Source organism: Ovis aries, chromosome 16 (genome assembly GCF_016772045.2).
Source record: "Ovis aries strain OAR_USU_Benz2616 breed Rambouillet chromosome 16, ARS-UI_Ramb_v3.0, whole genome shotgun sequence".
NCBI lineage: Eukaryota > Metazoa > Chordata > Mammalia > Artiodactyla > Bovidae > Ovis > Ovis aries.
Genome location: NC_056069.1, coordinates 9,332,535 through 9,620,892, shown reverse-complemented (window position 1 = coordinate 9,620,892; position 288,358 = coordinate 9,332,535). Strand labels below are relative to the sequence as shown.

At 43.2% G+C, this 288,358-nt stretch overlaps 3 protein-coding genes across 9 annotated transcripts; 2 read left to right on the top strand and 1 right to left on the bottom strand.

Moving 5' to 3' along the window:
* The first annotated feature begins 6,160 nt into the window (after nt 1-6,160).
* Nucleotides 6,161-99,365, top strand: MAP1B (microtubule associated protein 1B). Of its 4 annotated transcripts, XM_027980016.3 has the most exons (8): nt 6,161-6,402; nt 15,100-15,201; nt 76,729-76,811; nt 79,211-79,351; nt 84,236-90,737; nt 93,558-93,796; nt 94,966-95,129; nt 98,759-99,365. In XM_027980016.3, the coding sequence occupies exons 1-7, from the start codon at nt 6,219-6,221 to the stop codon at nt 95,119-95,121; spliced, it is 7,407 nt and encodes a 2,468-aa protein (XP_027835817.2). In that variant the 5' UTR covers nt 6,161-6,218; the 3' UTR covers nt 95,122-95,129; nt 98,759-99,365. The 4 variants fall into 4 exon arrangements, with proteins under 4 accessions (XP_027835817.2, XP_014956739.3, XP_060256305.1 ...); XM_015101253.4 differs by having other exon boundaries at nt 94,966-99,365; XM_060400322.1 differs by having other exon boundaries at nt 93,558-99,365.
* An 11,831-nt stretch (nt 99,366-111,196) lies between these two features.
* MRPS27 (mitochondrial ribosomal protein S27) lies at nt 111,197-213,680 on the bottom strand. The gene is made up of 11 exons (XM_004016900.5): nt 213,598-213,680; nt 203,185-203,262; nt 189,208-189,278; nt 186,921-186,979; nt 133,812-133,926; nt 128,346-128,424; nt 124,009-124,124; nt 119,875-119,977; nt 116,675-116,817; nt 114,570-114,740; nt 111,197-112,357 (listed from the first exon to the last, which is right to left on the bottom strand). The coding sequence occupies exons 1-11, from the start codon at nt 213,668-213,670 to the stop codon at nt 112,118-112,120; spliced, it is 1,248 nt and encodes a 415-aa protein (XP_004016949.1). The 5' UTR covers nt 213,671-213,680; the 3' UTR covers nt 111,197-112,117.
* An 83-nt stretch (nt 213,681-213,763) lies between these two features.
* Nucleotides 213,764-245,402, top strand: PTCD2 (pentatricopeptide repeat domain 2). 4 transcript variants are annotated; one of them, XM_012096780.3, is made up of 9 exons: nt 213,764-213,902; nt 218,804-218,933; nt 222,997-223,114; nt 225,992-226,070; nt 226,484-226,575; nt 228,743-228,856; nt 234,249-234,323; nt 241,469-241,582; nt 244,397-245,402. In XM_012096780.3, exons 1-9 carry the CDS (start codon nt 213,788-213,790, stop codon nt 244,619-244,621), a joined length of 1,062 nt encoding a protein of 353 aa, XP_011952170.2. In that variant the 5' UTR covers nt 213,764-213,787; the 3' UTR covers nt 244,622-245,402. The 4 variants fall into 4 exon arrangements, with proteins under 4 accessions (XP_011952170.2, XP_042089628.1, XP_060256307.1 ...); XM_042233694.1 differs by lacking the exon at nt 228,743-228,856 and adding an exon at nt 215,368-215,460; XM_060400324.1 differs by adding an exon at nt 215,368-215,460 and having other exon boundaries at nt 241,469-245,402.
* Nucleotides 245,403-288,358: the final 42,956 nt, after the last annotated feature.

Genomic DNA, 288,358 nt, shown 5'->3' with positions numbered 1-288,358 from the left:
ACCTTCTTCTCCCTTCTCGTTCCTTTGAGCAACCTGGACCTTCTTAGAGTCTGTGACCCTACTGCATATGCTGAAAGGGGGCATGCGTTTTGTACAGGAGACTTCTTGGAGGGTAGTGGATGCTACGGTTAACTCTCTCCTTTATTCTGTAGCCTTAGCCTAATACACAGAGAGCGACAGCATTCCTTTCTGCTTCCTTTCACCATGTTGGAGTGTTCATTTGTTCCTTTCCTGACTGACCTGAGTCAGGAGCCAACCCTGTGCCCTCCCAGGGCTTAGAACACTGCGGCAGATTGTGGGTGCTCAGCTGATGGTGCTCAGCAGAGGACACGTGAGCCACGTCTCGTGGGCCTGGGGCCGTCTGGAGGTTTCCCCCACTGTCCGCAGACAGCACTGCTCACCCCTACCCCAGAGCACCTCTGCTAGAGAGGCATGGCTTCCCTGACCGTGAGCTGCTTGGGTCCAGCTGTTGAGATGACAGTGGTCTCTGAGGAAGGGTCGCTGCCTGTGGTCCAGGAAGGGAGTATGCATTTACGTCTATCTGTAGCTTCCCACCTTGCGCAAGCCGGCTTCTTGTTGCTTTGCTGTTCGCTATGGGCCCGGTGGTTTTTCTGCAGTGCCAGCTGAGGAGCTCTGTCTCCAGGCAGCCTTGGCTTTTTCCACTATAATTCTGTTCCCCTCAGGATGCCATCCTCTGCGTGTGTTGGTATGACTCACTTGGCGCTTGTAATTGGTAAGAGCCTGAGCTTAATGAAAAGGCACCAGACGAGAGCTTCCCAGCCTCCTTTTCAGTCACTCCCTGGGTAGGCCTTACCTCAGCACAGGCAGACTCTTACCTCCAGCCATCAAGAAATGCATACGTAAGAACTGTTTAATTGCCATACAGTAGCTAGGTAAAACTTGGGGCTGAGGTTGAAGAGGGTTAAAGGGCAGGGTAGATGAGGAAATAAAAGCGTGAAATCAAACTTTTTGTTGTTACATACTCAGAATCTATTGGGAAGAAAGAGAGGTTCTAAGTCATTACAAAATTCTGCAAAATCTTCTCTCAGTAAAAATGCTGTGGAGTTGAGGAAAAATAAATAGATATATATCTCCCAGTCTTTATCTGGATAAATCCAAATCATTAAGAATAAAGTCTTAAAGTACTAGAAAACCCCTGGGAGGATTTTTCTTATATAATCTCAGAATGGCAAAGGTCATTCTAAATATAACATAGGACTCATAAAGTATAAATGAAAAAATAGTTAAATTTAACTACATAAAAAATATTCTCCATGGCAAGGTCTTCAATACATAGAGTCAAAAAACAAGTGTCAAACTGATAAAAAAGATATTTATAAATCATATTATAGAAAAAAGCAAAGTTCCTTAATGTGCAAAAGAATATGCACAAATCAATAAGAAAAACACCAACCATACAATAGAAAAATCGGCAAAGGGTATAAAGAGACAGTTCATAGACAATGAAATGCAGAAGACCCTTAAACATGTGAAAAGATGGTCCATCTCTCTTATAATAAGAGAAAAAATTTAAAATCAGTTCGTAAAAGCTGAAAAGAAAATGTAACAATGGAACTTATTTATGTATTTAGTGGCATAATATATTAAGAGGAATTAATTCAAGAGACTTTAAAACTGTATCTCTGTGGCATATATCTAATAACAAGAAAATTGCAAAAAAAAATATTCCTAAATTGCTTTCAGTAATCCCATTGATATTAGGAGAATTTTTATTGTTATTCTGAGAGTGTGATCTACAAATTATAAAATAAAACAACAACAACAAAAAACCATTTCTGTGTTTTTGGCAACTGGGAATTTTGGTCCTCTAGTGTGATACATTCTAAGGAAAAAGTAATAGCAAAAAGCTTAAACTGCCTTTAGTAGTCGTTGGAAAAAATGTTCCATTTTGACCCAGCATTACTATGAGTATAATTTGTATGTATTTCCAGATAAAGAAATGAGAAATTATCTGCTTGTCTAATTCTATCACCTTTGGTGTCTTTGAGAACTGAAATTTTGGGTGTAAGACAAAGGAAATACAGATGTAAAATTGAGGTTAAGCAAAATCTCTGATCCTTCCTGAATTGGCAGTATTGGTATGAACTTATATTTGATCTTGAAAAAAATGTTATTGTCTATTTCTGTCCACTGAAAATATCTAGAAGCAATGACTAAGGTAGTACCAACAAGCGACTCCCAGTATTAGGACTGTGGTCTCTAGGTATCATTTCCCTCTTGAGGAACCTTAGTTCCTCATTAGAGAAATGGCTAATTCTATGTTCTAAGGCCAGGTATATTCAAGGTGAGCTGGAAATATCATATCACTGCCCAATGACGGAAAAGTTTAAATATCAATATGAATAATATCAATATGAATCAAAATATCAATATGAATATAACCTCCAGTTATATTCTTAATGATACAAAAAGTTATTAATCACCATTGGAGGATGTTATGGATGAACTAGTTATTTTCAAAATTAGTAAATAAAGACAAAGAATCATGTGTTTATTGTTCCCTTCCTCCCTAAGTGTACCACCTCAGGCTAACCAAGTGACAGGGTGATATTTCTCCTAACAGAAGTCTTCCAGCTGTCAAATGAAGAAAGGATAATAAAATTAGAATATTATTTTCTGACATTTAATGAAATTAAGGATCTAGGTAATGATCATCAATGGTTGCCAAGACCTCAGGACAAGGTCAGCCAGTCGTTATGTACTTTCTGATGGAAGAACACAATATCACCCAAGAGGTATAATTGCAAAAAAACCCCACAAAACCTGAAACTGATGAAGCATTTACATTCAACTATCAGTATATAGATAATTCAGGAGATGGAAGAACATGTTAAATACAACAGTCAATCAGCAAAAATCAGACTGTGAAATTCTGCAGAACAAATGTTTCTATAATTCAACAAGAAATTTTAAAGGAAAACAAGAATAGGAACACATAGATTAAGAGATTTAAGACATATCCAGTCAACCAAAACATATAGATCTCATTTGGATCTTGATTTAAACAAACTGTAAAAATCATCTGATTACAATGATGGGTACATAGAGGTTTCTTATACTATTCTCTCTGCTTTTATACGTGTTTGAAATTTTCCACAGTAACGTGTTAAATAGTAATAGAGGGAGCAACTAACCCTTACTGAGTACTTACTATATGCATGGTCCTATTTTAAGCACTTTGCATATTTAAGCTGTCTCCCTGTCTGGGAGGTGGGCACTCATCTCTATTATGCAAATGACGAAATTAAGGCACAGACTGGTTAAGCATCTTGCCCAAGGTCACACAGCTAACAAGCTTTGGTGGTGGGACTTGAAAGCAGGCAGTGTGACTACAGAACCCAATTTCTAACTTATACCCTACTATCTCTCATGAAGGTGGTAGCTTGGACTAGGTTGGGGATAGTCAAAAGAAGTAGAAGGATTGAAGAGATACTTAGGAGGTAAAATTGACCAGTCTCCACGCTAAACTGTATATGGGGCTAAAGTCTGCGAGGAGTCCGAGATGCCTGTGAGGTTTCTGGTTTGACGGTAGGATAGGTGGTGATAATGTTTGATGAAATAGGGAAAGTGAGAGGGGACTAGGTTTGGAGGTCAAAGATGATTTGGGTTTGGAGCATGTTGAGCCTGAGGGGCCTTTGGGATACCTAGGTAATGTTAAGTGGCAGCAGGTAATACTGGCACTCTTATATGTTAGCTTTCCCCTTCCTCCTTACAACTGTTACCTTTTTTTTCTTGAGATGGGGATGGGAGCAACTACTTTTCTAGTTTGTAGTGTCAACATTCAGTTCTTGTTTCGGAGGTGTTTGTAGTTGTGCCCAACGTGATGTCACCTACACATTTTGTAAGATGCTTTCATTCTATTCTCCAAGAAACTTGGTCAAAACAGGTCACCAATCATGTTTTGAGTGCTTACTATCTTCCAATCACTGTATTAGGCATTTACATTCTTATCATGTACTTTTCTTTTACAGAGGTACTCACACTGTTGAAAATGCATTCTTCACTCAGTATGTAGATGAAGAGACTGAAGATAAGAATGAGTCACTTGCCCAGAGTTACAAAGTTGGACAGTAGCAGTCAGCATCTCTAGTCTGTGTTCTTCCATTTCGTCTCTTTTTCAAAGTGTGGGTAATGACTTAAGTGGTTCATTGTCATAGTATTTAATTGCACTAACTCACACAGTAGGAAAGCCCTTCTGATGTTTTCATCCAACCTTCTGTTATGACAATGGAGAACAACTCAGGTGCTGGTATGTCTTCAATACCTTTCTAACACTTTCTGTTTTTAACTTAGGGTATACCTCAGGGTCAGAGTCTTGAGCAAGTAACAAGAGTGTATAGCAGGAATTTTTGTCATGGTACTTATTTTCATTATGTTTATTTTAGGGATACCTTCTATTTATAGTAATTAGTGTTTCCACCTATAGAGCAGCAATTTCATTTAAAATAAATTTAAGAAAAGAAATGGAGCTCATGAAAACTGTTACATAAATAAAAATAAAGATGGTTCAGAGAAATGGAAGGCCATCACTAGCTGACACTGATTTCAATGGCTGAAATTGGAAAACACTGCTCCTTACTACATCTCCTCTCCCTATTATGGCCTAACCTCTCTAACAGAAATTGAATGCTTTCTCTGTTACCATCTTACTTGAAAACTCATTGTCACTGATCACTGGTGAAAGCACCTCACCAGTAACTTTAGTCCCCGTCGATCAGTCTTGCATATATGATGGGGCCAAAACCGTGTCAGGGTTTCAGGAAGGAGGTAAGAGCAGAGTACATTACCAATAAGTCGGGGTGGTTAACAGCTATGACGATAGGCTTTTTGGAAATCTTAGTATATCCAGGTGATTTTTTTTCTTTTATTTATATGCAGTCTAGTATTAAAACTATATTGGCTGCTCTAGTTTCCATTCATTCCTCTTTCTTAAGCCTCTAGTTCTCCAGTCTTTTATGATAGTACCATGTTTGACCATTTTGTTACTTCTTCACCACCACCACTCCCTTCCTGGGACATAAGTTATATTCATTATATTCAATGTGTTTGTGAGAAATGGTTGTAGATGGGCTGCCTTTAAACGTTTTTTATGAGTTCTTCTAAACATACACAAAGGCAATAAAAATCCCCAATGCTACATGTATTTTAAAAGACATCATTGTTACATGAAATAATTTTGCTTGTGTGTTCCCCAAGGAACTGAAAAGTACACTATAGTCACTATAATCCTGCTGGATAGAGACAGTATCTTCTCTTTATTGTTATGCCTGATACTATCTGTTCAGCATATTATTAAGACCAGAAATCTGTATCTGGAATAATGCATCTGTACTCTTCTCATTGCCCATGAGCACTACAAAGCCAGTACTTTTTCATCACTGGGTCTTTCAGAATAAGTTCCAAAGACTGAACAATGGTAAGCTGAGGTTTTGCATCTTTGGTGTATTCTTCATGTGTAGGTGGTGGTAAATATGTCTTCCGAAATCCACAACATCAGAGAAAAAACAGGTTCCATCTTCCTGGGCGGGGTACCCTCAGCCCCACATCCGCTGTGCTAGGATCTGTCCTCACAGATCCTGAGGACCTGGCTTCATCGCAGACAGCACCCAAGGCAGAGGCCTGGCCTGTGCACCTAGGACAGGGTAAATATCCCGACTCTGAAAATGGAAACCCATCCACTTCTCCTGCACAGGCGGGGTGAGGGTTTGGAGCCGGCAGGCTGTGGGTGGGGTGTGGGTTGGGAGTGTTTTCCCCCCGTCGAGTCCTCCAGCCCCTTGACTCGCGGCCCTACCCTGACCATTGTCCACACACCTCGTCCCTCCAGCTTCCGGGCCGCGGGCGAGATGATTTGCTGCAGATGACATCAGCCCTGGGCCAACGGTTGGAAGAGCGGAGGCAGCCACCCCGCGAGGATGTGCCGGGTGGTCCTTCCCTCCTCCTCTTCCTCCTCCTCCCCGGCGCCCTGCCTAGTCTCCATATAAAAGAGGCACCGCCTCCCCGCCCTCTCTCACTCCCGGCTCCTCTCCGCCGCGCGCTCTCGGAGAGGGCGGAGGGGGAGGCGGCGCGCAGCGCCAGGAGGAGGGGAGACGCAGGGGGCGGAGCGGAGACAGCACCTTCGGAGATAATCCTTTCTCCTGCCGCAGACGAGCGGAGCGGCCTGAGCCGGGCACTTCGCCGAGGCTTAACGGGCCGGCAGGATGGCGACCGTGGTGGTGGAAGCCGCCGAGCCTGAGCCGTCCGGCAGCATTGCCAACCCAGCGGCGACCACCTCGCCCAGCCTGTCGCATCGCTTCCTCGACAGCAAATTCTACCTGCTGGTGGTCGTCGGCGAGATTGTGACCGAGGAGCACCTGCGACGCGCCATCGGCAACATCGAGCTTGGTAAGAGGCCCTGCGCCCCCAGGGGACGCGTTCGGGGAGACGCGCAAACGCGACCCCACCCAGGGCACGACGGCCACCTTTCTCCTCCGGCACGCCCCGCACCCACGCCTTTCTCCGCCACTTCCCACACTCTGTCCAGATTCCTTCCCCCCCACCCCCGCCCCAGGTTCATTTCGGAGAATAATGCAAATTATTAGATTTGCTACCCAGTGGGAGAGTCTCCTAACCTTGAGGGATCCGTCACCAGGCTGGGTCTACAGATTCCAGCTGGCTACCGCCTCTCCCGCTAAATGAGATGCAGGTGTCAAAGGGGCAGAGGCTGCAATAAAGCCGCAACCGCAGGACACCAAAGGTGTGTGTGTGGGGGGGAGGTGGGGGGAACGTTGCAATTACCTCTTTCATCTCCCCCTTCCCCCCCCCCCCACCACAGCAAAATGCTGGGATTGCCCCTCGTCAGCAGACCCGAGGCTGAAGTACCATGTGCCAGGGCGCGCGTGGGAATCCCTCTAGCCACAACCACCTCAGCCCCGAGAAGTGCCTTTGCTAGCTTAAAACCTCTCCATCTTTTCTTCCCTCGGAATGACTAGGCTAGTCCTAGGGCCACGCCCGCCCCCCCCCCCCCCCCCCCTCGGGACGCAGAGATGGAGAACCGCCTGCGCCTCGTTCCCAGACGGCGCCTGCCTCGCTACTGCCCCTGGGGCCTCGGTTGCAGCTTTCAGCAAGGACAATGGGACCCCCAAGTTGCGGGGTGGGGCTTCTCCTTTTAAAAGTCTTTGCCTCGGGAGTGATGGCTTGGGGGTGGGGTGGTGGGTAGGGCCGGCGCCTGGCCCGGTGCGGGCAGTAGGAGCGCGCTCTGCAGAGGCCGAATAGCGGTTCGCTGGGAAACCCTGGGCGGGGCCGTAAGGATCCAGCGGGCGCAGCCTCGGGCGCGCGGACCGACCCGCCCCGCAGCCCCACCCGGGCTGCCGCAGTGCCCCCGCCCGATGCACCTGCCCCCCGCACTGCGGCGCCCCCACTGGGCGCGCCCGACCGGGCGTGCGTTCCGCCGGCGCTTGGGGGTGCAGCGTGCCCCTCGTCTGCTTCAACCCGGCTTTGTTGCGCGCGAAGTCCCCGGGTGGTCAGCTCTGTCCTCTGCCTTTCCCTCCCCCCCACCCCCCACCCCGGCATCGCAGACCTCCCCTTCTCCCTGACCGAGGTCGCCGGTCCCTCCACAACCCCAGCCCGTGCTCTATTCTCTCGGGGTGGTGCTGAAGCGCGTCTGCCCCGAGACACCGGCTGGTGGGCGTGGTGCAGTCCGCACTGCGGTCTCTACGGCAGCCCGAGGCGGACAAAGGGCGTTCACACAGCCCTCGTTCCCCGCGCCCGCCCCCTACTCCCCATGAAAGACGCGAGAAAAGCTTGTTTTAGAGGAAAAAAAAAAAATTAAACTCTAGTGGTCTGCCTCTGCATTTGGAAACGGTCGCCTGTACCCAGAACAAAAGGCTGCAGGGTGGAGACTCGAGTTGCAGACCTGGTTCTTTTGTTTAACTTTAAAGCACTGGTGTTACTTTTTGGCTTAAAAAAGGAAAGAAAAAAATGTGAGTAGAAAGCAGACTTGTTATTTTATTCGGAAAAAAAAAAATTGAAGAATAGGCTAGGTCAATAGTGAAATGCCTCATTTGAGCATCTAATAACCCTTCATTTGTCAAACTATAGTCCTTTGAATTTGATCAGTACTAATTTAGTTTATCTGCACATTTTCTCCTTGGAAAATTTCATATGGACTGACTGGGTGTGGCTGCTGTATGAACCTATGACTTTGGATTTTTTAAAAAGTATTATTTGTCAGCACTTTTGCTGGGAAGTAATAATAAAGCAGGAGGTGTGTTTCTATGTATAAAAGGTGCATAACCACCCGATGTGGTGTGAGGAGAGGGACCCTCATCCCCATTTTGGAGACAGGGGCCCAGAGAGGCAGGAAGGATAGGGAGACCAGCTCAAGGTCACACCACTCATAAGTGACAGAATGTCGGCACTGCGGCATCACTGGTTTTCTGGCCCCGTCATGATGTTAACATCACAGGGAGATCAAAGAGCAATTTCTAGAGCTTGCTTTTATACAAAGGCAGTAGTCATCCACTTGTGGGCAGCACCCCATGCAGGGAGGTGGCTCAGCAATCACCTTCCATGTAATTATCTTCCTGCTTTGTTACTCTGCTGATCACCCTTTTAGTGCCCTATTCCTCAGGGGGTTTATTCAAGCTGCTTCTGTTTGAGGATAAACTAGATTCACCCAAGTTATCTGTCACTATGACGTGGTCTCGGCTATTTTTCACACTACTGGAACTTAGTGATCAGGTTCAATTTTGTCTTCCTGCCCCTTTTCTTTTTTTAAAATTTATTGATGTATTATGTAGTGAGGGAAAGGCTCAAATCATAAATGAGGAGCTTGGTGAATTTTCACAAAAAGACATACCTGTGTGATCCTGACCAAGAAACGGACATTCCTGAGACCCCCTAGAAGCCCCCTCAGGTTTCCTTTTCAGTCAGCATGCCTTCCTGATTTTTTAGTGCCCTGATTTAGTCAGCTTTTTGCAGGGAACTCTGAAATAGCAGTATTGATCCCATTAAGAATCCACCAAGTGAATGAGCAAAGCCATTTCCTAAGGCACAGTAACAGATGCTGCTTTTCCTCTGGAGATCAACTCTCTTGGGTCCTGGGGTCTTGGATGCGGCTCAAACCACAGGGCCTTCCAGTGCTAAGTGGAAATACTGCTCCCGTAGCTTTTTTGACAGTCAGAGATGACTTAGCAACAGGGCAGGCTGGCTGTTGCCCTGGCCTGATGTGATGCTTCCTCAGCTCTCGGGTTCCAGCAGGGCCTCCTCCTCCAGAGGTCACTCTGATACCACAGCTGTGGTGGCTGGTGCCCATGGGGCTGGTTGTGTGAAGCAAGATGGAGATGCTCCAGGGGTTCGGCCCTGGTTGTGTGCCGCAGCCTTTCCGCAGGGAAAGCGGTTCATCTTCTGCCCCTCTTGCTTATCTCCCCTCTCATCCTGAGGAGGCTCTGTGAGTCTGGAGACCCTGGCAACTTGGATTTTTGCCATTTGATGATTTAAGGCTCTATGGGAAACCCAGAAAATAAATCTGTAAGAAGATGGCGGAAACGCAAGTACATCAATAGGCCTGAATCAGCCCACCATGGAGGCTGAGTACATGCTTCTTGAAACCTAGTGTTACTGAATCAAACTCCAGGCAGCTCACCTGCACGCAGTAAAGCCAATCTACTGACCCCAGATTGTGGTGAAGGAAAGTGCAGCTTTATTGTAAGATGCTGATGTAAGGAGAACGGGGAGCTCATGCTCAAAACCCCCGAAGTCCCCCAAGGGTTTCAGCAAAGCATTTTTAAAGGCGGTGTGAGGGAGGGTGTCCCAGAGTGTGTGATCAGCTCATGCACCATTCTCGATTGAGAATTAGATTGATGATGAGGTAGCAAGACTACGTTGGGCTTCCTTGCTGGCTCAGATGGTAAAGAATCCGCCTGCAATGCAGGAGAGCTCGGTTCGATCCCCGGGTTGAGAAGATCCCTTGGAGAAGGGCATGACAACACACTCCAGTATTCTTGCCTGGAAAATCCCCATGGACAGAGGAGCCTGGTGGGTACAGTCCCTGGGGTTGCAAAGAGTTGAACATGACTGAGTGACTAGGCACAGCACAGGACTGTGTTAGTGAGGACTATGTGCTGATGGTCATCAAGTAGTTAGTTTCTTCCATTTGATGGTGATTTTAGCATCTGAAAAATAACTCAGGAAATATGCTTCAGATACTAATATCTAGGTATTTCAGAGAGGAACTAAAGCAGAGGATATAGGGGAGGGGTCTGTCCCAGAAATGTTCCATAGGGTCCTGCTTGGTTACACAAGGACAGAAGACCATCATTCGTTTCTTCAGCTGCATTCAAAATGCATAATGTAGGGTCTGGTCATTTCTTAATTCTGAAGCAACAGTCTTTGCTCAGACTGGTCTAGCTTTATTTAGTTAGTTATGCAGGACTCCATGCCAAGCCATTGTCACTCCTTGGCACCTCCTTTGCCCCCTTCCTAATTAGTCTGCAACAGAGACTTAACAATCATCCCCATTTTTAGCAGAGTCTCCCCTCCTCCAGTTTATTTTGGGACATAGACTACATACACTCATGTCTTGCAAAACTAATTCTAGAGCCTTGTGAGACGTTTTCATTGCTTCGTTTTATTTATTTTTTTTTTTTAAACTAAAATGTGAAAAAACACTGTCAGTTTGATTTCAGTTGCTGTTAGAGTGTAACTTTCCTCTGGTTAACATTGGGAATCAGCAGGATTTGTTCATCAGAAAGATAGATGTGTGTAACATCTACTGCCCTGGATTTTTAGATGTAAGTTTTGCTAATTACATTGTCATTTATTGAATACTTTTAGTCTAAATTGGTTAAGAGAATTAAGAACCCAGGAAAGAGTTAGGGCTTTGTTTCCATTTTGTTTTAACAGGAAAACAAAGGCGTGGTGGGAATGAAAAGAAATGTTGGGGAATGATATATTTATGATATCCATCCATCTTCATACTTTTCAAAATCAAAAGGCAGATGGATTTCTGCTTGTGCTGCTTAACTGGCATTATCTACTAAAAGAGTTCTCTGATCCAAATATAAGCCAATCCCCAAACTTAAGGTCGTTAAATTGATGAGTCATTGTTAATCTTCTGTAAAGGTTTACCTTTTAGATAAGTTCCAACTTTTACTGCCAATAAATAACTTATTATAAATCACTTCTTTTGCTTGTTTCTAATGTAAGATGCCAGCCAAGACCTAAGTTATTTATCATCAATGCTTTGAAATGATGAACTAACTGTGTGTAAGATGGGCCTCCCTAACCTGCATTACACAGAACACATAAATTATGAACATTAACTTGTTGGCTTAAAACAAAGGGGAAAAAGCAAATTGAAGGTTAGGTCAAGGGGAAAAAAGTAAGAAAATTTTTCTCTAAAAAAGAAGACCTTATTGAATTTAGCATTTCCTTTGTTTTTAATTATTTCTTTATGAGTCTAATCTGACTTCAGATCACTATTTAATACAGTTTTACAAATAGAATTTTATGGTTGTAGTTAAATAATTCAGGAAATTGGGCAAAAAATAGTCAAAAGTCTATTTCTGAGAGGGAGCAACTAAAGCTCATGGAAAAAAAATCAACTTGTCATAGGTCCCAGTAGCAGATGGAACCCAGGTATCATTTCAACACGCAATGCATGGCCGTTTCCTCATGCTTTCTGTCTGTTGTTTCTTTCAGGATATAGATTTTAGCCTTTAAATGAGAGGCTTTAAAAAAAATGTTGCTTTATTAAATAATCCTATAAAATGCTTGCATCATCAATAAACTTGGTGAAGTCTAACCTGTATAAAGTAAGAGGACATGGCTCTTCCTTATGGTTCACCCTGACTTGTCCTGGGATTCCTGCCCCCTACCCTCCTGCCACACACACCTTTTTCTCCCCTCTTTTTTTCATCTGTCAACTTCACGTGCACTTAGCCTTCCCTTTGTGCACTGCCCGCCCTGGAATCAGAACTGAGATGGAAAGGTCCTTTGTTCCCCGCTGGTCATCAAGCTAGAGAGAGATGGTACTAGCTTCCGGGGCTGGAAGACAGCCCCGGGTCAGGCAGGGGAGTTCTCAGGGTGCCTTGCCATAGGCCAACTGCCCAGGGGTGGCAGATGCTCTCTGGGCCCAGTTTAAAAAGTACTTCCTAGTGGTCCAGTGGTTAAGACTCCATGCTTCCAATGCAGGGGGTGACAAGTTCGATCCCTGGTGGGGAAACTAAGATTAAGATTCCCTCGTGCCTCATGATGTGGGGGATGGCTGGGAAAAGAGGGAAGTGCAGGTTGATTTCCTCCAACTGGTGGAGCTATTTTGCCCCCATCTGAGAAAGCCAGTAAGGGTATAGTCGTGACAGATTTGCTGGAGAAGCAAAGGCCCAGGGAAGAACTTGACCTGGCGTGGTTTGGGGAGATAGTCAAAAAAAGGGCCAGAAAATTCCATGGCTTTTCTACTCACCAGATCCCAGAATGACCTCCTTCTGAAAGCCTCTTCGGAACTTCTTTCCCAGCACCCCACTGTCCCCTCCAGTCATGAACTCAGGGAGGGGTCAATGTGAGAAGGGCCGAAGAAGACTTTATTTTGGTCCTATGAGCTTTAGAGGATCCACTGCTGGCTTCCTCTTAGGCACAAAGGGGAGATATATAAACCAACGGAATGCTGTAACAGCTTTCATTGAGAGGTACTATTTCCCTTTACTAACATTATCCAGTAGAAGGTACAAAGTAATTACACAGTATTTTCTTTCTAAAATTGGTATAGAAAGTGGCCTGGTTCCAAAATTTTCCTTTTCAACTAAAATAACTGGTAAATCCATTGTAACCTTTATTTTATAAGTGGTAGTAGTGATTATGCATTCTTAAGATGTAATTTGGCTGGAAATTGCTCCCTTGAAAAAGAGAACCTGAATTTTTAATTTCACTGGGAGTATAAAAAAGAGAAATAATCATTTTATCAGTTGTTTGCTAATGGAACTTAAAAATTACTGAATGATTTTTCTACTTTTTCCACTTTTAAATTACAAATCATAGAAGCAGAAGGTTATGAAAGAAAAAGCAAACATTTAATTGCCTGGGTCATGACAAGTTAATTGAAGTCAAGGGAAAAATGGCAAACAACGTTCTAGAACAAGTCTATGTATAGCCCTAGATGAAGCCGTTCAAATAATGTAGCAATTTAGACATAACTTAGAACAAAGGCAGAAGAATCGTGTGAATTTAATTTAAATACGTATGTCTCGTTATTAACTTATTGACCCTACTTGACAAGCCAGAAGACAAAGTGGAGCTCAGACCTGGAGCACAGATAATCCAGTCACTAATTTGCAATTAAGCAGTTCAGACAGGGGCTTGATGATTTTCCACACTAGCTGAATATATAGAATATATATGTGGAAGTCAAATATTTTAATGAATTCAGACCTCTTCACCTGTCAAGCTTTCTGTGGAACAAAAAGGAAACCTCTTTATCAATTCTGCATGAAAAAGATTCACAAGATCACAACATGCCTTTCTTGTTAAAATTTAAGTGTTCCTTTAGCACAAATGCAAACTGAGGCTGTTAATGTTTCCAGGGAGACCCATAAAATTTTCCCTAATAATTTAGCCTCTCTTTAGCAATGTTAACTCTTGCATACCTGAATCCTTCCCATGGATTGTATGAGAAATATCTACCTCTATTTAGAGGAAGAGGATGTACATCTATTTGAAAGTATTTCTCATAATTCGGAAAGGTGTTAGGTGTATCATCTGAAGATATTTTAGTATAGTCAACTCAGTTTACAGAATCTTTGTAGTTTGTGTATATACATTGATTCTTTGCAGAATAGGAAAACTGAACAAGATTTAAATAGGGGTAAATGCAGATAAACTTTAAGGATTTAAGAGGTATGTTTAAGTAACATACTGCCATTTATACTCCCAAGTCTGTATGCATGACTAATGACCAGCAAAAATGATTAAACGATCAAGTGTTTATTTAGAGATAGTTCACCTTTGTGATACACCTACATGTTCAAGTCCCTGCCTTTAGTAGATAGAGAGTAAAAGATTGCCTTTCCAGAGGTTTGTTTCTGGTGGTTGAGGATGCTCCATGCAGGGGTAGAGTCAAGGATACTGCCTACATAATGGTTCTCCCACAAGCCATCTATTTGGGAAGATATAAAAATACGCTCCAGAGTTCTGTGATTCCTCGGTTTTGCCTGGCCCTCCCTTCTCTGCTGTTCTCTGGGTTCCCCCCTAGCCACCTCTTCTGGAAGGTCAGGAGAGAGGAGGGTGGTAGGGCATCAGCACCCCTCACCCCACCTTCCAGCCTTGTGAGCTTTTATGGGAATAGACAGTTCACGGCCCCCAACTCCGTAGAATTTTATAAAGTATAAAAAGTTGCCACATCTCTTTGCCTCTGGATAAGAAAATGCGGGACAACTAACAATTGTGAAAGAAAGAGTTGTCTGCCAAGCTAGTTAGGTAAATGCCTGGGAGGACAGATAGGCCAGATCTGCCTTCTTAGCAAAGATTACACACATTTTGATTGATATCCAGGGGCTGAGAAATCAAGGTCAAAAATGGGAGGAGTAAAGAAGAGTAACCAGATATGCTTATAAAATGCACGTGCACACTGCGAAAAGCTTTAAAAACAGACACGTGGACTTGAATGCCAGCCCCCGTATTTACTTCCCACCCTCATTCTCCGTTTTCTAGCCACGTACAAGTGGACCATGGGAAAGCCAGCGATTGTCTAGTAGCCCCCTAACTGCTACGGAGCTCACCATCTTCCTGTCCTTTCTGCTCCCTCTCAGGAGTAAAGCCTGTCATTTTCCTAATAGCTGTTTTCTTTTACTCTTCCAGAAGAGCTGCATTTACATGTTATGAGGGGCAGAAGTTCAGTCCACACTGCTAGTTATCCTTCCCCTGTGGCCTGGTGGAGAGACCTCCCCCGCCCTCCCATTTTGTGGGCATCCACTGCTGGTCACCAAGCTCTTCAGCAAAAGAGCCTCCACTCCCTTCCTTCAAGCCTGAGAAATGCTACAGTGATGTTTTCCAGACCACAGTGAAATGACTAACTGGTGGTCTGTCATCTGTCTTCCTTTCTTTCCTTAGGAATCCGATCATGGGACACAAACCTGATTGAATGCAATCTGGATCAAGAACTGAAACTTTTTGTATCTCGACACTCAGCAAGGTTCTCTCCTGAAGTTCCAGGTGAGGCTTTCAGTTCTGTAGTAGTCAACCTAGAATTTGAAAGAAACAGGCGCTTGGCTGGAAAGCTTTGCCTGGAGCATGGAAAAGACTTCCTTTTATTGCTAAAGGATTCTCTTGTGTTTGTTATTATCAACTAGGTGAGCAAGAAGCCACCTTTTAAGAAAGTCAGCTAACTCTTAAGTTGTCATTGTGTGGGTTTCTATTTCGTGGTGTCTTAGAAGATTTTAAGTTCCAGGGTAAATTTAAAAATGTCATACTTATCTCACTGTACTCTGAGCTTAAGAGATTGTAGTCTATTTAAATGTGAATTTTACTCACATGAAGTTATGAAGACAAATTGGATGCTCCCAGAATTCCATAAGCACCCTCCCTCTCAAGAAAATGAAATATGTGCGTTTCTGTATTTTCTATCTCAGTGAAATATGTATCATTTCATCATTGCATTATCTCCCACTTAGTGTGGGTAAAAGAGTCTGGAATTCCAAACTACTGTTAAGATAGCCTTTCTTTCAGAGATGAAAATGAATACTACTGGATAATGAAAGGTAAGGACACAAAAATTCGTCATTTATGAAGATGCTGCTGCTAACCAGCTACTTCACTGAGGAGGTAGTCAGACTCACCCACCTTGTCTTCCTCTTGTGAGGTTGATCCATGCTTCTCCCACTTGGTCACATTTAAGGATTATGAACAGTTACTGGTCTGTAAAGACTCAACCTGGGGTGTGTCTCTCGAAAGTTCTGCCATTGATCTATCACAGTTGCCATTTGGCATTTTATTTTTTGAATATCACCTAAATATTATGTAAAATAGAGACTACTCTTTTCTGTCTTTATGATTTTGCTGTATGATTGCAAATTTTATTGGCATTGATAAAAAATCAGCAATGAAGTTCAGCCCTTTGGACTGATTACATCATATTCCATTGGGCTTCTCTGATAGCTCAGCTGGTAAAAGATCCGCCTGCAATGCAGGAGACCCCTGTTTTATTCCTGGGTGTGGAAGATCCCCTTGAGAAGGGATAGGCTACCCACTCCAGTATTCTTGGTTTTCCCTGGTGGCTCAGATGATAAAGAATCCGCCTACAGTGTGGGAGACCTGGTTTCAGTCCCTGGGTTGGGAAGATCCCCTGGAGGAGGGCATGGCAACCCACTCTAGTAATCTTGCCTGGAGAATTGCCGTGGCAGAGGAGCCTGGTGGGCTGCAGTCCACTGGGGTCGCAAAGACTCGGACATGACTGAGTTATCATATTCCACTAGCTTTGTACCTCCCGAGATTTGAAGCCGTGTAGGGAATGTCAGCCTCTTGACGCATCACACTTGACTGCAGCAGCATGCCCATGAGACTGGAATCATTCTTCTCTTTGAGTTTGATCTTAGAATAAAATCCCATACTTTGCAGTTATCAAATGAATCATAGCTTTCAAGCATGGAGTTGAGTAAATGTGTTAAGAAAAACTTAACAAGAGCTGGTTCATTAAAAGTTAAAATTGCTGCAAAGCCATATGAAAACCAGCTCTTAAGTAACTTTGCATTGAGAAAAAAAGGGACTGGTCCAGAGCCTGTCAGACAGCATGTGATTTGCTGAAATTAAGGTACAGTATGTGGTTATTTATCTCGTTGTTATGTTGTATTTTTATGTCTTACACATTTCCATGACTTTTAAAATCATCTTATGAAAAGAAAAATAAGGAAAGTACCCTTTTCCAATAAGTATGTTTCAAAATGTAAAATTCAAGCTTTTATCCTCTCTCTTTAGATTGTTCTGTCTTTCTTACTATGACTTTTATTTTTTTTGGTAAATGAATCCTATGGTGCCCATTGTATTCATTCATACTTGGATTGACTTTATAGAATGACAGTGTATTGCAAAATGAAAGGCTGCAAGAATTGCTAAAGAATGAACCATTTTGAACCAGAGACCTGGCATTACTCTTGTGGCCTAGGAAGTTCTGGTCCCCCAAACCACTGCTTTAGCCTATGTACCCCATTATCCCTCTTTTTCCTGCTGAAACCTCCTGCTATGTGTCCAGAGATTGGCCCCTGGACACACAGCACCTTCTCATTCTTGCCAACTCCAAGAAGATGGTATGAGCTTCGCTCCCCAGCCTAAGAGTGCACGGTGCAGGGCTGGGCCTCTCCCCTGAGGGACAAGCATCTAGAATGCAGCCCATGAGGGTGAGGCCCTGTGAACCTTCCCCTTCAGAGTGGGGTGAAGGTTTCTAACTAAGACTACCACAGATGATAAAACCACACTTCGGGTTCAGTTCAGGTAAGTGAGTGTGTTTTAGAGAGAAGAGATGTTATCTTGGAGGAGGATGCAAAATTGGGGTGAGCAGAGATCAATAGGGTGATCGCTGGATGGACCCAAGGAAGCCTTTAGCTTTTCCGGAACTGATTGAAGGGTTTTATGGGAAATTTCGAGATCTGTTTTTAAATGGATCCACATCTCGTGTCTCTTCCCCACTCCTGGCACTTGTAGAAGCTGAACCATGTACCTCAAGCCCATAAATGGAGTCAGCTGAACCTCTGCATTTAGAGTTTCAGGAATCTTAGTTAACTGAGTTTAGACATGGAACAAGAGGAAGGTCAAATCTTTTAAAAAATAAAGCTCTTCTTTGGGACTTCCTTGTGGTCCAGTGATTAAGAGACCACATTTCCACTCCAGGGGGTATAGGTTCAATCCCTGATCGGGGAACTAAGATTCCTCATGCTGCGTGGCCAGAAAAATAGAGGGAAAAAAAAGTTGTTTCTTCAGCCAGTTTTAAAAAAGAAAACCTAGATAGCACCTACAGTGTGCCAGGCACTGTGGGATGGGGAACGGTGAGCACACAGTGATGAACAAAAAAAACAAACAAACCTGTCACTGCTGTGCTTACTCTTATCTTCTTGTGAGAAGAGCAGGCGTTTAACAGTCACATACGGACTAGCATAAAATTGCACTCTGCATCATGTCCAGTTAAGTTTCCTTTTGTGTAGGCTAGCAGAGCTATTCTATTCATTGTCCTCTCTGACACAATGTAGTGGCAATGGGAACCTGCAAAGACTTGATTCAGGACCCCCGAGGATACCAAAGTCAGCGAAGGCTCACGTCTCTTACATGAAATGGCTTCATATTTGTGTGTAACCTATGCACAGCCTCATATTCTTTAAGTCATCTCTAGGTCACTTATAATACCATGTGTCATACCTAAAAGCTACGCAAATAGTTGCCAGCCGGTGGCAAATACCAGGATTGCTTTTTGGAACTTTCTAGAATTAAGTGTGTATTTTCAATCCTCAGTTGGTTGAATCTGTAGAGAAGGGTCCTGTGGATACGAAGGCCTAGCTGTAGATGGGGAGCTAGGATTGCTCTTCTGTCCGTTTTACACTCATGGTATTAATACCTCTGTTGCTATTTTTAAGAATTGGAGATCCCTCATGAAAGGCTGGTGATAGCCTCCAGGGCAGGTCATAGATTGTGCGGCAGCACAACCAGATTTGTGCTCGAGTACTTGTTCAACCCGTGTAATAGTTTTTAAATACGGTTTTGAGATTCAGTTGGCCTGTTTCTTGAAGGTTGCAGGTCTTGTGGAATGGTTGAGTCATCTTGAACAAATATCCTTTGAGCAGGACGCTGGAATGTGTTACTTTCTCCACAGAAGGTGAGGGTCATCTACTGAATGATGAGGTCATGAGTCCTCCGGTTCCCCAGAATGTGAGCCCTGGGGTCGCCAAGTGCTGTCTGCCTCTGGCATACTCTGTTTCTTGGAATGGCCAGTCATCTCGGGCCGTCTTACTCTCTCAGAGCTGTTGCAGCATCGACTTCCTAAAAATCCTTCAACAGATGTCTGTGTGGCAGGGGCTGGTCCCTGCTGATTAGCCCTGGTATACCACCACTCCTGGCCACATCTAAGGTGGACTCAAGTGAGACCAGTTCTCATGAGAGAAAAGGTTAGGTGTTGTCTGATGAACACGCCCCAGTGTTCTCACTCAAGCCAAAGTTCAACAATTGAGTCTTTTCACAATAGAGCAACAGTCTTATATTTCCTTATGTGTCCAAATTCAAATACTGTCATAAAATTTTTTAAAATTTTTCTATGTATTTTTTTGTACCTTAATCATGCTGAATAAGAATCATTTTGATAAATCTTATCATGAGAATTGAGCTAGGTTTACCATGCTGAATGGCATTTATTTCACTCTCCATTCCTATTTGCTTCTCTCCCTAACTTAACTTTAGATCTGACTGCCCCTAACAGCAGAGAGGGGACGTGGAAAGTGTCCTGTGATTGCCTGTGTTAGACATCATTTCAAAACAACAAACAAATACAAATGATTCCTAGGACAAGGGATACCAGAATGAAAATTAATTTCAGTCTTTTTTTTCCCCCATCATTTTGCTACGTCTGTCTGCTATAATAATTAAACATTTTTGTTAACCCAGATTCTCGCCAGCAACATAATGCAGAGCCTAGATCCTAGCTCTAAACGTTACTTGCTGTAGGATCTCTGACAAGTTACCTAACCATCCTGTGCCTCAGTCTGTTTGTGAAACAGTGATGATCACTTCTACCTCAGTTTTTATGAAGGTGGAATGAATTAATTTGTGTCAAGATCTTGAAACAGTGCTTATCACACAGTAAAACAATACATGTAAACTAGTATTAAAATTGTCTCCCTTGGTGAAAATCTATCAGACTTATATATTTGCTGATTATTATTATCTAGGGGAAGTGGTAGCTTTATATATTGGCTGGATTCCTTTTTGTAATAATTAAAAATTTATTTTAAGGTGTTTCGTAGAGAAACAATTGCCTTCAGCATTGTCAGAAGGCACATGGCTGGTTGCTGGTTATGTGTAGGGGGCAGCAACCTTGCATGGCTGAGTTTAGGAAAGTCCTTTGGGTGTGAGGGAGAAGGCAAGGGCACCCCACTCCAGTACTCTTGCCTGGAAAATCCCGTGGATGGAGGAGCCTGGTGGGCTGAGGTCGAGCAAAATGGAGGAGATGCATTAAGGTGCTGACATAGCAGGACCTCAGGGCACGGTTGAAGACTATTTGCAAGATGGTCCTGTCCCTGCCTATGCTGATGTGAGCAAAGGTGCCAGCTGGCTTTCCTGCTGTGATAATACCTCCATGGGTAACATCTTCTGATCCTTCCTATTCCTTGTTTCTCTCTTCTCTTCTCTCCAAACAAGTGACTATAGATTTTGCCAGTTTCAAGAAGCAGATTTCTTGTAGTTTATTTTCTTAGTCAACTGAACAAATAGTGGGACTTTGGCATGCTTACATTTTGTCGCTAGTCTCACAACTCCTAGATCACATTCACAAAAAGCTTTATGTGGCGTGATTGACCTTGTGATGTGGGTATGGGTGGTTCTGTTTAAGAATCCATGCCTTTTCTCCAAAGGTAAATAAACCACAGATTTGTGCTGAGTGACTGCTAAAAATATCTGGCCTCAAGATTGCTTTTTGATGGAGAATTGAAATCAAGCCCTTTGAATTTAACTCATGCGAATCCCCTCCTCCCTTTGACATTAATGAGGCAAGGATTTACATTTGCCGGTAGACTGATAAGAAAATACTAAAATGCTCTTAGAAAAGGTCTAAGAATGTTTGCAGTCATCTTCTTTCTCTGTCTAGACTTGTATGTTTAGTCTGTCATTGTACAGAATTATAGCCTAATTGTATGTGCCTAGAATACATCAGCCCTCTATGACAGCCAGTAATGAATGTGTTTTCAGCTCTGCTCCTAACCTTTGAAAGATAAAGCACACAACTATACTTTCACTTGCATTTGAGAGGCTGACTTAACCCTCAGGGACCCTGTGGTTTCTGAGGGAAAGCAGATGCTTTATTCTCCTGTTTTCCCCTAGCACACACACAGGTTCAGGCACTTGCCCACAGGCCTATCGGGCTCATCTTTTCTCATTGCATCGTCATTCGAGATTAGAGGAAGAATCCTGGTCTTAGAAGAAACATGGCAAATAAAGAGCCTTATTTTTGTGGAAGTAACCAGACCTCTGTTTAACATCCCTTGAGGTCATTGCCGCCTGCCTGGGAAGGGGACTCCCATTTTAATGCAAATTGCTCGCCTTTCTCTGCTCACCCCCTGCCCTCAGCCTTCCCAGGAGCCTTCCCCTCCTGCTCTATGCTCCCGCCCCAGTGCTCCCATTCACACGCTACAGCAAACCTTGCCTGCTTGCCCCCGCTCGCATTCCTTTGGAACAGTGAGAGGTCCAGACTTTCCGAGGAGAAGATCCAGAATTTGGTAGTGTATGCAATACTAGGCGCTAATTCCTGTGAGGTTTACAGTTGGCTCAACTTTGAGATTTAGCGATCATTTATATTCACAGATCCTTACAGTGCACGTGATCGTTTTTCTCTTTCTGGTGCAGGTGTGGTCAGAGGAATAAAATGATGTTTCATTGCCCTGTGCAGGCACCTTCATTCCCCAGGCTTGTTAATGAAGGCTCATTCAGACCATCCTAGAAATACCCATTCATCTCACTTTTTTTTTTAAGTCAAAAGGATGCTTTACTCTGTTGGCTGTAATGGTTCTCAAGCGGTTCCTCATGAGCGATGTGGAGCCACTCAGCACAGGCAAACACAGGCAGGAGGGGAACAAAATTGGCTGCCTGGGCCCAGTAGCCATTTGGGGGATCGTCAATAACCCTGCCGTTAAATCCGACTAAGTGCATCCGAGAACAGCTGCTCCCGGAGCCCACCGAGGACGGCATCTTAGCGCTGAATGTCAGTGCTTTTGTCTTCATTTCCAGAGACCAGAGAGCCCCGGTTTTTTGCTAGATTTGTTGTGGTGGTGGATGGCTGTTTGCTTGTGTTTTAAAGCTGGCCACCACAGCCAGCGGCTCAAGCCCCTGTACGTTTCTACTGCTGGCTTTTGTGTGTTCTCTGTAGGGTATTTTGTTCAGCATCTATGAAAACAGGCTAGAAAGAATGGTGGAAGATGAGGAACAAAGCATAAGCTTTTTAAGCTTTTTTTAAGAAGAACATCTTTTTTTTTAAGAAGTCAAGTCATATTTTTGAGTGTTTATTAAGAAGCCAGGAATTGTAAAGGGATCCATGGAAGAACTAGGTATCCCCACTGGTCATAATTTAGTTAGGAAAATAAGTCATTAACACCTTAAAAAGAACACAGGCAGTGCTTCCTTCCTTTAAGACCTGTGTGTGTGAGAGAGACACACACATGGAGGGGTGTGAGGGCAGATTTAGTCCAGTTCCTAAAGAAGAGAGAGGGTGAGAAATGGAGATCATAGCAGGCATTGCGTTTTGATTGTTCAACCACAGATTTAGTCACAGTGACAAAGGTTACCCAGGTACCAGCACCCCCACCCCGACCGCAATCCGAGCCTAATTAAATGTTACCCGGGCAACAGCAAGCATCCAAACATCGTGCCCCAGGGCTGACGCCTTTGGTTTTCTCAGCTGCGGTCTATGGGTGATTTCTATTGCATGTAAAGTCAGATTTCTTTGGTCCTCGAGAAATGTGAGCAAGTGAGAAGTGTCCCTGGGGAAGAGCCCTTAAAAATGGACCCCGGGGATGGGAGAGATGAACACAAACACGAGACGAAAATAATGTTTTAATAAGCTGTTTCAACCAGTGTCAAAGACTCGCCTCCAGTCAGGACTGGTAAGGGGACTGCTGACCGAAAATGCAACCCTACCTATGATTTAAAAATAAAGTTATCTAATTAATAATGAACACTAAAGCCCAGGGAAGGTGGCATTTTGTGGGAGGTTACAGCAGCTTCCCCAGTTACAGCATCCGTCATTTTAAAGACGCCAACTGAATTGCCTCTGAAAAAAAATTGCTTTGTGCAGCCTGAGGGGTTGAGATAAAATATGAACGTCCTGAGGGCTGCCTGCATTTGGAAAGCCCTCTAAACCTGCCCTTTGCTGGCCCTTTCTTTCTTAATCAAACTGATTCTCATTGGAGTCTGAGTAAGTGAGGCACAGTGGAGCATTCTGGATCAAATTCTTAGATTCCCTGTTTGCGTCTCCCATGAATAGTCTGGAGAAGGGACAGCTGCTCCCCTCGGGGCACTGCGTCTTGGTTCGCCCCTAGGATGCTCCTCCATATGGTGCTTTTTGGTTGCTGAAGTGTCAGTCAATGGAAATGTCACATTTGGAGAAGTAATAGATAGCAATAAAACTGAAGATGAGATGTTCAATACATTCTGCATCTCAGGCTGGTGACACTCTCTTGGTACAGAGCTCCTCAGCCTTTGAGCAGTTGTTTTCTGCTTTCTAAATTCTTATCTGGAGGTTGAGACCTGTGTAAAAGACCAGCAAAATAGGCATGAAAGCTGACTGATGGAACTCCTCCCTTTTAATGTTTTGTGCATGGATGAGAGGAGGAGAGAGATGGAGAGAAGGATACCTTACCTTCTCATAGGGCTTCCCGGGTGGTACTAGTGATAAAGAATCCACTTGCCAATGCAGGAGACGCAAGAGAGGCAGGTTCAATCCCTGGGTGGGGAAGATCCCCTGGAGGAGGGCATGGCAACGCACTCTGGTGTTCTTACCTGGAGAATCCCGTGGACAGAGGAGCCTGGCGGGCTACAGTCTATAGGGTCTCAAAGAGTTGGACAGGACTGAGGCAACTTAGCATACCGTAAAGTTGCATCCTGAAGCATGCACGCATACCTTTATATTCTAATTGATTGGAAAGGAGATAATCTTTTCACATTATATGGTATGTCTTTTGAGAAGATGCCCTAGTATCAGCCAATCTGTCATTAAATATTTACGTGGTATTTCCTGCAGCAAGACACAGTTCCAGTTCCTAGTTCTGCAGGCCATAAGAAGTGTAAGTAAAACTGTCCCTGGGACTTGTTTACAACAGAGCATGAAAATAAGATAAACAGAATAAGCTAGGGTATAATAATATGCAAATGAGACTTTGGCAAGTGAGACCCCTTCTGTAAATTTTTTTTGTTCAAGCTATTTTAAAAAATATACATGCATAAAAATATGCACTAAAATCGTATTACCTATACAAATTGAGGCATAAGTACAGCAGATCTAATGCAATGGATTCCCTCTGTGATCAAGGAATTTTGGATTCATACTGAATTAATTGTACCCTATTTGGGAGCTACATTTTAAGGCCTTTAATTTAATTATGAAACGATTGAAAGTTTTAGGATTCTTCTCCATCTCCCCAAAAAGATCCTATGAGAACAAAACTGCTGAACAGAATGTAAAGGCTTGATTTCAAGATTGTCTTCATCTTTGAGAGCTGGAAAAATTATCCATTGGCAGACTCAAGCCACTTGGGAGAGATTGTGAAAGTGAAAGGTTTTATGGAAATAAATCTGAAGTAATTGGTTCACTGCCCCAGGCCAGAATGGACACTTCTGAGCAGGGAGAGAGCAGGGAGGGGATGTCTGTTGTGAGCTGCTTCCCAGGACCAACCCTTGACCCTCCACCTCCGAGTTCTCTAAGCAGTTCCGGGCCACACCTGAAGTTACCGCTGCCTGTGTAGCCCCCTGAAAAGCTGCTCTGCAGCCTTCCCCTTTCTCACAAAGCTAAGGGGCCAGACTAGACTGGGGCTTTCCAGGTGGCTCAGTGGTAAAGAATCTGCGTGCCAGGCAGGAGGCACTGGTTCAATGCCTGGGCTGGAAGATCCTCTGGAGAAGGGAATGGCGGCCCCCTCCAGTATTCTTGCCTGGAGAATTCCATCAACAGAGCAGCCTGGTGGGCTACAGTCCATGGGTCACAAGAGCGTCTGACACGACTTGGCGATGAAACAGCAACAAAGACTAGATTAGGGAATCTGAAGCTTTGTTCTGTCTGCTGTTAGTTCTGTAAAACTTTACTAGAGAGCCAGCAGGAAAGAATTTCAAGGTGAAATAAGCCTGAGAATTTATAGTGGATCTTATTTTTTGAGGAGCTTAAAGTATGTTCAATTTTGTATAACCGTAAATGTCCTTCACTTCTGCTACTACTCTCTCCCAGGGGTCTTAATTTCTGTAGAACACAATTTGGGAAAGGAGGGACTAAGTGATCTCTGAGTCCCTTCCAGATGTCGTATTCTGTGATTCATGAACTTTTACTAAATTGTCTCTACTCTGAAATGTAGAAGGGAACTTGTTCTATTTGCTGTTAAGCTTAAAATGGTTTTTAATCCAGGTTTTAAAATGTCAGTGAAAGAATTTAGTTTAGAAAATCTGCCTGTCGCATCTGCTAGGATTATTCATTTTTAGGTGAAGATGCACAGCCTTATGACACTTCAGCTAATGTCCCAGTTTGTGAATTCTTGGCCCTTGGTTTTTCCCATCTGTCTGTACCTTGCCAGACAGACCCAACAAGACGGAACTTAATTGTGTTTGTACAGTGCCAAACACCTGCATGGAAAGTATTTCAAAAGTCAAATTCTTGAGTGTGTTGTCTACGTAATGCCAAATGGGAAATAGCTGCATTTTTTTTCCATTAAAATTAGAATTTCCACATTGATGTTTGGCGCTGCGTTGAGCTTCAGATTATTTTCTTATTCACACATCTTTGGGAGGAGGCCGAAGACTGAATCTCCTGAGTTCTGGGGATCATCTCTAGGTTGTGTGTGTTAAAAGCGCCAGGGACCTTGTTTGTTCTGGATAATTGAGGATGGCCTGCATTTTAATATGCATGATCAGCTATGCATATCTTGTCCTGTGAACCATCAATTAGCACAACACAGTTTCACAAGTCAGTGCATGCAGATACGGACACCCCTGGGAAGCAATGCTCAAATCATTACTGACAGTGTACGGCTTGCATATAGGTAATCATGATCAGAAAGCCATGGTTATCCAGAAGGAGAAGTGATTGTTATGGTAATGTGTCATGTGGTTGACTCTTGGTACCTAATACCTTTGAGGTAACAATTCCAGTTTTAACCTCTCTCTAATTTGATCATGTTTGCAAAAAATGTTTAATTCAGTCCCTATGACCTATGTGTAATTATTATTTTTACAACAAACTTTATAGAGTGTTCTAAACCCAAATGAAATAGGCTTTGTACCAAAAACATTATTGATAATATCTCTATTGATGAGAAGAATGGTGGTGTGGTTAATTAAATATTCTAGGTAAGAGAGACTTGCCAATAATTCCTTATATTCCAATAATAAGAAAAGATTATACTTTTTTTGTTGCAAATTTTAGAAGCTAATTATACAGTCCTTTCTTTAATATATATCCTGAAATGTATCTAGAATTGACTTAGAATTCCTAAACCAAATTTGTTTCCTTAGCTCAGGATATTTTTAAACTATTTATTAAAAACATGCACTGAGAAATCTGTTGTTCCCTTTTCCTTCCGATTATGGTGATATTTTCAAAGGGAGTTTTTAATAACTGTTGTACTTTTGGGGCATATATTAGTATTTTACTGAAGCAAAGGCCAAGAGAGTTGCGCTTATACCAGAGAACGCACTTTGCTTCCTACTTGGAAACCAAACTCCAAACACTCCAGGTGAGCTTTCCTTAGATGATTTGGGAGGAAAACACTAGCGGTCACTGCACGGTCTATATAGGGGTGTGCTGATTAGAAGTAAGTTCTTGTCACTGAAACATTAGTGAGCAAACCATTTACGTTGAGTTGTCCAAGTGGACACCTCAATACTAATATGATTGTCTTTCTATATAAAACAGCGATTTCCCTGGAAATTATACTGATTCTTGAAAAGAGTCGTTGATTCTAAATATTGAAGTGGAACTCTGAACTGCTGTAAAGAAAGAAGGGGAGGTGGAGAAAGAGAGGATGGCAAACTTTCAGTTCAGTTCAGTTCAGTCGCTCAGTCGTGTCCGACTCTTTGTGACCCCATGAATCGCAGCACGCCAGGCCTCCCTGTCCATCACCAACTCCCGGAGTTCACTCAGATTCACGTCCATCGAGTCAGTGATGCCATCCAGCCATCTCATCCTCGGTCGTCCCCTTCTCCTCCTGCCCCCAATCCCTCCCAGCATCAGCGTCTTATCCAATGAGTCAACTCTTCGCATGAGGTGGCCAAAGTACTGGAGTTTCAGCTTTAGCATCATTCCTTCCAAAGAAATCCCAGGGCTAATCTCCTTCAGAATGGACTGGTTGGATCTCCTTGCAGTCCAAGGGACTCTCAAGAATCTTCTCCAATACCACAGTTCAAAAGCATCAGTTCTTCACAAACTTTAGGTAGCTTTAAGAAAACTGTGATTTTGGAAAATATGCATTAGCCCACTGCATTTACATTGTCCTGTTACATATACAACCACTCCACTCCTAAGTCCTAACTATTTTTCCTTTCTGCTTCCTGTGTCTCATGATTCGAAAACATGATTTTTTAAATAGAGAACTGTCTTCTCCATTATACCATTTTCCTCCTAATGAGCTAATAAACACAAAAACCCAACCAAGTAAAGGAAATGAGAAGTGAGGTTATTTTTAAAGGCTTAATGCCTGTGCTTTAAGGTTATCCAAAATAGCGTTAGATCCCTGGAATAGACAGGTTGCACAGCTAAGGTTGTGTAACATTTATACGCACGCAGGTAATTAATTACATGTGTGCGGCTTCCCAGGTGGTATTAGTGGTAAAGAACCCGCCTGCCAATGCAGAAGACAGAAGAGATGTGGGTTCAATCCCTGGGTTGGGAAGATTCCCTAGAGAGGGGCATGGCAGTTCACTCCGGTATTTTTGACTGGAGAAGCCCATGGACCGAGGAGCGTGGTGTGCTGTAGTCCATGGGGTCACAAAGAGTTGGACACGACTAAGGTGACTAAGCATGCACACAGGAATGATTTTGCTTTTGTATTTGAAAAACATCTTTTCCACTTAAAGACACATGCCAACAGCCAAATAAATGCCTTGTAGTGAAAAAGTGACAATTTCATGGGGGTTCACCTCCTTTACTTCTGTTGTTTTATCAACTTCTATTGTTTTATCATCTGTATCACTCAAGCCTTTTTCCCCAATCTAATATCATCTATTTCCCCAGGTTCCCTTTTCTTTTTCTTCCCCTTTTTCCTAATATGCCCCTCCCCACTCTCCAATCACAGTCGTCTTTTCTGCCAGTAATGCTGGTATGAGTTATTTTAAAACATCTAACAAGATCGTTGTCTTGAAAAAAAGCATTGTGTATTTGTTATACATACTATTATAACATGTCTTTTTAAAAATTACTTTATATGTAGAACAGAGACTATTTGGAGTCTTTGGAATAACATTCCAGCAGATAAATATAAATGAAATAATACGGCAGATTAACTCACTCTGGGGTCATCTAGAAATATGACTCTGTCATCAGATGGAAATTTCTGTTGTTGGAATCCTTTAGCCAGCAAATGGATTTTCTATGCTTAGTAAGCAGACTCATCAAAAATATGAAACCAGTTGTTAAAAAAACAAAACAAACAAAAAACCCAAGCTTCAACTTACAACTTAAGAAGAATGAAAAGAAAACCAACCAAGCCAAAACCTACTTTGACTGAAAAAAATGAGACCAAAGACCTTGAACCAAGTAATTGTAGGGCTAGATTTTTAATCTTTCAGAATTCTAACTTGTCAGAGATGGCTTTTTCCCAATTTCAACTGACTGATAAGAGAAAAGGAATGCAATTATGTCATAACCTCAGAACTAAGGCCTTACGCTAATATCCCTTAGTAAAGAACCATGAAACAGTGCTTGGCACATCATACTGGCTTAGTGTGACAGTGATGAAGAGGTGTCATGGGTTTGAGAACCAATAATTAGCTCTTAGGTTTGAAGAATAAGCTGTATAAGAAGTCTGAAAATTTGTAGTGATTGCAATTTATTATAGATTTCCTTTAAATATTGAGGTATGGCAAAACATTTATTTATGAGCTGTTGATTGCTTTCAGAAACTTGGTAGCCTAGAAGCTCTGGTTAACAGCGTCTTGAGGAGCAATGGACGGAATCCTTGGAGGATGGAAGCGGGGGACAGAAAATGTGTTCCAATCCCAGTTTTACTGCTAAGTAGATTGTGCTATTGTGGACAAGTTCTTTAGCATTTATGAACTTCAGTTTCGTTATCTCTAAGATTACTTTTATGCTCAGTACTTGTAATATAATACCAACCCATAGTGAAAAAGAGTGATTTACGTATTTTAAAAAATGGTGTGCCTGCAAAGTTGATATGCATAGCTAATGTGTAAATCCAAGATGTGTTGTTAGTGTAAAGTCCTTTGGAATTCTTAGGATACAATAACTTGGCTTGGCTGAGCAGTGCAAGAAAACATATTGTTGTTGTTTAGCCATTAAGTTGTGTCCTACTCTTTTGTAACTCCATGGACTATAGCCTGCCAGGCTCCTCTGGTCCATGGAATTTTCCAGGCAAGAATACTAGAGTGAGTTGCCATTTCCTTCTCCAGGGGATCTTCCTGACCCTGGGATGGAACTCACATCTCCTGCATTGACAGGCGGGTTCTTTGCCGCCGAGCCACCTGGGAAACCCTCAGTCTATTCATTTCACAAGCAGATGCTGCTTGTCTGATGGGGCTGGTTCTGTGTCAGATACTAAGGTTAACAATAGTAAGCAAAATAAATAAATCCACACCTCTACAGGGTCTCCCATGGAGCTCTCAGTCAAGGTAGGGAAGCAGATATTAATCAGTCATATAAATATGTATCACAATCTGTGCTAAGTACCAGGGAAGAGAAGATGGTGCTATATAAGGACCTAAAGGAGGAAATTGACCTATAACGGGAAAGTGAGAGAATTATAGAGCTAAGATTTGTGATGAATGCTCTTTAGTTTATATTAAACATTAGACACTGTATTTATCTTTCCGTTTGAATGCAACATTAGCAATTCAGCCTAGTTTTACAGGTTCTAGAGTATACAGATATTTTTTAACTTCCGCAGAGGTCAGTGTGAGGTTACCATAACACATTTGTTAAGAATAGGAACAATTAAATAGACATGATTTTAAAATGTTTCTATGAGGGTATTAGCATCCTTGTAAGGATTCCACTACTTTGAGTTAAGAATGAAAATAAGGAAACTATCTGAATATTCACTGACCTCTTAAAAGCATGGGCTTAATGACAGGTTTGCTGGGTTGCAAAATCCCTATGAGAGGAAACTGAAGCAACTAAAATTTCTGAATCAGAATTTGAAGATTTGTGTTACAAAATATTACGGTTCCTGAGTCCCTCAGGAACATCCTTCATATACATGGTGCTTAGAGGTTCACTCATTACCTTCTTCCCAGCATCTTCCCTGTGCTTCCTGGAGGGATGCTCACCTGGTAATTGCAGGGCTGTGTTAGGCCAGGCATCTCTTACTGATGTTTTCTTCTCTTGTCTTTTTTTTTTTTTTTTAGATCAATTATAAGTAACTTTCTTGAATCACATATCTGATCATTTGTCCTTTAACTTCTGGTTTCAATGTCCACTTCTTTTGCGTGGCAATTACTATCCCTTGGCCCTACTTGATGAAGTATCTAAAATCTCAACTTTTATGTATAAAAATAATTTTTTTTTAACCTGGAGGATATGACCATAACAAATCATCCATGTATTACTTGAAACCACTGTCCCTTATTGGGAAAAATAAAACCTGACTTTTTCATTAAGTCTAGTATAGAACAGGTTTTCTTTTTTATGTAGGATTTTATGTGAAGATATTAAAAATTCAGTTGCATGCAGATTAACTCTCTTAGTCATGTGTTTACTCCCAAATCTTGGCTAGTCTTCTGACGCTATCTGAAATTAAAATATGTTTTAAAGAAATGTTGAAAAGATGTTATGGGGAGGGAGGTGGGAGGGGGGTTCATGTTTGGGAATGCATGTAAGAATTAAAGATTTTAAAATTTAAAAAATAAAAAACTAAAATAAAGAAAAAAAAAATAAAGAAATGTTGAGACAGAAATATTTTTCATTATTTTTTTTTCCTGACATGCTCTCGAACCCTTTCAGACTGCAGACTTTGGTCTTTATTCAGGTGCAAAGTTCTCTTTTGTATATCCTGATCATTGTCTCTGTTCCTGTTCTGATTTCAGCCTTAAGAATATATAGAATTCTTACAACATTAATAGTATAACTTCTCCTTATCCTCTGTCTCATAATTTTCTCTTTGATCTTTTCCCACATGTTCTAGAACACCTCACATTTGCCTTGTACGTCACAGTCAGTGTTCCTGCAGGATTTGTTCTTCCCTCTACTGCTGATTTAATTTCTGCCGTTGCATTTTATCTTTCCCAGAATTCTTTTGTTAATTCCACTGGCTTCTTTTTCAGTCTCTACCTATAATTCAGCCCACTCTTATTTTTATTGTTCTCAGTTATCTCACAGAGATGATGTCTGCCATCTTTTGTGCTGAGTGTCATTTTCTAAAATTTTATTTGGTTCCCTATGGAAATTCATCTTTAGAGATGTTTTCCACCAAGCCTCAAGACACTGCTCCTTTTTCCTTGTGCTGTAGTCTTCTCAAAGGTCCCATTTTTTTCTGTTTATTTTCTTCTTCTTATAATACAAAGAAAGGTCTGTCGAGGCACAGCATTTGCTAACAGAGGGTTGCAGAGACTCCTTAGTGATCCCCACTGCCCACTTGGGTGCTGGCAGTTTCACCCTTCCATGACTGGACCCTGGAAGTCGGGTTCAAGTGCATATTCCCACTCTGTGTTTGTGGCCCAGCGTGTGACATGGGATGCAGGCCTAGGAAGTGATGATGTGTCTTTGCTGTCAGAGCTTCTGCCTCTGATTGAGAATTAGATGGGACCTGTGGTTCTGCTTTGTACAGATAAGATGTGAGATCCACCGTGCACAGCGTGGGCTCCTGTGAGTTCTTCCTCTCTTTGCTTCTATTTGTGAGTGCTTTTCCTTAGAAGCATTTCAGCTCAAATTGTAAGGCAGGTTGGCGATAATTTTCTTCCCCTAGTCTCTGGAGTTCTGCAGGTGAGAGCTGAAGGAGGTGTGGGGAGTGGGGGGAACGAAGGTATCGATTACCGTGCAGTAAGAGACTGAGACTCCTTTTACTGGTCTTTGCCTCCTAGACTTAGGGGCAGATATTGAAAGAGTGAGTCCAGTAAAATGGTGAAGAGCAGAAACTCAGGAGCTGGAGTGCCCAAGTTCAAATACAAGCTCTACCTCATGCTTTAGTTCTTTGTGCCACAGTTTCCTCATCTGTAAACCTACCTTCAGAGGATTTATGTTCTTCGTCTTTAAAGACGATTTATGAAAATTTGGTGGTATTAGGGCATGTAAAGCATTGAAAGGGTGGATGGAGCATACTAAGTGCTCTACAAGTGTTAGCTATTGTTGACAATATTAATAGTGCTGCTCAGTAGCTCAGTCATGTCCAGCTCTTTGCAACCCCATCTACTGTAGCCTGCCAGGCTCCTCTGTCCATGGGATTTCTTAGACAAGAATACTGGAGTGGGCTGCCATTTCCTTCTCCAGGGGATCTTCCCGACCCAGGAATCGAACCTACGTCTCTTGGGTTTCCTGCGTTGGCAGGTGGATTCTTTCGGTACTGTTCAAGAGTGTGCGAAAATGTGCATTTCGTTCCCTTTGGTGTGGTTCCCCCTCCTCCCACTGAACCCCTCTATCCCCCAGCCTTTCGGCACATGGCCATCTCTTTAAATCCCCATGGTCAATTTTCTGATTTTATATATTTTCATGAATGTTTCCAAAATTCATAAATCTGCATAAGGATATATCAGGCATTTTCGCTACCACATTAACCCACCAGCCTTCCTAACTCCAACTTAAAGTAATAGTTAAGTGATACAATCTTCATTTGTGAAAACCTATAATGCATACAGGATGTGGTACCATTTTGTTACCTTGGATACTTCAAAATCATATTTTTAAGACTGAGTTGTACCTGTCATTTGTACAAAACATACCCTCTGGTAAACTTGCTTTGTGCTTGCTGTGTGTTGTGTATGAGGTGGGGGGTGGGGCAGGTCTCCTTTCTTCCACCCTCACCGCCAGGCAGGCGTGGTGAGTTGACTGGGTCCCTCCTAGGAAGATTTTCTTTTTTTTTTTTTTTTTTAAATTTTTAAGCACTTTTATCTGAAAATTACTTAAAAAAAATACTAGTGTAACATATTTGGTAAAGTGAAATACTGGTTTAGAGTACAAAATATATATATGTTATTTAGAATGAGAATGATATGCTGTTTATCATGAAACCAATCCTTTCATGCTTCCACAAATCCTAATAAACTTTTTCTATGGCCTGGGGGGAAATAAAATTTTTGTTAAAGATTAATGCTTTTAATCTGCTGTTTAAGGAAATGAATTAAAAATGTTAGCAGGAAACGCTGATTCATTTTTATGTAATGTTCAAATGGCCTGTAACATTTGCTACTCTATAAAATCTGCAGTATTATTCAAGCATGATTTGTTTGGGTTTATGAACAGAGAAGCCTGGCAGGCTACAATCCATGGTGTCACAGAGTCGGACACGACTGTGCAGCTAGACAACATGGTTTCTTTATAATATTATCAGTTCTCTATACTTGAAGTTCCCTAGAGCTAAATATTTTTATCCTTCTTTAATCAGGGCTCTATACATTTCAAAAATTTGTATAAATCTCTCTCTTTAGTTTGTAGACAATCCCTTCCTGCAATTTCTAGTTTCTGCCAAAATCTTGGATTTTTTTTTTTTTTGTCACTGTGTGAAAACCTTGTGAATTACAGCTTTCTTTTTTTACCTTTAGACTCTGCATGTCTGTGAGTGAGAGTTTTATGTCTGTACTTGTTGTCTTTTGTGACACTCCAGTATGACTCGACTGAGCCAGAAAAATGCAGTTTTCTTTAAATGTTCATGTGGGGACAAAAAGTTTGCATCAGAAAATCAAGCCTGAATCCATGGCCCAGGTAGTGCTTTGATTTCTGCTGCTTTTACTGTTGTCCCAGCAAGACTTCAGGGGCCCCATTGTATTCCCAGAGAGGGCCCAGTGGGAAGGGCTTGCCTGCACCTCAACAGCCGCCTCCCTCACTCTGCATATTAAGCCTGTAATTACAGCAGACAGTACATTTGTCCCCGGCTTCTGTGGGATGATGTCATTGCCTGTCAAACAGGGGATTAGCATGAAGAGAGAAATCCTACTGACATGTTCATTTTCATTAAGAAGAATTTGGTTTTACTTCATTTTGTTAACAGGAACTGTTATTTCATAGGAGAAATTTTTTAAAAGGAGGAAAAAGAAAAAATTGAGACCGTAGAAGCGGACATGGGCTGACTGCATGAATGGGAGTTGTGCTCAGTAGCACTGCTCTATCAATTAGTGAAAGAGTCTGGGACACAAAGCATGCCTGGGAAATCAGCTCCTTTTCTTACCAAAGCAGAATATCATTCTTCTCAAAGCTCACAATGGCCTGGCCCTGGCTGTAGAAAATGTTCCTGGAAAAAAGGAAGCAAAGACTGTGGCTGGAGCTGAAAGGGTGTGCAGGCGGCCGGTCCTACCCACCCCTGAAACGTTCCCCTTTTTCATGATGGCATTGATCGAGGATGTCTTAAAAGTCTCGTTCCTTACATCTTAGGGGAAAGCTTAGTTCCCGGCCCATGTGGAAAAAATAAATAAATCAGTCAGGGAGAGACCTGTTGCGAAGGATGCTTTGGTCCAGAGCTGAGGCCATGGAAGAACATAATTTACATCAGTCATTTCCAGTGCCTCCAGCAAAAATAAGCGTAGGAAGAAAATCATGATCAGACTTGAGAATGGGAGTCCTTTTCTCTCTTGGAGCAGACTGCCGATAATCTGCATCAGGAAAGCTGGGTTCAGGCGCCAGCTCTGGCTCTGACTTAGCTGTGTGACCTTGGGCGGCTGAATGGCTCTGAGCCTCAGTTTGCTCATCTCTACAGTGGGGTTACCTCGCAGTAGTGCCTACGCCTTGTAGAGTTGTGCCTGGTACCTTCTGGCTATTTTTCATCTCCCAGAATGATTTCCTTTCAGAAGATAGTTCTGAGGTGACCTTATTCACCAGTGACTAGAGGAGGCAGCCTCCTCTTTTCCTTTGTCTCACCACTTCTCTCAGGGCCTCAGACCCAGACTTAGATTCTCCTCAGTCGAGAGTCCCTCCCTGGAGCGCGGCCCAGGAGCTGTGAGACTGAGGAGGTCGAGGGTCCCTGGATTAGATAGGCGCTGGAATTTCACTCTTTGAATTTTGCCAAAGCATTGGGAGAATTTTGAAAGTTCCCACAGATTTTTCTTGGGAGTTTTTCAAACCCTTATAGTGTTTCTCAGTTTTCTATATTTGGACATCAGAATTTTCTTAGCATCCATTTTCTTTGGAACAGAGTCCTCCTGTGAAGGAGGCTGAATCCAGTCCAAATCAGGCCTGCTGGCCGAGTGATAGTTTTCCATCTACATTGCCCTGGGGCCTTCCCATTTTCATTTTTATCTTGCTTTGAAAGGCCACTAGTAAGCTAATTAATTCTCTTTTTTCATCTGACTTTTCAGGTTCAATTACCTAGCTGATTGTTGCTTGTTAGAATGATTCGTTAGAAGCAAGATCCTGAACCACACTTGACTTTGAGATGTATGTAGTAGTAGTACAGCTGGGTTGGACCAAAAGTCTTCAAGGTCAGTGTGTTCAACTGTCTTGATGGGAAGGGAATCTATATGTGCCAAGTTCTGGGCAAGTGTTCTAGAAAAATATCAAGTCACCTGTCCTATCGCCCTTGTGTGGAATGAGAGGAAGGGAGAAGACACTGACTTTACCTGCAACGTAAAGTACCAGTTACTGCACTAGACATACCTGGGTACCAGTGCTCTCAATTTCCCCTGAGTTGCTCTCCTGAATTTATGGAACTTTGCCATTGCTACCTCCACCCCCACCTCCAGTACTCCTTGGATTACCTGAAATGCAGGACAGTGCTCTTACCACAAGTTACCTGAATGTAAATGGAATTCATAGGAGATGTATTACTAGTAGGAAATTGGCAGTTGCTCTCGGAAGCTGAAATTCCTCTCTCTAGGTGGCAAGATGCTCTTTGCTGGGTGGCTGGGGGGGGTGGTTGGTTCATCTTCCCAATGCCTCATGGTGTCCTCTCCAAGCTCAGCATGGTGCTGTCATCTAGACTCATCTGTGGGTTTGGTTCTCTAGGATAAATAGTTGTTATCCACCCCACTGCCCCCACCTCCCCAGACCTCATAGCTGAGATGGTAGGAGGAGGGAAACATTCTCAGTTACCCCAAATCAGACCTGCTCTAATGTTTTGTTCTCTGTACTTAATTGTTGGCCAGACACTCCCTTCCCTTCCAATTAGAGGATGTTCTTGAGTTGTTTTGCATTCTCACCCGATTATAAACTACGAGCTTACAGATTTTGTCTACTGAGTCCAAGTCTGCTGCTGCTGCTGCTGCTGAGTCGCTTCAGTCGTGTCCGACTCTGTGTGACCTCACAGACGGCAGCCCACCAGGCTCCCCTGTCCCTGGGATTCTCCAGGCAAGAACACTGGAGTGGGTTGCCATTTAGCCAGCCTACAAGAAAAATCTTGTCCATAGTTTGCTAAGATGAGTGACTAATACATGCATTTTTTTGTCTTTTGCAAAAGCAGTAAACATTTGTTAGAAATAATATGAATTCGGTTTTGAGTATTTTACATTCAGTTGTTACACATTGTAGAGAGATTCAGATTTCTGCCTCTCCCACCCAAAGCACTGAGTACTGTGGCTGTTACTGCAGGCTGCGTCTGAGTCAGAGGCTCTTAGACTGACGGGCATTTTTGTTTACATCAGCACTCTCAGGGGCTGAATGATGGTTCACAGTTCCACAGTCAGTTCAGTTCACTCATTAGGATGTCTTTTTACAAAGAAGCTTTTCCATTTGTCTTCTTAGGGGTGTCAGACCATTTGGTGGTAGGTCCTGTAGCTTGGCTGTTGACCTCCATGCATAGGTGTAAAATCAAGGACTTGTTGGCCCTCTCATTTAAGTAGTTGATCATCTTGACAGCCTGTTTCTGTAGAATCTTGGGAGAGGATTGTATTTCCCAGATCAATTTCCTTGGGGAAACTTACAGGCAACAAACTGTGGCTTCCATAACTGTGGCTTCGCAAAAACCACACATTTGACCATGTTTTCCATTTGAATTACATGAAAACCTTCTGATCTTGAATTGGTAAGACTCATCTTCATCCAAAATGAAATAGCAGCGTCTTCCCTTAACTAACTTGGCCAAATCAAGCCCATATTGATTTTAAGTGACCTAGGACTAGTACATATCATGGTGTAGGAGAAAAAATAATAAGGCCACATCTTTCCATTCATCTAATATTTAAATTTGGGTTTTCAGTTATCATAATTCCTTGTTGTAAAACAAGGGGTATATACCTGTGTCTAAAATTGACTCCAGAGATGGCTTTGAGATGATTGAGAACTAAACTTTGCTTTCTGTTAATAATAACTAATATGAGTCAAAGCCTTTTCTGTCTAAGTGAAGTAACTTTAAAAATATTTAGTGAACAAAGATTTAGTCATAAGATCCACATGTATAAAAATGTCGTAAATCACTTCAGTCCGCCATTTGCCTTTTGTTTCCAACCCTTTAATATAATCAGCATGGAAAACATATTAACTCTGCGTCCTATCTTGGAAATGTGGAGAATTGCCCTCTATTTTGTTTCGTTTTTTTTTACCAGCAGGTGGCATGAGTTATTGCTATGCTGGTGACAGTGTAAAAACCAATGTGTCTTGTTACTTTAAATTATTTAACAGTTAAAAGTGATTCCCAATTATTTGCTTGAAATAGTCAAAATTTAACATTCGTATTATATAAAGAGCTTTTACAAATTAAAAGTAAATCCTTAAATTTCAGTAGAGAAATGGGTAGATTTTAAACACATGTACACAGATACACAGCAAGGGGTGGAGAAGGGTCAAGAAAAAGTGAGATAAAAAATGGCCAGTAACATAAAATAAGGTAAATAAGACATTCCACCTCTCCATCAATTAAGAAATACAAACAAGGTATAACTTTTTAACCTATAAATTATAAGGCTTTAATAATAATTTAACATAATTTAAAAAATTACACTACTCATGATTGGCAAAGATGATAAGATGGGCTTCATATTCTGTTATTTGGATGTAAATAACCTTTCTGGAATGGAATTTTTTAATATATATCTGGAATCTTAACAGTGCTCACACCCTTTACTTAGTAATTCCCTGTAGGAATTTGTTCTATGGAAAATAAGCAGAGATAGGCATACATGCACACACACATACACACACAAATATGTAAAAAGATGCTTACTGCCACATTATATATGTGAAAAGCTGGGAAAAAACCCCAAAGTTCTCAGTAAGAGTGAATAGAGTCGTGATGATTCATCAGTAAGATGCACCACTTGGCCCATTTTATAAAGCATATGTTTAAAGAATCTTTAGTGATGTGTAATGGTGAGTGAAGAGTTCAGGATGTATGAACTTTTTTTCAGTTTGATCACAATTTTGTGTGGAAAGAATTTTTATATATCCATAGACAAAATATACTCACTTTTTAAATATAGATAATCACTGAATAATAGGTCAACAGGTTATGTTGATTTTCTTCCTTATCCTTTACTGTATTTTTTACATTTTCCACAGTGGACACATGGTATTTTACAGTCACTAAAACAATTTTCAAAAATGGTAAGCCTGGCATTGGAGACACGAATCACTGTTGCTTTTGTGATTCTCCTGGAAATGAGATTCAATAGTAAGTTCTGTGTCTGGGGAAAATAGAGCTCATTTGAGTTGGAGGTTGGAAAGCTCTTACAAACACTAACCTCAGAAACCTCAAACTAGTATGTAGTGGAATAATGACATAGCACGCAAAGCCACAGATGTCAGTTTGAGTTAAGGAGTTTAGAGTAAATACATAAAACAGCCGCTAGAAGAAAAAACTCACTAAGCTCTTATCTCCTGCTCTGGCAACCTTTAGGGTCAGTCTGTGCCACCGTGTTTAATCTGTATCAAGGTGTATGGCCCTTGGGCTGGGGACTGGAGGCCTGGCTTCTGCTCCTGGATGCTCTGCTAATGCATTTTGTATTTAACCTTGGGCAGGTCACCAGACTTGGAGAACTTTTGAGTTTTCTTCCAGGGCTGGATATTGATTCCTTTTTGCAGTTTGGCGTTGTGATGCCGTTTTGAGCCCCATAAGGTGAGTCTCTTGTGGTGTCTGGTCAGTGCTGAGGCAGATTGAGGTCCCTGTAGGATCATACCCTTGAATCAGATGCCTCTGATGTAATCCTGGCCCTGTCATTTTAGAATAAGCTACTATGACATAAGTCCCCCAGAAGGACTGAAGTTGAAGTTCAACAACAGCAACAAAAAGGCAGTTTTACTCTCTCTTGGAGCTCGTAAACTGAAAGCAGAGATAGGTCGCAGAATGTGAACCAAGCCGGTATACTTTAATGATGTATTTTTCACTTATGTAAACATTCAGATTAGCAGACTGGAAGACATAGAGAAGAGATTGGTGGTTGCCAAGGCAGGGAGAAGGAACGGGGGAGGGATAGACTGAGAGTTTGGGACTAGCAGATGCAAATTATTACATATAGAGTGGATAAAGAACAAGGTCCTATTGTATAGTACAGGGAACAATATTCAGTATCCTGTAATAAACAATAAGGGAAAGAAAACTTTCAAGTTTGCAATTATCATCAAATTAATATTCATCCCATCAGTGGTCAAGGTGGTTTTAGAATTGAGACTTTAGGGGCAGCAGGTCTGCATGCAGTAAGCACACGGGTGTGTAAGGAGCGCCCAGTGCTGGAGATTTTATTGTTTAACCCAGACAGACATATTCAGAGATACATAGGAATGTTCTATAGCCTTTTACTTTAACCACAATATAAAAAATATGTGGAGCCCAAACATGTACATATAAAATTAAATATAATAAAATTCTCACAAGACAATACCTGTCCTTCCTATTTGCAGTGTGTTAGGGTGTTTATCATTTTATTGTATTCTATTAAAAAATACTGGTTGGTGAGTCACAAATGTGATTTCCTGCCACACTTAAGTATTGCAAACTTCATTTGGAAGAACACAGGTATTATAGAACTTTTTAAAGAGGTGCCCAGGATGGAAAGAAAAACTGTTAACTATCTTTGAGAATTATTAAATACCACTAACAAATTTCTTTGCAGAGAAATAGGGAAGGAAAATAGATCCTTTCTGTATTAAGCTCCTTGTGACGAAATAAGGACACAAATAACATGGAAGAACATGTTAAAGAGGGAGTTTGCACAGATCCAGTGATTTTCAGGTGAGAAGAATGCATCTGAAAAGAGGTTAACATGGTGCTTATGGAAGCAATGACTTTTTTACCTGCGCAGGTGGTAGAGATTGCCACCAACTTTAGACAACTAGGGAAAAGAAAAAGGCTGAGACCTAAGTGGTCCTGGCTTTGTTTCTAGTGTCCGTTTGGTTCTTTTTGCTTTTGTCTCAAGCCCAATGGAGTGTATGGGCCCTTGTGGTTGAAAGGATGATGCAATAAACCAGCTCTAGGCAGCCACTCCTGGGGGTGGGGGAAGTACACTGTCCGATTCCGTCTGCCTCCTGGACCACTCAGTTACTGGGGGCGCGATGACATCGCGTGCCTTTGCTGGTGTCCGTGTCTCCCAGGGCACCCTCGGCCGGTGTGGCAGGACGTACCCTACATCCAGGGATCCACGCCCACCATGTGACTTTCGGCCCTTTCTTGCTGTACATTGCCTCCTCCTGTCTGCTAACTTTTTTCCTGCTTTCCTCCCATCTTTCCCTTTGATTTGCCAGTGGCCCTGGTGACCACGATATAGCTCAGAGCATGGCCAGTAAGGCCGAGCACTTGCGACCCAGCCCTCCAGGATGTCAGTGGTTGGAGGTCTTTGCACAGGACTTGGTAGCCACAAGTCTTTGATTTTTCACCAGCTTTTTTTTTTCTTTTAAATATATATATTTTATTGAAGTGTAGTTGACTTACAGTTTTTCAGATGCAGAGCAAGGTGATACAGACATACACATACACATAGTATTTTTCAGATTATTTTCAGATTACGAGATACTGACTAGAGTTCCCTGTGCTATACAGTAAACCTTTGTTGCTTGTTGCATACCTATTTTTTAAATTTAGAATCTAGTATTTTCTAAAAAATATATATTATACTTACTATTTATATACTCCAATACTTTGGCCGCGATGTGAAGCGCCGACTCATTGAAAAACACCCTGATGCTGGAAAAGATTGAGGGCAGGAGGAGAAGGGGATGACAGAGGATGAGATGGTTGGATGGCATCACCAACTCAATGGACATGAGTTTGAGCAAACTCCCGGAGATGGTGATGGCTGGGGAGGCCTGGTATGCTGCTATTCATGGGGTCTCAAAGAGTTGGACATGAGTGAGTGACTGAATGGCAGCATCAATTTGTATATATGTATACAAACGCTTCCCTGGTGGCTCAGAGGTTAAAGTGTCTGCCTGCAATGTGGGAGACCTGGGTTCAACACCTGGGTCAGGAAGATCCCTGGAGAAGGAAATGGCAACCCACTCCAGTATTCTTGCCTGGAGAATCCCGTGGACGGAGGAGCCTGGTGGGCTGACAAAGAGTCAGACTGAGCGACTTCACTTTCACACAAACGATTCAGCAGGTTTTTAGTGGTCTCTGATGCCCAGTTAGAAACAAATGAAAAGTCCTGAATTCAGAGCCCTTGTCCGGGGCATTTTATCAGCAGGCCAGCCCAGTCTGTGGCCAGACGGGTCTCTTGAAATCATTAATGGATCAAGCAGGGACCAGTAGCCAGACTGACCTTTCCCACTCGAGGCCTGCCTGGAGCTTGGAAAAGTGAAGCTCTTTCCTGTGTGAGCCGCCCCTCAACTCCCTACTCCGCATGACTCAGAAAGCTTGAAAGTGCCCTAAAATGACTTTCTCCATTGAGCTCAAGAAACATTGTGTAGGATCAGCCTGTCTGAAACTCCTTATATGGAGAGGTTCTGAGACTCTATTTTATGTTTGGTTTGTAAGAGGATCATAGCTTTAAAAAAGAAAGAAAAGAAAGGAAAGCCTAAGGCAAGGCAATGATATCATATTACTGAGAGGCTTGGTTAAAAAAGAAAAAAAAAAAACAACACAAAAACTACCCTTTGCAATCCGTTCCACCCTAATTCTGGATTACCATGGGGAAGACAGCAGATCCATCACTTGGACTGGTTCTGGCTGACCTTCCCCTGCATCTTGAACGCCCTGGACCAGAGAAGCCCTTCCTGATGAGACACTGTCTGCCCCTGTCTCCAGCGCGGGCTGCAGGGAGGCTGCGAGGCTGGGAAGTCCTGCCACGTGTTTCTGCACATGGGCGGTTTTTATTATTTCTGGAACGCAGCCCCCAGCCCTAAATCTTAGAATGCTGACAAGGCAAAAGCAAAGGAGATGTGTGGGGGCCTTAACCAGCTACAGTTTGCTGACCCTCTCCAACCTGGCTCCATGCCCAGAGAAGGGAGTGACAAGCTGGGGGCTGGCTTAGGGGGCTGGGCCACCCTCTCTGTGCCCACCGTGGGTCCCCAGCCCTCCTAGCTATCCTATTGACTGGGGGCGTAGGGCCAATCAGTGAAGAGCGGTGATTAAAGTCTCTCCAAGGGAAGAAGGGCTCTGCTTATGATGCCGATGAGATGCTAATGCCCGCCAGTGGGTGGGGCCTTGCCTGCCTTTTGGAATCTACCTCCTCCTCTACTTCGCGAGGAGCAGGGTCAGGCTTTCTGTGAGATCTCCTGATGTCCTTTAACAAATGGGGGAGCAAGAGCTGAGAACTGTACCTAGGGGTTTCTAAGCCAGGATATTGGAGCTAACTGACAAATAATGACATGTAAACAAATACAATATCCAACCTTAAATGGATCATTTAAAAATGTAGTTAAAGCTGTGCATTTCTGATTTTCAAAGATGATTTGCAGACAGATTTTTCAAGTCAAAAGAGATTTGAAATAAAGGAAAACAGATTTTCCAGGGGGAAAAAAAAGAGGTTCTCTCCAAGTGGAGCAAGAGAAATTTTCCAGCATAAGAATCAAAGGCACACACATTAGAACTGTTATGGGCCATTTTTATATGGGCTGTAATCACATGGGTTATAATCTATATCTAAACATTTTTAACTTCTGGTTACTTTATATTTCTTAATAAGTTGGGAGGGTGGAGGTAGGTAGATTGAGGCATAGAGTTTTTCAGTGATTTGAAGGAAAGATAAAATCATCTTAAGCCAAACTGCATAGTTCTCCCTCAGAAATAAGATTTTCTGGTTCTTGTATGAAATCCATAGTGAAAAGTTGGGTTGTCTACGTGTCAATATGTTGGTGTTCTAATGACGGTTTCCTCTGTTGTGTTCTTAAGGGGTGTGTGTGTGTGTGTGTGGTTTCTGTAGAAACAAAACTGTTGACTAAGTGTGGAAAATGTTGCTACAGTTAAGTTGTATAGTTTGACCAGGATTCCTAGACAAGAAAATGTGAATTGTTGGTCCTGAGAATTTAGTAACAGAAGAATACATTGCCTTGTTGAGATGCCGTATAAAAGAGAATACTCAATGCAATCCAAGGAGCAAAGAAATACATTTCCTTTTTAGGACTCGGGTGAGGCAGAGCAATGAGGCCCTGTTTGAACATCCTGAACAGATTTGAGCCTTTAAAATAGCAATTCAAGGTGATCATTTTGAACATCTACAGTTGGATCACGTCTTTATGCCTTCAGTGTCCTAGGGGAGAGGACCTGTTGGTTTTTCCATCACACTAAATGGTCTCAGCTATGGCTTTTTATTTTTTTTGCTTTCTATTGATTTCCTTATGGCTCCGCTGGGTCTTGGTTGCTGTGTGGGCTTTCCTCTAGCTGTGGCAAGCGAGGGCTGCTGTCTGGTGGCGGTCCTCGGGCTTCTCGTCGCGGTGGCTTCCCTTGTTGCGGAGCCCAGGCCCTGGGGCACACAGGTCTCGGTAGCTGCAGCTCCCGGGCTCTGGGGCACAGCTCAGTGGCTGTGGTGCACAGGCTTAGTTGCTTTGCAGCACGTTGGATCTTCCTGGACCAGGGATTGAACCCGTCTCCTGCATTGGCAGGTGGATTCTTTACCTCTGAGCTATCAGGGAAGCCCTATTTTTTATTAAATTTTTTAAAATTGGAGTGTAGGTGATATACAGTGTTGTGTTCATTTCAGGGGTACAGTAAAGTGAGTTAGTTATACATGTACATCTGTCTATCTTTTTTAGATTCTTCACCCAGATAGGTTCAGCTCTGGTGTTTTAATTCACGGCCTTTTAGAAAATGTACCCATCTGGTCTGCTCCCCTGGAATCATGCTGCAGGCTGTTTCTAAACACTCTTCCGTGTTAGTTTTCTACAACTGCCCTAAGGAAGGTTCACAAACTGGGTGGCTTATAACAACAGAAATTTATTCTTTCACGCTGCTGGAGGGCAGAAGTGTGAAATCAAGGTATCAGCTAGGCTGGCTGCTTCTGGAGGCTCTGAGGAAGAATCTGCCCCACGTCTCTCCCTGGGCTCCTTGTGGTTGCTGGCAATCCTTGAAGCCTTTGGCTTAGAGATGGATCACTCCAACATCTGCCTCTGTTTTCTCTTCTCGACAGGACATCAATCATTGGGTTAGGGCCCACCCACCCTAATCTGATATTACCTCATCATAACTGATAATATCTGCAAAGACCCTGTTTCCAAATAAGGTCACATCCTGAGGTTTCAGGTAGACATGCGTTTTGGTGGAACACTCTTCTTCCTTCTGGTTTGTTCCTTTGAATCCACAGTAGATTAAAAACCCAGCAACTAAGCCTATTAGACCTTGTCTCTAAAGGAGAAAAAAGGAGGAGAGACTTGATCCTGTATGTTAAACCGGGGGGATTTCCTTGGAATAAAGTCTGCTTGAGCTTTAGTGCTTTGACTAGCGGTGTCTGTTTTAGAGCTCTTTTTTCTTTTTTCCTGGATTCTAGCCTGAATGTCTTGTAGTGGAGACAGCTGGATAAAGACCTTCTGAACACGTGATGCGATATGCTTGGATCTTTCAGACCGAGCTTTGTAGGGTACTAGGGGGAAATGAGCCAAGTCATACTTCTGAGAGGTAGTCGAGGCCATGACCAGCAACGGGCGAGAAGAGGCTATGCGGGAGAAGTCCTAGAATGCATTCCTTCTTACAGCTGAAGCACAGATGCCTCTTTCTCTTGGCCATCTGAGTTGCAGAGCCCGTGGGCACTTGGGTGTGGCTTTAGAGGAGGGCCTGTCCCGGCCTCGCTCTAGTGCCGCCTTGTGAATTACGCTCTCTGTTGGTGCAGGCCTCGTTCTGCACAGCTGTGGGGGACACTGTCTGGGACAAGCTCCCTCCTCAGCTGCGTTTGTGAATATGTTTTGAGAACTACCCTTGTGCACATTTGGACTGTGGACAGTGAGAGCATTGGCCTCTAAGGAGAATGAGAACAGCCCAGTGGAAAAAGGTCATCCACACAGTATGAACTTACGGGAAGATCCTCCCGGGAACTTGGGAGCCCTTGCAACCAACCTTTTTATTTCTCTGCCAAAAGTAAATACTGAACCTCAGAGGAACACAAACAAAGAGAATGATATTAAACACAGAATGATTTTAATCTTTGGCAGTGGCCCACGTACTGAAAAGAATTAAAAGAAAAATCCCGTTACCGTTGTCATGCACCTGTCATTACTCTGAATGAGTTCCTTTTTACTCCTGATGGATGGTGGTCTTAAAAGCTTGCTGTTTTTCATTAGCAAAGTGGAATGGGGTGCCAGTACGATTGTTCTGTCATTCTGATGGAGTATAATGCATGAATCAGAGTCCTTATTCAGTGTTTGCATCATCAGCAAGATTTTGGGAGAGAATGTTGCACAACTCAGACGTGGCCTAACTTCGCCTACAGTATTCCATTCAGACTCCGGGTATCTCCTTCAAGAAGCAGTGACGTGTCGGCGGCTCTCCTGAGGCACAAGGCATCGATGATGGGGGACTGATGTGTCCTAGGGCTTCCCTGTGTGATTCAGTGGTAAAGAATCTACCTGCCAATGCAGGAGAGGCAGGTTTGATCCCTGGGTCGGGAAGATCCCCTTGAGAAGAAAATAGCAACCCACTCCAGTATCCTTGCCTGGGAAATCCCATGAACAGAGGAGTAGTCTGGTGGGCTGCAGTCCATAGGGCCACAGAAGAGTTGGACATAACTTAGTGGCTAAACAACGCCAATAAATCATGGGCTAATTATGATAATACCCAGTGAGCACTTAGAGGGTTTTGCTCTAAATCTCAGATATATTCACCCCTATTGCTTTAGAAATGTCATTTATTTATTATGCATGAAGCATGATAATGGTACCACATGGGTCCAGGGAGGAACAACCAAACAAGTCCATTAAATTCCATTCAGTTAAGTTAGACCTGAAATATGGTCAGTTTGCCGGGAATCCTGACGGAAAGGCAGAAGCTGAATCAACAGATGGGCCAAATCAGAAACTCACTGGGAGTATTTTGGGGAAAGCTACATAAGTTAAATGCGTAGTCTTCTTTCTGAAGGAGAGGGTGTCATTTACAAGGAAGGAGCTTGTTCAGTTGAACTATTTCATAAAGCGTTGTAATACCTGTTGCAAAGAGGGAGGCTGAGTTTTTCATTAACTCATTTAAGTCAATTATGGCAGCCCTGCATGACACCAGAACCCAAAAATCTGAACAGTGCCCCAGGGTTGGATCTCATAGTCCTCCCGCCCATCTAATTTGGACTAGATTGCTCTTTTCATTAAATCTAAAAATACTTCCAGGCAGGCCACCTTTCTAGGGATTTCTGTGGTGAATCATGTTCTAGGGAAGAATCCTTGCCTTTCGCAGACAGAGCTGGTGGCTTTGGAGTCTGTGTTTGTTCCCCTTTGCTCCATGAAGTCAGCCTGCCTTGGTTCTCATTTTTTTCTTTTTTTCAATTGAAGTATAGTTGATTTATAATAAGGTGTTAGTTTCAGGTGTATAGCAAAAAGATTCATTTATACGTGTATTTGTGTATATATGTATTAAATATAAGTATACATATATATATACACACATACATATACTGGTCACACAGCCAGTGAGTGGTGGAGATGGGGCTCAGACTTCAGTACTTTGGCACCAGGGCCTACTCCTCAATTCTCAGAACCCTCAAATACCAGGGGAAAGTATTTTCTGGGTGAAAACAAACAACTGTGTCCCAAGGCAGATCCTCTGAGTACCTTGTCGGTCAAGGGCAAGTGGATTCCAAGCACAGAAAGTACATACACTTGATATGCAGCGTCAGCCCCTTTCTGGGTCACCTAAAACTCTCTTTTAAAAGCAGAGTATAATGGGTGAGGGGATGTGCTAAAGGGTACCACGTACACAGCTGATGGAAGCGTGTACTGTATCAAAATCCTCTTTAATGGGCACAGTCTGGGATCAGCCTGCCTGCCCCTTTCTCTCTAAAGTTGTAGCAGAAAGGCCTGTCTTTTGCCCTTGGGCCAACATCTTGAAGAACACGTGTGCCTTGTCACTGGCTCTGTAGTTGTTTATATCCAGGTTAGGTGAATTACTGGAAGGATCCCTTTTAGTGACTACAAAAAGAGAAGGGAGGGAAAGGCAGGCGCAGTCCCTGGAAGCCCAGCGCCCAGGGTGTGGCCCACAGAGGACACCCTGCCGAGTGATGGATTGGCTGGCGTTCACGTGACATGTCCACCCAGGGCTGCCGGTCCTCCCCTCCCACCGCATCGGGCGATCAGTGGTGGGTGGGGGTGGCCAGCGGGGAGGGGAGGACTTGGGAGTGATGACGAGAGAGAATCGGTGACTGTTGGGTGGACTGGGGTTGGTGGCTGTTGCCTGGGAGACCCTGCTGACCACAGAATGGACCAGGAGCAGCCAGTTTGCTGTCTTCATTGGCAGATTTATAGACTGAAAAACAAAGCCTTCTTACCGGACCCCAGTGGGAAGTTAACGTGAGAATCAAAACGGGTGTTCTGGACAGTGGTTTCCTAAATGTCTCCTGGGAACAGAGGAGGGGAAAATTGCTCAAATTAGGGAAATGGTGAGTCTCCTTACATAGAAGAACGATTTCATATTAAGATGTTATCTAGTTTATAGCAAGTGACCCATGTTAATCATAAATAAATTTTATGGTAGTTATGAGGGGTGTGAAGATTTTAAAAATAGGAATTGGTTCCTGAAATACTTATTTCTTTTGCAACGCTCCTGGGAACCAAAGAACATAGCCAGCTGAGTGAAGCCACTTACGAAGCTTTATTCTGTGGAATTTTTCATTTCACTCTGAGGCTGCACAGGGCTCCTCAAAGTCCTCTCACCTTTTAGTCCCCTGGGGATTCAGGGGACACCTCCTCAGCCCCTCTGTTCTGGGAGACCAGTGGAGGTGTGTAAGCGAAGGGCATTCATGCAAGGAGGTCTTTGCTAGCACTGTCTAAGGAATTGGCTACGGCTTCCCAGGTGGCTCAGTGGTAAAGAATCTGTCTGCCATGCATGAGACATGGGTTCGATCCCTGGGTCAGGAATATCCCCTGGAGAAGGGAATGGTAACCCACTCCAGTATTCTTGCCTGGAGAATCCCATGGACAGAGGGGCCTGGTGAGCTACAGCCCTTGGGATTGCAAAGAATCAGACATGACTTAGCGACTACATCACCACCACTACCACCTCAGTGTTACCCTGCTAGTTTTCAGTATTTCCTTCTTCAAATTAATTGCAGAAGGGCCAGGATAGCTAAAATCTTCACCACACTTACTTGGCAGGAGAATGCAGCTATGAAACTGCAGATTCCTGAATCTTGTCCCAGAGCCTCCAAGTGGGACCCAGTTATCTGCATTTTGAAGAAGCTCCCCAGATTCCAGTGCTTATCAGAGCAGTTTTCTGCTCTTCCTAGACTTCATAAAGCAGCATGGTCTTAAGGAATTTAAGATCTGTGAGGTCTTAAGCATCACTGTTCCTTCAAACTAACAAGGAAGAAATTTTCTACTTCTAACCCCATGATTTCCTCCCTCTTGGGAAAATGTACTCCTTAAGCATGTTAATAGAGCTGGTAAACAAAATCCCATTTCCCCTTCTCAAAATACTGTATTTACTTCACTGGCTACATTTGACTTATATCTGGTGAACACTGCATTCCTGGAAAAGAGTTTGGTAATTTGTTGCTTTTGTTGAAAAGATTGTTAGCTTGTTAGTAAGATTCTGGTCCAGCTTCCTAAGATGGGAGAACTTGATTTTCCAAACAGATTGTTGGACGTCTCCCAGGATGTCCTCTAGGCGGTTTGCTCATTGGGGATGGCTGTGCCCTCTTCTGTCACTCCTCTGAACTGTTATTCAGAGCCGTGGAGACAAGTGGCTTGGGACAGAAAGTGGGGTGGGGGTAAGGGCAGGAGATGGGAAGCAGCCTACATATACCCACAGCCAGAAGGGAGGATGTCGGACAGGTGAAATTCAAAAATAAGAATTTAAATTTGTGCCTCAGAGGCAACTTCTCTTTCTATGTGTGGGTTTTTTTCCCCTTGAATATTTACGTAGCCACTTGAGTGCACCATGGGAGGGAAATCTTGGCAGGGTTAAGTTTACTTTAGAATTTGGCTCTGTGTGTGTGTGTGTGTATCACATGGGATCTCATTTTTCCTAGTAGGAGCTAAGTGTATGCCATTTTTGTGTCTTTTTACACATGTAGGGTTTCACTCATTTCTTAGTATCGGGCTGATATTTATTCCCAATTAGTTTTTTACAAAAGTGATTGTGTTGACTTAGTATGTAACACAAGCATACTGGCTCATTTAAAACACAACCATGGTTTTCTAGGTCTTGATGTTTGCTGTTTTATTTTATTTATCTTATTATTTACTAATTTCTGACTCAGAATCCATTGAAGATTTTATACCTACGTTACACAGGGTACTTGCATTCTCTGTTCTCATGGTCTGAGATTTTTCTAGTGGTGGTCACTGGCATTTTATTCTAAGCATCATTAAATGACCACAAGGCCAAAATGAACCCAAACATTCTGGAACAACCTGTTGTGCCTAATTTAGCAGTGAGGAGTAACTTAAACCTAGAGAGAACTGAATAAAAAGACTTTTTTTTTTTTCCTCTTAAGCCAACCCTGTGGTATTAACCGAATGGCCACAACTTGGATGCACTCTGATGCAGCAGTGGGTGAAGAAAGCCTGTCCAGAGTCCCGGGACTGAGCGCAAGAAAACAAAATCAGTCCGGAAATTGCACTGTGGCTGTGTCTGGCGTCTGGCTCTCTAGATTCTGGCCAGACGATAGACAAGTATTTGTTCAGTTACCCGGTATTTGCTGAGTCTTTTTCACAGATCGGTCTTCCTTCCCGTGCCACTGACACACACGAGACCACGTGTCATCTCTGCTCCGTCGCATGGCAACAGGCTGTGCTGCCCATCCCTCGAGTTCTCACAGGAGGGAGGGGGCCGGGAGCGCGCGGGTGCCAAGCCCACCCTTCATCCCCCTCCACCCCACCCCCCAGTTCACAGGTCAGCAAGGGCCACGCTCGACTTGACCAGAATCACCCCCTTGATCTTGAGAAGGTACGAGGTCTTTTAATTGGCTCAAGCCAGGAAATATTTGGTAGAAGCAATCGTCTTTTGCCATTTCTGTGGGTACCAGTCTTCCATTATAGTCTCACTCAAAAGGGAAGTGAAGACAAGCAGAACTGCAGTCTCAGAGCTGCTGTGGTGGTGATTTATCTGGGCGATTTGGAATTGAATCTGGGCGGGACCACACACAACGAGTGGGTGGTGTGTGGCTTTGGGCGGTGGTGGTGGATAAACAAGAGAGGCAATTAGGAATATAAACCCTTGAAGATGTCAGAATCAGTTTACTGCTTTATTCCCTGGGTTCCTTTCTGTGGATCGTGAAACGAGAGAGAGGGGGTATCCTTTACCCCAGGCTTAGAGACCGCAGGTAGACTTTGGCTAGCAGATAAGGATGGAAACTCCCAGAACATCACCAGCTCTCAGCTGTGGGACCCTGGGGGCAGCGCCCGTGTGCACAGACTCCCTCCCAAAGCCCTGCTGTTGCTTTCACAATGAATCCCCTGGTGGTCCATCGGCTAAGAGGTTGCACTGCCACTGCAGAGGGCTGCGGGTTCGATCCCTGGGTGGGGAGCTAAGATATGGCATGCTGCATGGTGAGGCCAAATAAATGAATAAAAGCTAGGGCCTACTGTACAGCACGGAGAACTCTACTCAGTACTCTGTAATGGCCTGTATGAGAAAGGAATCTTAAAAAAAAAAAGAGTGGCTATATGTATACGTGTAACTGATTCACTTTGCTGTACAGCAGAAAGTAAGACAACATTGTAAATCAACTACACAATAATAAAAATTTGAAATAAATAACAAGCTTTTTCTTAGATGACGTTCAAAACACAAATTCTGACTAAAACTTGCAGGTTGTAACTGTAGTTGGGAAGGAGTTCTTGATTTAAACGTCCTGCAGGTCTCTCATATGCTGAACAAAAGCAAAACCGAAGCAAGTATGTTGGTGTGGAATTATTACTTTTTAAATTGCTCATATTGCGTCTAGGGGTTTCATTTTCTTTGTTGTTTCCTCTTCCTCACTCATCCTGGGGTGTTTATCGCAGTGGACCTGACCCCCGTCGAATACTCCAGAAACAGTGTGTACATGGAGTGTTCTCATGAGCCGAGGGGGCAGGGTTTCGGGCCGGGGAATGGGGATATCCCCACTCAGGGCCCATGTGTCCTGCCACACAGACGGAGTGACTTTCTTCCAAGTGTATGCTAGGCTGACATATTTTTGGATCAATTGAGTGTTTTTGGTCCCATTCCAGTTTGCTGTTAACAGCTTTATCTATTTGTCAATAGACATAGAGGTGGTGTCCCTACAACACGAAGGGAGGTTTGACAACCTGTAGTTAATTTGGCCGATCAGATGGCCACGGGCAGGCAAGAGTCGGAGGGACGCAGCGGGGAGCCGTGGGCCTTGTGGTTTCAGTGCCCTGCCCGCCGGAGCTCGTGAGCTTTGCCGACCAGGGCTTTCTGAAATAAGCTCAGGGCCCCTGGCGGGTGGAAGGGTGTGCGTGGCACAGGCCTCCAGGCAGCAGTTGGGCCAGTCTCTGAGGCCAGGCTTGGGGAACTGGGGGTGGCCTCTCCCCACGGGGGGCCCTCTGTGCCCCAGGTCCCCCAGCTCTGGGGGCCCAGCAGGACCGAGCTCTCTGACTGCGCCCTTCGTGCGCTCCTGCTCACACTGTGGACAGGCCTCCTAACAGCTCCTGTCAGCCTCCACACATCTTGAGTGTCTCCTCTGAACTGGGAATCTTTTACCGGGGGAGCTTTTGCCCTGACAATTCCAGCTGAACTGCAAATTCCTGGATGTCATCAGGGTCCAAAACCTAGACTATTCTAGACTCCAGGTTGGACCACAGATTAGGTATTTTTCTAGAAAGAATAAAAACGGAGGTGCTGGACAGTCTGGTGAATTGGAAATGAGTGCATGTCCCTACCCATCGTGTCTCTTCACTGGCCTGGCACTTGACTATATGCTAGCATATATTATTTTCTAAATATTTTAGATACAAAAATCTGGCCTCACCAACTAGGATATTAAACTCCTCAAACGTGGTAATTAATCCCATGTCTTGTTCATGTGGCTCCTGACAGAGTACAGCTTGGGAAAGGGCTTAAATTCTAGGCTGAGGAGCTTGGATTTAATCCTGAGGGCACTGGGGAGCCATTGGTGGTTCTTGAGCTGTGGACTGACTTAACAAAAATGGTGATTGAGAATATGATGTAGTGAGAGCGTGATGGCTTGAAAACAGAGGTTGTGGTTTTGTATATTCCTGTCCTTGGAAGTTTCTGGTAGTTATGCTAACAACAAAAAATATGTTATGGATTCAGTGAAAACCACTGTGTACGTAGGACAGAGTGTTTAAGTCTGTAAAGGGCAATGTCCCTCATCAAGAAACTGCAAAGCCATCATTTCAAGGCTCACAGGCCACATTCAGGGTCTCCACTCTGTGTTCCCAGCATCAGCAGACTTGGGAGAGCAGTGATGTTCTCTGGTCTATGGTGGCCTTTTTTCCCTTTAAAAGCATATATAATAATAATTTAAAAAAAGCATATATATATATGTCTGTGTTTATTTATTGAAGTATAGTTGACTTTTGTATTTTCAGATGTACCTCAAAGTAACTGTTATATATATGTATGTGTGTGTAAATATCTTTTTCAGATTATTTTCCATCATAGGTTATTACAGGAGACAAGTATGGAGCCCTGTGTTATACAGTAGGTCCTTGTTGTTTATCTGTTTTATATATAGTGATGTGTACCTGTTAATCCCAAACTCCGAATTCATCCCTCACTACCCCTTTCTCCCTTGGTAATCAGAAACTTTGTTTTTCTATGGGCGGCCCTTTTGAAACATGTCTTGAATCACTTTGTTTCTTGAGAGTTTCCCCCTCACTGCTGAGTAGCTTTTCGGTAGAATCTTCAGTAGGAAGAGTACAGAGGTTGTTGGAGGATTTTCAGGCTTGCAGCGCTCCCCGCCAACACACACACTGTCACACACACGCTGGTTATCACTTCCTCTGCTTTTGAAACACTGCGTTTTCTTTATGGCCTTCGTGTGCTACCACGCTCACTTCTCCAGGCTGTGCGAAGGCAGCAGCGGGAAGTGCCAGTCTGGGAAGTGGGGACCTTACTCACGACATCCCACCTCTTTCTGCTCCTCAGCTTAACTTTCTTTTCTGCGGAGTTTCTTAAGCCCCTCTGGAGAGATGCATTCAATTCAGGAGACAAAACAGAAATAGGTCTGGCTAGGCTCACATTTACTTATGGACCAAGGAGACAGTAGATGAAGGCAGGAAATTTTTAAAAATTGACCTTCTTAAACATGAAAGGTCACCTGCTCATGGAATGTAGCATGGCTGCTTGGAGAGAGCCACTGTGTGCTAATTGAAAGGCATAAGCATAAAATATGACAGAGCGGCTTCAGCACAGTGAAAAGATGAGCTGTCAGTTCCTGACCCTGAGGATGATTGTCACATTTCAGGGATGTGAGTGGTCGCTGGTATTCCTACAGTGCTTTCCAGCGTGGGGCTCATGTTACCAACCTTGGAGTGACTCTGATAAGAATCGTCATTGTTTGCATTTTGTATACCAGGAAACCAGGACCTGGTAAGATTTAGGGCCTTTCTGGCTCTTCTGGTTCCAGCTTCTGTTGCTGGGCTCTTCCGTGCATAATATGGGAAAGTGTTTCTCTGACGCACACAGGGACACAGCAAGACCAGAGTTCCTGAGCTCCTCTGCTCCTCCAGTGTGTCAGAGCAGAAAGGGACTCGCGAGAGCAGCCAGTACAGACACCCTCCCCACCCACTCGCATTTTACAGATGAGGAAGCCAAGGCCAGAGAGACCTAGGGAGTCAGAACAGAAAATCAGCTGCATCTCATAGAGCAGGCCTTCCGCCTTCCTGGCTCCTCATCACTCGCTCTAGGCTTATTTGTACTGGGTAAAGAATTGGGTTCCCCACACCCACCCTGATTGACTAGGGGCCAGGTGAGCAGCTCTTGGTGGTGTTTAGTCGCCAAGTTGTAGCTGACTCTTTTGTGACAGTAGCCTGCCAGGCTCCCCTGTCCACGGGATTTTCCAGGTAAAAATGTTAGAACAGGTTGCCGTTTCCTTCTCCAGGGGATCGTCCTGACCCAGGGACTGAACCCACGTCTCCTGCATTGGCAGGTGGATTCTTTACCACTGAGCCACCAGGGAAGCCCAGAGTACTTGGTCTGTGCTTAGGAAATGTGTGTTGAATAGATGTATGAGTGATTGACTGACTTCAGTTGTAACTGGATTTAAATCAGTACATTTCTTTATCTGTCTTGAGCTAGTTTTCCTACCCAAAGATGTGATTTTTTTCACTCTGAATTAAGACGGTGATGTTTATAGAAATCCCACGACAATCAGCTGAGAGGCGCTGTGTGCACATCAAGCACCATCAGGGATGCTACTGAGCTGCTTTTCTGTGGTACTGTGGGTTAATCAAAAGCCTTTGTCCTTGTTTTAAACACTAATCTGCGATTTGTTATTTAATTTCTTGTTTTTTTTTTATTAACGTATTTGAAATGCAAATAGTAGCAAAACACAGGTCAACAGCTGCAGCTGTGGGTTGAAGATAGTGGGAGGCAAGGGACAAGCCGGAGATGGAATCCGAGGACAGCCAACCGTGGGCTCCCACACCCTCTCAGGGCACTGACTGGGGAGGGGAGGGCTTTGATTGCAGGGAAGTGGGGAGGCTCTGGGAGCAAGTAGACAACCAGCCTGAAAAGGAATCAATGATTCATTCCCTCAACTTGGAAAAAAATGACTCGAGAGCCGGTACCTGCTCTCTACCTGTGCCTGGGATTCATGGTCACCCCCTAATGTTTCATTACTGGAGAACCTTCTAGTCCGAGTCTCTCCTCACCCGAAGTTCCTGGATAGGTGGGTGGGATATGTTAACACAGTGAAGAGTATTGCATAGTGCTCACCTTCTGAGGGCTGGTAAGTAATTAACAACAGGCCATCTTTGAGCCTGGCTGTGTGTATGAAATTCTTTGTTTTAAGTTGACATGTTGTGGTATGTTGTTGATAAACATCAGTATGCCAGTGCTTTAGTCAACGTCCTGGAGGGAAGAAGTGCCTTCTAGCCTCTCTTAAAGTTGGCATTGATGGCTTTTCAAGGGAGCCCTCCTGTCATTGAATGATGGAAACGAAAGGAGCATTTATGAAGAGTCAGTAGGGGTTTCAAGGCCCTGTAGGAACTAGCATTTCACACCAAATTCATGTCTGAGCCTGAGTCCAATTTTCAGGAAAACCGTTTTTCATGAGTGGTGTGAGATCCAGCCTGTTCTCGTGGATGTTTGAACTTGAGAAGTGGGGCGCTTGCCATCTTTGTCCAGAGCAAACCTTGCTTTTCGCCTGGTAGAGGATGGGCTCCACCAGAATCACACCCAGTTTGCTGCTTTGCTACTTCTTCATCTTCCTGTGGTTTCATGTCGAGTCCGAACGTCAGGACTGTTTAGCTTTTGTGAGGGGCAAAAAATGTGTTTTTGAACTGAGCAAGGTAAGGTTTGAACCCATTCTTTTATCTTCCTTATATACTTCCATTTTCACTTTGAGCACAAAGGCGGTTGGGAAGCAGGATGGGGAAAGATGTTATTGTGAATTAGAGACAGAGGAAAAGGCGGGCGGGGGGTTGGAACTAAACCCTACTTCCTGCAGCCGTTTCCCAGCTGGTTTTGAAAAGACTCTGAAAGGAGAATAACATCTTTAATCAAGAGCAATAGTATTAGCTCTTTTACTATAAGTTATACTTTTCTTTGAGCCTATGTTTATTTTACCGGGCTAGAAATAGCTGAAGTTATTTCAGCAGCCATGACTATTGTCTAGGAATTGGATGTGGGCTGGGGATAGACTGGCTGATTACACTGTTTAGAAATAAACCCCTTTGTTGGTAGTCTCTTCTGGTGAGAATGGTTCATAAAGGTCCCTGGTGCTTGCTTTTATATCAGTTCAGTACCCTCATAATGAAGTCTTCTTCTAGAATATATTATTTTAAATCTGTTGTAGAGGGCATAGGGCTCGTCAGGTATACAGGCAACATTTCTTGGAAGAAATCTCTTAATTAAGTGCTAGCGCTGGTGCTATAGTGAAGGGATGAATGGACTGAAATGTTTCCATCTCTGAGTCTTTTCAAACTAAACGGGCCTCTTGCCTCCTTGTAGCCAGGAGTCCAGCAGACGGACGGACTGAGAAAGTGGTGGAGGATGTGATTGGTGATGTTCCTGACTTCCTCTGACCTACCCCTGGGGATTTCTGCACTCCACGTCACACGTGGCTCTTTGTTGATGGTATGGTGAAAAAGTAGGTGTTGAAAGAACCGGAAGTGACAGCAGTTCAGAGACCCTCTGGGTCTTCAGGTTTGAGACATACCCTAGGCAGCGTCAGTCCCTCCACGGTGGATGGCGCTGGATTTGCTGTGGCATTTAAGACCTAACATTCTGTGACTGAGGGTGTGGCCTGTCTTGGCCACAGCTGGTACGATGACAAGATGACTGTCTGAGTTAGGAAGAAAAAGTGAAGTGAAAGGCATTTAGTCGTGTCTGACTTGTTGCAGCCTCATGACCTGCAGCTCCTCCAGGCTCCTCTGTCCATGGGATTTTCCAGGCAAGAATACTGGAGCGGGTTGCCGTTTCCTCCTCCAGATCTTCCCAACTGAGGTCTCTTGCTTTGCAGGCAGATTCCTTATGTGCCTGCAATGAAAGAAAGGGTGGAACCAAATACAGAGGCAGAAGTTTTTTCCCTCCTAGGAAGGTTATTCTGGATCTGGCCATTTAAAGACCTTTTCGTTTCCTCTCAGATCTTTTCAAAGTGACTAACCTAAAAAATCTTTGATGTGTGGGCCAGGACTTGATGGAACATTTCTAAAGAAACATTAGGATGATCATATAACTTCCTCCTTAAGGCTTCAGTGGAGCCCAAAGGCTTTGCTTTTCGCGTGCATTGTGAGGGGCCCAACACAGTAGAGACTTCATAAATATCAAATCATTGTCATTAAAAAACACCTCCCACTTCACTCTGCCGTTTTATGAGTGCATGTGGTGGGGGAGTATTAATGATAGCACAGCGAGGGTAGCTTGAGGGTGGTGACATCACCCGGCTTGAAGCCTTCAGTGCGGGGGGGAGAGGATTTTCATTTCATCCATCCTCCTGAGTTTGCCATGAGGGGTCTCTGAAGATGGGAAAAGAGGAGTCTGAGGAGAGGAGAATTCTGGACATTCTGTGATAGTTCCCTGGCTCTGCGCCATATTGTTTTGTAAATAAGGCAGTTATGATTTCTAGTCTGTTATTTTTCTACAAAATGGAGGACGTGTGACCAACAGTGTTAGCCTTAGTGAATGAGATTCTGGTTCAAGTAGGTAACCTAAGAACTGAGCTTATTTGCAGCCCATCTTTGGCTTTCAGTAAGGAATCTGAGCAACATCTAGACTGAGAATCAGACGCCTTTACCGTCACTTTACAGGACGCTTCCATGTGCTGTGTGATAGAACGCAGGTGCAGGAGGGAGGCGTCTGGACCCCAGAGTCGTGGCATCAGGAGGTCCCGTGGGAGCATCCTCAGCCTCTGCAGTGGTCCTTCCAGGAGAGGAAGGTGCTTGGGTGTCGGGATACCCATGCTCAACTCCTGGTTCTCCCGTTATCTTGCCCTGTGACTCTGGACAAGTCACTTAGCCTCTCTGAACCTTAATGTCTATATCTATTAAGACAGGAGTTTGGAATAGATCCATCCAAATTCACATTTCTGCAGACCTGGATTACTGGCTGTAGGCCTCTAATTGGACTGGATCTCCTCATCCCTGATAACCTATTTCCAGGGCGTGGGGGTCCCTGCTGTACACCGTCTCGCTTCATTTCCCCACCATCTTTTAGCCCCCATCTGGATGCCATCTTCTGTTTAGTAGGGAAGCCTTCCTAAACCTTCCAGTGACTCCCTTGAGCCCCTCCTCTCCCTGCCGGGGTGTGTGCCTGGGAGCCGGGGCCGTCCTGCCCTTCTTGCTGACCACTGCCCCATGGCTCTAGCCTCATGCCAGGGTCAGCCCTCTGCCAGGATGTGCTAGGTGGGGTTTATACCTGATCGTGAGGTGAACACATGGCCTCTGCCCAGTCATTTGTTCCTGTTCTCACACTGGCTTCCAGCCCTTTTCTAGACTCTGACTCTCTGCTCTCCTGGCCTCTTGCTGGCTGGACATCTTTTCCTTTCCTTCTAGAATGCCACCTCTTTTTTTTATTGTCTAACTTGTAAAAGCCCCATAGATCATCTCCCATTTCAAACCCTTAGAGATGACTATCTTGATATGTTGATAAGAGGTGGACTTTCTCAGAGGAGTTTCTGGTTACAGTGTCAAATGTGGTTATAAATCACTGGAACTTAAGGATCCGTCTGCCAAGCAGGAGACACGAGTTCGATCCCTGGGTCGGGAAGATCCCCTGAAGAAGGGAATGGCTGCCCATTCCAGTATTCTTGCCTGGAGAATCCCATGGACAGAGGAACCTGGAGGCTACAGTCTGTGATGTCACCAAAAAATTGGACAGGACTTAGTGACTAAACAGCAGCATCAACAAGAGAAGCTTTCAGGGAGGTCAGCCCTCTCCCCGCCCCCACACCAGAACAGTCCCTAGAGCAGAGCCTCCCAAATCTGCCTGGTGAGCAGAATCAGCACCCAGTGCTTTTATTATTATTTTGATATTTATTAAAATGTTTTCTTTGTTTGGCTATATTAGGTCTTCATTGTGGCATGAGGGATCTTTAGTTGCAACATGTGGATCTAGTTCCCTGACCAGGGATCAAACCCAGGCCCCTGCATTGGGAGTGTGATGTCTTAGCCACTGGACCACCAGGGAAGTCTCCACCCAGTGCTTTTAAATCACAGATTTCAACCCGGGCTCTAGAGATTCTGATTTAGTAAGTCTAGGTGGGGACAGAGGATGAGATGGTTGGATGGCATTGCTGACTCAATGGACGTGAGTTTGAGCAAACTCGGGGAGATAGTGAAGGACAGGGAAGCCTGGCGTGCTGCTGTTCATAGGGTCACAAAGAGTCAGACACGACTGAGCGAATGAACAAGTGGGGTCTGCCAAGTTAATTTTCACAATCTCCTTGTGTGCTTCTCGTGGTCAGCCAGCATCAGGATCCTCTGCTCTAGAGCTGCTGACTGGTGGACCATCAATCCTGGCTTCACATCCATCTCTACAGTGGGAGTCTCACTACCTCTTGAGATAACCACCCTCTTTCAGCCAGTCTCTGGAAATGTGCCTTGACTCTAAAATGCTTGAAATGATCAGTTACTTGTATCTAAAACCTCATATTTATAGGTAAAATAAAAAGTCATTTATTTAATGACTAGATTAAATCAGGTTCCAATTTTTAACAACTTCTCGGGTATTTATGAATAGGTGGAATCATTGCTTATGTGGGACACCTTTATGCAGCTATTTAAAATATCTGACTATAGCTTGTAGTCTAAATCTCTCTCTGTTCCTAGCTGCGTCATTTGTAAAGCCTCTTTTTAATGATTCTACAGCCATTATTCAATCAATACCACTGTCCTCTGTGAACTATGATTTCCATTAAGGAAGCTTTTTTTGGGGCACCGTCATCTCCACTGATGAATAATAAATAAATGCCGAGCATCCATCTGTAAGAAAGCTCGGGCTCCCATCTTGAAACCAGATTTCTGACATCAGAGTGGGCCTCTGCGCCGGCCATGTGGGGAAGCTAAGTGTGGTGTTTATGACTGTAGGCATGAGTTCCTTTCTTTGGGGCTAGGCCCTTCAGGGAAGACCCCCCAAAGGTGGTGGTGTGTCACCAAGACCTGAAGGAGCATAGGCGGCTCCCCTGTAAATAGGAGCAGACAAGTCTTCAAAACAGAAAAAACCAGAAAGATGGGGTAGAATAGGTTGAAACATCCTAGCTATGGTCTGTGGAACTATGATGTAAAAACTGCACAGTTTATGAGGTACGTCCAAGCACTTTGAGCCTCCGAGCCTTTTCCCAAGCTCCTCCCAGAGTCCTGGTGCCTACAGCTTCCCCAGAACCTCCCTCCGAGCAGTGCTGCTGTTTCTTGACCCACATAAGCATCCAGGGGACGGGCAGCCTGTGGACCCATTGCTGGCTTTTCAGAAACTTGGCCACTGGAATGGTTCAGTTAGTCACTTAGTCATATCCAACTCTTTGAGGCCCCATGGACTGCAGGATGCCAGGCTTCCGTGTCCATCACCAACTCCCGGAACGTGCTCAAACTCATATCCATCGAGTTGGTGATGCCATCCAACAACCTCATCCTCCATTGTCCCCTTCTCCTGCCTTCAACCTTTCCCAGCATCAGGGTCTTTTCCAGTGGGTCAGTTCTTCGCGTTAGGTGGCCATAGTAGGGAGTGTTCCAGGGCCCTGCTCTATGATAGGCATCTGTGTATAAAAAGCATGTGATCATGTGATTTTGGCCCAAAGTGTTCAGTGTGGACTTGTCTCTCTCCTGCTGGACTAGGGTCCAGTAATAACAGAGCAGCGTTCACCCCCTAGAAATCACTTCCAGGCTCCCGGAGGTGTCTTCCACATCCTCCCCCTTCCCGGACTCTCTGGGGTGACTGTCTTTAGCTCCTTTATTGTTTGCAGCCAGCAAGGCCTTATGATAACGTGAGGCCTTGGAAGCCCAACGGTGCCAAGACTTGTCTCTGTGACTACCCTCTGATAACGTAGAGAGAGCAATGCAAGTCCCTGGCATCAGTAGTTGGCCAACTTCCAGACCCAAAGCTGAATTAGAAACTCATTAAATACTTCGAGCCAGTTAGGCTGGTTGGGCTGTGCAGCGGCCGGGAAAGCTGGGAGCAGAGGAGGGGAAGGGGCGGGCATCTTTGTTGGCAAATGGCAGGTTGTGAGCAGGGCAGGGCGGTCCAGGAACCGAGACAAAACAGGGCCGACTAGTCTGTCACACAGGCGTGCTTGTGAGTGTGCTGGTTTGGTACAGACACATAATGTATGCTAATTGCTATATTTCCTTTTTTTTTTTCCACGGGAAATGCTCAGTTGGAAAGCTTTGAAACCAGAGGCAATGCAGAAATGCCCAAATGTAGACATTACATAAAGGAGAGGAGGAACAAAGGGAAACAGGGATCTGAATTTACAAAATGGCTTAGCATTCTGCTCTCTCAGCACCGCCCTCTTCCTTCAACCTGATGGAGAAGAACACAGGCTGCCTATGTGTGATGTTCTTGGCAGCGTCTCTCCCAGAGCCTGAAATCTGTTAGCTGGAAAGAATATATAGTTAGCGAGATGAGACTCTGGAATAGTTCTCGTGGCTTCCAGCAAATGTGAATAAGTAAGTGTGCGCTGGTTCTCTCTCTGCGACTTTTCAGGGCACCTCTCTATAGACCACAAGACTGAGACGTGAACTGAGGAGGGCCTGCGATTGAGCTCACTTGGATAATTATCCATTAATAGGAAAGACTCTCCCAGTATCTTTTCCCACATGTCAAACCATGTAACTCTGGTGTTGCATTAGATACCCTTGGGTGATGGTCATTCATTAAATCAAGTAAGAACAAACCAACATAATAAAATAATGGTTTTTCTAATGAAGCTTATCAGAGTGCACAGACATTTTACATTGAAAAAAAATAGATTAGGGAAGAGAAATATATTTTCTTCATCAGTGACATCAAAATCCCAAGGGTTGAAGTACTGATAAGTAGACCTCTTATCTTTACCCCAGTAATGCTTAATTTTTTATTATAAAAGAGATAATTCTTTAGTTTTGGAAACAGACGTTTAGGAAATTTCATAATGAATTGATTGCTCTGATAACAAGGCAATGTAGATATTTTCCAGAACAGTATAGAAAACACATTAAAGCATCATATTTATTCTTTAAGAGTTGTAAGAAAGAAGTGACATACATTTAAGCTTCTTTTTCAGATGTTTTAAGCTTCCTATAAGGCTTTTTGTCCCAGGAGCAAACATTTAGCCGCATTGCACAGAAGATACTGGCTACATAGTCGAGTGCCAGTGGGGGCAGGCCTCTATACAGAAATCCTCTTCTGGCCCATTTCCCCCTCCGCAAGTCCTGGTTGTCTGAGGGCAGATTCCTTTTGCAAAGTCTAAATGTAAGAGAAAGAGCATCCTCTTCATCTGGGGCTGTATCTAGTCTGAGTGCAGCTAGGAATCGGCTTCTAGAGCCGCATCCACACGCTGACCCAGAAGAATTTTCTCTGAAAGAGGGAAGACATCAGCGGATCCTGGTCCCTCTTCTAGAAAAAGTTCAGGCTTAGAGGGAGGGTATCGGCTCAGCCCGGAGGCTGGATGAACAGTGGTCTCTGCTTCGGTGTGGTTGGCAGAATAACTGTCCAGATTGCAGTAAACGCACTGGCCCTTGCCCTCCATGTAGGACCAGACTTGTACTGAAGATTCTGGAACCTGAGTTGTGGGAGAGCCAGGAACCTTCATGTGATCTGTGCAGCCCCTGTTCACAACTAGCACACTCCAGCCTCACACTTAGGAGTGTACCAGAATGTGCTGGTCTCTTTTAGAAAAGGTTCCCAAGCCTCCAAACCTAGTCGGGACCCACATCACAAATTTCCTCGGTTCCAGAATCCTTTTGTCCTTGAAGGAGCTGGAGCCACCAGGAACAAGGTTAGAATCTCCTCTCACCCTCAGAAAGCGTCAAGCACTGCTCACCCACTTTGCCCTCATCCCTGTCTAGCTTAGGCTGCTCCACTTGGCTGTGAGCAAAGGAGGGCCCGGGGGTTCTTGGCTCCTGCCTTTCCAACCCTTAATTTTCAGTCCTTGCATTTTTCCCCAATATCTCAGTTTACATCCAGTCCACGGTGCCCATCTCACCTTTCTAGCTTCTCCAGGGACAGTCTCTACTCCAAAACAAAGGTGTTCAGTGTGGTGTTTTCTGAAGCAGGATCTGAGCTTGCTTTCTTTCAGTTATACCCCGGAGCTCTAGCAGAGGACGTTATGGGGAGCCCTATTCTGTCCCTTCTCCAAGAGCTGGCTTACTTGTTGGCACTTTTCACTAGGGTGAAAGTGAAGTCACTCAGTCGTATCTGACTCTCTGCGACCCCATGGACTATAGCCTACCAGGCTCCTCCATCCATGGGATTTTCCAGGCAAGAGTACTGGAGTGGGGTGCCATTTCCTTCTCCAGGAGAGCTTCCCAACCCAGGGATTGAATCCGGGTCTCCTGCATTGTAGGCAGACGCTTTACTGTCTGAGCCAGCAGGGAGTATGTTTTGACTAGGGTCACTAAGATCAAAACATACTCCCAACTTAAAGTATTTTATCTGTGAAAGGACAGAGAGTAGTGCATTCTAAGAACTTTGGTTAGTATACATGTGAAAATTACATATATTCCGTGTGTATAAATACATTAACCAGTAGAGAATAATACAAGATAGGAATGTAGAAGGTGATTTGTATGCATGCTAATTTTCTCATGAGAACCTGTTACTTCTCACCAAAATTAAAATCTGGAGATTTTCTTAAGAGCAAGTTTTCTCAAAGCCCCCAGTTTGCCTGACGTCCTCTTTGAACTTATTCTAAACTGGAAGTTCAGTCTTTCTTAAAAGATGATCGAAGAGGGTAGAACTGCTTGACTGACTACCTGTTAGAGTCACTTCTGCATGATAAGGTTTGGACTGTTTTTCAGGAGAGCTGCCTCTACTGGCTCAGAATACACTCAACAATACCTCAAAAATGCCCCTTAGCCAGATTGAATTGAGTCATGTCAAAAATGAATCTCTGCTAAGTACATATTTAATTATATGGCCCTGAATTTACTCCTTGTTTCCTACATTAAAGTTTTCTAAGTCCACAGATGTAGTCATTCACCTTCAGTCTCCCCCAGAAGGTCAGGTGTGGTTTGGGGACATGCTGTGGGATCCTGTTGATGGTGACCTTGTGAAGACTTAGTAGACGAGTAGAGAATCAAGGTGAAATCTTCCCAATGATCCCCTATTTTAATTATTTAAGGAATCATGAGAGGATGGCTGGAAGCCCTGAGGCAAAATTGAGTGCACTTGTGAAAAACACAGACACAAGCAACTTCTGACATTCTTCTCCTGCTGCTGCCTGTTGGAACAACACACCAGAGTAGAAGGGATAACATGGGAGGGGTCTGGGAAGACTTGCCTCTCTCTCACTTAGAATGAGAAAAGGAACAAACTAATGGAAGCACATGTGAGCCAAGGTGTTGGTCTGGGTCCCTTTAGGGAGCATGGTGAGGGATCTGAGAGCTGCAAAGGTCGTGAAAGCCTGGCTAGGGTCCACGGGTTTAAAGACCTTTGCAAGTGGAAAGAGCGTGCCCTGGAGCCAGTGACGTGTGAGCAGAGCATCTGAGGGAGAGAAGCTGAGGACCAGGCTGTATGTGCACCTTCATGTCCTGGCTCAGCAGACCGGGCACGTAGCTGAGCAGAGAACAGGAAGACAGAGTGGCGGCTGAGCTCTGGTCCTGGTGTGCTGAGCACTGCCCTTCAGCCCCAGGAGAGGGAAGACCCAGGTCAGCCAGAGGTGAGTATACGTCTCCCTGGGCAGCTTCTGAGTGAGGCAGTCAGTGTATACATAAACGGAACTAACACAAGCAACAAAAGTACGGCTCCCTTGGGTTGGGCTAAGTCTTCATACCCCTAACAGATGTGACCAGCTTTGGCTCATAGCAGCTGCAACACGTGACAGCGTACCCACCGTCCCATCACACACGGTGGCAGCTGAGGCACCACTTCAGCTAAGACCAGATCCCAGGTCTCTTGAGCCTCATACGTCCGGGTCAGGGCCTCAGATGCCCCTTCCTGGCTGATCACCAAGCTGGTTGCTGTCCCCAGCCTGACTCTGCCACTGCAGGTAGCGTTGCCCCTTGGGACACTGCTGGGAAACATTCAGCTCGTGCGGTTTCTCTCTGGTGTATGGCTAAGAGCTTCCAAGGGATTAGTGATTATTAGGTAGCAGGTGTGGTTGTCTCAGCTACTTGTATTTTTCTTCTTCTGTTTCCTTTTCAATAGCCAATAACCCAAAGGACTGATTTGTTTTTCGTTTTTAAGGCAGCTGGCTTTGAGGTTGAGTCCTGTGATGATTTGGTTCTGAACAGTAACAGAAGAGGGTGAAAGGTCACCCATTTCCCTGGATCTGATCAATGGCAGGAGTTTGATGGCAAATTAAATGCCAGATAAAACGGTCAGATGATTCTGAGAATCGATGCTTCATGGGAAAAGTTATTTGAACCTTTAATGATCACATTGACTCCCAAGAGAAATAACTCGAGTCTTTTCAGACCTTAGGATAGTAATACATAAAAACAATGAGAGGATGATTTAAAATAAGATCACTTATGTTGTTATTGATCGATAGCATATTCAGCATCTGCACTGTTTCTCAAGGGACCACATAACCAACCGTCAGATCACCTGAGAGATTGCATTAGAGTCCCAGGCTCCACCCATGCTTCCTGCATCAGACTGCCTGAGTGTGGGCCCTGCAAAGCTGCCTTTTATCAGCTCTCAGGCGACTGTGAGGAATATTAAATTCTGAGGGCTGTCAGCCTGCAGGCGGATGTCCCCCAGACAGAAGATCAGGCCATGCCCACGGATAGGCCGAGTATCGTGGCAGTGGATGCGCAGTGTGTTTTGGGTTGAATTTGTAAAACAAGTGTTAGTTACTGCTGGATTAGTTTAGCATCTCTGGAATATTCTGCCTTGACTCTCCTTTGTGTGGGGGTGGTTGGAGTTTGCAAACCAGGACAGCACTGCAGTTACAGGTCCCATGAAGGGCTTTTCTCCGTCACCTTCACCAGCTTTTTCCTGACTTTACCTGCTCTTTAAATAGTGACACTTCCCAGGACCCCTTTCAGAAAAAGGCTCGCTCTGTGTTCTTCCAGCGCATCGCTTAAAATACATTGACGCCTCCCAGATCTGTGCTTCTGACCCCACCTATGGCTTTAGCATCAGATCACATTTCTGCTCTCCACTGGACCGAGCCAACAGACTCTCCCATGGGAGAGACGTCAAGCTCAGCGCACCTCAAATCTAGCTCAATGTCTGCTGTCTTCCTGCCTGACTCTTAAAATGGCTTTTTGGCTAAGACCCTGGGCTCTGGACACTAACTACCCAGGTTTCTATCCTTCATTAATTCTCCCTTGGGCTATTGCATAAATGCCTTGTGCCTTACTTTTCTCATCTGTAAAATGGGAGTAATGACCTCCTCCTAGGGTTCAGGTGCAGATTAAATGCGATAACTGCACATAAATAACTTAGGTCAGGGCTGAACTCAGGGCGAGTATTCAATATATCTTAGCCATTTTTATTATTCATTCCTTTATCAAATATTGATAGAGCTCCTGCTGTGTATCAGACACTTCTCCTGACTTGCATTTCCCAAATTAGACACTGTTAAAACTCAAAAGTCTCCCCATTAAACTCTTTTCCCTTCAGGGCAGGTCTCATCCATGTTTTAATCTCAATACTAGTTTATGGAGTTAGCACTAATTTGCCCAAATTAAACTTTAGAAAGATGTGTTCTCTAAGTAATTCACTTTGTCTTAAACAGGGAATAGAACATCTCTTACAAAGGAAAGAAAAGAACCAGTGAGATTAAAAAACATTCTCCAAAACCTCCTCTGACTTCAAGAAAGTGAGGTCTAATTGTTGAACCGTAGAAAACTGTCATTTAGTTAAGAAGTAGCTGATATTAACTATCTTACGGTTGAACCTAATTCTTAGTAGGGTACCTGGCACATGACAGGTATCCCTGAATACAAAAATAATTCCCAAACCTAGATCTAAAATTCTGGGAGTATTCTACAATATACGAAGGAAAATGTATCTTAGATAAACCTTGTTTTTAAACAGCAAGGTTTCAGACCTTGTAAACCCCCAGGAAAATCTGGACAGCACTGGGAGGCAGTGACAGGAGTGGGGATCAGGATCAGACAGGCCAGACTGAAAGCCTCGTTCACGGCTCATTTTATCTCTGTGATGCTGGGTACGACAGCTAACTGTTATTAAACAACTTACTTCATCAGCTTCCTAATCTGTAATAATAACAGCTGATCTTTGTGATTGGGGTTGCAGAGTGTCAGACACGACTGAGCGAATGAACTGAAGTGATCTTTGTGATGCTCTGAGATAAGTCAAATAAGAAGATTTTATAAGCCATGAAGTGCATCACAGTGAAAGGGAGTGTTAGTTTCTTAGCATTTACCCCACATACTAGCTAGAACAACTGTCTGCAGTATGCAGAGGAATTGCCTTTGGCAGCTGTACGAACACATCAGTCACCTGTGATAGTCGGCTGTGGGGCTGAGGCTCAGCTTTCTCTCCCCTAGAGGGAGGAGTAGGTGGAACATCACCAGGACTCCTTCAGTCTCCCCCATTCTGTGAGAAGAGAACATTTTAATCCCTTCTACCACAGGACTGCAAGTTCTCAAGGCTCATGAGTAGGAGGTTTTCTCCTTGACTCCTTGCATCTTCCTGGTGGTAAAGAATCTGCCTGCAATGCGGGAGACCTGGGTTCCATCTCTGGGTTGGGAAGATCCCCTGGAGGAAGGCATGGCAACCCACTCCAGTATTCTCTGCTGGAGAATCCCCATGGACAGAGGAGCCTGGTGGGCTACAGCCCTTGGGGGTCACAAAGAGGCAGACACGACTGAGCAAGTAAGCACAGCACACAGCCTTGCACCTAGAGGCAGAAGGGACTCCCATCTCATGCATGAGGAACATACGCATTTTTCTCATCTGCAGCAGGTTTTGTTGAGAACAGGGCAGTCAAACCTCTTATCTTGTTGTAGCCCAGAGCTGCTGCTGCTGCTAAGTCACATCAGTCACGTGTGACTCTGTGCGACCCCATAGAAGGCAGCCCAACAGGCTCCCCCGTCCCTGGGATTCTCCAGGCAAGAACACTGGAGTGGGTTGCCATGTCCTTCTCCAGTGCATGAAAGTGAAAAGTGAAAGTGAAGTTGCTCAGTCGTGTCTGACTCTTTGTGACCCTGTGGACTGTAGCCCACCAGGCTCCTCCGTCCATGGGCTTTTCCAGGCAGGAGTACTGGAAAGGGGTGCCATTGCCTTCTCTGGTAGCCCAGAGAACTGAGTCCATAGACTTGGAACATCTCCCTCAAGGTTTAAATTTGCGAACAGGAAGGAAAGCACTCTGCAAATGGTAGAATGTTAGGTAGTTGTTGATCTCTGGAGTTGGCGCCCCGAACAGGTTACTACATTGCCTTTCACAAGGTGTGCTTTTTTTTTTTTTTTTCAAACCTGTAGCATCTCTGCATTGTGAAGAAACAACCTTCAGGTTATCTCACCACCCTCAGCTGGTGGCAATATTGGGCACTCCTGTTTTCTCTGTGGATGTTTTCCAGGAAGCCAGCAGACTTTTAACACCATCTCTTTTAAAAAAAAAAAATTTTTTTAAATTTTATTTGGAGGCTAATTACTTTACAATATTATAGTGGTTTTTCATCAACACCATCTCTAAGATTTATTTCTACTTCTTTTAGCTGGAGCATAAAGTAGAGAAAAAGAAAAAGTAGACAAATACCTTTCTTCCACTTTCTTCCACTTTTAAGCCTTGATAGCCAGCATTCTCATCTCTCTGGCTTGAGACCTTTTAGAAAAGGGAGTGGGGAAAGGGAAGATTACCGAGGAGAACGGGATTGGGTAGGAGAAAGCCTCGAAGGGGGATTTAGAAAAAGGGTGCATGAGAACCCTGCAGAAGGATCCGGACCTGTGGCCCCTGGCACCCTGTTTCCCCACAAGCTGTGCTCCTGGCGTGAGCAGCTGGGACAGGATGGGGGTAGGAATGCAAAAGAAGGCTCCCCTTGTCCCCAGGGGCAAGGGTGCACACATCTTTGTGCGGTGAACATATTTGGGATATGAGAGCCTCGGAAATCTGGGCAGTTTGGGTTGTTTGCTTTTCTGGGCATCTAAAGGACAGAGAAACATACAACAGAAGATGGCAGAGAACCCAAGAGAATGATGGGGTGGAAGGGCCAGCAGACATAAGAAAAACCAAATGACAACAAAAAAGAAAAACAGTTCAGGCTGGGAAATGTGGAGAAAAACAGGAATAGACTCACATTCTGTAATAACTGAGTTCTCTGTAATGTAAAAGATATCTAAAGTTCCGAAAAAGAAAAGCTCCCAAGCAATGATTAACTTATTTAAATTTTAATATTTATGAAGTCTCCCGAACTCTTATTTATAGTGGAATCGGAGTTCTTATTCCCTTAAAAAGACACTGAAAATTTAGAGAGTGACACGACACTCAGGATATATATGCCGATATGTTTCAGCATATATCAGAGCCGAAACAAATGCAGAAACAAAACAAGTTTATTTCCAACAGAAAAGAAAGGCCATTTCCAGGAATATCAGGGAGAAGGTGGGAGAGAACTGGGCTCCAATTGTTCACAGGAAACAAAGAGGGGATTGGCCGGGGGCTGTGTGTGGGAGCCAGCGCACCCCTCCGCAGGGTGAGTGGGCAGGCACTGGCTGGCCAGGGGCTGACCCAGGCTCCCTGTTTACCGCTCACAAACCAGAGTCTTGGCATCACAACTTGAAAACCTTTATTTGGACGAGGTGGATGGGGAAGGGAGGGAGCAGAGGATTGTGTTCGGCCTTGGCCGTGAGGCAGCACAGCGTGTGACGCGGGTCCCAGGCCTGCTCTCCTGTCTGTCTGTGAGGCCATGGGCAAGTCAGGAGACCTCGAATGTCTGGTCCATCAAGAGGGGAGCAGGGTGTCTGCTCCTATCACTTCAGTGGCCAAGGCACCAGCACCCAAAGGGCAAAATCCTTTGGAAACTCTGAAGCTGTCTACACCAGAAGGGCTTATTGCTGTGTCCTCATGATGGGCTCTCTGCTGATCAGAGTGCGATGTTCTCGCTTCCACAAATCTGCCTTAATTTAAGTATATTTTTTGATCCAGGTGGGATAGCATGAAGCACATGGGAGGTGCTCCCACACGTGTGACCTGAAAGCCAGCTGGCAGGGTGGGGTCACGTTCCCGCTGTCTTTGCTGCCTCATTCCCTGCTACCTCTGGGACACAGCCAGCCTTGAAAGAGTCCTCTTCCCAGCCCCAGGCTGAGAGCTAAAGAGCAAAGATGAGAAAGATAAGGGTTGATTTGGATGTGTGAGGGCCCCTGTGTAATCACACGCCCTCTCCAGTGTCCAGAGTTTTACTGCCCTGGGAAGGGGTGTGTATGTTGTCTCCCTGATGGCTGGTGCTCTTGTGTTCTGCACGGACACTGTGGGTCTTTGGGGACTGTGGAATCAGGCGATACCGAGTCTCCTAGCACCTCTGTGTTTTAAGGGTGTCTCAGTGGCAGGGGGCACTTCCCTGGTGGCTTAGAGGGTAGGGAATTCACTTGCAGTGCAGAGACCGGGGTTTGATCCCTGGCTCGGAAAGATCCCCTGTAGAAGGGAAGGGCAACCCACTCCAATATTCTTGCCTGGAGAAGTCCATGGACAGAGGAGCCTGGCGGGTTATAGTCCATGGGGTCGCAAAGAGCCGGACACAACAGGGCAACTAAGCACAGTGGCGGGGGTGCAGGGCTGCCTTGTCTAGCCTGCCTCGCGGTCACATCCTCCCCCCGTCTGAGGTGATTTCTCGCCGCAGTGAACCAGGAGAGGCTTCTGTTAGGTGCGCTCCTGGGTCTCCTCCCAGATCCTCCCTTGAGTCCTCCCACGGGCACCCCTGTGAGAGGCATCATTTCTCATGGCCTTGCGGAAGTGCCGGTACCAGTAACCCAAGAGTCCATTCTGGTCTTCCCCAGGGCCAGGAGCTGGAGGACTTGCGGGTGGGAACAGGGCCTCTTCTCCTGTCCCCATCACTGGCCCACCTGTATCGGGGATGCAGGGCCCGTCCCCATCACTGGCCCACCTGTATCGGGGATGCAGGGCCCGCCCCCATCACTGGCCCACCTGTATCAGGGATGCAGGGCCCGTCCCCATCACTGGCCCACCTGTATTGGGGATGCAGGGCCCTCCTCGTCACCCACTCCATACTGAAATCAGTATACAGAATCAGTCTTGATTCTTCACACCCATTTCTTGGTTATGTTTGCAAATGTTCGTTTTGTAGGAAAAGCAGTCTTGCTTTTCTAGGAAAAGCAAGGTTCTGCATTGTCAGCATTAATGGAAGTGGAAATTACATATTCATCCTCAAGACATGCAGTTGTCATCCTCTTAAAGGCAGTTTGAGAGGTTGTAGCCTTGCGAGTTGTTATTTTGACAAGGCTTTCCCCCCTAGTGCTCCTGCAGCTCGGCCGGCACTCCATCCTTTGTGCTCGGCTGTTTTGTTAAGCAGCTGCTGAGACCGTTGCTGGTGTTGCTCTGGCATCAGGGATGCTGCAGCCTCCTAGGCCGCTGTTTTGGGGCCGACATTTGAGGTGGTGGGAGAGAAGGGCCAGCCTGTGTGCAGGTGAGAGGGCTCTTGGGTTTTATGGGGCTTGGATATGGCTGTGCCTCGATAGATAGTGCCTGTGTTTTTAAATTTAGCCATAGTTGGCCCTTTCTGAAAGCAGGAGAGAGCCTGTGTGTGTCTTTAGGTGAATATTAGTTCTGTGGAGACGAGACCCTATAAGCATCCTGAAAATTATATACCTAGAAAATGACGTTTTGCTTTCAAGATTTCCGCATCACCTGGATATAGTCAAACACAAACCACTGAAACAGCCCATCCTTAAAAGACATAGTCAGTCAGAATTTCAATAATTAAAAAAAAGCCCAACAATAACTGAAACATACAGGCTTACTGAGTTTAAGCAGAGCCTTTGGGAGCACACAGACAAAAGTCTCGTTGTGTGTGAGGGCCCTGCAGCTTTGGGGGTCCTTGGGCCTTCCTCTTTTGGTTCCAAGGTGGAGCAGACCCCTTTTTGTCGCATAACAGCCCCTCCCTGCCGCCCAGATGGAGCCTTCATAATTGCCCTGAGTTTCGTATGGAAGCCCTCAAAGACTTTTCCTTGTCATGGTAATAAGTGACCCCATCGGTCCATCTCCAACTCCTGCTTTTGCTTTCCCGAGACGAAGGCTGAGGAGACCTAACCATCCATCTGGGCCCCTGACGGTACCCCTGTGAGCTGCTGCTGGAGAATGCCGGCTCTGGGGGCTGAAGGAGGCTGCCACCCTGCTCTCTCTCTTCCTGGGAACTTCTTTTCTGAAGCAGCTGAATGAGACCTTTGCAGGCGAGGGTGGTGGCCTCTCCTTCAGAATGCCTGGCCTGTTTCCCAGGGTGAAACACTCCCCAAATATGCAACTTTGTGAGCGGCCCAGCAGCCTGAGCCCAGAGCCGCCTGCCGCCAGGAGAGCTGGCATGGGGTTGGGGCGTGGTGCGGGCCCGGGGTTCGCCAGATGCCAGGAAGGCCCGGCCCCCGGTGACATCACCGGTCGTCTGGGGCGAGAATCTGGCCAACAGTTGGCCGTGACGAGAGCTCGAAGCTTTCTGTCTCTAAATCCCCTCCTTCGTTCAAATCTGATCCTATAAAAAGGCTTTTGTTGAAGAAGCAGGCATGGCATCTTGGTGCACGTCTGTGTCATTGCTGTCAGTATTTCCAAAGATGGGCAGAAAAACCTTCCTTGGTTGAATTCCTGAGCTAACAGTCCCCCAAACTGACTTGGACTGAATAGAGGTAAATGGCAGCTGTCACTTGGCGTTTGTTTTGTTTGCAAGTGAGGAAGCCAAAGAGGAGAGGAGCATCTTGAGGATGGTAAGAACCTGCTTCCGGGGAGCTCAGCGTCAGGTCCTCACGGCGTGCTTGGGCTGTGCCTGGACTTGCCCTGGGAAGGGTGTGCTCTGCAGGGTCTGGGTATCGTGTAGATCTCTTAGGAAAGAGAGGAGTTCTGCAGAGGGAGCTGCTTCTGGGTGCCTTGCTCCTGCAGAACATAGCCATGACCACTGTCCTTCCCTGGCGACATGCTTTCTGAGGCTTTGGGTGCAGGAAAGAGTCAAAAGTCTGATCAAGGAGATGAACACTCACTTCTGCTTAGTCTTAAGCTTTTGCCTAGTTTTATCTCCACTTAAGTGTCCCTGAAGCTCCTGAAGTCTTTGTTTCAAGGCCACTGATGGAAGGACCTGGAAAAGGGAGGGGTTTTTTTGTTTTTCTTATTTTATGATGTTGATTCAGTTTGATGTTCTTTTGCTTTAGCTTGAAATACACATGCTTGTCAAAAGCAAAAGCAACTAAGCCAGAAAGCCATGTCCAGAAAATTACACACTTGAACATTCATGATAAACAAATGTTCTTTCCCATGGCTTAATTGAATTATTTTTCTCGAGGCTCAGTCCTTCACCTGTTCAAACTGTGTGACATTATTTTTCATGTTCATGCGTTTGGAGTGAAACATCATATACTTTTCCTTAACTTTACCTTCTTTTTTTTTTGTGGGTGTTATGTCTTTGCCCTTTTCCCGCTTCTTTTTGCTGACATTCTTCTCCTAATGCTTTTTGAATGCTTGCTTCTTTCAGCACATCTCTGACTTTATTCCTCTGGGTTTTCCACTTGGCATTGAGTGCCAAGCTCTCCCCTGGCATTCAGTGCCTGTGCCATGGCCGCCCTTCCAAACCCTCATCCATAGAGCAGTGAAGCGGCGGACTCAGTAGCCTGGGTGCAGGGCTCAGCTTGACCATGTCTTAGTTCTGTGACTTGGGGCTAGGTCTACAGGCTTCATCGTCCTCAACAGTACAAGGAGATAAGTGTGGTACCTATGTCACAGAGCTTGTCTGTGGACTAAATGAGTTCATACTTGTGAAGTGCTTGAGACAGTACCTGACACCGTTATTGTTTAGTTTGGGCTTCCATTTCTAATGTGGGGTTTATTGGCAAATATTAGCTGTTAGCAACAATAAGCGGAGAAGGCAGTGGCACCCCACTCCAGTACTCCTGCCTGGCAAATCTCATGCACGGAGAAGCCTGGTAGGCTGCAGTCCATGGGGTCCCTAGGAGTCAGACAGGACTGAGCAACTTCACTTTTCACTTTCATGCATTGGAGAAGGAAATGGCAACCCACTCCAGTGTTCTTGCCTGAAGAATCCCAGGGACGGGGGAGCCTGGTGGGCTGCCGTCTCTGGGGTCGCACAGAGTCGGACACGACTGAAGCAACTTAGCAGCAGCAGCAGCAGCAGCAGCAGTGATAAGACCATGGGAGAGGATGGACTTGTCAGTATGATGGTGCTAAGTATTTCAACATGTTCTGTTTCTGTTGTACTTCTGGTACTTGATGATATGAAGCAAAAAAGCCCTAACTAAAGCTGCTTTCTGTTTTTCTTAACCTCTTTGTTGAGATTCAATTCATATACCATACAACTCACCCCTTTAAAGTATGCTCTTCAATGGTTTTGATAACACTGTTATTTTTTAAGAATTTCTGGTAAAATATATAAAAATATAAAATTTGTCATTTTAACGATTTCTAGATGGCATTAGTTACATTCACAGTGTTATGCAATATCATCGCTATTCCCCAAATTTTTTGATCACCCCAAAGAGACACTTGTGTTCATGAAGCAGTAACTCCACATCCCCCACCTCCTCCGTCTCTGGTAAATCTTTGATTTGCTCTCTGACTGTGAATTAGCCTGTTCTAGGTAGTTCATGTAAATGGAATCATATAGTTATTTGTCCTTTAGTGAATTTCACTTGGCATAATGTTTTCAAGGTTCACATTGGTTCAACAATCAGAACTTCGTTCCTTTTTATGGCCGAGTCATACTGCACTGAATGGAGAGACCATAATTTGTTTGCTTATCCAGTCATCCACTGGTAGACACCTGGGTGGGCCCCACCTTTTGGCTATCTTGAATAAGGCTGCAGTGAACATCGATATACAAGTACCTTTTCAAGTTCTTATTGGATTGGCCAAAAAGTTCATTTGGGATTTCCCATAAGGTGGTACAGAAAAATCCAAACTAACTTTTTGGCCAACCTAATACTTCAGTCCACCGAAAAATGGAACTGTTAGGCCATGTAGAGATTCTGTGTTAACTTTTTGAAGAGTGGTTGATGTTTTCCTGGAAAGCAGCTGTTTTTCGGTCATTCTGTCCTCTGGCGTCTGTCTCGCTCAGACTCCATTCCATCTCCTCCTGCCACCAGAGTTTTGTGGTCCTCCCTTGTCTACCCCCAGCCCCGTCTCCCGGCTGGCTGGCTGAGGGGCACCCTTCTGCTCCGTCACCCACTGCCGGTGCGTGCATCACCCACCCTGACCACACGTCCGCCTGATCCCTTTCATCTCATTGTCTGAGGAAGGACAGGCTTGTAGGAGGTCCTCCGTAGGTCCCAGACCACCCCTGCTGGAGGGGGTTTCAGCCACATGCTGTTCCTGAACCTTTCAGGTGTGGGGAGCCAGGGATGTGGAGCCGGAAGTCCTGCAAGGATTTCAGCCCTTCTTAGACAGGCTCCTTCATTCTCCCATCACCTTGGTCTCACGTTCTTCATCCACTTCGCTTTTTTTTTGGTCCACCCTGTCCCAAGGGAGAGTTGCTCTTCCCTCTTCATTTGCTCACAGTTCCTGTAGTTTTCTAGGAGTGAATTAATGAATAAACACTGCAGCAGACTCTAACCCGCCTCAGACAGCCATTCTGCTTGTTGGGCTAATTGTTAGCTTGGGTTTCTGGATGTCATTCATTTCACAGTAAGGCTCCTAATTAATCTCAGCTCTGTTCTCACCAGAAGAAAGGCTGATACGGAGAAACATCCCCAATTACCATGAGAAAGGGGATGTGGAGAGCCCCGTTGAGTTTTCCTGGCATCCACCCCTTGTCTCAGATGAAACCCGCCCTTCACACACAGGCAGCCTGGCTATCAAGCCTGACAACTAGAGGGTTGTGAGAGCCGGCAGAGCCCCAGACCACACAGACCCAGCTCGGGAGGAGCCTGCCGGGGCTACACCCTTGTTTAGTAACACCCATTGTGTTTCCCAGGACAGCGGAGAGCCCTGGTACCCTGAGCGGCAATGCCTCTGCTGTCCCAGAGGCAGGCGGGGTGGTTTTAATCCAGAAAAAGCTAAAGGTCTCTTCTTTTGTCTGTGTTTCTGTGCCTGCAGGACAAAAGATCCTTCATCACCGAAGTGACGTTTTAGAAACAGTGGTCCTGATCAACCCCTCAGATGAAGCCGTCAGCACTGAGGTAAGCATGGGGATCTGTGCAGCCTCACACAGTGGACGGAGCCCCAGCTGATGTGAGAGGATGGGGCAGCTGGTGAAGAGGGACAAGGCCGGGGGGAGCAAGTGCTGGGTCCAGGGATGCGTCTGTGTCCCTAGCCAGAGGCTGGTTCTCTGCATCAGCACCACCTGGGACTGCCCCTTTCGATCAGGACGGAGTGGAGGACGCTGGCCAGACTGTAGGGTTCTGTAGAGGTGAGGGGTATGGAATGCTGGGGGTACCCAGCAGGTGTGCTGCTGGTACGGAGTCTGGCTGGGATGTCGCAGGGTGATTAAACGCAAGCCTTCAGGCTGAGACGGCTGTGACCCAAATGTGGAGAAAAAAGGCTTCTCAGACACAAGCTTTCTCAGCACATCCTGCCCACCCCCTGGTCACAGCTGAAAGGCAGGATAGCACAGCGGTCAGGAATATGGGCTCTGCCGCCAGACTGACTGGGTTCTGGGCAAGTTATTGACCATCTCTGTCTCCGTTTCTGTCTTTGTGAAATGAAGATGATAATAGCGCTTGCGTTTAGTGATGTGTCCAGAAGTGTCGCGTGAGTAGAACATGGCATGGCACATGGCAACCAAAACATCAGTGCTGGCCGTTCTTGTTTTTATCACCACCATATAAAACTTCTGCCAGAGAGAGTAACTGGGTATTTCAGAGCCTACTGTAAGGTCAGTAGGCTAACACCACGAATCTTTGGTCTCCCAGGCCAGAGGGATTGATGCATCTCCATTTCCCAGGGCCTTTACTGCAATTTAGCACCTTTGAGGTTGAACTGCTTTCTTGGATGTCAGAATAGCCACAGACCCAGGCACCTCCTCTATCCATGGCCTTTCTTTTGCCCACACTGAGCATCTCTGTGACTGTAGATTGTTTTCTTTTTTTAGATTGAGATACAGTTCACACCCATAAAATCCATCCTTTTAAAGTATGCAGTTCATTGGAGTTTAGTATAGTCATAATATTGTGGAACTGTCATCAACATCTGATTCCTGAACATATCCATCGCCCCCCAAAATCCCAAGCCCATTAGCAGTCACCACCCCCCCATAACCTCTGGCAAGCATTAATCTACTTTTTACCTCTATGGATTTTCCTGTAATATTTCAGATAATGGAATCATACGATCTGTGGCCTTTTGTGTTGAGTTTACTTAATTAATAAAGTATTTTCCAGAGTCATCCATGTGTAGCCTATATCAGTACCTCATTCCTTTTTATGACAGAATACTATTCCAGTGTACGAGTACACCATGTTTATTTATCCATGCATCAACTGATGGACATTTGGGTTGTATGCCCTTTTTGGCTGTTTTCACATAGCCTGCTTTGATCCCATGTCGTCTTCTCTGGTTGAGCAGGACCTCTTTGACAATCCACGAAGGTACAAGATTGAGGCAAATGATGCACTAGTGGTCTCCCTGGCTATTAGAATCAGAAAGTAGAGACAACTTGGGAAAAAGCTGGAGGCTGAATATATGTACAGGCATATCGCCTGTGAGAAATGGAGAAGGAAAAAATAAGGAATTTCTTTGCAGAGCCCAGGTTCACCTGTGGAACAGATGGGGCTGGAACAGTGACTTCGGTACATGTGTGGTTCCTTGGACTGTGGGGTTCGTGGGGACAGTGGGTCACGTCCTGTTTACTTTTTATCCCTCCCCTAGCGCCTCGCATGATGCCTGGCAGTCACTTTGTGCTGAACTGAGTTGGGCTTAGAACGCATAACCTTGGTGCTTGGAGCAGTGGTTCTGCTGAAGGACAGGCTGGCTCCCTGCCATTTAAAAGAACAGAGAGTCCTTTCGTGGAAATGGTTCACAAATCTGTTTAAAAGATTCCCAATCAGGGTGGCCTTTTGTTTATGTTCAAGTTCAGTGTCAGGCACCTTCCTGATGCCAGTGGAGACTGCTTTTGGAGCTGTGTCGGCTTGGCAGGAAAGGGGTCCTGGGTGGGAGGGGCTGACTTGGGGCCTTCCTTGAAGCCCTCTGATTCCTGAGGCAGCAGTTCGGGGACCTGCCCTGAACTTGGTGAGTCAGCCTGTGAGATATTCGTGTCTCACAGACTGCACACTGCCAGCAGGCACAACTGTGCAATAAACGATTGCCAGCTGTGGAGACTGCTTTGAAAAGACACGGAAACCAAGGGGAGAAAGTCAGCTACCGCTACTGTCTCAGTCATAGCCAGACTTGGAAAAGGGCATACATGGGCAGCTGGTGATCGCAGGCACTGGCTCTGTTCAACACGCCGGGGCGGTGTGAAGACCAGGAAGTGCGGGATTCTTGTTGGTTGGGAACCTGAAGCGCTCCAAGGGCCAGCCCGGTCCTGCGGGTGGGAGGCCAGCGCCCACCACAGCTCAGTGCGCCCCATGCTTTGTTTCAGGTGCGCTTAATGATCACGGATGCCGCCCGACACAAGCTGCTCGTGCTGACGGGGCAGTGCTTTGAGAATACCGGAGAGCTCATTCTCCAGTCCGGCTCTTTCTCCTTCCAGAACTTCATAGAGATTTTCACCGATCAAGAGGTAGGCTCCTGTCTGGTAGTATCCACGTTTTACAGTTGCTCGGTTATTGTCGCCTTAGGCTGATCTTTGAAAGCATTCACAGGAGATAGGAGGAGGGGATGGGGTGTCCTACTCCTTTGAAATAAGCAAAACCACCTGGTGCAGGGTCCTGTGGCTCATCACCAGAGGAATTTAGAGCACTCATCTATATAATTAATTGGAACCATTCTGATTGCCCGATGGAGGTGGGGGTTGGAACAGTCATCATTTTACAGATGGTAGTGATGATGGAGGAACTCAGAATGACAGAGTCCACAAGAAAGCCCAGGTTGCCTGTTTTCTGAAAGAATACTCCAAAGATCTCTTTAGGGGTAGTATTTAACTGCCTTGGTCTCTTTCAGTGCATGTAACTTACTTTTCCTGGTCAAATTATTTCTGATTTCTCTTAATGCCTGGCTCCAGTATTTGAGCTTGGGCTGCTTGAGTAGCTAGCCCAAGAAAAGAGGCAGGTAGGAAAATGGGGTGCGTCCATAGGACACATCCATGCCCCAAGAGAAAGAAGATTAGAGTAGCTGGACTGAAGCCTGAGCATTAACACTTCTAACGAGTATATCTTACTCAAGGTGATACATGATGAAGTATTGAAACTAACAGGATGATACTATTATTTGGTCAAATCAGATCAAAGATTTTAATTTGGTTATTTCTGCTTGAGAATTTTATCTGGTTGGGAAGCTTCTCTTTCCAAAATAACGCATCTCTGTCTCCTAGTTAGAGCGACAACTCAAGGCTGTCAGCGTAGCTGCTTGGGGCTGCCTGTAGCTGATAGCAGACTTCTACATTGAGAGGTCGAGGGACGTGCTGACAGGAGGAGTTACAGCATCTATTTAAAACCATCTTCCTGGGAACTGCCTGAGAGGGCGGCCTCTTAGTCTCCGGGGTGTTGGGAAGGGCCATCTGTCTTTCTGCATTTAATCTTCCTTGGGCCCCGCAAATCACAGAGAGGTCTCTGTGTGCTTTCCATCACTGGCAAGAGCTGTAAATAAACTGCCCAGCTTCATTAGGCTCACCTGGAGGCTTTTTGTAAAAAGACTGGTGGGATGACATCACTGTGTTTCTCCACTCACTGGGGAAGAATAAAAAGGAACATTTCACTTGGCATTTGAAGCTCTGGCTTTCAGAAGCTGTGATGTCATCTGGGTCCCAAGGCAGATAGCCCAGGCTCTCCCCACAGCAAGGCAGGGTCCCGGGCGCCCGCAGAGCTGGTCCCGCTGTTGCCACCTCACAAGGGAGGCCTGCGCCCTGTGTCTCTGCAGAGCTGTCCACTGTCTTCCTCCAGGGCTGCTGGAGTGCAGGCTGCGTGTCTTGATCGTCTTGTATCTGTGGCGCCCACATCTAGGAATGGCCCGGCACAACCTTGTTCTGTGGCATTGAGAAGCCCAAGGCAGGGCACTGTCTCCCTCTGCCCCCTGCCCTGAGATGGGTGGATGAGCACCGTAATGTCAGAGTCTTTTGCAGGATTGTGTCCCCAGGTTCATGTTGTGGGTTTGTCTGGTAGCTAGGAGGTCACACACACTGTCAGCACCTTGGCGAGACAGGGCTGCAGGGGCCTGGAGCCAGCCCCGGGGCCCAGTGCCATGTGCAGGCGGGCTGTTGACTGGCTTCCCCGTGTTGGGTTCAGTCCTGCAACCCTCAGCTTATTTATGTGCACGTGGGTGCCACTCCTGCCTTCCTGTTCCAGGTCAGTTTACCCCTGTGTCATGGGTTTGTCTTTTGGGCAGTAAAATGGAATTGAGGACATATGTAAAGGAAAGGGTTTGTCACTGCTGGAATTTTAAATCTGGAGGCATCACAACCCACCCATCTGGACCCCAAATGTCTTTAAATAAGGCACAGTGTTGTGAACACTGCTGCTTAACACACATGAAAAGATCTCTAGGATTTTCCCTTACAGACTAGGTCAGTGGTATCGGGGTGCTGCGGGAAGACAGGAAAAGGGGAATATATAGGGTTGAATTTACTTTCTTCCCCTTGATCCAACCAGAGCACCTGGGCCTTTATCTTCTTTGCATTCTGGAGTTTGGAGAAAGGATGACATAGCCAAAGTAGATTGGAAACCATGGGACTAGGCCAATGGTTAGCGGCTTTTTAGAGCTCTGATCCTTATTGTTGCCTTGGGAAAAGGTTTTGAGGCCAGAATGACTCAATAACTAATGGATCTTAAAGGCCCTTTGGTGTCTACTTTTGTTCCTTTTACTTAGTCCTTGAAACATACTAGTCACTCCAGAGAAACCAGAAACACAATTTGGCAAAAACAAAAATGACACTTAAAAAAAAAAAAAAAAAAAGAATAGCTAAAAATAAATGGGCTGAATAACAGAATTATCGGGTACATTTTAAGCTTCAGCTTTGGGGAGTCTTAGTCATTGGAGATCAACTACAAAACCAGAACCTACAGATAGAACAGTCATCTGGCTAATCTATCCCTTCCTGCAAGGGGAGGATGGTGAAGTCACCATCTCCTGGGGACATTTTTCAGTCTCTCTGTTGGAAAGTTTTTCCTTATATGTCTCATCCTATCTTCAAGGAAGGAATGTGATCCCTTTTCCACCTGACAGTGTCTTAGATCTTAGACACCCTTTACTGCCAATTTTTTTCCCCTCCAGATTCACCATTCTCAGTTCTACTCAGTGTTCTTCATAAAACAAGATATTAAAAGTTCCTTATATTCTCTGATCACTGTCCACTGGTAGGAAGGAGGCACAGGGGTGGAGATGGGTGAAATTCAGGAGCTCAGTCTTGGCACTATTATCAGACAATTACATACAGGAGTCCAGAGCTTGGGGAATAAAGAGTGGGCTAGAGATGTTAATGTGGAAGCCATCAGCACATTAGAAAACAGATGACATAATCTAAAGGGAGAAATATGTTAGCAGAGAAAGGGGCCCAGGTCTAGCATTTAGAGGCTGAGGCCAAGGAGAAGGAACCAGCGATTTTAGTTTGTTTTTGGTCCAGTTTGTCTAAAACGTTATGACTCACACTGGATACCAAACTCCGGGGATTGTAAGAGTTAGTGACTTCTGTAGTTTTCAATACAATCTTCAATAAGTCTAAAAGTAACTTTTGACCATCACCATCCACAATTAAATGTCAATGAAGAAGGGAGGCTCTGAGGAGCTCTGTAATTAACATAATTTTTTTTAGGGGGAGCTCCCTTTAAGAAAAAGAAGAAAATCATTGATACACAATTAAGTACAGGACTTTGGGAGGGGACCAGACCACTGAGGAGCCTTGAGATTTAAGCTTCTTTAAGCCTTATGATAAAGGCACTTCACTGTCAACTAAAATCCCTGAGTATTTTCTATGAATATTGTTGATACGCCCCCCTTCTCCCAATCCTGCTTTCTGAGCTGGATTATTGAACTTTACATTTATTCCTTAGAATGCCTCCATTAAGAGTTGACTTAGCCATCATCATTCCAATGTCAAGAGCTTTTCTAACTTTCTCAATTCTGCCATCCCACATTTCCAAGGTCTCCTGTTTTCATGCTATCCACAGATCTGATAAGCCTGCCTCCACCATTCAAATCAGTACCAACAGGACATAAATGAGCCCATCACAGACCGCTTTCCAGGTTGACGCAAACCAGCAGCTATAAATTCAGCTACTGTCACAATGTTCAGAGATCCTTTGAAACATCTTGCTAAATCCCAGAGATATGCTTTCTGCTGTATTTCCTCATTAGCCAAACACATAATTTAATCAAAAGGAAATGTAGTTAGTAGGGTATGGCTTAGAAATTGCACTCTTATTTCATTAATATTATCTGCATAGTCACTTATTTCCTATATCTTCCTTCCTCTTCCAGTATGCCTGCACTTAATTAGAAAAGGCAATTAACAAAAAAGACTATCTTTAATCTGAGCAGTATTTCTTCCAGTCCTGTCTCCCATCCATTTTTGTAAGAACAAGTTTGGGGGGTAGCAATCAATGTTCTTGAGAAGTATTCTTGGGTTGTGGTCACTTCCCAAATGTCCACCTCAGGAGGACAGAATGTACTGAATTGGCCAAGTTCAGCACAGTTCAGCAAGCATCTAGTGAACCTGGTGGTATACTGGGGAAACGAAGATAAAGAGATACAGAGAGAGAGATGTTTCCTCCTGTTCAGGAACTTCTGGTACAATGGGCTCTACTAGCTACCATTTATTATGATGATGATGATTTCCAAATTCTTTTAGAGAAAGCCTCAGTTTCCAAGTCTAAGACATATTCACAGGTTTCCTTGTCACTTCACATGTTGTTGGCTCTTCTTCGTTGCTCTCATCTGTTCCTTGGTTGAATGGGCACCTGTGACACCCAGTCTTTGCCCCTGAGGCCCCCCCCTCTCCAGCGTGCATGCTGGCACAGGTCTGGAAGTCAGTTCTGGGGACTGCTCCAGGCCCAGTGGAATAAAAGAAAACATTTTATATCAGTGGTGAAATGACTCACCTAACCTTCTCCTGTGATAGTTTATTACTTTTTAAAAGGGCATTTTTGCATGGCAAGTACCCAGGGGTGCTGTGCAAAGTGTTTCATAACCACCTAGGCACTGATCATCCAGAGGGTCATAGGCCTTAGAAGTGGAGCAGAATTCTGAAGATCCCCTGCGGGGCAAGAACAGATGGTGACGAGGTCTGAGGTGGGGGGGCAGGGAGCAGGGAGAAGGCAGAAGGGAATGGAAGGAGCTGTCAGGACAGAGGCTGTTAGCTTACCAGTATGGAAATATTTACCTACCAACACCTGCCATTTGCCCTGTGTGCATCCAATGATCCTGTAATACCTAGTAATAGATGGAGAGGCTGGATCAGTGATGACAGTCACTTAAACCTTTTCTTTTTTTCTTATGATTTTTTTCTAAATCCCAGATTGGGGAATTACTGAGTACCACCCATCCTGCCAACAAAGCCAGCTTAACCCTTTTCTGTCCCGAAGAAGGGGACTGGAAAAACTCCAATCTTGATAGACACAATCTCCAAGACTTCATCAATATTAAACTCAACTCAGCATCTATATTGCCAGAAATGGAAGGACTTTCTGAGTTTACTGAGTATCTCTCAGAATCTGTGGAAGTCCCGTCTCCCTTTGACATCCTAGAACCCCCCACATCAGGTGGATTTCTAAAGCTCTCCAAGCCCTGCTGTTACATTTTTCCAGGAGGGAGGGGCGATTCTGCACTGTTTGCAGTGAATGGCTTCAATATGCTCATCAACGGAGGCTCAGAAAGAAAATCCTGCTTTTGGAAGCTCATCCGACACTTGGACCGAGTGGACTCCATCCTGCTCACCCACATTGGGGACGACAATTTGCCTGGAATAAACAGCATGCTCCAACGGAAAATTGCAGAGCTCGAGGAGGAACAGTCTCAGGGCTCCACCACCAATAGTGACTGGATGAAAAACCTCATCTCTCCTGACTTAGGAGTTGTATTTCTCAATGTACCTGAAAATCTGAAAAACCCAGAGCCAAACATCAAGATGAAGAGAAGCATAGAAGAAGCCTGCTTCACTCTCCAGTACCTAAACAAATTGTCCATGAAGCCAGAACCTCTGTTCAGAAGTGTAGGCAATACCATCGATCCTGTCATTCTTTTCCAAAAAATGGGAGTTGGTAAATTGGAGATGTATGTGCTTAACCCAGTCAAGAACAGCAAGGAGATGCAGTATTTCATGCAGCAGTGGACTGGCACCAACAAAGACAAGGCTGAACTAATCCTGCCTAATGGTCAAGAAATAGACATCCCAATTTCCTATTTAACGTCAGTCTCATCTTTGATCGTGTGGCATCCAGCGAACCCTGCAGAGAAGATCATTCGAGTTCTCTTTCCTGGCAACAGCACCCAATACAATATCCTGGAAGGACTGGAAAAGCTCAAACATTTGGACTTCCTGAAGCAGCCGCTGGCCACCCAGAAGGATCTCACGGGCCAGGTGGCCACCTCTGCTGTGAAACAAGTAAAACTGAAACAGAGGGCTGACAGCCGCGAGAGTTTGAAACCAGCCGCAAAACCACTCCCCAGCAAAACTGTGCGAAAGGAGTCAAAAGAAGAAACCCCTGAAGTCACAAAAGGGCTGGAAAAGGCACCCAAAGTAGAAAGCAAAGAAAAGGTGACGGTGAAAAAGGACAAACCTGTGAAAACCGAGACCAAACCTCCAGTGACAGAAAAGGAGACACCCAGCAAAGAAGAGCTGCCCCCGGCCAAAGCTGAGGTCGCCGAGAAGCAGGGCACAGATGTCAAACCCAAAGTCGCCAAGGAGAAGACGGTGAAGAAGGAGACAAAGCCAAAACCCGAAGAGAAGAAAGAGGAGAAGGAAAAGGAAAAGCCAAAGAAAGACGTGGCTAAGAAGGAGGACAAAACACCTGTCAAGAAGGAGGAAAAACCAAAAAAGGAAGAGGTGAAAAAGGAAGTCAAAAAAGAAATCAAGAAAGAAGAGAAAAAAGAAATCAAAAAAGAGGTTAAGAAAGAAACCCCACTCAAGGAAGCCAAGAAGGAAGTGAAGAAGGAGGAAAAGAAGGAAATTAAAAAGGAGGAAAAGGAACCCAAAAAAGAAATTAAGAAACTTCCTAAAGACACAAAGAAATCACCTACTCCTGTAGCAGAAGCAAAAAAACCGGCTGCATTAAAACCAAAAGTACCCAAGAAGGAAGAGCCTGTCAAGAAAGAGTCTGTGGCTGCTGGGAAGCCAAAGGAGAAGGGAAAGATTAAAGTGGTCAAGAAAGAAGGCAAGACTGCAGAGGCTGCGGCTGCAGCCCTTGGCACCGTGGCCGCTGCCGCGGCCGTGGCTGGGTTAGCAACCACCGGCCCCGCCAAAGAACTCGAGGCCGAGAGGTCCCTCATGTCGTCCCCTGAGGATCTGACCAAGGACTTTGAGGAGCTGAAGGCTGAAGAGGTCGACGTCGCGAAAGACATCAAGCCTCAGCTGGAGCTGATAGAGGATGAAGAGAAACTGAAGCAAACTGAGCCCGTCGAAGCCTATGTCATCCAGAAAGAGACCGAAGTCATCAAAGGCCCCGCCGAGTCCCCTGATGAGGGAATCACCACCACTGAAGGGGAGGCGGAGTGTGAGCAGACCCCTGAGGAGCTGGAGCCCGTCGAGAAGCAGGGGGTGGAGGACACCGAAAAATTTGAAGATGAGGGAGCAGGTTTCGAGGAGTCCTCTGAGACCGGAGACTATGAAGAGAAGGCAGAAACCGAAGAGGCGGAGGAACCGGAAGAGGACGCAGAGGACCACGTGCGTGTGAGCACCTCCAAGCACAGCCTGGCGGAGGAGGAGGATAGTGCCAAGGCTGAGGCAGACGCGCACATCAAGGAGAAGAGGGAGTCTGTGGCCAGTGGTGACGACCGAGCCGAAGAAGACATGGACGAGGCCCTGGAGAAGGGAGAGGCCGAGCAGTCTGAGGAGGAGGCAGAAGAGGAGGACCGAGCTGAGGACGCCAGGGAGGAAGACTACGAGCCCGAAAAGGCAGAAGCGGAAGACTATGTGAGGGCTGTAGTGGACAAGGCCGCTGAGGCCAGCCGCGCCGAGGCCGAGTACGGGTTCCTCACTGCGGCCCCCAAGCCGGGGGGAGCCCAGTCTCCCATCCGAGAACCTGCCTCTTCCATTCACGATGAGACTTTACCTGGAGGCTCAGAGAGTGAGGCCACTGCCTCTGACGAGGAGAATCGGGAAGACCAGCCTGAAGAATTCACGGCCACCTCCGGCTACACCCAGTCTACCATTGAGATATCCAGCGAGCCAACCCCCATGGATGAGATGTCTACTCCCCGAGACGTGATGAGTGACGAGACCAACAATGAAGAGACCGAGTCCCCGTCTCAAGAATTTGTAAACATCACCAAATACGAGTCTTCACTGTATTCTCAGGAGTATGCCAAACCTGCTGTGACATCTCTCAATGGACTTTCTGATGGGTCAAAAACAGATGCCACTGATGGGAGGGACTATAATGCTTCAGCCTCCACCATCTCACCACCTTCCTCCATGGAGGAAGACAAATTCAGCAGATCTGCTCTACGCGATGCCTACTACTCTGAAGACAAAGATGTGAGAGCTGGTGCCACGCTGGAGATCAAAGACACCGTCTCACCAGTTTTGGATGAAAAACTCAGTCCACCCAAGAGCCCATCCCTGAGTCCATCTCCGCCATCACCCATAGAAAAGACCCCCCTGGGTGAACGTAGCGTGAACTTTTCCCTGACACCCAGTGAGATTGAAGTCTCAGCAGAGGCAGAAGTTGCCCCAGTGTCTCCTGAAGTGACCCAAGAAGTAGTGGAAGAACACTGTGCCAGTCCTGAGGATAAGACCTTGGAAGTGGTGTCTCCATCTCAGTCTGTGACTGGCAGTGCTGGCCACACACCATACTACCAATCTCCAACTGAAGAGAAATCCAGTCATCTTCCCACAGAGGTCATTGAGAAACCAGCAGCAGTCCCGGTGAGCTTTGAATTCAGTGATGCCAAAGATGAAAGTGAAAGGGCTTCCATAAGCCCCATGGATGAACCTGTGCCTGACTCAGAATCTCCTATTGAAAAAGTTTTGTCTCCATTACGGAGCCCTCCCCTAATTGGATCCGAGTCCGCATATGAAAGTTTCCTAAGTGCAGATGACAAGGCTCCTGGCAGAGGTACCGAAAGCCCCTTTGAAGGAAAGGATGGAAAAGAAGCCTCTCCAGACCAGATAAGTCCAGTTTCTGACATGACTTCCACTGGGCTTTTCCAAGACAAACAGGAAGGGAAAAGCACAGATTTTATACCAATAAAGGAAGACTTTGGCCAAGAAAAGAAAACTGATGATGTTGAAGACATGAGTTCTCAAGCAGGACTGACCTTAGATGAAAGGAAGTTAGGAGGAGATGTTTCTCCTACACAAATAGATGTCAGTCAGTTTGGATCTCTTAAAGAAGACACTAAGATGTCCATTTCTGAAGGCACCGTCTCTGACAAGTCAGCTACCCCTGTCGATGAGGGGGTAGTCGAAGACACATACTCTCATATGGAGGGTGTGGCCTCGGTCTCCACAGCTTCTGTGGCTACGAGCTCATTCCCAGAGCCAACGACAGACGACGTGTCTCCCTCACTGCACGCTGAGGTTGGATCCCCACACTCCACTGAAGTAGATGACTCTCTTTCAGTGTCTGTTGTGCAAACGCCCACCACTTTCCAGGAAACAGAAATGTCTCCATCAAAAGAAGAATGCCCACGACCAATGTCAATTTCTCCACCAGACTTCTCCCCTAAAACAGCCAAGTCTCAGACACCGGTTCAAGATCACAGGTCAGAACAATCCTCAATGTCTATTGAATTTGGCCAGGAGTCCCCTGAGCACTCCCTTGCTATGGACTTCAGTCGTCAGTCTCCCGATCACCCTACAGTGGGTGCAGGCATGCTTCATATCACTGAAAACGGGCCCACTGAGGTGGACTACAGTCCTTCTGACATGCAGGACTCTAGTTTATCCCATAAGATCCCACCAACAGAGGAGCCGTCCTACACCCAAGATAATGATCTCTCTGAGCTCATCTCAGTGTCTCAGGTGGAGGCTTCCCCATCCACCTCTTCTGCTCACACCCCTTCTCAGATAGCATCTCCTCTCCAAGAAGATACTCTGTCCGATGTTGTTCCTCCCAGAGACATATCCTTGTATGCCTCACTCACCTCTGAAAAAGTGCAAAGTCTGGATGCTGAGAAGCTCTCCCCTAAATCTGATATCTCTCCGCTCACCCCGAGAGAATCCTCTCCTTTGTATTCCCCTAGTTTTTCAGATTCTACCTCTGCAGTCAAAGAGAGCACAGCAGCGTGCCACACTGCCTCTCCCCCACCAATGGATGCAGCGTCCGCAGAGCCCTATGGCTTCCGTGCCTCCATGTTATTTGATACGATGCCGCACCACCTAGCCTTGAATAGAGATTTGACCACACCTGGCATGGAGAAGGATACTGGAGGAAAGACACCTGGAGACTTCAGCTACGCCTATCAGAAGCCTGAGACAACCACCAGGTCCCCAGACGAAGAAGGTTATGACTATGAGGCTTATGAGAAAACCACCCGGACCCCAGATGTGAGTGGCTATTACTATGAGAAGACCGAGAGCGTCACCAAATCCCCATGTGACAGCAGCTACTCCTATGAGACCATGGAGAAGACCAGCAAGACTCCTGAAGATGATGGCTATGCCTATGAGATTACTGAAAAGACCACCCGGAGCCCGGAAGAGTCTGGGTACGCATATGAGATAAGTGAGAAGACCATAAGGACCCCTGAAGTGAGTGCTTACAGCTACGAAAAGACTGAGCGGTCTCGAAGGCTCCTGGATGACATCAGTAATGGCTATGACGATTCTGAAGAGGGCGGCCACACACTTGGGGATTCCAGCTACTCTTATGAGACCACTGAGAAGACTGCCGGTTTCCCTGAGTCTGAAAGTTACTCCTACGAGCCATCGACAACAACCACTCGATCCCCAGATGCCTCTGCATACTGTTATGAGACCCCGGAGAAAATCACTCGAGCCCCCCAGGCGTCTTCGTATGCCTATGAGACTTCAGACCAGTGCTACACGGCAGAAAAGAAGTCCCCCTCCGAGGCTCGCCAGGATGTGGACTTATGCCTTGTGTCCTCCTGCGAATACAAGCATCCCAAGACGGAGCTCTCACCCTCCTTCATTAATCCCAATCCTCTTGAGTGGTTTGCCAGTGAAGAGCCAACTGAAGAATCGGAAAAGCCCCTCACCCAGTCAGGAGGAGCCCCGCCACCTCCTGGAGGGAAGCCCCAGGGCCGACAGTATGACGAAACCCCTCCCACCTCAGTCAGCGAGTCCGCCCCGTCCCAGACTGACTCTGACGTCCCTCCAGAGACTGAGGAGTGCCCTTCCATCACAGCTGATGCCAACATTGACTCTGAAGATGAGTCGGAAACCATCCCCACGGATAAAACCGTCACCTACAAACACATGGATCCACCTCCGGCCCCCATGCAGGACCGTAGCCCTTCTCCACGCCACCCTGATGTGTCCATGATGGACCCGGAGGCCTTGGCCATCGAGCAGAACCTGGGCAAAGCCCTGAAGAAAGACCTGAAAGAGAAGACCAAGACCAAAAAGCCTGGTACCAAGACCAAGTCATCCTCCCCCGTCAAGAAGAGTGACGGGAAGTCCAAGCCCTCTGCGGCGTCACCCAAGCCGGGGGCCTTGAAGGAGTCCTCGGATAAGGTGTCCAGAGTGGCTTCTCCTAAGAAGAAAGAATCTGTGGAAAAAGCGACCAAAACTACCACCACTCCTGAAGTTAAAGCTGCACGTGGGGAAGAGAAAGACAAGGAGACCAAGAATGCTGCCAACGCCTCCACATCCAAATCGGTGAAGACGGCAACTGCAGGTAGGTGGGAGGTGTTGGCATCCCGGTACAGGACACTGCAGTTCTACTTTTAGCTCCAGCCTCTGCCTTTCCACCTGACTTTGTACTGGGGAGGTGAGAGAGCACAGCTTAGTGCTCTTCCTTCCTTTTACCATTTTCTTTTGCCACAAGGTAGGGAGCCCTGCCCAGTGTAGCCCATAGGCCCTCGGGGGAGCTCAGCATATAGCCCAGGGCAGCTCTGATTTCCCAGATGCGACCCCTGGGTTTGCTCCTTTTTGCAAAACTGCAGCCTTGTCTCAATCTTCAGAACCAAGGATGTGTGTTTCAGGCTCCTCGGGAAGATTCTGTTGACACTAGCTTCAGCCATGCTGGCCCCAGAATCAAGCTGAGGTGCCATGAGCCAGGAGCTCCCACAGGCCTAGGGAGAACTAGAGTTCCAAGGCAAGCCTAGAATACACAGCATGGGTCCAAGGTTTAGGTTCCATTTTTAAAAATAAAAATATTTTAATTAAAATGATAACATTTTTTAAATTAAAAAAATCACCTGGCTGGAGATGCATCTTCATTCAAGGCAGTGCTCTGTTTAATCAACCAGTGAGGTCAACTGACCACTGGGTACCCAGTACAAATTGAGAAAAGAGCATCCAAGACTCTACGTATTCCATTCTGACCACATTGCCTCACTAATACAGACTCAACATTTTGTTTTAGGTTGAAATTCAACTTGGCAGGAGCAGGCATCCCTGACTTCAGATTCTTAGACTTACCAAGTTCTTGGCAATGGTCTGGGTTTTTGATGAATCTGGGTTTCTGATGACCCAGCTTCATTTTGTTGCTTCAAACCAATCACAGGGATTTGAATTCATATATTTTATTTGCTTTACATAGTTACTTGAGGGTTTTAGATCACAGTTCACAAACATGTAAAGCAAAAAATAAGCAACACTTTCTTGATTTATTATGGAAAATCTGATAGACGAACCTTTGAAACTCTAAAATTCAGTATACTTTAGGAAGTACTAGTTACAAGTTTTTACTTTTAAGCAACGTGAAGCATCAATTTCAAGACTCAGATTTCCTTTTATTTGCACATGGAAAACAAACTGAATTTGTTCATGCTTAGAATTAGTAAAGAGCCACCAGATAATAAATCTTGATCTAAAGGACTTGACAGTGACCTTGCACTTAGGAGAAAACATGAAATCCATTCAATCAGATATAAACCCAACTGAAATTTGCTTCCAAACTCATGAAACTTACACTATAGCCCACACAATTGATTTTATCACTTTTTTTTGGTCATTTAAAGATAATTTTGAGGTAAAGTGAGTTAATTTGAATTTACATTGAGGGTGCTTTCCCAACAGATTTTTTTAAAAGACAAAACTGCACTATTAATTAATTTTAAAACAAACCTGGGTCAGCTTCTAGTGGTTCTCTCAGTTTGGGCTTCTATGAGCAATGTTCGTTTGGTATCAATGGGAGTGATTCAAGGTGCAAGTGGAAACTGCAGGCATTTAAAAATATTAGATGAACTGTAACTCACAAACCTCTGTTACAAGTCAGAATTCTTTGGGAGATTTACACATGAATATGTTTAGGGCTTTTAGCTTAGGTTCATTGTAATGCCTGGTTAATCTATTTATGAAATGATTCAGTTTATCCAAATACCAGTTTCGCCGATTCTCACTACCCCCTGCCCTCCAAAATAAACCAGTTCATGGGTGGTTTTGACTGTGAGATGACAGTCTCTATACATCCCATGGAGAAAGGCAAGAGAATTAAATATAGAGGATCTCGCTAGTATTTTAAGTGGTTTCACAGCAGTGGTCTCAAACCAGATACACATTAGAATGAGCTGGGATGCTTTTAAAAAATGATGGTACCCTGGCCAGTGAAGCCCTACCACAGCCCATTGAAGCCAGGGCATCTGTTTTAAGCATGCTAAGTGATTCTAATCATGTGGCCAGGAGGAAGAACCACTGCCTTACAATGCTAGTTCCGTTAATGTTTCAACCTTCTAATTAGGACAAATCGGAAAGCCAGTTCTAGAAACAAGGTACCCAGAAACTTTGAGATTAATCTGAACCTTCACTTTGCCCAGGCTTTCTGGCTTGGGGGGAATTTTGGCTGTGACATACCCCTTACCTCAGTCTGGTGTGTTCTGATTGGCTAGAGAAAGCAGAGTCTTTCTGAACCCTCCTGTTGCTAAAGTTTGGTATCCAGTCTTGTCTAAGGAGAGACGTCTACCATTTAGAGGACTGTCCTAAGGAGAGAATACAGTGTTTCATCAGTTTATGCATGAGACTGAGGTATTGAGGGTCTTGGAGGTTATATGACATTAAGATCTGACCACTGGCTAGATCAGATGTGAGGGGATAATATTCAGCTGTGGGCCAAATTGCTTTTAAATGAAATCCTAACGTGAATTACTAAGATGGTTTAACTATGCTTTACCAAATGCAGATGCTTTCCTTTGTCCTTTAAAATCTATTTCTTAGATCACATTTCAAATTAAAAGACACACTAGCAGCTCTTTTAGGAGTGTTACCGTCTGGTTCTATCTTTGGGGAAAGCCTTGGCAACTCTTCTTAACTGCTAATGAATTGTCCACAAAGGGAAACACCCCATCCTTCATTTCTCCTAAGATGGTAAACAGCCAGGTGATGCTGTCTCAAACTGCCAGTGTCAAATGCCCTCTGTCAGAGAGGGGACTGCCCACACCCCCTCCCATGGCCCAGAGCGCCTTCTTGGGAATAAGTAGGGAAGGTGTGCTGGACAGATGAGTCTCTTCGCATTTTTGTGACCCTGGCCTTCTCTGTTTTTATTTGTTTACTGAAGGGCCAGGAACCACCAAGACGTCCAAGCCCTCAGCTGTGCCCCCAGGCCCCCCTGTGTACCTGGACCTATGCTATATTCCCAACCATAGCAATAGTAAGAATGTCGACGTTGAATTTTTCAAGAGAGTGAGGTCGTCCTACTACGTGGTGAGTGGGAACGACCCTGCTGCTGAGGAGCCCAGCCGGGCTGTCCTGGATGCCTTGCTGGAAGGGAAAGCCCAGTGGGGCAGCAACATGCAGGTAAGAGTTCCAGGACAGTGTCTGCACAACACATGGAGCTGTGTCCAGAGGCAGCGGGAAGGGATCGTGTTTAATGAGGCACCACCGTGGATCCCCACGCAGTGCCCAGGGGGCCTGCCGCACTGGAACACAGTGCACACTTGGACAAAGTGGATTTCACACACACAAGCTGGTCTAAAAGTATTCTTGCCACCAGCCACCATGGACTTGGAGGAATGCCACTTTACCACCCTGAAGCATAATCTGCAGAGTGGGCCCAAGATTACACACCCTTCATATACCAAGAATAAGCAATGTAACCAAGTGTCGTATTTACACATGAGATGGATAAAGATTAGCCTTTACTCGTCTTTCCCAAGTAGACGAAAGCTAGAGATATGGCCATTTAGAAAATCAGCTGTCCACATGAGATTCTGCAGGAGGAGCATTGCTGAAAGTGGTCCTCAGCAGGACACTCCCAACTCCTGAACATTGGAATGAGCCACAAACCACTCATTATTTCAGCTATGGATTTTATTTAAGTTTTACTTATGGTTTTGTATAGTGATCTAGTAAACTGTATTTGCATAACATTAAATAGAAATCCTGGTTATTTCATCATAAATCTAATGAGAAACACTCAGTGGCCTCTTACTGAATACTAGGTAGAATTTAAGCTAGTAATCACTTACCCACCCCATTCCTCTGTGCCCAACCACACACACAAACTAAAGACATAAATCTTTGCTCTCATGATGAAATGTTAGTTAACACGCAATTAGAAGGTTTTCGGCTGTATTAATAACTAAAGCCCCTTTGTTTTAAATATGCAGTATCTTTAATGTAAAATCTATCAGTGTGTTAAAGAAAATACAAGAAATTCCACGTTAATGGAAGAACTTCTCATAATGCTAAAGAACTGAAGACTGATACAGATGAACTAACTGGCTAGTCATGACTCGCTTTTGGTTCTAGTCTTCAGCTCCCCCAGGAAAACTAATTTTTTAGCAGCTTTATGCTGGTTCCTAGAAAATGTAAGTTGAAAAGTCCTTTGGATTTTCTAAGGAGAATAGAATATTTTTCTCATTCCCTTTCTTTTTCTAATGGTCTAATACCTTACTGCTGTTCTATTTTTTCCGCACCCCATTTCTGGTTCTGCTCTTCAGCAGCTGTTTTCTCCCTCCCTGCAGGTGACCCTGATCCCGACTCATGACTCAGAAGTGATGAGGGAATGGTACCAGGAGACCCATGAGAAACAGCAGGACCTCAACATCATGGTTTTAGCAAGCAGCAGCACAGTGGTTATGCAAGATGAATCCTTCCCTGCATGCAAGATTGAACTGTAACAACCAAGGTCAGCCGCACCACAGGATTTGAACTCTGTTTCCAGAAATTCTTCGATTTGAAACCACCTTTTCTAAAAAAAAAAGAAAAAAGTCAATTCATCTAAATAAGTCGCTGAACTGTTACCTGCCAAACACTATACTGTGTCATGGTGATACAAGTCACTAATATTTCTCAGTTTTTGCTGATTGCTAAGGGAAGCAGCAGTCTTCCCACACTAGGGTTCAAGTTACTGCAAAATTACCTACCCCAGTTCATCTCTGCTGAACATTTGGAAACCATGCACTAGCAAACCCAACTGACTTCTGCTAAGGTAGAGGCATTTGTCTTAGAGAGAAAGAGAGAGAGAGAGAGTGCGCGTGCACAAAAGAGAGGGAACACAGGACAGAGAGAGAGAGAGAGAGAGAATGAGAAGGAAAAAGGAATGCAAGAGAAGGAGATGTAATGGTAGAGAGTGCTGGTGAGATACCAGAGAGAAAGAGAGCAGGGTGGGGCAGGGAGGAGAAAATAACCGACAGTCACGTCTGCATTTTCTGTCTATTCTGTTGTCTGCAAAATTTGCAACTTGTGTCAGTCTGAGTCATCAAAAAGGGTCTTAATTTCCTAAAACAAGTTGGCTGGAAGAAAACAGAAAAGAACAACACTTGTTATGAGGGCATGTGAGATTTTTCACGCCTTAATTAAGCTCCTTCAGTTTGAAGGCTGCACACTGACCTAGTGTAGTGAGTGTAGACTGGACATACAAGTGGTTTGAACCCCATTCAGAACTCTCAGACTCTTCAAACACACAAGTAGATTGATCTAAGGCATGTTCCCAGCATCTGTGCACACAGTTAGTCCACTCTGAGTCAATTAACCTGCATGCGGAGACACCCAAGTCCACCCCAATTAACAAGCAAATACCAAAGCAGTTGGGAGTACATAGGTAGACAATTTGCCTTAGGAAGTGACTTGAATGTACAAAGATACTTGATGCACTTATTTTTTAATGTGAGACAGCAAGTTTATAAAACATCCGTGTAGGATTATAGATACTCCAGTTACAGGAGCATGTGTGTGCATGTGGGACGGGTACTTGGAGCTTACCTGATTGGTGCAACAGTCTGATGCTGAGCATTGTGTGTTGAATACCACCTCAGGCCCCTCAGCCAAACAAGTTGAGCCTGTCTTAGCTTCTTTACTACTGCAAGTTCAAGACTGAAATGGCTTCTATGATCAGAACTGGGAAAACAGTGAATCTTAATGGTGGAAGAGGTTCTCAGCAAGTGTACAGTATTTAGCTTCCTTTGTCTTACAGTGGCTTTTTTTTTTAATTTTCCATTAATTTCAGCATAATTATGGGAACAAGTGTACAGAAGAATTTTTTTTTTAAGATATGTGGGAACTTTTCATAGATGAACTTTTTAACAGATGTTTTCATTTACAGGAAAATGCACAGAAAATTTTCAAGTGACAGTCCTTTTTTTTTTTTTTTTTTAAACTGTTTTGTAAGACAAAAAAATGAGTAGTGTTTTTTGAAGTTCTGGTGAAACTGAAGTCTGATATTGCAGTAATAATATTTATTAAAAGTCCATCCTACCAGGAATAGTAATAACTCCCACCCCTTGAGTCCCATAACAAAAATCTGAGTATGTGCTATTTGAGAGTGGGAGAGAATGGCTAAACTTTTCTAGGCCATCACAAGTACATCAGTGGTATCCTGCATACTTCTTTCAAGATCTTCAACCATGAGGTAAAAGAACCAAGACAAGTTCAAAGGACCCTAGCAAAAAATTTGCTTTGGGATTTTCTTTTCTGGGAAAAAAAATTCATTGAAAGCAAATGAATTTCCAGCTCCTACGGTTTATTATGTAGAGTTCAGAGATCATGTTCATCATTGTTATCACTGAACTATGAACCTGGGAAGCCAGTTCATGATTAAAACTGACGTCAAGTTTCAAGTTGCAGATCAACGCACCCAGTGTTCAGATGTGGCAAACTTTTCGGTGACAGCTGTTCTGGGCTCTGTCGCGTTGCGTCTCCTGCAGACTCTAAGACCTACGGAGTAGTCAACAATCACCTCGTTTTATTTTCTATGTAGTTATTTATTTCAGAATTAACATTTTAGTTTATTTTTGTCTGATAAGTGTGTGTTTTGCACTGCTAACTACTATGAGGGTTTAAACAATGCTTCTTCTGGGTCCCTTCACTGAGGACCAAATGCAGTCTACTTAATGCTGTGAATTACATTTTTCAAATGTTTAATTTTTTTAAAAAATTAATCTATTTTTTTTAGGCTTCTCTAGAAATGCAACTTTTATTTATTACCCTATTTCTTGGAAGTCCTTAAGAACAACACATTGATTAAGGGTACAAAAAGTGAACACATGATAGGAAACTCATTGACAGAAATGGATTTCAATGAGTATAAACTCATCTACTTCAAAGGTGTTTTAAGAGCCAACCTACGATACTCAAGATAATTCTTAATAACTAGTTGTTGAGTTGGTTCACAAAATGCATTGGAAGAGAAACAGACTTCCAGCCTTCTTGCCAAATTCAGACCTCTGGTTGATTTTTCTTTGATAGAAGATGGAATTGTTTTCCAATTTCCCACATTAATTTACCATGTACATAATTTTGCTTTAAGAAAAAAACCAAACATTTTAGGAGAATTATAGCCAGTCTTCAAATATAACCATTCTATCCCACTCTTTTTCTTTCTTTTTTTGCTTTGGAATTTAGTGGAAAAAAATACACAAAAGCTGTCACTGATCAGCTGGCTCTTTAAATAGATAAGTACCTTTCTCCATCCATTATTCTCAGTGATGACCACAGAGCCCAAATATCACAGGAAAACCAATATTTATATTATAGGTTGCTCCTGTCCTTCCAGACACCTTTCCTACCTGTGTGACTAACCTAATTTTGCTAGTTCCATAAATATACAATTAGTTTAGAAACAGCCATCACAATGTACCATGTACATTCATGGTGAGAGCTAAAGATTGACACAGACTTCTAGGAGCTTTATTCATACTGATTATGTAATCCAATTGTATAGATTGAATATTTGAGTGGAAGGAATTTACATTCTGTTTAAATGATGGGATTCCATCGAGATATAGCACTCATGATCATGACCTTTTTGGTAGTATTCTTAAAATTCTACAGAGACTAAATGTTAGAGATGATCCTCCATTTTCAATTTTAACTAATTCTATCCCTTCTCTCAAAACCCAATCCTTGTGCATGCTTTTCTCAGTCTTGTGGTGGGACTGGATACAATGACTGACCTTCCCCTTCACCCCTCCCCCAACCCTTAAATGCCATTTCCCATGGAGTTCAAAAAAATTTTTTTTCTTAACCTTACATATCATAGTGAATGGTTTCCCCAGTGTATATGAATGTTTTAAGTGTCTCCAATAGCTTACACAGTTTAGGAGCTTTCCAATACTCATTTAATAAGGTTTAATCATTTGCTAATGGAAATTTTACCACTTCTCATTTTCCCTGTTACCAAATTTCAGCTCTCAGGAGCTCTCCTGCAATTCTGAAATTGCTTTTCTTGCCTCTTTAGTCACCTGTCACAGGAGGTTCTTGCTCAGTAATGATATGGTGAGTTAGATTAATAACTTTTTTTTTTTTTTTGCACTTCAGATTTAGAAGAAACGATCCTGTTTCCATTTGAAAGGAACTGTAAAGCTTTTTATCATTTAACCAACTGAACAACACACCAAAAGCAGCCTAGGGATGAGCACTTCTTTGAAGGCGATTAGGTTATTCACCTGGTATTAAAACTATTTACTATGAAAAAAAAAAATCTGTGACTTTATTCATTTTAAAAGGCAGCATCAAAAACTGAAAAGGAACGGGAAAATAAACAGCTTCTCTGTACTCATTTGGCGCTCCCCCAAAAAAAGGAGCCATTGAGATGGGGCCTCTCGAGACCAGGCTGCCCAGCAGGAGGCCCCGAGGCCCTTCCCCTGGGAGGGTGGGGCCTGGGCCCTGACGAGAAGCACCTCCCACTCCTCTCTCTCGTCCTGAATGGTGTTTGTGTCGGTCCGCAGCTGTGTATGGTATTTCGTCTTATAATCCTGCATCACTTCTATCCTATCCAGTCATATCTAATGTAGAAAATTAGTTTCCAGTGAAAGTAATATGTAGTGCTTTTATGATATTTGTGTGCAATATCCCCTCTTCCATTGAGGATATTTGATGTAAAAGAAAAACGAAAATCAGTTCCACAATAAAAATACAAAAGTGAGTGTGTGTGCTGTGTTGTCTTTGGTTGTGTATTGCTCTTGGGCGCGTCGGAGAGTTGGGATCTGCTGCTCACAAAGATGTGCGTGTGTGGGGGGTTCTTTCACGAGGGCGATTATATTTGCAGAGTGGGTTCCCTGGTTTTTGGTAAACTTCTGAGAGGGCCCTTTTTTACAACTGCTGTTACTGCTGCTGCAAAGTCACTTCAGTCATGTCCAACTCTGTGCGACCCCATAGACGGCAGCTCACCAGGCTCCATCCCTGGGATTCTCCAGGCAAGAATACTGGAGTGGGTTGCCATTCCCTTCTCCAGTGCATGAAAGTGAAAAGTGAGCGTGAAGTTGCTCAGTCGTGTCCGACTCTTAGCGACCTCATGAACTGCAGCCTACCAGGCTCCTCCATCCATGGGATTTTCCAGGCAAGAGTACTGGAGTAGGGTGCCATTGCCTTCTCCAACAACTGCTGTTGAGTTATCTTTTATAGCTAAGCCCGAGAGGACCTTGGGGTCTAAGGACAGAAACTGGAAGATCAGATAGAGTTAAAATTATTGCTTACAAAGAAAAAGTAAATAGAGCAATGTAACTGAAGGAAGATATTGAGAGGGTTTCCTACTAAATTATAAACCCCCAAACCAAGTTCTCATCCTAGGTTTGCCATACCTGGCTGTGTGTGTGACCTCAGTCATTAATCTGTCCTGACTTTCCTTCCTTACCTGTAAAAAATGAGCAAATTTGACAAGATGGTCAAACTGGATGATTCCTCCAAGGGCTGACTTTCTGGAGCTCTACAAAGCCATCACACTCCGTCATTGTATCTTCGCTTGTTGCTCAGTTACAGAATAAACCCTGTATAACTAACATAATATGCTGTGGGTTAGATTCACACCTTGGAACTAGAAATTGTTTAGGAAAAGTGATGATAAATAATAATAAGGAATTCCCTTTAATCATTCAATGATGATTATACCTTTACTCCATACTCAGCAGTGGGTAAGACTATGGGGTTTGTTTAAAGGTGAGCAAAACTAAGTCCTGCCCTAACTGGTCTCAGTGACGGGGACTCCCCAAATCCAAGGATGAGTGTAGGTGACCACGGGAAAACCACCTGATATTAGGCTAAACTGAGGCCAGGTGCAGGTGCATCATTGTTTTAGACAAAGCAAACTCCAGGCAGAGGTAACCGCTCAGAGGAAGGCTCACGAGATGTTGGGAAGCACAGACTGCCCAGAATGGCAGGATGCAGGGTGGGAGGCCCCAGCACCTCAACTCCCTCCACAGAAGACATGCCCACGGAGTGACATGCCAGTACTTGGTCCTGTCTGTCTTCAGAGATGGTCCTTTGGCCTCAAATGCCCACTGCAGCCTGTCTGGAGTCATAATGATGTTCCTTTGTCACAGATAACTCATAATCTTATACTGTGCCTCCAAGTCATGGGGCTGGTAGATGGGTCCCATTAGACGTCGCTATATGCCAGAAGGCATTCTGAAATCCCTCCAGAAATTAAAGGGTTAAGCATGTGAATGCTCAGGGTGGGAAATCATGACCAAGTGATTTTAATTACATCTGTTAGATTAAACAAAGATAAGTTTTCTATTCTACTGCCAAACAGCTCGGTTCCAGGAAGTCTTTCTGGCCTGAACTTAAGAGTGACCAAGCAACCCGGTTTGCCCAGGACTGCCCTGCTTTAAGCACAGGAAGTCCTGAGTTCCAAGAGACCCTCAGTCCCAGAGAAGCCCCCAGTGCTGGCCATGTGTTTCTGTGCCGCCCCTCCGCCCCCACCAGGCCAGCTGGTCCTGTTCTAGCATACCTTGAAGGGAGCTTTTCTTCAGTTTCTGTTTCCCTATTTTGCAGGCAAATTAACAAAGTTGTGTTACAGGACTAAGACTACATTTTCTTTCTCTTTATAAATGTATTGCTCATTCTAGATGCTTCTCTGTCCTTATAATCAGTCATCTTTCAACACACTCTTGACTCCTGAATTCTTGGTTTCTTGTGTAATCCTGGATCCCACCATTTCCTCTTTGATCTTACACTGTACCTCTTGGCAGTGCACTGGAGCCACACAGGCAGACTGAGTTTTGGTGAGTCAGTTCCTTCATATGAGCTGCTGCTGCTGAATCCCTCAGCCGTGTCTGACTATGCAGCCCTTTGGACTGTAGCCCGCCAGGTTTCTCTGTCCATGGGATTTTTCAGGCAAGAAAACTGGAGTGGGTTGCCCTTTCCTCCTCCAGGGGATCTTCCCCACCCAGAGATCCAACCTCTGTCTCATGTCTCCTGCATTGCGGGCAGGTTCTTTTACTCGCCGAACCATGTAAGCAGTTCTGGCTAATTGTCTGGGGGTTACCAGCAATGTTTCACAGATGGTGGCACATCATCATAGGGCATGAGAAATAGGCACAGTTCTATTTCACAGCTTCGACTGTGCCCCACTCAAACCAATCATGCACGCTACTTTTAAATGCAGTCTCATGGATTTAAACACAGTGTGTCAACTGATGGCTTTTATAATTTCTCTCTAGTCTGTACTTCCCTGATCTCCAAACTCATACACACAGCTGCCAATTAAAAGCTCCATTCTGATGTCCAGTAGGGTCTTTAAAATAACCCAAATCAAATTTAACATGCTCCCAAATACATTCCCAGTCTCCCCAAACTGCTTCTCCTCCTAGGCTTTTCCACCTCAGGAATGGCACACACTTCATTCCAGTTGCTCAGGTCAAAAATCTCGACCCGTTAGCAATTCTGTGGGCTCTTCCTTCAAGACACTTCCAATCTAACCCCTTCTCACATTCACTGTTGCTACCCTTGTCCAGGCCAGTCATTTCTCCCCTGGATGACTGGTTTCCTGCTTCCTATTTTTGCCCTCCAAGCCTATGCTTTTCATTGCACCTAAAGTCGAGTAATCCTCTAAGAAGGCTAGGTTATATCATGCCATCCAGTGCACAAAACCTTCAGACTTTTGTGGCTTTCATCTTGGAATAAAAGGCAAGGTCCTCACTAGTGGGCAGCGGGCCTTCAGCACCCATCCCTTCATTTGCCCCTGGTCTCCCTGACCTCATCTCCCTTGGCTCCTCCACTTGCACGGTCTGCTCCAGCCATACAGGCCTTGCTCTTCCTCATGCACTCTAGGCATGCTTCTCTCCAGGGTCTTTGTCTACTATGCTTTTTCCCAGCAGACTCCAAGATCCTCAACCTCATCTGCATGGGTCTTTTTTTTTTTTTTTAATTTTTATTTTTACTTTATTTTACTTTTACAATACTGTATTGGTTTTGCCATACATTGACATGAATCCACCACAGGTGTACATGCATTCCCAAACATGAACCCCCCTCCTACCTCCCTCCCCATAACATCTCTCTGGGTCATCCCCGTGCACCAGCCCCAGGCATGCTATATCCTGCATTGGACATAGACTGGCGATTCGATTCTTACATGATAGTATACATGTTTCAATGCCATTCTCCCAAATCATCCCACCCTCTCCCTCTGAGTCCAAAAGTCCGCTATACACATCTGTGTCTTTTTTGCTGTCTTGCATACAGGGTCATCATTGCCATCTTTCTAAATTCCATATATATGTGTTAGTATACTGTATTGGTGTTTTTCTTTCTGGCTTACTTCACTCTGTATAATCGGCTCCAGTTTCATCCATCTCATCAGAACTGATTCAAATGTATTCTTTTTAACGGCTGAGTAATACTCCATTGTGTATATGTACCACAGCTTTCTTATCCATTCATCTGCTGATGGATATCTAGGTTGTTTCCATGTCTTGGCTATTATAAACAGTGCTGCGATGAACATTGGGGTACATGTGTCTCTTTCTATTCTGGTTTCCTCGGTGTGTATGCCCAGCAGTGGGATTGCTGTCATAAGGCAGTTCTATTTGCAATTTTTAAGGAATCTCCACACTGTTCTCCATAGTGGCTGTACTAGTTTGCATTCCCACCAACAGTGTAGGAGGGTTCCCTTTTCTCCACACCATCTCCAGCATTTATTGCTTGCAGATTTTTGGATCACAGACATTCTGACTGGTGTGAAGTGGTACCTCATTGTGGTTTTGATTTGCATTTCTCTAATAATGAGTGATGTTGAGCATCTTTTCATGTGTTTGTTAGCAATCCGTATGTCTTCTTTGGAGAAATGTCTATTTAGTTCTTTGGCCCATTTTTTGATTGGGTCCTTTATTTTTCTGGAATTGAGCTGCCTGCATGGGTCTCTTTTCAAATGTCATCTTCTCCAAAAGGCCTTCCCTTACCACTCTACATTAGCCTGCAAGCTCCGCCACTTAACCTGAACTCTCTTTCCCCCTTCCTTGCTTTCTCTGTATCACCACGTGGCATATACACTCATTATCTGTCTCCTTCCGAAGACCAGAAACACAAGGGAAGGGATCTTAATCTTTTTTGTTCCCTTCTATATCCTCAGTGACTACTTTAGCCATTCCTGACACATACTAGATGCTCAATAGATATTTGCTGAATGGCTGAATGAAAGAAGAAACAAATTTCCCCTCAGCACAGTGATTATATGGGGTGGCTGTATGAAAAGGGGTTTGGAATTAGACAAACTTGCATTCAAACACTGTCCTTGCCACTTGGTAATTGTGTGGCCCTAGGCAAGTCATATTAGTCAGTTTCTTCCTTTGCAAAGTGAGGGTGATAATCTCTGCCTTGCAGGATTATATAAGGATTAGAGAGGACTTAATTAGGTAGGAATAGGCATCCACAAAGAGTTATTAAGTACAATTTGTGTAATCAAGATGGGTACAGGACTGCTTGTGACTCAGAGCCTGGACAACAGTGACACCGACGGTGGCCCAGCAGACGATCACCTGAGGAAACAAAACAAGCGTTCTTGCTTATTCCACACACAATCTTAGGCACACTAACCTCAGCATCTTAAGAACTAAAATGCTGAACTCTGCAGAGACGAAGCATCCTGGAAACCAAAACACAAAGCAAGTTCTCTTACCACTGGGTATATCAGAGGATATAATGTCCCTTTTATAAATCCTTTATAAACCTTCCCCTAAGTCCTCAATCTACCATTTAAAGCTCATAATGGAATTTATTTTCAGATGCTTTTTGTAAGGATAAACCACTTTATAAACATGTCCAGCTCAGATCTGGAATTCTCATGTTTATGCATAATAAATACACAACCTAAGAGTTTTAAACTAAGATCCCAGTGATAACTGCTACAATCTCAGGGGGTACTGTCACCATCCTTAGTCTGGACTTCCTTGTTACCATACAGGTAATAACACCCTCAAGGCAGCCTGCAATGTAAGCGAAAGGCCAAATCAATGGGGAAAGAAAAGGTTATTCTTAAGTGAAGAAGCTGTTATTTGGAATAAAAGGTGGTTTTCCTGACATCACTTTGCTTGCTGAAAAGCATTCTTCTTCATGTTTTCTAAGGTAAGATTCAACACTTATCATTTTCAGTTTGAAAAGTTCATCTTTGAAGGTTATTAACAACCTCTGAATGAAAAGAAAATCACACCACACTTTCTTTTATGATTCACTGAAACCAAAGCTTGCTTGAACCCATTTCCAAACTCATCCCCCTCTCAGCCACGCAACTGGTGGCAGTGGTGTCAGGTTCTGCTGACTCCGGAGAGGAAGCAGCTTCATGGAACTCAAGACTCCTAGTTCCAGGTACTGACCCCCAGAAAACAAAATCATATAAATCACAGACAACCTAAGGACTGGGAGAAAACATTCACACATGATGCAACCAACAAGGAATTAATTTCCAATATACAACAGTTCGTACAGCTCAATAACAAAAATCCAAACAACCCAATCAACAAATGGGCAGAAGGCCTAAATAGACCTTTCTGCAATACAGATGGCCAATAGGCACATGAAAAGATGTTCAACATCGCTAATTATTAGAGAAATGAAAATAAAAATTACAATCAGGTATCATCTCACACCACTCAGAATGGCCACCATCAAAATGGCTACACAATAAATGCTAGAGGGGTTGTGGAGAAAAAGGAACCTTCCTATCCTATACTGTTGGTGGGGATGTAAATTGGTGTAGCCACTATGGAGAATAGGGTGGAGGCTCCTTAAAAAACTGAAGTTACCCTATTATCCCAGCAATCCCACTCCTGGACATATATCCAGCAAAAGTCAAATTCGAAAATATATATGCAACCCAATGTCCACAGCAGTACCTACAACAGCCAAGCCATGGAAGCAACCTAAATGTCCACTGACAGATGAGTGGATAAAGATGGGGTAAATATACACACCATGGAATATTGCTCAGCCATAAAAGAGAATGAATAATGCCATCTGCAGCAACCCGGACAGACCTAGAGATTGTCATATTAAGTAAGTCAGAGAAAGACAGATGCTGTACGATATCACTTATATGTGGGATCTTTATGTGGAATTTTTTTTAATTGGATGCTAATTATAATACTGTATTGGTTTTGAATCTTAAATATGATACAAATGAACTTATTAGCAAAACAGAAACAGACTCACAGACATAGAAAACAAACTGATGGTTACCAAAAGGGAAAAAGAGGTAGGGGGATAAATTAGGAGTTTGCCATTAGCAGATACAAATTACTATGTATAAAATAAACAACAAGGTCCCACGGTATAGTACAGGGAACTATATTCAATATCTTATAATGAATTAGTAATGAAAAAGAATATACATATATACATATGCTGCTATATATACATAAATATATAAATACATATATACATATGTATATACATACATACATAAATACATATATACATATACATATGCTGATATATATGTATATATAAAACAGAATCACTTTGCTGTACACCCAAAACTAACATGACATTGTAAATTACCATTTATCCTTGCCCATACAGACTTTTATCTGAAGGGATAATGGCCCCACCCTCTATCACTGCATATTTTATACTCATATACAGTTAGATGAGACAAATAATTATTTTTTTAGCCTAAGAAACATCATTTGTAAATGAACCATTTACACAAACATTATTCTTGGGTCTCATCTATCTCACTGCAAAAATTTCTGTGGATGCCCAGCTTGCATACCCCAGGGCAGGGTTTGTAAACTTGACATTACTGACATTGTGGACTGGACAGTTCTTGTTATGGCAGCTGGCCCTGTGTGCTATAATAAGCTTTAGCAGTATAGTGCCCCTAGACTCAGTAATATGCTATCAATATTTCATTCAGGGTGAAAAAATAACTGATAAACTAGTTTGATTACTTTTAAAATTGAAAAGATACACCCATTTGAATGCAGAGTTCCAAAGAATAGCAAGGAGAGATAAGAAAGCCTTCCTCAGTGATCAATGCAAAGAAATAGAGGAAACATCAGAATGAGAAAGACTAGAGATCTCTTCAAGAAAATTAGAGATACCAAGGGAACATTTCATACAAAGATGGGCACAATACAGGACAGAAATGATATGGACTTAACAGAAGCAGAAGATATTAAGAGGTGGCAACAATACACAGAAAAGCTGTACAAAAAAGACCTTCATGACCGAGATAATCACGATAATGTGATCACTCACCTAGAGCCAGACATCCTGGAATGCAAAGTCAAGTGGGCCTTATGAAGCATCACTATGAACAAAGCTAGTGGAATTCCAGTTGAGCTATTTCAAATCCTCAAAGATGATGCTATGAAAGTGCTGCACTCAATATGCCAGCAAATCTGGAAAACTCAGCAGTAACCACTGCTGAGTTTCCAGGACTGGAAAAGGTCAGTTTTCATTCCAATCCCAAAGAAAAGCAATGCCAAAGAATGCTCAAACTACCGCACAATTCTACTCACCTCACACCCTAGCAAAGCAATGCTCAAAATTCTCCAAGCCAGTCTTCAACAGTATGTGAACTGACAACTTCCAGATGTTCAAGCTGGTTTTAGAAAAGGCAGAGGAACCAGAGATCAAACTGCCAACATCCACTGGATCATTGAAACAGAAAGTTCCAGAAAAACATCTACTTCTGCTATATTGATTACGCCAAAGCCTTTGACTGTGTGGATCACAACAAACTGTGGAAAATTCTTCAAGAGATGGGAATAACAGACCACCTTACCTGCATCCTGAGAAATCTGTATGCAGGTCAAGAAGCAACAGTTAGAAATGGACATTGAACAACAGACTGGTTCCAAATTGGGAAAGAAGTATGTCAAGGCCATATACTGTCACCTTGCTTATTTAACTTATATGCAGAGTATACCATGCGAAATGCTGGGATGGATGAAGCAAAAGCTGGAATCAAGATTGCCGGGAGAAATATCAATAACCTCACATGTGCAGATGACACCACCCTCATGGCAGAGAGCAAAGAAGAACTAAAGAGCCTCTTGATAAAAGTGAAAGAAGAGAGTGAAAAATTTGGCTTAAAACTCAACATTCAGAAAAAACTAAGATCATGGCATCCAGTCCCATCACTTCATGGGAAACAGATGGGGCAACAATGGAAACAGTGACAGACTTTATTTCTGGGGGCTCCAAAATCACTGCAGATGGTTAGTGCAGCCATGAAAATAAAAGATGTTTGCTTCTTGGAATAAAAGCTATGACTAACCTACACAACATATTAAAAAGCAGAGACATTACTTTGCCAAGAAAGGTCTGTCTAGTCGAGGCTATGGTTTTTCCAGTAGTCATGTATGGATGTGAGAGTTGGACTATAAAGAAAGCTGAGCACAGAACTGATGCTTTTCAATTGTGTTGGAAAAGACTTGAGAGTCCCTTGGACCTCAAGGAGATCCAACCAGTCCATCCTAAAGGAAATCAGTCCTGAATATTCATTGGAATGACTGATGCCAAAGCTGAAACTCTAAGACTTTGGCCCCTAATGTGTAGAACTGACTCACTGGAAAAGACCCTGATGCTGGTAAAGATTGAAGGTGGCAGAAGGGGACAACAGAGGATGAGATGGTTGGATGGTATCACTGACTTGATGGACATGCATTTGAGCAAGCTCCAGGAGTTGGTGATGGACAGGGAAGCCTGGTGTACTGCAGTCCATGGGGTCGCAAAAAGTCAGACACAACTGTGCGATTGAAGTGAAAATTGACAAATTTCCTATATGCATATCTGATATCCACAGCCAGCCAGGAATGATGAAGACAAAATGCAAAATTTAGTGTCAAGGCAACACATCCCTAAGGAGAGGAGACTAAAGTATTTGTACCTTATCATTGCTTCTTCTTACTCCAACAATCTGCCTTTTTCTTCTTTTTTTCTATTTTTGCTTGTGGGCACGGTAAGGAGGTGCAGGGTAGGTGTGGGCTGTTCATTTCAGTCCAGTTTAAACTAACTTCTGTTGAAGATCTACTTTACATAACTCCACAGAGAAGATGAAGACCATATCTGCCCCAGGACAGCATAAGCCAGACCTATGTGACTAAGAACAAAGCAGATGATGGTGATTTCCCTTCATTAGAGCTTTCCTAACTCTGGGCTTGAAGTGCTCTTCCTGTGAACACCCACAGCACTCTGTGTTTCTAATGATACTTACTAGTTTGTCAAGGGCAGGGCTTTTTCAACCTCTCCCTTATTATGACAAGCAGAAGATCCAAGATACATCAAAAGGCACTTTTGCTCAGTAAACCAACCACCATCATAAAGGGCCTCTGCACTGGCCTCCTCTGTTAGTTATTTGAGGGTAGAGTCCAATGCTGACTCATCCGTGAAGACTCCATGGCTCTCACTTACGATGCCCAGCACACAGCATGTGCCACACAAATGCTTGTGCGGGAAAGCCATGTCAGAACAGAGACAGACTGCCTGCTATAGTCACCGAGCCTCTATGGGGGAGGTCAGGGGCGCTAAACAGAGCAGACGGCAGAGGGTCACTGCAGCTGAGATGCAGCACAATGAAAGCCAAATCCTCAGGGTCTAATGAGCCAGCAGTGAACCAGTAAGTGGAGATACCCTTTTAAGAAGTTTGAAGACAAAAGGAAGAATAACAGGGTGGTAGCTTTGACTGATGGCAGGATAACGGCTTTTTAGTTTCTAGAAGGGAAAGAAGTCCTGGATAAGACTGTAGACTTGCAGAAATAAGGGAGCTGTGAGGTTGTACTATGTGACCTATGTCTTCTTGATAAAGTAGGAGGCAAGCTCATCTGCTCACAGTTCTGGGGGGCGGGGGGGGGGGGGGGGGGGCAAGGGTCTAGGGTTTAAGCAGACCCAGTTGAAAAGCTATTGAGGTAAAAATGAGAGTTAGTAAGAGAAATGAAAAGGCTACTGAGCTGAGAGGACACCTGTAAAGCTGTAGAGAACCCAGTCAGGTTGATCTCACAAGTCTGTATACCAAACTTAGTAGGTCAGAAGCCGACAGAAAACAAACGGCGTGTGTCCGTCTCCTGTGGCTGTTGCAACAAAGGACTACAGACTGAGTGACTTAACAGAACAGAACAGTACCGGAGGCTTGAAGTCCACAAGCAATGTGATGCTAGGGCGCGGCTCTCTGACGGCTCCAGAAGCCACGCCTCCCTCGCCTCTTCCTGGCTTCCGGCGCTGGCCCGCCATCCTCCGCTTGTGGGTGCGCCACTCCTTTCGTGCATGTCTTTACCCGGCCTTCCTTCTATCTTTTGTCCAAAATTCTTTTTATTCTTTTAACTTGAATATCTTTGTGACCCTATTTCTAATTAAGGGCCTTCCCTGGTGGCCCAGAGGTTATAGCGTCTGCCTGCATTGCAGGAGACCAGGGTTCGATCCCTGGGTCGGGAAGATCCCCTGGAGAAGGAAATGGCAACCCACTCCAGTGTTCTTGCCTGGAGAATCCCATGGACGGAGGAGCCTGGTGGGCTACAGTCCATGGGGTGGCAAAGAGTCGGACACGACTGAGCGACTTCACTCACTCACTCTAAGGCACTTGGGTCAGGGTTTCAACATATTTTTCACTGCTGGTGGTGGTGGTGGTGGGGCCACAATTCAACCCCATAACATGTGGCTCCAAGGACAGAGATCTGTGCATGGCAAATGGGCCTGGATAAAGGGAAAGAGAAGAAATTATAGAGATGCATCAGCAGGATGGCCAATCCAGGGACCCAGATTGGAGGGAGGGCAAGCAATGTGTGAATTCTGGAGATCCAGGTGGTGATCAGTGACAGCGTAAAGGGTTTGCAGGTAGGAAGTAAGTACAAGGAAGGAAGAGCTGGTTCAGCAGGAGTCACATGATCAAAGGGAGATGGGACTTCCAGCTCTAAGATCTTGGATCAGTGATAGGAGGCTGGCAGGCCAGCTCTGACTACGGGAGGTGGTTTCTTGTAGACTGGAAGTAAAGCAAGGATAGATAAGAAGGAAAATGGAGGCAAAACTATGAGCTGAAGTTATCAACCAGATGCTTCATGCCTCTTGATGAAGTAACGGAGTGGCTGAAAAAGGCCCCTGATAAATCGGAATGTCAGCACTGACTTTAGGCCATGATCCTCTACCTGAGCAAGACTCAGGCCCTGTGTCGGATACTGACTGCAGGTGTGTATGGAGGGAACACGTGCAAGCTTGACCCCCCATTAGTTAGTTTGTAAGTGAGTAGTTTTCTCATTCAAAAATGGGCTAACAGTACTTCCCTCACAGGCCTGCTGGAGTCGGTGCTCTGAGCCTCCTTGACAGATGTTTGTTGTGGTGGTGGTAGTTTTTATTACCATAAATGCCCCAGTCTGATGGAGGAAGATTGAAAATATGTTGCTCCAAATCATAGTAGCTATGTCATTGTTGTTTAGTCACCAAGTCGAGTCCAGCTCTTTGTGATCCCAGGCCTCGGCAGCTATAAAGCCGATGAAATCCCCTACCTCTCCCTTCCCTTACTCTGAAGACAAAGAATACACCACATGATCCTAGAACATTTATTTCCACAGGTTCTTGATAAAAGAGCACAATCCTGTATAAAAGTATACAGTACACACGAGGGCAGAATTACATAGCAAGCCACGGCTGCACTGACACCTTCCACAGGGAAACCCCAGGGAGGAACTTTCCACCTCCTGACAGTTTTATAATCATTTGCATTTCCAATGCACTGCAAGCCCCAACCCACCTTTCATTTTCTCCAGCCTCTAACTGAGATGTGTGTTCACAAGTTGTGCAAGTATGTACAGAAGACTCCCTCTACCTACTGGATGGGAAGTTGAGACAACACGTTGTAAGTCACCCCAAAGTGGTGGGAAGCCTAGCTAGGGAGGCTGCAGAACCAGGCCTAGCTCTCTCTTCCAAAGTTTTTACATGCCATTGGGGTCTCTGAAATTCGAAAGCCCGAAGGTCCTGTGTCTGCTCCTATACTGAACTTCTCCCAGTTCAGGTGTGGGAAGGGCAAGCTCAGGAAGAGAGCTTGTGCTTAAGGAGACCAGGGAGGGAGATCTCAGCGCATGCAGGCGGCATTGACAGGGGACAGAGAAACCTTCAAAAGCTTGTGCTTGAGACTGGGTTCTTCAGTCACATCTTCTCCCACTATCATTGCTAAGTATCAGGGACTCTCAAGGCTCAAAATTGACCCGTCTCCCAGGAACTCCACGACAAGCCTCAAGAGCCCTTAGATAAGGTACTTAGCTGTGGCTTCAGTCTGGCCACTTGCTACTTTGGTGGTTCCACAGCCTCCCTGGCATCTGGGTGGCTGATTATGTGGCTTGATGTGTGAACAACGTGGCTTCAGTACCATGGGGGTGTGCTTAAAGAACGGGAGACAGCGGATGGAGGACACTGAGGCTGCTGTCGCCACGAATCCTGAGGTGGTCTGGGAGGTCCCATAGGGTCCGGTTAGGTGGCTGCCTTTGCTGCCCTTCGAGCCTCGTGCTCGAGCCTGGCCTTCTCTCTCATCTCCTTTTCTCTCTGAATCAGTTTTACCAGCTCCAGATGCCACTCCTGCAGCTTCTGTTCATAGGTGGCGATATCCTCTGCTTCACAGGTGGGGAGCTGCTCCTTCACAAGCTGGGTGGTCAGGGTCAGAAGGCTTTCGGACTCAACTTTGCCCAGAGCCTGCAGCTTAGAATGTAAGGCCTATTGGAACAAAGGGCAAAAACAAAACAAAAACAAGGAGATGTGTAAGGGGCAGGAAGGTGAAAAATACAAAGAGGAAAAGAGAAGAGATTAAGTCATTGCAAAATTTGCACATATTCTGCTCACAGGACAAGGTACCTTACTGGAAGCCTGTCACGCTGCCTCTCATCCAGGCACTGATAGCTTCTGCTCTTTGCTTTCAGCGCAGCAATTCCGCTAAGATGCCCCACATGTGGTTTCTTCCCCTTCACTCACACACAGTAAATGGAATTCCATATGCTGTGATTCTCTGTATAATTTGTTTCAAACCACAAAGATTGCAAAAGTATAATGAACCTCCATTTCCTTTCTCACCAAGTAGCAAACCCCACGAACAAAGGACCCTAAGATGCAAACAAAATGGTAGAAGCAGCTGATAAAATGGAGTGAACCCATCCATAGCTTTTCCTTTAGAATAACTGGGATAAATGTTTGCCTAACCAGTTTTCCTTTCAACAGATGGAAGTCATGTCAAGGCTTTCTTACTAATGGCATACTAAACAGCTCCCATGAGTGCTTTCACTATTATAAGCCTCCCCGTGCTGTGCTTCATGAAAGGTCGGCCTTGACACTCTGACTGCTTATGGCTCCATCTGAAATGGCAGCTTGATTTGGTCGGCATTGTAATATTTCTGGAGGAGTAAAGTACTAAAACCACTAATCTACCTAAGTGCTTCAAGATGTAGATCAGAGACCCACTTATGGCCCCACATTTAGCATATACCACATACCCCATGTTCCACAAAATAAATGCGATTTACTGGCGTATGTGATGAGGCCTGCTCTAACAGCAGGGGCTGAAAGGAAGGGTCCATGGGCTTCAAGCAGCAGCCAAAGGCCTCATGTGATGGTTCAGTCATATAAAAATAAGCCCCAAATTACCTGGGACTAATAAAAATCAGGCACCAGGAAGAAAAGAAAGTGCCTAACACAAAGCAAGCAGTCAAGAAATACTGGTCTCTTCTTTTTGTGAATTAAAAAAGAAGGATTGTGGAAGAGCAAGGGCTAAGAATTTAATGCAGGCACAGATTTCTATTTTCTGAAATTAAAGATATAAGAAACAAGGGAAAGGTTCTAAGTTTTAGGAGTGGGCAATATGAATATGGTAAATGATAACCTATGGGGCTAAGCAGAGTTTTTTGCTTTTTAGCTTTTCTAAACCTGCAAAGTTAGGCAAAGTTAAGAGGAAACAACAAGTATGTAATTCTTAACATAGCCGCTAATTCTCTGTGTACCCTGAAAACACTGATTAACCTTCCTGTTTCAGTTTTTAAATTATAAAGGAGGGTAGTTGAGCAATGACCTTAGAGAAGACTGGAGAAAACAGCCAAAAGTACTAGAATCCTTCTTAGAACAGGTGGAAATAGATTTCCCAAAGCTGGTTCCATTCCTGCAAAGATTTAAATGTGGCAACCTGGCAAAGTATATATCCCTCTGGACCAAAAGGACACCACCCTGGGTCAGAGGGGAGGTTTTCTGCTTCACATGATGAATTCTCCTTCAGGCAGCACAGTTTTTTTTGCTTTGCTCTAGACAGACAAGAAACACAGCAAGGAAGAGGCCAGGGGTTTAAACTCTGAACACAGCTCTTCCTCCCTGACTCTAACCACAGGGCATTTTGAGACACGCAGCTGAAGGCTACTAACAGCAGCCTGAGTGCCAGAGCTCCTGAAAAACAGCATAGGAACCTGCTAACACGGTCCATGGAGCCCAGAGGACATTTACAGGGGCCTTAGTGCATGCCACAAAGCCGAGCAAGAGACGATACCTGCATTTCATCTCCAGCATACTCAAATGAGGCTTTGGGGTTTCTCCCTGGGTTTCTGGAGATCGAGAGGGTTCAATCTCTAGCTCCTCTTCACCCAGGGCTGCAGTCAGGTGCTTGCTATGGGAAGGAAGGCTATTACCCACCCGTCAGAGATGAGTGGTAGGTAATGACATGCTGCCTTAGGGAACAAAACTGTGACCGATTTGCTCAAGTACAAAAAGGGATATAAAAATTCCATTTGTTTCAGACCACTTCCTGTGTAAAGAGATAAAAGTATCATTTTTGATGAAGTTTTCAACGCCCTTCTGTACAACACTGATGCATGAAATGACTGCTTGTCTGTCACCACGGCAGAGAAGCACATTTAACACACAGCTGAGAGGACTCGATTCTGCCCTAACTCACCTCATACCGTTCCAGGTATCGGGGAAGCTTGGACCGCTCGGTTTCCTCCACGTCCAGCTGCTCCATCAGTTCCTTGGACACCAGGCTCTCCTCACCTTCTTGGGGCTGCTCCTCTGGAGACTCCTGGGCCGGAGCAGTCAGAGCCTTCAGTGCCCTGTCCAGCACATCCAGCTGTGGAGCAGAAAGGGGCAGAGACTAAATACCCTGTGGCCCTGAGAGCCCTAGGGAGGGAGGCTGGAGAAAGGAAAGGGAGGGAAGCCTGGGACCTAAAAAATCGCAAGAAGAGTTCTCTTACTAAATTACAGAAACAGAAATGGTTATGTAATTTTACAGTAGAAGCACCTTGTCACATGGCATGGAACACTTAGTACTAAACAAATGGAACAGTGAGCAAACTCAGAATCATCTGTGTAAGTGAGTGGCTTTTGATTTCACTTTTAATCAGCCAGGTAGGAATCCAGGAATTATGCCCAATGGGCGATGAAGTAACACCCCTTCCATGTCTTTCTTCCTTAATTGGTTTGGAATTGCAAGAATGGGAAAGAAAAAACACTACAGACCACAACCAACAACGGGCCATTCTGAAAGTACGATAAAGCCTCTGAATCTAGGCAGGAGCCTCCTTCAGAGAAAAATTCGACTCACAGGACATTCAGAGATTAGGGATCAGCCAATCTATATAAGCTGCTGACAAAGACCAGACAGCATATATGAAATTTATTGTAACAGGGGATTTCTGTGACTTAAAAAGTAAGTAAATTATGAAACAGAAGGTTTCTTGTTTTGACCCCCTCCCCTACCACCTTCATTTTGGGGCAACCTCCTTTGAGGAGGGCCTGATCATCAAAGACGGGACAGAAACAGCCTCAAGGCCAGCATTAACACCTGTATGATACCGATGAATTCTGTCCACGTCAACTAAGAACAAAAATCCAGAAAAGACTCCAAGGCTTTGTAATGCCACTAATACATTATAGCCAAACCTGACACATATCACATTCAATGCTGACATCTGAATCACATTTCTATGAAGTCAGAACACAAAGAATGCAAGTCTGGCTCAAAGTGCAATAAGTATTTCCCCGGCAGAGCATTTATGTCTAATTTTGTGCTTCAATCACTAGTACTGACTATAGTAGGGTTAAAACATGAATATATATTCAGAAATGTGTATGCTTTGGTATAAATGTCTCGCAGAGAACATAATGACTCACTAGACATCAGTATAAGGAGCCAGCAGAGGAACCAGACTTCTGTATCCTGAGACCAAAATGGAAGCCATGGGATGAGACTGAGTGATCGGGTCAAGGCAAAACAAACAGCTCAAAGTCAACTTCACACTCTGTTAACAAAATAACTGATGTCCTTTGAGGCCTGACTCTGACTACAAAAGATGAACAGGAGCGAGCACTATGGCTCCCTACTGGGCGTAAGCTTGCCACTTGCTTTCCCATGGCTTGAGCTAAGTCTAGGAACTCTGCATAATGAAGAGCCCGAGGTGACCAAGGGGGATGAGCTTTGAGGCTGATGGGAGGACAGGGTCCTAGTCTGGACAAACCGAAAGCTTTAGAACTCTGAAAGGGACAGCTGGTCCAGACCTCCTCCACATCATGCATTCACCACAGAATGATTTAATGGGAAGAAAGAAAGATGGCGCCATGTCTACTTCCGAAACTCATTTATTGAAAGTTTACGAAAACTCTGACAGGTAGTCAGTCTCTCAGGACTACACGAAGATACAGAAATGCCAAAAGTAAAAAATTAAATCTGCATGTCTCTTGAGCTTCTACTGAGCTTTTACTTTGGTGGTGGTAGTGGTGGAGGGCAATAAACACTATTTTATTGAACTCAGTTTGAATTTCTCGGGAGAATAGTTTTCCTCCCAGACAGTGAACTATAAAATCAACATTAATCTTATTTTCTAGTGCTTGTCAGTAACACTGAGAATGTTTATGGTTTTTTCATTCCTTTTTAATTGAGTAAATACATGAATCTATAGAGATAAAGAAGGCGGGGCTGGGGGAGACAATGAAAACAAATCCAAAGCTTGACTTATAAGAGACAAGAGATGCTAAATCCCCCAGAATCAGGGCTGGGTAACTTACCGCTTCCCTACACAGCTTCCCATCCTCCGGGGAGGAGGCCACCTTCTCCATCACTTGAAGGGCTCTGTCGAGGTAGCCCGGCCGCCACAGAAGGGGCATGTCATGGTACACAGCCCGCAGCCCCTGCTGCAACTCCACCTTCCCTGTGGCCAAAAGAGCAATGAAGAAGGCTTAGCCGTGGCTTCCCACTACGTCTGAGACTGAGGACTTGAAGACACAAGTGAATACTCAGCTGGCAGCTCGAGAAATGGAGGATCATTTCAAACGTCTGCCAAGACTCATCCCATCCAGTGAATAAGGACATTTCAGATGGATGATGAAAAACGTGGTAAAAGTCAAGGTACACACTTTTCAATATAAACTTGTATGGACTTATTTTTCTTTTTTTACTTTTTCATTTGGACTGCTGGAGACTATCGTGAGGGCTGAGGGAAATTTACAGAGGTCACTATATCTGCCTCTAAGTAGTGTGTGTGCATGCATGGTAGGTCACTTCAGTTGTGTCCAACTCTGCGTGACCCCATGGACTGTAGCCCACCAGGCTCCTCTGTTCATGGGATTCTCCAGGCAAGAACACTGGCGTGGGTTGTCATGCTCTTCTCCAGGGGATCTGCCCAACACGGAATGAACCCATGTCTCTTACATCTCTGGCATTGGCAGGTAGGTTCCTGAATGCTAGCGCCACCTGGGAAGCCCGCCTCTAAGTGGAGCTACCCTTATAAAACAAATCAAACAACTGAAATACTACTTTTGTTTCAAGACAAAATGTTGCTCCATAAAAGAAATTTTACAACTTTCTTACACTGAAAAATTCTGTCAACATCTGACAGGCTTTCCTTGCCAGGAAATGTTTGACATTTTTCAAAATGCTCTGAAACAGTCCACTGACTGTCCTTATATAAAAAAAAAAGAAGAAAATCTCACTTTACTCTTTTAGTTGAGCTGCATCAGCATTTTAACTATACAGTCCTATACATCCTTGTGGGTCTCAGGACATGAGTGTTTCTCTTGGAACCTCGAACAATTGTAACTAGAGCTGAAGACATGGCTGGCTGACAGCAGGGTCCCCCAGTGAGGAGGGGGGGCTGTCTTGGGATTCCTGGGGGAATAGAGATGTTCTCTGAACTAACAACCAAAGTCACCTTGAGCTGCCAGGTCTTAAATCTACCTTCACTTATCTTTCCTGGGAAGGAGGATTTGGGAAAGCTGTAGTGGAACATAAACAGACAAAGCTCATCAGGTGACAGCTAATTTTAGACTTTTAAGATACTTGGGGCTGGCTGCAGTCACGTTCCAGGAAGCCGCTTATGTCGGAGGTAAATGAGGCTACATCGCACATGACACACTGAGAGCAGGGGTATCTGAATCTGATGCTGCCAGATTCAAAGCACTCAGGCCTCTGCTCAGAATCAGGAACAACAAAGTACATTTTCTTGGCCCTGACAACTTCCTGGACAATTCATGCAGTGAAACAGTCCTGAGTGCTCCTCTGAAGGTAAATGCAAAAACTTGTAATACTGAAAGTAGACGGTAAGAGAAAATGATTTTTCTTTTAGTTTCCACAATATATTTTATAAAATACATTTTAATCTCCAAATCATATAAGGAACACCTATGCCTCAACAAAAAACTAATAAACTGATTTAAAAACAGACTAAGAACTTGAATAGACATTTTTCCAAAGAAGACACACAATAGCCAATGGACATGTGACAAGATGAGCAGTGTCATCAACCAACAGAACCCAAATCAAAAGCACAATATCATCTCACACTCGACAGGATGGCTGTTATCAAAGAAACAAAACACAAGTGTTGGTGAGAGTATGGAGGAACTGGAACCTTTGTGCATTATTGGTGGGAATGCAAAATAGCACTAACTGCCATGCAAAACGATAGGAGTGTCCTCAAAAAAATAAATAAACTGTCATATGAGCCAGCAACTGCACTCTTGGGTATTTATCCAAAAGAAATGAAATCAAGATCTTGAAGAGATCCCATGATCATTGGAAAAAGTGATTTTTAAAAAGCGTGGTCAACTCTTTTGTTAGTCTGAGCGCCATCCAATGAACTCCTCTGAGTCTGTTTCTACCAGAATCAGCACCCGAGAATGCCACACTACATTTCGTTGGTGAAGATAACTCCAAAAGCAGTCAAACTGCTGTAACTTAGATGATTTTCAGAAAACAAAGGTAAAAGGCAGACACAGTATATGATTAGAAGAAGGTACTTTCCCAAATACCTATCTGCTTAGGAGAGAGAATGGAAGGCTAATGAAATAATATGAATTTAATTAACTCTGTAAATCAGGACACATTTGATGCACACTTAGGTTGAATGTTAGGGCTTCCCTGGTGGTACAGAGGTTAAAGCATCTGCCTGCAATGTGGGAGACCTGGGTTCAATCCCTGGGTCGGGATGATCCCCTGGAAAAGGAAATGGCAACCCACTCCAGTATTCTTGCCTGGAGAATCCCATGGACGGAGGAGCTTGGTGGGCTACAGTGCACGGGTCGCAAAGAGTTGGACACGACTGAGCGTCTTCACTTTCACTTTCTTTCACTTTAGGTTGAATGTTATGTGCTCAGATTTCCTGAGAGTGAAGGCCGCTCCTCAAAAGGCCCTGCCCTCCTGACTGTCTGCTTCAATGCAGTCGGGGCTCTAAAGCAAAGCCCGCCGCCCTGTGCGTGGCACAGTCACACTGCACTAGCGAGTCCCTCTGTGCACTCCCAAAGGGATACTGCATGTGCTCTCTGCATTCCTCTTCCCTCACCTGAAAACAATACCCACAATATGCATTCAATATTTTTCCTTCTGGACTTGGGTTTAAAAAGACAGGAAGATCTTTTTAATACTGGGAAAGAGTCTACTGGCTGGTTCTCCTAAATGAGGACCAGAACTTTCCTTTCTTTATCCCTTCTTCACACTGCTTACCACTGAATATAATCAAGAGCCACCAGAACTAGTTCTCACCTTGCCAGTGGTGAAAGGTTTTTAAATCCCACTTTGTCATCTTACCTAATAACTATAAGGCCATCAAAGTCCAGTTTTATGTCTAAAAATGAAAGCTGTACTGAAATTTCACAAGTCTAAATCAAATTATAATTTTATTATAATTAAGAAGTATAATTTTATTAAGAAGTAAAAGAAGGAATCAGTTCCTATTCGTAAGGAACAATGTTAGTAAGGACCTCCAGCTTACCAAGAAGTGCATAGCCGTACAACTGGGAACTCAATCCCACTGAGTTCTTCTGCTTCAGGCCTGGGAGTAACAGGGAGGCACCGAAGTTCCTCTCCTCTTCCCACTGAAACAGAATACAGAAGATCATGGTGTAGCCAAGCAATGTTTACTGTATGCAAAAATGTGAGCATTAATGACACAGAGGGAAAAAGAATATGCTATAACATTAGGTAAAAGAAACAAAATATTCATACTAAAGCTACATGAGAATTCTGACTTTGTAAAGAAAAGATATGTTTGATGAAAAATGCAGAACAGAAACACCAATATGTTAACAGATTTCTAGGCAGTGAAATTACAAGCAATTCTGGTTTTCCTCTTTGTACTTTCCATTCCTTTCTGAATCTGGGGCAGTGAATAACAGCTCCTTTTACAATCAGAAAAGCAAAACAAAAATAAAGAGCCTACTCTGGATCAACACCGCCTCAAGGCAACCAATAAAGATTACCCATGCTGTCGGCTCTGTACTCACATTGCTCTGACACGACAGAGCAGGCTTTCTCAATTTTAAACAATTCAGCAATAAGACTCCTTCTACTTCATAGTGTTCAAGTAAATACAACTATTAGACTGCTTTTAGATAGATTAATGCCTCTTAAAAATAAATTAGGCAATCAGAAACACTTAGTGATCACTTCTTTCAACCCAGGGTGCAACATTACACTTCAATAAAGTTGAAGCCTTTTGAGACATGCGGAAACGAAGGGGAGGCAAAACCACAAGCATTGGTGAGGCTGCTGCGGAGGAGCAATGGCAGTGACAGGGCTCACTGTGATCGCAGGCGCGAGGAGCGCCTTGGCAACTCCCTGGACAATGAGGGCCCTGATCATCTCGGTGCCGGCACTGTAGGAGTACACAGCAGCCTGAGTCTTTGTTCTGGCTTAGAAATACAGAACGCAAAGCTCAGGTGGCCCTGCACTGGTCAGAGAATGAACAAGGTGTGCAGGCTACACCTGCAGCCAGGTGTGAGTGGGGCACCCCTGCTGTTAATGGGCACCGAAACCTCTTTCTTGGGAATGACCTTTGTGCAATGCAAGTGCAATTTCTTAAGGTTTTACTAAATCTTTGAAACCAGCAAAGGCCTTGGGAAAAAAACAAAGCCTCCCCAGGCGCTTCTGCAGCACACAGTTAAGAGAGTTGGTAATTAAGGAGGTCATTTCACTTTCAAAAGCAAATCACTCACAGCTTTGATTTCCCTCCACATAAACTGAAAAGGGGCTCAGGGAATAATAAATATCGAACCTTAAAGATGTTTTTCCTTTTTTTTAGGGAAAAACATGATCCATAGTATCAGGATGCAACAGGGGCTGAAGCCCAAATGAACAGCATCCTTGCTCTGCTAGAACCGATCGGGGGTGGTGATGGCGGCTGCAATGGTGATGCTTCCAAAAGGACAGAGGTGAATGAAAACAAATGAATGTGTTAGACATTTTCTGATGACTGTCTGCAAATAACTCAACTACTGCTGTTTATATGAAAGGCCACTGATGTGTTAACATAAAATATTAGGTCTCTTCCAAGCCTTCTACCATATGTACTGTTATGGACTAAAACAGGAGCTATTTTCAAGGTTTCCTCATTTAATGCTTCTGCTTCTCCCATTAATACAAAGCAAACCCTCCTTCTCTCCCTCCCTCTTGTACTCCCCTTCACAGTCAGACATCTGCTCGCTGTCTCCTTTTGCACTTCTGACTCACTCCATAATACACTTCAACTTGGCTTCCGGCTCCATTATTATGTGGCTGTCACACCACTAAGTTAAATGCTCTTCATAAAAGTCCTCATCTCACCCACCTTCTCAGAAGCATTCTACATGCAGACCATCTTCCCATGGTGTTTGTCCCAACACAGTCTTGATTCTCCTTTTGGCTGTGGCTCTTGTGTAGACATTTATATATGGATTTATAAGTTACATCTCCAGTCCAGATTTTTCCATTCGGATGCCAATTTCCCTTGGGAAATCTGACTGTCTCAAAGGTATCTCAAAATGTAACACATTCAGAGCCAAATCAGTGATTTTCCTCATCAAATGAAGCTTTTTCCCAGAGTGCCTTTTGCAAATACCCAGCAACTCTTTTGGGCCTCCCTGGTGGCTCAGACGGTAAAGAGTCTGCCTGCAATGCGGGAGATCTGGACTCGATCCCTGGCTCAGGAAGATCTCCTGGAGGAGCAACTGGCAACCCCCTCTAGCATTCTTGCCTGGAAAATCCCATGGATAAGAGGAGCTTGGCGAGCTAGAGTCCATGGGGTTGCAAAGAGTTGGACCCGACTGAGTGTTTAACACACACAAGTCAGAGACGGAGGTCAGCTTTCCCCCTTACCTCTACATCTATTTCCCTCCCCAACATGTTCTTTGCCTCCTAGACACAGCAATCAACTACTCTAGCTCCCAGCACGTTCTGGTCCCCACATGACCAGCATCTCTTGCTCAGACGACTACGAAAGTTGTGGCTAAGACTGGATGGGGGCCAGGGTGGCTGTGGTCAGAGTACTTAGATCAGAGCACAAAACTGATCATGTTACCCCATCTGCTTCAAACTTTTCAGTGGTTTCTTGCTGTGTTTAAGATGCAGACGAAACAGCTTTGCGTGACCCACCCTCTAACTTTTATCTCATCCTACAATCCTCTCTGTGGCAGTGACACGATCTTTCTAACTCCCTACCTTCTATCCCCTTTCTGCTGACCACGTTCTTTCTGCTTCAGGGCTTTTGCATGTGACATTTCCTTGTCTTGGATTGTTCTTTCCCTCTTCAGTCTGTTAATTCCTATTCATGCTCCAAATATTAACTAAAGAAATACTTCCTTAAGGAAGTCTTCCCTAACTTACGTTTAAAATAAAAACAAAAACTCCCTACCATATAGTCTTTATAGTGCTCAGTATAGTCAAGTGTTTTTCTTTTCTGCCATGCCGCGGGACTTACAGGATCTTAGTTCCCTAAACAGGGACTAATCCTGGGCCGTGGCAGTGAAAGCACCGAGTCCTAACCACTGGGCCACCAGGGAATTTCCTGTTTTGTTTTAAATGCCTATATTCTTCTTAGATTATAAGCAGGAGATATTTGTTCACCATCGTAAAACGAGCGCATGAAACACAGGGAATACAGTAGTTGCTCAAAATATATTTAATGAACTAATGAATGTGAGGTATGCTGCAGGCTATGACATTCATTTCAGGAAAACAAAACACACCATAAATTTTTTACAGTGGGGGCTAGGCTAGATGATCTTTCCAGTTTCTACCCAAAGCAGTGTTTTCTGAGGTTACATTTGAGGTTAAGGGCAAAGTCTGTAGGGCCAGACTGCCTGGCTTCACCACCTATGAGCTCAGCCACTATCAGGCAGTATCTCTGTGCCCTAGTGTTCTCATCTGCATGGAGCTGAGAGGATTGAATGAAATGAATAAATCTAAAACACCAAGAAAACAGGAAGTGTAAAATAAGTGCTATTTAAGTATTAGCTACTGTTATTACTGCTGTTACTCTTAGGGGAGCAATAAACAATTGGAGAAGGCAATGGCAACCCACTCCAGTATTCTTGCCTGGAAAATCCCATGGACAGAGGAGCCTGGAGGGCTACAGTTCATGGGTCACAAAGAGTCGGACACAACTTAGTGGCTAAGCAACAACAATGAAGAGATGAAACCAAAATTTGGTATTCTGGACTGACCCAGAGCAACCTTAGGAAAACACTGACACAGATTAAACCACCAGTATTTAATACCTGAAGCTGTGGTTAAAGCTAGCTGCCTCACTGCTTCATTGGCATGCCACGTCCAGCTCTCACTGATCATCAATTGCCCATTTCTGAATGTGTGAAGCGCACTCAGCATAGCTCGTGTTTCAGAATGTACATAAGGACTTTCACTTGAGATTCTTCCAAGTGGAAGAACGTTCAATGCCACTTTGTTAGAACCCAGGACCTAAAATGGATGGGTGAACACTCATTCCTGGTCGTGCAGGGTCACAGGGCTTCACAGCAGGTATCTTTTCCCTGAGGCTGAGGGCAGGGCTTTCCTCTGGCCCCCACATCCCTACTGAGCAGCTGCTGCTTGCTTCTCTAAGGCTCTTAGTACTGTTTCAAGACAGGTCACTTACGCTGAAGTCTGTCTTCTTTGCCAGGCACTGGTATAGGACATAGAGGGAGAGGAGTTGGGTGGAAGGAACTTCAAAAGCTTCTTGCATCATGATCTCAAAAACCACGGATAAGGCATCTGACAGAAAGACCAATGTAAAAATTAGGAAATTAGGTAACATCATCAAATCGGTATTTAACTATACATGCATGCATGCTAAGTCACTTTAATCGTGTCCAGCTCTTTGTAACCCTATGGACTGTAGCCCGTCAGGCTCCTCTGTCCATGGAGTTCTCCAGGCAAAATACTCTCCAGGAGGGTTTTCATGCCCTCCTCCAGGGGATCTTCTTGACCTCAGGATCAAACCCACATGTCTTATGTCTCCTGCATTGGCAGGTGGGTTCTTTACCACTAGCACCACCGTAAGCAATCAAAAAGTGAGGCATGATAGAAAAACACAGAGAGTCATAAAGCTAATGTGGGCTGTGGCCCTAGTTCTTCTGTAAGCAGGTCTTTCCCCGTCTTTAGCTTCTGTTGTACACACTGCTAGGTATTAAATCAGGTGCTGTTGTACCACTGTTCTCAAGGACACAGAATAAACCACTTGATTTCTCAGTATCACCTTCATGATGATAAAATACCATTTGTCCCAGAGACTTCACAAGATTGTTGGACAGTCCAACAGTACATATGAAAATGCCTCGTAAACTGTGAAGCAAATTTAAGGCAGCATGTCCATCAGCTAGAAGAGCTAGGGCGTACAGAAAGGAGACAAATATATTTTCCAGGTCACCCTGGTAAGAAGAGATAGAGAGGGCTGGGTGGAATGCCCCACTGTATGTTCTGGAACTTTCTGTTTTGGAAAAAAAAAGGACGAATGCTAAAGGTAATTTTAAATCCTAGATATTATTTCAAAGACAGAAAACTGATGACTACAAAAAGGACAATCAGGTTCAATTTAAAAGAGTTGAAAGAATGGGAAGGAAATGCGTATTGATAAGTTGTTAAGTCCTTGAGTTTAACACAGAAGATTCTTGCTTCCACATGAATGCTGATCACAGGAGACCAGATCTTCAGCAAGATCTGATTTATTTCCCCTCAATATTCCACAACGTAAGTGGAAGACAAGAAAATCAAGTTCAAATAATTTATTTCCCTTATTATTTGTTGTTAAATCAGAGATGTTAACATTGGTTTAAAATATAGTGCCTGCATATAATGTTTTCAATAACAGCTGCTCTGTTAAATGGTTTTTACATATACTCATAATTATAAGAGTTAGCACTCATTTATAGCTATTGCTAGCCAGCTGGTTTTCTATGTGTTGTCATGGTTCTAAATGAGGTCAAATGCAAGAATTTCTATATTCTTTTTGTAAATGGGTAAACTGAGATGGACAGGCAGATCAAGGAGTCACCCAGTAAGTCAGTAGCAAAAAAAGAGCCTGAAAGAGATATAAACAAACAAACAGTCCCCTACCCTACCAACAAACCAGTATTTTAAAAGAACAAGTTAAAGCTAAAAATATAGTTCAGAAAAATGTTTTGCCAACTGTTCAATACTGAATTCAAAATTACACATGAATAAATAAAATTCATCTCTAATTTATATTCATTTCAGTCAGCCTGGGAAGTGAAATTAGATTGACCTATATAAGATTTCCTGTTCCTCCATAATTATTTATGTACTTTGATATTTCCTATTTTAACAACAAAAGTATAATATTTTCTAATTTCTTGCCATAAACAATAATAATCTTCATCAGAACTTTATTTACAAAAATTCTCAACATTATTTACTCTGAATTTAGGGGGGAACCCCCAAACTCCTTTTACCCTTTCAACATCCCCTTTAACAAGAGAGAGGGGAGAAAACTGCTACTACATAATTTTCCAGTGATAAACTAGTAAGAATTTTAAAATCTGATGTTCACAGAGAATGGAAGATAAAACATGCAAAGAGAATTATATTTTAAAAATTATCTTTAATTTTAGTTCAATTTAGGAAACGCATGTTTAAAATGGAATGAAAATGGACAAGGGACAATAAGCATTAAAAAAAAATAATATACAGCAAATATTTTTAGGCAGTCAACAACTCCAAGTCTTGTGAGAGAGAAGAGAAAGCAGGGAGGTCCTGGGTGCCTTGCCTAACCACTGCATCCTGATGCAATGGAAAAGGCTGAGGGACGAGGGATGTAACTCAATGACAGGAATCAAGGTGTCAAAAAGGAAAAATGACCACCAGTCCATATCTGTGTTCCTGCGGTAGTAACTACCCTAACACAGGCAAGGCTCAGAACCAAGCTTGAAGATGAAATGGTGGAAGGGGAAGCCAGAGTGTATCTTTACACAATGGCACAGCCTCCTCTTTCCTTCTTCACCGTCTGTGTAGCTGAGAGCACAAGCATGCTGTACCACCTTTCCCCGTCCACGGAGACTGGCAGGGCTCCACCTGACTGCTCTGTAGGGTCTGCCACAATCCCCATCTTTCCTTGGTCCCCCCTTATTGTAGATGAAGGTTAAGAGCCACTTCAGGTTAGTTCCATGGAGCAACAGGATTTTGGGGGTAAAGAAAACTCAAGAGATCACCGATGCACTTTCTTTGTTGCTGTTATTGTTCAGTCACTAAGTCCTGTCTGACTCAGCACGCCAGACTTCCCTGTCCTTCACCATCTCCTGGAGCTTGTTCAAGCTCATGTCCATTGAGTTGATGACGCTATCTAACCATCTCATCCTCTGTCTCCCCTCTTCTCCTCCTGCCCTCAATCTTTCCCAGCATCAAGGTCTTTTCCAATGAGTCGGCTCTTTGCATCAGGGGGCCAAAGTACTGGAGCTTCAGCATCAGTCCTTCCAATGAATATTCAGGGTTGAGTCCTTTAGGACTGACTGGCTTGATCTCCTTGCAGTCCAAGGGACTCTCAAGACTCTCCTGCAGCACCACAGTTCAAAAGCATCCATTCTTCAGGGCGTAGCCTTCTTTATGGTCTAATTCTCACATCCATACATGACTACTGGAAAAACCGTTAACTTTGACTAGATGGACCTTTGTCGGCAAAGTGATGTCTCTGCTTTTTAATATGCTGTCTAGGTTTGTCATAGCTTTTCTTCAAAGGAGCAAGCATCTTTCAATGTCATGGCTGCAGTCACCGTTTGCAGTGATTTCAGAGCCCTAGAAAATAAAATCTGTCACTGTTCCCACTTTTCCTCATTTATTTGCCATGGAATGATGGGACCGGATCCCATGATCTTAGTTTTTTGAATGTTGAATTTTAAGCCAGCTTTTTCACTTTCATCAGGAGGCTCTTTAGTTCCTCTTCACTTTCTGCCATCCATTAGGGTGGTATCATCTGTATATCTAAAGTTGTCAGTATTTCTCCCAGCAATCTTGATTCCAACTTGTGATGCATCCAGCCCAGCATTTCACATGAAGTACTCTGCATATAAATTATATTTAACTTATACAGCAGGGTGACAATATACAGCCTTGTCATACTCCTTTCCCAATTTGGAACCAGTCTGTTGTTCCATGTCCGGTTCAAACTGTTGCGTCTTGACCTGCATACAGCCTTCTTAGGAGACAGGTAAGGTGGTCTGGTATTCCCATCTCTTGAAGAATTTTCCACAGTTTGTTGTGATCCACACAGTCAAAAGCTTTAGTGTAGTCAATGAACAGAAATATGTTTCTTTGGAATTCCCTTGCTTTTCCTATGATCCAACAGATGTTGGGAATTTGATTCCTGGTTCCTCTGCCTTTCTGAACCCAGCCTGGACATCTGGAAGATCTCGGCTCGTGTACTGCTGAAGCCTGGCTCAAAGCATTCTGAGCATGATCTTGCTATCATGTGGAATGAGCACAACTGTATGGCAGTTTGAACACTGCACCTACATCAGAGACAGGGAAACAAAAGCCTAGGGAGGTAAACTGACTTCCCTTCACAGTGAGCATGCTACTCTCTCCAGGATAAGATTTCAGGCTTATACACTTCACATGCTAGAACAACTGCGAGTAAGTAAAACAAAGTTAGCAAATTGTGCTTAAAACAAAGTCAAGCTAATAGCTGAATTAATATAACCTTAACTAGCTGTGGAAGCTCAGACGGCTTTCTTGCATTAACTAAATTCACTGTCCTTTGCCCAAAGAGACGTGAACAAATAAAGGTGAGAAACTCAGAGGAAAGAAGACCTGGATAGAAGTCTCCTATCTGGCCACCTGATAAGGTCAATTAACTGCGCATCTATTTCTGACTGAAAGAGTGATGTACAGATGTCATTAAGAAATTTTTTAAAAAGTGCCTATATTTACTTCCCTTTGGGAACTGTAGGTCCATTATAAATGGACCTGGGTTTGATTTCATACCTTTGTAATTTTCTTTCTTTATGAAATGATCCATCAGTAAGTTAAATGTATAGTTATCTGGAAAAATACCATATTGGACCTGCAATGAAAATAAAAATAAAAGTAAAATAAGAGAAAAAATTCATTAAGTTCAGTTTAGAATATATGCCTATGTATTATTCAGGAAAAAAATTGTTCCCATTAGCTTTAAAATATCTATCATTTTACAGCACCTGTGACAGTGAAATAGCAGCTGTGACTCATGTAGTTTGGTAACTGGAACTGCTGGTCAGAGTGAGAAAGTTGTAAGTGGGTGTCTGATACAAGACAACCGATGTGAAAAATAAAGCTCAATTCTAACGCTTCATCATAACTAAAAAAACCCCGAACCAAACCAAGAATATAAAAAACCACCACACTCCACTGGTTCAGTGATTCTTTTAAAAAAGTATGAATATCAACACAAAAATGGAGTCCCAAGAGAAGGCACACATTAATTACACTATGCAGCATTTTCTGGTCCTTAGAATCCTTTTCTTCCAACTTTACTAAAATATAACTCACATGTAACATTGTGTGATTTTAAGGTATACAACACAATCATTTAACATGCATATATACTGCAAAATGATTACCACAATAAGGCTAGTTAACACATTCATTGCCTCACATAACAATTTTCTTTGAGTGGCAGTGGTGATGAGAATATTTAAGATCTACTCTCTTGGCAACTTTCAAGAATATAATACAGTACTCTTAACTACAGCCATTACGCTATACATTAGATCCTCAGAACTGACTCATCTTTGGAAGTTTGGATCCTTTGACCACCAGCTCCCCATTCCCACCCTCCTTCCCCAGACCCTGATATCCATTATTCTGCACTGTTTCTATGAGTTCTGCTTTTTCAGATTTCACACATAAGTGAGATCATGAGGTATCTGTCTTTCTTTAAATGACTTATTCTACTTTGCAAAATGCTCTTAAGGTTTGTCCGCGTCATCTCAAATGGCAGAAGTTCCTTTTGAAAGGCTAAATATCTCACTGCATGTATATGTATAGGCTTCTCTGGTAGTTCAGATAGTAAAGAATCTGCCCGCAATGCAGGAGACCCAGGTTTACCCCGCCTCCCACCCCACACACACTTTCTTTATCCATTCACCTGTAAATGGACCTGAGGTTTCCATGGCTTGGCTGTTGTTAACAATGCTTCAATGAACATGGGGTTGCAGGTATCCCTTTGAGACAGTGAGTTCACCTCCTTTGGATATATAACCAGAAGTGGATTTGCTGGATCATATGGTATTTCTATTTTTAATTTCTTGAGTGATCTCCATACTATTTCCCATACTGGCTGTACCAATTTACATTCCCACCAACAGTGCATAAGGGACCCCTTTTTGCCCTCTTCTTGCCAGCATCTGTTATCTCTTGTCTCTGAGTTTTTAAAGACCCAAGAAACCTGAGATTTTTGTGCCTTCCTGTGTGATTTTCAAGCACAATGAAGTCTGACTACTAATCATCTAAACTGTGGTTACATATTTATTTTAAATTCTTATTTCAGCAGGATTACCCACTCCCATCAACCACCAGAAACATCCAAGGAATTTTTTTTTCCAATTACACCCATCCTCCTTGAGAAATTCTGATAATGCTAAACCCCAGTTGTCAGTCTGCTGAACTGAGTCACTATTACTAGCAGACTGTACAGAATGCCTCAAATGTGCTGAAATACACCCCCCCCCCAAAAAAAAAAAAAACCACCAACATTCAGAAGCTACTGTTTTAAAAGTTGCAGCCCATGGGCAGTGTTTAAATTTATCAAAGCAGTCATTCAATCTGTGATAATCCATAAGGCAGGGTAAAAACAAAATATTTTAGAATGATAATTCATTAAAGCTGGAAGGAAACAAACTTAGGAATCAACTGGTCAGTGATTCTCAACCCTGGCTGCAAAAATCAACATGTAAGCTTTAAAAAGACACCAATGAGGTATGAATGGGCAGAGCACAGAGGATCAGGGGGTAGGGGCGGGGGGGCCAGTGAAACTAGCCCATATGATACAATAATGGTAGACGTGGGTCATTATACCTTGTTCAAAGCCATAGAGTAAACACAGACTTTGAGTGACTTGTGTTTCAGTGCAGGTTCATCACTGTAATAAATGGCTCACTTGGATGAGGAATGCTGATAACGGGGGAGGCATGTCCCTGCAAGTGCGGGGACAGGGAACATATGGAAAATTTCTGTACCTTCTGTTCAATTTTGCTGTGAAACTAAAATTGCTCTAAAAAATAAAATCTAAAAAAAAAAAAAAATTTAAAAAACCAATTAAAATAAAATACCAATGCCCAGGCTCCAGAAAGACCAATTAAATTAGAATCCTGGGGGTGGAGAAAGCATCTATAATTTTTAAAAGCTTCTTACATGACTCTAATCGGCAGCCAAGGGTGGAAATCACTGATTTGGTACACCTCACTTGACTTAGAGCTGAAAAAACTAAGACCCAAAAGAATAAAATTACTATTTGCCTAAAGTGAAAGTGTTAGTTCATCAGTCGTGTACGACTCTCTGCGACCCCATGGACTGTAGCTCACCAGGCTCCTCGTCCATGGAATTCTCTAGGCAAGAATACTGCAGTGGGTAGCCATTCCCTTCTCCATGGGATCCTTCCCAATTCATGGATTGAACTCAGGTCTCCTATACTGCAAGCAGATTCTTTACCATTTGAGACACCAGGGAAGCCCATTTGCCTAAGGTTAAGAACAATCGGTAGAATTTATGGTGTTATAGCTTGGGTCTTCTGACTCTCTGTCTGGTGTGTTTTTCACTAAAAGACTAGTAACAATAAAAAGTAAGATAGAAATATTAGATTTATCAGTGAACCTACTTATCTACTTTATCCAATTATAAGCTTCCCAAGAGAAAGGATAGGGTGTTGCCCATTTTTGCGACAAGGCCATGCCCAGCACAACACCTCACATACAATCTGTCTGCAATGTATATCAAGTTAAACTGGTAATCAAGTAAGTCATAGGAACAAAGACTCCCCAAAACAAATTCAGTATTTCTTTTTGAGTTAAAAAACAGAAGGTTCAATGACACTACAGATATAATACAGTTCTAGAGAAATATTATTAAAGTCTTGTTATAGGCCAAACCAGGATTGTAGCTTGAGATTCACAATAACAACGTTCTAACTTTTGTTTATTTTGTCCTTATTTCATACTACGAGGGGAATGAAGAGTCAGTTGCTGGGTGAACTGTAACATTCAGAAAGGCCGAATTGCAGGGGCTTCTGGGGTTTGAGGACTTAGGAAGACATGTTCTGAATAATCTAGGAAGTCTGTCTTTTCAAAAATGTGTAAGAGATATGAATGCTCTGGAGACTGTACTCTAGAAAATGGTCATGTTTTTTACCCTAAATGTCACCAAAGGAAACTAGGCAAAAACCCCAAGACTTAGGGATCAAGAATGAAATGCCCACCAACAGTGTTTCTGTGATTGGAGTACTAACTTTTCCCTTTCACCTCTCCATTTTTAAATCACTATGCTTGGAAAAGCCACAGCTTCAGGAATCTTTATTTTTAATGTGCTGATTAATTTATACCAGCTCCATTCTAAAAGATTCAGTTCAGTTGAGTTGCTCAGTCGTGTCTGACTTTTTGTGACCCCATGAATCGCAGCATGCCAGGCCTCCCTATCCATCACCAACTCCCAGAGTTCACTCAAACTCATGTCCAACGAGTCGGTGATGCCATCCAACCATCTCATCCTCTGTCGTCCCCTTCTCCTTCTGCCCCGAATCCCTCCCAGCATCAGAGTCTTTTCCAATGAGTCAACTCTTCGCATGAGGTAGCCAAAGTACTGGAGTTTCAGCTTCAGTATCAGTCCTTCCAATGAACACCCAGGACTGATCTCCTTTAGGATGGACTGGTTGGATCTCCTTGCAGTCCAAGGGACTCTCAAGAGTCTTCTCCAACACCACAGTTCAAAAGCATCAATTCTTCAGCACTCAGCTTTCTTCACAGTCCAATTCTCACATCTATACATGACCACTGGAAAAACCACAGCCTTGACTAGGCAGACCTTTGTTGGCAAAGTAATGTCTCTGCTTTTGAATATGCTGTCTAGGTTGGTCATAACTTTCCTTCCAAGGAGTAAGCGTGTTTTAATTTCATGGCTGCAGTCACCATCTGCAGTGATTTTGGAGCCCCAAAATATAGTCTGACACTGTTTCCACTGTTTTCCCATCTATTTCCCATGAAGTGATGGGACCGGATGCCATGATCTTTGTTTTCTGAATGTTGAGTTTTAAGCCAACTTTTTCATTCTCCTCTTTCACTTTCATCAAGAGGCTTTTTAGTTCCTCTTCACTTTCTGCCATAAGGGTGGTGTCATCTGCATATCTGAGGTTATTGAGATCTCTCCCGGCAATCTTGATTCTAGCCTGTGCTTCTTCCAGCCCAGTGTTTCTCATGATGTACTCTGCATATAAGTTAAATAAGCAGGGTGACAATATACAGCCTTGATGTATGCCTTTTCGTATTTGCAACCAGTCTGTTGTTCCATGTCCAGTTCTAACTGTTGCTTCCTGACCTGCATATAGGTTTCTCAAGAGGCAGGTCAGGTGGTCTGTATTCCCATCTCTCTCAGAATTTTCCAGTTTATTGTGATCCACACAGTCAAAGGCTTTGGTATAGTCAATAAAGCAGAAATAGATGTTTTTCTGGAACTCTCTTGCTTTTTCCATGATCCAGCAGATGTTGGCAATTTGATCTCTGATTCTTCTACCTTCTCTAAAACCAGCTTGAACATCTGGAAGTTCACAGTTCACGTATTGCTGAAGCCTGGCTTGGAGAATTTTGAGCATTACTTTACTAGCATGTGAGATGAGTGCAATTGTGCAGTAGTTTGAGCATTCTTTGGCATTGCCTTTCTTTGGGATTGGAATGAAAACTGACCTTTTCCAGTCCTGTGGCCACTGCTGAGTTTTCCAAATTTGCTGGCATATTGAGTGCAGCACTTTCACAGCTTCATCTTTCAGGATTTGAAACAGCTCAACTGGAATTCCATCACCTCCACTAGCTTTGTTCAGTTATGCTTTCTAAGGCCCACTTGACTTCACATTCCAGGATGTCTGGCTCTAAGTGAGAGATGACACCATCGTGATTATCTGGGTCGTGAAGATCTTTTTGTACAGTTCTTCTGTGTATTCTTGCCACCTCTTCTCAATATCTTCTGCTTCTGTTAGGTCCATACCATTTCTGTCGTTTATCGAGCCCATCTTTGCATGAAATGTTCCCTTGGTATCTCTAATTTTCTTGAAGAGATCTCTAGTCTTTCCCGTTCTGTTATCTGAGGGCAAATAAATTTAAAAGCTATTTCTTGTACTATTCTCTGCTGTACTGTAATGGAACATGTAATGGTACAGACACCATCTTGCCTATACTGAGAATAAGCTGCAAATACCAGCAAACCACTCACCTTATTTACAAGGGTATATAAGGCTTTGTCTTCTGCACCATATTTCAGACACTGCCTAATCCAGGTGTGGATAGTCCAGTCTCTCAGGTACCAGCAGTTGGGGCTGTGTCGAAATCTAAATAAAACACAAGAAGAGAAAAAACTGGTTTTAACTCTTAGATGTCAACGCCAAAATCCATCTTCCATCAGCAGGTCCCCCTCTGAGGAGTTTACATATGATCATAAAAGTCAGGAAGGCCAACAGCTAATAAAGTTGAGGATAGAACTCATTAACATCTGAAATGGGAAAGAGAAGGCAAAATAACAGTAATAAAAATATTATAAAAATTTTACTCCTTATTTATATTCCCTAATTCAACATCTTGTTTTAATATGAGATTTATGAAAAATGATTTCAGGAATATGCTATACTAGAAGACAGATATGGAAGTTCATTGGAAAAGGAAATGGCAACCCACTCGAGTATTCTTGCCTGGAGAATCCCATGGACTGAGGAGCCTGGCTGGCTGTGGTCAGTCCGTGGGGTCACAGACAGTCCGACACAACTGTGTGACTGAATAACAACAATGGAAGCTCATACTTCAGAGGTTTAAAACAGATGAAGCAAAAAATGAAAACTAGAACAGCACAGCAATTTTAGAGGAAAATCAGCTGTGAGTTACACTGCTATTTCTTGAGGCAGTTAGGAGAGATTGGGACACTCTTCAGTGAATTGAAAGAAAAAAAAAAGAATTAAAGAAATGAGCAAAATTTAGCATTCAGGCCCTCCAGGATCCACGATCATTCTGACTTTCCCACAGCTCCATTCCAGCACTTCAGTCTACCTCCTCTTGCTTCCTGCTGCTCCCCACATGGTTTTTAAAGGCCTAAGCTGTGCAAGCTGAGGTGTATATAGTACCAATGTTCCCACAAAGGAATGGAACTTGGAAGGGAATTCAAATGCTAGTCTTGCCATGAGCTGGCACACACTGGCTGGAGCAGCTTTTGCTTGCTCCTGGGGTCTGTGCCACGAGGCTGAGTGACAGGCGAGGAGAGGGGCGACGGGCATGAGGAGGCCACAAAAAGGGCTGTGCTGTCCTCCAGCTGCTTATCTGTTTTGACCTGGACGGTTCCTCGAACATCATCTCATGTCAGCTCAAGCCTGCGCCTTTTCTTTGAACCTTCAGGCAGTGGAAGCAGGTCAATCTCTGGACCCCACAAAACTAAAAAAGTCAGTTTGTCTTCTTATTATAGAAACAAAAGGCAAGACAGAAACTTAAAGTGAAAGAATGTTGTGCCATATTTGAGAGTTGGGGCTACAGGCTAATACTGGGGGTTTGCAGAGGCCAGTTATTCAATCTGCCACCTGCTATTTCCTGCCATCTGGTATTGGGATAGTTTCCTGCTGACTAGGTTTTCTGCCAAAGTAAAAGCTGAGAGAAAGAGAGCAAGTGAGAAGTAGTACTTAATTTAGGCTGTTTATTAGTGATCTATTGAGAGAATTAACAAAAATAAGATTTGAAGATATGTTTTAGATTTAGTCATGCAGCCCTGTCTAGTCTTTTGAATGCTTTACATTTGGCTGGAAAAAGTTTTTCTCACTTGATCTTTCCTTACAGAATTAACCCCTTTAAAAGCAGAAAGATAGAAATATGTCAAATTATGTTTAAGATGAGAGTGACCTGGCCAGAGAAAGGCCATTGTATAAGTGCCCTAGATATGGTCTAATGAGATCCTCTGCATAGAAATGAAAACATATCTTTTAGTATTTCATGCTTTCCCCTCACATTTTAAAATCCATAGCTGAGCTAATTGAGCTTCCTTCCTTGTTACTCTGAAAAATCTGAGATTTTAAGTGTAACAACCAATTAAAAGCTAATTTTATTATTATTATAATTGTTAAAGTCAAGTGAAATACCAGCTGTATTGCCTAAAAGATGCTGATGATTCCTTGGTAGCCCGAAGACTTCCTGGACAGCGACCAGCGGGGTGGGGGTGACTGCCTTGCTCAACACTGATTCCTTGGTGCCTGACACATTTTGTGGCCCATGATAGGTTTTCAACAAATCATAAGAGCTTTAATCAACACTGATCATTATGCTAACTTCTATGGTTATTTTAGAATTATAAATTCCCTGTTTGGGCATTTATAATCTCATTACAAAAATAATGCCTTAGGAAGCATCACTATGAACAAAGCTAGTGGAGGTGATGGAATCCCAGTTGAGCTATTTCAAATCCTAAAAGATGATGCTGTGAAAGTGCTGCACTCAATAAGCCAGCAAATTTGGAAAACTCAGCAGTGGCCACAGGACTAGATAAGGTCAGTTTTTACTCCAATCCCAAAGAAAGGCAATGCCAAAGAATGTTCAAACTACTGCACAACTGCACTCATCTCACACAGTAGCAAAATAATGCTCAAAATTCTCCAAGCTAGGCTTCAACAGTACCTGAACTGAAAACTTCCAGATGTTGAAGCTGGATTTAGAAAAATCAGAGGAACCAGAGATCAAACTGCCAACATCCACTGGATCACAGAAAAAGCAAGAGAATTCCAGAAAAACATCTACTTCTGCTTTATTGACGACATTAAAGCCTTTGACTGTGTGGATCACAACAAACTATGGAAAATTCTTTAAGAGATGGGAATACTAGACCACCTTAATCACCTCCTGGAAAAACAATATGCAGGTCAGGAAGCAACGGTTAGAACTGGACATGGAACCACAGACTGGTTCCAAATCGGGAAAGGAGTACGTCAAGGCTGTATATTGTCACCTTGCTTATTTAACTTATATACAGAGTACATCATGCGAAATGCAGGCTGGATGAAGCACAAGCTGCAATCAAGATTGTCGGGAGAAATATCAATAAGCTCAGATATGCAGATGACACCACCCTTAAGGCAGAAAGTGAAGAAGAACTAAAAAGCCTCTTGATGGTGAAAGAAGAGAGTGAAAAAGCTGGCTTAAAACTCAACATTCAGAAAAAACTAAGATCATGGCATCCGGTCCCATCACTCCATGGCAGATAGATGGGGAAACAATGGAAACAGTGACAGGCTTTATTTTCTTGGGCTCCACAATCACCACAGACACTTGCTCCTTGGAAGAAAAGCTATGACAAAACTGCAGAGCGTATTAAAAAGCAGAGACATTACTTTGCCAACAAAGGGCTGTCTAGTCAAAGCTATGGTTTTTCCAGGAGTTATGTATGGATGTGAGTTGGACCATAAAGAAGGCTATGACCTGATGAATGGATGCTTTTGAACTGTGGTGTTGGAGAAGAGTCTTGAGAGTCCCTTGGACTGCAAGGAGATCAAGTCAGTCAATCCTAAAGGACTCAACCCTGAATAGTCAATGGAAGGACTGATGCTGAAGCTCCGATACTCTGAAGTATGCGAAGAGCTGACTCATTAGAAAAGGCCCTGATGCTGGGAAAGACTGAGGGCAGAAGGAGAAGGGGATGACAGAGGATGAGATGGTTGGAGGCCATCACCGTCTCAATGGACATGGGCTTGAGTGGACTTGGGAGTTGGTGATGGACAGGGAGGCCTGGTGTGCTGTGGTTCATGGGGTCACAAAGAGTCGGACTGAGCGACTGAACAACAGCAACAAAAATAACATACTGGGCTGGCAAAAGAAAGTTTGTTCAGGTTTTTCTGTACCATCTTTCACATTAATCCAAATGAACTTTTTGGCCAACCCCATATAAACCAGTTTAACAATAATACAAGGGGTGGGGACATGATGAATGCTAAAGATAGAAAGGGTGCTGATAGATGTTACAGATGTTTTTGATAACAGTGGTTGCTACATTTAGTCTATTTTTCCTTCAAAAACAAAAAATTGTCAATTACCTCCTTTACCCACGACTGTTTAAATCTCATTTAAATCTAATCTTCTGCTCTAGGTTGTCTCCAGTTCAGTTCAGTTGCTCAGTCGTGTCCGACTCTTTGCGACCCCATGAATCACAGCACACCAGGCCTCCCTGTCCATCACCAACTCCTGGAGTTCACTCAGATTCACGTCCATCGAGTCAGTGATGCCATCCAGCCATCTCATCCTCTGTCGTCCCCTTCTCCTCCTGCCCCCAATCCCTCCCAGCATCAAAGTCTTTTCCAATGAGTCAACTTTTTGCATGAGGTGGCCAAAGTACTGGAGTTTCAGCTTTAGCATCATTCCTTCCAAAGAAATCCCAGGGTTGATCTCCTTCAGAATGGACTAGTTGGATCTCCTTGCAGTCCAAGGGACTCTCAAGAGTCTTCTCCAACACCTCAGTTCAAAAGCATCAATTCTTCGGCACTCAGCCTTCTTCACAGTCCAACTCTCACATCCATACATGACTACTGGAAAAACCATAGCCTTGACTAGACGGACCTTAGTCGGCAAAGTAATGTCTCTGCTTTTGAATATGCTATCTAGGTTGATCATAGCTTTCCTTCCAAGGAGTAAGCGTGTTTTAATTTCATGGCTGCAGTCACCATCTGCAGTGATTTTGGAGCCCCCAAAAATAAAGTCTGACACTGTTTCCACATATATTTCCCATGAAGTGATGGCACTGGATGCCATGATTAAGTGACCACTAAAGTTATTTCTTTTCTTTCTGATGGACTTTAAAATAAGAGCACCGTGACCATACCCAAACAAACACCCTTTTCTTTTATTCACGATCAGCAGACTATTTTCAGGCTTTGAAAGAGTACCAAAGATTGACACAATCTACCTACAGACCTTCAAAGCTGAGATGAAAATTTGTGTACAGCCTTTCGCTAACCTTCTGAGGCTAACTTTTAACACATGGAGAAACAGAGAAGTCTTCTCAAATCTTTTGTCACACTTTACTTCTTAGAAGTCTAAAGGGAAAGTTACTCAAGACCTCACATAACTAATATTGGAAGATATGTCAACAGGCTCACATGGGTCTTCACTAAGCTAACTCCCTTTCCCATCCTAGAGCAGGGCTACTTGGTGTGATCTCTGTTCTGTGAGACCTAATAATCCAGACACAGCTGTGACCAGGGCATTTTCAACTAAGTGACAACATGAAATCAATTTAGGAGTTAGAAGCAAACACGTATTAGGCACACACATATTATGACATACGCTGCTCAAAGTGCAATTCCTACATTTCCTAGCCAGGCAACAAGTAAACTCCTTTTTAAGTCCTCATCAGCATTGAAAAAAAAAAAAAAAAAAAAAGCACACAACTTATCCAACCATCTAGAATACAAACCACTCAAGAGCACTGAGATGGGTCCAACTTTGGATGGTGAGTTTAAGAATTCTGTCCGCGACTCTTTAAGCAGTTCAGACAGAAACACTCAGGCTCTTTTCAGACCTGCCAGCGGTAATACGATAGCCAGGTAAGTCTCTGGAATGGGTACTCGCCTGGAACGACTGCAAACTGCCAGGCCAGCATGCTCCCTTTCAGCCAAGGGAAAGGCAAAGAGACAAGAACACAACTAACACATTGATTTTCCAAATTGCCTGCAAACAGACTGGCTTTTGTTCTTGCCTGGTGGGACCACCAGCCTGGCAGATTACAGGCAGCCACTGTAGGAGTCCCCTCTGTGCCCCATGCCATCAGCTGTTTGCTCACCTCGACAGAAGCTTTATTATTGTCCACGCCAGCAGGCTGCCAAGCTAGGCAAACCGTGTGAGTGTGGAAAAGATAAACAGATGCAACCCAAATAACCCCAACAAGGCTTGTGCTCACAAACACAAGAGACCTTCTGAGCTTTCCAGTTATAAAACAGAAGCAAACTCGACAATTCTATGGATGTAAGTATTTTCTTGGAAGCAAGAAGGGACACAAAGAAGGAGAAGGAGAGTATGAAGCATGCTCTCAAGCTCTGGCTCTATTAGTTCCCAAAGCTGGTATCCCATGGCTGAAGAGACATCTGTCCACAGTGCTAAGTGGAGTCTCCAGGTGAAGCCAGAACTTGCCCAGGCCAGTCAAACAGCAGGTACTGAGAAGCTTTCTGTCCTCAAAAATCAAGCAACATTCTGGACTTTTCCGGGCATCTGCCATCACTACATTGCATTCAAGACTGATGTCACCAGGAAGGAAGGAAGGAGAGCAGAGTCACATTGCATGCATGACATGGGGCAAAAGTCTTTGCTACCCTTTGAGATACCTTAGAAGGGGAGAGCAGTTCTGTAAGTGAAGTTGAGAGTGAAGAGAAACACACCAGACACTTATTATGATTTACACAGGAGGGACTTCACTTTGTGTACAAGTCACACCGGATTTCCTATGTGTGACCAATTTCATAAAAAAAAAAAAAAAAAAATGCCATCGACTTCCTTCTATGGGTTCAACTGAAGGTTACTGTTGTAGGCCTAAGTGGTGATATGCCTCAGCTCCTTCAGTATCACAGATAAAAGCGCTCCTGGCTGAGCAGGACTAATGCACAGATGCCAGAGCCTGGAGCTCAGGGGCCCCACCATTCAGCTGCAGTGCTGGCTCTTCCATATGAATGAGCAAGCTTTCCACAACATTTATCTGATTATGAGAGCCACCATCCTTAAACATACATATGCAGCTTTCCCTCCTCCCGAGTGAATTCTGTATCCTGTGGCAACAGGCTTTACAGATGGAGACCTCAGCCCCTGAGCTGGGTAGACATGGAGATTTGAGGGGGGTGGGGGGCAGTGGGGGGGCTGGCGTAAAAGGAGAACAGGAAGAACCCCAGGAAGAAAACACAGCTGGTTCCAGGGCTTGCAGTGTGGACTGGAAATCTTATCAATGACACAAAGTGTGTAACTATTAAAAGGTTTTGAGTGCTTCCCTGAACTAGAACCAACGAGCAAGAGAGTGTTCTGTGACTATTCAAACCAGAATCTGATTCAATCATGGCCATCCACTTTCTAATTCTACTAGGATAATTACTTTTTTTTGCATCCTGATGGAAATCCTGCTTTCATCAATTATCAGTTGGCCTCAACTACCACAAATAAAACAAGTTTTGATGCAATAGTTTTCTAATGACTATTATATCTTTGTCAAATGTTTGCAAGGTTAATAGAGGAGTCCAATATAGGAACTGATAATAGAGACGTCCTTATTCTAGATTAAAACTACTTTCTTGCTTGAGATCCCAGATTCCTACTTTCATAGGGGAACTTCAGGCAATTTTAACTTTCAAAAAATGTCCTGACTGTGCATGAAGTGATGCATCAAGAGCAAGAATCTCCTCCAAAACATTCCCCTGGCAAATGTTGAATCAGTTGGGACTTGTACATTTTCAATGAATTTATTATCTACCTCTGAGGCAGATAAAAATGCCTTTTAAAAAAAGTTTTAACACTTTTTTCTTTTTTAAGAAACAGGTTTATAGAGCTATAACATACAAACAGTAAAATTCACACTTTTCAGTGTATTTGTGACTTTTGACAAATGCATCCAGTTGCATAACCACCACCACGGTCACATTGTTAAGAACAGTTTTATTACCCCGAAAAATTCTTAATGCCTCGCTTAGAGTCAGCTTCTTTGGGGTTTGCTGGCTAATTTAGGCAAATTTTATATAGATACTTCCTAAAGAGTTATTAATTTCTGACCCTAGAGTTATTAATTTTATGAGGAAAAGCAATCCCCCGTTAGTCTGTAATTTACATTCTGCCAATTTCCAAAACAGAATTTGAAAAAATTAAAACTCAGTGTACAAGTAGTTTCCTCTGAGTCCTATACACAGCCATTAGACATCTGACATTCCTGTTTGCCATTCTAAAAAGTAAGTGGAGTTTTGGTAGAGACTAACACAAGCATAGAATTTTACAAATGTGGAGTGCTAAATAAATCCAGCACAATAACACTTTTTTAAAGTGAAGATGGATAACAGAAGGACTTGTTAGATATCAAAGTCGAAGTCTAAATTTGTCAGACCCAGAGCTTAAAAACAAGGTCACCTGTATTTCACCCAATAATAATGAAATAACACTTCACACTGAGAAACTACTCTAGGAGAAATACTCTATTTTCCACATCCATGCAAGGACAAATAGGACCTACATCCCCAAATGACTCTGTCTTCTCTCTGATCTGGCTGTTGTTTAGCCAGATTGACATCACCCTATATAAAAGACCTATTTTTCATTCACCACGTCAATATTTAGCAAGTAGCTACACTGTACCGCATGATTTGTACTTTATCCCTGCTGGTCCACCCGGTTTCCTCTAATTTCAAACAGTCTTAAGGATGACAGCTCTTCCTTTCTGATGTGCTTAGTTGCTCAGTCTGACGCTTTGCAACTCCACGGACTGCAGCCTGCCAGGCTCCTCTGTCCATGGGGATTCTCCAGGCAAGAATACTGGAGAGGGTTGCCATACTTTCCTCCAGGAGATCTTCCCAACCCAGGGATCCAACCCAGGTCTCCCACACTGCAGGCAGATTCTTTACTGACTGGGCCACCAGAGAAGCCCTTTCAGATACAGAAAGAGAAAACCTATAGCCTGACTATGCTTTGCTGTTCTTTCTCTCATGGTTTAAAAAGCACAGGAGCCAGTCAGATGAAGCCAACTGCTCTTTGTCTGAAGCCTACTGTTTTTATCAGCCTCTAAAAGGTGATGAATATGGATAACAGGTGAGGATTATTTGCAGGGAGAACTGGAAAAGAAAAAAGTATTCACAGTGATTGCTGATGTGCTCTCCTGGCGAAGGTCCTAAAACCATTCAATGTCCGTCTTTGTGGCCAACAACTGACCTGTCAGTGAAACTGCATCCAGAAGTGTCTGGTGGGGCTTCTCCAGCCACTTGCAAGCTGGACACACAGATTAGCTTCATGCCTGAGCTGGTGGAGTGCAAGGTGAAGCTAAAGGCAGAGAGCCTTTCTCTCAGAACAGCAGGAAGCTGAAAAAATTGGATTTTGGATCCAGTCCTATTTATGAAAACACACAGAGTTGTGGGAACTGGCTTGAGTTGGACAGAGATATGGCAAGTATTTTTGGTTTTCAGTAGGAAATCTATGAGCCAGTTTTAAAAAGATGTCAACATTTCCTGATGTCTTCTAAAGTTCTGGCTAGGAACTTCAGACAGAACTTCTGCAAAATAGTGAATAATAAGATCACTAAAGACAGGAAAATCACATATATTAATTAACCAGGGGTAAGCTGTATATCTGAAGAGTTCTGAGGGAGGGGGAGGTGCAGAAGCAAAAGGAGGAAAACAAACAAAATATGGAATTAAGATTTTCTGGAATATTTTAGGCTTAGTGAAGGTGTCAGGATTAAGTCTGCCACCAAAGAAATGAGCAGGCAGAGAGGCCTGGCCCAGGGGATGGTGCACACCAGCGTAAAAGCAGAGAAGAGTTAAGCTGATGTTGAGCAGATTTACACATCTTTTTGTGTGTGGGATTATGGATCTCTTTTGGGATATTTCTGATGGAAAAGAAGCTCAGCACTAATCAGGGTATCTCAAGAATCATATATATATATATATATATATATTTTTTTTTAATAAAGAAAAGCATCTCAGTGTTTTAAACATTTTGATTCTCTAACACATGGAAAAGTTAAATCTCAAAAGATTCCGTTTATAGGAAAAGATAAGGCTGGATTTCCTTCCAGCTATACAACTCAAGTTCATAGCTAGTTTCTATTTCTGTAGCTCTACTGATTTCAATATTAAACCTTTAAGCAAAGGCAGAGGACAAGTTTTCTCTTTTCGTGTGTTCGACAACAGTAGGCGTTTGATGATTTAGCAATAGTGACTAGGCCTCTAGGACTATATAACTACCAATAATGTATGTTGAAACTTATGAGTAATATTTACATTTGAAACAATAATCCACCTCTGGTTTTGAAGTATTATCCTGCCTACAAACAGATGAAGCCAGGAGGAAATACTGCCTTTTTATTCAAGGCAGGAGGAGTTCAGAGATGGCAGAGAAGTGGAGTAAAATGTGGTCATTCTGGAAAGCCACCTACTCCTCACTTCTGCCCCCTGCCGTCTCCTTGCAATAAGTTCAGGGAACAGACAAGCTGATGGGAGACTGAAACCAAAAACAGGACAGAGAGAGAGAAAAAAAGAGAAAGAGAGACAGTGTGTGTGAGTGTGAGTTTAACTGCTAAGTTGTGTCCGACTCTATGACCCTGTGGACTGTAGCCCGCCAGGCTCCTCTGACCATGGGATTTCCCGGGCAAGAATTCGAGAATGGATTGCCATTTCTTTCCTTATGGGATCTTCCTGACCCAGAGATCGAACCCATGTCTCCTGTATGGCAGATGGATTCTTTACCACTGAGCCAACGGGGAAGCCCAAAACAGGAGTTCAGTTCAGTTCAGTTCAGTCGCTCAGTCGTGTCCGACTCTTTGCGATCCCATGAATCGCAGCACGCCAGGCCTGCCTGTCCATCACCAGCTCCCGGAGTTCACTCAGACTCACGTCCATGGAGTCAGTGATGCCATCCAGCCATCTCATCCTCTATCGTCCCCTTCTCCTCCTGCCCCCAATCCCTCCCAGCATCAGTCTTTTCCAATGAGTCAACTCTTCCCATGAGGTGGCCAAAGTACTGGAGCTTCAGCTTCAGCATCATTCCCTCCAAAGAAATCCCAGGGCTGATCTCCTTTAGAATGGACTGGTTGGATCTCCTTGCAGTCCAAGGGACTCTCAAGAGTCTTCTCCAATGCCACAGTTCAAAAGCACCAATTCATCGGCGCTCAGCTTTCTTCACACTCCGACTCTCACATCCATACATGACTACTGGAAAACCATAGCCTTGACTAGATGGACCTTTGAGGGCAAAGTAATGTCTCTGCTTTTGAATATGCTATCTAGGTTGGTTATAACTTTCCTTCCAAGGAGTAAGCGTCTTTTAATTTCATGGCTGCAGTCACCATCTGCAGTGATTTTGGAGCCCCCCAAAGTAAAACAGGAGTACACAGACTCAAAGACCTTCCCAACACACACACACACGTTCTAAATAAAAATCTTAGACTCCTCTCAAGATTGGAAGAGACTCTGAAAGCCATCTAGGCCAAGTAAATTGGGGATGGGGAAGGAAGGAAAGGTCATATAGAATTAGAGAACCTAAGGACCTTTAATAACCCCTGTTCACTGAATTATTTATTGAGAAGTCACTACTTATCAAGTCCTGTACTGCGTAATGTGAATCTAGTCTAATTTCTCTACTTTATAGATGAGGAATCTCAGTGTCCAATGGGATGAAATGATTTTCCCAAGATAAGCCAGATAACAGTTCTATAAACTAGGCTGTTTACTTACTATTCCACCACTGCCTTTCAATTCTTTTATTTGTAAGACATCTTTCAGAAACATCTCTACAGTGTGACAAAGGTCTCTAACCTACTAAAAAAAATAAAATATTTAGGCTCTGAAACAGTTCTGGAACTGCTCTGAACCAGCTGTCTAACTTTGTAATGTCACTCGATCCTTGGGGTTTCAGTTCTTACGACTGTAAGATGAAGAGACAGGATTATCTGGATCATGCATGAAGTCACATGTCTGCAGGGGCTAGTCAGTTATTATCAACATGAGTCCATGAAGAGTCATGTAAGACAACAGGTATAAAACTGATTGTATTATTATCAAGCAAAATAGCCTCCTAGTTGTACTGTTTTTGAAAACTGTATGAGCCAAGCAAAATACATTGGAACTCAACTAGGCCAGACCCCTGAAACTCCTTCCAGCTCTCATGTTGAGTGACTGCAGAATATGCCTAATCCACTTCCTAAAACATCATACTGTATTTACACATCTCTATTAACTGGAGAAATAGCCCTGATACAAAGAAGTGAACAGAGACTCAAAGATACAAGCTCCCACTCAGCCCACACCTGACTCTACTCCGCTAGCCTCACTCCCCTGCCAGGTGTCACTTCGCTCAGCGCTGGCAGTGTACAGACTATTACGGGGACTGCAGACCTTGCAAACTGGCATCTAAGCTTTCAAGATGAAAGGATACAATCACTAAATTAAAGTCAAGGTCCTTAAAAGTAGATTTTAACTGGAGATCACTTTTTGAAGGATAATAAAAATTTTGCATTGAAATTTTTTTACTCAAGGATTTTTTTTACTCAAACTAATACTTCATTGTTTTCAATTTATATTTAAGAGTCAGCCATTCAAAGTAACTTTTCTATAAATCACAAATCGTTTTTGTATGTTGCTACTTCCTTTTACTCCTTAAATTATTGCTAAGCATCATAAACATACAAATAGTTCACCGCCATAACTTATTTTTGGTTTCAAACCCCTGTTAAGTGGCAATTCTTAGAGCAGATATAGTTTTTGTCTTCAAAAAAGGGGGAGTGATTTGGGAGTGGTTTACAGGGATATTAAGAAATTATTTGCCAGTTTCTGGAAACATAAAAGAACACAATCACTTTTTGCAGCAAAAAAAAAAAAAAAAAAAAGAAAGAAATTTGAAAACAGAGGTTTAGATTTGTTAGTCCAACTGTTTTCTGGAAGCCTTAATCTGCCAAGTACTAAAACACCTTTATTTATATATGAATGGAAGAGAATAAAAGTGTCCCTTCTTTCTTGTGCTGCCAAACAATAAAAATCAGAATAACTGCATTTAATAAGCATCTCCTTTATTTAGCTCAAGCTAGCACTCCCATACGTAGAACCAAACTTTTAAATAATGGAACATTTGAAATTGTACAAACACAAGAAACTTCTTAGTATATAAGAATGACCAAATGCAGTAAGATAACAATCATAAGAATGATTTCCAATTTTGAACAGGGAGAAGCTAATTTCTTGATAAAACTCCAAAAACAAACCATCCATACAACCACCATACTGCAGTTAAACAAAAGCTCTTATGCTGGCCCACAAGGAGGGAATGAACAATTTGAACAACATCTTTTATTGCCTGAGAAAATTTTTTAAAATGACTCAGTGCCAGGAGAGCTGTCTCAATCCAACTGCAGACAGCTTTTCAAAGTCCCTCTGCTTCTCTAAGGATGAGTCATGAGAGGAGAGCGCATCTTGGCAAAGACACAGTCTTTCCTCTGGTTCCACTCACTCCCCCTCTTATTAAAAAAAAAAAAGCTTTGATGGATAACAGTTAAATAGATTCCAGACAGGCTTAACTGGAGAAGTCTGAACACCAGGGAGGCAAAATATCATCGCAGAAGTCTCCATTGTTTGCCACTGTGAGCCACAGACTCGGGGAAGCATCTCCCGCATCCTAAAAAGGGCTGGGTCCATTGATCATGTGCCAGACCGTGGCTGTTGTGCTTTGTGGGACAGGAGAGGGAAACACCCTATGAAAATACCTTTGCTTCCTAGCTTCCTAAATGTCATTAGCTCATCTGCTGAACACTTACAGTGGGCTGGCAGGGGCGGGAGCCTGTTGCTTACGAGTGCACATCGAGTGCAAATGCACCCGCAGCAGCTGTAGGTGGTCCACGGGGACATGGCTGCGGCAGTGCGTGCAGCCTTCAGTGGCCAGGCGCAGTTTTCCTTTCACTAACTTTAGGCAAAAAAGCAAGGGAGCTAGTTAAAAAGAAAAAAAATTTTTTTAAAGGAGAATAAGTAAGGAAAAACTGAGTGTTAAACTAGGGAGAATAGTTTCGCTACTACACCTATATAGAATCACTTATTCCAACAGAATAGGGCATGTGGTGAGGGCAAAAATGCTCTCTTCTGCATCTGATCATTCACCAGCCTACAAAGAATTAGGATGCTCAGCTGGGCACTGAGTGACAAAGATAAGCAAAGAGACTTCTTGCCTTCAGAGAGGCTAGACTGGGATCACCAAAACCAAGCATCTAGTGAGCATCTAAAACAAGCATCAGAAGGCAATTTATAAGCATCATACTGGAATCCCTCATTTACATAACAATGATTATTTCATAACACATGGTACTCAATTTTCTGAAAATCGCCTCTCAATAGAAAAGTAAATTCAATGTTTCTCTCCTCTTCCCAATAGTCTTTTTTGTTTTCTTTGGATATATTTTAAAAATAAACATTACAGATATAAAGTTATACCTTCCTTCTTCCACTTTCCAGAGGAGGAAAGTTGGTGGACATCATTTTAAGGCATGCTTTTATACCTTTATTAACTAGAGGTGTGCCCTGTGCTGAGTACTATAGGGTGCATATGCCTTTTAACTCTGTATTCAAGGGTCTGTCTGATAGAGAACTCAGCCAAACCATAGTAGTATGTGTGGTATTCTGGGAGCAAAAGGGTAGGGACAGAAACAATAAAAATTTCTGTTATCAGGGATGTGAGAGAGGCTCAGATACCACTTTACTGTGGAAACTAATCACCAACGCCACCAGGAAAATCCCTGACAAGGTAGGTGACTGCTCTCTGTATTTGACTGGAGCCCAGTCCTGACTCACTAAGAGTCAGTTTTGTCATCTGTAAAATAGAGGTGATAATGCCTTTATCACTGGTTTACTATGAAAATCAAAGGATAATTGGATTAAGTACATTGACAACTTTTAATCCTTTTTGGAACCAAGCAGAGTAAAAATATGCTCACAAGCAAGAATTATTTTTGTCACAGTCTACTTGATATAACAGGTTATGCTCAAAATCCTTCAGGCTAGGCTTCAGCAGTATGTAAACCAAAATCTTCCAGTTGTACAAGCTGGATTTAGAGCAGCAGAACCAGAGATCAAAATCCCGACATTTGTTGGATCATAGAAATATTAAGGGAATTCCAGAAAAACATCTATTTCTGCTTCATTGACTACGCTAAAGCCTTTGACTGTGTGGATCACAACAAACTGCGGAAAACTCTTCAAGAGTTGAGAATACCAGACCACCTGACCTGTCTCCTGAGAAACTGGCAAAGAAACAGTTAGAATCTTGCATGCAACAACCAGTCAGTTGTTCCCAGTTGCAACTGGGAAAGAAGCACAACAAGGTTATATATTGTCATCCTGCTTATTTAACTTATATGCAGAATACATCTTACAAAATGCTAGGCTGGATCAATCACAAGCTGGAATCAAGACTACTGGGAGAAATAACAACCTCGGATATGCAGATGATACCACTCTAATGGTACAGAGTGAAGAAGAACTAAAGAGCTTCTTGATGAGGCTCAAAGAGAAGAGTGAAAAAACTGGCTTAAAATTCAACATTCAAAAAACTAAGTTCACAGCCTCCAGTCCCATCACGTCATGGCAAATAGATGAAAAAATGTTGGAGTAGTGACAGATTTTATTTTCTTGGGCTCCAAAATCATTGTGGATAGTTGACTGCAGTCATGTAATTAAAAGATGCTTGCTCCTTGGAAGAAAAGCTATGACAAACCTAGACAGCATATTAAAAAGCAGAGGCATTACTTTGTCAACAAAGGTCTATACAGTTAAAGTTACAGTTTTTCCAGCAGTCATGTATGGATGTGAGAGTTGGACCATAAAAAAGGCTGAGAGCCAAAGAATTGGTGCTTTCTAATTGTAGTGCTGGAGAAAACTTGAGAATTCTGTGGACTGCAAGGAGATCAAACCAGTCAATCCTAAAGGAAATCAGTCCTGAATATTCACTGGAAGGACTGTTGCTGAAGCTGAAGCTCCAATACTTTGGCCACCTGGTGTGAAAAACTGACTCATTGGAAAAGATCTTGATGCTGGGAAAGACTGAAGGCAGGAGAAGAAGGGAACAGAGGACGAGATGGTTGGAGGGCATTACCGACTCAATGGACATGAAATTGAGCAAGCTCTGAGAGAGAGCGAAGGACAGGGAAGCCTGGCGTGCTGCAGCCTATAGGGTTGCAGAGTCCGACATGACTTAGCAACTGACAATAAGCGCTTGATACTGGACTTGATGGCATTCTGTCCAGTGCTTCTTACTCATGCCTTAAATGTGGCCTTCCTAATACAGAATGGCCCTTGGTAGCAGTGAAGTAGTGAAGAGACAAGATTAGGCAGCATTCAGTCCCCATTCCTGTGTTATAACCCCAGGAAACAAACTCTAAAACTTCAGGATTCTAATTTGTAAAACATGAATAAAAGTTGTACCCACTTCAGGTGAAACAACGCCTGCCTGAAATGAGGACTGAAGAGACAAGGCCTATGAACTGCTTAGTGCAATGGCTGCAACAGCGTTTCCAGACAGCCTGGACAGGGTGACCGACAGCAGGTCCACGCTGAGCGCCACTGATTTAAACAGGAGCTCTCAGGAGCAGTTCCCTCCACACAGGACGCAACCTGCACAGCGCTGGGCACGTGTGAGGCAAATACTCGACTGCTGCTAGCCAACAGGGATGGAACAGAGGAGGAAGGGCTGTCTCGGTGAGAGAGGGAAGGGTCCCTGACCCCTTGCTTCTCTAGACACGGTCTCAGAGGAGGAGCTGAAAGGTGAACTGGGGGGAGAACAGAGAGGCTTTTCCAACCCCAAAGGCTCAAAGCCAACCAGAACAGGGTGTGCCGCTCAGTCCAATGACTAGTAGCAGCGTATCTGATGTTAATTATGACAGAAAAATGTCGAGGAAGAAAGAAGGGAGTCCAGGGTGACCTAATGAGGAGTTAGTTTAGCTAATTAGAGCTCTCCGGACCTTGGACGGGTTTTCACGAGCTTGGCAACGCAGGGTTACAGCACAATGGAGTTCCTGCTTAGAGTCCTCTGTCCACTCAGCGCCCAGCAGCCTGTGGCTGGCGTCAACAGCTGAGCAGCACAGACACCTACTGAAGATACACGGAAACACGCAGAGGTGCAAGACCTGTGCGTGGGGCAGAATCTCAGGGGGAGCAAGCAGTATTCACACAGGACATGACACCCATCTACATCTAGGAAGTAGAAAGGGGCAACACGGCGATGCATCTGCCACTGAGCAACTGCCTAACCCGAAACCTCGGCCCACAACCCCGCCCCCAAGCAGCCACGGGCCCCCTTTTGGTCCTCCTACAGGGTAAGACTGAAAGCTCCCATCCTGGCCCCAACCCAGCGGCAACACCAGTCCTTTCCAACAAGCTGACAACAGACACACGACAATCAAGGGTCACTGAGTTAGTGGAATATCTGGAAAAAGCAAATACACAATAGTTTCTCTCACACTGGAAAAGAAAGAAATTGTGCATACAACTAGCTACTGTAACTGTGTTTCAGAATCCTGTGTTAAGCTCAAAAATTAGAAAGATGGGGCAAGCTGCCGTTATAGTAACCACAGAATTTTATCATTTCTAGGACTTTCCCATAATCCCATACAACCTTAGGAAAAGTCTGATTTGTTAGCAATATCTATGCTATATACTTACTATACTAACTTTATTTCTAGGAATGAATGCTTATAAAAGGCTGCAACATACTAAAGCACTTGGTTTTTTGAGTATTCAGTTTTTGTTTTTAATTGAGCCACACTGAAGAGACACTTCCTTTTCCTGGATCAGTTTGTGCAAAATCTTTAACTGAGATGGACGATGAGAAGATGATAATGAACAACAGTGTTATTCATTAAAAAGTACTGAACACTTAGCATGTTCTAGGCATTATCCTAAGTACTTTATACACTTTTTCCTTTCTGCAGAGTAGGAACTTGGAACTACGAGGATAAATATCTTGCCTAAGAGCGTGTAAGGAACCCAACACAGGTGGTTTTTCCTATAGTGTCTGAAACAGACTGCTGGTTGTTGCTAAGCATCAGATGTAGCCAGCTTTGCATTTAGAGCCTACTTAAAAAAAGGAAGTGTCACTCTGAGCACTAAATTTTAACTTGGCACAGCAGAAATGCAGGAATGAGGAAAACAGGTTCTTAACCTTCCAATCTCATGTTTTTGGGAGGGTACCCTGGCAGCATTATTTTCTTGAGCCCCCGCCCCCACCCCCGCCAAGGAACGCATAGGTCTTTTCCCTTACATTGGTCAGTTCTCTCAGAGGACTCTCCCAGTCTCCTCTCTGAGAGGCAAAATAAACCTTGTATCCTCAAGTCCAGAGTCTTTCTGCCTCAACTCTCCAGAAAGAAAATCAATCTTTCGCTAGGCACTGAGAGAAACAATCTGGGCATTTCACTGCTTCTTAGGAAAACGTCTAGCCAACCCAGCTGTCTTGGTTCTGGCCACATCTCTTCTTTAGAAGTACCTGCTGCTCTTTATTTGTGAGCCTTTCTAGCGTCCTCTGGTACACACTGCCTTGCTTTTGGATTTCTTCTCCAGCCAGTTTAAGTTGCAGCTTTCTGTTTCTGCTAAGAAGTTCCTTATCTTCTGTTCACCTGTTTCTAGCTTTCAAAATTTGGTCGCTGTTGCCTCCTCTCTTGTTCTGTTTATTTTGTAGGTTTTTGTCTTTTTTACCCTTTATTGTCATATTTGTGGAGGTTTTGGTAGGGAATAGGGTTAAGCACACATGTTCAATCTGTCACATTTTATCAGAAGACTTCTATAGGCTGTTTGAGCTCTCTGTGGCTGGCAAGAGATCATATAACCTAAAAGTAATGATGATAAAGAAAATGTACTTAAAGCATTCAAATATATTTCATCTGTTTAAAAAAGAAGGGAACAAACATCTTGAGGAAGATACTTAACCTTTCTGATTTTCAATAAATTATGAAACAAAAGGTTAAAAAAGTTTCTTAATAACTCTTTAAACTCTAATATCCTTCAACAAAGGCCAAAAAGAAATCATAGTACTGTATCTGCTCAACCTAAACCATTTTATTGAAAACATTTGTGCACACATATTAAGACTCCGACATGGATGGTGTGCTAAGGGTTAACAGTATTGTTAAGGCACAATCCCTAAATATTACCTCTTTTTTTCCTGGGGGGAGAAAGGATAATCACATGTTAATATTATTCAGGATTACTCTCAGCAATGAAAGATGGGTAAATCAAGCTTGGCAAATTCCTACTTATAGAGGAGTACATTATATAATACTGCAGTAAGTTCTTAAAGCATAAAACTTCAGCCATATTCACTGTACCCTGTCTGCTCTGATTTTTAAAAAAATAAAACATTTTACCTACATCTTGTGGTACTGGAGAAGACTCCAGAGAGTCCCTTGGACAGCAAAGAGATCAAACCAGTCAATCCTAAAGGAAATCAACCCTGAATATTCATTGGAAGGACTGATACTGAAGCTGAAGCTCCAATACTTCGGCCATCTGATGTGAAAAGCTGACTCACTGGAAAAGACCCTGATGCTGGGAAAGACTGAAGACTAAAGGAGAAGAGGGTGGCAGAGGATGAAATGGTTGGACAGCATCACTGATTCAGTGGACATAAATCTAAACAAATTCTGGGAGACAGTGGAGGACAGAGGAGCTGGCGTGCTCCATGGTGTACAAAGAGTTGGATAGGACTCAGTGACTAAACAATAACAAAAGGGTCAAGACAGGTCTTGAGGACTGGAGCCCACAAGATTAAGAAACCAACCTAAGCAGTTTCTAACCTAGGCTGAAGGTCAGCAGAGCATCAAGGAACCTCTGTGGCAATGTCCTGGAGCACATCTGCAGAAAGCCTGGTAAACTGAGAACATACATCCCATCACAGCCTCGCTTCCTAGGAAATACAATAACCATCTTCAAACTTATCATCTTTAGAGACACAAAGCTAAACACCAGTCCCCTCTTCCTGAAACTCTATGTGTGGACACGACAGCTTTACACGGAGGGGCAGCCCAGTCTAACAAACAGAAACGTGTCAGTGTTTACTGAATTCAGTACCATATCAGAATAGGGAACAAGCATCTCCTCCCGGGCACACTGTGGAGAACCATTTGCATTGCAGCATGGTATCACACATAATACCACCTCTTCCTCTAGTAAATATGACTGAACTTTTCATTCTGTGCAAGGGCCACATGGGATGTGACATTACATACAAGCCATGTCTTTAGGAATATTTTATTTTGTATTAACTCAAGGAATAAAAAAGACTCAAAGGGTTGAGTTAAAATTTCAACTTTAGTGAATTTAGGTCATTCAAAAGTCAGGACTGCTGTTTGATATGCTTTAATGATTTTTTGTTCTCTGGTTACCCTACTCTCTTCTTCAGCAAAGAACCTGCTGCCAAGAAATGTGAACATCACTTTTATTCACTGAATCAAAGAAATCTGCAGGATTTGGTGTAGAGAAGAGCTTGTCTTTCATGTCTAAATGGAATACATTTGTTGATATACATTCAATATACACATATATATCTGAAATAAGAGTAGGAGATGTGGGGAATTCCCTGGCTGTCCTGTGGTTAGGACTCTGCACTCTAATAGCTGAGGTCCTGGGTTCAATCCCTGGTCAGGGAACTAAAACCCTAAAAGCTGTGCAGTGTGCACTCCCCCGCAAAAAATACTATTAATTAAAAAAAAATCAGTACCCAACATTTTTCGAACTCTTGTATTATTCCAGTCATTGTATTGCTTTCTAAAGATTATTTCATTTATATATTAGAACAACTTGATATAAGGTAAGTATATTTTCCCCATCTTACAGATAAGTAACCTGATCATCAATGGGTTAAATAACTTACCCAAGGAAACACAGTTAATATAAAACAAGGCCAGAATTTAAACCCAGACAGTCTGACTTCAGAGCTCTTGACAACTGAGCATACTGCCTGGTACCATAACTAGGTGATTCTAGGGACAAAGTCTCTTTTAATTTTCTATCAATAATTGGAGCTTCTAAATGGTCCAGTCTGAGTACCAACAACAGAAAACTGAAAATGTTAGTTGCTCCATCATGTCAGACTCCTTGTGACACCAATGACTGTAGCCCATCAGGCTCCTCTGTCCATGGAGTTCTCCAGGCAAGAATACTGGAGTGGGTTGCTGTAACCTTCTCCAAGGGATCTTCCCAACCCAGGGGTAGAACCTGGGTCTCCTGCATTGCAGGTGGATTCTTTACCGGCTGAGCCACCATCTCTGGTGGCTATCAACAACAGAACAGGAGGTCCATTCTAATTAAGATTACCCTCCAGAAGGAGGAGGATTTGGCTAGAAAATTTGACTCCTGATTTCAGAAGTTAGAGATACAATCATTTGGTATGAATTGTACTGAATGAAAGCCACTGTTGTTTCCTGCTTCTGGAATGGGACATTATAAATAGATGCCTGGCAAGCTCCTCAATCCCAGCATTTCTACTCTTATTCACTAATGACAATCAAGTGTCACCATTTGCTATTATATCCCATCAATGACCATATGCACCTAATGGTAGCACAGACATGTATATCTGATACATTCCATACATTATGGAACTATGTGTCTTATTTCCTTATAGGTTTATACATATATTCACACATAAGAAAATGCTATCAAATGGAATAATATGCATTTTATAGCTAAGAAGCAGAACTATAGCCACTCCAAAAATGTAAATACCTAAAAGTATAAATAGAAGAATGAGTAAAATAAAACTTAAGAGGGGTGGTAGGTAGAAGAAAGGGCCCATGCTGACTCAGTGGCAAGGCATCCTGTAAGGAAAACAGAGAGCTGAAAAGGGGCTCTTCAAAGTATCCATCCAGTCCTTTCACTTTCTTCATTACAAGCAAAGTGAGCTTGGACCAATTAGGTAAACTTGGCCGAGATCTCTTTGACAATTTTATTATGTAAATTATATTAAGCCTCAATGTACTGCCCTCTTTCTCTTCTCCCCGCAGTCCCAATGCTAAGTCACTGCAGTGGGTGGAACTGCAGAAATATATGGGTGAGGTGGAGTGGAAACAATTTAGAGAGAAGCCTCACAAAGGAGAGGAAATTCTGCCATGGTCTATGACTCTAGGCATCTGTCTAAGAGAGCTTGAAAACAATGAGTCTATTACAAAGTTCGTTTTCCCGTAATAATGCCCACCAGTTCTGTACTCAGCATCTATGCTGAGTATAGTATCAGATCTCAAGAACAAGATGAAGACACAAGACTTCTTAAAGTCTAATGCATTCATCCATCAATCATTAGAGGACATTACTGTTCTTGTAAGATACTGTAGTGTGTTCCCGTACAGAACAACCAGCCATGTCATTTTTGATAAGATTAGGATTAAAGGCAGTACCAAAGATAATTTCCAAAAGAAATATAAATGTAAGAATAAATACAGTATATATGCAATTATCTGTTGTTTATATACCCATTGACAGGAAGTAGAATCACCCACGAGGTATCCCACAAGGTATCTAAACTTTTGATTCTCTACCTCCTATCCAATTCTACTTATAATGGTAATGATTTTTGATGTAATCTTCATACAACTACACACCATTAGAAATAACTATATGCCTTTGGGAAAGTCTTTTATTCCTTTTGATATAGTTTCTAGCTCTGTAAATTAGATTATCTTGGACAGTTGAAATAAGACTATGAATCTGTAACATAACCTTGTCGTTGAAGGTCCACAAATAGACTATTTCATTCTCCCTACATGCAAATGAATATAGACACCCCCTCCACACCCCCACACTGGTAAGTCTTTCTCTTCTCTCGCTATGGGCTGCTAGGGAGGAACTGACCACCATACCTGCTACTTTCACCCATAATCCCAAATCAATTGAGTCAAATGAATAGTAGTTTCACTGCTTCCATGTAGATTCACGTGCATTCGTTTTATCCCAAGCTGTGGTGAGAAGAATAAAAACCAGATTTTTGTGACACTCCAAACACAGCAGTGTTCCACTACTGCTGTTATTTATTCAGTGTGGATTGGAGTGCTGGTGGTACGGAGAAGACATTTTAGAATTGTCTGTCTCAGCTGAGATGGGATTTTGTGATTATTTAGAGTCACAGAATGCACTGCTTATCCACCCAAGGAGTTGGTCTACAAGGTCAAAGACTTGGAGAGTCCCTGCTATCATGGCACTTCAAAGATCAAAAGTCTACAACAAAGAGATGATATCAAAGAACTCTAACCTACTATACACACAATGAGTAACTAATACGGCTCTATGGTATAGCACAGGGAACTCTACTCAATACTCAGTAGTGACCGACACAGGAAAAGAACCTAAAAAAGAGTGGATGTATGTATATGTGTAACTGATAAGCTGTGCTCTACAGCAGAAATTAACACAACACTGTAAATCAACTGTCCTGAAATAAAAATTAAAAGCAAAAGCAAAAACCAAACAAAAAACCCAAAGAACTCTGACCAGAGAAAATGCAAGGAAAGCCCATATATCTAAGAGAATGGACCTGCTGTTCTAAAATGCACCAGTATTTACTGCGTGATATATAGAAGCCTACCATGTTTTCTTGTTTTTTTAAAAGAGGTTTAAAAAGCAAAGGGCGACAACAAACTTCTTGCTTTCTTTAGTCTTAGTGAATATGAATCATCTCATCATCATGACTTCAATGACTCTCAAAGACCTCAGGTGAAAATGGACTATACAGCTCATGGAATTCTCCAGGCCAGAATCCCTTCTCCAGGGGATCTTCCCAACCCAGGGATCGAACCCAGGTCTCCTGCACTGCAGGCAGATTCTTTACTAGCTGAGCCACAAGGGAAGCCCTGACATAAATCATAGAAACTTTTGGATCTGTCTCTGAGAGTAATGGAAATAAAAGCAAAAACAAACAAATGGGGCCTAATTAAACTTCAAAGCTTTTGCATAGCAAATGAAACCATACACAAAACCAAAAGTCAACCCACAGAATGGGAGAAAACAAGACTGACAAGGGATTAATTTCCAAAATATACGAACAGCTCAAAAACAAGGGGTGGGGGCAGAAGACCTAAGGAGACACTTCTCCAAGACATGTATTTCTTAGTAATATACCCAGTCTTCCATGCATTGATTTTTGTTTCCCCTACCGTTTTATTTCTTCTAATTACAGATGTGTAATCGGAAGATAATCACACAAACTTTTCAGCTGCTGTATTCTGAGTCAAACAAGGTTTCACTTAAAAAGTGTCTATCATGGACAGGAAAGTTTAACACAATATAATCATTAAGGGAAGAAGGCTTCTTCTGCTCCTTATACCTACAAACATTTTTTTAAAATCTGTTTTTCTTTTGTGCTGAAAATAGTACAGAGATAAAATGAATATCCATTGACGGAGTGTAAAATCACTGCATAATAAAATATGTATCAGAATCTAGTTTAATAGTCAAGTAGTCAAAATGTTGTTACAAGTAATTGAGCGGTTCAAAATATACATGGAATGCTGGGACTGTGTTTCCAGGGCAACAAAATGCCAAGTTTCATATTACCTTTTGCAATAATTAACTAAAGTATTTACATTTAAAGTGGCACCTTTCACATGCTTCTGTAGATTGCTACACTAGTGTAATTATAATGCTGATCAAGAAACTGTGCTTTAAAAAACTACCCACCTGCTACAGACTCGTTAAAAAAAAAAAAGACCAAAAAAACTGTTAGTGTACTCCAGATACTGGGATTGCATTTTTGTACTAGATCTTGAGAGTAGAGTAACAGTGGAAAAACTGAAACACTTTCAGCAGCAGTAGCTGTGATAAGCATATTGTATTTACCAGTATCAAGAGAACCACTATAAAGCAATGTCTCTACCACAAAGTAAAACAAGGAATAGTAATCACAGTTCTTGTCTGACTTCCTTCCTGACCACTGCCCATTACCCTACACTCCACCATGGCCTTTAGACAAGTATAACAGAGATTTCATTTGTAGGCTATTCCAGTCTGCCAGCAATGATCATTATATCGCTATACTGAAGACTCTAAGGTGAAGTCATGACAGCTGAAATAAGCCCACGGTAAAAGAGGAAAGTCTGCCAAGAGCAGATATCAACAGTGGCAGGACCAGGGTAAGTTACCTGCCATATGTATAAATTCTTTGGCCAGCAAGTTCAGACATATACACTCATGCATGTTATACTCACTAACCTCTATTTGAGAAAAATTGCATAATGGTTAAATGGCCAGGCTTCAACTCTCTGACCTGGGTTTGATCTCATTGCCAGCTATTTCCTCGAGAGCTGTTGTGTGTTTTTAGGCAAGCTACTTAATTTCTTCTGATTTTCCTTTTTCTTACCTATAAAATGAGAAAAATAAAGACTATCCATTGAAAAGCTTGTAAAGAAGCTCAATTTTGACCATGTGCTCAGCACATGAAGGAAGGCTGCTTTTATGATCTTCTACTCTCTCCACTTTTATTCAACATAGTTTTGAAAGTTCTAGCCAAGGCAATCAGAGAAGAAATAAAAGAAACCCAAGTTGGAAAAAAAGAAGTAAAACAGTCTCTGTTTGCAGATGACCTGATACTATACACAGAGAATCCTACAGATGTTACCAGAAAACTACTAGTGCTCACCAGTGAATTTGGTAAAGTTGCAGGATACAAAATTAATACACAGAAAGTACTTGCATTGCTATACACTAACAATGAAAGATCAGAAAGAGAAATTAAGGAAACAATCCCAATTACCACTGCATCAAAAAGGAATAAAATACCTAGGGATAAACCTACTTATGAGACAAAAGACCGTTACTCTGAAACCTATAAGAAGCTGAAGATGACACAGACCCGATGGGAGGAGGTATCATTTTCTTGGACTGAAAGAATCAACACTGTCAAAATGACGATACCGCCTAAGCCAACGTACAGATTCAGTGCAATCTCTACCAAATTACCAATGGCATTTCTCACAGAAAAAGAGCAAAACCTTTTGAAATTTATATGGAAACACAAAAGACCCTTACTACCCAAAGCAATCTTGAGAAAGAAAAATGGAACTGGACTCAGACTCCCTGACACCTCAGCTATATGACAAAAATATAGTAATGAAAACAGCATGGTACTGGCGCAAGAAAACAGAAATAGAGATCAATGGGACGGGACAGGAAGCCCAGAAATAAATCCACACACCTGTGGCCAATTAATCTATGACAAGAAAGCAAAAATATACAATGGAGAAAAGACAGTCTCTTCAATAAGTGGTGCTGGGAAAACTGGACAGATACAAACAACACACTGAAACTAGAACAATCTCTAACATGATACACAAAAATAAACTCAAAAGGATCAAAGACCTAAATGTGAGGCTGGACACTACAAAACTCATAGAGGAAAATATCTTTTGACTTAAATCACAGTAATATCCTGTTTGATCCACAACCTAGAATAATAAACATAAAAACAAAAATACACAAATGAGATCTAGTTAAACTTAAAACCTTCTGCACAGCAAAGGAAACCGTCAACAAAAACAAAAAGACAACCCACAGAATAGGAGACATTTACAAAGGCACCAACAAGGGATTAATCTCCAAAATATACAAATAGCTCATGCAGCTCAATGCAAAAAAACAAAAACAAAAAAACCACAACCCAATAAAAAAAAAAAAGGACAGAAGATCTAAATAGACATTTCTTCAAAGAAGACATACAGATGGCCAAAAAGCACATGAAAAGATGCTCAACAGCACCAATTATCAGAGAAACGCAAATCAAAACTACAATGAAGTATCACCTCACACATGATCGGAATGGCCATCACCAAAAAGTTTACAAATAATAAACACCGGAGAAGAGGTGGAGAAAAGAGAACCCTCCTACACTGTTGGTAGGAATGTAAATTTGTATAGTCACTATGGAGAACAGTATGGAAGTTCCTTAAAAAGCTAAAAACAGAACTACCATATGACCTAGCAATCCCACTCCTGGGCATACATCCAGAGAAAGCCATAATACGAAAAGATACACGTACCCCAATGTTCACTGCAGCAATATTTACGGCAGCCAAGACAAAGAAGAAACCCATCGGGGAATGGATAAAGAAGACGCGGTACATAAAAGCAACTGAATATTACTTAACCATAAAAAAAGAAATAACATTCCAAGCAGCAACATGGATGGACCTAGAAGTTAGTCAGACGACGGCAAAAACAAGGTAGGTGGCTGGCTTTGAGAAGAAAAAAATTATAAGACGGAATAGCAGCTAGACTGTGAGGAGAGCTCAGAAATGAAATTCAGGGTACTTCTTTGGCTTTCCAGGTTGGCTCAGAGGTTAAAGTACCTGCCCGCAATGCGAGAGACCTGGGTTCGATCCCTGGGTTGGGAAGATCCCCTGGAGAAGGAAATGGCAACCCACTCCAGTATTCTTGCCTGGAGAATCCCACGGGTGGAGGAGCCTGGTGGGCTACAGTCCGCGGGGTCGCAAAGAGTCAGACACGACTGAGCGACTTCACTTCACTTTGGGAGAACTGCAAAAAAATGACTCTCATCTTGCAGCTTAAGATCCTGGTAAGATTTCATGAAAGAAGAGGTGCAGATACTCATTTATTTAATAGGCAATTACTGAACACTTATTACATGTAGAATACTTTTTAAGGTCCTTTGTTAATTATCAAGTTTTATTGGACAAGGTTTACTCAAAATGCAGACAATCTCAACAAATTGACAGTATCACAAAGCTAGGTCCCGTGTGACCAGTGTGACCTGAGTGGCGCAAGCTAACTTCTACCAGTGGGCAAGTCAAGGGTTACTGCTGGCTGGAGTGATCTGAAATGGCATCATGGAGTTTGGATGCTTGGGGTCTGGCAGACATTTAAAAGTGAATCCCTAGGGCAAGAGTAGGGTCCAATTTACAGATCAAATACAATCAATACTCATTAAGCAAAACTGAACGAGCCAGGAAAGTTAATTCCATAAATGTAGGCTTTATGTTAGGGATTAGTGATACCTGGCTGGAAAATTAGGTTGGAACCAAATTATACAAACAGTCTGGGCTATTTTTGAAATATGTGGCATGAAGAAGAAGAATGACCCTTAGTGGGTAGAAAGGCTAACTTCACATCTAGTATATGAGAGTAGATCTACTGATGACTATGAGAACATATGAGTCACAGAGTTTTATCACCTTAATAAAGTTTACTTGGACAGACACTTCATCGAGTCATAAAATAAGTGAATGATGATGTTCACATCTCTATTTTATAACTCGGAATTGCAAATCAAAGGAGCCATGAATACAACTTGTAAAACACAGCACTATTTAGTGTCTTAACTGGAAAAGAGGCCTGATTCTGTTATAAAAACTAAGAATATGACTTCAAGTAGACTGTAATATTTATGAATTTAACTAAGGTCAAATATCTCATTTTAAACTAATGATTAGACTACTAAAGTGAAAGCAGGATTCTAATTTGAAATTTGTTTAATAATATTTTCTCTTCTTTGAAAGTTGGCTATGAACAAAATTTGAATATAAACAGTAGAAACAGGAAACAGGTTAGAGCTTGGTTTAGACGGTATTCCACAGCACAAAGAGAAGAGGGCACAGAATGTGAAGGGAGAAGAGGCGCTGGTGAAGAAGCCAAAGAGTGAACCACAGATGCGAGGATAGTGAAAGTACACCATGAAGAACAGTAGAAGAGAGTGAAAATTTGAGAGAGGACACAGACCTACTTATTACTCTCACAGAGTTGAAAAGACACTGCAGCTAGAAAATTAGATATCCACAGTGCTGCCGCCTCCTTGGGAGACCCACAGCTTCCTTTTCTGGCCTGCTCCTGATATGACAGAGGGGAGCAGTATAAGCGTCCCTCGAGGACCCCGAGATGGAGTATACACATGGCTGCCCCAACAAAGAGGCTGAACAGCAACTTCCTGTGGCCTGGATTTGAACACACGTCCCTGAAGTGGCACCATGTGTCCTCTCGTGTTCCATGAATCTGCTGCCCACTTAGCTCCTAGCTACAGGCAGAGAAATGGCGAGGAAAATGTTACTGAGCTACGGGAGAAGGAACTCCTTCAGCAGAGCAGGAGCCAGAAATGTGCTGTGTGTCACCATCAGGTTCACGAGCCTTTCCTCACAGTAGGAAACATGCTGCAATTTAAGGCCAAAGGGCCCCCAGACCTTCTCAAAGCAAGGCTCAGAGCTCTAGGGAAAGGCATCTGGACACTGGTGTCCCTTGGTACCTACAAAATGCGTTAATGTCTCCAAAGTGTTTCTATAATATGAGCTGAGTGATTCCTGCTGCTGCTAAGTCACTTCAGTTGTGTCCAACTCTGTGTGACCCCATAGACGGCAGCCCACCAGGCTCCCCCGTCCCTGGGATTCTCCAGGCAAGAACACTGGAGTGGGTTGCCATTTCCTTCTCCAATGCATGAACGTGAAAAGTGAAAGTGAGGGCACTCAGTCGTGTCCGACTCTTAGCGACCCCAAGGACTGCAGCCTACAAGGCTCCTCCGCCCATGAGATTTTCCAGGCAAGAGTACTGGAGTGGGGTGCCATTGCCTTCTCCCTACATGACTTAAAAAAATTTTTTTGTACTCCTTAATTTTTACTGGAGTATAGTTGCTTTACATGACTTTGTCTTTAAAGATGAGAAAACTGAAGTCAGCAAGGCTAGCTGACCTGACAAGGATCAGAACACAAAAATCACTTTGATGGACCCACACGGAACTCGCAGTCCAGGGCTGTTAACCCACACCACTTCCCTAGACTGATATTCTGTTTCATAATGAAATTCATTTGTAATTGCCTGAATATACGTCTTTACTTGCTCAAACAATGGGTTCAGAGGAAGACAAAGTATCTGTAGTTCAGAGTTTTAAATGACATTAATTTGATTTTGGACTTTATTCAGCAAAACACTTATTGAGGCTCAACTATGTTCCAGGCACAGGTAAGTGCTGGGGATACAAAATCAAATAAGACAGAGTCATTATCCTTAAAACGTTCACCTCAGATTGGTTTTTCTCCAGAAGCACAGTTTGTCCAAAGTCAAATATGCCTGCAGTCAAAATCACATGTACTACTGCCAAAGATGCAGATATCAAAACAAATTAAAAAGAATCTGTACTATATTGCAGTAATAAGATATCAAGATCTTATATATAAAAAAAAAGGCACTCAGATGCCACTCTCCAAATAAATATCCAGGTCAACCATGTGAATCACTACCAAGCACTTGGCCAAAAAGATCTACAGTAGAGCCCAAATAATTACACTCTGCAAAGAAAAGTAATACTTAGAAAAGAGAGAGGAAAAAAGAATTACATAGAGGCATTAATAATTACTTTCACGGTGACTCCAACCTCAACTAACAGGGGCATGTGAACTAGCCTCAGGAGTTTCCCGACTTGTTTTTCAAGCCTATATTCAACTCAGAGTTAAATGTTCTTTTTACGTTGGAAAACAATCTAAAAGGAAGCTTCTTAAAATGTAATAAAATTTTGGAATCATAAACATGACAGTTTATCACTGGACTATAACAGAATATAAAAATCATTCTTTCTTTCAATTTTCTCAAAGCCCAGAGGCTTAACAGACACATCTACTAGCAAGTCAAAACAAATACCGGGCAACTTTTGCCTCTGTTCCTAAGAAGATTCTATTATTCTCTTTACCCCATGAGTGTTTCTGAACAGGAAGGCAAGTGTTTTGGCACCACTTTGGAAGGTGATATGAATACTGAGTCTGATAGATGAGAGTGTACTTTCAGGAGGATGAGATACATCACCACAATTCCATGTTAATTTAAATTTAAACGTGCCTGGATATTTGTGGAGCTAACAAGTAATGCTTTTACGAGATTAGGTGATATGGGAAATAAGTGTTCTTCCAGGCTGAGAGGAGGAATCAGAACTTCAAAAGATTTAGGATCAAGGTCATCTGCTGTCACTCACTAGCTGTCTGACCTTGGAGAAGTTTCTCCCCCGGCTTACATCCTTTATCTACAAAAGAAGGGCAAAATCAGTATCTGTCCTTTCAATTTTACAGGCTCTCATATTAAGATGATAAACAAAAAATGAAGTAACAATGTACTTTTGCACAGATAAAAAGTAATTACTATTTGACCTTTATTTTGATGACCCACAATTTCACTCTAGTTGATGGGTAGTCAAATGGACTTTTGAGAGGTTTGTTCAGCTTCGTCCCAATCTGACTGAGCATTCCTGAAGGCAGGGAGTCAGCGTGATCAGTCTCCAGCACTCCCACTTAAGGAACATGTTACTGAGGGATATAACCAGCCAGCTCAGGAGCCAACAGCTCAGATGGGAAGGAGACAGGGGAAGGAATACGCACGTGCTTTCTTGCTAATTCTTTCACTGACTACATTATTTATATGGTGCAGTGCATTTCAACATTGTTACGTACAGTTTTGTTTTATAAAGTGGCCCAAAGGTGGGAACAGGGACTAAATCAGCCCTAGCAACTGCGTAATCAAGTAAAAGGTTGCACCTTTCAGAAAAAGGTGCCTTTTCTCTAATTTATCCACCTAGAAGAGGCAGTCTTTTCCTTATTTGCACAAAGATGCCCTAAATGCTCTTTGAGGTCCTGGTCACTTGTTTGAGACTTTCAACCATCACTTGAGCCTCTCTACTAGGGAGAGGAAAGATGGAATTTATATTCAAATAAGGTCTTTCAAAGACACTTCAGTTGATAAGGTTGTTAAACACAGGAGAAAAGGGAATAATGGAGGTTCAACAGAGGTGGACAGAATTGTGGACTTTTAATTAAAACATATGTGATGCTAATGGATAAAAAGGTGGATCAGTGGAACAACACAGAAAGTTTAGACACAGGGCCAAACCGAAATAAGAAATTAGTGCATGATAAGGCAGCATTTTATATCAGTAGGCAAAAAAAAAAAAAAAAGGATTATTCAATAAATGGTATTAGGTTAACTAGGAAGCCATTTGCTTTAAGCATGTGTGGGGGCCCATGTTTGTATGAATTCGTACCTCACACAATTAAACCAAAATAAACTCCAGATGAATTATACATTTACACATGAAAAACAAAAGCATACATTCACTGATGGAAAATATGGAAAAATTTCTTGGGACAGACTGCCACTCTTAGTCTGATGCAAAAGTCATAAAAACAAATGAATTACATAAAAAATTAAAATGTCTACATAGCAGAAACTATCATAAAATAAAGCAATTAAAAAACAAACCCAAAAAGTAATAAGAAAAATATTAATCAATTCAATGCCATTCCCTAACACCAAGAGGTCCTACAGATCAATTAGAGACCAACAACTCAGCAGAAAGACAGGATAAAAGGTAAGTTCATAGAAATATGAACACTTATGCGTGTAAGAATAGGTCAACTTCACCAATATTTTTTTAAAAATGCCTAATAAAACTACTTTGAGAAGCTATGTATCTGTTCAAAATGTTAACTTATAATTTAAAATCTTCTTAAGAAGAAAACTCCAGGCCCAGATGACTTCACTGGTGAATACTTTCAAATGTGGAAGAAATAATATAAATCTTACATAAAAATTTCAGACAATAAAAGGAGAAAATACTTTCTAATACATTTTATGACATCATCTAATCCTGATGCTAAAACCACACAAAGATGTTATAAGCAAAGAAATTTAGACCAGTATTACTGACAACAAAGACACAAATGTGTCTACCAAATATTAATAAACTAAGTACATATCGAGACAACACATTCTTGGTTATTTATCTTAAGAATGCTAGGTGGATTAACATTTATAAAAGAATCAGAGTAATTCAGTACTATGACAGAATGGAGAAGATAATCCATATGACAGCCTCTATATTTATAGAAACAGTACTGGAAAAGACCCCGATGCTGGGAAAAACTGAAGCCAAGAAGAGAAGAGGGCGACGGAGGATGAGATGGGTGGATGGTATCACTGACTCAAGGGACATGAGTTTGAGCAAACTTAGGCAGATAGTGATGGACAGAGAAGCCTGGCGTGCTGCAGCTCATGGGGCCGCAGAGTCAGACACAACTCTGTGACTGAACAACAACAAGCATATTGCTGATCCATAGATTTAACAAAATCCTGATCAGAATTTCAGCAGGAATTTTGTGTAACAGAAACTGACAATTCAATTCTAGTATATGGAAAGTAATAAACCTAAGTAACCATAATAATACTGAAAAAAGAACAAAGTTGAAGGACTCACAGTACCTGGCTTCAGGACATGTAATTAAGAATGTGATATTAGCATTCTTAATTAGAATCAGTTAGACAAATCAATGGAAAAGAAGAGAGAAAACAGAAAAATTCATATGGAAAAAATGAATGCTTACACTTATCTCATACCATACAAAGAATCAGTCAGAGATATAAAATTAAATTGAGACTACAATTTAAAATTACAGTGTTTTTAAGAAGGAAACAGAAGAGTATCTATGACAAGGGACAGGCAACACTACTTAGAGCTCAGAAAACAATAACCACGGGAGACTGCCAAATTAGATTTCATCAAAATTAAGAACGTCTGTTCATCAAAACTCACCTTAAGATACTAAAGAGAAAAGCTTATACTAGGAGAAAATATCTGCAAAACATCTCCAATAACTAATAATGAGAATCGGATTATTTACTGTTGGAAGGGAGCTACAAAATAAGGTAAAGGATAAGACCAAAATGAAAGCTGAATTGTTAGACTTGGATAGATTGATTTTCTAGCTGTGACCACCGAGAATCCCTGGGTACAATGACACTCCAATAGCAATGAGCACAGCTGACATCCAGATATTGACTTCTGAATACCACTCTACTCTAAAAAGAACCAGGACTCTGGCAAACTGGCTAATTCCAGGAGTGGGGCAGGGAAAGTATAAGATGAGACTACAATATCTTCCTGTGCTAGTAAATAAGAAAATGCTCAAAGAACGAGAGACGTAACAGAACACCACAAGAGAGATGGTCTCCTACTGACCAAATCTGGGACAATCTGGCAATCGAAATATTACTAAGGAATGGATCAGAACTGAGTAAAATACAATCAAGAGGCCTTATGATAGAAATAAACGAATACATCCATAAGCGAAGGGAAAGGACAAGTTCTTTCTTACAACAGAATGCTAACTAAAATACAGACAGAAAGATGCAATTAGAAAATCGTCAAGGCTTCCCTAGCGGCGCACTGGCAGACAATCCGCCTGCCAATGCAGGAGACAAGTTCAGTTCCTGATCCGGGAAGATCCCACGTGCTGCAGAGCAAGTAAGCCCGTGTGCCACAACTATCGAGCCTGTGCTCCAGAGCCCGGGAATCGCAACTATTGAGCCCACCTGCTGCAACTACGGAAGTCTCTGGGCCCTAGAGCCTGTGCTCTGAAACAAGAGAAGCCACCACAATGAGAAGCCCACACACCACAACTAGGGAGCACCGTGCTCACCGCGACGAGAAAAGAGGCCCGCACAGTAGCGAAGACCCAGCACAGTCATAAATACATAAATACAATTACGTTTAAAGTTTACTGAAAGAGAAGCGCTAAATAAAGGAAGCAATACTCCGTGTTACCCTATCTGTAAAATTAATGCAAGTCCAATCAAACTACTGAGATCCCGCACAGAAGACCATGCCATCCTCACTTTCACCTCGTGCTGCCAATCTGCTGCTTACGGTGCTGCACAGCTTTCAGCTCTCACCAGTCATCCGTCAGTTCCCACTGCTCCCGTTCTCTGACACAAGTGATAGTGTTAAAACTCTTCATTTTCACGTTGGGTAAGTGTGAGAATATGCAGCATTTCAGTCTGCAACAGAATTAATAATGAGTGAGCACCTTTTCATATCTTTATGCCCACTCTGACTTTTTAGTCTGTGAACTGCTGATTAATATCCTCTACCCGTTTCTCTATTGTCTTCTTACCTCATCGATCTATAGATGTATTCTCATCTTTTCCAGTTACACACACTGTGAGTTTTTTCCTTATCTTTGGCTTGTCTTTTAATTTGCTAATGGTATCTCTTGTGATATAGAACTTTACAACTTTAATTCATTAAAATTCATCAATCTCATCGGTATTTTTGTCTTATTCAAAAAAGTCATACAAATATTAATATGTTCCTATACTTTTTTATAGAAGCTTTATATTTTGCTTTTTCCATTTAAGTTTTAAACTAGCTTTAAAAAAATGTGTGTGCACTTATGTTTTGAGATTAACTTTTTTTCATATAATCAATTGTTCAAATGCCATTTATTAACTAGTCTTTCTCCTGTGATACATATAAAACACCTCAAGTTTCCATGTGTATAAATACATTTCTGGGCTCTCTATTCTGTTGTACCAGTCTGTCTATCTAAGTCTAATCCAACATCTCATTCTTATTTATTGTAGCTTCCTACTAATTCTTGTTATCTACCTTGAAGAGCAATCACTTATCTTAAATCTCCTTAAAGGTGTCTTAGTATTTTTGGCCCTTTACTCTTTCACTGAATTTTAGGATCTTCTCAGGTTCCAAAAAAATTTTTGCTGAGATTTTAGTTGGAATTACACTGAATTTATAGCTGAAAGCTGAGTTAGTTGTTAAGTATTTTAAAACAAATAAAATGGAAAGGTGTAACAAAGTGTGGTAGGAAGCACATTAATAAGTGAGTGATTTTTTTCCCCATTAAAAACTGAAAAAAGTATGTAGTTTTTTCATAAGCAAAATATACTTTCAAAAATATGGCAAATTTTTCATGTTCTAATCTATCCTGTAAGGCCACAGGGGTTAGCCTGGTTTTCCATATAATAACAGACTCCATAAAGAGAAACTCTTAAGTTTCTATTGCTGGGCAGGGGGTGGGGGTGGGGGGGGGGACAAATAAAACAAAATAAAGAATGGAGAATGCTGACAACATTAAGCACTTTAATCCATTCTGAGCTGTTCTTGTGTACTGCAGGTATCAGAGCTAAAATCACTGGCGGCAGTCCCTCAGTTTCTATTTCACTGTTTAATGTTTCTCTGTCATGCTCCCAGCCTTCAGAACAGAGTTCTCTTTTTATGTCTAATCTGCATCTTGATTGGCGATTCAATAACATCTTATCGGAGATCCGTTTTGGTGCAGGTTGTCCCTAATGGGAAATCACCGTCTTTGGGCGGCTCCTCGTCGCCACAGATGGGAAGCAGGTGACTTTCTGCTGCCCCCTTCTGGTTTCAGTTGCTGTAAAGCTTAAGCAACATGGGTGTGTGTGTGTGTGTGTGTGTGTATATATATATATATATATATATATATGAGCCTTTCCTATTTTAGGGTCAGACAGCTTTCCAAAAAATGTGAAGTCCTTTCCATCTGGGTGTTTAACTACTCCTGTTTGTTCATAGATGCTCCTGTAAGCATCTATTCCTCCCTATCCCTGAGCCATGATAATCTTTTTACCTTGATGTCCTCGGGGGTGGCAGTGGTGAAGATGGAGGGAGAATATTAACCTTAGAAATCTAAACTAGAGTCAAAGTACATTTCCCCTAAGGAGAGAAGTATGGGAAAGAGATAGTCCCTGCTCTTCAAGATGTTGCAATTGAGTAAAACCAACACTAAAGCCTAGTTAACTGAACATCAACCTCTGTCCCAAGATTGTTCTAAGGACCTCATAATGTATTCACTTCTTCAAGTCTCATATACTTACCTTAAATCACAGGCACTATTTTAATCCCCATTTTGTGGATGAAGTAACTGAGGGACAGAGAATGTAAGTCACCAAATCATACAGTTCATAGACAGCTGTGTTTAAATTCAGACAGACAGGCTCCAGAGAGGTCATGTTCTTACCTAATACATTATACTGTTTCTGAAGTAAAGAAAAATAAGAACATATCTCTGATTAGTCAGAAGAAAAAACTAAATAAGCACTCCTGAAGAGATAAAAGAACATTCTATAGAAGGGGTCAGAGAAATCACAATCAAACGATGAAGATCAGAGCAAGTTTACGGATGCAGCAGAATTTAGGACAGATCTTCACAGACAGGCTGTATTCTGTTGCAGGATGAGAAGGAGAAGGGAGGGAAAAACAGGGGCAAAGACAACCGAGTAGAGGGCACACTCAGAAAGCAGCAGTCCATCATGGCTGAGCCTAAAAACACCGTGAAGAGTGCCACTGGTCACTACCTGCTAGTAAGTCAGCAAATGGAGGATTATAACAACCTATCTGTACAAGTTCCACAAAGTTCTCATTTTAACAAATAATTGCGGTCTCCTTCCCTTCAAAACTCTGCCTGTGCTTTATCAACAGAGACTAATGCCTGATTTAAGTCTCCCCTCCGAGCAGCATCCGTCCTGGAGCTGGCTGTACAACAGGCGGCATGCAATACATACAGTGTGGCTGGGGGTGGGAAGACCTGCTTTAAGTCCCAGCTTTGCCCACCATGAGCTACAAAACTAGTGATACATTTGTCTTAATATCAGCACTTATATTTAAAAAGAACATTTCAAAATAGACTCTTGCCTGGTTGAAAAAAATAACAAACATAACAGGAAATCTGGCATGGAAACGACAGGAGCCAAGAGCACTCAAGAGAATGCACATCAAATACGCCTCGTTTCTCAGATGTTCTCTTGTCTACACCCACAGGATCTGGAAATACTTGGGAATTCATCTGCTAATGACCTCAAAATTCATGATGCAATCAACTGAAACCTCTGTTGTCAAAAATCTCTTCCTGAAGCTTCTGTTTATCTACTCATCTCTCCCTTAAATACTGCACCAGCTCCTGAAAAGATCTTAATTATCTTTAAATCAAACCTCAATACAAAACCATACCAAAGTCTCTTTGTTTAATAAATGAAATCTGTTCAGTTTTCTCTCTGTCCTATAGCTTTAATTCCTGGCACCGTAATTATGACTTCACAGCTAATGAAAATAACCAGTAAACAGATTTTCAGCTAAAAGTACTCTACACTGTAGAAAAAACTTCGGATGTATCTTGTTATAGGAACATAGGAGACTTCAGGTTTAATTTGCAGAAGTTTCTGCAGCTATTGGAACAGATCAACCTTAGCCCTCTCTTTCTAAATCCCATGTATACACAAGGCATTTCTGTGGGCCTTTCAGACAAACATGATAGGAAAATGTCAAATATATACAGTACAGAAATTAGTTCCCTGGAAAACAGAGTGAATACCTTACTTTCATACCAAGAAATGTGCCAATGGTACTTACAGGTAAGATGGTAAATGAAGAAGCCTGCCTCCCAAATCGGGAAGAGAATGAGTGATTCCCTATCCTTTCTGTTTAATTTTACATCTGTTAGCTATTCTTTTGATATTCCTGGTTAAAGTATCTGAACTTCAGTTCAACTATTTAAATAAATAAGGCTCTGAATGAGAAACTAAACAAAAGCTATAACTTTACACTTTCAAAGGCAGGTCTGGCTCAGTCTCTGTGGCTCAGTCATCACCCTAAAGGATAATGCTGTGAAAGTGCTGCACTCAATATGCAAGCAAATTTGGAAAACTCAGTGGTGGCCACAGGACTGGAAAAGGTCAGTTTTCATTCGAATCCCAACGAAACGCAAGGCCAAAGAATGCTCAAACTACCACATAATTACACTCATTTTACATGCTAGCAGAGTAATGCTCAAAATTCTTCAAGCCAGGCTTCAAGAGTAAGTGAACTGAGAACTTCCAGATGTTCAAACTGGATTTAGAAAAGGTAGAGGGACCAGCGATCAAATTGCCAACATCTGCTGGATCATAGAAAAACCAAGAGAGTTCCAGAAAAACTTCTGGAACTACTTCTGAATCTACTTCTGCTTTATTGATTACACCAAAGCCTTTGACTGTGTGGATCACAACAAACTGGAAAATTCTTCAAGAGATGGGAATACCAGACCACTTGACCTGCCTCCTGAGAAACCTGTATGCAGGTAAAGAAGCAACAGTTAGAATTGGACATGGAACAACAGACTGGTTCCAAACAGGGAGAGGAGTACATCAAGGCTGTATATTGTCACCCTGTTTATTTAACTTCTATGCAGAGTACATCACGTGAAATGCCAGGTTGGATAAAGCACAAGCTGGAATCAAGAGTGCCGGGAGAAATATCAATAACCTCAGATATGCAGATGACACCACCCTTATGGCAGAAAGTGAAGAGAATCTAAATAAAGAGCCTCTTGACAAAAGTGAAAGAGGACAGTGAAAAGGCTAGCTTAAAACTCAACGTTCAAAAAACAAAGATCATAGCATTCAGTCCCATGACGTCTTGGGAAATAGACGTAGAAATAATGGAAACAGTGACAGACTTATTTCTTGGGCTCCAAACCACTGCAAATGGTGATTGCAGCCATGAAATTAAAAGATGCTTGCTCCCTGGAGGAAAATCTATGACAAAACCAGAGAGAGTATTCAAAAGTAGAGACATTACTTTGCCAACAAAGGTGCATCTAGTCAAAGCGATGGTTTTTCCAGTGGTCATGTATGGATGTGAGAGTTGGACCATAAAGAAGGCTGAGCACTGAAGAATTGATGCTTTTGAACTGCAGTGTTGGAGAAGGCTCTTGATCAAACCAGTCAATCCTAAAGGAAATCAGTCCTGAATATTCATTGGAAGGACTGATGCTGAAGCTGAAACCCCAATACTTTGGCCACGTGATGTGAAGAAATGACTCACTATAAAAGACCCTGATGCTAGGAAAGACTGAAGGCAGGAGAAGGGGACGACAGAAGATAAGATGGTTGGATGGCATCACTGATTCAATGGACGTGAGTTGGAGCAAACTCTGGGAGTTGGTGAAGGACAGGGAAGCCTGGTGTGCTGCTGTCTATGGGGTCGCAAAGAGTTAGACACGACTGAGCAACTGAACTGAAATGATACTTTCAAAGTCTGAAGCTCCTGGTAATAAAATACTAATGTCTACATCTCTATGGGCTTCCCTGGTGGCTCAGAGGGTAAAGTGTCTGCCTGCGGGAGACCTGGGTTGGAGCCCTGGGTTGGGAAGATCCCCTGGAGAAGGAAATGGCAACCCACTCCAGTACTCTTGTCTGGGAAATTCCACAGACAGAGGAGCCTGGTAGGCTACAGACCATGGGACTGCAAAGAGTCACATACAACTGAGCAACTTCTACATCTCTGCATCAGTGAGACTGAGAAACACAGGTTTCAGATATGTTAAGGTCCCTTGAGAGGGATCCAGGATCATTTGCTCATCTAGGAAGCTGATGTCCAGGTAATTCATTAATTCCAAGTTACCAATCAACCCAGGAAACAGGTCCTGAAAATACAGGTCCTGATCCTTTCCTCCCACTGTGATTCCTTCAGGGTCTTTTCGGCACTTTTTTCCCTGTGACTATGTATTTTTAACTGGTAAACCTCTGCATATGCTTGGTTTTTCTGGGTTTAGTTAAATTCAGGTCACTTTGTTAAGAGGTATTTAGTATTCACTGTATATTCTAAACTGCCTCAGGAAAAAGAACTAGCACAAAGAGGCATGGTGGTCTAGCTGATGAGCCCCTGAATTTGAAGTCCGGCCTTCATCCACAACTAGAACTCAGATCTGTCACACAGCAACAACTGGTTAGTCTTCCTAAGTCTTAACTTCACAGACTCTGGGAGTTAGCAGGACTTTAGAGAGCACCTAGTCTCTCCTGGTGCCAGGCTATCAGGCAGGCCCTAATGCAGGTATGTTTTGCAGTTGGTCTGTCTCCAAAGGTCTATGGTCAGTAGGTATAAGATGTGATGCAGCAAACCTGGAAACAGATATGTGAACAATGAAGAGGCAAAAGAAAACCCCATCCCCTTGCTGTCTTCTAAATGTACTTCCAATACTTTGTACAATACTGGTACAATCAACGTACCAGACATTTCCTCATTAACTGAGGCTCAATTTCAGCTCATTTTGACCTTGTTTTCTAACTTTATATTCATCCTATCACTAATTCTATTGACTTTTCCTTCTTATGCGCAAAATCTCTCTCTTCATTTCCACTGTCAACTACTACAAGACAGGCCTTTTATCACCTTAAGTGAAGTCGCTCAGTTGCGTCCGACTCTTTGCGACCCCGTGATCTGTAGCCCACCAGGCTCCTCCATCCATGGAATTTTCTAGGCAAGAGTACTGGAGTGGGTTGCTATTTCCTTCTCCAGGGGATCTTCCCAACCCAGGGATCGAACCTGGGTCTCCCACATTGTGGGCAGACGCTTTACTGTCTGAGCCACCAGGGAATCCCCTTTATCACCTTAAGTATAGACAATAAATTTCCCTCCAACATTTAATCTCCTTCAGTCCAAATTTTACTGTTACTAATGTTCTTGAAATACTTTTATGATACACACTGCTCAGGAATCTACTGACAACTAACATTCTTGCAGAAGTGTTAGCTGCTCAATTGTGTCTGACTGTTTGTGACCCTATGGACTGCAGCCTACCAGGCTCCTCTGTCCGTGGAATTCTTCAGGCAAGGATATCGGAGTGGGTTACCATTCCCTTTTCCAGGGGATCTTCCTAACCCAGGGATTGAACCTGGGTTTCTTGCATTGCAGGCAGATTCTTTACCATCTGAGCCATCAGGGAAGGCCCCAAAAATATGCTCCTCTGTCCATGGAACTCTCCAGGCAGGAATACTGGAATGGGTTACCATTCCCTTCTTCAGGGGATCCTCCAGTCACAGGGATCTAACCAGGTCTCCTGCATTGCAGGCAGATTCTTTATTGTCTGAGCCTCCAGGGAATAATCTTGAGGCTCTTTTTAAAAGTACTTTTTGAAAAACTAATATACACAGGCCTTGATGGACATAATCTGTTTGTAACAGGTATTATTCCACATGTATGCAGTGTGTCAGGAGTTCTGAGAAGTGAAATTATTGGTCAAAGGATATGTGTGTTCATAATTTTGATAGTGAAAGTTGCTCAGTCGTGTCCAACTCTTTGTGACACCATGGGCTCTGCAACCCCATGGACACTGCATGGAATTCTCCAGGCCAGAATACTCGAGTAGGTAGCCTTTCCCTTCTCCAGGGCATCCTCCCGATCCAGGAATCGAAACAGGGTCTCCTGCATTGCAGTGGATTCTTTACCAACTGAGCTGTCAGGGAATGTTGCCCAAGTTCTCTCTACAGAAGTTGTACCAGTTTACATATCTACAAGCAATGTATGATGCTGCCAGCATGCTGCTCTCTATAACCTGCCTTACTCCGGGTAGGCCCCTGTAAATCCCCATACAGTTAGTTCTCGCCCCACTCTATTTTATCTAGTTATCCCCAGCCAATTTATAAACTTTCTGATTGTAGTGATTCATATCCTTCCTTTGAACATACCACAGTTCTGGCAAATTAAAAAGTACTTCTCTTAAACCTTCTATTGGCTTTGGAACTTCCTTTATAAACAGAGATGAGAATCATTTGTCTTACAGACTTGAAATCCGAAATTCTGTCAGGACAGTTTACATTTGTCTTCAATGGAAAAAGAGTGATTACTGACTTTCACAAAAGCAATCTCACTTCATACCATTATAATCTTCCTGCTATCTTATTTCTAAATATATACTGGGCTTCCCTGGTGGTTCAATAGGTAAAGAATCTGTCTGCAATGCAGTAGACTACCTGCAGTGCAGGAGTCCCAGATTTGATCCCCAGAAGATCCCCTGGAGAAGGAAATGGCAACCCACTCCAGTATTCTTGCCTAAAAAATCCCATGGACAGAGGAGCCTGGTGGGCTACAGTCCATGGGGTCGCAAGAGTTGGACATGACTTAGCAACTAAACCATCACCATATACTAGGCATTCAATACATATTTCTGGAATTGATTTTGCTCCTAATTTCCGTATTATTAATGAAATATTTATGTATGTATGTGTGCACATACACAGACACACACTGTGATTCTAAAATTGATATGGAGTGCCAAAGACTAGGTGAAACGACCTTGAAGAAAGAAAAGAACCAAGTTGGAAGCCTTACATCTCCTAATTTTAAGACTGGCCGGAAAAGACAGCCATGAAGACAGTGCAGCACTGGCATCAGGGAGACAGCGGAGACACGTCCCCGGCACTCTACGGCTAGGACTCCGTGCTTCCACTGCAAGGGGCAAGCGCTCTATCCTCAGTCAGGGAAATCCCACAAGCTGTCCAGAGCAGCCAAAGGGGGAGAAAAGACAGGAAGCAGAATAGAGATCCAAGGAACAAAACAGCGCAGAGACTCACTCGTCTACACTCAACTGATTTTTGACAAAGATTCAAAGATAGTTCAATGCAGAAAGAATAGTCTTCAACAAATGGTTCTGACAGGACTAGGTATTCTTATGCCAAAAATTTAACTTGGACCCTTACCTCATAGCATATAAAAAAACATAATAACTTAAAATGGATCACAGACCTAATCATGGAACCTAAAACTATAAAACTTCTCAAACAAAACACAACAGAAAAATCTCTGTGATGTTGGGTGAAGCAAAGATTTCTCATTTGACACCAAAGGCACAATTTAGAAAAGAAAAAACTATTAATAACAAACTGGACTTCCATCAAAAATAAAAACTGCTCTTTGAAAAATACTGTTAGTGAATAAAAAGATAAATAAAATTACAAGAGAAAAAGTTCTCAAAATTCAATATTAAGAAAACAAATGATTCAATAAAAGATGAGACCAACAGATACTTCACCAAGGAGTTGTAAGGACTGAAGATAAGCACATGAAAAGATGCTCAATATCAGGCAAATATTTACACAAATTAAAATCACAGTGACAGTGAGATACCATTAAACAACACATGCTAGCACGGTCAACTCTGCTGGCAAAAATATGGAGGCCCTGAAATTGCTGTTGGGATTGGACAATGGTATGAACACTCTGGAATGTATACCTACCACATGCTCCAGCCTTCCACACATAGATAGATATTTACCCCAAAGAAATGAAAGCATACGTCTCTACAAAGACCTGTCCACAGATGTCAGCAGCAGCAGCAGCAGGGACTGCTTTGGACTCCGAGGTTAAGGGTCTCCAGGGACCCATTCATTACCACAGAGAAATCAGAGAGCAATGTGTGAGATCACTCTGGGCAAGCTGGGTGGAACGTCAGAACCAAAGCCGGGAAAACACCCTTGAAGGTTACCTCTACACTCCTATTACCAGGCTCCAGGCTGAAATAACAAGATCAGTATAGGGAGAGAAGTGCAAAGTCAGGAGTGGAGTCTCCACGGGACTTTGGCAAGGTGTGGACGATGCTCCTGACAATCTGGTATCCTCTCATGTAGAGCCATTAATAGTTAACTCTCTCCCAGGCCTGCGGCAAGGATGAGCAAATAAGAACTGCAAAAACCACTTAGCTATTTAAAGTATGAAACTGTTTATAAAAAATGCTCTAAGACTCATTTGCTGCCCCTTGAGCTCTTTGCTCTTTCCTTAATAACGTTCAAACATGATGAGATCTGGCAGTATGCTAACAGAAAGATTTTAAATTTCCTTTTAGTGCTATAAAACACAATCTCTATGCCCACAAAGAAAAATGACTACTGCTTAACTCATGAACAGTGTTCCCTCCTAATAAACTCCCCCATTCCCTTCTTCCTACAGGCAGAAATGGATTCTTACAACATAAGCCTGGGGTAGTGTACTCACCTTCTAAGGAACCGTGTGGATATTTTTGCTTATTGAAAAATGAAGCTATTTTGGTCCTTCCTTTTCAAGGCTGGCTGCCAACCTGGGACCTGGAGACATGCAGGCTGCCATCTGCCTCACCCCAGCTGTTCCTGACCTGCCATCCGTCTCCAACTGGGGATGCCTGGTATATGCCAGGTCAGTTAAGCCATGGATGAAAGATGCCTGAGGCCCAGGTACAGCGTGGATGAAAATGTTGGCAGCACACTGCCTGCCACGCAACCTTGATTTCCTCTCATTAATGGGTGGCACACCACTCTCCATGACAACACAGAGAGCTGCATTCTGAGAAAAACAGACCTTCTCATGGAGCTCTGCAGAGATCTTTTCTTACTGTGTGACAATTAATGTGGCATTCCTGACATTTTTGCTAAAACCTGAAAGGCTACCTTTTTTAAAAATGTATTCTTAAAATAGAAAACGCTAAGTAAATGTTAGAAATTTCTATCACTTATCCTTCAGGACTGACCATTTATGTTGCAGATTAAATTATCAGTTTAGATTATTGATGCATGAACAGTAAAAGAAGCAAGTTTAATTTCATGCATCTCTAAACTGCCACCATGCTAAAATGATTTGAAAGTCTAAATATGCCTTTAAAAACGCAGTTTGCAAACATCCTCAGTGAAGAGGAGGATGTCTCACAGAAGAAGGAACTTTTATGGCTTGGCTCTGCATTCTGTTAATGCAGTAATCAAATACTAATACAGCCACTGTTAAAGCTTGTTATAAACCGTGAAAGCAACACCTTTTACTGGTGCCACAATTTCACCGATGACATGCAGTTTTACCTCCTGAAAGGGAGACCCAGAGCTTGCCTGAGGGCTCGCTCGTCTGCACATGGGCACCATGCACTAACCTGGAGAGTCTTGAGCATAGAACTGCTCATCAGGTGGCTCAGGAAAGACACACCCCCTCACCACTCTGGTTTCCATGGAATTCTTTCTGCCTCAGTTTTCTTAAAAATAAGTTGCAGCCCCATCTGAAACCCTTATCGATTCTTGCGCTGGGAAAGCACTGCCTTGGTTTTTCTAGCCCTGTCCCGCTGTTGACATTTCGCCCTAGTGGTTTCCCTTCTCACTGCAGGACAGACATGGCTTACTTGCACACCTTCTATGCTGAGTGTGCTCAGTGAATCTCCATGCCTTAGTCTCTTGAGTCAGTAACATCAAGATGCAGATCAGATTCTTAGCAGCACTATAAATTAATAGTAAAGCAAAAGGTAGGAAGCCCTTTTTCTTCAAAAGCCAATGAGAGGGCATGTGGGCAGAAAGCAAAAATTAATGTTTTGCCCAAGGAGGGGGGAAAATTCGCTGAATTCCTTTTACTGACATGGGACATGTAAAATTGTGCTTAACAAATGTAGAGCATGGATCAGCAGTCACCTTCTCATGCTGACCAGCACTAAGCAGCCTCCTCCTCTCAGCTGTCCTGGGCTGGGCTATGCTTACCTTCTCTCCCGGGCTGCCAAGCTCTGCTGCTACTGTGGGCGGAACACTGCGGCTCCTCTGCAACCTGGGGCTGGAGTGGGGCAAGAGGTGATGACACTACAGTCAAGCAGAGGTGTTCCTGCCCAAGCCCATCCTAGCACTGCTCGGACAGCATCTCAGGGCCTCCCCAAACCTCATGTTTCAGCAAACCTCTTCTGCTCCAGTGGGGAGACAAGAGACTGCCTGTATCTAAACTTGACACATATCCCACCCATATGCCTAACTCTAGGAGGTTTAACCTAAAATAAGAGACGAAAGGCTTCTTCTCAACAGGGGCTTCCCTGGTGGCTCAGTAGTAAAGAATATGCCTGCCAATGCAGGAGACAGGGGTTCGATCCAGATCCCACATGGTGTGAAGCAACTGCTAAGCCCGTGCTCTGAAGCCTGTGAGCCGCACTACTGAGCACGTGTGCTGCAGCGACCAAAGTCCTTGTGCCTAGAGCCTGCGCTCTGCAACGAGAGGAGCCACCGCAACGAGAAGCCTGCACACTGTAACTAGAGTAGCCCCTGCTCGCTGCACCTAGAGAAAACCTGAGTGTGGCAAAAGAGGCCCAGCACAGCCAAAAATAAATAAATAGAATTATTAAAAAAAAAAAAAAGAACTAGAAAACTTCAAAAGGCCTAGGGGAAGAAGCAGGAAGAAATCCAAGTAAAAGGTCTTCACAGTGAGGTTTGTAACATTTTTCTGCAGCATGAACTCTCAGGCAGTCTGATGGCACCTTCTCATAATGTTTTAAATACAGGATTACCAAGGAAACCAGTTACAGTGAAACAAAATTATCAAAACATCAAAAAGTCCCTGAGATATGGTCACATGCGCTTCTCCATTAATAAAGGAAATAACACTAGCCAGCAACAGTTTAATTATAAATGCAGGTTCTAGGCAGTGATGAGCATAATTTGTCAAGATTCTGGCAACAAATCCAATGAGATATAAGAAAATCAATATTAAAAGATATTAAAGAAATCTTTATTTATGAGAAAGACACTAACAGTACTGTAGTCTGCTGTCAATATTCACAACGGAAGGCAATGCTAAATATTACTGGAAGGTGAGTGAAAATAAAAATGTAATTTTATTCTCATCTAGGTTCACAGACCTCCCCCTTGAATTCTCTCCCGCCAACATGATCCATAAAGCAGCTGGAAGCACAGCTTTTCTGGCTGAAGCAGCAGCCGAGGGCTGCGGGCAAAGCTGCCTGGCCTGTCCCTCACAGCCTATTGCTCTCCCAGCCTCGCACCGAGGCCCCTGCGAGGGACCAGCTCGAGGGCTCCTCGGAGGACAGTTTGCAAGCCATTCATGAAGGGATTTATCACTCAGCCTGCTGAGAGTATCCTGCAACAGCAGGCCTGTGCCTGCTGTCCTAACCTCCCAGCCACAGTATACACAGTTTATGAAATCCCCAGCTCAAGTCCTTCTTATCTTGATTTATTTTGGTTTTTACTTTTTTATTCTCTTACTTTAATCATGTTTATTTTGCACAGCCCAACAGTTCTTAGAAGGTTCTGTTCTCTTGTTTCTTAGCTTTCATATTTTATTTACTTCAATTTAGCTTTTTTTTTTTTTTTTTTTTTACTATTTTACTCATTTTTACTCTTGGGTTTGTTGTAGAGTATTAATCAAGTTTTTTTTGAAAAAAAATTTCTTTATTCTCCACCTATACGGCTCCTAGAATTAACTGACTTAATCATCTTTAGTTTACATTATTCTTTTGTTTAAAGCATGATGTCTCTTTCCTTAGTATTTGCATTTACTTACAAGTAGCAGTGCAGAAGTTGGTCAAAAGGTTGTGGGTCCTCAGAGAGGAGGCTTAGGGCCCAAACAGGGGTGGCTGAATATTTGCTCTCCCTCCTGCTATCTGGGGCTTCCCTCATAGCTCAGTTGGTAAAGGATCCGCCTGCAATACAGGAGTCCCCGGTTTGATTCCTGGATCAGGAAGATCCGTTGGAGAAGGGACAGGCTACCTGCTCCAGTATTCTTGGGCTTCCCTTGTGGCCCAGCTGGTAAAGAACCTGCCTGCAATGTGGGAGACCCAGGTTTGATCCCTAGGTTGGGAAGATCCCCTGGAGAAGGGAAAGGCTACGCACTCCAGTATTCTGGTCTGGAGAATTGCATGGACTGTATAGCCCATGGGGTCGCAAAGAGTCAGAAAGGACTGAGCAACTTTCACTTTCACGCAATCTAAAGAGCAGCCTCTGTATTTCTCCTTAAAAGATGCCTGGGACTCTAATGTTGATGCCCCCAAACTTTTAAACCTGTGTACTTCAGGAGAGTCAAAGGCTGAGTCTCTGCTGGGATGAGAGGATGGTTAACACACCGGCATGTGTCAGGAACACCCTGAACTGTGGGGCTTGGAACTGCTTACTTCTGCATCTGACTTAATGGAAGATGCTCAACCAGTTCTCCATGGACCACTCCAGGTTTTCAAACTTCTCCTCTTCTCTCAGACTTTATGTAATCACCGGGAAGATCTGATCACCAAAGATGTGGGGATGCAGCCATTACACTCTGCTCACAGAGCCTGGTCTCTACAGGCTGAGGCAGGAAACGATTTGCACCAGCGGCAGAGGTGGCAGCCAGCCTTCCCCTCAAGGAGGATACCTCCTGAGAAATGAGAAATTCCCCAGGCCAGTGAGCAAGAGAGTGTTAGTTGCAGGATTAATAACTTGCTCCTATGTTTCCATATCCTCCACTGTTTACTCCGAGATGACACCAGTGTGAAAATGCTAGGCACTGCAACCACGCATGCTGAAGACTGCTGGAAATCCCACAGGCTCTTGAGGTCCTCAGGATTAACACTCCTGATTTCAATTAAAGGAGAGAAACCTCAAGAGTTCATAACTTGACCTGTAACTCTGTGGAGGCATTATTATATTTTGTATATCCTCTAAGGCTGGAAAGCAGATGATACTTAGCTGATGAACGAACACTGGCCAGCCTCCATCATCTAAAGCTGATGCAGCTTTATGGTGCTGTACCAAGTCTCACACACAGACAACAATATCATCAAGTCACAAGGATGTTTCTTTAAAAAAAAAAAAAAAGCTGAGTAAAATAGAGCTATATTTTCGTGGCAATGGGAAGAGAAAGAACAGAAATAAGAGAGTGATTAAGTCATGGTGAGAACACTAGTTTTGATTAAGCAAAGGATGGAATGTCAAATTAAACAATGGCTTCGATTTAAGATGGACAAGAACAAGAGTATCCTACATGACCTAACTAAAAATAGGAAATAGAGATTTTGTGACTTTCAATAAGACTCCAGGTTTCACAAAACTGAACATGATATGAAGAATTAATCACAGAAGGCCTTTCGGGAGGACTGAAATTTCTCAGTTACACTTTAATTATGAAGACAAGAACAGTGTCTAACTTATTCATCACTACATGCCTAGAACTTTGGATAAATTCTGGGCACACGATGGGTGCTCAGTAAATACACGCTGAAATGAGTTCTATGCTTCAGAGGTAGAGGTAAACTTGGGACATATTTCTTCTAAGACCATGGCACTATGTCCTGAATGGAATTCTAAAATGGTTCCTATTTATAAATTGGAACTATTTTCTGCATTTTCCCATGAACAAAGCAAACAAAGGTGCTAGCCCAAATCATCTTTCACCATAGGAAAAATCAACTACCAAAGGAGCCCTACAGTGTCAAAGATCCACTAAAGGAAGGAGATTCCTTGCTCTCACCAAGGAAGTCACTTGTGTTTATCTTAATGAAGGGTAGGAAAAAAAGTGTTAGTCACTCGGTCATGTCTCTTTGTAATCCCATGGACTTTAGGCCACCAGGTTCCTCTGTCCATGGAATTCTCCAGGCAAGAACATTGGAGTGGGTTGCCATTTACTTCTCCAGGGGATCTTTCTGACCCTGGGATCAAACCCAGGTCTACTGCAAGGTGGGCAGATTTACTATCAGAGCCACCAGGGAAGCCCAGGAAGGGTCAGAGGGCACTTGCAATCACGGTTTCAGGGCCTAGAATTTAAACTTAGGACACTGAAAGGCAATCTGAGATTTAAAATATTTTTTTTAAGGTTAGGAATCTCATCTTGGAGAAGGAAATGGCAACCCACTCCAGTGTTCTTGCCTGGAGAATCCCAGGGACAGGGGAGCCTGGTGGGCTGCCGTCTCTGGGGTTGCACAGAGTTGGACACGACTGAAGCGACTTAGCAGCAGTAGCAGCAGGAATCTCATCTACTTGAGATTTAAATACTTCTCTCTCAGCTTCTGTGAACATTCAGAAAAAGAAAAAAAGAAACATTTATGATTTAAAATAAATTCCTAAAAATCAAAAAAAAAAAAAAAAAGAAAACACCAAAATGATGGTAGAATCTACCCAATTCAGAAAGAAAACAAAAAGAAGTCTCATTGCTACTTAGCAATATCACATATGAAAAAACTGGAAACATTTTCACTAAAGAAGGCTTTAAAAAATATACTCAGATGGAAATAACTGAAAACTCTCTTGATCAAAACAGTGTTAAGATCAAATGGAACTTCGAATGCAACGCTTACTGGAAACATTTTAAATTTCAGTCCGAATCTTTTCTTGCTGCCTAGGAATTGGAGCAAGTCATAAATGAGGCCTTTAAAATCACAATAAGGAACCACATGAAAAGTCAGTTGTAAGGTATCACTTCGACAGTTATTTGATAGATGAAAAATCAACTACAAGAGTGAATCATAATTTATTTGCATCACGGGCTCGATGGACGTTGAGCCTGAGTGAACTCTGGGAGATGGTGATGGACAGGGAGGCCTGGAGTGCTGCGATTCATGGGGTCACAAAGAGTCGGATACGGCTGAGCGACTGAACTGAACTGAACTGATTTGATCAATCTTTTACATAATGAGCTTTAGGTTATTCCAGTTTTCAGTGGTATAGATTGTACACAGGGGTGAGTATATCTGAGGTTCAGTGGAATTGTTCCCAGTTGTGAGAAAGAATGAAGCAAACGCAGCAATGTAGAAAAAGTTTTGGAATAGTGTTAGTTGAAAATAGTGCTTAAATAGGTCCCATTTATTTTTGTTTTTATTTCCATTATTCTAAGAGATGGATTTAAAAAACAAATGTGATGTCAGAGACTGTTCTGCCTATGTTTTCCTCTAGGAGTTTTATAGTGTCCAGTCTCATATTTAGGCCTTTCATGTATTTTGAGCTTATTTTTGTGTATGGTATTAAAGAATAATCTTTAAAAAAATCTTTAAAAAGTTTCATTTTTAACATGCAGCTGTCCAGTTTTCCCAGCACCATTTATTGAAGAGATCATCTTTCCAACCTTGGGTAGTCTTGCCTCCTTTGTCATAGATTAATTGACCATAGGTGCATGGGTTTATTTCTGGGTTTTCTACCCTGTTCCATTGATCTATATTTTTATTTTTGTGCCAGTACCATGCTGTTTTGATGACTGTAGCTTTGTAGTATAGTCTGAAGCCAAGAGCCTGATTCCTCCAGCTGCATTTTTCCTTCTCAAGATTGCTTGGCTATTCAGCATCTTTTGTGTCACCATACAAATCTTAAACTCAAAAGCTTTTGTATAGCAAAGGAAACAATAGACAAAACAGAAAGACAACCCACAGATTGGGAGAAAATATTTGCAAATGATATGACTGACAAGGGATTAGTCTCCAAAATTTACAAAGAGCTCATGATGCATAACAGCATCAAAACAACCTAATCAAAAAATGGGCAGAAGACCTAAACAGACATTTCTCCAAAGAAGACACACATAAGGCCAAGAGATACACGGAATGATGCTCAACACTGCTAATTATTAGAGAAATGCAAAATCAAAACTACCTTACACCAGCCAGAATGGCCATCATCAAAAAATCCACAAATAAGAAATGCTGGAGAGGGTGTGAAGAGAAGAGAGCCCTCCTACAATGCGGGTGGAAATGCACATTGGTACAGCCACCATGGGGAGCAGAATGGAGGCTCCTTAAAAAACTAAAACTGAGCTACCACATGAATCTGCCATCCCACTCCAGGCATATATCTGGAGGAAAACATGATCCAAAAAGAAACATACACCCCAACGTTCACTGCAGTGCTGTTTACAACAGAAGACATGGAAGCCACCTAAGTGTCCACCAACAGAGGAATGGATAACGACGACGTGGTACATATACACAATGGAACGTTACCCAGCCATTAAAAAGAATGAAAGAATGCCATGTGCAGCAACGTGGACGGACAAGAGGTTGTCATACTGAGTGAAGCCAGTCAGACAGAGAAGGAAAAATACCATCTGAATTTCTTACATGTGGAATCTAAAAAGAAATGATACAAACGACCTTAGCTACAAAACAAAAGGAGACTTACAGACTTAGAAAACGAACTTATGGCTGCCAGAGGTAAGGGACAGTTAGGGAGTTTGGGATGGACACGTACACACTGCTATAGTTAGAATGGATACCCAACAAGGATAAACTGTATAGCTCATGGAACGCTGCTCAGTGCTATGTGGCAGCCCGGATGGGAAGGGGGTTTGGGGTAGAATGGATAAATGTATATGTACGGCTGAGTCCCTCTGCTGTTCACCTGAAACTGTCACAACACTGTTAATCAGCTATAGCCCAATACAAAATAAAGTTTAAAATTAAAAAAAAAACAAAGAAAATCGGTGCTGAATGGGGCTTGAAAAGTGTATTTCCAGCTAAATAAAAAAGGGAGAGAAGAGATAGACATATTTTTTTCTCCTATCAGTAACAAAAATTCAGTAGTATGAAAATACCTCTACTGGGCAAGCTTTGGCAAAAGTTATTGAAACTAAATATGTATGTATGTCAATGTATATGCATCATTACATCTACATATATATATTAAATATACATACTATGAGAACTGTGTGCAAAATTACTTACGTAAGAATTATTAATGGCTGTGTCGTACATCATACAAAAAGTAAAAACAACACAAAGGCCCTACAGTAGGGAACTGGTTTAAATAGCATACTCAGGACTTCCCTGGTGGTACGGTGGATAAGAAGCCAGCTCCAGTGTAGAGGTTACGAGTTCAATTCTGTCCAGGAAAATTCCACATGCCTCAGAGCAACAAAGCCCGTGCACCACAACCAGCAGAGCCTGCACACTCTAGGGCCCACAAGCCGCAGCTTCGGAGCCCGCGTGCTGCAATTACTGAAGCCCGCATGCCTAGAGCCCGTGCTCCACAACCAGAGAAGTCATCACAGCGAGAAGCCTACATACCAGAATAAAGAGCAGCCCTCACTCACCACAACTAAAGAAAGCCTACACACAGCAGTGAAGACCAAGCGCAGCCAAAAATAAATAATGTGACATATTCACAGTATGGAATATGATGCAGTTATAAAAAAAAAATGACAAGGCTCTCTGCATACCGATATGGAAAGATTGCCAAAGCACAAACTTTAAAAGCAAGATACTGAAAATTATATACAGTACTTATGAACTTTCGTTATTAAAAAGGGATGTGAAATGAGAATATACAGTCAAATGAAATGAAAAACTTACTTGTAAAGGTAATACTCTGCATGGTCTATCTCTTCTCGAGATGAAATGTTGTCCACAAACTGAAAGATGGAAAGAGAAACCTTTGGTTGAATACAAATTATGTCATATATTGAGCCTAAGTCACATACTGACCTTAAAGATAAACCAGTTGTTTTACTAGGACAGGGTTCACGTAGTGTGGCTCCACCCTTCATACCACTTTATCCTACTACCAGCAAAGAATCTACAGTGGCCTCTCTTTTTCTATATGTAGAACACCCTTGGTTAGAAAAACTTTGCAAATTAAACACAAACCCCACTCCGAACAAGAAAGGGCTCCTCTTACTCTGTAATTAGTCACTGTATTTCATCTTTAAATCCTGATACTTTCTGTTTTCCAAGCTCCAAATACATGGAAACACAATAGTTCAGAAGATGAAGACTCTAATGGCTGAAAAAACATGACCCAAAAGAGGAAAATCTAGAGAACTTGGGCTTATACCCATTTTTCCTATCTGATTTGGTTCTGCTACAGACCAGTCAACTTGTTACTGTCTACCAACCAAGTCTCCTTTTGACCCACAAAATACCCCAGTGTGCTCCTTAACTCTAAATCTGAGAAACAGAAAAGACTCTTCTGGGGATGAAGTGAAGTGAAGTGAAGTTGCTCAGTCGAGTCCGACTCTTTGCGACCCCATAGACTATAACCTACCAGGCTCCTCCATCCTTGGGGTTTTCCAGGCAAGAGTACTGGAGTGGGGTGCCATTTCCTTCTCCAGGGGATCTTCCCAACCCAGGGATCGAACCCAGGTCTCCTGCATTGCAAGCAGACGCTTTACCGCCTGAGCCACCAGGGAAGCCTGGGGATGAATTCTACTCTAAAGACTCAGAGGCAAAAAGGATGAAGTAGGAAATAATGGATCTAGTGAATAAAGTTAAGCCTTCAGGAGGATGGAGGGCAGAGTAAAGAGGGGAGACTTCTGAGTCCTCTTTGGAGGACTTAATAGATTTGATTCACAAATCTTATTAAGGGGCAGATAAAATATGGTTCAAACACAGGACCCGAGATTGAAAACTAGCTCTCCTGATTGCATGCTGTGTGGCATAAACAGATGACAGAGTCTCTCTGGAACTTAGCTGCTAGTCTGCATACACAGAATAAAGGCTCCTGCACTGAAGAGTGTGAAGCTCCAACGAGAAAATGTATGTGAAGGCTCTTACATGAACGCTCTTCACACTCTGAAGTGCAGCCTAAACAAACAGCAGGCATTACGGCTACAGAGATTTTATCCATCATACAAGGGATGAACAGTGGTCTTTCAGCTCCTCTCCAATATGAAAATTACTAGGTTATGATCAAGCTAAACAGTTTGCCCACTAAAAGGAAAGTATCAAGGAGCAGAAAAAAGCACTGAGACTAAAAGGGATGATGGTTTCTTTCTTTTTCCTCTCACGGATTTAACAATCTTTTCAATTTTATGGTGTCATTAATTTCTAGAAATAGTTTTCACAACTTAGATCTCAGTTTAGCATCACATAAGCCTTGTGAGGAAGATACTACTGTCTCCATACTGAATGAGCAAACTGAGAGAGGGCCCAGTTGCCCAATGTCACAAAGGAAATTCATGAAGACAAGATCAGGTCTATTTCTGGGAGGCAACAGAAAAGAACTCTGATGCCACAGAGATCTGGGTTTAAAGCCCAATTTTTCCACCTATGAACTATGTAAAATTGGGAAAGCCATCATTCTGAGCCTTATATGCAAAATGGAGATAACAATGCTTACCTTATATGGCTGCTATGAGAACAGTGGGATAGTGTTAAGAAACCAGTACGACAGCTGGCATAGAAGCTCGTCAGTAATGGTCAATGGATCAATTTCTATTCTTGATTTCTAGTCTAAGATCATTCTCCCATCTAATGCTCTGTAGCAGCCTAAAATTAAAGTCTTTTACAGACTTTCTCAATTACCAACTTTACTTCCAATATTAACAAGTGAATACTACCATTTTGAAAAATAAATCAACTTTGAAAAAAATGATGGTATCATATCATATCCTGGAAAAATTAAGTTAGATAAACAACACTGATCACTGACATCAGAGTCTGGTAAACTTATTACCTTTTGTTCCTGTCAAAGAAATTTACTACTTCATCATAAAATATCTATTAGTAATTATAAAAACATATGACACTCTGGAAAAATATTTCCTATAAAAGATGGTCTTTATTTACACAGTCTTATCTATATAAATAGTCTTTCTTGCTTTCTTTCTCCTTCCTTGAAAATATAAGTAAGTTTTCTTACCCGTGATATTGTTAAAGAACTAACAGGCAGCTTTCTCTCATACGTTTTATCCATCAAAGATGCTAGATCAGCTGTGAAGACAAAGAAGCAAAAAGAACTTTGTTAACTATACATATTTCTAAAGAAAAATCTAACAGACGCAGCTCCTGCCAGATGGCTGTCAACATTATGAAGTCAGTATTAAAAGGGATGCTCTTTTTAAAAATTATTCTTAGTAAATTAAAGAGAATAGAGAAACATTAGTATAATTTTTTTTAAAGTATTTACTTGATTGGAGAAAGGATTGCTTTAAAAACCCCAGCATAGATTTAGCTTTTTCAAAATGGACCTGGAAAATATCTCTGGAAGAAGACACAAGAAAGTGTTATTATTGACAGACTCCAGGGAAAGGAATTAGACAGTAGTGGCCAAGAAAAGGAGATTCTTCAATGCTTACACATTTGTTCCTTCTGCATTTTGAACCAGATAAATAAACTGATATTAGCTGTTCAAAAATGTTTTCAGCCGGAATTTATGAAATGACTTTTACACATCCCCTGGACAAATCAGACGGCAAGACACTCTGGCTACAACGAGTGATTTTCAGCCTCAGCTATTCCTATTCTGGTTCCTTTCACCAGCACATCCATACACATACTCGGTATTCCTGAGATTACACTGTTATCTCAGGGTCCAAAAAGGTCTAGAATAACAGGCAACATACTCTCCAAAATAATTATTTCATGCCTTCTCGCAGCTTCTAGAACTTAACAGTGTGTGTGCTCCTTCCCCTTCTCCTCTCACCCTCAGCTCACGGTTTGTGTCTTATTTCCCTAAGTATAAAACAGAAGCAATCATGGGAACCCTATGCTATCAGGCCTACCAGGCTACGAGCATCTGTGTCTATAGACTCTGCCTCCACTTTGGTGACTGCAGCCATGAAATTAAAAGACACTTACTCCTTGGAAAAGTTATGACCAAACTAGACAGCATATTCAAAAGCAGAGACATTACTTTGCCAACAAAGGTCCGTCTAGTCAAGGCTATGGTTTTTCCTGTGGTCATGTATGGATGTGAGAGTTGGACTGTGAAGAAGGCTGAGTGCTGAAGAATTGATGCTTTTGAACTGTGGTGTTGGAGAAGACTCTTGAGAGTCCCTTGGACTGCAAGGAGATCCAACCAGTCCATTCTGAAGGAGATGAGCCCTGGGTGTTCTTTGGAAGGAATGATGCTAAAGCTGAAACTCCAGTACTTTGGCCACCTCATGCGAGGAGCTGACTCACTGGAAAAGACTCTGATGCTGGGAGGGATTGGGGGCAGGAGGAGAAGGGGACGACAGAGGATGAGATGGCTGGATGGCATCACTGACTCGATGGGCGTGAGTCTGAGTGAACTCCGGGAGTTGGTGATGGACAGGGAGGCTTGGCGTGCTGCGATTCATGGGGTCGCAAAGAGTCGGACACGACTGAGCGACTGAACTGACTGACTGACCAACTGAAACAAAGGATGTAGTTCATTAAACAAACAAAAACCAAAAATGGCAAAAATTCCCTGTGACCTCCTCCTGTCTCTCTCCAGCTACTTCTCTGCTCTGCTGCCAACGAGTCTTCCCCAATACAACTGTCACCACTTCCCTAGTTCCATCCTCTCTTGAACCCACTCAAATCAGACTTTGGTTTCCTCACTCTACTGACACCAAAGTCCACCTTCACTTTGTTAAATCCAGTGGTTAATTTTCATCCTCATCTTCCCTGACCTTTCTCTAACAATAGTTGACCATTCTATCCTTCATGACACGTTCTCTTTCTCTTTCTTGGGTTCCTTTACAGGATCTCCTCCTCCTGACTTCTTGATGCTGACGTGCCCTGAGGAGCAGACTCTACACCATCTGCCCGCTCCCTGGGTATCTCATTCTCTCCCTCCCCATAGCCTCAATCATCATTCACCGACCACTGACTGCACACGTTTATGCCTACCCTGACTTCTGCCTGTAACTCCAGACTTTCACTTCCAACTGCATAGGTGACATTTCCGTGTGTTGTCTTAACATTGCTTGTCTTCTTAATTCTCCAACCTTCCACTCCAAACCTGCTTTCCTCCAAGCCTTTCCCATCTCAGTAAATGGCTGCATGTTAACTGGCTTACTCAGGCCAAAAACTAAGGCATCACTGCTGATTCCATTTTTTTTTCATACTCTGTAACCACGTACCAGCAAACCATATAAGTGTCAGATCTGAAAGTTATGAGTTTCTCCATTTCCGCAGCTAACCTCTCACCTCCTGACCAGTCACCTTAACCACTGTCCCCACACCTACCTCATCTCCACACAGGAGTCTGACTGAGCCTCTTAAAAAAAATAAGTCAGATCCTGTTATTTTCTTGTCTCAGCCAGCCAACAGTTTCCTATCACACTTGGAATGAAATCCAGAGGGGCTTCCCTGGTGGTCCAGAGGCTAACAGTCCACGCTACCAGTGGAGGCAGCCTGGGTTCAATCCCTGGTCAGGGAAATAGATCCCACGTGCTGCAACTAAGAGTTTACAAGCTACAACTAAAGATCCCACATGCTGCAACCAAAAAGATTCCAACTGCCTGTCACAGCCAAACAAATGAATACTAAGACAGAATAAGAAAATAAAACGCCCCCACACACTGGTCTATGTTTGCTGTTGTTGTTGCTGTTTTTTTGTTTGTTTTTTTCTTTTATACTTAGAAGTAAAAACCATGAAGGCTAGGACTTACAATTCACTGACATATTCTCAGTTCCTGCAAGAGTTCTATAAAAGGCACTCAATGTATCTAAGTAAATAAATAAAAAGAATAAAGCAAGGCAGTAAGAAAGGGAGGAAAGAAAGAGAGGAAGAAAAAAGAAGTAGTTATCCCTTGGTGCCCTCATGGACTGGTTTCAGTTCCCACTGTAGGTACCAAAACGTGCAGATGCTCAAGGCCCACCGCTGGCTCTCTGCATCTGAGGATTCACCCAGCTGCATCGTGTGAAGCTGTACTGAAAACAATCCACGTGTAAGTGAACCCGCACAGTTCAAACCCATGCTGTTCACGAGTGAACTCTAAAACTTGGAGTTCCAAGTATTTTTTTTCCTAAGAAATTAACATTAAGCAAAAAGGCAACAGGGAATCACTTGGTAAGAATCTGTTGAAGACCTATTGCTGTGCACTTAACCAATATTTTTCTCTTTTCTTTCCCTGGGGTAATGCTCTCAATGACTCTAGCTACTAGGGGAAAGGAACTCCGCAAAACCACTAAAACCTGATATGATGTAAAGTTACAAATTTTTCTTATGACTGGGTTGATACCATGTGATTTAAAAATTTTAAAACACAAATACAAACATACAAAGAAGTCCCTAAAACCTCTTCACACTAAGGCAAATTAATATTGTTAAATCTAACTGTTCACAGAATGACATTAAGCAGCATTCCCAAGACACCAAATCTCTATGATCTCTTCATAATCAAGGCTCTTATGTTGAGATGATAGGCAATATAAAGAATAAACTCTCTTTACTCAAAATTTAAATTTTAACCAAAAAAATGCAGGATTTGGATCTACTGGCCGAATTAAAATGACCTCCATTTCTTTGTGGGTTTCATATAATACACAGTATGCAGCTGAACGCTTGGACTGAGTTGGCTTCTGTAGCGTAGAGTCAGGATTTCACTTTAATCTCTTACACCAAGATATCTTCAGTCAAGTGAAGTCAACTGGGTCCTCAAAAAAGGCAACAGCTGTAGAGCCAGCATCTGATGAATAATATCTGCATGCTGTAAGTCAGAGAAAGGTTTACTGCTAAATATAATATGCACCAATCACCTCTCATGATAGCAGTGCGTGATGGATGGAGCAGAAAACCGCACGGAGCAGGGATGGTCACAGAAGCCGGGCAGCTGCGGCCTGCAGCGGGGCAGCGCCACAGGCTTCTGGACCGCGGGCGCGACAGTCACAGCCACACGCCACAGTTCAGTGAGGGGCCAGCAGATGCCCAGGTTTTATTCAAAGGGATGTGCCAAAGAAGATGCCTTCTTGCCTGTCACTCAGCTCCTCAGGAATACACACTGCAGTGGACAGTTGAGGTCAACAAAGACTCTAAAGGAAAATGGGTCTGAAATTTGAATCCTTCATTTAACAAAACTTAAAGCTAGCTGTATAGACAATGTGGAAATATGTCCAGAAAATGAAATTTATGTTAGTATAAAACTGTTCTTTTTGTTTGAAGAAAAAAAAATCACTGATAGTCTAAGGACATAAAGGATTTTATTGAGGACCCCCACACTATTCGAAGTATAATCCTGGTTAAGGATTTGAAACCCTGAGAGGCTTTAAGACTTTAAAATGTCAGATTCTTAGGCTTCACACCCAGAAGGTGACTCTAATTCCATAGATTTGAGGTGAGACCATGAAAACCCAAATTTTTAAACAAAGCCCTAGGAGATTGTGAGGTAGTCTGGCAAGCACTTGAGTAAGTTAGTTTGAGAACTACCATGGAGGGAACACAAGACAGGTCTCAGATGTTGCTGCTAAGTTTGAAGATGGTGTTAAACTGAATTCCATCTTAGCAATAAGGTGGACTGAATAGCTTTAAAAAATTCTCCCTACTATAAAAATAAAACATCTAAATAAAATGTTAAAAAAAACTGTCAAATATATAACTGAGCTTTCAAGAAGATAGATCTAACCATCAGAGGCTAAAGGCAAGACGGAAGCACAAACCTTGTGTGTTTAAGGGACTACTGAGGGTAGCAGTCATCTGAGAGCACCTGCAGGCCCCAGTGACACAGAGCTGTGGTTTCAGTGACTTTCAGGGCACGGGACAGAACCAAGGCCTTTGTAAGGTGGGAAGCTGTTTCACAGATCATTGGGTAAAGCCTGGGCTGCCTAGGGTTACACCTGCAGAGAAGGTGAACTGGAAAGTAACGGACCCTGCAAAGGGAAAGAGCGAGGATGCTGTCCCCTGAGGATTCTAGGCCACGCAGTCAGCCCTCACACCTCTCAGGCCCTAATCCACACTTCCCATGCCACACGAGAGACACCAACTTGAGAACTGCGGTTTAGGTGGTTTAAAGAGTTGATTTTACTACATAAAATTATAGAAAATACATACTAATCTATGATAACAAACAATCCCAGCGGTTTCCTGGGAAGGTGGGCAGGAAGAGCAGGAAAGGGCTACAAAGGAGGAGGAGAGAATGTGGGGCTGGGCGACAGGCATGCTGCTCATCTTGACCAGTGATGAGCTCATGGACAGACACACACACACATATGTCAAAGCTGGTCAAAATGCACACTTTGAGTATGTGTGGTATAGTCTATGTAAATAACATGGTGACAAAGTTGTAAAAAAGAAATTCAGTAAGTTAAAGAGGAGATTAGATACAAGTGAGGTGAGAATTACCAACCTGCAAGATCTAAAAGGAATTACAAGACAGAAGACTGCAGCAGAGATTAATAAAAACAAAAAGTATAAAAAGGGCATTAAGAGATATAGAAAATAGAATGTGCTGTGCTTATAGTCACTCAGTTGTGTCTGATTTGTGACCCCACGGACTGCAGCCTGCCAGGCTCCTCTGTCCATGGGGATTCTCCAGGCAAGAATACTGGAGTGGGTTGCCATGCCCTCCTCCAGGGGATCTTCCCAACTCAGGGATCAAACCCGGGTCTCCTACATTACAGGCAGCTTCTTTACCATATGAGCCACCAGGGAAGTCCATGAATACTGAAGTGGGTAGCCTATCCTTTCTCCAGGGGATCTTCCTGACCCAGAAATCGAACTGGGGTCTCCTGCATTGCAAGCAGATTCTTTAAGCTGAGCTACCAGGGAAGCCCAGAAAATAGAACAGTAAGGTCTAAAATATATTAACTTCAATTTCCAGAAGACATTGTTAATAAAGAGAATGGGGAGAGTTGATACATGATGAGCTAATAGCTAAGTGTTTTTTAGAACTGATAGAAATCATCTATTCTCAGATTCAGGAAACAAAAAAAAATCTCAAGTCAATTAAGTAAAATTAAATCCACACCATGATACATTACACTTAAACTGAAGAATAAGAAGACTTTAAAAGTAGCCTGCTGCTGCTGCTAAGTCACTTCAGTCATGTCCGACTCTGTGCGACTCCATAGACGGCAGCCCACCAGGCTCCCCCGCCCCTGGGATTCTCCACGCAAGAACACTGGAGTGGGGTGCCATTTCCTTCTCCAATGCATGAAAGTGAAAAGCGAAAGTGCAGTCACTCAGTCGTGTCCAACTCTTCGCGACCCCGTGGACTGCAGCCCACCCGGCCCCTCTGTCCATGGGATTCTCCAGGCAAGAGCACTGGAGTGGGGTGCCATTGCCTTCTCCGTAAAAGCAGCCAGAAGATAAAGAAAAGCAACTACACCAACAGGCGTTTCCTCACTAGAAACAAGAGAAAACAGTAGAATAACATGCTGGGAGTAAATACAATCAAAAGAGAATTACACATCTAACAAAACTATCTTTTAAGTTTAATGGAAAAATCAAGACATTTTAAAACAAAAACTGAATTTATTAGCAACAAGTATCACTAAAGAAGATTTTTACAAGCTGTGCTTTTTAGAAGACATGTTTTTGGAAGATGGAAAATGATCCTTTAAAAAAAGACTTGAGATGCCAGAAAGAATGGTAGGTAAATAAAATTGATTTGGTCTAGGGGAAATTGTTTAAAATAATAATGTCTTATGTGTTTACATGTTTTAAAGGACAAAACTTTAATATTAGTAACATATTGTTGGGGACCATGTGACGGGACTAAAGGACAGCAGAGTGTGATTAACCCTAGAATTTACGGTAAACATGTCTGCTGGAAGTTACGAAGCAATCGTCTGAAAGACGCAGAGTTAGAATGGTAAAGTCTACCATTCTGAAAGAGTAGAAACAGAGGATATAATTTTTGGAGGGGGGAAAATGCAAAAAACAAAAATTCCACAACCAGCTGAAAAGAAGATAGGAAAAAAAAGAACAAAGATGGGACAAATCACAAAATATGGCAGAAATAAATCCAAATAAACCTCTGATCATAAAATGACAATGTAAATGGACTAAACTTTCCAGTTACAAACATGACAATTGTCAGATCAGCTTTAAAAATACATAATCCAGCTATATAAATCATATGAACACATGAAGAGTTAAAAATATCTGTATGAAAAATGTACTAGGCAAAAAAGTAACCAAAAAGAAATCTGGTGCAGCTATATTAATATCAGACATAACAGATGTAAAGTAGAAAGCTTTCCTTTTTCAGGTTAGATGGTCATTACATAATGATCAAAAGTCCATTTTTCCAGGAAGATAATTTTAACCTGGTATACATCAAAGTAACACAGCTTCAAATTATATAAAATTCTGAGGAAGAAAATGATAATCTTTTTAATGATCACAAAGTCTATAGTAGCAATGTGCTAGGAAAGAAGCCTCTTATCAAGCAGGGTAGTCTCTGGGTCAAAGTTGTGATGAGGAAGGTCTCTGAAGGAAAGATGGATCCTCTACTGAACTCTGAGAGATTTAGGTGAGAAATTATTAGATGGTTTCAGGTTTTCATGATTTCTGTGTAACTGTACATCAATGTTAACCATTCAGTCAATGTTAAGCTCTTTCTGGATGTGGGACCATCTGCATACCTTATCTAATTTATATAATTCTTAGAGAACTAGGTACAAGTTATTATTTTATTTCCTAAAAGAAGTGATCTGGAAAACACAGGCTGAAACTCTGTTTTTGTTTCCCACATTTAAAAAGAAAAATAGGGAGAGATGACCAATACCATGTATGGAAATAATAGAAGGAATTATGAAAAATTAACCTAGGAACCATTCTGAATATAAATATTTTGATTTTCTTTTATTTGTCTGTCACCAGAGGCTGTAAAACAATAAAGGAAAAAATGTGAAGACAAGCTTTGTACACATATATATTAAGACTAAGGGAAGATGATGTACACAGGCCAGACCCACCTCTAGAACTGTCAATGACAGTCATTAGGAAATCTAGTGAATGAATATATGTCACAGATATGTGAACACGAAAGCAGGCCTCAGAAAGTCTCCATCAAGCTCCAAAAGCAGGATTTGAAAAACTACTGCAACAAGCCAAAAAGCTCCACAGCTGAAATGACACAGAAAAACTAAACCTCAGCAAATGAGAGAAGTGTCTAGATAACGTGAGAGAAGGTCACAGTGCTTGGTTTCAGCCTGAATTTCGCTCCCCCACCTTCCTGCCAAAAAAGACACAACAACCCAGAAACAAAAAGGCAGTAACTAAAACTAAAAGGTATCCCTTAAAAAAATCAGAAACAAAATATTTAATTCAGTAGGGCTCAAGAACCAATTCACTTCAAGTCACCTAGGCCCTTGCCCCTGGCAGGGTGAACAAACAAACTTCTCACGGAACCCAGGGACTTCCCCCAGGAGACCTGCCCTTCTACCACCCAGTTCCCCAGCATGATTTTCTCCTGAATCCTATGCACTGCAAGCCCCAGTCTGTAATTCAACAGCTGCTAACTGGCTGATGCTGCTAACTTTCACTCTGTACCTCCCCAGTAGATCTGCACAGCTAATGAAGAAATTTCAGAGACAAAGTACAGAAGCAGTCTAAAATGGAAATTTTCTGATCTGAGTTGCAAAGTTCAAGAACTCCCAGGGCCTAAGGCTCTTTCAATAAAAAATATCAACCACAATGGATTAAAATGTCTGGAATACATAAGTCCATGAATTCATGCTATTAAAAAATAAATTAAAACCCTCACTGATGACCTTTGGAGGGTGATAAGTGGTCAATTCATTATTTTCAAAGCTGCCTCTTCCATACAAGCTATAACTCAGGATAACTAAACTGCTGATGAAAAGAAATTCTTTAACAAAAATTTTCTGGGTAATAAATGAGGACGAAATTACAGAAATAAAATAGCAACGTTCTGCAGCTTCTAATGAAATAATGGATCTAAGCAACGTTCACAAATGGCCTTTAACATTAACATGGCAACCAAATGCTGTGTGTCTCCTGATAACAGTGAATGACACTTCTTATGAAGCACTCATGTCAAAAGAAAAAACAAAAATACAAAACATCTGATCAAGCTTTTCTCTCAACTGCCAGTTTTAAAAAGGATGCTAAAGGAACATATTAAATACTACCATAACGATGAAAACGGCAAACCTAGAATGTGGGAAACTACAAAAGACCCATTTTCTTCAAGAAATAAACGAAGAGAAACCTATAGATTAAAATCATGTCAACAGATTGCAATGTATCGACCTTATCTGAAATCCATTTCAACAAACTATAAACATAAGTGTATAAGACATTTGAGGAAATGTGAACATTGAGCAAATATTTAATAATGTTAAGGAATTACTAATTTTTAGTAATAGTATGATAGTGTAGTTATATTTATATATATTTTAAATCCTACCTATTTTTATATCAAAATAAGTATAAAATGATCAGATAACAAGAATTTATGAAAAAGTAATCTGGTGAGGTGGTAGGGGCTTCATGAAACAAGACTGGTAGGGAACTGATAACCATTGATTCTGGGTGACAGACCATGCGGGTTCATTATATACTATTCTCTCTACCTCTGCATGTTTCCATTGAAAGATTTAAAAAGAGGTAAGACAAGGGGAGAAACATAACCAGCGGCATTGCCTGGACCTTATGTGCATAATCATTAAAAAATGTATCGGTATTAAGGAAACTTGAACACTGAGTTGATATTTCATATTTAAATGATTATTAATACTATAGGTACTATAACAGTATTAAAAATATCCTTATCTTTTAGAGGTATGTACAGAAATATTTATGGGTAAAATGATATATTGTCTGAGATCTGTCTCAAAATCATTCAAGATCAGAATGGGGGAATAAGCAGATGCAGAGATGAAGTAAAGCCTGGCCATGCGCTGGTAACTGTTGAATAAAAGTGATGGGTAAAGATGATTCCTTATACCATTCACTCTACCTTTGTATGTTTTACACTTTCTATCAAAACATTTTTAAAAGTAATAATAACCTATGGCATTCATTAGAAGTCAGAATAATGGTTTGAAGAGGGGAATGGGAGCCACAATAAGGGCTTCTGGAGCGGTAGGAATGTTTTTTTACACAAGTTTGTTCACTTTGTGATAATTCATCATTACAATTTGTGCGTTTTTCAATATATATTATACTACAATCAAAAAATATTTTTTAAAAGAGGGCCACTGCTTCAGTGCAAGAGAAGACAGTAAGGCAGAGTTGCAAATACTACAGCAATCACTAAGAAATCTATTTCTGAGCAGAAAAATAAAAGAATAGTATACGTGTGCGTGCTAAGTCACTTAAGTCACGTCTGACTCTGTTAGAGCCTATGGACTGTAACGTGCCAGGCTCCTCTGTCCATGGGTTTCTCCAGGCAAGACTACTGGAGTTGGTTGCCTACTCTTCTCCAGAATGTATAGCCCTAAGCAAATGTTAGGATCTGGTCTCGTTTCCCTCAACTCTAAGGGAATAGCAGCTGCCTCAGCCGGCTGTTGAGAACGTAACATGGAATAGTGCCTGTGAAGTGCTTAGCACAAAGCCGGACACACACACTGCAGTGAAGAAAAGGTGCCTTCCGACTCTGGTGTCAGAGGACCCGTGCACTCATGGCCTCCCCGCCTCCAGACTACAGTATAGGTATACTGCACTCCTGGTTTTAATCTAGACCTCCGCAATAATAAATTACTCTCAGATGGGAAGCTGGACAGATCCCCACCATCCCTCACCCAAAGCTCTAACACAAAACCATTAATGAGACTGAACAGAGGCACCGCAGCTGCACAGCGATTCGAGAGAATCCAGGTCTTCTCCACCAGTATTTGTGGAAGCAAAATCACTTAAGATGAGGGAAGCCAAAGCCCCACACCCACACCCGTGCATCTTCGCTCCCGGCAGCGCGATCCACTGCACCCCACTCCATGCCCTCCAATGGGGACGCGCGGAGTAAAAGCCTCATATCGCCCCCTGAGCCTTCCCCCAATCAGCGAGCCCGCACCAGAATACAGCGCCCAATCAGAGCGCTCCACATGCCGAAGGCAGCTCTACGCGCACGTCCTAAAAGAAACGCTTCCCAAAGGGCAGTGCCCGAACACCCGGCTCCACTGGCTTCTGGCGTCTCCGGAGGAGCCACACTGCCACCTACTGTCCGATCATGGGAATGCAGTCCCAGGTGTACCGCCTGATTCTCAGGGCCATATCCCAGCCAGAAGGGTCAAATACAGAATTTGGAAGCTTCCCTGGTGGCTCAGTGGTGAAAAATCCCGCCTGCCCAGTGCAGGACACACGGGTTGGAAGACCCCACATGCTGCGGAGCAACTATGCCCCTGCGCCACAACTACTGAGCCTGTGCTCTGGAGCCCTGGAGTCCCACCTACCCGCGACTACTGAAGCCTGTGCGCCCTCGTGCCCAGGCTCTGTAGCAAGAGCCATCACGATGAGAAGCCTGCGCACCTCTGCTCTGCCAACCAGAGTGCCGCCTGCTCCCCCCCAACCCCCCGCCGCAACTAGAGAAAAGCCTAAGCAGCAAGGAAGACCCAGCGCAGCCAAAAATAAATTAAAAAAAATAAAATTAAGGAAAACGTGCAGTAATACCACATATGAATGCAAGTTTTAAGAATATTCTGTTACACAGTAGGAAGAAAATATTGTCTTAGCCTCTTTTCTTCCAAGCAGTTTGAATTTCAAAACCTCATCTCACTTCACATCCCAAATTATTCCTTTCACATATTTCTGCAGCAGCTACTATATGTCAGAGTATGATCTGGGGCAGGCATTATCATCATCTCTAATTGACAGGTACAGGAACCCAGTTAAGAGACATAGGTTCTGAAAGATGGCAGAGATGGGAAAAACACCCAGACATTTTCGCTTCAAGTGCAGAGTCTTGACCACGTCACACAAGGTACAAAGTGCTGTAACATACAGGATGAGGAAAAAATCACTTCTGACTTGATAGGGCCTTGGGATGTACAGAAAGGATTACTGGCAGGACAGTATTCAGTAAATGGTGGCTGGTATGTACTGCTTTTCTAAGTACATTAATCTTAACAGAGAGGAGACAGTTACCTCCGTGGGATATATATTCACTGGAGACTGTTATGCTTATTCTTTGGCAAAGAGCATCTGCTCACTCAAGAATCCATGACAATATTTCCTAGGTTTGTCTCCGAATAACAGAGCTGATCCATACCAAAGCACCAAATATAATGGCTGTTTCTTAATTTTCCCTTCATACCTAGGAAAGTGTTAATAATAGCTTTTATGAAATTCTTCATCTTCATTTCTGTACTTCCACAGCACTTTTCATATAATTCATATATGGCACATCAGAATAAGCTTGCAATATAATTAACTGAGCCCATGTTGCTTTCATCATTAGAATAGTGGTTCCCAAAAGGAGTACCAAAAGGCCCTCAGGACATTTCAGAATACATACTGGTATTTTTTCTTTTTTGACTGTCAAAATGACTGTAGGGCATTATTGGTACTTACTGGGTGGAAGGGGCTTCCCTGGTGGATCAGCGGTAAAGAATCCGCCTGCAACGGGGAAGACCCCTGGGTTCAATCCCTGGATTGGGAAGATCCCCTGGAGAAGGGAACAGCTAACCACTCCAGTATTCTGGACTGGAGAATTCCATAGACTGTATAGTACATGGGGTCGCAAAGAGTCAGACATGACTGAGCAACTTTCACTGTCCACTGGGCAGAAGTCAGAAATGATAACAGGCAGTACCAAGAGTGACAGCCACACTAAAACACTGGCCCTGCAGGGAGCCAGTGTGTTCAGTATAGAAGGAAGATACAAACACGGACAGGAAGCCAAGGAAGAACTCTGCAGAGAGATGAACTGAGGTTTCTGAATGAACTCATCATTTGTAAAATATGTACATGTAAGCTCATATAGATATATATACGAGAACATATGTATGTTTACGTGTGTATGTATACGTATTTCTCCTAGCTCTGTCCACTAAATAGGCAAAGCAGCAAAAATTCCACAGTAGCAAGGGGATGCCTAGTGCACAGACCTTGGTTTCTATATCACTCCCTAGTAAAAGGAACCAGTGCTCTTTGGAGAAATTTAGTTGGCCCTTGAACAAAACAGGTTTGAACTGTGCAGGTTCACTTACACATAAATTTCTTTCACTGAACGTGTACTAACTATAGGATTACACGCATGATTCACAGTTGGTTGAATCCGTAGATAGAAACTTGGCTTGGATGAAACCACTTATAGGGAGGACCAACTAGAAGGTATATGAGGATTTCTGCGCTGAGGGTGGGTGCCCTTCACCCCCATTCAAACCCATTGTTTATGGGTTAGTTGAAACTGGTTTCAGGGTGACAGCAGGAAAGGTACAAGATGGAACACTGGGAGTCAGCTTGAAAGGGATTCTATTAGCCAAATGTGAGAGAATTCGGGAGAATCTGACTAACAAAATAATGGTAAGGATGGTAATGAATCATTAAAAGAAAAAAGCAATCTATAAGATCATATTGATATTAAACAGAGAAAGAGCAAGAAGTGGGAGAAAAGGGAGGCTTCTTGTTTACAGTAAATACTGAGTACTAATTAGTAAATGTGGAGGTATTAACGAATTTGGAAAATCATCATTTTTCAACCATCATGATAAAGACTGATTCTGCAGATGAAATAAAGTCAGGATGCATGGTAACTAACTATGTGATAAAAATGAACAGAAAACAAGACAAACTAATGTTTACATAATCCAGAGACACTGTCACGGCAAAAATGAAAGAGAAATTTGCAAGAAAGAAAAAATAATTCTGCCACATGTGAAACAATAGTCTAACTCTTAAGACTTAAAATAGGCTTATTTGATTGGATTATTATAAAAGCATTTCTCATCTATCTCATGAATATATAGTACCAAACATGGAGTGATTGGAAATGACATATATAACAGCACGGTGAGTACCTACCCAGGTGACAATCTTCTTTTTCTCTAGCTTCCCATTTGCGGCTGTCCACATATGCTGCAGAAAGTAGGTGTCTTTTACCTGAGGAAAAAAACAATTACCTCAACAGGCATGGTTTCAATACATGTTCAGTTTATACATCTGTTTTTATTAACTGTATCTTTGCCACATTTTCCATTTACTAGACTATTAAAGATGTTATGAAACTGTAACCAATATTGCACAGGTTTACAATTGAGTTCATGACAACATGCATTCAACCTCTCACAGGAAGAAAATGCAGAAAACCTGTTCAAATTTCTAACATTATTAGTAAAACTGCTCCTAATTTTATTCCTAATACTTTAGACCTAGGAGCCATTTGTTTCCACTGATGAAGAGCCCAGATAAGCTTTAAAATTCCTTCTTAGAACCCCAAATACTTGCTGAATGGTTGCTTAACTCATTAAATGACTCTTTATCATCATTAGGTAGTCCTAAAAAAATTTCCATCTGAGTTGCATCAGCACATTTACCCTTATTTCACATACAGCAAACAGTACTGAGCACCCAGTAGGTAAACAGGAGGAGTCTAACAAGCCAAATCGGGGGTGACCCACGAGATGACGCCTGTCCAACGACCGGCACGTGACACTGCTCAGTACACAAGAGCTCAAGGAAGAAATGAGAAAGAAGGAATGACAACTGACAATGAAACTTATTATCCTTCAAAGCCACCATCAACAAAGTGAGAGGATGACGCAGAACAGGAGGGAAACAGCTGCACATCATTTATCTGATTAGAGACTTTTACCCAGAATCTCAGGTTCCTCAGAAACCTGTATGCAGGTCAAGGAGCAGGTTAGAAACGGACATGGAACAAAGGACTGGTCCCAAATAAGGAAAGGAGTACATCAAGGCTGAATATTATCACTCTGCTTATTTAACTTTTGTGCAAAGTACATCATGCAAAATGCCAGACTGGATGAAGCACAAGATGGAATCAAGACTGCTGGGAGATATCAATAACCTCAGATATGCAGATGACACCACCCTTATGGCAGAAAGTGAAGAGGAACTAAACAGCCTCTTGGTGAAAGTGAAACAGGAGAGTGAAAAAACTTGGTTAAAACTCAACATTCAAAAAGAGAAGATCATGGCATCCGGTCCCATCACTTCATGGCAAATAGGTGAGGAAACAGTGACAGACTTAGTTTTCTTGGGCTCCAAAGTCACTGCAGATGGCAACTGCAGCGTGAAATTAAAAGACGCTTGCTCCTTGGAAGGAAAGCATATTCAAAAGCAGAGACATTACTTTGCTGACAAAGATCCACCTAGACAAGGCTATGGTTTGTCTAGTAGTCATGTATGGATGTGAGAGTTGGATCATAAAGAAGGCTGAACACTGAAGAATTGACACTTTTGAACTGTAGTGTTAGAGAATACCCTTGAGAGTCCTCTGGACTGTAAGGAGATCAAACCAGTCAATCCAAAGGAGATCAGTCCTGAATATTCATTGGAAGGACTGATGCTGAAGCTCCAATACTTTGGCCACCTAATGTGAAGAACTGGCTCACTGGAAAAGACCCCGATGCTGGGAAAGATTGAAGGCAGGAAGAGAAGGGGATGACAGAGGATGAGATGGTTGGATGGCATCACCGACTCGATGGACATGAGTTTGAGCAAGCTCCAGGAGATGGTGAAGGACAGGTAGGCCTGGTGTGCTGCAGCCCATGGGGTCGCAAACAGCTGGACACACTGAGTGACTAAACCACCACCAAGGGGAAAAAAAAAAAACAACTCTTACAACTTAAAATTTGAAAAGACAACGCAACAGAAAAATGGGCAAAGGATCTGAACAAACATTTCTAAAACATACACACACATATAAACAGCACACACATAAATACATGGCCAGTAAGTGTATGGAAAGATGTTTAATATCACTTCCCATTAAGGAAATGCAAAATATACTGAAATACAACTACACATCCACTTAGGATGGCTATGCTCAAAAAGGCAGATGATAACAGCTGTTGATAAGGACATAGAGAAATCTGGCTCATACACTGCTGGTATGAATGTGAAATGGTGCAGCCACACTGGAAAAGTCTGGCCGTTCTGCAAAATGTTACCATGGAGTTACTAGGTAACCCAACAACTCCACTCTTACATATATACCTAAGAGAAATGAAATCACGGATCCACACAAAAAATTGTACACAACATTATTCATAATAGCCAAAAAGGAAAGATGTAAATATCCATCAACTTATGATTGGATAAACAAATGTGGTATATTCTTATGAAAGGAATATTATTCAGCAGTAAAAGAAGTACTGATACATGCTACATGGATGAACCTTGAAAATATTATGCTAAGGAAAAAGAAGCCTGTCACAAAAGATTACATGTTACATAATTCCATCATATGCAATGTCTGCAATAGGGAAATCTATAGAGGCAGAGGCGTCTTGGTTGCCTAGATCTAGAGGGTAGAGGGGCAGGAAAACCTGGGGGGAAATGGGGCATGACTGCTAATGAGTATGGGGTTTTTTTCAGGTGATGAAAATCTCCTAAATTGATTGCGGTGACAGCTGCTGCACAACCCTGTGTATGTAACAAAAAAACTAAGTAAGCATTAAATTGGCCACTTTAGATGCATGTGAACTAAATCTAAATAAAGCTGTTTTAAAGAATTAAAAAGGAATGAATGGCAGACAGTCACCTGAAGGTCACAGCAGATCATAGCCAAACACAACTAGAAGGCATGGGAGCTGATCACACACAAGGTCACAGCAGACCATAGCCAAACACAACTAAAAGGCATGGGAGCTGATCACACACACGGTTAGGACGCTCCTGGTATTCTCTACCCATTTCCCAACTAAAACAAGTACAAACACACCTGTGTGTGTTTATACCCAAACCAGCACCTCCCTTGTCTTCAGCAGGAGTCTAGTCAGACTTTACTAGAATAATACGTGGAAGTTTGAGGTCTAAAGCTTAAGCAATGATGCAATAATAACAGAAGCTCCCAAAGACTGCCTCACAAGGGAATAAAGATATTTTTAAAAATAGCAACTATAAATGATCAGATGCTTGGAAACGATGTTCTAAATTGTCAGTTACGTTCCTGTATCTGTCAAGAAGGATGAATAAAATGCAACGGCACTGATGGCATTGCATTAGGTGTGCAGCCGTACACCAGGTCAGGAGTGAACCGACCAGACCCTGTAGTTTTAAGTGAAGGAGCTGGCTGGGTGACATTTAAGGTCTCTGCATGCTCTAACAATCTGACACAGAGCCAAAACACACAATTCAGATAACCCATTCATAATTTATGACAGCATTCCTATGCAAACTGAATTTCAATTTCTAAAACCAGGTAGATCACTCCCTTCTGTGGGAAACAAGTACAGCCCTTTTCTCTACATAAGCATAAGCTGAGGAGGGGACGAACGTGTTAAGATGCTTCAGTCATGTCCGACTCTTTTGTGACCCTATGGACTGTAGCCCTCCAGGCTCCTCTGTCCAAGGCATTCTCCTGGCAAGAATACTGTAGTGGGTTGCCATGCCCTCCTCCAAGGGATCTTCCAGACCCAGGGATCGAACCCACATCTCTTACGTCTCCTGCATTGGCAGGTGGATTCTTTACCACTACTGCCGCCTAGGAAGCCGAGTTCAGTCAGCTCAGTTGTGTCCTACTCAGTCATGTCTGACTCTTTGTGACTCCATGGACTGCAGCATGCCAGGCTTCCCCATCCTACACCAACGCCCAGAGCTGACTCAAACTCATGTCCATTGAATCGGTGATGCCATCTAACCATCTCATTCTCTGTTGTCCCCTTCTCCTCCACCTTCAATTTTTCCCAGCATCAGAGTCTTTTCAAATGAGTCAGTTCTTCAAAATTAGATGGCCAAAGTATCGGAGTTTCAGCTTCGACCATCAGTCCTTCCAAAAAATATTCAGGACTGATTTCCTTTAGGATAGACTGGTTGGATGTCCTTGCAGTCCAAGGGACTCTCAAGAATCTTCTCCAACACCACAGTTCTAAAGCATCAATTCTTCTGTGCTCAGCTTTCTTTATAGTCCAACTCTCACATCCATACATGACTACTGGAAAAACCATAGCTTTGACTAGACAGACCTTTGTCGGCAAAGTAATTTCTCTGCTTTTGAATATGCTGTCTAGGTTGGTTATAACTTTTCTTCCAAGGAGCAAGTGTCTTTTAATTTCATGGCTGCAGTCACCATCTTCAGTTATTTTGGAGCCCCCCCAAATAAAGTCTCTCACTGTTTCCCCATCTATTTGCCATGAAGTGATGGGACTGGATGCCATGATCTTAGTTTTTTGAATGTTTAGTTTTAAGCCAACTTCACTCCCCTCTTTCACTTTCACCAAGAGGCTCTTTAGTTCTTCTTTGCTTTCTGCCATAAGGGTGGTGATATCTGCATATCACAGGTTATTGGTATTTCTCCCGGCAATCTTGATTCCAGCTTGTGCTTCATCCAGCCCAGTGTTTCTCATGATGTACTCTGCATATAAGCTAAATAAGCAGGGTGGCAATATACAGCCTTGATGTACTCCTTTCCCTATTTGGAACCAGTCTGTTGTTCCTTGACCTGCATACAGATTTCTCAGGAGGCATGCCAGGTGTTCTGGTATTCCCATCTCTTTAAGAATTTTCCACAGTTTGTTGTGATGCACACAGTCAAAGGCTTTGGCATAGTCAATAAAGCAGATGTTTTTCTGGAACTCTCTTGTTTTTTTTGATGGTCCAACGGATGTTGGCAATTTGATCTCTGGTTCCTCTGCCTTTTCTAAATCCAGCTTGAATATCTGGAAGTTCACGGTTCACGTACTATTGAAGCCTGGCTTGGAGAATTTTGAGCATTATTTTACCAGCATGTGAGATGAGTGCAATTGTGCCATAGTTTGAATATTCTTTGACATTGCCTTTCTTTGGGATTGGAATGAAAAGTGACCTTTTCCAGTCCTGTGGTCATCGCCGAGTTTTCCAAGTTTGCTGGCATAATGAATGCAGCACTTTCACAGCATCATCTTTTAGGATTCGAAATATAGCTCAACTGGAATTCCATCACCTCCACTAGCTTTGTTCATAGTGATGCTTCCTAAGGCCCACTTGACTTCACATTCCAGGATGTCTGGCTCTAGGTGAGTAATCACACCATCATGATTATCTGGGTTGTGAAGATCTTTTTTGTATAGTTCTGTATGTTTTTGCCACCTCTTCTTAATATCTTCTGCTTCTGTTAGGTCCATACCATTTCTGTCCTTTATTGTGCCCATCTTTGCATGAAATGTTCCCTTGGTATCTCTAATTTTCTTGAAGAAATCTCTAGTCTGTCCCATTCTGTTGTTTTCCTCTATTTCTTTGCATTGATCACTGAGGAAGGCTTTCTTATCTCTCCTTGCTATTCTTTGGAATTCTGCATTCTAATGGGTATATCTTTCTTTCTCCTTTGCCTTTCACTTCTCTTCTTTTCACAGCTATTTGTAAGGCCTTAAATTGAAGTTCAACAGACTTAAACTGAAGAAAGTAGGAAAAACCATTAGACCATTCGGGTATGACCTGAATCAAATCCCTTACGATTTTACAGTGAAAGTGACAAATAGATTCAAGGGATTAGATCTGTTAGACAGAGTGCCTGAAGAACTATGGATGGAGGTTCATGACACTGTACAGGAGGCACTGATCAAGAACATCCCCGAGAAAAAGAAATGCAAAAAGGCAAAATGGTTGTCTGAGGAGGCCTTACAAATAGCTGTGAAAAGAAGAGAGGCCAAAGAAAGCCCAAGGAGGGGACTGTTAAGCAATATATTCCAGGACACCAATGACTTATATATTCTCTACCTGTTATTACATTTTCTTACTTATTCTCCATTTCTTCTCCTAACATATGTTTTATTCTAGATAAGACATCAGCCCTCCTTATTCTAAAGTCAGAAAAAACAGTTATCTAGAACTATGTTCATGATTTTGGTACTGGGAGACATAAAGCAGGGAGATGATGGTGGGGGAAGACAGGAGTCCCAGAATGTCCTGTGTGTGGCTGTTCAAGGGCATCACATAACTGAAACAAAATAAATCAGGACTAGTAAATTTACGAAAGGTAAGCCCAGTAACTTTCAAATATATGAACTTTAACTGTTTGCCTACCATCCCTGGTGGCTCAGATAGTAAATAATCCACCTGCAATGTGGGAGACCTGGGTTTGATCCCTGAGTTGGGAAGATCCCCTGGAGGAGGGTATGGCAACCCACTCCAGTATTCTTGTCTGAGCAACTAGGCACACATCATTTTCTATCTTCACTGAGGACAGAATGAAAGGAAATGGGTATAAGGATAAAGAATTTAAACTTGGCAAGTGGAAAATTGTGTGGCAAACACAGTAATGAGTTATCCAGTGTTGTAGGCAGAATGTCTCCCCCCAAAACATCCATGTCCTAATCCCCAGAACCTGTGAATGTTGGGGTACATGGCAAAGGGGGATTAAGGTGACAGAAGGAATTAAGATTGCTTCTCAGGTGGCTCAGCAGAAAGAATCCGCCTGCAAGGCAGCAGATGAGAGAATTCAATCCCCAGATCAGGAAGATGCCCTGGAGAAGGAAAAGGCAACCCATTCCAGTATTCTTGCTTGGGAATTTCCACGGACAGAGGACCCTGGTGGTTTGCAGTCCATGGGGTCGCAAAAGAGTTGGACATGACTTAGCAACTAAACAACAACAACATGGAATTAAGGTCAGCACATCAGCTGATCTTAAAGTGAGGAGACTGTCCAGGGTTATACAGGTGGACTCAATGCTTTGTTTTTTAAGCCACATCTCGGGGCATATGGGATCTTAGTTCCCCAACCAGGGATTGAACCTGTGCCCCCTGCACTGAAAGCACAGAGTCTTAACCACTAGATAGCCAAGGAAGTCCCCAGATAGATTCAAAGTAATCACAGGTCCTTAAAAAGCAGAAGAGGGAGACACTTTGTTAGTGTGGTGCATGAAAGGCAGAATGATATGAGAAGGACCTGATTTGCCATTGCTCACTTTGAAGACGTTTGAGAAAGGGGCCATCAGCCAAGGAATGCAGTGGTCTCCAGAAGATGGAAAAGGCTAGAAAAAACAGATTCGCCCCTAAAGATTCCTGAAGGGAATACATCCCTTTCAAAACCTTGATTGATTTTAGCACAGTAAGACTCTGTACCAGACTTCTGACATACCAAACAGTAAGTCTATGTTGTTTTAAGCCATCAAATTTGTGGTGATTTGTTACAGCAGCAATAGTAAATTACTACACCTTAAGACAGACATTCGATTTTCTGTAAACCTTTTAAATCAGGATATCCATCTTTCTAAGATAGTTGGTAGTTGAGAGGTCTGTATATTAACATTAAAACCAGAAAGAATTTCTATGAAGTCAGGAAGAACGTTGAGTGGACAATGAAAATGGAAAACCTAGATCAGCTTCTCCAACTTTAATGTGCATATGAATCTCGACTAAATGAAGATTCTGATTCAGCATGCCTGGGGCGGGAACAGAGAATCTGTGTTCTGAAAGTTCCCAGGTGATGATGATTTTGACCCTCAGACAATACTGAAATAGCAAGGGGATAGGATGTTATCAGCCTCACAAGTTTAGCTCTCTCAGACGATTTAACTCCACTCTAACTATGCCACCCAAGCAGATAAACCCATCTTGAACCTGCTTCCCCTATAGGCAGTCAAATTTTAGAGCAACAATATTCAAAGATAACTATCCACTGAAAAATTAATATTTCCTCACTTAATTCTGCCTCCAAAGACCAGGATTTTGGAGCTTAGTAAATACTTATTGATAAAAAGCTTGTTTTTTGTATAGTTAATTTGGCTTTTGGTAAAATGTCTCCAAACATGTTTCCCATCCAAAGGGAAGCAGTGTGATAGTGAACAGATAGGCTTTAGAGTCCCAAAATCTAAACGTGAATCCTAGCCTTCCGTAAATATTATGAAAATCTGGACAAGTTACACCCGGCCTCTCAGCATTTCTCTTCATATGTCAAATGGGGAAATACTGTATCATAAGTTAAACGAGGGCATACACAATAGTAAGTGCTTCACCTAATGCGCACTATGTAGTAAGTGCCCAATAAGTTTCCTTCTCTAGCCTCTTATACTGAAACCCCTTTTTTGGTTCACCTCAATAAATCTTGCTTCCATCCTGTTGATTATTTTTGTTGCCTTTATCTGTTGTACAGAGAACTGATGGAAGTTCCAACGTATTCCAAATACCGATTTGTCATGAATGTGTTTGGATTTTTTCCTCTTTTATCCTGTAATGGTTTAAGATGTTTTGACGACTTAAAGTAAAGCTCCTTATCAGATTCTCAAACCCGCAGAGGTCAATAATGTACTATTTTATCTGGGGGCTGCATGTTATTTGGGGGCTTCCCTGGTGGCTCTGCGGTAAAGAATCAGCCTGCCAATGCAGGAGACACAGGTTTGATCCCTAGGTTGGGAAGATCCGCTGGAGAAGGAAATGGCAACTCGCTCCATTTTTCTTCCCTGGGAAATCCCATTGACAGAAGAACCTGGTAGGCTACAGTCCACAGGTTTGCAAAAGAGTTGGACACAGCTTACTGACCAAACAGTAACATCTTGTATTACTTGCCTTACAGCCTCCAGTTCCTGATTTCAAGACTCCTTTCATCTGTGGCCTAACCCAGTGCCTGTGCAATATAACTTTCTGCAATAAAGGAGCTAGCCGCTACAGGGGCCACTAGTCACAGGTGCCTACTGAGCACTTAAAATGTAGCTAATGTTGGGCTTCCCTTGTACCCACTCCAGTATTCTTTCCTGGAGAATCCCATGGACAGAGGAGCCTACAGTCCATCAGGGTGCAAGTCGGACACAACTTAGCGACTAAACCACCACCACCAATGTGACTAAGGAAAAGAATTTTTAAATTTAAACTAACTGAAATAGCCACTTACAGCTCATGGCCACGACGGAGAGATAGCACAGGTGTAACCAATCACAAGTTCACCGTTTCGATCTTAAGTCAAAGCAGTAACTGGAAATTCTCTCAATTCACCTTTATTTAATGTCCATTCCCTGGTTACAATGACTGGTCCCAAACATTCCAACCAACCATGATACCTTCCCTGATTAACAATACAAGGTCTTGTTTAAATTGAAAAGCATTTAGTAACAACCCTAAGTGAACACACTAGTAAACAGCTACAACCCTAATGCTTACTGAGGTGCCAAGTACTGGGCAGACTACTTCACCTAATGTGCGGCAAGAAACATTTTCATTAGCTAGGTCAACCAGCTAATCCTCAGAAAACCTCTGATGGCCAATGATAAGGTTTCACGTTGATACTTAAAGATGTGTGGAGAAAAACTGTATGTTTCTTTTCAACAGGGGCTAGAGGAGGACGTTAGAAAGAGTCGATAGGAGGCATTGGAAAAACCAATGGTGATTACTGTAGCGGAATCACATAATCAGATACACTTGTCAGGATTTAGCTTCTGTAAATTAAAAAAAAAAAAGTTTTTCCCAATGTCTTCATCAGCAGGTCCTTTAAACAGGTTTTGAGTGAGGCATCATTCACGCAGATAGCAAAGTATTTCAAAACTAGTAGCATTTACTGTTTGAATGGAAAACTTCGGGGAAGAAAGGTCAACCAAATTGCGCCCAAGGTCATCAGGTAAACTGAGATTAGTAATGAAAAATTCATCCACCCAGTGAAAACCAGGGTCTGGCCACGCGTCAGGTGTTGAGAACGTTTATGCTGCTGCTGCTGCTGCTAAGTCGCTTCAGTCGTGTCCGACTCTGTGCGACCCCATGGACGGCAGCCCACCAGGCTCCCCCGTCCCTGGGATTCTCCAGGCAAGAACACTGGAGTGGGTTGCCATTTCCTTCTCCAATGCGTGAAAGTGAAAAGTGTAACTGAAGTCGCTCAATCGTGTCCGATTCTTCGCGACCCCATGGACTGCAGCCCACCAGGCTCCTCCGTCCACGGGATTTTCCCGGCAAGAGTACTGGAGTGGGGTGCCATCGCCTTCTCCGGAACGTTTATGACGCCCCTCTAAAAAAACAACAGCGAGAGAAATTTCACAGCCCCAGGGAGGGCGAGGGGGTCACATTTGGGCTTCTCAGGGGCAGCAAAAAGACCACCACCCGAACACATAAACGCGGAAATCAGCCGCAGAAGTTCTCATACCAGAACTTGCTCTGCTCCTCACACCTCCGGATAAGAAAACACTTACTATTTCGGGGAGGGAGATGGGTCAGAGACCTTGCCTCCCCTTTCTGTGGTACCAAACACCTCCAGTGGTTTCTTCTTTCCTTAGAAGTCCATTACTCCTTTTACTCAAGGAACAGAGTTCTCAGGGGACCTAAAGAAGCAGCCCCACGAAAGAAGCAGTCACTAACCTGCCAGAGAAAGCTGAGGCAGCAACACATTCCGCGCCAGGAGGATCCCGCGCCGCACCACGGAGGCCGCCATCTTGGAGCATACCAAAAGGAACGCTGATCCGGGGGAGGCGGGCAGAGGAAGGGGTGGGGTCACGGTCGGCGCTCCGCCCCCTCCCCGGCTCCCACACTTGGTGCGGCCCGGAACAGCATGGCGGCTGCCTTTAGGTCCCCGAAGCAAGTCCTCGTGCTGCAGGCGCTGCGGAGTTTGGTGTATCCCTGGGTGGGAGGCTCTGGTTCTACCTGCTGCCTCTGCCCTCTCGGAGGTATCCGCGGCCTCGGGCCTTGAAGTAGGGGATGGGTGGGACAGAAGGGAGCTTTACACCTCAGTGGGCATCTCTTTGGAGAAATAACAGCGCCCCAGTCACTCTCTGGCCGAGAGCAACCGAGCATGCCCTCGCCCTCTGCTCCTGGGTGCAGTGGTGGTCTCTGCCTGTCGTAGACACCCGTGTCCCAGGGAATCAAAGGACGGCTGGGCTGGGGTCTTGACCCTGGGGCTGTAATATTCTCTTGGATGGAGCTGTGCTGCTCCCCGGGAACAACCCCTCCGCCTTGGGCCTACTGTTCTGTAGAGTCTGGGATGGGAGGAGGTCTAAGACTATAGAGTCCAGCTCTAACTAACAATCTGAAAGACTCTGAGCAGCTTTCTTTATTTACAGAAGTATCCCTTGATATCTTTGTGGAAATGGTTAAATTTGACAATGCTGGCGAATGATAATAAAAGATCTGACACTTTGTGTCAGGCTTTACTACATTTTGCATACATTCTTTCCTCTCCTCCTAATACCACCTAGTGAGAGAGGTACTGTTCTCGTCTTCATTAACGAAAGAAAGAAGGTGAAGTCGCTCGGTCGTGTCCTGCTCTTTGTGACCCCATGGACGGTAGCCTACCAGGCTTCTCCGTCCATGGGATTTTCCAGGCAAGAGTACTGGAGTGGGTTGTCATTTCCTTCTCCAGGGGATCTTCCTGACCCAGGGATCGAACCCGGGTCTCCCACATTGTGAGCAGCTGCTTTACCCTCTGAGCCACCAGGGAAGCCCTCATTAACAACGGAGGACGCTAAGTAATTTGCCCAAGGCTTGAGGAAACTCGCAAAGGAAGGGTTGAACAGAAGGCAGTCCTGCTGTAACCACTGCTCACCTTTATAGAAATCAGCAGCAATTTTTGTTGTTAGAGTGTTATTGTTGGACACAGAGTTCGTATGGTGGACGATTCTTTGGCCATGCTCCAATTCATGCATAAGTCAGCATCTTAAAGAAATAATGTTCCCCAAACTCTTCATTTCTGCTAAGTTGTGATGAGTGAATCCTGATGTATCTAGTGGATACTGAGAGTTCAGATCGGAGAGGTCACAGCTCCTCATCTGGAAAATGACAATACTGGGAATTCCAGTGGTCACACTATAGCTACTTCTTTTATCCTATATGCTTCTACCTGCTTAAACCAAATCTGTTTTGTTATCTGTCTTTTGGAGTCCAGATTCTTGTCTCCTGTCCCCATACACAATCATTAGCTCTTTTCACACACACAGACAAGACTCGTGGAGGATTTGCATTCTCTGGTAGTTTGGAAATGTTTTTTCCCTATGAGGGTGACTTATAATTGTACCAGTTTAGGTCATTTATACTAAGTGAAGATCAGATCAATTATTAGAAAGAGACAGTCAAACTCTACACGTTATTTGCTAAGTATAAAATAGTCAAAATGATTTTACTTTCTCTGATTTTTAGCTAAAAGATACCTACTTTCAGACAGTATTGTGAAATTAAAGGAATTTCAACGTAAGAAGGTGGCTGTTGCATGTAATCTTCCTGGCACCAAAGGTAATCAAATCTTAAATTCTTTCATTGATCTGTCATTCAACTTTCCTCTGTCTTTATCCCTATTCAGTCTCTCTGCCAATGATTTGTATTTCAAAAGAAATTGAGATGGTTTATTCTTAGTTCCTAGTCTGCCTCTATGTGCATATTTTATTTCACCATTCTCCTCTTACCCCTTCTGCCAGGATCCCAGAGAAATACTGAAGCCAGTGCTGCACCCAGTCCTCCAGATCAGTGCCTCTCAAAGTTAGGTTCAAGGGTGAGCAGCAAGTAAGAGAGGGATAGGAATGCCAAACCTTGGCCCCAATCGATTCGTCTGCACAGTAAAGTCAGAGAACTGCACCACATGACTGGCTTTCAGACTTCTGATGCCACCCTCAGTAAAAACTACAATTTGCCTTGTGTCTCTAGTACACACATACATATCTATAGATAAATCAAATGAAACAAAAAATGTATGATGTATTTTCATATTTTCCAGTCTGTGCTGAAAGAATCAGTAGTCTAAAACAGGTTTCTTTAAAAAATTAGCAAAACACTGATAATTGCTGTGGCTGGGTGATGAACATGTGGAGGTGATTTCTCTCTGCTTTTAGGTATGTTTGAAACTTTCTATTGTAAAGAGCTAAAAACACCACCACCACCCCTGGCCCTGTTCCCTTTCAGCATCTGAGAAATCTTGTTGCATTCATTTCCTCTTCTCCTGCACATTTGAGTTTTCCCCAGTAATTCAAATTCTTTTATAAACAGAGTAAGACCCCTCTCTTTTTTTAATAACTCTTTTGTATGTTCTGTTGACTTTTTCAGCTTTCCTCCTTCTCACTGTGGGATGTTGTGAGCACCTAATGAACACTTGCTCCCACCTCTACAGTCCAGCCCTCCAGAAACCAGTCTTCCTTCACTCCTTTGCTAGCCATACTGTTACACAAAATCACCTACAGAGCAGGAAGATAAAGAGTGACAGAATTGAGTCTCCATTTTAGTAGACTCAGTCTAGATTTGACTTCAGTCTTTGCTGCCTACCCCAAGTCGTCTGGAGCTCTGTGAAGTGTGCAGTTAGCGCTTCATGTCACAGTCTAGTTGTTACTCAGCTGTCATAATCTTTCTAAGGCGGTGATGGTCACACATCTGTTCTGAAAGGCAGTTAACATCATGAGTGCCACTCTACTCCACTGTCAGGTATTTACCTATAAAGTCCTATCCACATTTCATCTTTATGAGAACCCACAGTGGTACTTACTGTCTTATAGACCACATCACGTACAAACGTCCCCCTTCCCCCCAGGTTCCTAGCTCCTCCAGAGTTGATCTCGCCCTTTCTAGAATTCAGTGTAATTTCCCGTTAGTCTAGTCACGTTCTCCTCTCACCACCTTTCCCCCCGCAGTTCCGTGCCGTGTCTCAGGCTGACTCCCGCACGAACGATGCCAAACTCCGTCCGCTCTGCCGACCCTACCCAGCCCCATCCCTCCTCTGCCGCTTCTCTGCTTCCCCCACACCTGGTCTTTCTGCTGCTTGATCTCTCTCTTCTTTCCTGTTATGTTTATACTGTCACGTGTCACCTACTCTGTCACTGTTTTCAGATACCTTTATGCAAATATATCTTGTCTTTTCAAATAGATTCTAAGCTCTTTCAGGTCAGGAGCCATACCTTATCCTTCTCTGTGTCTCTCACACAAAGAAGGATACCTCCGAATACGAATATACAATAAGCACCTAAATCTTATTGGTCGTTCTAAAATACAAATTACATTTGCTGAAATTTTGGACATATTGAGAAGTAACAAGATGTAAAGTCATCCATTAAAATCTTTTTAGGTTGGAAATTGTTTAGAAATATTTAATAGACTAAATCGTGACTGAAGAATGAAAGAAGAATAATCACCTCTGTGATTTCCCGGCAGTTACTACATGCTGGGCCCTGTGATAAGGGCTTTACTTTACTTGCATTATCTCAGGATGATCCCATGAGGTCAGCATCATGATCTTCACTTTACACATGAATCAAGTCTCACACACAAGCCTCTCCAAACCTCCCCATAGCATGCAAATGGCAAAGCCTAGATTCCAGCCCACACATGCGTTCATGCTAAGTTGCCTCAGTTGTGTCCGACAGTTTGCGACCCCATGCACCCTACCAGGCTCCTCTGTCCATGGGATCCTCCAGGCAAGAATACTGGAGTGGCTTGCCATGTTCTCTTCCAGGGGATCTTACCAACCCAGAGATCAAACCCATGTCTCTTAAGTCTCCTGCATTGGCAGGTGGGTTATTTACCACTGGTGCTACCTGGGAGATTTCATCCCAAGTCTTCCCAATGCTAAAACCTTTAGCCATTACAAGATCCTGCAAATAAAGATTGGAGAGTCTAGTCTACTGCACTAACCCAAACCTAGGGGGCCTTTTTTTCTAGTAAATCGAAAGCAATATCTACTTCAGCTTCCCAATTTTGTGTTTTAAGGTATATCCCGCCATTCCTTCAGGCAGCATTCCTTCAGAGCTCTGCGCCTTGGAACAAATCCTGTAGACTTTTCTTGGCAGCTTCTGATAGTGAGAACAGCCCTGCCTTCTGGAAAGCAGATGCTTTCTTGGTGCCTGCCTCTCACCCCACATTCTGCCAAGAATACAGTGCCGCCTCATGCCAAGAAGCAGCGCTTCCTGTTGGTGTTTGTCTCCACAGTAGTTTCAGATACATAGACAGTGATCACCTTGAAACGATTCGGTCACTAGAAGATGGTTTGCTGCTGTTAGCGGACAGGTTTGCCCTCTGTATTATACAGTACCGTGGCACACTTTCTAACAACTGATTAGAGAGGGACCAGGAGGAATGAAACAGTGGTGAAGTTGAATCAAGTGGAAGAGATGTGAGGTACTCCTGAATCGTGTGAGTCCTCCACTGTGGGGTGACTGATCTTCACATTTTCCTTTCAGTTTTCCTGCTAGGTACCCGACCAACTGATGGTTTGGATATCTTGGTTACTTTTTTTTCCCTCATGGGTCACCTGTAGATAGAGCTCTCTGGGCTAAGCCTCTTCGGACATTAGTTCTCAGACTTTACATAAGCATCACCCAGGTAGTGAAAACTGCACATTCCTATGCTCCCGCTCCCAGAGACTGTGCAGGGAGTCTGGAGTGAGGCCTGGGCCTGCGCCCTGTGACACAGATGTGCTGCTTCACACACCATCTCTGATGCTCGAGACCAGCCAGTGATGGAGCTGCATGGCCGTGAGCCCTGCTTGGTGGCCTCTGCAAGGGGCTGGCTTCTGGCCTCCCCTCCTCCCTGAGGTCAGACTCCTGAACAGTCCGAGTCAGCCAAGTGATAGCCACCTCCACACTGTGCTTTCTTCCAGAAACCTATTTGAGAAACCTGGAAGAGAAACTGACCCAGAATAAGCTCATCCTGAAAGAGGAGTTGAGAACCCTGCTTCATTTGTGTGCATCCCGGGACGACGTGGAGCTGGCTAAACATGTCATTTACAGGTGAGGCACTTCCTTAGAATACTGCCCGCCTTTTCTCTTCCCACTGTCTCCCTTTCCTGAGCAATCGCATACACCTGGAAGATTGCAGCTATCACCTCTACACTGGCAACTTCCAAGTCTCTTGTCCAGGTGCCTGCCCTGAGCACCACATGTTTAAATTCATTCATTTAACAAAACTTATTAGGTTCCTACTACGTGCCAGGTGCTGAAGATGGGAAAGCAGATAATTTATGCCCCAGGAGATCACCAGCCTCACTACTCACTGAGTCCACTCACATGTTCTCTAGTCTTCACGTTCCGTGTACACAGGCCTTTTCTTGCTACGTTTGTTCTCATACTGACCAGTCTTTCTTTCCCCTGGTCTCATCTGCTCTCCTGTGTCCACTGCCTGGTGTCTCGCATCCCAGCCTTCCTCTCTCTGTCCCCATTACCCATGTCTTAGTTCAGGCCTCACTCCTCTCACTTGGACACTTCAGTGGACTGCTGACTAGCCTCGCTACTCCGGGCTTATGTCTCTTTACTGTCTCTGATCCCTCATCAGGCTTTCCCATGTCAGAAGGAACTCATGTGTAATCACAGTCTACTCTTAGGAAACCCAGCAAAGGTGTCTCCTGGGAGCAGGATGTCACCACACCAACAGGCTTTATTTCTAAAACTGATTGATTGCTTCTTTTCACCATTCTTTAAAGATACATTTCTATACATGGACCTGCACTTGTACTGTACAGAGAAAAATATGAGTTACTTGTATATAGAATCCTGGAAGAATATACACCCTAGGTTAACAATGGTTCTTTGGAAATTATGCATTATATATATTGTTTGTTTAAATGTATACTTTTCTGATTTCTCAAACTTGTCTATAAGAGACATGAATTACACAAATTTCATTGGAAATTTGAAAAACACAAGAAATATATGCACATTCTGCGGTTTTGATTGTCTCCTCCTGCATAACCAGCCACAACAGAACTTAATGACTTAAACTGACCGCTTATTTCTCACAATTCAGTGAATCAGGAACTACGGCTGGGCTCAGCTGGGCAGTTCTTACAGTATCAGCTGAAGTCACCTGTGCACTGCAGTCAGATGCAGTGGGCTGAGCTGGGAGGTGCAAGAAGGCTTCAGTGGCACTTCCGATGCATCAGGGTCCCTACGCCCGCCCCGGCCGCCCGCCCCGGCCCCCGGCCCCGCAGTACTCAAGTCCAGCCGGAGAGGCACTAGCATACCGCTGCAGGCCTGCAGAGCTGCCCAGCGCTGGCACATATTTCCGCTCCACCCCATTCTCCTGGTCAGGGCGAGTTAGCCACCCCTGATTCATGGGGAAAGGGAAATGATTCTACCTGTGGATGGATGGAGCCGTATGCGTGAGGAGTTGATGGCAGCCATCCTTGGGGCCTGTCTAATGCATCCAAGAAACCACTGTTAATATTTTGATATGTTTTCCCACCAATTTTTTTTTTATGCAAAGATTTTGCAGTTTTGGTAGGGTTTATTTCACATAGTTGTGGCTATTACTGTGTATGTCACATGATATTTTGTTCGCTAGTTGGCATTGCAGCATAAATGTTTTTGCTTGTTAACACTCTAGGAATCATATTTTCATGACTATACACTAGTCCATTATAGGCTAGGTATTTTAATTAACTGTGCCCCTACTGTTGAATGTCTAAATCATTTCTGATTTTTCACCAGGATAAATAGTACTATGATGAGCAAACTCTATGTGTAAAACTTTTCTTTCGGGGACCAGAGGACATGAACCTTTTAAAGCTTGTCAATATAGACTGCCAGATTATTTTCCAAAAGGGATTATGCTAATTCATAGTCACACTGTATCTGCAAACCTAAATCTGCTATTTCAGTTTCATAAAGTTGAATCATTTGAGACCCTCTGGCTCCTTTTACTATCAGTTTTCTTTTTACTAGCCAAAGCTATCAGATGTTTACAAGAGCAACAAAATAGGGTAACATTCTAAACACTCTTTCCACTCTTGTTTTTGTCATAGCGTGTGACTCATAATCGCTTTATTGATGCTAGTAACTCTCTGCCCAGTTGCTGTCCTTTCCCTCTGTCTGTGGACAGCTGGATGAGTTGCAGGGGGCGGGTTGGGGGGCGGTGGTTGGTCCACCACCTCACCAACCTATTTTCTTTCTTTCTGAGACAGGCTGCCCCTCGTTGGGGAAGAAGAGCAATGAGCCAAAAACAAGGAGCAACTGAATCTCCTCCTGGTTTTGGTTTATAGGGGATTTTAGATCCTCGAAATTGAATGTCTCTTGTCAAGAGGAGGTGACATATTACCTCTGTGACTTTCTAGCACTTTCATTAGTGTGAATGTCATTTAAGTTGGGAAAATTTTCATTTTAGTTTTGTTGTTAATCTGATACACATCTCTCTTGAGACTATTTACTGAAATACATTGATTATTTAAAGATATTTTCTTCAGCATGCCTTACATTTTGTAAGATGTAACGTATGTGGAAGACTTCCTATGTGCCAGGCGTATCATCTCATTTGATCCTCACAAAAACTCTCTTGAGTCCTTTTCTTATCTCCATTTTACAGATGAGGAAACTGAGGTACAATGTGGTTAGTTAATTTGCTCATAGTGATACAGTAGGCAGAACAGCTGGGATGTGAACTGTTACTTTGGAAGCAAGAGCCTCAAAGTCCTCAATCACTAACTATACTGCCTTTTAATATTCATTTCTTCTTTCCTCTAGCTTTATGGAGGTTCAGATGACATATATGAATTTACATTTTAAGGTATACAGCTTGATGTTTTAATGTGCATTGTGTCCCTAGTCGCTCAGCCGTGTCAGGCTCTTTGCGACCCTGTAGATTGGAGCTTATCGGGCTCCTCTGTCCATGGGATTCTCCAGGTGAGAACACTGGAGTGGGTTGCCGTTTCCTCCTCCAGGGGGTCTTCCTGACCCAGGGACTGAACCCACATTTCCTGTGTCTCCCGCATTGCAGGTGGATTCTCTACCTGCTAAGCCATTGGGGAAACCCCTGATGTTTTGCTATGATAAGTTGATTCATAACAACTATAAATGAAACAATGAGTATTTTTATAACTTTTATAATTGGATTATGAAATGTATCTTTAAAGGTACATTCATCATTCTCTTTGGTACTATATATGTTTAGAAGGGACTATCCATAATGCTAGTATGACTTTCCTCCGTGATTTCAGCAGAAGGTTAAAAAATTCTCTGTCTGTTAAAATCAGAGCTTCTCCCCATGGCGTCTGGGATTCAGTCACATAATGAATGAATCTTCCTAAAATCTGATTTACGTGTAGTCATGAGTTACTTGTTTTGTCACCAAATTGTCTTCCTGATGTCTAAAGCAGAAAGAGTTGGTTATTGAAAGGAGAGATAAGTGGACACTTTTCAGTTCTGCCGTTCTAACCGGCAGACTGGCTACCTGTAGAAATCCCAGGCCACATACATATAAAACATCACTGTCTTTGAAATAAGCCGTCTTCTAAAACTAAAATTTCAAATTTAATTTGTTTGGCTAGGTGATTATGGTTCACATATACCTTTCCCTGAGCCAAGAAAAAAGGAGAGATAGGTCTGGATTAAAAAATGCATCCATTTGTTGTTGCTCTCCTATATGGGGGCAAACCAGACATGAGGGAGATGGAGCATCACCCTACTCCTTTCCTTGTTCCTCTCCAGGAGCAGAGAAAGAGACGGGGCCGTCCTGATGAGCTTACAGATGCAAGACCCCTGCTAGTCCCTGACATATGCTCACACTCAGTCCTAGCAGGTTGCTGGTAAATTTGAGAGGATGATTACAATCTGTATTTTACTTCTTTTAACTTCAGAGTATGTGGTGGGACTCTCATGAACCTTGTTTGTTTATTTAAATGCCTAATATACTTCTGCTTTCCAGGATTTTCTGATCATCTTTAATTCTGCGCTTTCCCCTCCAGACTGTGAGAGGACTGCACTCTTTGCTGCGTCCCCAGCGCCTAGCAGAATGCGTGCCACAGTTTGCCTGTCCTTTCCCCAAGTCCCACTGTTTGGCTCACTGAATTATTTTGATTACCAGATACCATGCAGAGAACAGGAACATCACTTTGGGAGAGTACAAGTTTGGGCCGCTTTTCATGAGGTTGTGCTATGAGCTGGATCTTGAGGACTCTGCGGTGGAGCTCATCAAAGACCAGGTTACTGTCTCCCAGTGGCTGTCCCTGCCGCCGTGATTTCCTTGTGCTGAGGAGGGGGTGTTTTCAGTGATGTTAGGAAGGGCAGTTCTTCTGTACACATTACTGAGTCAGATTTTCAGAGAAAGGCTACTAGGTTGAGGAAACGAGCTCTTCCCTGCGTTTTTAAGGTGTCCTTGGAGTCACTGCCTATGGAGAGGCGTAGGTTTCTTCGTCCAGAGGTGAGAACAGGTGTGGAAGAGGTGCAGGTACAGATTACAAGGTATCTCCCTCCTTGGCTGTATGTCCGCCGGGGACCGACATCCCCTCCTTTGAGGAGCATTCAGTTGGGACAGTTTGAGGCGGCTGCCTTTCCCATTCTTCCCCTGTGCTTCTCTCCTGTTTTTGTATTTTTACTTCTGGCTGAAAGCTATGTTGACAAGTGGTTTTCTGTTTTCAAAATTTCTGCTTTCACATAATCTAATTTTCTTTTCCTGAAAGCAAAAGTAACAATACTTATTTTTGTAATTATGCACTGAATATCTACCCTGTCCTCATTATTGTGCTTAAGCAATCTACATATTTCATTTCATTTGTTTTCCACAATTACCCTGACCAGGTAGGCAATATTATTATTTCTATTTTATAGGAACTCAGAGACATTATAAATCTATCCATGGTCAGAAACATTTATTAAATTAGGGGACTAGGGCTGGCCTCCCGGGACATTTTAATAATTTTAGGAATCTCTATGACTAGGTTGTCCTTTTGCCTCTTACTTTTTTTCATATAAAGTTGCTATCCATGGAGGAACTGTCAACTCTCAGCTTGTCCCTATTTAAAGGACCACGGGTATTAAAAAGATGACCATAATATTACTAAGCTGAGAAGAGGTAGCTTCAGAACAGTATGGATTAGTTTGAACCTATTTTTTCCTAAAAGGATAAATATACATACCACATTTACATTGTAGTATATATGTTTTAAAAATCTAGAAGGATATACATTAAACTGCTGCTTTCGGGGGAAGAATTAGATGAAATCCTCACTTTTTACTTTATATATTTTCATATTATTTGACTTTTATAATAAGCATATGTTACTAAAATTAAAGTTTCACTCTGATAAATCAGAGCCATGAGTATAACAATGAAACCAAAAGAAAATGGAAGTAAAGTGTTTTTTTGACCTACCTGCTGCTGCTGCTGCTAAGTCGCTTCAGTCATGTCCGACTCTGTGCGACCCCATAGATGGCAGCCCACCGAGCTCCTCTGTCCCTGGGATTCTCCAGGCAAGAACACTGGAGTGGGCTGCCATTTCCTTCTCCAATGCATGAAAGTGAAAAGTGAAAGTGAAGTCGCTTCAGTGGTGTCCGACTCTTAGTGATCTCATGGACTGCAGCCTACCAGGCTCCTCCATCCATGGGATTTTCCAGGCAAGAGTACTGGAGTGGGGTGCCGTTGCCTTCTCCATAACCTACCTGAGTATGAAGCATTCATGTATGTGTTTAAGTTTCCTAGAGCAGTAGAATTAACTGAATCTGAGTCACGTGCCATAAAGCCTAATCCTGCTTCCGCCCACCTTGTCATGTTCCCTGCCCAGAACCCTGCAGTGCTGCCAGGGAGGGAGCCACGACCCACAGGTACCCATGCACACGGAGCCCTTGCACTGTGGCTAGTTCAGACATACGTGTGCTGCAGTAGAAAGTACATGATGGATTTTAAATACCTGACGTAAAAGGAGAATGGAAAGTATCTCATTAATAATGTTTTATATTGATTGCATGTTGCAGTTTTGGATTTAGTGGGTTAAGTAACATATTATTAAAGCTGATTTCATATCTTTCTCTTTACTTTTTTAAATGACAGTACTTGAAAATTTAGAGCCACGTACATGGCTCACACTTGACACTTGCTTCCTCCGTATGGACAGGGCTGCTCTGGTGGCTTCCCACCCCACTTATCATAGAACTCGGAGCCCTGGCCGCGCCCTCAGGGGCCCTTCGTGGTATTTCAGGTCCTGCCCCTCTCCGCCTTTCTCACTCCACTCTGGGCCTCCTGTTCTTTCTCAGACATGTCAGGCCCGTGGCCTCAGACTGGAATGCTCTATATAGCATCACTTCATTGAGGTCTGCTTGTCTCAGAGAGCCTTCCCTGACTATTTCTCATCTTTTCTGTCCCTTATCCTGTTCCACTATTCTTCTTGGCCTCTACTGATAACCTGAAATTTTATTTTTAATTTTTTGCTTGTTTTGTTCACTTGTTCATTGTCTCCTCTGCCAGGATGTAAGCCCCTGCAGATAAGAAGCCCTACTAGAGTCCAGGGCAGGGTCTTTGTCTTGTCCATCATTTCTTTAGTCTCAGTGCCCAGAACAGGGTCTGGCTAATTGGTTCTCAGAAAATAACAGACTGGCACAAGACATCTGACGGTGTATTGAACAGCACGTGTCACATTGTCATGGCATTAACAATGTTGAGAACCACTGTGTCAGTGAGTCATTTCAAAAAGTACATAATCAACTCTGTACTGTTTGCCAAAAGAGGATCATAGTTGCGTAAGCCTGTCCTGCCTCTGTCCTCAAGCGCACTTCCAGCTGCCACTTCAGGTTCCAGGACCATCCCCACCAGGGTTAATCGGCCTGGTTCTTTTCCTCTAAGCTTGGCAGAGCCATGCTGCATAAAGACGTTGTTCACTGCATTTCTGAAACCTAGAGATCTCTTGCCTCTTGTTCACTGTGCCCACTGCCAAAGGCATGATGCCCAAAGAGTGGGCAGTATTTAAATTTTTTTGCTAAATGAATGAAGTTTGTACAAAAGCAAGTCCTAGACAGAGAAGATGCAGTGTAAGTATTCTCTTAATAATTTTAACTTTTAACCAAACTGTATTGTTTTTCTTCATTAGCATTTACAAGGTTTCTTCTCAGACTCCACATCATTCAATATTTTGATGGATATGTTATTTATCAAAGGCAAATATAAAAGTAAGTATCACAATTTATGTTTGCTGAAAAATTCTGTCTTTGCAGGTAAAGCAGTTAGGAAAACCAATGGGCCATGTAAAAGTGACCCTTATATTCCTGATGAGTGGCTGAATTATGGAGACCCCATTCTTTAAATGTGGCTACCGTGCTGCATCACGTCATGACTTAAAACACCCCGGTTTTTACTTATGCTGCAGTGAAAATAGATTTAAAATATTAGTTCTTCCTGTATAATTTGATCATTTATTTTACAATTTAGTTAACTATTCAATGACTTTGAAAGTTTTTATTGTGCCGAAGCATACTTTTCAATACATGGGGCTAAACAGATTGAACTCTGGGAGTCAAAGTAGAGGGCTCTGAACTTACTTGAACGCATTCAACACTGGTGGTCCACTCCTGGTTCTTGGCAGGTGCATTGGAAGTACTGATTGAGATGAAAAACCAAGATCTGAAGTTCAACAAAGATACTTATGTCCTTGCTTTTGCAATTTGCTACAAACTGGTAAGACTGTCTTCCCTAAACTTTTAGAGCATTTTGGGTTGTGTTTGACAGAGGATTTATTTTTTTTTTTTTTTTCCTCTACAAATAAAATTCAGTTCCTCTGAAGTCTGTTTTCCATCTGGTGCAGATATTTCCATTTTAAATATGTTCATTTTTAGAAAACCCAAGTTAGCCATGCCAGACAGTCCTATCATGGGAAAGGCAATTTCATCAGCTTTCAGTCTTCTCTGGCATTTGTGCAGATAATGAGAGCAAGAATCAGGATGCCGGGTTCAAACTCTGTTCGAGAGTTGGTCCTCTGGACATTGCCAGACCAGTCATGTCTGAGGCCCTCTCCCCTGGAAGTCTTGGCATCCTTCAAGGGTGATCTCAAGGTCTGCTTTGTCCTCATCTGTGAATTCTTCTGTGATCACTGAGTTGGAAGTGACGTCTCGCTCTTGTGGTATCCCTTGATTGTGGTCTATTTGTAGTCAGAGACATGGCACTCATAACACTGCCTGATACACCAAGTAGACGCACATTCCATCCCCCATAGAGGGTACTCCTTAAAGCACCGTTATATGCCAGCACCGAACAGTGTCTGGTTCACAGCTGATCTTTAAAAAATGTATGTGACATTAGAAGAAATTATTTGATAATAGCATGACATAGATCCCTATTCTCATCACTATATCAGGATTGTTTCTGGCACATAGACTATTTCTTTATTACTTATTGAATGCACAAATGGTAACTGAAATACAGGGACCCAGGTGCCATGCATTATTGTACACATTCTTGCCGTTTTAACTGAACAAAACCTCCTTATACTGAAAATGAAGGAACACTAAGCAAAGTAGAATATGGGTATTGAAAAATTCCCTGAAAAATAAAGCAGTCTCAACTTTCCAAAGCAAGAGGGTCAGCTGGTTACAGGGAAAAGAAACCAACCTGGAAATTGAACATTGTGAACTCTAGTCTCAACTTTAGCAAGAACTGGTTTTGAAATTACTTACCTCATTTGTGAAAGGAAATGTTTGGATTCAGGAGTCAGCAAGCTTTTTCTTTAAAAGGCCAGATAGTTAGTATTTTAGGCTTTGGGGCTCTGCCACTTATGGTCCCTGTCACATCATCATCTTTAGTTTTACAGACCTTTTAAAAAAACGTAAGAGCCAGTCTTAGGTAGCTGGCTTTGGCCCCAGGGTCATAGTTTGCTGACTGCCAGACTGTGAGATGATCCTTTCCAACTCTACCACTTTATGACCTGTGCATCAGAGGCCAGTGCAACACGCGCTTGAGCATCACTTCCTCAGCACTATGACACCCAGCTTCCTGACCTTCTTTAAGATGTCTCCCTGAGTATATACTGAAGTGGAGAGAATTTAACTCTACTGCTGATGAAGGGCCAGAGGACTTTTCCAAGAATAACTCATTTCACTCAGTGGGGAGACGAGTTGAAACACTGGTCAGCCGTTACAGACTGCAAGTCAATTCGGGGAGCTGTCCTCTCTCATTAAATTCAGGTGTTCCTTTAGGATTTGAGTTGTGAATCACGTCATAACAGACACACACGTAGGTACAGAGCTGACGCTGCTGTCATAAGCCTCACCCACCATCAACACAAAGGAAGAGAATTCTGTTTCCCCCCTGCTGTCTGCTGGTTTGTGTATTGCTTATGTTGTTAGGTTGTTTGGGTTCTGTTTTCATGGGATTCTTTCATGATTTACATTCAAAAAAGTTTTCATGTTTTCACACATTTGACTTAAAATGGATATTTTTGGATTGGAAACCTCCTGAGGAAAAGCTGTGTGTTGCTGAGCTTTGCTCTGTCCTCTAACGTGGCTGAAGCAGGCTGACTCTTCACACTTGTCTGCTCTGGTACCTGTGTCTGAAACCAGCCTGCCTGGATGAAAAGTAATCCGAGTGTTTGCGGGCAGAGCCGCCCCCAATCAGAGAAACTGGCAAAGAGCTAAAGATGGAGTTCATTTAGATTTGAACTGCTAATGTGTAGCTAACTGAGCCTGTTTACGAAAAGTAAATGGAGCTCGATATGGAGCTGTCTTTTAAGTGGCTTCAGATAGGCTCCAGGAAGTTCTCCCAAACGGAAATCTGGAACACGGAGCACCGCTAATCAACTTACTAAACTCAAAGGTTTGTGACATTTATCCAGCAATCCTGTCTTCCCCAGGATAGCCCTGAATCTTTTCAAATCTGTACCACATTAAGAGAAGAAGCCCTAATCAAAGGAGAAATCCTCTCCAGGAGAGCATCCTGTTTTGCAGTGGCATTAGCTCTGAACCAGGTGAGGCTGTGGGGTACACATAAATGAACTGGGGGCAGGCAAGTTGGCTCCTCACGTGTTCCTGCTCTTCTTTCTTTACGCCTCTGACTCTCCGTAGGAAAAAGTCCCCATAAGGAGACCAGTGCCTTTGGTGCCATGGCAACCTGCCTCCAGAGAGTGTTTTCATTCATAGCTGAGGGCCTGACATGCACTGCTGTTTACATGGGACTAGGGGGGGAATCCTGTGGAAAATCAATGAGGGAGGCTGCACTCGGAGAAATTTCTCAAGTAATTAAAGTTTAAATTTCATATGATTCATTTGCTATGTAATGTGCTCAGAGAACCGTTTTAAATCTAAGGCTCTCCATGGTGTGTTGTCTAATAAATTCTTCAGGGGAACAGTATTCCTTGAGTTCCTGGTATTTAAAGTTATTTGTCTTTTTTTTTTTTTCTCAGTTTTTTTGTTTTACCTGAACTACAGTTTTGTCAGAAATAAAATTGTGAAGTGATATTTCCTTTCCTGGAGGTTTTCTTTGGCACTGTTCTCTCCTCTAGAGTGGTATGTTGCCATGGAGAAATCTGAGGCCTGCCTGATTTTTTTTCCCACTTCTGAGTCATCTGATCTTGTTCATTTTTCTCATTTCTGACCTTTATATCCATGGAAACATGTTTTCTTTGGGATTTCTTCATCTGTTGGTTCTCTTCTTTTTCTTGCTGTAATCCTTTCTTTTCCCCCCTCATATTGTCTCTAGATAGATCACATGCTGGTTCTTTTTTGGTTATTCATCACTGAAGAACATACGTCTCTCTTAGACCAGACATCTGTAGAAGACTCATGTCAGAAGAAACCCGAGCCATGCTGCCATGGTCTTGGGTAGCAGGCATTTTCTTTATGTATGGAGTTTTCTACAAATACGTATAGGCTTTGTTTCTGCCTGGCCAATGGGAATAGGCATGGAGGTGATTCTGAATGAAAAGTCTCTTCCCTACTGCTGCTATAAGTGACATACCATTCCTGCAAATATGGGTGATCTGTGTAAATTCTTTTTCTTTTTTTTTAACTTTATTTTTAAAAATTAATCTTTTTTATTGAAGGATAATTGCTTTGTAGAATTTTGCTGTTTTTTGTCAAACCTCAACATGAATTAGCCATATATATATATATATATATATATATCCCCTCCCTTTTGAAGCTTCCTCCCATCTCCCGCCCCATCCCACCCCTCTAGGTTAATACAGAGCCCCTGTTTGAGTTTCCTGAGCCATACAGCAAATTCCCGTTGCTTATCTATTTTATATATGGTAATATAAGTTTCCATGTTACTCTCGCCATACATCTCACCCTCTCCTCCCCTCTCCCCATGTCCATAAGTTTGTTCTCTATGTCTGTTTCTCCATTGTTGCCCTATAAGTAAATTCAAGACCATTTTTCTAGATTCCATATATATGTGTTAGACTATGATACTTATGTTTCTCTTTCTGACTCACTTCCCTCTGTATAATAGGTTCTAGGTTCATTCACCTCATTGGAACTGACTCACATGGGTTCCTTTTTACGGCTGAGTAATATTCCATTGTGTATCTATACAGCTTCTTTATCCATTCATCTGTCGATGGACATCTAGGTTGCTTCATGTTCTAGCTATTGTAAATAGTGCTGCAGTGAGCAATGGGATACATGTGTCTCTATCAACTTTGGTTTCCTCAGGGTACATGCCTAGGAGTGGGATTGCTGGGTCATATGGTGGTTTTATTCCTAGATTTTTAAGGAATCTCCATACCATCTTCCATAGTGGCTGTATCAATTTACATTCCCACCAACAGTGCAAGAGTGTTCCCTTTCTCCACACCCTTTAAAGCATTTATTGTTTGTAGATTTTTTGATGAGGGCCATTCTGACCAGTGTGAGGTGATATCTCATTGTAATTTTGATTTGCATTTCTCTATAATGAGCACATGGACATCACCAGATGGTCAACACTGAAATCAGATTGATTATATTCTTTGCAGCCAAAGATGGAGAAGCTCTATACAGTCAACAAAAACAAGACCAGGTGCTGACTGTGGCTCAGATCATGAACTCCTTATTACCAAATTCAGACTTAAATTGAAGAAAGTAGGGAAAACCACTAGACCATTCAGGTATGACCTAAATCAAATCCCTTATGATTATACAGTGGAAGTGAAAAATAGATTTAAGGGCCTAGATAGAGTGCCTGATGAACTGTAGAATGAGGTTCGTGACATTGTACAGGAGACAGGAATCAAGACCATCCCCATGGAAAAGAAATGCATAAAGGCAAAATGGCTGTCTGGGGAGACCTTACAAATTAGCTGTGAAAAGAAGCGAAGCGAAAAGCAAAGGAGAAAAGGAAAGATATAAGCATCTGAATGCAGAGTTCCAAAGAATAGCAAGAAGAGATAAGAAAGCCTTCATCAGCGATCAATGCAAAGAAATAGAGGAAAACAACAGAATGGGAAAGACTAGAGATCTCTTCAAGAAAATTAGAGATACCAAGGGAACATTTCATGCAAAGATGGGCTCAATAAAGGACAGAAATGGGCTGGACCTAACAAAAGCAGAAGATATTAAGAAGAGGTGGCAAGAATACACAGAAGAACTGTACAAAAAATATCTTCATGACCTGGATAATCACAATGATGTGATCACTCATCTAGAGCCAGACATCCTGGAATGTGAAGTCAAGTGGGCCTTAGAAAGCATCACTACGAACAAAGCTAGTGGAGGTGATGGCATTCCAGTTGAGCTATTTCAAATCCTGAAAGATGATGCTGTGAAAGTGCTGCACTCAATATGCCAGCAAACTTGGAAAACTCAGCAGTGGCCACAGGACTGGAAAAGGTCAATTTTCATTCCAATCCCAAAGAAAGGCAATGCCAAAGAATGCTCAAACTACTGCACAGTTGCACTCATCTCACATGCTAGTAAAGTAATGCTCAAAATTCTCCAAGCCAGGCTTCAGCGATACATGAACCGTGAACTTCCTGATGTTCAAGCTGGTTTTAGAAAAGTCAGAGGAACCAGAGATCAAATTGCCAACATCCACTGGATCATGGAAAAAGCAAGAGAGTTCCAGAAAAACATCTATTTCTGCTTTATTTACTATGCCAAAGCCTTTGACTGTGTGGATCACAATAAACCATGGAAAATTCTGAAAGAGATGGGAATACCAGACTACCTTACCTGCCTCTTGAGAAATCTGTATGCAGGTCAGGAAGAAACAGTTAGAACTGGACATGGAACCACAGACTGGTTCCAAATAGGAAAAGGAGTACATCAAGGCTGTATATTGTCACCCTGCTTATTTAACTTATATGCAGAGTACATCATGAGAAACGCTGGACTGGAAGAAGCACAAGCTGGAATCAGGATTGCCGGGAGAAATATCAATAACCTCAGATATGCAGATGATACCACCCTTATGGCAGAAAGTGAAGAGGAACTAAAAGCCTCTTGATGAAAGTGAAAGAGGAGAGTGAAAAAACTTGGTTAAAACTCAACATTCAAAAAGTGAAGATCATGGCATCCGGTCCCATCACTTCATGGGAAATAGATGGGGAAACAGTGGAAACAGTGTCAGACTTTATTTTTTGGGGCTCCAAAATCACTGCAGATGGTGACTGCAGCCATGAAATTAAAAGACACTTATTCCTTGGAAGGATAGTTATGACCAACCTCGACAGCATATTCAAAAGCAGAGATATTACTTTGCTGACTAAGGTCCGTCTAGTCAAGGCTATGGTTTTTCCAGTGGTCATGTATGGATGTGAGAGTTGGACTGTTAAGAAGGCTGAGCAACAAAGAACTGATGCTTTTGAACTGTGGTGTTGGAGAAGACTCTTGAGAGTCCCTTGGACTGCAAGGAGATCCAACCAGTCCATTCTGAAGGAGATCAGCCCTGGGATTTTTTGGAAGGAATGATGCTAAAGCTGAAACTCCAGTACTTTGGCCACCTCATGCAAAGAGTTGACTCATTGGAAAAGACTTTGATCTGGGAGGGATTAGGGGCAGGAGGAGAAGGGGACAACAGAGGATGAGATGGCTGGATGGCATCACTGACTCGATGGACGTGAATCTGAGTGAACTCCGGGAGTTGGTGATGGACAGGGAGGCCTGGCGTGCTGCGATTCACGGGGTCGCAAAGAGTCGGACACGACTGAGCGACTGAACTGAACTGAATAATAAGCAATGTTGAGCATCTTTTCATGTGTTTGTTAGCCATCTGTATGTCTTCTTTGGGGAAATGTCTGTGTAAGTCTTTTTCCCACTTTTTGATTGGGTTGTTTGTTTTTCTGGTATTGAGTTGTATGAGCTGCCTGTATATTTTGGAAATTAATCTTTTGTCAGTTGTTTCATTTGCTATTATTTTCTCCCATTCTGAGGGTTGTCTTTTCACCTTGCTTATAGTTTTCCTTTGCTGTGCAAAAGCTTTTAAGTTTAATCAGGTCCCACTTGTTTACTTCTGTTTTTATTTCCATTACTCTAGGAGGTGGATCTTAAAGGATCTTGCTTTGATTTATGTCATCGAGTGTCCTGCCTATGTTTTCCTCTAAGAGTTTTATAGTTTCTGGTCTCACGTTTAGGCCTTTCATCCATTTTGAGTTTATCTTTGTGTATGGTGTCAGGAAGTGTTCTGATTTCATTCTTTTACACATAGCTGTCGAGTGTCATCATTTATTGAAGAGGCTGTCTTTGCCCCATTGTATATTCTTGCCTCCTTTGTCAAAAATAAGATACCCATAGGTGCATGGGTTTATTTCTGGGGTTTCTATCTTATTCCATTGATCTGTGTAAATTCTTAGTTAGCCTCACATCTGCCATCAAAGGGATCCAGAGGTCTTGCTACTAGTCCTAAACCCTCCTACCACCGTTGTAAGGAGAAAGTGAGTACTTCTAGCTGTGCCCTCGCTTTTGAGGTCAACTCTGTGCTTCTTCTGGGATATGCAGCCATTTCCTCCTCTTACTCCTCCGTCCAGAGCTCACCCAAGCTCTACCTCCAATGTTTTTGGCAATGCAAACCTCTTCTTTGGTTTGAGGTTTCTGCTGTGTTCTAATTAGGCCAAAAATGGGTTTGCATTTCTATTTCTCAAACTTGCTTTTTTTTTTTTTTTTTGAGAGCTCATTCCAATGAGAGAGGGGACATGCCAACTTTATGCCTCCATCCTAAAAAGTGGAACTCAGGCAGGTTGTTAATACATTAAGAAATATGCCACAGTGGAAACATTTTACAGAATGTTCATTTTTGATTACTAGAAAACATTCTTTTCTCTGTGGACTTCAAAACCCTGGGGCACCATGGATAGGACTATTTTGACATCTTTAAATCATCTTTATTACAGCAGAGTAATGTTTATATGACTTGAGGGTCTGACTTGTTTTTCTTCCTTCTAGAACCAGGTGGCAAAAGCTATATCCATTTTTTCTCAAATCATGAACCCAGAAAGCATAATCTGCACTAATTTAAATGTAAGTAACTTGTTTATGGTTTTAAAGTAAGGCTTGAAATGTAATAAAAGGGTTTTTGTTTTTGTTTTTTGTCTGTGTACAACAAATGACTTTTGATCTCCCAAGGTCTTTATTCATTCTGTTCATTTATCAATCACTGTGTGAAAGTTATAGTAGAGCCCTGTGAGAGGCGTCAACATGAGCTTCCAGTTGTTTAGAAATAGGTGGGGAACACAGACATGCTCATCAAAGAGGTGGCTAAATGCTTCAGGTGTAACACAGGACTACAGAAGGCTGTCGGTTTAGAGACGGGATGGGCTCTGCAGTCTCTTCACTGAGACTCTAAGAAGAGCCTGCATGCTGACTACCTCCTATCCATGGTACCCGACTCACGGAGCCAGCATATCCGCAGTGCATAAAGTAGTGTCTAACCTGGTAAACACTCAGTAAATGCTCGCTATTCTCATTCTTACTTTGCCAGCCTACCGTGGCCTGTCTACCCAGTGAGTCATCCTCACCTTCTTGGGGCAATGAAAAGACTAAGAGACTCTCCTGTCATTAAAGACACACACAGCACCCACTCAGCCAGGCCCTGTTGAGGCCCTGCTTATATGCTGACTACATTTGTGTTGTGGGGAGTTGAAAAAAAAGCCCCTAGAACTTACAGTCTCCTGAAACATCAAGAGACCAAGATGAGGAAAACATTGTCAGAAGGACAGAAATGTGTGAACACCAAGATGCCCTGAGCTGGGATCGCAGGTCCTAGCCAGAGTGGTATTCCAGGCTGGGGAGGGAAGGGCCAGCCAGCAGGAGCTAAAGCCTGGGGAGGAGAGAAGTGCTGAGCAGGTTCTGAAGGAGGACAGGGCTGTGGGCTGGAGGGAGGGAGGGGAAAGGGCATTCTCTGTTGGGAGATTAATTTTGCTGAGGGTTCTAGTTTGCAGGTTAGTTTGTTAGTTCTCCTCCTAGCTCTGATTCCTTAGTCAAAGGTACTTAACCTCTATGGACCCCATTTTTCCTTTTGTCTGAAATAACACTAGTAATAATACCTTCTGTTATTATGAGAACTGAATAAATAATGCATATAGAGTAATTACCACAGCACACTTAGTGCATGGCATATAGTCAGTGTTCAATGATGTTTGCTAATACCAGTAGGATTTGTTTAAAATGAAATATGTTAAATAAAAAGGATTATTTATTTGTAACAAATCCTAGGACCTATGAATAGGAATTGGGCAGAACTCCAAGCGTCCATGCTTTTAGTTCTGCTCATAATTACCCTCAAATGTCATCCCCAGACCCGTGCCCAGATGACTTTCAAGAAAAGGACTAGATAAGCCTTTATGGTAAACTTTGGGTAACAAGTTCCAGCAAGAAGTCTGAGATAAGAAGACCATATATCTGACCATCAGAATGCTTACACAGGAGGGAAAGATGAATCTAGGGAACCAGAAAGATGGAGACAGTGATAGCAGAGAACCTGCCTTGAAAAAAGAGAAAGAGGTAGGTTTAGAAGGGAAGAGACTAAATATTAGAAAAATACCCTAACAGAGATCTTGTGGTTAGCAAAGGGCATGAGCCCCGAGCAGGGATGAGTGTCAATGCTCAGTTAAGAGGTCATCTGTAAAACCTGGTAATGGATCTGATATAAACTGGTGAATGTCATAAGAAAGGGAGAAAGAGCTCCCAGAACTGAGTTTACAAGGCATCAGTGGTGAAGCAGAAGAGGCATCAGCAAAAGGCAAGGGAGGAATAGCACCAGGGAGGGAGGAATAGCACTCTTGTCGACACCCAAGAGTGCTGACAGCCCAACGTGCCATCACCTTCTGCAGGCAGGCCCTGGCTGAGACAGGGCACTGGAGCGGAAACTGCGGGCCAGCCTGTGAAGCTCTCAGCTGCAGCAGATCTGGGAGTCCAAGATGGCAACGGTTCAGAGTCCAGAATCCCAGGTCATCTGAGCCAATAAGCCCAACAGACTAGGAAGCCAGATCTTTCAGCAGACATACATGTGATTTTTTTTTTTCCTTCTCTGCTTACTACCGGATGTGAATGGCTCTGGGTCTCTAAGTAGATATCTGCTTCTGAGAGCGTGCCTGCACTTCAGATGCACTCACCTCACGGCTGGAGAGCTGCAGAAGTGCTAGGGCTCCAGGCGGCTCACAGCGTCAGGTGGGGAGGCACCCAGGAGAGTGTGAGAGAGAAGGTTTACGTGGAGCATGAGTAGCTCTTCCTAGAGTTGAAGTTAGTGTGGGGAGATCATTAAGGGCTGGTGAGAAATGGAAGGCAGTGAGCTTGGCAGAATTTTCGTTTATTTTAGCTAAGGTACCATGTTAAGTACTTATATCTATTGGTTTGCTTTATAGAACATTGTTAGAACAGTATTTCTCCATATTATACATGTGGAAAATGAAGATTCAAAGGGTAAGGACGTTACCTAGGTTCGTCTTGCAGCTAATTAAACAAATCTGTTTGACTACAAAGCCTAGGGTTTCCCCACCACTCCAGACCTACAGAGATTAGCCCTCTGTGCCTTTTATCTAGGATTGGAGCAAACTGCTCCTCCTGCATAAGGAAGGGAACACAGGACTGGATTTTAAAAAATGAATCTGCTGTTGGTACACATATTCCATGTCCTTGAATTTACATTCCTCATCTGTTCAATCCTTGGCTCGCTCTCACAGTTGTTATGAGACTCTAGTAATGATTTTTTTTTTTTTCCCCCAAATGAGAAAGGCGTGGTAGAAATAAAACACGAGTCTGCCAAGGACTAAGTGTCCATCTCAGTCGGAAGAGAAATCCAGAGCATGGTAGGGAGTGCAGTCGTGAGCCAGGGCAGCCCAGCAGCTCCTCCTGGGGGAGCTAGGGGGTTAGGGGAGACAGCCAATACATGTGCCAAGAAACCTTGAATCGATCTTGAATATGAATCATCCCCTCCATGAACTAGGTCATGATATCCACTGTCCAGACACTTAGAGAGTTTTCTTGTTTAAAAATTGTCACTCAGGCAATTCTTCCAATGTCCTTTGTAAATTTCTCCTATTTCAATATGAGCTTGCTTCCTCTTCTTGGGGATGGTGAAAAAGAGATGGTTGCCATTCTCATGTTTAGAAATCTCTCAGATTTTGGGTCTCTGCTATTAGAGCAGGTCTTTAAAAAATAATTTATTGGGCCCTAGCTTCTCCAAGGCTGAGTCATCTACTTAGAATCCATAAGGGCGATTTGTTAACTATTCAGAAATGGAAACCTGACAAGTAGGTTGAATAGAGAGTCCGTTCAGTCAGTATCAGCAGAAATAAATGAAGTTGGTTTTTTTTTCCTGATCTTTAAAAATTCATGCCTTAGACTAAAATCTTTTCTTGCTGCCAGTTGGAATTTGAACTTACCTAATTTTTCCTCCTCACCCTAATTTTCTGTTCACTGAAATTTCTCCTGCTGCTGATACAGCCCAGAGGACCTGGTCTCCCATTTCCCAGCTCATGCTCGTTTCACACAGGTCTGACGGAGCACGCGATCTCACCGAGGCACATGCGTGCTGACCCTGACCTTCTTTCTGAACTTAAACTCATCCATCCCAGAAGAACCAGAGCCCCCTCTGGAGCATCGCTGCTCAATGTCAGAGGACTGCTTTTCACTTCCAAATATGTCTGAAAGTAGCAGAGGCTAACAAAGGGGAGTTTTCCACCAATTTTATTTGAATTCTAATCATCTCTGCAGAAATCTACACCCCTTTTGGAACTGAATTACTCTGCAGGGGAATTTCCAAGGGGTCAATTTCACTGCTTTTATCATTTATCTAACACAAGTGAATGTTTTAATGTTTGTTTCTCTACTCACGAAGGCCGCCCTAAAGTCCTAGCTCAGATGGGAAGTCTACTAGGCTGCCCAAGTAGGAAAGGAGGCAGGACTTATTATAATTTCCTATAAAACCCTTTGTGGCATCATCTCACTTAATATGTTTAAGAATTGCATTTGATTGGAAGCAGGGCAGACTCTAAAAATAACAAAAGTCTATGCAGATAAGAGGCTTTCCTTTTCTTCCAAGTAGAAAACCAGAGGTGGTCGCTATAGGTCTGGTATGACGTTCCATAATGTCATCAGGGACCTGACCTCTTTCTGTGTCTCCACACTGCCATCCTAAGCACATGACTGCCATCCATTACATCTGTTCCAGCAAGAAATAGGAGAATGCAGGAGGACAGAGAAGTTGGTCCCTTATTGTAAAGCAGTTATCCTCCAAAAAGAAAAAAAGAATGCTTCCCCAAATGTCTCACCCAACAACTGGCAGTAGCATGTTACTAGCAAGAGCTTAAGCCCATGGCCACATCTAGTTGCACACAGACCTGAGAAATACAGTTTTTGAGTTCTATACATGACAGCATCAGTTATCAAAAAAAAAAAAAAAAAAAAGGAAAATGGATGCTGGTTAGAAAATTAGCAATCTCTACCACACTATGCTATTCTACTTCAAATATAGCAAACTTGAAAAAAGAAATGCAAATTTCTGCATGTTCAGGACTTCTGTTCCCTTTTTTTGGTCAAAGGTGTCCAGTGACTTGTTAACATTTCTTGAGGTCTCAGAAAATCAGAGGGGCAGGAACTGTTCTTTGAGTAGTTTTTCGTAACCAAAATTCCCCCTGCTCCTTCCTAATTCAATTTTCCTAGCCTTTTGTTTGAAATCTGTAAGATGAAAGCAAAGCACTGTACCCTGATTTAGCTTTTCTAATTGTACCCTGAGACTTCAGTTTGAGACAAGCTCCTAGCTTTAAATTTTCTCTTTGCCTTTCATCAGTAACCACCTCATCTATGTTGCCCTTCATCAATACAGTTCAAGGTACTGAACCTCATTCTTGAAATCCCTATTGAATCAGAGATAGCTGCTGGAGGCAAGAGAGAAGCTGGGAAAGAACAGCTGAAATCTTCCAGATGCATATCACTGGAAGTTTCTAGCATGAGCTCCAGGAGGTTTACCCTTGCAAATTGCTTGGGGACCTACACTCCCTTTCTCATTTCTTATTGAGAGTTTGCTCAGTGCCAGCCACTGCAGATGTAGCATCAACGAGATAAGACTTGTCCTTGGCTTTGACCCAACAGACCACTGCTAACCAAATTGGGATTGGTTTTTATTAACAAAACAGTTTGAGAACTATTAAGACTTAGAGATTTTACTCCACTTCCAGGCTAGTAAGTCAGCCTGCCACAGTTTCCTGGATGCTGTTAGAGAGCATGAGACACCAAGAGATGAAGGATGGTTTGCAACTCAGGGCAAGAGCAGCAGCCAGAGGATGAGCATCTTTGCTTCAGCTTCTTGAGCCCAGTTCCCACAGAGCAACATGAAGAGGTCCATGCGTCTCTTGCACACACAGGGGTTTACGTTTTAAGAGAGGAACCATGAACTTGGAAAACTCAAATCTCTTAAAATGGGCAGTAAGTATACCTGCCCTCAGCTTTGCATTAAACACTCTCTGTCCTCCCACGCCGCTGGTTGTACAGAGAGCCTTGAAAATACAGTCTGGACTAACGGCAGTCAGTGCTTCCACCTGACTGTGAGAAACCCATGGGGTGTTCTGTCCTGACAAAGAATTCTGCCTGTGTTCTGAACACTAAACTTAGATCAGGTCCTTTGGAGTTAGGCTTTGTGGGGTCATTTCATTCTGTTCTGTAGAACCAAAGATAACCCCTCATCCTGATTGTATGTTCAGCAAGCATACAATATTATAAAATGGACTAGTAAGAAAATTTAGCTACTTTTGTATAAAAATGGAACATCTCTTTCAGAAAATCTCTTTCCTAAAGATAGAGAGCCTTAAAAATGTTTGTACCTTTTGATTTTATAATTTCACTTATGGGAGTCAAGTCTAAGAAAGTAACAATTTTTAAAAATACCTGAACATTTATTGATAAAGATGGTATTGCTCTGTTTGATGCATTACTTATATGATGGATTGCTATGCATTCATCATTAAAGAAATGAGGTTTTATTTTTTTCTAAAACTTCCTGATGCTATGAGAAAGTATTCATTTCATAATAATTGATCAAGAAGCAGAATTGGAGAAATTAATAGATTTGGAGGATAATACATGAGATTATAAACAATGGTTAACATTAGTTGGTGAATTCTGAATTATTCTCGTTTTCTTTAAACTTTACCATATTCTTCAAATTACACCAATGAACATTGGTAATGGGGTGCAGCGGAAATGTGTTCTTTTTTTCCAGTATGTTAATTGTATATGATGGAAAGTAGTTAGTGGTATCATTTTGAAAGCCAAGTACAGTACCCAGTTTGATAACTATAATGTAAATAGGAGGGCCTCATTAAGACTTTAATCAGCTTCCACTTTATGCTTGAACAATCTCTATGCTTGCAATTTCCTAACCAAAAAAGTTAAAAAGGTAAAGGAATCTTTTGCCCCAGAGCCAGTCTTACGAGATTGTCTGATTGTCATATTCTCTGACTACAGAGGAAATAGGAAGAAACTCATAGTAATGTTTACTGAGGACCTCCTGTATGTTGATGTTTAATGTTCACAGTAACACAAAATGTGAGCTGTAAAGGTATTTTCCTCATTTTACAAAAAAAGATATTAAAAGAGAGATCGAACACCTGGCAAGACTCACTGAGCTATAACTGCCAGTGCCAGGGTTCTGACCCAAGTGTGTCAGAGTGCAGGATCCCTGTCCTCTCCATTTCTGCCTTGGGACAAGTTCCGAAGCTGTGGTGTTTTTATTAGCTATTGGAAAACATGTTTTTTGGCTGGTGGGCATTCATCAAAGCACTTTTGAACCTGTGCACACAAATGATTTGGAAATAGCATGAAAAGCATAGGCTTTCATGCTGCTACTGCTAAGTTGCTTTCAGTCGTGTCCGACTCTGCGACCCCATAGATGGCAGCCCGCCAGGCTCCACCGTCCTGGGATTCTCCAGGCAGGAGCACTGGAGTGGGCTACCATTTCCTTCTCCAATGCATGGATGCATGCTAAGTCGCTTCAATCGTGTCCGACTCTGTGCAGCCCCACAGACGGCAGCCCACCGGGCTCCGCCGTCCCTGGGATTCTTCAGGCAAGACCACTGGAGTAGGCGGCCGTTTCCTTCTCTCACAGGGCGCGTTTCTCAGTGCTGATTACAGGCTCAGTTTCATTTCTCTTGTTTCTTCTTTTTATTCAGATTATGATCCATATCCAGTCAGATATGTTGGAAACTCTAATAGACATATTAAAGGATGCCACAGAGGGAAATCGGTCAAGATTTGTGAAAAGACACGTATTCTCAGAAGAAGTGGTAAGTGCGGTTTCTGCAGGATTCAGGTGAAGGCGCAGGAGCACTCTCAGAGGCCCACTTGGTGCCTTAACCCTGCGGGCCGCCTCCTTACAGAGCCTAGTAAATCCGGCCGCCTCTCGGTCATTCCTGCTGTAAGACTTCCACATGTGAGTGCAAAGACTTCCCCTCTAACACGACGTGTCCTCTGAAATTCTAGGAAAACTCGTTTCTTCTACATTGTTCGTTTCCCCACACTGTGTTATGAGTGTCAGCTCTTTTTTTGTTTTTCTTTTTCCTTTCTCCTCAAGCATCCAATTCCTTCTCCCTATTCCTTACTCTGAGTTGATGACCTTGCTTCCTGTCACGCAGAGGTGACAGAAGCAATCAGAGGAGACCCGCTGCCCCACTGACACCTCCTTGCCCCTCTCCCGCACCCGCCGTCTTCCCTCCTGAAGCTGTGGCGACTGCAGAACCTGGGAGCCCAGCCCCTCTGACCCCGCCCAGGGCCTGAGCCCAGAAGTGGTATCACCTTCTTCTGAGCATCATCTCTATCGCTTGCCCTCGCTGTGAATCATCCCACAGGCAAACAGTAGGCTCTAATCTCTCATCCTCAAAAAGAAAAAAAAAAACAAAACCAAAAATACTCCCCTACTTAAACAAGTGAAACGATACGGCAGGTGTTTAGATAGGAAGAGGCAAGCTCATAAAGTCAGCCCTTCCCAAGCTGATGTGATAATGTAACATTCCAATAAAAATACTATAGGTTTTTCCTGTAGTTAAGGTTTAGTAGAAAGAGCAAACTAGCGAGAATAGGTGGGAAAACTCTGTGAAAGAAGAGGTGCTAGACCTGCCAGATATGAAACCAGAGTAAAGCTTCTCTAAGCTCCTGAACAGACCAACTGAGGGAACCATATAACTGTTTTGCAAGATTATAAAATAAAATTAAATAAAAAGCAATTTCGAAACACTGAGAGCAAAATGAAACAAATGTCATACTTTTGTTTTAAAGAGGAGTTATCGCAAGTCATGTGAAACTAGTAGTTTGTACATTGCTAGTCATATAAAACCTAAAAGGGGGAAAGAGACGGTAAAGAAACCATTAATTATTGGCAGGGGTCACTTTGTTGGTAATGATACTGGCGATGTCGTTTTGACTAATCCAGGGACCTGTTGGTTGGTCCTCCACAGTTTTTCTCCCTCTTCCCCAGCCTTGGGCAGCTGGGTCCTGGCTGGGTCTCAGCTGGCACCCGAGATGGCAGGTTGGCAGCAGAGCACAGTGGCAGCGGCCTCCCCTCTGCCACACGGCGGCCGTCCTAGCCCTGTGCCCGCCCTCACCCCCAGCTGAAGGCTGGCAGAGGGAGCCTGTGGAGAAGCTAACTGGTCATGATTAAATGTAAAGATCTATCTGAGATCTTCACTCTTGGTAGGTTGTGACTTACCTAAGCCTTTTTGGAATATGTTTAGAAAAGCAGGGAGACCAGAGATGTACGCTGGCCTTAACATACACAGTCGTGTGCAAGTGTGTGCAGCACTGACACGACTTCCACGTTCTCACTAGCACTCATGTTAATCAGCCCTTCCCTTAGACCTGGCCCATCAATATGCTGCCCAGATTACAATCCCATGGACCGTATAGTCCATGGGGTTGCAAAGAGTCGGACACGACTGAGCGACTTTCACTCCACTTTACTTCAAAGCATCTAGACAAACTTCACACTGGAAAATACGGATGGTTTTTCTCTGATTTTCCCCCTCTAAGCCTATAAGGCTTAGAAAGCTCACCCTCTGGTTCACTGTGTCCCCTGGTTGCTATGAGGCCACTGGGGATCTGCTTGAGAACTGAATTGATCCCTAAAACTCCAGCAGCTTTTGAGCTAGTTCTAAATATCAAGAATGTTGTTATATCATTAAAGAGAACTAAAGTAAGTAAAATGGTGATTTTGTTCAGAAGGTAGTTTCACATTCTAATTCTGAGTTCACCCATTTCTACAGACTTAAATCCCATTCATATACTTACGATGCTAATATTCACACCCCTGGTCTAGACCTTGCCCCCATGCCTCAGACCCTGGATGTCTGGCAGACACCTCAGTTTTGCCTGAAACACAGCTCTAGGTCTTCCCTCCCTAAATCTCACCCTCCCGTCTTCCCCATATCAGACAGTGACCACCCCCACCACCAGGTTACTAAAGCCCAAACTGGAAAGCTATCGCTGATGCCTCCCTCTCCCCTTCAACAATAAATCCTTTCAGTTTAATCTCCAAAACAGATTTCTAATATTTACGTCTACTTCTCCATCTTTTCTATACATCTCTTAGTCTAAACCATCACCTGCCTGATGATGGGCACCCTTGGATTAGTCCCCACATCCTTGTACCTCTAGTTCTCCATACAGCCTTTTTAAATCCGCATCAGATAGGTCCTCGTTTGGACCCTCTGATGGCTTTTAGAATAATTCCAAAAAACTTATCACGAGCTAGAAAGCCGTACATCATCTGGCCCTGCCTCCTGCTCTTACCGTTAAATTGGACACACCCGATTCCACACTCTTGCCCTCCTTTCCTTGGTATGTTTCACTGTGTAGTGTGCGCCACTTGAACCTCTCCCCCTTTTATAAAATATCAGGGATGGTTTTCGAGTACTAATCCGAATGTTGTCTGACGCTTGTGGGATCCCTTATCGTCATCATGCCTCTGCCCCAGTATCCTCATTTTTACCACTTCAGTGCACACTCTACTTTATTTTGGCATGTATATCTCTGCTTCTTGGAGGATAAAAAGAACAGGAAGAAGTCTTGCAGGGATGTAACTATACACTCTTCTTGCTTTTTTTCAGCTGGTCAAAGTGAGGGAAAAAGTGAAGGATGTGCCCACTCTCCTGGCCAAATTTGATGAGCTTAACAAGAAACTGCACACAAATGGACAGGTCACCGCATACACTTTGGATGCCCTGCTCTGCCACACCCCCAGCGACAGGCAGTCCCACACAGTGCTGTTAAACAAGAGGACAGTCAGCCGTCGGACCTTCCAGCCACTCAGCCAGTCCCTGTGGGCTGAGTAACCCTGGGTGCAAACTTCCTGTGGGTCTGAGTTGGAGGGGGTCTGCCTTCAGTGACTCACTGGCTTCCTAGGAAATCAGGCATTGTATTCCAGTGGACACTATACGAATCAACACTTGGTCTCCTCCTTGAATTTCCAAGTTCACTGAGTGCTGGCATGCTGCCTTGAGACATTCATATTTTGTGCCGCCATGAAGATCTAGACACAGGAAGTGGAAAGCTTGGCTCCTGAAGGAAGGAGGCTTCTCTGTGAAAAGGGCTGAGGATCCTTGAAGGAACATGGCCACGGGCTCCAGTCCAGCTCCCAGAACCGGCGTGGAACCCAATAAGCACTAGCAGGAAGGAATGTCACTGTAAGTGGCCATCTGACTAGTTTTCAGGGGAGTAATTACTTGCAGAATATAGCCTTACTGAATTAAGGAGGTCTGAAACCCTACGCTACCATCCTGGAAAACAGTCCAGGATTTTCTCACTGCTTCTGTCATTGTTACCTGTGACCCTGGACAAGACACCAGAGCCCTCATTTTTCTAGCTGTAAAATAATAGTGCCTATGTCACTCTGCATACTGTTTTGAAATTTTCACTTCAAGGTTCAGTAGGGTCAAGTTTTTTTCAAAAATTAAGAAATTGAAAGTGTCCTGAGAAAACGTTTTGTTTTTTCAGCAGGACAAACAAAACCAGAATTTAACTCTCAGAACTGATAATAAGCCAAAATTCAGATGGTTATCACTTTGGTCATTGGCAATCTAGGTGCTTTTCAAAATAAAAGTCAATATAACCTCATATCGCTCTCTGTATTCTTCAGTTCTCTATATAAGCCATAATACTTGGTCCTATAGTTTGTCTCATTTGTTAATGGTTTTCTCTTTTCTCTCCTTGGATGCTTTATTTTTATTTTTTAAATGGATACATCATGACAGCAGGTCAGAGCTTCCCTGCAGAGACCTGTCTCTGGAAGGTTTGCAGCCCAGCCCCTGAGGGGTCATGCCTTTCCTGAGGGCTCCACGGTGCTGCGACCTCCCAGCCATCTTCCTGGAGCGCTGCAGACTCCCTATTCAGTGCTGCCTCTAAAACCAGGGCTAACTCTCACTTGATGTTATTCTGAGGCGAGAACTGTTCACAGAACCAGAAGTTCTCAGAGTAGGAGGAATCTTCTAAGTTTCCCCTTCAGGTCGAGGAAATGACTCGTCCAAACTGGCATAAGTAGTCTCAGGTAGAGCCGAGATTAAAATCCAGATTCCTAGTCTGCTGCCCGCCCCGCTGTGCCACACTGTGTCTCAGAGAAGAAAGAAGGGGCTCAACAGAGCCCGGGCGTTGGGGGCTCCCTGACTCACCGTGCGGCCAGGGTTTCCCCTCACTCTCCTTGTGTGTTAAACAGGGATAATAGTAGCACCACCCCGTAGACTTGCTGTGAGGATGGAATGAGGTAATAAAGGCAAAGCAAACAGTTTTGCCTGCACAAAGTAAGTGCTGTATAACCGTTAACTGTTATGACTACATTCAGAGTTTTGCACCTAGCTGAAGAACTATATATATAAACACATGAGTTCCTCCTCCTATTTAGAAATATCAAAAGAATTTCTTTAGCCTATGCTCTGTGAAGCATAAGCTTCATTTAAAGAAAATTCTCTGCCTTCATAGAATCTTAATTACATCTTACATGAGTCTGGTATTTTGTAAAAGAGAAAAGCATTTGAATTTCTCTGTCTTCAAAGTCTTGGGAAATAATAGGGCATGCTTCCTGTCCCTCAACTTATCTTTTATCTTCTCCAGCATCCATGGAGAACATTAAAATGCCCTGGGTGAATGTGGCCTTGGTTGTTAGCTAACAACTATTCATTAGCCAAAAAAAAAAAAAAAAGAAGAATTTTGTGAACAATGAATAGGAGCCATGACCTTCCTTAGCCTTGTTGCTTTGAGTCGCCGGTGGCTGTGGTTTTCTGTGGACTCTGAAACCGGGCTCTTTGACCTCTTCCCAGAAGTCTTACTGATGGGCAACTCAATACTGAGGTAACTGGTGTGTATAATGTTCTACATCAAAATAATTGAGGACTCTGAAGACTTAAAAAAAAAAAAAGTATGCTCAGTATACAGTGACCATTTCTTTAAAACGGTAGTTTCTTTGAAAAACAGTGTTTCTCTGTGATCAATAGTTTACCTAAAGCATCCACATACTTTCCAGTATTTAGTGCCAACTGGGAAGCCCAATCTGCCTAAAGCATGTACTTATTCTATTAATGAGAATATTTGATGGACAGAAATCTTCTCCCCCAATTCTATTACGTGCCTTTGTAGATTATTTTCACTTACTGTAAATGTCTGTTGCTACAGAAGCCAAAAATCATGGTGAGTACAGCTGCGAAGGAGATGAAAAGATATCTCCCTAATTGGGTGATACCAAGGCAGTGGTCTGGTTACTGCTGTGTCAAAAACACTCCAGAACTTAATGGCTTAAAACAAGACCAATCAGTTCATTAGAATTGATGGGGCCCAGCCAGGTAGTCACCTCAAAGACTTCTCCAGTTAATGTTCCTGGCAGTCGATGCCTCAGCTGGGCTGGAGCCTGGACGTCCACACGTAGCTCCCTGACGGCACAGTGCCTGGTACTAGGGAGTGAGTGTCCCCAGAGGGCCAGGCAGAAGCTGTAACTTTCATGACCTAGTCTCAAAAGTCACTGCGCATCACCTCCACTCAAGTCCCGGGCCCAGCCAAATTCAAGGATGGGAGCACACGTTCCGCCTTTCAGTGGTGCTGAGGTCAAAGAATTCACAGACACGTTTTAAACTACCACAGGTGGTTTTTCCAGCAAGCTTTTTAAATTTGTCCTTTGCCATTGCTGCTTCCCTAATTAAAGTCACCATCATCAGTCATCTGCCTCTCAGCTCTTCTCTCTACTGAAGCCACAGCGCGGTTTTCAAAACAGATCTGACCTCCAGCCTGTTTAAAGCTCCTGAGGGCTCTTCGTGTCCCTCCAGGTGAAGCGGAGAGTCTAGCATGGCGTAGCTGGCCTTTTGGAATCTGGCCCCGGGTTTGCCCATCCAGCCCCACCCCACACCACACCCCTTCTTCCCTCCCACCCATCTTTAAGGTCATAACTTAGACATCTTTTCAGCTAGGAAGTTCTGGATCCAGCTACCCCCCTCAAGTCTAGGTAAGGGGACCTACCTATGTGTCCCTGTACTTCACTCATCAACACACTTATCACACTCCTGTTTTGCCTGTTTCCATTTTTCACTAGATTCAGGGGCCACATTTATCTTATCCCCCTCTGTGTGCCTGGTGGCGCTTTAGTTGCTAAGTTGTGTCCGACGTTTGTGACCCCATGGACTGTATCCCACCAGACTCCTCTGTCCATAGGATTTTCCAGGCAAGAACACTGGAGTGGGTAGCCACTTCCTTCTCCAGGGGATCTTTCTGACCCAGGGATCGAACCTGGGTCTCCTGCACTGCAGGCAGATTCTTTACCAACTGAGCCACCAGGGAAGATTCAGGGGCCACATTTATCTTATCCTCCACTGTGTGCCCGTAGGGAACGTGTTGGAGGATGAGCACTCACTTAACTCACTACCTCATTCACATTGTGTCACCTCCTGGAAAGACTGCTTTTTCTCCAATGCTATCCACTTAGTCCCACTCATTTAGACCGAGCTCCAAGCTTTTGCTCAGCCCATTATGTATCCCTTTCTCCTCCCATCTAAAATGCCTTCATTCTCTCTCTATTCACTCTTTTCTATCCAACTCATGCGTCATCTCTTCCAGAAGGCATTCTCAAGCTATAGAACCCATATGGATTCTCCATCCATTAACTCACCAAATCCATATTGAGCATCTACAAAGGACAAGGCACTATTAAAGCCCCTTCAGTTGCCACAGGGTAAAGACTGACATGATCCCTTTCCCAAAGCAGGACATTTTATCCTGCCATGAACTTAAGGACATTTTGATCAAGGCATTTGCTCTTTGCTTCTATAGATAATACTCATGACAGACTGATCAAAATCCTACTGAAGGGTAGATAGACTTCATAGTGAAACTGACCAATCCTGGGCCGTTTCTGCTAACAGTTTTGTTGAGGACACCCAAGAAATTAATACAAATTTCAATTAATTCATATTGAATATTATTTGGAAATTATAATGGGGAGGTAAAGATTTATCTGCTATAATTCAGGTGGGTAAAACTGTAGATTTCTCTATTTCTCAGCAAATGAACAAAAATTTCTTATTCATTGTCTGGTTATACTGAGAACCCAAGAGAGGAATTCATGGGAGATTTGATCTTGGTTGAAGGATATTTTTAAGCTTCGTTTTAGATAAATATGTGATCTTTCTGGATGTCTTCCTCTTATCCCTTTTCAGAGCCTTGAGGACAGCTGAGGAAAGGCAATGTCTGTCAAACTGTAGCAAGCATGAACGTCACCTGAAGAGTTTGTTCAAATCCAGAAGGCTGAGCCCCACCTCCAGAACTTTATTTTATATATATATATATATAGATAGATAGATAGATAGATAGATATATATAGGCTGCACTGGGTCTTCAAGGCAGCATGCAGGCTAATTGTTTCACTCGGGCTTAGTTGCCACAGCGTGGGGGATCTTAGTTCCCTGACCAGGGATCGAACCTGCATCCCCCTGCATTGGAAGGCAGATTCTTAGCCACTGGACCACCAGGGAAGCCCCCACCTCCAGAATTTCTGAATCCACGGATATGGAGTAGGGCCCAAGAATGCATTTCTAAGACACTCTCAGGTGTTGCTGTTGCTAGTCTAGAGACTGCTCTTAACCACTGTGTTAGAGGAAGCTAGTGTTTCTTCATGTGCATGGGAAAAGTTCAGGCTTCAGATGCGATCTCCGGGTCCTCTCTGGTCTCTGCTGCAAGGAGGGAAGAGCAGGGAAGTGTGGCCTTGTCCCTGGACTCTGGAGACGGTAACTGCTGAAGTCATGCCAGTGCCCATGAGGCACCCTGAGTTCTGTGCTTCTGCCACTTGCCTCTACTCATAAGGACCCTCACTCGGCTTGACCCTCCCAAGCCCTACAATGGATTCAGTGAATCAGGAGCCCCAGGGCATTATGATTTAAGACAGTGGAAAGTGTGTCTATTTAGTGATTTCAAATCACCAGTATTAGTGATAGTGTTAGTCACTCAGGCGTGTCTGACTCTTCCAGATCCCATGGACTGTAGCCTACCAGGTTCCTCTGTGGAATTATCCAGGCAAGAATACTGAGGTCCGTTGCCACTTCCTTCTCCAGGGGATGTTCCCAACCCAGGGATCGAACGCCGGTCTTCTGCATTGCAGGCAGATTCTTTACCATCTGAGCCACCAGGGAAGTCCACCAAATTATATACATATCCATATAAAACTAGAACAACACGTGGTACAATAGCCCTGCACTTAACAAAAACTAACCCAATATTCAAATTTACATCATAACACTTCTATCTACAGACTTGGCAAAATGAAAATCAGTACATAAAATAGCTATTTAAAAATATCACAATCGCAGAAGCTCTGATTAGTAAAATCCGATATGCATTATGCATAAAAATGTGTGGTGAACCATTTCATTGTGAATGGATCTCAAAGGAAATAGTTCAGAAAAGTACAAACAGATTTTTTAAAAGGAAATGGTTTGACTGTATTGCACAGAAAACTGATCACAAACTAAGCTGGCTTAAATGGCATCACTTTAAAAATACCTTCGGAACAAAAATTGAATGGTATTGGTATACTTCTGTTTGAAATATTTTTTATTCATTAACATGGTGTTAAGAACAAGGGGATCACAGATGCCCTCTGTTCTCATGGAATTTGCATTCTCCAGGAGGAACAGACGCTAAATGGATGACAGCACAAATGACCACATGATCACATGATCACATGATCGACTAGTCCAGAGGGAGACTCGTATCACCCTGTGGCTAGACAGTAAGCCGCGCATGTGCCTGCACGCGCATGCGCACATACACGCACACTCAGCGGAGGACCTTTTCTGGTCTTTCATAGCAACGATTGTCTATGTTACTCACTCTGATACACAGAGTACGTTGCCTTGCGTTGTTACCGAGCCTTACAGTATATCTAGTATCTCTGGAAGGATGGAGTATTCTGTATTGTCTTGTGTGACCCCAAAGTACCTGTGTAGCATGATACTGTACATACAATGAGCCGCTAACGTTTTTTGAAGGAATGAACTAATTAATGGCAGAGTTCAGTTAATATGAACCACCTGCCCGATATGCTTTAAGTATCTCACAACTTGCTCACAAACCCACGTCACTCTTTCTATCCCAGTTTTACAGCTGTCAGAGTCCAGACACAGAGAAGGGGACGGCTGGAGAAAGCGGTGCGGGCTGATCGGTGTGTTGCCGTATAGGCCGAGCCCCTCTATCTTCCAGCTCTGATGCGTGGATTTCCCACCCCCACCCTCAGTTTACTGCCCAGCCCTCAGCCAATCTGAGACAGAAGTAGCCTGGAGCAGGGGCTGGGCGCGAGGGCTCCAGGTGGAACTTCCAAGCTGCTAATAAAGGAGGATCAAAAGGCTGCTGACTGCCCACCCCACCCAGCTGCCTGCCTCGCTCTGGTGACCTTTCTCCTGAGGGCTGTGGACTCCAGGGGCCTCAAAGGCACCATTACCGCCATGATCAAAGGTGGGGTTGGGGCAAGAAGGCTCAGGGGGAAAACAGAACATCATGCTTGGCTGCTAATCACTGCCCTGCAGCTGCAACCCTCCAAGGCTGGGTGAATCAGGACAGGTGAAGAAGGCCTCATTTAATCAGGCTCTGAGAGGAGAATGCACGGGGACCCTGAATGAGGCCCAGAAGGCATCAGGGAATCCTGTGTGTCACCTGTAGGCCTGCCTGGGCAAAGGCACGGAGGGATAAATGATGCATATATCTCTCATTTTCCCCCATGCGCTTTTCCCTGCCCTAAGTCAGGCAAGCGACTCACTCAGAAGAGCCCAGCATTACCACATTACTCAATCCCCCAAACCTCCCTCACTCCCAGGCAGCAAGATAATCTCATCAAATTACAAGTGACATCACAAAGAAGGAAGGCAGAAGCCCCACCAGGCGACTGCTCTGTAGCTCCATTCCGTCTGAATCCATGAAGGTGGGTCGCACACCTGGCCCCATGCAGCAGAACCTCCTGCTGTGTCCCACTCCACCCCAGAGGGGCACATTATGCAGCCCTTTGTGTTCAAGAGGATTAAGGTGACCTTCAGTTTCACGACTAGAAATTACTGGATTGATAGCAGGTAGTTTAAGGAGTCTGTTCTGGTTGCAGCAGGTGGCAGGATGGCCTAATGCTTGGGGAGGCCAAAGACAATTCCACACAAACGCTGCTCACTGAGAAGGCAGGAGAGCACCAGGCAACTCCACAGGAGGCTTTGGGGCTGTAGGGTTTGTACCCGCCCCCCATAGAAAACTGTAGAGAGCAGAGAAAATGCCGTTTCCAATTTACATTCGTACAGTGGCTTCTTTGCCCCTTTGCTGCTCCAGTGACAAGAAATTCACAGCTACAACAAAAAGGTTTTGTATGCTAAAGTTCATAAAAGAAAAACAACTAACGCATGACTTACCGTTTGTTAGATCCTGCGCAAAGCACTTTGTATACAGCATCTCACTTAACCATCATGTAAACTCCACGTAGGACTGTTAGCCCATTTCACAGATGAGGAGCCGGAAGCTCAGAGATGGAACAGCAGGGAGCCGGCGAGCACAGATAGTCTGGCGCCAGGGCTCAAGTTTTAACTCCGTCTGGGTTCTCTTGCTCACAGGGTTCTCTTGCTCACAGGGTGGCTGTGCGTTCGCGTGTGCGTGAGTGTGTTTGCACATGCGCGTGTGGGCCATCTTCAGACATGGTTTATATTGTTGATACAGTAGAAGCCTGTAGGGGCCTCTGAGCGAAGAAGGTTGAAATATACATGCTTACATATATATAAGACTTCCCTGGTGGCTCAGATGGTAAAGCGTCTGTCTACAATGCGGGAGACCCGGGTTCGATCCCTGGGTCGGGAAGATCCGCTGGAGAAGGAAATGGCAATCCACTCCAGTACTATTGCCTGGAAAATCCCATGGACAGAGGAGCCTGGTAGGCTACAGTCCATGGGGCTGCAAAGAGTCGGACACGACTGAACGACTTCACTTACTTACTTACTCACACATATATACATAGATATGCATGTTATATATGTATATTTTACACACACATATATTAATGTGTCTGTTTATGTCCGGATTTTTTTTATTTTCAGTGATCCCTGGCCCGCTTCAAGCTTTGCTCTATCGCTAATACGCAGCTGAAGAACTTAGAGTAGCCAGCAGAGGGCGCCCAGAGTCACTATTTTAAAGGGTTTTTAGCAGCATCTTCCATTTCAGGAACTCAGAGAGAACAGAATCCACATTGCAGGTCAGACAGGAAAGGTAGCTGCAGATCGACTTTAGAGAAGATACAGAATATTGCCTTCCCTCAGATTAAGAACTATCCAGTGTTGGGACTTGCCCGGTGGTGCAGTGTAAGACTTCACGCTCCCAATGCAAGGGGGCACCAGTTGATCCTTGGTGGGAGAACAAAGATCCTGCCAAGCGACAGGGAGGCTGGGGATAATCCAGTGTTGAAAGGATGTTTTTAATAAGAGAAAACAGTGTCGATGATCCTCTGCAGATCATGCAAGTGTGTGTGTTGCAACAACTACATATTTCATGAGGAAACGTGTATGTTTCTTGTTGAAGAGAAAAAGATGGTCCTTGTCTCACTTGGGAAAGAGTTTCTCCCGAATTAAGAAAAACAATGAACTGTTTGCCTTCATTTACTAAAGTCACACGGTTATGTGAGAGAAGTGAAAAAGAATTAGGCTCTTAATTATTTCTATTGTCTTTCCACCCTCCTCAAATCAATCAAATGAAAGTAACCTAAGTCTTCCTGCCACCATCAGGAAGGTCCTATGTGGGAACTGTGTCCATTAAGTGAGTGGGATTTTAACATTCCGCTATTTATCACTGCCCATTTCTAAAAGTAGGATCAAACTTGATCAAAAAAGATCACAAATCTTTAAAAGTACATGGCGACTTCACAGAGTACCAACTATCATCATGGGATCGCAGTTGGGATTCTGATAAAAGATATCCCTGGTAGAGACCAGAGCCCAGGAGGGAGAGAATGGAGAACCCAATGCTCAAGTATACTCAATAGGTAACTCCTGGGAGCCACCAAAATACCATAGCCACAGAAGAGATTCTGTGCGACTGGATATTTGGCAACTGATGAGAGTGAAAGAAGCTGGCTAAATGTGCCCTCCTGAGTCAGTACGGCTTAGGCACAGTAGCTTAGGGAAGGAGGTGCAGGGGAAAAAAAAAAAAGGCCTGGGGGGAAACCCTATAATAGCTGCTATTCCCCACATATTTTCTACGATTTATCTCAACTATAAAATGAAAAAAGTCCTCAAATGGTTAATAGCCATTTGGTCAAACTCCTCTAGAAGTGTGGAGTGGAACAGCTAGAGCGAAGTCTCTCTACACACAGCATCTGCAGACTTTTATCCCACTCGGAGGTTGGGGGTGGAGAGAGGGCCGTGTGAAGGCAATGCTGTCCTGCACGGCACCCGTGGAGGGGACACTCACGACAAGGCCCCGCACTGCAAGTAAACCATCAGCAGCATGAAGCTTGCTCACGCAGGACGTGTGCTAACAACACTGAGAGCTGAGCAGACAGCCAGTGAACGGTTGGTGTGGACAGCAGTTCTGGACTCCTATACACCTAGCAGTTCACAGCCTTTGTTACTTCCCCAGAGTCCAAATGCTGAACTCAGTGGACCGTGGGTCAGGCCCAAATATATATTCATATGGACCACTTGGGTCTGTTTTTAACATCTTTTTTGTCCCCTGGACCATCTGAATCCTACATTTCACTTGGCATGAATAGACATATTATCAGTTCTTTCGCTCTGCTAAGATCTTATGTGCAAAGCACCTGTATAGATACAGAGGGGGAGATACAGGTAGGTGACCAGCACACCATTGCTACCTCCAAATAGCACATCTCCTGAGTCCATTTTTAAGATTCTGAGACAAATAGGTAATGCGTACCCCCGTCTTTGAGTTAGGTTTGACAAACAAGCTGGGCTTGGAGGACCGTTGGGTGCAATTTTGCCTTCTGTTCAGTTTTCAATAAACCAATGTCATATTTTTTTTTTCCTCCTGAATTCTGCTTCCTCTTTTTTCTCTCTCTGTTCTTCTATTTTGTGTGTTCCCCATCATTTTGTTAATGCTTCTCCTTTGAAAAAAAAGATATTTTAGGTCCCTTTTTGGGGCTATTTGGTGACGGAGTTTGGCTTCCTGTGTCCTCACTTTCTCACTCACTGACTCAGAGTGGAGGCTGCTTTACTGGAATTTAGGAGAAACTAGATGTTTGCTTTCAGTCCTGTTTTCTCCTTAGCAGAAACTAGTATTTCAAGGGAGAAGATCCACATAGGCCAAGTTGAGAAAAGCAAGTAACAAGCTAAAAACCAATTTTCCTCACCAGCCACCCTTGGGCTGTATTCTGTAGAAAGAGAACAATGCCATTTGGAGCTGCCCATTTGCTTTCCAAATATGTCTCCCGAGCCCAGTGTCTTATGTAGCCTTTGACCTGAGTTAAACTCCTCAAGGTAGGACATAGATAAGATGAACAAACTAAAACTGTCTTTCACCGCAACCCAAAATAAATTTCAACCTTACTACTCTGTTCAATAGAGAATATTTAGCAAGTTCCATTTTGCCTGGAAGACAGAAAGCATAGGTTAAAAATAACAAAATGTGTTTGCCAAGTTCAACATTTTCAGACCCGCTATTCAGGTACCTCCTAATACTGATGAATTTCAGATCTAAGTTTAAAGTTCAACTCTAGGACTTCATCTCTCACTCACTGCTATAGTTTGGAAGATGCGTATCACCACACAATTCATACTATTATCCCATCACCTTTAGCTTTATTGTTTTAAGTGGGGGCAAAAAAATTACCTTTGTCCATAGCAGCTAGTAGAGGAACTTCTACTTTTAAATTCCTCCGGGTTTTTCATTCTTAGAAATTGATAAATGAATAGAAGATGCTCAATCAAACCTCTGGGTAAGTAGTCAAAGACTGTGTGCATGGGTAATTAGGGAAAATCGTACCCCTAATGAAGACAACAGTGGGAAAAGAATGAACCACGAAGCTGATGATGACTCAGTTGACCACGCTTTTCGGTAAAGTCCGCACTGTTTGGAAAGCACATTTTCATCCTTGGTGTCAAAACCTCCAACAGCACATTGAAAAGTAAAAGATGCTGGTCCATGATGAGTTTGTCTAGGGTTATTTTGGAAGCCCCTGATGTATTTGACGATGAAAAAGCCTTTCATTTCTTCTCCTTGTCTATCAGACTCCCTATCCAAAATAATAAGTAAAAAGGAAGGCCAACTAACGAGTCGTCAGCCCATGCCTGACTGGTTCCAGTCAGATCCAGTAGAATCACATCAGGTTGCTAAGGAAATTCTCCTCCTGCCAACACCAGCACAGCAGTGAGGCCCAAGCCCTTGTTCCACACTCCCCACTGTTGCTAGGCTATTGTGGCCCAGATTTTGAGAAATTTCACCTGCATGCAAATGTGTGACAGAGCTTTCCTGGCACCCTGTAGCTCAACAAAGAATAGGAAATGAAAACCGTCATTATCGCCACAAGGTTCCTTTCACACAAGTTTCCATAACTTAGAAAGGTACCTCTGCTAAGGACTTTCTGCCCTGTTTTCCTCATCTATACTGCTCTGCACTACCTCAAAATGAGGAAGAAGGGGAAGTGCTTGTCCCAGGAGTGAAAGGTCTCATGAACTGGCTGAGACTCTTTTCAAGGGCCAAGGGGCACCCCTCAGGGTGGGTACACTTCCTTTTGCCCAGTTGGGGCCCAGAAGCCAATGCCTCAATGACAGTAATTTGCACAGCATATATATCAAAGTGCTACAAAGTCTCAAGAACATAATCTGATTTGGAGTTTCTCAAGTAACCCCAGTAGCACGTAAGAAGGCGGACCATGATGTACAACCGAGTGAGCTGTTCCTCAACCAAGGATGTTTGGCAGAAGGGCTGAGTGTCAGTGAAAATCCAAGGAAGCGCCTTTTCCTAATTCACCCAGATTCACTGTGTGGACAAGCTGGCACTGTGAAGAGCCACCCTGACCCCTTCTACTTGATGGTGAAAACTCAGGAAATGTTCCTTTCTCAAAGTTCTCAAAGAACTTTGAGTTTCTTTGAGAACTTTGAGAATCAACTTCAAGTCCACATGATAACACAACTTGGTGCTAAGACTTCTCCAATCTCAGCCCTCACACTCTTCCCTAACTTGCTTTCTTCTTGCCACGCGTGCCTTCTTCCCATCCTCAGAAGACCCCGGGCATGGTCCTGCCTCAGGGCCTTGGCACTGGCTGTCCCCTCTGGTTTGCTCCTTCACTGCATTCAGCTGTCTGATCACATGTCATCTCCTTGGGGAGGCCTTCCTTGACCACTTTGTTGAAATTCCACCTCACCTCTTTTCTGTCCATTATCCTGCCTGTTTTAAAGAAAAGCACTCACTACTTGAATTCTGTTTGTTTATTATCTGTTTTCTCTCTAGACTAGAGGTTGACAAACTAGCCTGAGGGCTAAATCACACTTGCTGTCTCCTTTTGTAAATAAAGTTTTATTGGGATACAGTCACTCTCACTCATTTGCATATTGTCTCTGGCTGCTCTCGCCCCACAACTGTAGTGCTGAGTGGTTGCAATAGAAACTGCATGGCCAGCAAAGTGAAAAATGTGTACTATCTTGCCCTTTACAGAAAGAGCTTGTCAATCCTGCTCTGGAGGGTAAGCCCCAAGAAGACAGGCCTTTGTTTCTTTTGCTTACATCTGTTTCCCCAGTGCTCAGAATAGGACCTGCCACTTAGTAGATATTTATTTATTAAACGATTGAACAGATGGATGAATGAATATCCAAATGTATCTAGAAAATGCTTTTCTTAATTCAACAATTATTGGGCATCAACTTGGATTCTATGCAGAGAGTCCCACAATGATGAAAACCCAACAAATTCAAGGCTCTATCCAGAATATCACATGACGGATAAGTGCCAGGTGTCACAGAGCCATAAGGGAGATGCCTGGCCAAAGCATCCAAGGATGATGGTGGTTCCTTCCAGCAATTCCAGTTCTGGATATAAATCCAGAAAAAAAAAAAAAAGAAAGAAAACACTAATTTGAAAAGATTCATTCACTCCAATATTCATAGCAGCACTATTTTAATAGCCAAGACATGGAAGCAACCCAAGTGTCCATGAACAGATGAATAGATAAATACGATGTGGTATACACACACAATGGAAAATTACCCATCCATAGAAAAGAATGCAATTCTGCCATTTGCAGCAACGTGGATGGACCTGGAAAATATTATGCTTAGTGAATGTCAGACAAAGACAAATACTGTATGACATCACTTCTATGTAGAATCTGAAAAATAATACAGTGTGTATGGGCAACATGGAAACAGGTGTACAGATACAGAAAACAAACTAGAGGTTATCAGAGGGCAGGGGAGAGGGAACGGGGCAGGGGCAAAATATGGGTATGGGATTAAGAGGTGCAAGTTATGATGCATAAAATAGATAAGAAGCAAAGATATCTGTATAGCACAGGACTCATAGCCATTACCTTGTAATGACTTTTCATGGAGTATAATCTGTGTAAATATTGAATTCGTGTGCTGTACACCTGGAACTAATACAATGTTATAAGTCAACGATACTTCAATTTTTAAAAATATGATGATCCCTAAGGATCAGTTCTCCAGTTGAAGAGAAGGATGAAGGAAGCTGCAGGCACAGGAGAATATGCGTTGGTCCAGAGGCAGGCAAATGACCATGGGTTGCAACAGGTTGTTTGATATGTGAGAGTTGTTTGAACGGGGTTTGAACAATTCTTCGTGAATCTGAATAATCACTCTCTTCATCTTTCTGACTCTGATTCCCTTCTTGTTATTTAAAATTTGGAGGAAAATAATGATTCTTATCCAAAAGGCTACCCCATTTCTGCTGATATTTTCAGTCAAACCCAAAACACACTAAATGAGTTTCCCAAAGGGACATCTGGGATACAGTACATTCAGCTTTCTCAGCCTTGGCACTAGTGACGTGTTAGACCAGGTAATTCTCTGCTATGGGGGCTGTCCTAACATTATAGGATTTTAGCAGCACACCTGCCCCAGTGTGACAACTAAAAATGTCTCCAGACATAACTAGGTGTCCCCTGAGGGCAATAATCAGGTCAGTTGCTCAGTCATGTCTGACTCTTTGCAACCCCATGGACTGCAGCACGCCAGGCTTCCCTGTCCATCACCAACTCCCAGAGCTTGCTCAAACTCTTGCCCATTGAGATGGTGATGCCATCCGACCATTTTGTCCTCTGTCGTCACCTTCTCCTCCTGCCTTCAATTTTTCCTAGCATCAGGTTCTTTTCCAGTGAGTCAGTTCTTCACATCAAGTGGCCAAAGTACTGGAGTTTCAGCTTCAGAATCAGTCCTTCCAATCAATGTTCAGGACTGATTTCCTTTAGAATTGACTGGTTTGATCTTCTTGCAGTCGAAGGGACTCTCCAGGGTCTTCTCCGACACCGCAGTTCAAAAGCACCAGTTCTTCAGTCTTCAGCTTTCTTTATAGTCCAACTCCACACATGACTACTGGGAAAACCATAGCTTTGACTAGACAGACTTTTGTCAGCAAAGTAACATCTCTGTGTTTTAATACGCTGTCTAGGTTTGCCACAGCTTTCCTTCCAAGGAGCAAGGGTCTTCTAATTTCATGGCTGCAGTCACCATCTGCAGGGATTCTGGAGCCCAAGAAAATAAAGTCTGACACTGTTCCCATTGTTTCCCCATCTATTTTCCATGAAGTGATGGGTCTGGATGCCATGATCTTCATTCTTTGAATACTAAGCTTTAAGCCAGCTTTTTCACTCTCCTCTTTCACTTTCATCAAGAAGCTCTTTAGTTCCTCTTCACTGTCTGCCATAAGGGTGGCATTATCTGCATATCTAACATTATTGCTATTTCTCCCAGCAATCTTGATTCCAGCTTGTGCTTCATCCAGTCTGGCATTTTGCATGATGTGCATGTAAGTTAAAAGAGCAGGGTGACAGTATTCAGCCTTGACATACTCCTTTCTCGATTTGGAACCAGTTCGTCGTTCCATGTCTGGTTCTAACTGTTGCTTCTTGACCTGCATACAGATTTCTCAGGAGGCAGGTTAGGTGGTCTGGTATTTCTATGTCTTTAGGAATTTTCTACAATTTGTTGTGATCCACACAGTCAAAGGCTTTACTGTAATCAATGAAGCAGAAGTAGATGTTTTTCTGGAAATTTGTTGCTTTTTCTATGATCCAGTGGATGTTGGCAATTTGATCTCTGGTTCCTCTGCCTTTTCTAAATCCAGCTTGAACATCAGGGAGTTCACGGTTCACGTATTGCTGAAGCCTGGCTTGGAGAATTTTGAGCATTACTTTACTAGCATGTGAGATGAGTGCAATTGTGTGGTAGTTTGAGCATTCTTTGGCATTGCCTTTCTTTGGGATTGGAATGAAAACTGACCTTTTCCAGTCCTGTGGCCACTGCTGAGTTTTCCAAATTTGCTGGCATATTGAGTGCAGCCTTTCACAGCATCACGTTTTTAGGATTTGAAACAGCTCAGCTGGAATTCTATCACCTCCACTAGCTTTGTTTGTAGTGTTGCTTCCTAAGGCCTTCCACTGACTTCACACTCCAGGATATCTGGCTCTAGCTGAGTGATCACACCATCATGGTTATCTGGGTCATGAAGATCTTTTTTTTCTAGCTCTTCTGTGTATTCTTGCCTCCTCTTCTTAATATCTTCTGCTTCTGTTAGGTTCATACCATTTCTGTCCTTTATTGTGCCCATCTTTGCATGAAATGTTCCCTTGGTATCTCTGATTTTCTTGAAGAGATCTCTAGTCTTTCCCATTCTACTCTTTTCCTCTATTTCTTTGCATTGATCGCTGAGGAAGGCTTTCTTATCCCTCCTTGCTATTCTTTGGAACTCTGCATTCAGATGGATACATCTTTCCTTTTCTGCTTTGCCTTTCACTTCTTTTCTTTTCTCAGCTATTTGTAAGACCTCCTCAAATAACCATTTTGCCATTTTTCATTTCTTCCTCTTGGGGATGGTTTTGATCACCACCTCCTATACAATGTTACAAACCTCCATCCATAGTTCTTCAGGCACTCTATCAGATCTAGTTCCTTGAATCTATTTGTCATTTCCACTGTATAATTGTAAGGGATTTGATTTAGGTCATATCTGAATGGTCTAGTGGTTCTCCCTACTTTCTTCAATTTAAGTCTGAGTTTTGCAATAAGGAGTTCATGATCTGAGCCACAGTCAGCTCCTGGTCTTGTTTTGTATAGAGCTTCTCCATCTTCAGCTGCAAAGAATATAATCAATCTGATTTTGGTATTGACCATCTGGTGATGTTCTTGTGTAGAGTCGTCTCTTGTGTTGTTGGAAGAGGGTGTTTGCTATGACCAGTGTGTTCTCTTGGCAAAACTCTGTTAACCTTTGCTGTGCTTCATTTTGTACTCCAAGACCAAACTTGCCTGTTACTCCAGGTATCTCTTGACTTCCTATTTTTGCATTCTAGTCCCCTGTGATGAAAAGCACATCTTTTTTGGTGTTAGTTCTAGAAGGTCTTGTAGGTCTTCATAGAACCATCCCACTTCAGCTTCTTCAACATTGGTAGTTGGGGCATACACTTGGATTACTGTGATATTGAATGGTTTGCCTTGGAAACGAATAGAGATCATTCTGTCGTTTCTGAGACTGCATCCAAGTGCTGCGTTTCAGACTCTTTTGTTGACCATGAGGGCTACGCCATTTCTTCCAAGGGATTCTTGCACATAGTAGTAGATGTAACGGTCATCTGAATTAAATGTGCCCATTCTGGTCCATTTTAGTTCACTGATTCCTAAAATGTCAATGATCATTCTTCTCATCTGTTTGACCACTTCCAATTCACCCTGATTCATGGACCTAATATTCCAGGTTCCTATGCAATATTGTTCTTTATGGCATGGGACTTTATTTTCATCACCAGTCACATCCACAACTGGGTGTTTGCTTTGGCTTTGGCTCAGCCTCCTCATTCCTTCCGGAGCTATTTCTCCACTGATCTCCAGAAGCATATTGGGCACCTGCCGACCTGGGGAGTTCACTTGTCAGTGTCCTATCATTTTGCCTTTTCATACGGCTCATGGGGTTCTCAAGGCAAGAATACTGAGTGGTTTGCCATTCCCTTCTCCAGTGGACCACATTTAGTCAGTGCCAGTGAAACATACCGGGCAACGAGCAGATGAAATATGCTAATAACCTGCAAATGCTGAGCAGAGGAGGCCTTTGAAAGCCTGAGGGACTTGGTCTCTGGAGTGAAAATTTCCTGTCCCTTTTCATCTCCAGAAGATGCCCCCCGCCCCCGTCATGGTCATGACAAGTAACCATAGTTACAGAGTTAGAACAAGTAGCCACAGAACTCAAAGAGCAAACATTAGCTATTTCTTCACTTGGTTACCCAAGTGCCATTTTTTCCGAGGGACCCATGGGGCCGGTGCTATCAGGACGATGGAGCCCTACTCAGCAATAAAAAGCAATAAGCTGTTGATAAAGGCAACATCATCAATGCACCTCCAAGGCACGATGCTGATGGAAAGGAGATAGTTTCAGAAGCTTCCATACCATCTGATTCTATGTGACTTTCTGGAAAAGGCACAACAGATTAGTGGCTACAAGGGGCTGGAGTTGGGTAGAGTTTGACTACAGAGGGACAGAGTGGGAGTTTGAGGGGTGATGGAATGTTCTGTCTCCTGATTGTAAGTGGTGGCAGTTACATGAGTTCATACATACATTAAAACTGCACACTCCAGAAGTCCCTTAATTTTACTACATGTTGTTTAAAAAACAAACAAAAAGCTAGTTCCTAAAGAATGTGAGAGGCTTTTAATATTGACATGTCTTCTTCTAACCACAGTGAAGCATTTAAAGCCACATTTCTAAAAGCGTATCAGCCAACAAGGACTTGACCGCTGGTGATGGCAGAGCTCAAGGGGGAGAGGAGAAAGTGGAGGTTCTGGGGCCAAAGGAAGAGCGTTAGCTTCTCTGCATCAATTCCTCTTTCACTTTCCACAGAACAAGGTGATCTTCACTTCCCAATCCCGGGCTACCCAATCTCACCCCAGAGCTGCTTGAGCCTCCCTGAGCAGAAGAAAGAAAATGTTTTCAGTATTTGACACACGTGAGAGCAGATTTACCTGCACGCTCCAAGGTGTGTGCACAGTCAGAAAGCTGTATTGATATGGCATTCTTGGGAAGGTTGAAAAGACTCATCTATGGCGTAAAAGAGTCTAAAAGAATGTGGGGTTAGCTTTCCAAGGCTCCAGGCGAGAGGAGAAAAAGGGAGCATAAGGGAACAACTTAATTCTGAAAGGGAACGACATCCTATGCTGTTATTCATATGAATAACATCACCAGATTCGTGTGTGTATGGAATAATCAGTATTTCTGGGAGACCTTTAACTCATTTGAAGTATCTAGTCTGTTGCTCTGTAATGATAGTGATGGGCCCAGGTTATATAATACATGGGAAGGTGGTGGTGACATTTCACTAGGATCCAACCCCATAAGCGTCCAGTTCAGGGTAAGAATATTTAGCATTCCCCCTGTTTTCTTGGGGGGGTGGGGGTGGGGGAGACTGCACATTGTGGTTTACACAGACATGAAAGGGATCCTCACAGGAAAATCTTGTTCATTTGCTTATGCAAAGAAGCACAGAATTTTCACACCAGAAAAGAATGTGCTTGTGTTCTCAGAACGAAATGCACGGCAACAGCAAGACTCAGAATGTGTCTTCTGCCTGACTCGTCCTGAAAGAGCTACGCAGAGCACAGCGTCACAGCTGCGGAGATTATACTGCCTTCTCTACATCCCCCGTCATCCAACATCTTAAGCAACATGATTTCTGATGGACAATTGAAGCGTTCTTTCCATTTTTTCAGAGGTAGCTTAGTATAGCCAACATCCTCAGGGGCCATTGATTCTTCTCCCTCTTGACCAAATGTGCACTGTGAAAACAAGGTAAAAACTACAGCCCTCTTGTGTCTGTGGAGTGGGGAATAGGGCACTATAGCAGAGGCGCGATGTGTGCTGCAGAAGGTCTAGCTCATGACTTCAGATCATCTTGAAAGTAGAGCCTTGGACTTTCCAGTAGCGTCTTACATCTTTTATCTTAACTGATCCTCACATAAGCCTCCCCTCATGATGTAAGGAGTTATTACTCTATACCGATTCAACAGAAGCTAAAACCAAAGCATGTGTATGTTGAGAATTTATCAGTGGTAACACAGAGAGTTAGTGGAATAACAAGGTATAAAACCTGAGTCTCCTGATTCCAGACCTCATTGTAAAGTGTCATCTGGATACACCAAACTTAGACCAAAAGCTAAGAGGTGAAGATGGTTACCTTCTATAGGAACTGTTGAACTTGGACTTCTATTCCCAGGCCTAAAGGGAAGGATGCATTCCCAGTAAAGAATATGCCTGATTCCTTTTAAGATTTATCTCAATCAGCAAGCTGACCCATTCCTACTCACAAAGAATTGACTTCTCCCTTGGTTGAGCCCCACCGTACCTTAAATACAGTGCTATCTTTGTACCTGCAGCATTTCCACATGCCTCAGGGCCTGAGTCTTGCTCTCCTTGGATTCCCAGACCTTGGCACATAGTAGGCACTCAAAACTTGTGTGCTAAAGGAACAGCATGGCATCAACTTGATTCTTTATCAGGGCAAGTCAAAGGCAATTTGGGCATGGAAAAATCTTGGGAATGTCATTCACCCCCTTAAAGCCTTAGTTTCCGCATCTGTGAATGGGGATAAAGAAACCAAGAACCCTGTTCCTGTTCCGGTGTGTGAAATGCTTGGCAAGGCGTTTGTCTCACAGTAAGCTCTCAGTAGGTGGTAGCTCTTCGTGGTGGCCAGCCTCCAAGACGGTCCCCAGTGACTCATGTTGGTACCCACATCCTTGTGTGGCCCCTCACACTGAACAGAGCGGGCTAGGTAACAGCAGGATAACAGAGAGATGGTAGAGTGTGACTTGCCAGAACCACTCACAAAAATTACTGGGGTTTCTGCTTGCTCTCTTTGGGATCACTTGCTCTGGAGGGCACTGGACATCCTATCATGAAGACGTCCACGTTGGTAGGATCTAGGCTTCCTGCCAACAGCCAACATCAAGTGACCTTCTGTGTGAGTGAGCCATCTTGGACATGGATCCTCCAGCCCCTGTAAAGCCTTCAGAGGACTGCAACTCTGGTGGACACCTTGACTGCAGGCTCGTGAGAGACCTGGGGCAGTTAAACCACTCTTAGATTCCTGACCTACAGAAATTGTGTAGACAGACGCTTATTGTTTTAAACTGGTAAGTTTGGGGTGATTTATAAGGACAAAATATACTTGTTGTAAATAGTTGTACAGGTTATCAATAAAGATGCACCTCCCACGTGGTCAGTGCCTGTTCTTACCTGATTTCAGTTCTCAAGAGCAGTGGGGGGAGGAAGGTTGGTTTTGACCAAATCAGGACTCTCCTCTCCCCAAACTGAGGAGGTGGGGAACTAAGGTAGACCTTCTCAGGAACTGACCTGAGGAAGGTGAGAAAGTCCTCGTGGTACTATTTGCTACACTGACAAACTGATGTCAGAATATCACTGGACCCTGAAACAGACATTCTAATGTTATTTCACAGTGGCAGGCATGTACGTCACCTTCCAAACAGCGGGACAATCCTGACCCTAAGGGCTAATCTTGGCCCCTTCTCTGTCACCTGTCCCCAGCAGCTAGCATGCCACCCACACCAATGTCTTGCTTAGCTTCCCCTTCCCAAGTCCTTCAAACCACACAACTTTGATGAAAATGGTGGCATTTTTAAAGTGGCCAGTATTTGACTGAATAATGAGAATTCCTTAGTTTTTTCAGGCTACACAGGCTTTCAGTTCAGTTCAGTTCAGTTGCTCAGTAGTGTCCGACTCCTTGCGACCCCACGAATCACAGCACGCCAGGCCTCCCTGTCCATCACCAACTCCCGGAGTTCACTCAGACTCACGTCCATCGAGTCAGTGATGCCATCCAGCCATCTCATCCTCTGTCGTCCCCTTCTCCTCCTGCCCCTAATCCCTCGAAAGTGAAAGTGGAGAGTGAAAAAGTTGGCTTAAAGCTCAACATTCAGAAAACGAAGATCGTGGCGTCCGGTCCCATCACTTCATGGCAAATAGATGGGGAAACAGTAGAAACAGTGTCAGACTTTATTTTTGGGGGCTCCAAAATCACTGCAGATAGTGACTGCAGCCATGAAATTAAAAGACACTTACTCCTTGGAAGAAAATTATGACCAACCTAGATAGCATATTCAAAAGCAGAGACATTACTTTGCCGACTGAGGTCCATCTAGTCAAGGCTATGGTTTTTCCTGTGGTCATGTATGGATGTGAGAGTTGGACTGTGAAGAAGGCTGAGTGCTGAAGAATTGATGCTTTTGAACTGTGGTGTTGGAGAAGACTCTTGAGAGTCCCTTGGACTGCAAGGAGATCCAACCAGTCCATTCTGAAGGAGATCAGCCCTGGGATTGCTTTGGAGGGAATGATGCTGAAGCTGAAGCTCCAGTACTTTGGCCACCTCATGCGAAGAGCTGACTCATTGGAAAAGACACAGGCCTTGGTGAGAGTCAAAGCTTGGGTGATGGGTGTGAGGTATTTGGCTCTGAGCTCCCATGAGGTTGTGTTGCTGCTGCTGCTAAGTCACTTCAGTCGTGTCCGACTCTATGCGACCCCATAGACAGCAGCCCACCAGGCTCCGCTGTCCCTGGGATTACAAAACTCTAAACCCTAAGTCCCTTCCCTTCCCCAGCGATCCCTGGTGTCTCCCTAGAGTATATGCCACTGCTTCTGGAGTGTTTCAACCCTCAACACATGCTGCCATTCTTTACCACCATCCCCAATTCTCCTGCAGTCTCTGCCCCGCTTAGCTCCTCTCAAACTAGAGGGTTTATACCCCAGGTCCCACCCCAAGCAACTATAGTTCTTTCAGAACTTTCTGACCTTTAAGGGACCACAGACTTTGAAAGCCACCTCTGTGTTGGAATTTACTAGCTCCCTGGGCAGGAAAACACAGCTCTTTGTTTGGTACTCAAAAGTGTCTTGACTATAAAAGACAAATGCCTCAGGATGGGAATAGGAGCCGTGTCCCTCCTTCACCTCAGAGAGCTCTCGGCCTGCGTGCACTCCCTCTTCCTGCTGAGAGGTTGGCGCAGACACAGCCTCCTCTTTGTTCAAGAATCTGGAAGTTCCCACTGTGTTCCAGAGAGCTTAAACACCGATCATCATTGGTTCCCCAGTGGCCAGTCTGCCTCGGGTCCCGGAATTCCCACAGATGCAAATACAGATGGGAGCACCATGCCACCGCTGATGAGAACAAGACATCAGCAGGACCGTGCACGAAGCTGGCCTTGACCAATTCCTTCCTGTTGGATATACAGTATTCCTCACAATTTCCACCCAAAACTCTGCTAACCCTTATTTCCCCCAAGTCCAGCTGTGGTGGGAACAAAAGGGGGATATGGGGGTCCCAGCCACTGGACCACTCTATGGCATTGGCTTAAGGATCTCGACAGCCAGGTCCTGCTCTCACATCCACACAGTCCCCTGAAGACGTGGTTCCTTTTTGGAAATCAGTGGGTGTTGTGTTGCCTGAAACATCCAATGGCCGATGCTTTCAGCACTGGAGAGTGTCTCTGCCTGACTTTGGCACTCAGCCCAGAAACCAAAAGGCAAAGAGTGTGCCCTTGAGGTTGTCACATGGGATTTGAAATTTTAACAGCTCACCTCTGCTTTGGTGCAGACTGTTACATTGACAGTACACAAATCTCTGTCCCTAAACTTAAGGAAAAATCAGTGTTTGTGCTTAGCATGGTGTGTTACACATCGAGGGCAGCCAATCAAAGTTTTTGATTTGGCTGTATTAGTATTACATTGGGTTGAGAGAATCACCAGTTTAGCGCTTCTACAGAGGACTTCTTCCTCTGTTTTGTCTAGGTTGTAATTTTGTTTTATGGCTTCGGCTATGTTAAGAAAGAGAGGCTCCAAGTTCAGCCTGGGGCAAAAGGAAAAGGCAGTTCAACCTGTCACCATTTTTATCCACTGGGTTTCCACCTCTATTATTACTGACCCCTCAGGGTCGAGGGATTAAACCCCCCTCCTCACCCTCTTCTCACCAATAAAACTGACAAACTAACCTGCCTCCAAATTTGATACTTAATCTCTACTGACAGAAAGACATGCTTCAGCACCAACTTTATTTGTGTTATTGGCTTGAATTATATAAATAGACTCAAGAGCTGTAAAACATAGGGAAGAAAATAAAATTACTGATTTTTTCACTCTTCCCAAGGCAAATCCCACAAGTAGCTAAGCCCAGTTGCCCGAAACTTTTTACAAGTAATTTCATGGTAATTTTACTATGGAAAAGAAAAAGGAGAACTAGAAGGTAAAGCCTAGGAACTTCTCCTTTGTCTCAGCCGTCTATCTCTTCTCACACTTGGAGTGACAGGAACAGAGACCAAGCGTGGAAATGGTATGATTGATACACATACAAAATCTCACCCGTGGTTAAGACTTTCAGGGGAAATTTAGACCACAGCCTCAGCTTCCCGTGCTCACTACCCTTTGGATCAGTTCTGTTTTTAAAAATCAAAAAAGTGCAACATTTGGAAGCTTCAACTAAGATATACCATGAGAGATGAACAGTATTTCTCTCCAACAAAAGCCACGCTTTGTAGCAGAGCTCAGTTCCTGCAGGACTGACAATTCCGAGCCTGTGACTGTCACAGAGAAGGCAAGGAGGCAGCACACTTGAAAAGGTGTCCTGCGTGAGTCGATGAAGCCAGCTGTGAGCTGTTTCCTAAGATTACAGGGCCCCTAGCTATGTGTGCCTAAATCACCTCGAAGCTTTTTCTAGTCCCATCCTTCGGACACCTGTCTCCAGGCTAATCCTTCTAGTCTAAACAGCTGCCTCGGTCACGTCATGCCTACCTTTAATGACTCCCCCATGCCTCCAAAAATGTCAGTTACACCCTAGACTGCCCTTTATATTGTGCAAGAATCTGGCTGCCTCTGACATTTAATCTCCCTCCATCTCCAACAGGAATCTGCTGCCCGCTCAGCAGTCTCCGCACCACTTTGTATTCGCCCATCCACATTCACACCTTTCCTTGCGAACATCTCCATCCTCCCCACTCAGAATATGCTCCTCCCCCCGCCCTCCTCCTCACCCACCAACTCCAAGGCATGAAACAAAGAGTGGGATTTGGATTTAGGCAGATTTGGGTTAAATTCCAGTTCTACTGCTTGCTTGCTGTGTCTCACTGGGCAACTGTCTGACCTCTGAATCTCAGTTTACTCATCTATAAAATGAGAATGTTCACACCAGGTTCATGGTAGATACTCAGGAAAGGATAATTGCCTTTTTTCTGCATGTCTGTCCAACTCCATGCAGCACCCCAACCTCCTGAATCAACTAATTTCTATCAATGGTACACAAAACATGGTTTACATATGAGAATAATGTTTAGGTGTAGCAAAGCTGTTATCAAGGAATTGGGCAGTCAGAAATATAGAGATCATGAGACCCTCTCAGGACAGAGCTCAGAGGTCAATGAATGAGTGTTCATTCTCTGTTGGTGACATGCTGAAATTTCAGTTTCGAGGGAGTGGAACCCAATACAAATACTCGAAAAACAGCCAACCAGTCCATGGATTGGAAATTATAGTACTGGCATGACTCACTGTTAGATATTGGAAAGAATTCCTGAATAACGTATTTTTTTATCATTTACCCCCAAATTTTCAAAAGATGATGCCAATTAACAAATTCAGTTCCATGATACTTGAATCTTAATTTTTTAAAACATAGATGCATTAGACATGTTTATGATGCTTCAGCCCTCTTGAAAGAAATGGACCCACTCACAGACCTTCATTCAGTAGGTGATTCACCCTTCTTTGGACACGTCTGATTGGTGTAGGGATAGCACCAGACCAAAGAACAGCCAATCCCAGAGTCTGGAGGACAACAATGACCTGAAGCTGAGTGCAGAAAGGTGATGGGAGCTGATCACATTCTCTGTCTTCCGAGAGCTGGATGAGGAAACACGGAAGGAACGAGCCCATAGCGACAAGAGTAAAAAGTTTAAGGGTGCCCTAAGGGAGGGTCAGGGACGTGGCAGGCAGAAGCCATGAGCAAGCCAGAGGTAAGAAAGCTGAGAAACGTCTAACAAGCCAAGACAGCCAGTTAGAAAAGAGGAGAACTTAGCAGAAGCGTGAGAGAAGCAGGAAGCCGTGAGAAAGAGATGGCGAGAGTGGGGGGTCCCTGGAGCTGACCAGTTCCTCAGATCGCCTCAATCTTTGGAGCTATCTCAGTTCCTATAAAAATCCCCTGTTTCAAGCTAACTTACATCAATATTCCTTATAAACAGAACCAAACCTAAACAGTAGGAAAGCAGTGAGATATTTTATTACCAGGAATGCACATTTTATTCCACAAGTCACAAACCAACAGGCCCCTGAGGATTATTTCTTTTCAGTGAGACACAGGGTGCAGGGTTAGATTACCTTAAAGGATGGAGCAAGGTTTTCTCTGAGCACCAGCTGCAGGGAGCCTCTTATTACACACTTCTGAGGGGAGCCACCACAGTCTGACACTTTCAGAACATTTCCATCAGCTTTGAGGACTCAGACTATCCCTGGTAGGCGATGCCAGGGTGACTTGGGAAAGAGAACCCTCTTTTGCTATAAGATATGCAGAACTGTGTTCTGTGATTCGTGATACTGACTAGTCCTGTGACCCCAAGAAAATCACCTCATCTGAGACTCAGCTTTCTTCCTTGTGATAGATGATTGCTAAATTGACTTTTGAAATTAATAATGTATGAATCTTCTAAGTAAATTTCTTCTTTCAGTTAGATCAGGAGAGGAGGCAGCCTAGAAGAAAAAGACCGTGGACCCACATCAGGAAACCTGCGTTTCAGCTCTGCCACTCACTGCATGGGCAAGCTGGGACAGCACCTCTCTGGGTATCACTCATAAAAGGAGGGAGTCGGTTTGTGTCTCAGGAAAAGGGCGTTTTCACTCCAAATTCAAAATTCTAAGAATTTTGAACATCCCAATCCATGATTCCAGTGACTCCTTCAGTTCAGTTCAGTCGCTGAGTCGTGTCCGACTCTTTGCGACCCCATGAATCGCAGCACTCCAGGCCTCCCTGTCCATCACCAACTCCCGGAGTTCTCTCAGACTCACGTCCATCGAGTCGGTGATGCCATCCAGCCATCTCATCCTCTGTTGTCCCCTTCTCCTCCTGCCCTCAATACCTCCCAGCATCAGTCTTTTCCAATGAGTCAACTCTTCGCATGAGGTGGCCAAAGTACTGGAGCTTCAGCTTTAGCATCATTCCTTCCAAAGAAATCCCAGGGCTGATCTCCTTCAGAATGGACTGGTTGGATCTCCTTGCAGTCCAAGGGACTCTCAAGAATCTTCTCCAACACCACAGTTCAAAAGCATCAATTCTTCGGCTCTCAGCTTTCTTCACAGTCCAACTCTCACATCCATACATGACCACAGGAAAAACCATAGCCTTGACTAGACGGACCTCAGTCGGCAAAGTAATGTCTCTGCTTTTGAATATACTATCTAGGTTGGTCATAACTTTTCTTCCAAGGAGTAAGCGTCTTTTAATTTCATGGCTGCAGTCACCATCTGCAGTGATTTGGGACACCTGTATTTAAAATTCCTTATCTTGTTGTTCTTTTCCACCCTAGTGATCCAGAAAGCAATCTACCACAATTTCCAGGAGAATTTATCTCTCTCAGTTTGTCTAGCTAGAGACTAGCATGACACCTGTTGGGGACAAGTGTTGCAGTCCAAAGCCAGTTGGAGCAGTCACGTGGACTAATTTGGACTCCTGGTGGCACAAGTTCCCCCGGTTGCTGATAGAGAACTGTGAAGTCTAAATTGGAAGACAGGCATATCCAAAAGAAAATCTATGTCTCTTTCCCAGAATACCATAAAGCCATAAATAGAAAATGACGATGTAGAGCCTAAAGCATTCCTCAAGGCCCTTTTAAGTGTCTCTTTTTAAAATGATGAAATTGAATGGTGGAAATTAGGAGTTTTAGGGTCCATGGATTAAGGAGGTACAGGCCAAGAGAAAAAGGGCAGGAGCAAATATGGCTTGCTACAAAAGAAAATTAATTCTCTAAGTCTTCCCTGTGGCTCAGACGGGAAAGAATCCGCCTGCAATGCGGGAGACCCGAATTCGATCCCTGGGTTGGGAAGATCCCCTGGAGCAGAGAATGGCAACCCACTCCAGCATTCTCCCACGGGAGAATCCCATGGACAGAGGAGCCTGGTGGGCTACAGTCCATAGGGTTGCAAATAGTCGGACACGACTGAGCGACTGAAAGAAAATAGTGCCCTGCGATTTCAGTAAAAACTGAAAGGTACAAATGACTCCAAGGCCCTAAAGGCCACGGATTTTCACTGTTTCACCAGCACAGCAAATGCTCCAGGTAAATGAAGTCACAAAAGTCTACAGTAACATGCTTATTAGTCCACAGGGGCAGGTGACTTAAAGTAACCAGAAACAAAAGGCAAAACCAGTAACTGACAGAATAAATACCTATAAGGCAAGGAAGATACGGAAAGGAGTTCAACCTCAATAATAATTAAAATAGAATGTTAAATGAGCTATTTCTTTTTGCCTATCAGGTTGGCAAACAATAAATGAACAGCATTCAGTGCTGCTACAGATGAAGAGAAATAGCCAATCCTGAAAACAGTAGGTCATGCAAAATTTTAAATATGCATGGTCATTGACCTAGCAATATAGCCCTCAGAAATTCTTCCATGGGTATTTCCTAAGTGCTCATTTACGCTCTTAACAGCCAAATCTGGGAACTACTCACACCAATGCTGATTTAGTTAAACAAACTTTGTACGCCCAAAAAACAGAGTAGTACTCCATAGCTGTTTTTAAAACGATGAGCAATAGCTAAATGTAGTGATGTGGGAAGATTTTCCGGTGAAAAAGCAAGTTTTGGAAGAGAATACATGGTATGATCCAGTTTTGTTAAAGGTGCACAAATGCGTAGGTGTGCATGGGGGCACACACATACACAACACTCAAAATCCGTGCCTGCCTCCACCCCTCACATCTCACCACGCCAGCCTCACATGCTGTGTTTTAGCACCAAACTGAGTCGCCAGTTTCTGTAACATCTATTAAGAACACAGGTCTCAGCCCTGGGCCCGCTACCCAATGTCTGGCTAAACCCTAACCTTCATCCTATGTTAGTACGGAAACCTGGAAGAATATACATCAAAGTGTTAACATGGCTATTTCTGAGACGGAGATGACACGGTGTTTACCATTTCTGTATCAAACTTTTCTGCATTGTTTGCATTTCTAATAATGATAATAATGTTTTACTGTTTTGTAATTAAGAAAAAACAACACTGTAAATGTAAAGAATAAAACTGAAAAAATATAGTGATCAGATTGTATTGCTTGTTCCGCAACAACTGCTACGCTCTGCTCCCTATAAAATTTTCCAGTTCTAGTTAGATATCATGCATCTGTTCTATAAAAAACTTCAAACAAAGCATCCCAGGATAGAGGGGGTAAGACAGAAATAAAGGAGACTTCCCAGTGACTTAGAGAGATGGCGCTTACTTCCAAATTTCAGGTTAGGAGACTGAAGGATTTTTAGCCCTATGGAATGAAAGTTGAAGCTTTGGTTTATGTTCAACTTCTCAGAGAACTTAAACCGAGAAATAACTTTAGTAGGAACTAGATATGATGATTTAATTTTGTATTATCAGGCCCCCTAGGCATCCCCCAAAAGTCAAAGAATTGTTAATTGTAAAATCAAACAAAAAAGCACCACCACTTAATAGATCTTATACCAATCAAAGTATATTTGAAAATTCTGAAGTATCAGAGCGTCCGGGTTATAATTTGAGTTGGACAGTGGTGTGTGGTGCTCATATTAGGGCATCCCACTCAAAACCTGGAAAGTTCACATTTAAGCTCTTTCTTTCCACCGCCTGCTGACTTCCCCGTCCCCCACCAGGGGGGCGCCAAGGCTCTGTCAGCCCCTGGCCCTGGGGCCTCTCCAATCCACCCCTGCCTCCGCTCCGCCCTAGCTCTGCACTCCCCTTCGTCTGGACTGCAGCTGTGAGGCCAGTCTCCTTGGTCCTAGCAGTCTGTTCTCCACACTAGAGCTGGACTGATCTGTTACTGTTCAAATGTGACCACTTCCTTTCTCTGCTTGAACCCCTTTGGTGCCCCCACTGCTCATAAGACAAAGTCCAGACCGAGTCAAGGGAGAGGCTTGAGGCAGCTTTCCTACTAGGCGCTGCCTTGGTTAAAGCAGTGATTCTCAACTCTATGAGACTTGGCCAAAGAAATCTTTAATCCTGATACATTTTGAAAATTCATCCCAGGTGACTCTACCCTCAGTGGTCAGATGCTCACCCTTAGAGGAACACTGATGAGGGACAGGAGCAAGGACGGTCAGAGGTCCAAACAGGGCTGCAGCCTGGAGTTCAGTATTAACCCAAGGGGGCTTAAGTGCAGGTTAAGCCTCTGTTCTCGAATCTACACCAAAGAAGACTCATTTCATCTCATCCCCTCACCAGGGAGGAAGGTTCTGGTGACATGCTCCAGCCAGGGGCTCTTTAAAAAAACAATATTGAATACTGAATCTTCCTTTAAATATTGAATCTTCCCGTTTATCAATAATGCACCTATTTATTTATAAAAAGCAAATATTTAACAAGCAGGGCAATTTTAATTCGGAATTAAATATTTTTACAAAATCCAGGAGAGAATTCCACAAAGGGAAGGCCAATTCATACAAATACTGACTCTCCTTCACCTTCCCAGACATTCTGGCGGGCCACGTGCTCAAATACATGTTGGGGCAGGGGCAGGGGCAGGGAGGATGCTCCGTATGCTCATTTAATCCCACAGTTTATCATTGAGTTTATTATCTCTTTGCCTTCACACAGGACTGAGAAATGACTCCAAGCAGGACCTATCTACTGAATGCTTAAACAAGAACTTGTGGCAAGTGTCTCTTTTAGATAACTGCATTCTAATTTCTAAGTCTTATTACAAGGGCACTTTTATTCTTATTTTTATACCAATTATCTCCTCCTGTTATTGTTATTACCCCTCAAGCTAGCCTAGCCTGGGGTTGAATACCATTGCTCTGAGCTACTAGTTGGCTAACTCTGGTCAGTTCACTTACACTCCTCAAGGGTGTTCTCTGGTTATTCTTCCTTACAGAAAGCATGCAAGATGCCGTACAACAAGGAAGGTGTCCTATGAATGTTAATTGCCCTCCCTTTCCCTTCTCCCCCTGCCCCATCACACATCACAGCATTACCTCCAGGTTGCAGTCATGCACTTGAGAATCTCCTTTTAGCCTAGAACTGAAATTTATCTTCTTGCAGTCAGGTGCTCTGTAATAATGTCACTTCAAAGGAAACATTGTTTGGTCTCACGTGGTCCAGCACAGCATCCTCTAAGAAGGCTGCTGGTTGGTTGTCAAGGGAACTTTGAAGGTGGTGTTTATCCTATGGGGATTCACCATGATCCAGGGCCTCATCTTCAGCCTTCCAGACATGGGACTTGATTGGTCCAATATGCTGGTGAAGGGAGGGTCTCTCCTCTCTGGGAAGCTGTGTGTTGACCAGGGTCACAGAGACTGGTACATACAAACCAGAATGCTGATTCTTTATTTCACAGTGAAAAATACACCACTGGTGGTAATCGTGGTGGTGGTGAAGGAAGGACAGGTTACTAGAGGAACGAAACAAGAAAAACTCGCTCCATGATGTCACTGACAAGGAGACCCCGGCAGCTCTCTCTCCCTCTTTCAGAGACAGAGCTTGCTAAAGGAACTGCATCCAGCCCCAGCTTCTCACGTTCTAGATCTCATTTTCTGCGTTCTAGTCTATGCTTTTCTGCTCACGCATCTTTCTCCAACTAAAGTACCAAACGTCTCAGTCCCACCGCCTGGAGTTCTCTTGGGCTGGTGTCCTGGGTGCCCCCAGCTCTGGAGTTGCCCTGTTACACTGCTGTGGCTTCCTCCTGCTAAGTGGGAATCCTTTCCCTCTGGCTGGCATTTCCCTCTGTGACAGAAGACTGATGAAAACAATAGCCTGGACTCCCCCTTTCACTCAGTCTCCTTCTTGATTCCCTAGGAAGACAGCGTGGCTTCTCTACTTGCAAATTGGGGGGAAATAAATGGGATGCTCAAGAGCAACTTCTTCCCCCCACTGCCACACTTTGACAGCTGACCTGCTCACAGAGAATGGGATTTCTCTGCTCCCCGAGTCATGTTTCCCATGAGAAAAGGTCCAGCAAGGTCCAGGCTAGGAGGGAAAGGCTACCTTACTCTGGGGTTCAATATCAAGGGAGCCCCTTCAGTAGATAAAAGCCTTGTTCTGATCTATCTGTATCAGTGAAAAGGGTGGCTATTCTGATCCTTATTTGCATTTCCTATTTCATTGCTCATTGTTCAGGAGCTGAGTGGGGATAAATAACACCCTTTCTTAGCCCTGGCAAGCTTCCTGCAGCTGGCAGATGCTCACCAAAGCCCTCTCCACTTCTAGCACCACGGGGAGCAGCCACCCTGGTTTGTCTGGGGCTGAGGGGTCTCCTGGAATGCAGTCCCTTCTTGAAGGCAGGGACCATATCTATCCCTCTGAAAAGCTGTGGTAGAAGCTCAATAAATTCATGTCAATTCAATTGATTAGTTAAGGGGAGTCACAACAGGCCCCGGTCTTAAATAGCCTCCTCTATTTTGTCAGTGGCAACAATCATGGCTGCCTTGTTTCAAAATCATGGAACTATGTAGTCAGTGTAAAATATGTCTTACAATAGCTTCATGCTTAATTTTCTACATTTTAAATCCAAGTTCCCAGAACCAAACAATAATTCTTACCTGTGACTTTGACTAAATTTTCACAAATATATAAATTCCTTTCTTGTTAACAACAAAAGAAATTAAAACTCTGGTTGTTTTAATACTTTGATTTGTGTGAAGACATACAGGAAATCATATTGACCAGGCACAGGAATGGAAGGAGGCATTGATTGACATAGGGAGTTTTAAAATAGGATTAAAATATTTTCTTCACTATTTTTCAGTACAGACGCACCAAGGATCCTGGAACTCCCATTGTTTCAAATAAAGTAATGAAGTCATTGTGAAAAGATTTTATTTGGGAAAGCTGAGTCATGCTTCTGTATTCTGTCTCATCAAAACTTCTCCCTGATCTTTACCTCATCATAAAACTTTTGTAGCACCCCCCACAGTGATGAAAAGTGAACCTTTGCAATACCTTGTCTCAAAGCTGGCTGTCTTCTGTATCCTACTTCCTTTAAGCTGTGGCGAAAGCTTTACTTATGTATTTCAACTGGAAAAGAGTTAACAGGTTAGACTAATGTTGACAAATTGTTCAATAAAATAAAATTGATGATGTTTAGCAAGAACTTTAAGGCAAATTTTGCTAGTGATGACTCACGCTGATAATATGGTAGGAGTTTGTAACCTGTGTTGCCCTAAAGGAAAAAAATTCAAAGACACTAACTAAAGATGGAAAGACAGACTTTCAGGACCAGCATGATCGGGATAGGAGTCACTGTATCAGGTCTTACAGTGGGGAAGAGAGATTGGGCTCAACTCTGAATACAGTGTAGGCACCTGGGAATTTATAGCCAAAGAGCAGAGGGGAGGCCAGAACATGGAAGATTACTTAAGAGGAAACATGAGGAGTAAGGGGTCTTTGACTTAATCAACCAGATAGAATTTTTAACTGAAGACAGGCCAGGGTGATTAGATATCAACTGAGAGCCAATGGAGGATGAAGAGCTTGATTAGATGTTGAGGGTGGTCAGATTTTAAGGGTGGAAAGTTCTAATTAAATTTGACTTAGCAGGGTTCTTGTTAAACAGGATTTTACAGGGACATGAGCCTGCCTAAAGTCTGTGAGGCAGAGAATCTTTGTCAGCTCCCCAGAACTCTGTGGGCTTTGGCAGGTCCCTGAACATTGAGAATGCCAGCTCTAATGGTCCATCTCCACAAGGATTTTTCCACCCACTGAAGGAGGAAGACAATAAATGAGTAAATATAGAGGATAATAAGTATTAAAAGGAACTAACAGGGGGCTTCCCTGGTGGCTCAGTGGTAAAGAACCCACCTGCCAACGCAGCAGACACAGATGTGATCGCTGGCCCAGGAAGGCCGCACGTGCTGCAGAGCTGCTAAGCCTGTGCGCCACGACCACTGGGCCTGTGCTCCAGAGCCCGGGAACCCATGCGCCCGCCCAAGCAGCTACGGGAACCCATGTGCCTAGAGCCTGTGCTCTGCGACAAGAGAAGCCCCCGCAATGAGAAGACCATGCACTGCAACCAGAGGAAAGCCTGCATAGGAACAAAGACCCAGCACAGCCAATCAATCAATCAACCGATCAAGAGGACAAAAAGTTCAGCTCCAGCATTGTTGTTCAGTTGCGCATTCGTTGCAACCCCAAGGACTCAAGCCCGCCGGGCTCCTCTATCCATGGGATTCTCCAGGCAAGAATACTGGAGTGGTTGCTAATTCTTCACCAGGGGATCTTCCAGGCCCAGGGATCAAACCCAGGTCTCCTGCATTGCAGGCAGACTCTACCGTCTGAGCCACCTGAGAAGTCCAAAAGAAACTGCTAGGAAGCTGTAAAGGAGAATTGAGAGAGGCCACTTTTGCAAATCAGGGATGGCGCCTGGAGCAGTGTAGAGCGCTCAGGCTGGGTTGGGGGGAGGGCATAGAGGGGGAAGCCTGGCGTGCTCTCAGGAGGAGGCTGGAGTGCTGGGGGACAACGTCCAAGGCCAAGGTGGAGAGGGAGTGGGGCCAGGACATGCAAAGGAGGGTGGGTTTCATCGGATGTACAGTGGTTACGTCAGTGAGGGGTTGGAAACCATGGTAGAGTCTGGGCCTGACTTGCATTTTAAAACAACAGTTCTGCGCTGTTTGGAGAGAAGGAGGGGGGGGGGGGCGGGGCCAGAGGGAAGCAGAGAGCGCTGTCAGGAGGTGGTGCGGCAGGCAGAGAGAGATGACAGGGAGGAAAGATGGTGTCAGTCTGAAAATACGTAAGTAGATACATACATAAAGCTATTTCAGAGTTAGTTTTTTAAAATAATGAGTGCTTTAATGCTGATATTGTCCTCCAGAAATGCGCTAACACGATGGAACACATCATCCCCAATCTCCACATAAATGCACAGGATTAACATGGAATTTTCACTGAACTTTTATGCCTAGCAGAAGAAGCTTATATCAGCCATAAAGCATAGGAACTCGGAGACAATGATTGATCCTCCTGCCAAAAAATCTCTTGCTCTCTGTGATTAGCAGAGGCTGAGTCATACAGGCAATGGGCCTGTTTACGTACAGCTGTCTTCAAATAGCCTGGATGGCAGAATGAGAGAAGGAGGAGGAAATCACACTTGTAAATATTACTGATCTTCTTCATGGGGCCTTGGGTGCAGGGAGGGATCTACTACCAAAGATGTGTCCTGGGAGGATATTACGAATGAAGACCGTGTGCACACGTGTGTAACTCACTGTGTTAATCACCCGTGCACTGCTGTAACCAGTTATAAACAAAACAAGTTCATAGGAATTCCATTATCAAAAAGGTTCGGAGAGAAATGACTTCATTTGGTGACATAAGAAAAAATTCCACCAAAATAAACTTCATGTGACGTCTAAATTGGTTGACATGAAATATGACAAGTTTAAAATAAGTAACTCGGTAAAAATCACTCTTTAGAAGCTACAGTCTATGAGGCAGAAACTGGGCCTGTTTGCTGGGTAATGAATTTCTCAAATAAAACTGCATTCTTTGAGTTGAACCCAGGAAGGGAAAGGAAAACTCAGTACCTTTGCTTCACCTCAGCCTCTAGGCCCATTTCCTGTCTCAAGACAATCTTGCTGACTAGGGTGACTGAGATGTTTGAGGTGAGGAACAGTCAGAAGACCAGAAGGAGGGACCTAACAGAGTCAGCTCAGCTCTCACTCTCCACAGGCCAAAACAGTCAAATAATCTGTTCAATTTCTTTTTTTTTTTTAGAATGAATGACATTTTGTGAATGGGGATGAAAGGAAAATGCTATTATAATATCACTCATTTCATAAAGTTTCAAACATCAATAAATCCAGGATATAGAAGATGCTCACCCCCAATTAGTCAAATTTGGTTTGTTGGAGAAACATTGGTAAAAATTTCAAACACTTCAAAAGTATAGAGGGAAAAACTTAAAATTCTCCTCCTCACTTCCTACACTTTCTCCTCCCCTGATGGCAACCGCTGTTACATGTGGTCTGAATCCTTTCACATAGCATAGAACATAACAATAGGTTCTTTAAAAACAGGGATTCTACTAGATGTCTTTTTCTACAAATTGCTTTCCTTACTCTCTAGACACTATACACAGTCACCTCATATTAAAATATAAATGCATCATTGTTTTACAAGTACCCTATTGGTGAATACTTAGAAAGTGAATTTCAAAGAATTTTTTTTCATGTAATGTAGGATTCTTTCAGAGTAAGGATAGAATGTACCTATGCTGTGAGAGGATTTTTATCCAAATGGTTTAAACCAAGTATGGATATGAACTGAGAGCTATTTGAATTTACAGAAAACCAAGGCCCTGAGACACTGAGGAAATTCTCCAGGGTTGTAAGACCTTGAGCCATCTGCCTGCTTCTCAGCCTGGGGTCCTCCCTTTCGAGTTAGTGAATGTCACTGTCCCCTCGGGACTGGAAGGGTGCTAAGAGGGGGAAGAAGCTCTTAGTGGAGAAAATAATGCAAGGAAAGGAGACAGGAAAATGACACAGCAGGCGAGGGAAGAAGGAAGAACAACGGGAGCTGGCGACCTTGCTGGGGGCCCAGAGGAGAAGAGGGGGGCCAGGGCAGGGACTGAGAGACTGTGTGGAGATCCCTGGAATACAGGAGGTCCTGGAGCCATTTTTTTCCAAAGGATATTTTGATGCCAAAATAAAATGTAAGGGAGAAGCCAGAAACTATTCACATAGGAAGGACATTGTGAAACTTTGATTAAATTCTGGCAGATGACTCAAAGAACACTGCCGTGACTCAGACTGGAATAAAAAGCATGGTGCAAACCTTAGGAAGGGAGTGATTTTTCACGTAGTTCTTTTGGGGCTAAGCATGCCAAAGATGAAAGTTAGAGACAAAATTACAAAGGAGATCTGGGTGAATTTCCCCCTTCTCAGCTGTCTTCTACCTTGCAGGGTGTCCCTCCCTCCCTCATGCCCTGAGTCACAGCGGCAGCTCCAGAGTTTCTGTAGTGGTGGAACCGAGGGGCAGCAATCTGAGTAGAAGGAGGAGGCAGAGGACTACTCTTGAGGTTGCAACTACAGGGCCAGCAAACCATTATTTGCATAGAGTCTGTGATGAAGCAAAACAAATGGCAAAGTTTCTAAAACATGCTCTTATTCACATTCTTCATAATTATAAGAGAAAGTTAATTATTCACTTTAAACAATGTTTCTCTTATTTCCTATTGGGTGGCTTGGGAGATTGGAGGAAAGGAACCCTTCCCCAGGTCAGACACTCATTCCTTTGTACCGCTGGCCTGTTCTTGTGTTCTCTTTGCTTTCTTCTCATCAACATTTGCTCCCAGGACAGGTGAGGATGAGCTCAAATAAGGCACTTCTGGATCACAGGCTCAACTATCACAATGACTGAGTTATCTGTATGCTGTCGGGAACAAAACCTAAGCCTAAGAATTAGTCTCTTTGGGGTACAGTGTTAGTTGGTGGAATGAGGATTCTGGAGAGGAAATTGCTCCTAAAGTTTTTCTACCTCTCTGCCTGCTCCTAGTTCAGTTCAGTTCAGTCCAGTCGCTCAGTCGTGTCTGACTCTTTGCGACCCCATGAGTTGCAGCACGCCAGGCCTCCCTGTCCATCACCAACTCCAGGAGTTCACTCAAACTCATGTCCATCGAGTCGGTGATGCCATCCAGCCATCTCATCTTTGATCGTCCCCTTCTCCTCCTGCCCCCAATCCCTCCCAGCATCAGTCTTTTCCAATGAGTCAACTCTTCGCATGAGGTGGCCAAAGTACTGGAGTTTCAGCTTTAGCATCAGTCCTTCCAATGAACACCCAGGACTGATCTCCTTTAGAATGGACTGGTTGGATCTCCTTGCAGTCCAAGGGACTCTCAAGAGTCTTCTCCAACACCACAGTTCAAAAGCATCAATTCTTCGGCACTCAGCTTTCTTCACAGTCCAACTCTCACATCCACACATGACTACTGGAGAAACCATAGCCTTGACTAGACGGACCTTTGTTGGCAAAGTAATGTCTCTGCTTTTCAATATGCTATCTAGGTTGGTCATAACTTTCCTTCCAAGGAGTAAGCGTCTTTTAATTTCATGGCTGCAATCACCATCTGCAGTGATTTTGGAGCCCCCAAAAATAAAGTCTGACACTGTTCCCACTGTTTCTCCATCTATTTCCCATGAAGTGATGGGACCAGATGCCATGATCTCAGTTTTCTGAATCTTGAGCTTTAAGCCAACTTTTTCACTCTCCTCTTTCACTTTCATCAAGAGGCTTTTAGTTCCTCTTCACTTTCTGCCACAAGGGTGGTGTCATCTGCATATCTGAGGTTGCTGATATTTCTCCCAGAAATCTTGATTCCAGCTTGTGCTTCTTCCAGTCCAGCGTTTCTCATGATGTACTCTGCACAGAAGTTAAATAAGCAGGGTGACAATATACAGCCTTGACGTACTCCTTTTCCTATTTGGAACCAGTCTGTTGTTCCATGTCCAGTTCTAACTGTTGCTTCCTGAACTGCCTGCTCCTAAGGCAAGGCCAAATAAGAGTCAAGAGGTTTAGTTGTTGCCTTCAGGTAGGGGAAAAATTACACTGTTATCAGTCAAATAAATAAAACACTGGATATATCCTTGAGTATAAAAAGACACATAAATGAAGATATTATCTTCATTGTGAATGAAGTGCTAGAGGACTCAGCATTAGGACTGCCCTCAGGTTTATAGGGCTTCCTTCATGGTTCAGCTGGTAAAGAATCTGCCTGCAATGTAGGAGACCTGGGTTCAATCCCTGGGTTGGGAAGATCCCCTGGAGAAGGGAAAGGCCACCCAACTCCAGTATTCCTGCCTGGAGAATTCCATGGACTGTGTAGCCTACGGGGTTGCAAAGAGTTGGACACGACTGAGCGACCTGCACTCCACTTTCACAGGAGGTTTATAAGAGGATTAAAATGGAAGCTTCCACCTGGTTGTTGATGGGCCAGTGAACTCCATTCCCGATTCCCTTCCCAAGGGGAGGGATCAGTCGCAGGAAACAGAAACCACTCGAGATATTTTAATCAGAAGGAGGTTGATTTCAAGGAATTTGGTACTCAGAACATTTTAGAAGGGCTGGAGGAATAGACTTCAGACCAGGCTTACAGAAATGACTCTCAGAACAGGACCACTGAACGGACCCCGGGGGAGCTGCCCCTCTGGCACCATCCAGAGGTGAGGAGTCAAGAGGCCAATGCGAACCGCTGGCATCAGCGGAACCATTCTAGAACCACTGGGCTCAAGATCACACCACCAGAGCAGCAACCCAGAGATGAGGAAATCTCTGTCAACACTTCTTAGCTGCAACTACTTCTTAATGTCCATGAAGATAGTGGTTGACCCTGCAGCACAGATACAGATAAGTTCTGTCTCCATCTCCGTGGCCTTGGGGGCAGCGGAAGACCCCTTGCCCCCTTCCCCTTCTCCATTCTGCCTTGCAAATCTTATTCAAGTGTCATCAATTTCAGAATCTAATTTGCCTCCAGAACCATAACCGCAATAGGGTGAGAAAAGAACAGAACAGAACCTGAAAATGATGGCTTTCAACTGTGCAGTACAAGAAAGCACAGAAAAAAGACTGGACTTGATGCTAAGGACCAATTCACTATATTGGCTATAGAAGGGAGGACCTGGGGTATGTGTCAGGGGTGGTTCCCCTTTCCTTCAGGTCAAGAGAGAAGGGCTTCAGGGACACAGCTCAGAAGGTGAGAGATGTGTCCTCTGCAGTTTAGGAGGGAGGAGGGGGATGCAATCTCACCCTGCCTGGGGGATCTAAAAATGAGAGATGCCCTGATCGCAGGAGCAAAGGTGATTTGGGGGCTGAACTGTGTCTGGCTATCCTCCCAGAGTTTGGGATTCAAAACAAACAAAGTAAAAGGAAACATGAGGGTTTCCAATGGACGTAAGGGCCCACACTTGAGAGGGAGCTGGTGTGGAACTGATTCACGTCTGTGCAAGTGGGTCCTCTGAGAGGGAGAAATGGACTTCGGGAGGAAGACGCTGGAAGTCAGCCCTGGAATTCTTAGGGATTGAGGAAACAGCTGTAAGCATGGAGCAGGAGAGTGAGGCAACCATATCAAGAAGGCCTCCTAAGAAGTAAAAATATTCTTCCCAAGAGAAGGAGTCACATGTACACTTTACCAGGCCTGGGGAACATGATGAAGGCTCACACCAGCTTCAGACAAGTATAAACGGTCCTGCTTCCTTAAATCTCCTCTCCCCTCATATTCATGGACCAGAAACTAGGGATGAGAAGGGAAGGAGGAGGACAGGCCAGGTGATGAAAGGACTCCTATGGACTGAACTGTGCCCTTTCCCCCAGTTCATATATTGAAGCGTGAACGCCTAGTGTAGCTGAATTTGAGATGGGGTCTTTAAGGAAGTAACTGAGGTTAAACAAGGCCTTAAATGCAGAGCCTGATCCAATCAGATTAGTGCCTTTTAAGAAAAGACACCAGAGAGATCTCTCATTTCACTCTGTGAGGACATAATGAGAAAGTAATGGTCTGTCAGCCAGGAAGACAGTCCTCACCAGGAACTGAATCGACCAGCACCTTGATCATGGACTTCCCAGCCTCCAGAACTGTGAGATACATTTCTGTTGTTCAAACCATCAAGTCTATGGTATACTGTCCTGGTAGCCTGAGCAGACTCACACAGTGAGAAACCAACCCAACCCCTTTTCTGACTCATTATAACTCGCAAGCTGAAGGGAGGGCTGCACCCATTGGCTGACACAAGTTTTCTGGATGACTTGACAATTCACGGTAGTTCATGGGCTCGTGCTTTAGTTTGTGTATATCGGTCCCTATGAGCTTGGTTAATGTGAGTCTGCCTCTGAGAGAGAAGTCCATTCTCAGTGCCCGCCAAACATCAGTCAATCAGGTAAGCTATCGATTGATAAGAATTCTAATTTTAAGACTGACACCCAAGTCCCAGTAAATGATCAAGGGAAATACTTCATTGTGTCTCCTGGCAACTAGCTGTTGGCATCGGAAGCTACACTTCTGGAGACACGCATAATCAGATGCCTTTCCATTTCCAAAAGTGCCAATGGCCTATATGAACACAGACAGAATTCAAGTTTCTGAGCCCTTCAAGGAATCCATGCAGATCATGGTACTTAAGTTGGAGCTCTTTAATGAATCACAACCCAATTTCCTCCACTGTTCAAAGCTATTTTGTTGTTGCTGAAAATGCTTGCCAAGCAAAGGATCATACAACTTCTTACTTCAACATGTTAAAACATATTTGGTGTATGATGTCTCAGGCAGGCAGCGCAGAGCCCAATTATAATCTATGTGGAAATAACAATTGTGTAAATAATCTGACAAGGAAATGTAACTTCATTCCAGTGACTGGAAGCCAAAGCGAGGAGATTCTGTCTGTTAGCCCCGCCGGTTTGCTTTCTTCAGACACTCTGGCCCTTTTCCCAAGCAGGATAAGTCTGAATAGCACAGCTTTAAAGCAGGCCACTCACATGATATTTGAATGGGATGAGGACACATGGCAAACATTCTTGACCTTCTACCAACAAGAAACCAGAATAGGTTAATGCCCTGTTTGTAGGAAGAAGCCTAATCTAATAGGTAACAGACAACCCAGATTTTGATGACAAATTTGACCTTGATAAAGGCAAAATATGTTGCTTCTTTTTACCACTAGTCTTTAAATTTTTTAATTAACTTAAAATTTAAGTTTAACTTTAATTAACTTTAATTAAACTTTAATTAACTTAAAATTTTTAATTAACTTAGGTCTAAATGTCAGCCTTAATTTTTAATTAACTTAGGTCTAAAAGTCAGCCTTTCAAATGTATCTGTTCATCCAATGTTGGATTTTGAAGACATTGACTAACATTGTCAAAATTTGATAACTCAGGAAAAGAAATCAACATGACTTTAAAGTTTATTGTAGTTTATGTTGTTCAAAGGCCAAGCAAGGGCAAGTAGTACCAAGGGGCAGTGTAATGTGTTTGGACCCTCGCTCCTCCATAATGCTAGAGTTTTCTCAGAAATGAAAAATGCCAAGCAAAACAAGGTGGGTTAACAGATTAAAAAGTCAAGAAAGTTAAGAAACTTAGCAAAGTTTAAATAAAAAACCATTTTCTAATTTATATACCATATACTTTACCTATTATAAATGTTTAAATTATTTCTAAACAATTGGCAGTTATATAATCATAATTACACCCAGTTTTAGAACTTTCCCACTGTTTCAAACAGTGTCTTATGTCTATGTACACTCTATCCTCAGCTTCAGAAACTAATTTCTGACTCGACAGATTTTATATAAATGGAATACAATATGTACCTTTGTGTATATCTGGCTTCTTTCAGTTGGCCTGAATTTGGCTTTTATAAATAACACTGTGATGAACATTCTGTACGGGTGTTTGTGTGGATGTTTGATTTTATGTCTCTTAGCTGAGTACTTCAGAGTGGCATTGTTTGGTGACATAGTAAGTTTATGCTTAACTTTTTAAGAAACTACAAAATTATTTTCCAAAGTGGCTCTACCATTTTACATCCTCATCAGCAATGTATGGCAGTTCCTATTTCTCCACATCCTCTATCTCTTGTTATTGCCTGTCATGAGTTCAGTCATTAAAATGAGTATGAAAAGGTAACTCGTTGTTTTACCTTGCATTTCGCTGATGAGTAATGACACGAACACCTTTTCATATGCTTATTAAAATCCCTATTTTAATTTTTTCCTCATTTTTCAATTGGGTTATCTTTTTATTATTGAGTTGTGCAGGTTCTTATATATTCTGGATATAAATCTTTCATTAGATACATGATTTGCAAATATTTTCTCTCAGTCAAGAGATTTGGTTTTCTTCGTGGGGTCTTTTAAAGCACAAAAAGTTTAACTTTAATCAAGCCCAGTTTATCATATTTTTATCTTATGGGTCATGTTTTGCTGTGACAGCATTTTTTGGAGGGGGGGGGGGTGGGTCCACCATAAACTGGTCCATGGGAACATATATCTCCTGTGTCCCCTTCGCTGTATCTTCAAAGCTGCCCCAAACTATCCAAGTGTTCAGCGGAAGCAAACAGGGACAGGGGCAGAGTTCACAGATAGGCATAACCTCTAAGAGACTACTTTGAGAGTGGAGCAAACTGAGCTTGCAATGAATAAAGGTAGAAAGTAGCCTAAAACACAACCTGAAAGTTCCTATTAGAGAAATGTTGCCGTAAACCTAGCATTAAGTTACTGTGAACAGGAGGGCGGAAGAGCAAGAAAGAGCAAGGGGTCAGAAATTAGTGCTATTGATTCTTTCCAGGGATTATAAAAGAAAAAACAGAGGGTTTGGAGGGACTCCGATGCTAGGTGGACCATGGGAGGGATGGTGGTGTTTTCCTCTCTGTGATTCTCTTATCTCTTTTCTGGTTACATGAACTGCTGAGGCGTGAGCAGAGTGTGAAAGAGAGGAGGAAAACAGAGCTCTTAGTCAGCAACACAGAGAAGAGCGCCGTGGAAGTGCTGCAGCCAGCACGCCGAGGTTTGTATCCCTGCTCTGCCCCCAGCCAGCTAAGCTGCCTCAGATGGGACATTTGATCACCATGATTTGCTTCTTCCCCTTTAAAATGGGAGCAGTAATTCTGCTTCACGATTCCACGCTGTGAGGACCAAGTGTGTGTGTGTTGGGTGGAAAGTGATTGTGAAGATGCCCACTGCACGGTAGGAACGCCATCGACTCAACCACAGGATCCAGAAAAGTTCTGGAGCCAAGTGTGTCTAGGCGTGGCAGAAGCGTGCTAGAACTAGGTGCCGGAACCTGAAGACCGAAACAACTACTCATAGCAAAAGTCTACATCCCGACCAGAAAACCTCCTAGACACTAAGAGGAGGAATTCCAATGTCAGCAGCAACCTGATTCAGGGAGTGGAATACAGGAAAAGTTCTCTGGGAGAAAGAAACTCCATAGTTTTTATCTTGGGTTATTTGAGATGTAGGAGATCTTAGGGGCATCCCTGGTGGCTCAGCAGTAAAACATCTGCCTGAAATGCAGGAAAGCATCTACAGTGCAGGAGATGCAGGTTCGATCCCTGGGTCAGAAAGATCCTCTCGAGAAGGAAACGGCAACCCACTCCAGTTTTCTTGCCGGGAATATCTCACAGACAGAGAGACTGGCTGGCTACAGTC

Coding starts and splice junctions, on each gene's coding strand:
- MAP1B (XM_060400322.1), top strand. CDS start 6,219: ATGGCGACCGTGGTGGTGGAAGCCGCCGAGCCTGAGCCGTCCGGCAGC. Junction 6,403..15,099: donor CATCGGCAACATCGAGCTTG/GTAAGAGGCCCT, acceptor TTCTTTCCTTAG/GAATCCGATCATGGGACACA. Junction 15,202..76,728: donor GTTCTCTCCTGAAGTTCCAG/GTGAGGCTTTCA, acceptor CTGTGCCTGCAG/GACAAAAGATCCTTCATCAC.
- MRPS27 (XM_004016900.5), bottom strand. CDS start 213,670: ATGGCGGCCTCCGTGGTGCGGCGCGGGATCCTCCTGGCGCGGAATGTG. Junction 189,279..203,184: donor AAAAGAAGATTGTCACCTGG/GTAGGTACTCAC, acceptor TTGTCTTCACAG/CTGATCTAGCATCTTTGATG. Junction 124,125..128,345: donor AAAGAAAGAAAATTACAAAG/GTATGAAATCAA, acceptor TCTTTCTGTCAG/ATGCCTTATCCGTGGTTTTT.
- PTCD2 (XM_012096780.3), top strand. CDS start 213,788: ATGGCGGCTGCCTTTAGGTCCCCGAAGCAAGTCCTCGTGCTGCAGGCG. Junction 213,903..218,803: donor CTGCCTCTGCCCTCTCGGAG/GTATCCGCGGCC, acceptor GCTTTCTTCCAG/AAACCTATTTGAGAAACCTG. Junction 226,576..228,742: donor TTGCAATTTGCTACAAACTG/GTAAGACTGTCT, acceptor TGTCTTCCCCAG/GATAGCCCTGAATCTTTTCA.